The sequence below is a fragment of the Phyllobates terribilis genome, unplaced genomic scaffold, assembly GCF_046119375.1.
Source record: "Phyllobates terribilis strain yellow unplaced genomic scaffold, ASM4611937v1 Scaffold_1__5_contigs__length_1240528914, whole genome shotgun sequence".
Lineage (NCBI taxonomy): Eukaryota > Metazoa > Chordata > Amphibia > Anura > Dendrobatidae > Phyllobates > Phyllobates terribilis.
The window spans coordinates 64,025,494-64,313,851 of NW_027362761.1; the positions used below are offsets into that span (position 1 = coordinate 64,025,494).

At 44.7% G+C, this 288,358-nt stretch overlaps 1 protein-coding gene across 3 annotated transcripts; it reads left to right on the forward strand.

Moving 5' to 3' along the window:
* Window positions 1-21,814: 21,814 nt before the first annotated feature.
* Window positions 21,815-236,613, forward strand: FRMPD1 (FERM and PDZ domain containing 1). Of its 3 annotated transcripts, XM_073662693.1 has the most exons (17): window positions 21,815-22,071; window positions 65,181-65,270; window positions 140,214-140,318; window positions 155,490-155,647; window positions 157,668-157,770; window positions 160,018-160,063; window positions 169,830-169,934; window positions 170,563-170,658; window positions 174,047-174,172; window positions 187,128-187,247; window positions 207,630-207,766; window positions 208,804-208,930; window positions 209,795-209,890; window positions 223,007-223,189; window positions 224,905-225,049; window positions 229,681-230,553; window positions 232,130-236,613. In XM_073662693.1, exons 3-17 carry the CDS (start codon window positions 140,218-140,220, stop codon window positions 234,247-234,249), a joined length of 4,536 nt encoding a protein of 1,511 aa, XP_073518794.1. In that variant the 5' UTR covers window positions 21,815-22,071; window positions 65,181-65,270; window positions 140,214-140,217; the 3' UTR covers window positions 234,250-236,613. The 3 variants fall into 3 exon arrangements, with proteins under 3 accessions (XP_073518794.1, XP_073518787.1, XP_073518804.1); XM_073662686.1 differs by lacking the exon at window positions 65,181-65,270; XM_073662703.1 differs by lacking the exon at window positions 65,181-65,270 and having other exon boundaries at window positions 209,798-209,890.
* The last annotated feature ends 51,745 nt before the right edge of the window (window positions 236,614-288,358 follow it).

Consider the following 288,358-nt stretch of genomic DNA (forward strand, 5'->3'; position numbering starts at 1 on the left):
TAGAAGCCCAAATATTTTTTCAGAGCTAGATGCAGAAAAAAATTATTTTTAATTTGCAACCTGATGGAGGTCAGTATAGATGGACTAATAGACCAAGTCCCACACACCGCTAGAAGCCCAAATATTTTTTCAGAGCTAGATGCAGAAAAAAATTATTTTTAATTTGCAACCTGATGGAGGTCAGTATAGATGGACTAATAGACCAAGTCCCACACACCGCTAGAAGCCCAAATATTTTTTCAGAGCTAGATGCAGAAGAAAATTATATTCAATTTGCAACCTGCTGGAGGTCAGTATAGAAGGACTAATAGAACAAGTCCCACACACTGCTAGAAGCCCAAATATTTTTTCAGAGCTAAATGAAGAAAAAAATTATTTTTAATTTGCAACCTGATGGAGGTCAGTATAGATGGACTAATAGACCAAGTCCCACACACTGCTAGAAGCCCAAATATTTTTTCAGAGCTAGATGCAGAAAAAAATTATTTTTAGTTTGCAACCTGATGGAGGTCAGTATAGATGGACTAATAGACCAAGTCCCACACACCGCTAGAAGCCCAAATATTTTTTCAGAGCTAGATGCAGAAAAAAATTATTTTTAATTTGCAACCTGATGGAGGTCAGTATAGATGGACTAATAGACCAAGTCCCACACACTGCTAGAAGCCCAAATATTTTTTCAGAGCTAGATGCAGAAAAAAATTATTTTTAATTTGCAACCTGATGGAGGTCAGTATAGATGGACTAATAGAACAAGTCCCACACGCTGCTAGAAGCCCAAATATTTTTTCAGAGATAAATGAAGAAAAAAATTATTTTTAATTTGCAACCTGATGGAGGTCAGTATAGATGGACTAATAGACCAAGTCCCACACACTGCTAGAAGCCCAAATATTTTTTCAGAGCTAGATGCAGAAAAAAATTATTTTTAATTTGCAACCTGATGGAGGTCAGTATAGATGGACTAATAGACCAAGTCCCACACACCGCTAGAAGCCCAAATATTTTTTCAGAGCTAGATGCAGAAAAAAATTATATTCAATTTGCAACCTGCTGGAGGTCAGTATAGAAGGACTAATAGAACAAGTCCCACACACTGCTAGAAGCCCAAATATTTTTTCAGAGCTAGATGCAGAAAAAAATTATATTCAGTTTGCAACCTGATGGAGGTCAGTATAGATGGACTAATAGAATGATGCTATGCCCAAAAGATTTTACTTCACTAGGTGCAGTAAAAAAATTGGTATTCTATACACAGGTGGTATATCTTGCAACACAGATAGGCTACTCCACTGACTAACACACTCTGCAATAGGCCAAAAAGGATTAGCTTTGCTAGATTCAGCCAAATGCTGTGAAAAAAACTTGCACAGCACTGGCACAGACCTGCCTGGCAAAAACTCATAGGAACTGATGTAACCTAGTCCTGAAAAGGACTCCAATTACAATTAGTCTTTACTCCCACAATCTATCTATTTAAGAGCACAGACCTGCCTGATAAAAGTCGTAGGAAATGCTGTAACCTAGTCCTTAAAAGGACTGCAATCACAACTATTCCCTACTCCCAAGCTATCTGTATATTTGTGCGAAAATTGGCTTGAAATTAACAAGGTATAGCGCACACAGCAACAGCGGTGCCGTCTAACACGCAGCTGCAGCAGTGAGAAAATGGTGGCGACGGGGAAAATGGCTTGGTCTTATAGGGCAAGGACATGTGACATACACTGCCAATCACACATGCCCTTGCTTGTGTGAAAAAAAGCACTTCGCTCCGTGTGTGCGCTGCTGATAGGCTGACAGATTGCACCTCCCCACTGCAAATGCGGGAAAGAGAAAAAAAAATGGAGATCTTCATTGTTCCTGCAGAGATCCATCCCCTGCCCCTCCCCCCGCCCCGCTGTACACTCAAACTGCGTATTAACATTAATTTTCATCATTACTGAGAAAAAATCCAGTTATGATTTTGGTGCACGAACAGTTATCGAACATAACCTCGAACAGCCGAATTTTTCTCAAATTGTTCGTGTTCGCCGACCGGCTCGAACACCGCCCAAAACAGCTCGAATTTGAGATTGGCGAACAGTTCGAGTAGAACAACGCTCATCTCTAGTGATAAGCAGAAGAAAAGTCCAAGGTGACCCCCAGCAGTTTACACATGGCTCACCAAAAGCGAGAGGTGAACTGAACCCCTCGGTCGGATACGATGTGGAGAGGAAGACCATGAAGATGGAAGACATGATGGATAAAGTCTTTAGCTAACGCTGATGCAGACGGGAGACCCGGCAGGGGAATAAAGTGAGCCATTTTGGAAAAGCTGTCAGCGACCACCCATATGACCGTACAACCGTCAGAGACAGGGAGGTCCGTTATAAAGTCCATAGCTATATGCTGCCACGGGGCAGCAGGTACAGGAAGAGGAAGGAGACGGCCGGCTGGCAGATGTCTCGGAACCTTGTTGCGGGCGCAGGACACACAGGCTGAAACAAAGTCTATTACGTCCTTGTGCAGGGTAGGCCACCAGTAATGCCGGGTAATAAGCTGGAGGGTCTTTTTCTGACCAGCGTGGCCTGCTAGCTTGGACGAGTGTCCCCAGTGTAGAACCCTCTCACGATCAGGTACAGTTACGAACGTCTTACCGGGTGGAAGACGATTTAGATTCACGGGGGCCACCTGCATTACTTTGGCGGGGTCGATGATGTGTTTATGCTCCTCCTCAAGATCAGAGACCAAAAAGGATCGGGACAAGGCATCAGCTTTGATGTTTTTGTCAGCCGGGCGAAAATGAAGAATGAAATTAAAGCGGGCGAAGAACAAGGACCACCGGGCTTGGCGCGGGTTAAGTCTCTGGGCACTCTGGAGGTAAGCCAAGTTCTTGTGGTCCGTGTAAATTATTACCGGGTGAAGAGCCCCCTCAAGTAGGTAACGCCACTCCTCCAGTGCCAGCTTAATGGCCAACAATTCTCGGTCTCCTATAGAATAATTGCGCTCAGAAGAGGAGAAGAGTTTGGAGAAGAAGCCGCAGGTTACCATTCTTCCAGAAGACGACTTTTGGGTAAGTACCGCTCCGGCTCCGGAGGAGGAAGCGTCGACTTCTAGGAAGAATTGTTTGTTGCCGTCCGGACGATGCAGCACAGGGGCGGAGGAAAAAGCTTGTTTTAAGGAAAGGAAGGCCTCCTCTGCTTCGGGCGGCCATTCTCTGGGATTAGCGCCCTTACGGGTGAGCGCCGAGATAGGGGCAGTCCGGGAAGAGAAGTGCGGAATGAAGAGGTGGTAGTAGTTGGCGAAGCCCAGGAATCGCTGAATAGCCTTCAACCCCTCTGGTCGGGGCCACTTCTGGATGGCAGACAGTTTCTCAGGATCCATTCGTAGGCCGGTCTGAGAGATTATGTAGCCCAGAAACGGAAGCGAGGTCTGCTCAAAGAGGCACTTCTCATATTTAGCGTAGAGGTGGTTCTGCCTGAGCCTGAGCAGGACCTGACGAACGTCCCTCCGGTGAGTGAGAAGATCTGGAGAGAAGACCAAGATGTCGTCCAGGTACACCACCACGCAGGAGTAGAGAAGGTCACGGAAGATGTCATTGACCAACTCTTGAAAGACGGCGGGAGCGTTACAGAGACCGAAGGGCATTACAAGGTATTCATAGTGGCCGTCCCGGGTGTTGAATGCCGTCTTCCATTCATCCCCCTGACGGATACGGACCAGATTATAAGCCCCACGGAGGTCCAGCTTGGTGAAGATTCTAGCCCCCCTCAGACGGTCAAATAATTCAGGAATGAGCGGAAGGGGGTATTTATTTTTCACTGTGATCTGGTTAAGGCCTCTATAGTCTATACAGGGACGTAGTGAGCCGTCCTTCTTTTTGACAAAGAAGAAGCCTGCTCCCGCCAGTGAAGTAGATTTCCGGATAAATCCCCAGGCCAGATTCTCCTCAATATATTCAGACATGGACCGGGTCTCAGCAGCGGACAAAGGGTAAATACGCCCACGGGGAGGAGTAGCGCCGGGCATCACGTCGATTGGGCAGTCGTATGGTCTATGAGGGGGTAATGTCTCTGCTTCTCTTTTATTAAAGACTTCCGCAAAAGACCAATAGGGACCCGGTAGGCCGGGTAGATTGGCTGGGGTAGGAGAAGGACGAGCAGGATGAACGGGAACTAAACAAGTCTTATGGCAGTCCTGTCCCCAGCGAAGAACTTCTTCGGTCTTCCAATCAAGCATGGGTGCATGTCTCTGGAGACAAGGTAGGCCTAGCAAGAGGGCGTGAGAGAGTCCAGGCAGAACATGGAAGAAGATGCTCTCAGAGTGCAGCATTCCCACCTGCAGAGTTATGGATTCGGTGATGAGTTGGATGGGATGTGGTAAGAGGCCCCCATCCACGGCGGCGACAGATAAGGGTACAGCCAGAGGTTTGGTGGGAATGCGGTATTTCTCTACCAGGGACTGAGAAATGAGATTTCCGGCAGCTCCAGAGTCAAGTTGAGCCAGTTCAAAATAACGGTTCTCCCCGCAGATGATAGAGACCGACAGCATTAGAGATGGAGAGGGTTTATTTCTGTCTAGGGCGACCTCTCTGAGCGATCCTAGACACAGGCGTTTCTCCGGGCAGGAATGGATCCGGTGCTCCTTACTGCCACAGTAGAAGCAGCTCCCCTCGGCACGGCGTAATTCTTGACGGGTCTTGACCATCTTGGTCTGGTCCACCTGCATAGGCTCGGGTGAGTGCGCCGGGGGAGTAACGGAGGAAGTGACGGGTCTCTGGAAGGTTGGGACAAGGCGTGGAAACCTCCCCTCACGGGTGGCCTCTTTGGTGCGCTCCTGGAACCGGATGTCAAACCGGGTGGCAAGTGTAATTAAGTCGTCGAGAGTGGTAGGAATGTCCCGACCGGCGAGTTCATCTTTAATACGGCCGGACAGACCCTCCCAGAAGACAGACACCAGGGCGTCGTTATCCCAGGCAAGCTCCGAAGCAAGGGTACGGAACCGTATGGCATATTGGCCCACAGTGAGACTTCCTTGGCGGAGGCGTAGCAGAGATGAGACGGATGAGGTCCTCCGTCCTGGTTCGTCGAAGACCTTCCGGAAAGCCGTGAGAAAGGCTGGCAGGTTGGACACCAGGGGGTCTCCTCTCTCCCATAGAGGATTTAGCCAAGCCAGCGTCTCCCCCGTGAGATGGGACATGATGAAGGCTACTTTGGCTCGGTCGGTGGAAAACTGGTGTGCCAACAGTTCGAAGTGCAGAGTGCACAGGTTAATGAAGCCCCGTGCCTAACCGGGATCTCCGCCAAAACGAGGCGGGGCGGTGAGGCGGGGACCGGGAAGAGATGCCATGGAATTGATGGGCAGCGACGCTGCCGGGGTAGGAGTCGTGCGACTGGAAGCAGGTCCCGAAGAGGTAGTCAGTGTGTCCAGGCGGGAGTTAACACTACGCAGGTGGCTCAGGATGGACTCCTGTTGGGACCTCTGACGGGAAAGTTCATGACATAGGTCCGAGAGCGAGGGAGCTTGGGTGCCACCGGGTTCCATGGCCCGAGCAAACTGTAACGGGTCTGGGAGGTGGAACCTCAGAGCAACTATACAAATGGGCAGTCCTTGTAAGGAAGCGGGTGGCTCCCAGGCAAGGCGGGCCGTTAGTCACGGCAAGTGACAGGGACAGTCTCTGGGTAGAAGGGCAGGAGGTCACGGCAAGTGACGGGGACAGTCTCTGGGTAGAAGGGCAGGAGGTCACGGCAAGTGACGGGGACAGTCTCTTGACAGGCGGATGGTCACGGCAAGTGACAGCAGGGTAAGAGTCTCTAGACAGGCAGGTGGTCATGGCAAGTGACAGCAGGATAAGAGTCTCTAGACAGGCAGGTGGTCACGGCAAGTGACAGCAGAGAAAGAGTCTCTAGATAGGCTAGCAGGCAGGTAGCAGGTGAGCGCTCCCAGGTGAGCGGGCAAGAGTCTCTGGACAGGCAGGTGGTCACGGCAAGTGACGGCAGAGCTTCCAGATAGGCTAGCAGGCAGGTAGCAGGTGAGCGCTCCCAGGTGAGCGGGCAAGAGTCTCTGGACAGGCAGGTGGTCAGGCAAGTGACGGCAGAGCCTCCAGGTAGGCTAGCAGGCAGGTAGCAGGTGAGCGCTCCCAGGTGAGCGGGCAGGAGTCTCTGGACAGGCAGGTGGTCACGGCAAGTGACGGCAGAGCCTCCAGGTAGGCTAGCAGGCAGGTAGCAGGTGAGTGCTCCCAGGTGAGCGGGCAGGAGTCTCTGGACAGGCAGGTGGTCACGGCAAGTGACGGCAGATCCTCCAGGTAGGCTAGCAGGCAGGTAGCAGGTGAGCGCTCCCAGGAGAGCGGGCGGGCAGATCCATAGACAGACTGACAGGTGTTGGAAGGCAGACTGTCGGACCGCAGGAATGCAAGCAGATAGACAGGAATCAGGTAGGTATCAAGCAGAGATCTGGCAGGTAACTGGCAGGTATCTGGTAACGGGACCTGAGGGCTGAAGCAGAGTTGAAAGGCTTTGCAACAACATTGCTCGGGCACCTCCATTTTGGAGGAGGTGCCTTATATATGGTGAGGTCCTCCGGCCATTGGCCGGGGACTCCTTAGGACGGCGCGCGCGGCCCCTTGAAGAGAGGGGGAGCGCGCGCGCGTGCCCTAAGCACAGAGGCTGTGAAGCAGCACGCGCTGCCAGCAGAGCGGGAGGAAGCCGCCGGGCACGGAGCGGAGAGGTGAGGGGACGCCGACGCTACACAGAGTAAGCGTCTGAAAGAAAAACTAACAGGTCTGTGAGAGACAGAATTCTTGCTGGTTGGTAGATGATCAAACACTTATTTCATGCATTAAAATGCAATTTAATTATGTAAAAATAATACAATGTGATTTTCCGATTTTTCTTTTTAGATTCTGTCTCTCACAGGTGAAGTGTACCTACGATAAAATTTACAGACCTCTCCATTCTTTTTAGGTGGGAAAACTACCACAGTAGATGCCAGGGATTTAGATAAACAACTGGAAAGACAAAAATTCCCCCAAGACTTAACCTGGCAAGTCTCCCAGTTGATGGTAGGATTGTGTTTCACTAACCAGGGCATACCCAACACAACTTTAGGTGGGAAGGAAGGAAACACCATAAGATGTGACAAACCATGATTTTATCATCTAATTTTTCAATATATGTGCACTTTTACCTACAGAAGGGAAAGTGTGCTAAAATAGAAAGAGATCCCAGAGTTAATAAAACAAACCATGAAATACAAAATAAAGGATTAAGTACGTACCGTTAGAGAATATGCCCCCTACTTAGTAAAAAAAAAAACCAGAAGATACAGGTGCATCTCACTAAATTAGAATATCATCAAAAAGTTAATTTAGTTCAGTTCTTCAATACAAAAAGTGAAACTCATATTATATAGAGTCATTACAAACAGAGTGATCTATTTCAAGTGTTTATTTCTGTTAATGTTGAGGATTATGGCTTACAGATGCACCTGTAGGTGCAGTGTAAATAAAATAAACAACATTAAGATAAATCCAAGCTGGTCATTCACTGACTGGCTTAAACTACAGCAGTATGGCTGAACATCCAAATGAGACTATCACCAGCAGAGAGAAAGTAAATAAATCCATACTTGAAAGGTGATAGGGCAGACAAATGAGTAAATGAAAAAACACTTGTTACCCTAAAAAGACTGAAGCAAGGATAAGGCTATGTGCCCATGATGCAGAAATGAAGCAGAAATTTTCCTGAGCATTTCTGCATCTCCTTGGCAGAAAAAACACATGCGGATTTTACATGCATTTTTTCTGCCAGGGAGAAGCGTTTTTCAAGCGGTTTTGCATGCATTTCCGCATGCATTTTTCAAAGCAATTTTGAGCATCACTTGGAAAAGTGCTTGACAAGTTGGTCACACAATATAAATCCATGCAACTGGCATGGATTTATAGTGTGTGACCAACTTATGCTGCTTTAGATGCAGCATCAATAGTAAAAAAAAATAATTAAAACGTAAAAAAAAAAATTATACTTACCTCTCCGGTGGCCCGTGGTCTTCTTCTCCGGTGGCTTCCTCTGTCATCGGCGTCCCGCGGTGTTCTGAAAAGACCTGCGTTAACATCATTTAGTCAGCCGACAGGTCACGCAACCGCTGACGTCAGCGGTCGCGTGACCATCACATTACTAAATGACGTCACCACAGTTCCTTTCAGAACACCGCGGGACGCCGATGACAGAGGAAGCCACCGGAGAGGAGACCAGGGGCCGCCGGAGAGGTAAGCATAATGTTTTTTTTTATTGTTTACGTTTTAATTCTTTTTTTACTAATGGTACCCGGGTTGGAGGAGAGTCTCCTCTTCTCCAGACCCGGGTACCATCCATGCATTGAACCGCATAATGCGGCTCAATGCAAGTCTATGGCGGCGATTTCACCGTGATTACGCACAAGAAATGGTTGCGCTGCGGATTTTTCTGCAATGAAAATCCGAAGTGGAAATTTCAGCAGCATGTGCACAGCACAAGCGGATTATCACTGGGAATCATGGCAGACAACTTAACATTCGTTTTTAATGCGTTTTCGCGGGGGAAATGGCGTCACGGAAACGCATTAAATGCGCATCATGGGCACACAGCCTAACAGAAAAGGTATATCTGCTGTGGCTCGGCAAACATTGAAGCCGACCAAGAAAGCACAGGCTTAAGGGTTCGAACCCAGAAGCATGACAGACGTAAAATAATAGCATAGAAAGAGGGTGTACTTAGTTTTTTCAGGACTGAATAGTCAACACGCGATTATTTGTGTTCTTTTTCTTAATAGTTAGTCATGAGATAAAAGATCAGTCTAGACAATAACTGGGGAATAACAGGGACATTCTCATATGTCAATATGGAAATAAATTCTTAGAGTAAAGTCTGTAGCAACATAAATGTTTTTTTTGTCTGCTTGATTGATACAATATAAGAATAAAACTTTAAAGACATGTTCAGAGTAGCTTGTTACTTAATACAAAGATGTACATTTGTAGTAATCAATCCATTTACATTGGGATGATGATTGAATAACCATTCAAAAAAAATAAAGATAATGGCCCCGATTCATCATTGCCTTTTGCCTTTGTGTCTGTCTTTTGTCTAGTTGTGTGTGCTTTGTGTCTTTTTTTGTTTGCACCCAATTCATTATTCTATATGAAGTCTATCTTATATACAGGTATGTTAATAAATTTTTTGTTTTCTGCTTTGTGGGCGGAGTCTAACAATTCCTGTACACTGACACTATACACTGTATACTATGTACAGAGCTCCCATGTATAATGGCACTCTTGGTAATATTAGTATTGTGTTTTTTTATTAATGATTATTATTGTAGTTTTCAGTCACTATGTGATGGTAATATGTGATCTGGTCATGGTGTGACGGTATTTGTCCTTTGTATGTGGTATTATTCGGTCACTATGTGGTGGTAATATGTGATCTGGTTATGGTATGGTGGTATTTGTTCCTTGTATGTGGTATTATTCAGTCACCATGTGATGCTAATATGTGATCTGGTCATGATGTGGTGGTATTTCTCCATTGTATGTGGTATTATTTGGTCACTATGAGGTGGTAATATGTGGTCTGGCCATGGTGTGATGGTATTTGTCCATTGTATCTGGTATTATTGGTCATTTTTAAAGAATGTATGTGACACATTCCCTTAAAGAAAAATAAAGAAAAATATACCTAAAAATAGTATTGTATATTTTAAGAAATGTTTAATAAGTTATATTAGAGTAGGGCCCGGACACAAGAATCTACCTTGTCATGGTGGCGGCTTAAAAAATCTTTTGGCCAAAACAAAAGCTGATGGCTATGTGTGTGACATGGTGTTCGATGGGAACTGTTATTGTGTGCTGGTGAGGACGTGGTGCAGAAGTTGAGTTTTTCCAAGAGTGGGCGGTGGGTGGGATTGTGGAAAGTTGGGGGGTGGAGGCGGAGCAGGGGAGCAGGCGGGGCTAGGGTGGAGGCTGTGTGGAGTCTCAAGGGGGCCCAAAAATTTTGCCATTATGGGGCCCTGAAATTCCTGTATAGTGTACAGGTAATAGAAAGTAATAATGCCCACACTTTGACCTCTAGAAAGTAATACTACCTCGTGTGTTCCTCATGGACAGTTATAATACCCTGAGTACCGCTATAATGTAATAATGCCTCTTAAAGGGAATCTGTCAGCAGGTTTTTAAATTGCTTGTCAAATCTGAAAAATCAGGTAAAAATTTTAGATACTTTTCAATATTGTCCCCTGACTGCCCCTAAAAAGTAATAATGTCACCTGATTACTCCCTTAGCAATTAATAATGCCCAAGTGCTTCAACAAAAGTAATAACGGCCCCTGAGTCACCTCGCATAAAGGAATTATGCCCCTGAATCCCCCCAACATACAGTAATAATGTCCCATGAGTCCCCTCCCACATAAAGTAATAATGCACTCTAAGTTTCCATTACCTTGAGTAATAATGGACCTGAGTTCCCCCTACATATACTAATGATGCCCCCTTAATTCCCCACAAAAAAATTGTGTGCCAGAAATGGAGAAAAAAAATTATATACCGTACTCACCGAACATTGGATCTTGGTCAGTCCGCCAGCATAGTCAGCATCCTGGCACTGGTGAAGCAATGTGGTGACATCATTGTGCATGGACCCTGACCTCCTGTGTGTGCCCCTGTCATTCTGTTGACCACCGGTCTAATGCAATCTGCAGCCTACAGAGAGTTGTAGACCAGGTAGACTATGGTTCCCTGGTTCTACTACAGAGTTTAGCTGTATCAGCTGCTATGCATACTGTTACAGTGTAAGTGGGCTCAGGGTGACCACCCCCAACTCCTACGGTACTGCCTCAGCACTTTCTCTTTGTGTCTTTCTGCTTCTCTTTCAGTACAGCTTCTCCCACTCCCTTCTTTATAGGCTTTTATAGGCAAAAGGTGTAATTAGATCCCTTATTGCAGACAGATTTGAGCATTTTTTAGAGAGAAGGAGCATGCAGGAGACAATAAGCGACTGATAAGTGGAGAAAGAAGTATATTTCTCTAATCTGTAACAAGATAAATTGCAGTTTTTTATCTTCATTTGTAATCTTCAGGAATATATATATATTAGAATATGTTGAGGAGTATATTTAATGTTGAGGAATATATATACAGTATATATACATAGTAATTATATATATATATATATATATAGATAGATAGATAGATATAGATATATATATATAAATATGGTGTTGTAACGGGTACTCCACTGTCCTGGCTCCACCTCTGTCCACTCTTCTCTCACCTTTGGTCGTCTGTCTCTGCTCTTGTGTGCATCAGGTCATCATGGTAACCTCGTGCGCACCTCTGATTTCATTTGTCTAGGCCTATTAAGGTCTGTTCAGGCGACTACACGCAACCTGAGTGTTCAGGTAGTGTCGCACGCTGCTATCATGTGCGTTCTTAGAGCTGAGCCACTTGACAAACCTAGCTCCACTATTGCTGGGCTATGCTATAGCTATGCAAAGTGTTCCTCCTGTCAAACATTTCCCTGCCATTCTAAAGCTCAGTCTGCACAATTGACTCATCAAGGTGCTTGTCTGCTGTCCCAGTGCCAATGTTCCAAGGTACTGTCTGCATTCTCAGCTCAACTGCATTTAGGTACCTGCCTGTTTACTTGACTCTACTAATCTAAAGTGTTGTCCGCACATTAGACTCTGCTACATCAAGGTGACTGTCTACCAACACAGCTGTGCTGTTCCAAGATATTCTTCCCACCCTCAGCTCTGCTGAATTTAGGTACCTGCCTTTCTACCTAACTCTTCTGATCCAATGTGCTGTCTGCACATTTAACTCTGCTGCATCAAGGTGCTTGACTGCCACATCAGTTCTCCTGTTCCAAAGTGATTTCCACACCCTTAGCTCTGTTGAATCTAGGTACCTGCCTGTGTACTGTGTAGTCAAATCTGCTGTTCCAATGTGTTCTCTGCACATTTGACTCTGCTACATCAATGTGTCTGTATACCATCTTAACTCTGCTGTTCCAAGGTGCTGTTCGCACTACGCAACCTTGGCTCTGGTGTATTTTTCTACTTGCCTCTCTACCCATCTCTTCTTTCCCAAAATATTGTCTGAACACTCGGCTGTGCTGTATCAAAGTGCCTGTCCATAGCTCCTGCTCTATTGGTCCACATACCATCCAGCATATCCAGCTCTGCTGATCCACATGCCATCCAGTATAGCTGTGACACCCCAGGGGTCTGGTTGTCACAGTGATAGAGATATTACGTCTGAGAGCAGGTGGGAGGTCCTTTGGTCAGGGATCCTGTGCATGCCACACCTCCTGCCCAGCCTTGGGAGGGGAAGAACTTCCCCTGTATAAACCCGGGGCTGAGGCAGGGTAGGGAGTCCAGGAAGAGTAGAGACAAGAGCAGCATAGGAAGCAGCAGAGTCACAAGGAGTCAGGGGCTGGCAGCTAAAGAGCTCGCCCTGACTAAGAAGATTCTTTACCGGACCCGGAGTCCGAGGCTGTGGGGACTAACTTCTACCCAGCAGCAGAATCCGTCAGGCAGGGGATTTCAGGTCCCCTGGCCCAGAAGCCCGAAGGCCCGGTCACACGCGTGGGACCAGCACCGCCATCGTGGAGCGGAAGCCATTAGAAGGCCCCGAGTCACCGGCCATACGGGTGAGCACCACACGGTACACTCAGGGACGTGGGCTACTTACATCAGCTTCTAGCAAGGTAGCCAGAAGAGTACAGTCAGCTTGGGAGGCCTACAACTACGCCTGGCCAGGGGAGATCCCATCTGCTCAAGGACTGACCAGGCCCCGTTCGCTAGCAAGTACTCCGGGAGGGTCTATCGTTGTTACCAGTAAAGACCCTGAACGCTACCATACCGTCTCTGAGTGGTTCCTGCTACCCCCATCATCCACGTCGGCTGCCCTGAGGCCATACCCCTCCCGTTGGGGGTTATACTATCACGCTGCACCATCCTTCCACCGGCCTCAGCGGTCTGCCCTGCAGCAGCAGCCCCCTGGCTGCATTCAACGGGTGGCGTAGTCATCAACCATTTTCTACCGCTAACAGACTGCCGTCCAGTTTGACTCCCTGGGCACGGACCGGGTCACCGCCACGAGACTACAACCCTAAACAGATCCGGCTCCGGGTAAGCTCCCACGTGCGCAACGCAGCGCGACACAGGCCCAGGGGCGCGTCAACTTTGGCGTAGTCGGCAGGATCACGTGCCCGCAACCACCGGGTACTGCGTGCCTGAAAAGCAAAGACTGTTCAAACTTACCATCGGTGAAGATTCCCGCCATCCGGCGCCATCTTCAGCCTTCTTCCCGCCATCGGTGAAGTTTCCCGCCATCCGGCGCCATCTTCAGCCTTCTTCCCGCCATCCGTGGAGTTTTCCCGCCATTGGACGCCATCTTGAGGACGCCGCGCGGGAAGAAGAGGGGCGTGGACTCCGAAAGCGCGCGAGAACTGAAGCCCCGCCTCACGTCCGGACGTTGCGTAAGGTCCTGGAAGGAGCCCAGCAGACGCCGACGTCACAGGAGCGCGACGGAAGGTCCTCAACCCTGACGATCCACTGCGGAGCCGCGGCCTACGGAACAGGATCATCGCAAGGTAGGCCACGGTCCACTAGGGGGGAGGAAGATGTCGGATACGGAGGAGAGCTCCACTGCCTCAACCCCCGCCAGCGCTACCGCTGTTGCAGTTATGCCCTTCACCATGCCCTATATCCCGGGAGCAGCTTGGCTACCCCAGTACTCAGGGGAGTCACATACCCTGCATGACTTTAGAGAAAAGCTGGATAGCCTCTTCCAGGTGTACCCCCTCACAGAAGAGCAAAAAGTGAGCATCCTGGTGGCCCAACTAACTGGGGCAGCCAAAAGGGAAGTAAAATCCTGGCCACCTGGGAGGAAGACTGTCGCAGGGATACTAACCCGGCTGAAGGACACCTTTGATACCCGCACCTCAGCCGAGATTAAACTTAGATTCTACGGGTGCAAGCAGCGAGCGCATGAGAGTATAAGGGACTATGCACTCAACCTACAAGAGGCCCTGAGGGCCATTAAGCAGACCGACCCTAATGGAGTGGGAAACGAGGACAGGCTGTTGACCGAACAATTTATAGAGGGTTTATATTGCAATGCCCACCGCACCCAGTTGCGGGCAATGGCCTTACAGGACCCTCATCTAGAATTTGCACAGTTCAAGGACAGAGCCATCCGGGTGCTCCGAGAACCGGCACCAGGTGGCGTTGTGACCCACAGACGCCCCACTACCACTTACTACCAGGAGGCGGCGCCCTTGTCAGCAGGGCCTGTGGGAGCTGATGCGCAGGCTTTGGACAATGACCCGGCTCCAGACCTACACCATCAGGTCCAAGAGCTAGCTAAAAGCGTTGCTGCGCTAACCCGAACTGTGCAGTCTTTACAGGTTTCCACTCCAGGGAAGATCCAGCTGGCATCCGGACCGGAGGACATCCCGTGGCGTCGACCAAGGAGGACCCCACCGGCCAGAGGAAGACCCAGTGACCGATACAGCGAGGACGGACGACCCATCTGCCGCCGCTGCAATCAACCCGGACATATGGAAAGGTACTGTTCTTTAAACGGGCACAACCTGGGGTAGAGGGCCAACCCCCAGGAAAAAGATCACCAGGCCCATCGAACTGGCGCGACAGATATGTGGGAGGACGTCCAGTCTTGCCTGTGGTACTGGATGGCATTCCCATGAGTGCCCTACTGGACACCGGGTCACAGGTCACCACCATCCCGTACGTGCTCTTCAAGCAGTACTGGAATGACTCGGATATTACCCGCTACCCTGACGACGACTTGAGTATCATCGCCAGCAATGGTCAGCCCGTGCCACAGATCGGATTTAAAGAGGTGACCATCAAAATTGGTAGAGTCGAACTGGCCGCACAGGGACTGATCATTGTAGATATTGACAAACATGAGAGTCACCCAAAAATAACTCTAGGAACTAATGTAATTGAAAATTGTCTTGCAGAGGTGATTTTCCTTTTACAGCAGGTTGCCAAGAATGCCAGCTCCGGCGAGCAGCGGGTGCTCCAGAAAGAGATCCGGGCACTGATGCAACGGCAACAAGTGGAACTCTCCGGCGGTGAGATTGGTAGCGTAAGAATGTGTGACCCTTTTCCTATTGCCATGCCCCCAAAAAGTGAAATGATGATTTGGTGCCGGGCAGCTATTGGTCTGAGAGGTAGAGATTACCAGGCAATGGTAGAACCAGTTTACTCAGACAGTAGGCCCACCATTTTGACAGCACGGGGGGTGGTCAATGTACGCCATGGGAGGGTGCCCGTTCGCATAATAAATATCGGGGAGAGGGAAGTGTACCTGCCCCGGTATGCCACGCTAGCCAAATTATATACCACTAATCAAAATTCTATACAATCTGTGGAACCCTTGCCTCCATCTCACCCGGAGGAAGGTAACGGCTCTAAGAAAGACATGGAGGACTGGTGTCAGCAACTACATCTGGGTACTGACTCCACTCCCTCACACCAGAAACAAGGAGTCTATCGGGTGGTTCAAGAGTATGAGAGAGTGTTTAGTAAACACCCGTTAGACTTCGGGCGAGTCAAGGGGGTAGAACACCGCATCCCCACGGGAGATCATCCTCCCATAAAAGAGAGGTATCGACCCGTACCCCCTGCACATTACCAACACGCCAAGGGGATGCTTAGAGACATGAAGGAGGCTGGGGTAATCCGGGATAGCTGTAGCCCCTGGGCAGCCCCACTAGTTTTAGTCAAAAAGAAAGACAACACCATGAGGATGTGTGTAGATTACCGGAAAATCAACCGTATCACACACAAGGATGCGTACCCCTTACCAAGGATAGAGGAGTCATTGGCTGCTTTAAGATCTGCTAACTTCTTCTCTACCTTGGATCTCACTAGCGGGTACTGGCAGGTTCCTGTAGCAGAGGCGGACCGGGAGAAGACCGCATTCACCACCCCGATGGGACTTAGCGAGTTCACCTGCATGCCGTTCGGACTCTGCAACGCCCCAGGAACCTTCCAACGATTAATGGAGTGCTGTCTGGGCCACAGAAACTTCGAGACGGTCCTGTTGTACCTGGACGATGTCATCGTATACTCCAAAACTTATGAGGACCACCTGAAACACCTGGCGGAGGTGTTCGAAGCTCTGGCGAGTTACGGCCTAAAGGTGAAACCCTCCAAGTGTCACCTCCTGAAACCAAAGGTGCAATACCTGGGACACGTGGTGAGCGCTGACGGAGTGGCTCCCGACCCCGATAAGATCACCGCAATTAAGGGATGGCCAAGCCCCTCCAGCGTAAAAGAAGTGCGGCAGTTCCTAGGGTTGGTAGGCTACTACCGAAGGTTTATTCCCGGTTTCACCAAAAAGGCAGCACCTATGCAGGACCTCCTGATAGGCCAGTCCCGGAAGGCCAAGAACCAGAAGCCGCCCTTCAAATGGGAAAAGCTAGAAGAAGAGTCCTTCCGCCAGCTGAAGATGGCCCTCACGGGGGATGAAATCTTGGCGTACCCGGACTATAGCCAGCCCTTCATCCTCTACACCGACGCCAGTAACATCGGGCTAGGAGCCGTACTGTCCCAGATTCAGCAGGGGAGAGAACGAGTAATCTCCTATGCCAGCCGAAAACTGCGACCCACCGAAAGGAACCCCGAAAATTACAGCTCATTTAAGCTAGAGTTCCTGGCCGTGGTATGGGCAGTCACCGAGCGCTTTAGGCATTACCTCGCTTCTTCCCGGTTCACCGTATACACGGATAACAACCCGCTGACACACCTGGACACGGCAAGACTCGGTGCCCTGGAGCAGAGGTGGATGGCCCGTCTGTCCAACTACGAGTTCACAATTAAATACCGGGCAGGGCGCTCCAATACCAACGCGGACGCCCTGTCCAGGATGCCCAACCTGCCGGACGGAGGAGAAGATCCGGAGGGACTGGAAGAAGTTGAACTCCCTGCGTTCCACCGTCATGGGACTATCCAGTATTCCCACCGGGTAAGGAGTAAGCAGGCTGCTACGTTGAACCCCTTACCTCACTACAACTGGGCGGAAACGCAAGACAGCGACCCTGCCGTCCGACTGGTGAAGGAGATGCTGACTCGCCCGGAGGCTAGCCTGGAATCAGACGCTCCAGAGGAAGCCAAACAACTATGGGCAGAGAAGAGTCGACTGTTCCTTTACAAGGGGAAGTTGTGCCGCAGAATGGTTAACTCCAGGACGCATGAACTACTCTGGCAAGTAGTGGTGCCACGAAGAGACGCAGCCATGGTGATGGAGGCATACCACGACGGAGCTGGACACTTCGGGTGGAAAAAGCTGGAGTTCCTGCTGCGCGAGCGGTTCCACTGGGTAGGCATGAGGGGAACCATCGAGAAGTGGTGCAGAGACTGTGGCCCGTGCAATCTGAGAAGGAAGGACCGGGCCAGCCAGAAGACTCCCCTGCAGTCCATCGTCACCCGGCAACCGTTGGAACTGGTAGCCTTGGATCATGTAAAACTGACCCCCAGCAGAAGTGGCTACGTCTACGCGTTAACCATCGTGGATCATTACTCCCGGTTTCTGGTTGTCGTCCCCGTCAAGGACTTAACGGCTCGAACAGCAGCTAGAGCCTTCCAGCAGCACTTTTGCCGTCCACACGGGTACCCGGACCAAGTGCTGACGGACCAGGGACCTGCCTTTGAAGCGGAGGTCTTCCAGGAATTCTGCAATCTGTATGGCTGCCGGAAGATAAGGACGACACCCTACCATCCGCAAACTAATGGACTTTGTGAGAAAATGAACCAGGTGGTAATGGATCTTCTAAAAACGTTGCCCCTGGAAGAACGCAGTCTGTGGCCTGAGAAGTTGCCCGATCTGGTGGACCTATACAACCACATCCCGGTAGGTTCCACCAACTGTACCCCGGCTTACCTAATGAGGGCAAGACCTGGTAAGTTACCTGTTGACCTGGAAATGGGAGTCCTGACGCCCGAGGACACTTCACCAGAAACGGACTGGGACACAGAGAGGCAGCAGCAGTACCGGAAAGTACAGGAGAGCGTGGAGCGAAGTCTCTGTCAGGCTAGGGAAAGACAAGAGAAGACTTACAACCAGTATGCTCCCGCTGTTCCCCTGGTACCCGGAGAGCAGGTCTTGAAGAGGAAGAGACGGCTCCACAAGTTGGACGACCAGTGGGAGAAGGACCCGTACACCGTACTGCCCTCAAGCCACGAGAACCCGAAGGTCTGTACCATCAGTAAAGACGGAGGGGAAACCACAGCCATTGTATCCCGGGACCACCTGAAGAAGTGCCCCGAACAACTGAGGAACCCTGAGGAGGAACAGGAAGACCATCGACCCGTGGAAGAAAGGGAAGATATGGTTAGTACCGTGCTCGGGGACTTCCCTCGGTCTTGGACTCAAGTCAATGGTGCAGTTGTGGTACCCGTACTCACCTTCCTCCAACCATCATCCCAAGAACCTACGGAGCAACGGGTAGAGCTGGAAGAGCAGCCGGTCCAGGAGGCAGAAGACTCCACCCAAGCGGAACAGGAGAATCTACCCTCTGCTTATAGTGAGCCTGCCGTACCCCTAGTGAGACAAAGAGCCGGTAGACAGCTGCCCAGTTTACCCTTGACAGCTCCTACACCCTGTAGTTCAGGGCCAGACAGTCAGCTCCGTAGGTCCACTAGGGCCACTAGAGGCCAGTTACCCGCACGTTGGAGGATCTAAATGTTTAAGTTGTTTTACAATGTTTACCTGTTTATTGTTGCTTGTGTGTAATTTTGTGTTTCTAGTTGTTTTTAGGAGTCTTCGGTGGATTTACCGGGAATCCTTTGTATATAGTTGGAGCGTAACCCAGGATGGACTAGAGACTGTTAAGGACTCGGGGTAGGACAGACCCCTACCTGGTTACGTCTCCCTGTGTTGGTGAAATGGACACCTTTGCTTTTCTTCAAAGACTGCACCCGGTTGCGGACATCCGTGACCATCTTATTGTGTTTCCTTATTGTATTTTATTGTTCTTTGATATACCTTGTTATATTTTTCTAAAAAGTGTTTAGTCCCGGAGTACTAAATTTCACTAGGGGGGAGTGTGACACCCCAGGGGTCTGGTTGTCACAGTGATAGAGATATTACGTCTGAGAGCAGGTGGGAGGTCCTTTGGTCAGGGATCCTGTGCATGCCACACCTCCTGCCCAGCCTTGGGAGGGGAAGAACTTCCCCTGTATAAACCCGGGGCTGAGGCAGGGTAGGGAGTCCAGGAAGAGTAGAGACAAGAGCAGCATAGGAAGCAGCAGAGTCACAAGGAGTCAGGGGCTGGCAGCTAAAGAGCTCGCCCTGACTAAGAAGATTCTTTACCGGACCCGGAGTCCGAGGCTGTGGGGACTAACTTCTACCCAGCAGCAGAATCCGTCAGGCAGGGGATTTCAGGTCCCCTGGCCCAGAAGCCCGAAGGCCCGGTCACACGCGTGGGACCAGCACCGCCATCGTGGAGCGGAAGCCATTAGAAGGCCCCGAGTCACCGGCCATACGGGTGAGCACCACACGGTACACTCAGGGACGTGGGCTACTTACATCAGCTTCTAGCAAGGTAGCCAGAAGAGTACAGTCAGCTTGGGAGGCCTACAACTACGCCTGGCCAGGGGAGATCCCATCTGCTCAAGGACTGACCAGGCCCCGTTCGCTAGCAAGTACTCCGGGAGGGTCTATCGTTGTTACCAGTAAAGACCCTGAACGCTACCATACCGTCTCTGAGTGGTTCCTGCTACCCCCATCATCCACGTCGGCTGCCCTGAGGCCATACCCCTCCCGTTGGGGGTTATACTATCACGCTGCACCATCCTTCCACCGGCCTCAGCGGTCTGCCCTGCAGCAGCAGCCCCCTGGCTGCATTCAACGGGTGGCGTAGTCATCAACCATTTTCTACCGCTAACAGACTGCCGTCCAGTTTGACTCCCTGGGCACGGACCGGGTCACCGCCACGAGACTACAACCCTAAACAGATCCGGCTCCGGGTAAGCTCCCGCGTGCGCAACGCAGCGCGACACAGGCCCAGGGGCGCGTCATAGCCACCTCCACTGAACATCCCTGTTCCACAAGCTTTCTGGCATATCCAACTCAACTGCATCAATGCCTCCATTCCTGCTACTCACCATGACCTATGGCTTAGCAAATCCACCCGACCAGTTGAGCCATAACAGTAACTATTTAAAGGCAACCCGTGAGAAGGTTATCGCTCTCCAAACTGCCACGGTTAGCTGACTGTTCAATTCCAATGCTTTTTAGAGAGATCCTTTTTAGTCAAAGCAGAAGGCAGATTTTGTTATACAGGAACGTTAATCCCTTTGTGCTGTATGCTAATATTTTCCATGAGCTAGTGGTCACAGTTTGGAGACAAAAATGTTTATAACTGTCATGAAGAAGAAGTATTTCTTTCACAGCCCCCCAACAGTATGATCCACCACAGCAAGACACACAATATGATGCTCCTACAGTTTTCCCCCACAAGTACTGACTGAAAATAAAAAAATACCCAAAAATAATATTCCCCTTGCCCTGAAAGAAGAGTGGAAGGATATTCTGCACAATGGAACAGAATGGTAAATAGCTCTGTTCCATGCTGCCCATAGTTTTTGCAGTATGAATCGAATGACAGTTCCACCTTTTCTATAGCAAAAGCACCACCATCACAGGCACCAGCCACCCGGTCAGTAGTAGTTCCTGCAGGCAACAATTGGTATAATTGCCACAGGGCAAGCATATTAGTGGGGAGAAAGAGGGCATTATGGAATATATAGCACATCTATTGTCTCAGTCACAGCAGTATGATGTTATCACTGACAGTGACACTATCAGTCTGAGTCAGTGTTCTGCACAGAAGAGTCTGTCTGAGCACATATCGCTGTGTGGGATCATTTTTGGATTGTTTTTTAATTTTAAAAAAGCCATAGTCTGTTAGTGCACTGTGTTATTAAGTGGGCTAATAGTTGCTACTAGTGTTGAGCGAGTATGTTCTATTAACCCTTTCGCCGAGTATGCTCGAGCCGAGCTCCGAGTATTTACAGTTGCTCGGTGATATGGTTAAATCGCTCCCGTGTGCATGATTTGCGACTGTTTGACAGCTTTAATACATGTGAGGAATGTCTATTTCTTACACATTCTTCACATGTAATAAAGCTGTCAAACAGTTGCAAATCATGCACACGGGAGCGATTCAAACATATCACCGAGCAGCTGTAAATACTCGGAGCTCGGCCCGAGCATACTCGGACAGAACATACTCGCTCAACCCTAGTTGCTACCAGTTAACATCCATGTCTATGGTGACATTGATATGACATTACTAAGGCTGTGTTTGCGCTAAGCAGATTGAAATGCGTTTGCTACAGTCCTGGGAGACCTCAGAATGTTCCACACAATTTTTTAAGGTCATCAGAGGCTTTGCGGTATTGTGATTCAAGCTGAATCAATTTGCTGAAAATCACATTTTTTGAAAACTTTTGAACATCCTGGTGAATTTGAATTTTAAAATACCCACTCGTTCTTGTGTTCTTATTTTCAATGCAGTTCCGTCATTTCACTGTACACAAATTAACCCTGCACTCTTTGACATCGAAAATATTTTTATTCGGGACTGAAATGTAATCCTGTGTTGCAAATGTATGGCAATACATATCCAATATTTATATCAGCCATGTTTATTTATAAACAGCCCTTTAAATATTGGATTCTTAGTAATTAAATATACATGCAAACAGAAGTGGGAAGAACGGCACATTAGGGAAGGTGTGCCTGCCCTCTTCTACAAACAGGACATGCTCAGAGGGATGGCAGCTGGGTGGAGTTCCCTTTCAAGCATCTTTGGCAGCAGCTCTAGAGCTCAGTAGATGTTAGCTGCAGTCACTTGTGCCATATGTGTATGTGGTGCTCATACCGTCTACTCACATAGCGGCTGGGGAGCGCTCACCTGCACCTCAGTGTCTCTTGGATGTGCCACAGGGCTGGGATGGGGAGCAGCGGTCAGTAGTAGAGCATGCTCTGCATCGTGTACTGGGGAGCTCTCCAGCAAGGTAAAGTGCTATTTCTCATTTATTACACATTTACTGTACATACAGATATTTCTATCATCTCTAAGGCGTAACTGGATGTAGTTCGTCTATAGACGTAGCAGAGCTGAGATTGTCGTTTGGTATAACTCAATGTATTATTTGTAGATTATAGGTAATCCTAGTACTAGAATATTATTATTCCAGTGCGAAAAGAACGCAGAACCAAAGGGTTAAGTGCCAAATTCAGTTCTGCTACATTTGCACTTGAGATTTCTTTTGTTGTGTCATGTTTCAAGGCTTACTTGTGTTTAGTGCTGAGTCCTTCCCAGCTCCAGTGCTAATTGTAGTTTGACAATGGCTGATGATGATGAAATCATGCATGTATACTGGGTACTGTCTAGTGTAATTAGTGTAAGACTGCCTCCCCCTGTGATGTGCATGCATATTCCCATAGAGAAGACGGCATCATCCCAACTATTAGAAGCCTTATTATTACTGCACTTACTGTATTAATAAAGCTGCCCGTCTGGCGTACAGATGTCCTCTTATTCCAAGGCTGATCCAGTAACCCTTTCATGCATAGTGAAGCACAACATAATACCCCTCGTGGGGACAGGATAATAAATATCCCATACACTTATGACATCACGACATTTATATTTCTTACTTGCTGTGTTACAAAATTGCTATCTACATATCACTTTTAATAGTAAGATGCAGCTTTATTTTTCCTCCGTTCAGTAGTAACAGTTATAAAGTTATATGGGCTCAGTTTTTAATAAAGTAGCCAGGCTAGTGGAATTTTTTCATGGCCATTCAGAGATCTCATGCCCATATATTGGACTGGAGACTTCCTATTATTAAGGGGGGCGGTTTACATCTGAGAAGAATGAAGAGTAATTAAAAAAAGATATACTCAAATGTTTGGAGGAAAATGTCAAACTATAATAAATAAGGTTCTGTACTTTATGCCATAGATATGTCTTAATGGAGTCAACATCTTCCTTGGTATTTTATAACAGTACGTAGGTAAAGTAATTAATATGACAAATTTATCATACGCCATGTGACATTTCTGTAATCACGCAGGACTGGACGTTTTGCGATATAATGCTGGTTTGATAAGAATGGCACTTTTTATATTGAACGCTCAATATTCACAAATGGAGTAAACTTATATGAAGAAAAGTATTGCGACACATCTTTTAATCCCTACATTGAGGTTTTCATTCAGTCCTATTGCCCCTGGTGTATAAAATCCAGCCCTTAGCAATCTGCCTTTACTACCATATGTGAAAGGATGGCTCGTTCTAAAGAGCTCCCTGAATTTGAGCGTGGTACTATAATTGAATGTCACCGTTGTAACAAGAAAAATATATATGTACCGTGTTAGCCAGTAAATAGAAAAATATTTAGATTTCAGAGTCCTCAGTGGTTGATACCTTTTAATGGCTAACTGAAAAGATGGTAACAAATTGCAAGCTTTCCAGACTACTCAGGTCTGTGGAACGAACCACAGCAACTCAGACACAAAGTGGATATCACATTAAGTTACAGAGCGGTCACCGAGTGTTGAGGTGCATAGTGCGCAAAAGTCACCAATGCTCTTCAGGGTTAACTGCAGATAAAATGAAGACCAAGGGAGAACATAGGGCTATGACACAAAGGTAGTAAACTGTATAGCGCAAATGTGTGAACTAAAGTAATAATGTCATGCTACAACCTATGTAGGATGGTGATGGCAACCCAGACAGTCGGTAAAAATTACTGGAAAATACAAGGATAAAGTCCAAAATCAAAATATTTGCTATAAATATTGTCTATTCCAAAGTCAGGGAGTTAACAAAAAGTACGACAGAGAAGGGGTGCACGTGCAATATGTAAAAGGAATATGAAAATATTTTCAACATAGAAAAGAGGGAGTCACACATCATGCAACCTGATATATATATATACATATATATATATATATGTACACACTGCATTGTATGTCTATAACATTGCATATAATTCAGATATATAGCAGTTTAAATTTGCCAATATGCACAATTATTATACAATTAGATAAAATATGGTAAGATATATGCTGCATTGTGAAAATGTAATAAAAGAACCACACATATATACTGTTATGTATCTATGACATTGCATGTGATTCAGGTATATAACGCCAATAAATACAATGCGCAGTGATTGCAGAGTTTGTCTGGTGAAGTACAGTAATAGTGTAAACTATACTCACTGCAGTAAGATAATCAGGGGACACCAGGCAGTGTCGCGCCCACCCCTTCCTGGGGTCCCCTGTTCTTACTACAATGTTATAGACATACAATGCAGTATATGTGTGTATATATATATATATATATATATATATATATATATATATATATATATATATATATATATATATATATATATACACTGTGTTCCAAATTATTATGCAAATAATATTTTCTCAGATTTTCCCAAATTACCTATATGAATTGCAGTCATTGTAATTTTCCAGTCAAATAACTATTAGAGTACAATTGAAAGGTGTAACGGGTCTGGGAGGTGGAACCTCTGAGCAACGATACAAAGGGGCAGTCCTTGTAAGGAAGCAGGTGGCTCCCAGGGTAGGCGGGCAGGTAGTCACGGCAAGTGACGGGGACAGTCTCTGGGTAGAAGGGCAGGAGGTCACGGCAAGTGACGGGGACAGTCTCTTGACAGGCGGGTGGTCACGGCAAGTGATGGCTAAGCCTCCAGATAGGCTAGCAGGCGGGTAGCAGGTGGACGCTCCCAGGTGAGCGGGCAAGAGTCTCTGAACAGGCAGGTGGTCACAGCAAGTGATGGCTAAGCCTCCAGGTAGACTAGCAGGCAGGTAGCAGGTGGACGTTCCCAGGTGAGCGGGCAAGAGTCTCTGGACAGGCAGGTGGTCACAGCAGGTGACGGCAGAGCCTCCAGGTAGGCTAGCAGGCAGGTAGCAGGCGGACGCTCCCAGGTGAGCGGGTAAGAGTCTCTGGACAGGCAGGTGGTCACAGCACGTGACGGCGGAGCCTCCAGGTAGGCTAGCAGGCAGGTAGCAGGCGGACGCTCCCAGGTGAGCGGGTAAGAGTCTCTGGACAGGCAGGTGGTCACAGCACGTGACGGTAGAGCCTCCAGGTAGGCTAGCAGGCAGGTAGCAGATGAGCGCTCCCAGGTGAGCGGGCAATCAGATCCATAGACAGACTGGCAGGGCTGGTAGGCAGACTGTCGGACCGCAGGAATGCAAGTAGAAAGACAAGTAACAGGCAGGTATCAAGCAGGAACCTGGCAGGTAACTGGCAGGTAACTGGTAACGGGACCTGAGGGCTGAAGCAGAGTGATAGGCTATGCAACAACATTGCTCGGGCACCTCCATTTTGGAGGAGGTGCCTTATATATGGTGCCGTCCTCCGGCCATTGGCCGGGGACTCCTTAGGACGGCGCGCGCAGCCCCTTTAAGAGAGGTGGAGCGCGCGCGCGCCCTAAGCACAGTGGCCGGGAAGCAGCGCGCGCTGCCAGCAGAGCGGGAGGAGGACGCCGGGCACAGAGCGGAGAGGTGAGGGGAACAGCATCCCTGCCTAGCAGGAGGCAGGGACGCCGACGCTACAAAAGGTTTTTGTACAAACTGCCTATGATAACAGTATATTTTAAAAAAAATAGAAAACTCAAACTGCACTCAAAATGCATGTTCCAAATTATTATGCACAGCAGAGTTTTCAACCTTTTCATTTTAATAAAGAACAAAAAAATGGTCATTTTTGAAATTATAAGCATTAGCAGGTTATTACAAACTGAAATCAAACAGTTTTCAACTCAAAACTTTATTCTAGGTCAGGGGTCCTCAAACTTTTTAAACAGGGGGCTAGTTCACGGTCCCTCAGACCATTGGAGGACCGGAACATAGTTTTTAAAAAAAACTATGAACAAATTCCGATGCACACTGCACATATCTTATTTTGAAGTAAAAAAAACAATACAGGAACAAATACAATATTTAAAATGAAGAACAAGTAAAGTTAAATCAACCGGTATTTCAATAGGTAGGTAACTGTACCCAATAGGCAGCATAGGTCCCCAATAGGCAGGTAAATGTACCCAATAGGCAGCATAGGTCCCCAATAGGCAGGTAAATGTCCCCAATAGGCAGGTAAATATCCCCAATAGGCAGCAAAGGTCCCCAATAGGCAGCATAGGTCCCCAATAGGCAGCATTGGTCCCCAATAGGCAGCATAGGTCCTCAATGGGCAGGTAAATGTTCCCAATAGGCAGGCTGTTTCCCCCTTATAATGCCATATGCAGGCTGTTCCCCCCTTATAATGCCCCATGCAGGCTGTTCCCCCCTTATAATGCCCCATGCTGGATGCCACCCCCCATATATTGCCCCATGCAGGATGTCCCTTTCTCACACCATATAATGCCCCATGCAAGATATCACTCCCCTGTCTTTATAATGCCCCATGCAGGATGTCCCTTTCCCCCCCATATCATGCCCCATGCAGGATGTCACCCCCCATATAATGCCCCATGCAGGATGTCACCCCCCCATATAATGCCCCATGCAGGATATCACTCCCCTGTCTTTATAATGCCCCATGCAGCATGTCACCCCCCCATATAATGCAGCATGTCACCCCCCCATATAATGCCCCATGCAGCATGTCACCCCCCCCATATAATGCAGCATGTCACCCCCCCATATAATGCAGCATGTCACCCCCCCATATAATGCCCCATGCAGCTTGTCACCCTCCATATAATGACCTATGCCTCCATACATTAAAAAAAAAAAAAAAAAATCCAATGCTCACCTCACTTCTCACTTGCTGCCGCTGCTCTGGTCTGGACTCCAGCATCGCGGCGGCGTTGTCCCGCTCTGCGCTGCCTGTAACAGCACTCGGGAGGGCGCGGTGTAAAGACGTCACCACGCCCTCTGACCTGAGACGTCACAGGAAGCGCAGAGCACGGAAGACAGCGGATCTGCAGAGGCACGGGAAGAGGTAAGTATCCGCCTGCCGGGGCCCTGAGCAAGCGGGGGGAAGGGCGGGCAATGGCACCGCTCTTCTCTCCTCCGCCCATAGCCCGGCGGGCCGGATGAAAGTCCTCCGCGGGCCGCAGTTTGAGGACCCCTGTTCTAGGTGATGTTACATTTGCACATAGGACCCCTTGTTTGAAAGGAGCTTCTGAACTCTCTCGTCCATTGAATTTGTCAGGTTTTGGATGGTTTCTGCTTGAATTGTTTTGCATGAGGACAGAATACCCTCCCAGAGCTGTTGCTTAGATGTGAACTGCCTCCCGCCATCATAGACACTCCTTTTGATGATGCTCCAGAGGTTCTCAATGGGGTTGAGGTCAGGGGAGCATGGGTGCCACACCATAAGTTTGTCCCCTTTAATGCCCATAGCAGCCAGAGATGCAGATGTGTTATGTGCAGCATGAGATGGGGCATTATCATGCTTGAAAATGATCTTGCTGCGGAATGCACGGTTCTTCTTCTTGAACCATGGAAGGAAGTGCTGTTTGAGAAACTCAACATACATTATGGAGTTCATCTTTACCCCTTCAGGGATCCTAAAAGGGCCGACAATCTCTCTCCCCATGATTCCAGCCCAAAACATTACTCCACCTCCTCCTTGTTAGCGCCGTAGCTGTGTTTGCATGGGGTGTCCATCAACCAGCCATCCTCCACTCCATCCATCTGGACCATCGAGATCATTTCATGCATGATAATGCCCCGTCTCATGCTGCACATAACACATCTGCATCTCTGGCTGCTATGGGCATAAAAGGGGACAAATTTTGGTGTGGCACCCATGCTCCCCTGACCTCAACCCCATTGAGAACCTCTGGAGCATCATCAAAAGGAGTGTCTATGATGGTGGGAGGCAGTTCACATCTAAGCAACAGCTCTGGGAGGGTATTCTGTCCTCATGCAAAACAATTAAAGCAGAAACCATCCAAAACCTGACAAATTCAATGGACGAGAGAGTTCAGAAGCTCCTTTCGAACAAGGGGTCCTATGTGCAAATGTAACATCACCTAGAATAAAGTTTTGCGTTGAAAACTGTTTGATTTCAGTTTGTAATAACCTGCTAATGCTTATAATTTCAAAAATGACCATTTTTTTGTTCTTTATTAAAATGAAAAGGTTGAAAACTCTGCTGTGCATAATAATTTGGAACATGCATTTTGAGTGCAGTTTGAGTTTTTTATTTTTTTTTTAAAATATACTGTTATCATAGGCAGTTTGTACAAAAACCTTTCAATTGTACTCTAATAGTTATTTGACTGGAAAATTACAATGACTGCAATTCATATAGGTAATTTGGGAAAATCTGAGAAAATATGATTTGCATAATAATTTGGAACACAGTGTATATATATATATATATATATATATATATATATATATATATATATATATATATACACATACTGCATTGTATGTCTTTATATGAGGTTACATGATGTGTTGTGACCCCCTATTTTCTATGTTGAAAATATTTTAATATTCCTTTTACATATTTCACGTGTGCCCCTTCTTTGGATTTTTTTCAATAGCTGCAGAGGTGAAACCTCTTCTTATATTAACATCAGAGAAAAAATGTGTACCTGAAGCTTAATGCCATGGCTTTCCATGACCAAGCAGCTGAATGCAAGCCTTACATCATCAAGCACAATGCCAAGCATCAGATGATGTAGTGTAAAGCACGTCACCACTGGGTTCTAGAACAGTGGAGATGTGTTCAGTATATAGCAGTCTGATGGATGAGTTTGGGTTTGGTCAATGCCAAGAGAATGTTGCTTGCTTGATGTCACTGTACTAATGGAAAGTTGGGTGAAGGAGGGATAAGGCTATGAGGATGTTTATCAGTTGCCCTTTAGTTCCAGTGAAAGGAAATCTTAATGCCAGTACATTTTGGACAATTATGTGCTTATAACTTTGTGGGAACTGTTTGGAGAAGGCCATTTTCTGTTCCAGAATGACTGTGCCCAGTACACAAAGCAAATTCCATAAAGGCATGTTTGGGGAAGCTTAGAGTGGAAGAATTTGACTGCCATGCACAGAACTCTGACCTCAACCCCATCAAACACTTCTGGGATGAACTAGATCAGAGATTATGAGCCAGGTCCTCTCCTCCAATATCAGTGTCTGGCCTCACAAATGCTCTTCTGGATGAATGGGCAATCATTTCCACACACACTCTAAAATCGTGTAGAAAATTCTCTCAGAAGAGTGGAAGCTGGTTAAGTTAGCCCTTGTGATGTCAAAAGCTCCTGTAGGTGTCCTAGTATGTTTGTCTTGTCCATATAATGTTTGTATAAATTCATTGTAGTACATGTATCTTATTAAGAATGTAAACTATTCACAAAGAGAATAAAAACTCCTGTTAAAAAAAATAAAGTATATATCCAGCAAAACATGAAAACATGTCTGTGTTCCTCAGATCATGACGTGAAATCATTTTGTATAGCCTTCCTGTGATAATCTCAGCTCTCAACTTTATCTTCTATGATAGGAAGCATCTGGAAGTATCTGACTGATCACTGTCAGCCATATTAGCTTTAATAGGGCTGGTGGTTCAGGCACCCAGTAGGTTCTCATCCTCCTTCACATATGTATCCATACCAGTTAATCACGGAGAGCTCAACCCCTCCAAACACTCTGACTGTGCATAGACACATTTGACCTAGTATGTGACCCGATATATCTTCGTCAGGGATCTGTCGAGTGTTTGAACATCTCCAATATTTAATGTTTAAGATATGTTTAATATTTACTACAAAATATCAATGACTGTCTTTCTGTTGTCTCTAACATCATGTCCTCACTCTATCTAAAATTGAATCTCCTTGTGTTTCCTCCCTCTACTAACTTTCCTAAACCCAATATTGCCATTACCATGAGTGATTCTAGCATTACTTCCCTGCAACATTCCCGCTGTCTTGGGGTTATATTTGACTGAGATCTTTCCTTCACTCCCTACATCCGATCACTCGCTCATGTCACCTACACTTCAAAAACATCTCTAGAATTCAACCTTTTCTTACCTTTGACTCTGCAAAAACTATTACTGTAACTCTTATTCATTCTCGTCTGGACTATTGCAACTCTCTTTACTAATTGGTCTCCCTCTTACTAAACTTTCCCCTCTCCAATCCATCCTGAATGCAGCAGCCAGGATCATATTCCTCTCCAACCGCTACACTTATGTGCCAGTCATTACACTGGTTGCCCATCCGCTACAGAGTCCAATATAAAGTTTTCACTCTCACCCACAAAGCTCTCCACAATTCTGTACTACCCTACATCTCTTCCCTAATCTTTGTCTATCACCCTACCCATGCTCTCTGTTCCACTAATGATCTAAGACTTACATCCTCAATAATCCGAACCTCCCACTCCCATCTCCAAGACTTCTCACATGCTGCACCAATTTTCTGGAATGCACTAGGACAATTTGATTAATTCCCAATACCCACAGTTTTAAGCATGCCTTAAAAACGCACTTCTTTAGACTGTCCTATCGCCTCACCACACTTATGTAACTATTCCCATTTTGTCCTTACAAAAAATTTGTTACAAATTTGGTCCTTCATAGCATTTGTTTACACACCCTCCATGCACTCGGTATCTATGCTTATACAGATACTTGCTGGTGACCGGTTCATGAAGCGTTATTTAAATACCCTATTTATTATATACTGTATACTGTAGCTTGCAAGCAGGTCCTCACTCCTGTTGGCATCTGTTAAATTGTATATTACTCTGTAAAGTCTTTATTGTCTGTACAAGTTCCCTCTGAAATGTAAAGTGCTGCGGCATATGTTGGCGCTATAGAAATACAATTATTATTATTATTATAAGATATAATGCATAAACTTTCAAGGTTTGTGGGAACAGATTGGGCAATGCCCATCTTTGTTCCCGCATGAATGTGCCCAGTGCACAAAGCAAGGTTCATAAAGGCATGGTTGAGTGAGTTTGGTGTGGAAGAAAGTGACTAGTGTGCACAGAGCCCTGACCTCTACTCCATCGAATACCTTGGTGATGAACTATAATATGAGATTGGGAGCCAGGCTATCTCGTCCAACAGCAGTATCCAACCTCAAAAATGCTCTTTTGGATGAATAGGCAAAAATTCCCACAGTAGAAAGCCTTCCCAGAAGAGTGGAAAGTGTTTTAGCTGCAAAGTCAGCACCAACTCCATATTAATGCTTATGGATTTAGGACGAGATGTCATAAAAGCTCCTGTAGGTGTAATGTGTTGGTGTCCAAATACTTTTGTCTATATAGCGTATATCAGGAGCTGACTGATGTTTATGTACTTTCATGAGATCATTCAATGTACTACTGTATATAATATGTAATTGTGAGGCCAGGTTTTGGCTTTGTCTTATTTTTCTTATTTGCTTATCTCATTTTTTCTATAAATGCTAAAAACCAAAACCAAAATCTCTTGTTATAAGGAAAATATTGCACATAACTGGGTGTATTTATTAAAGGGGTTATCTGGGATTTAGTTCTAAGCCCAATAGGAAAAAACCCTATCAAGAGGGTAGTTGCTAACTACCTACCTGATCTGCCCTGCGATGATCTGTTTCGGTTCTCGGAGGGCTCCTGACGTTGATTCACCTGCTTCTTTTGACCTAACATTGACAGAGCAGCGCCTTCTCTTACACTTTGCTCTGTCAATGTCAATGCCATGCTGATTGACAGCTGGATCCCCACTGCCTAACTGCGAGTAGCTGACAGTCAATTAGCATGACTTTGGCATTGACACCTATCGATAAAGCAGACTGGAAGATAAGACATTGTTCCATTGATGTGAGGTCAAAAGAAGCAGGGGAATCTCTGCCTGAGCCACAAGACATCTTCACAGGGCACAACAAGGAGTTAGTTTGCAACCTGTCAGTAAGTTTTTACCCTAAGGGTATGTGCAGACAGTCAGGAGCTGCTGTTGGTTTGAAGCTGAGTGTTGCGCTGCGTCAAACCCGCAAGGCTAGCTGGTACAGCATAGTGGATGGGATTTCTAGAAATCTCATGTCCACTTTCCAGACCACTGCATGTCCGCATGCGGGCTTTCCCCATAGACTAACTTCTATGAGGAAAGTCCTCAAGTGAAAAAAAAAATGGCGCCTCTCATTTGCATATGCTATTCTGCTGTGTCGGGGCCGCAGGCGGCTCCGGACAGTGTGCACGTACCCTAAGAGAAGAAAAAACACAAGTTCCGGTTAACCCCTTTAATTACACTGTATGAAATAGTATGAGACCTAAACTGACACCTACACTGTGCTCACAATTATTACCCAATTTATATTTTTGATGATTAATTGTATTATTCAACAACTGTGGCGCTGTCGGTAAATCCAAAAGGTAAACCAAGAACCTGAATATTTAAGAAAGCTAGGGCTCGTGCACATGAGCATATAAATCAGACCTATGTCATTCAATGGGGCACTGCTGATAACCATTATTTCACTGACAATCTGTCTGTGAGAAACATCGTAGCATGCTGCGATTTGACTCTGAAATCGGATGAGACTCACCCATTCAAATCTATGGGTGCGAAAAAAAGAATCAGATTCCACAGTATAGCGTCCGTATTTTTACGGATATATTGCAATTCTGCAACATGGGAAACTGTAAATAGTCTTATAAACGAGCTGCTACTGTAAAAAATAGATTGCAGACGGATGACAAGTGAGAACATTTTTTTTTTCTTGAGCTCCCATTCATTTCAATGGTCACTGCTTACTCTCCATCAGTGCCTACCAACAAAACATAACATTCTTGGATAAATTGCATCCTTTTAGTCAGATTTTATATCCAATGGAAAGCCCCCCTTTTAGTAGAATGGAAGTAAAGCTGGGTGGAGAAAGCACTTGCTTTTTAAATCCCTTCATTGCACATTAAAGGATATCCTTATAAAGTCACCTTGGAGTTATTAGTACAAATTGTATAGAAGAAAAGTGCAGTTCTCTGCAATTATATTGGAATTTGTGCTAGTAAATAGCAGATAAAATAAATATAATTGAGACAGTAAATCCTGTTTTCTTCGCCAAGGGATTATGGAAGAACAGGTCAATTGAAACAATTGACGTAAATAAAATGAAAAAAAAAAAAAAAATCCTGGAGCAAGGAGAAACCCCGTATTTATCATGTCATTTTGACTGTAATTTTTAAAGTTTGGGTTTTTTCTCCATTATTTGAATAGACTTTGTTAGGTGTTGAATATCTGTGCCATTAGCCATTAACACCTCCGAGCAATCATCAGACACTTCTGTTAACTGTTTCATGGGTGGTAGAGAGCAATCACATATCCAACTCGTGGGTATCATCTGCCACATAACTCTAAATATGCTAGGACTGTGTGTGTGTGTGTGTGTGTATGTATATATATATATATATATATATATATATATATATATATATATATATATATATATATATGCACACACTAACTCCTCAACAGGAAGATAAAGTTGTGGAATTATGGAGATAACAGAAGGGATAGGCATGTTAACAACATATAATTGGTAAAATGAAAGCAACATTTTTAAAACATATACATTTTTTCAATAATAGGAAAGAATGTCATGTTCAGAAATACATGCAGTTGCACAACTTGGTATGCTATCAATAAGGTTATTAGTGATTTCTGAGGAATGTTGTTGCGCTGAATGCACTTTGTCAGACTAATCATCAAGATCTGCTGCTGGCAGCTCCCTATGCAATTGCTGACCAATGACGTCTCAAATGTGCTCGATGGGAGACAAGGAGATGCTGCAGGTCATGGTAGCATGTTTAGACCATGTAGTCTGCTCACAGTAGCATGAACATCATGCCTGGCATTGTCATGTTAAAAACACAGGACATTTTTAGAAATAGCTGTTCCACTGGTTCTTTTAACTCTGCATAGTATAGAACTACATTTAGTAATACTAAATAATATTTAAAAGGTTGTTTTCATAATTTTCGCTTCTGAGAGATGAGTCCCAATTAAAGTTGATGGCTAACTGATTTTTAATTCGGGAGTAGAAAGTGATACTATGTTGTATAACTGTCCAAAATTCCAATAATTTAGCAAAAATGTAGACAATTTCCCTATAAAATATATTCTCATATGGCTATTTCCACCTCTCCCATAAAGTTAAGAATTGCAAGACACATGCAGACAACCCCTATCGATGGCAGTAGTAGATTGGCACTGTCAGTTGCACCCCCATGTTCAAGACTTGGGTGACTGGAATGCTAGATTGATGTGTTCAACTATTTCCGCCAGTACCATAGACTTTGAATGGAGGAGCCACTCTAAGTTCTCCTAGTTGGAGTCCATCAGTCCATATAAGTGATAAATGCTTCAGGCTAAAATAAACTTGTGATGAATTTCTGTATTTTTTTCTTAAATTTTGGTTTACTGATGAGAAAAGCAAACATGATAAAGTATGTGGTCTTTTTAATTAATCTATTATTCGAAACACGTTTACAAGAAAATAACTTTGTCATTTGGTATTGAATAGACAGGAAGTTCAAAGTTAAGGATAAAAAAGGTTCATTTGTATGTAGAAGATCCTATTTTGAAGAGGCCAAGGACTCCTTTATGATTCCGGTGCTGGAAGCGGACCTTCTCCGCAGCCTTTCATGTCTGCACAGTGCTTGGGAACACTTCGCTCCAGCTCCCTGGCAACCAGTCAATGTGGTTTCAACTGTGTCACCAGGATGGAAACAATTGTGGTGACATCACCTTTCTGCCAGCCAGGCTTCTTCTTTGTGTAGCACTTTTCGTTGATCAGAACTTCTGCTTACTCTTTGGTTTGCTGTTGGCTCTGGTATCATTTTTATTGTCATTGTGAACAGTTAAGCAAGTTGAAGATGAAATGATCTCTATAAGACCTAAAGTTACAGATGACACATTTCCTTCATATTTTAGGCAAAAAAATATATCTATATTTTAATCTTTTATATTTTTACATTTTAAAAATTTCAAAAAGGAAAATAGGCCGATGCAAAAGTTTGGGCACCCTGCATGGTTAGTACCTAGTAGCACCCCCTTTTGAAAATATCACAGCTTGTAAACACTTTTTGTAGCCAGCCAAGAATCTTTCAATTCTTGTTTGAGGGATTGTCATTCATTCTTCCTTGGAAAATTCTTCCAGTTCTGTGAGATTCCAGGGTCGTCTTGCACGCTCTGCTATTTTGAGGTCTAGATTTTCAATGATGTTCAGATCAGGGGACTGTGAGGGCCATTGTAAAACCTTCAGCTTGCGCCTTTTGACGTAGTCTCTTGTGGATTTTGACGTGTGTTTAAGATCATTATCCATTTGTAGAAGCCATTCTCTTTTCAACTTCAGCTTTTTTACAGATGGTGTTATGTTTGTACCAAGAATTTGTTGAAATTTCATTCAATCCATTCTTCCCTCTACCCGTGAAATGTTCCCCGTGCCATTGGCTGCAATAGAACCCCAAAGCATGATTGATCCACCCCCATGCTTAATGTTTGGCGAGATGTCATACCTACGAGATATGACATCGTAGGTATAACAGAGACTTGGCTAGACGATAGCTACGACTGGGCGGTAAATTTATTAGATTATAGTTTATTTAGAAGGGACCGGAAACAGGGGAAAGGTGGAGGAGTCTGCTTATATGTAAAGTCATGTCTAAAACCCAGACTAAGGGAAGATATAGGAGAGGGAGAAGAGGGGGTCGAGTCCATGTGGGTAGAGATAGAGGGAACTAAAAATAATAATAAAATATTACTGGGGGTCTGCTATAAGCCACCAAATATAACAGAGGAGAATGAGAATCTGCTATTAGGACAAATAGACAAAGTAGCAAAACATAATGAAGTGATTGTAATGGGGGATTTCAACTACCCGGATATTGACTGGGAAACAGAAACCTGTAGATCTCAGAAAGGAAAAAGGTTCTTGACAAATATTAAGGATAATTATCTCTCCCAACTAGTGCAGGAACCAACGAGAGGGAAGGCCGTGTTGGACTTAATATTGACTAATAGGCCTGATAGAATAACTGAGGTACAGATAGGGGGGCACCTAGGTAATAGCGATCATAATATTATCGACTTCAAAATGCCCTTCAGTAGGGTTATCAATAAGGGAACAACAAAAACATTAAACATTAGGAGGGCGAAGTTTGATCAGCTGAAAGAAAACCTTCAACTTATTGACTGGGACAAAGTACTTAATCAATGGAATACGAATAGTAAATGGGAAACCTTCAAAAGAATTCTGAATACTCAGTGCGAGAGGTATATACCGTATGGGAATAAAAGGGCCAGAAATAAGAGGAAACCAATATGGTTGAACAAGAACGTAAAAGGGGCGTTAAATAGCAAAAAAGAGGCATTCAAGAGATTAAAACAGGAAAACAGCAAGGAGGCACTAATGTGTTACAAGGAAAAAACAAGAACCTGTAAAAAACAAATAAAAATAGCGAAGGAGGAAACAGAGAAACGTATTGCTAGGGAAAGTAGATCAAATCCCAAACTGTTCTTTACGTTTATAAATAGTAAAAGGATTAAATCGGATAATATTGGACCGATAAAAAGTGAGGAAGGCAAAATCATAGAGAAAGATGAGGATAAAGCTAATCTATTAAATAATTTTTTTTCGACAACTTTCACAAAGGAAATAGAACTAACAGGAGAAATGAGAAGTGACAAGCTTAATCCTCCACTAAGTATGACTAATCTAACCCAAGTTGAGGTACAGAAACGCCTCAGTAACATTAAAATAAACAAATCACCAGGACCTGATGGCATACACCCACGGGTACTAAGGGAACTAAGTAATGTGATAGACAGACCGTTATAGCTTATATTTAAGGACTCTGTAGGTTGATACAGGGATTTATTCTGACTGCTGGTTTCAGAGTCGGGAGGGAATTTTTCCTCAGGTGAAGATTGGCTAAATCATTTGGGGTTTTTGCCCTCCTCTGGATCAACTTTAGCAATTACAGAACTAACAGGTCGAACTTGATGGACGCAAGTCTTTATTCGGCTTTACAAACTATGTTACTATGTTACTATGTTATTTTCCTGAAATTCTGTGCCCTTTTTTCTCTACAAATACCTTTGATCATTGTGGCCAATGCCAATGAGTTCTATTTTAACCTCATCGGTCCACAGGACTTGTTTCCAAAATGCATGTTCTTTTGCATACTTCTGACATTGAATATTATGGTGAGGACGCAGGAGAGGTTTCTTCTGATGACTCTTCCATGAGGGCCATATTTGTGCAGGTGTCTCTGAACAGTAGAACAATGTACCACAACTCCAGAGTCTGCTAAATCTTTCTGAAGGTCTTATGCAGTCAAGCGCGGGGTTCTGATTTGCCTCTCTAGCAACCCTAAGAGCAGCTCTCCCTGAAATGTTGCTTGTTCTTCCAGACCTTATATTGACCTCCACTGTTCCTGTTAACTGCCATATCTTAATTACATTTCGAACTGAAGAAAGGGCAACTTGAAAATTCTTTGCTATCTTCTTATAACCCTCTCATGCGTTTTGTTGATCCATTTATTGATCAGATTAATTTATTTTATATTTTGATAGAATGGACATTTCTGAACGCACTGATACCAAATATGTGTATTTTTTATTTTTTTTGTTTTATTTTCAATGGGGTAAAAGGAGGGTGATTTGAACTTTTGTGTTTTTTTTTATTTTTTTTTTCATATTTTTAAAAACTTTTTAGGGGACTTGTAACTGAGATCATCCAATTGCTTGTGCTATACATAGCAGTGCTTCAACACTGCTATGTATAGTAAAAATGATGATCTCCTATAAACACCGGCCATGGCGTTCACAGGAGGATCATAATGACAGGCACAGGGGTCATCAGCAGGCCCCTGGCTGTCATAGAAACCCAATGGCGCCCCGCGGTCATGTCACTGACGTACTAATGGCAGCATGAAATGACGTGCGCCTCTGACGGCACGTGTTAAATTCTACTGTCAGAGATCTAACAGGTTAACAGCTGTAGATGGAACACCTCTTTACCTGTGGCTGTTAAAGGCACATGATGGCTGATTAAATCAGTAACAATGTGCGGGGAAAGATGCTGGCTAAGCGTGAGAGCCCACATCAAAGACAGGGACATAAAATATGATGTAAATATATGTCTTATTTTGTGAAGGAATTAAAGGAACAATTACTTTTGCGCAACCATCCCATTAGTTTCAAGTAGTCATCTCCTGACCTCCTTCCCAATGCCTGGAGCCTAAAAATCTCAAACCACGGCTTCACCTGGGAAAATGTGGTGGCTGCGTCTATTTAATGCCGTGTGTTCATGCCCATAGACAAGTCATTTTACATCAGGCATCCTACAAGTATGTTCTAGAAAAAAAAGTAATCAAGGACAAATTCTCCATATGCGTGGGAAATAATAGGATTAATAGCAAGAAGAATAAATTGCCTGATTGTATCAGTGAAATGACTTTAGTTTTGTGTTAAAATAATATTAAGTTGAGGTCATTGTTGGATGGAGATAAAGCCAAATGCCCGCATTTGTCTTCATGAGTGAGCGCTATGTGCTGAGCTGTGAGACCACCGCAGGATGAAAGAATTAGCTGGTTGTGAAATGACAAGGAAGAAAACAATTGTATGCACATTTACGATTCGCTCACACTTGCGTAGAAATCGGACGAGCGCAATCTGATAAACAATTGGATTGCACTCAGACCAATGTTATTCAATGAGGCAGCATGCTGCGATTTCATTCTAAAATCAGGCAGTGTGAGAATAAAAACTCATGCCATACGGACCTTCAGTATGGCATCCGATGTTTATGATACATTACAATTCTGTAATATAGGAAACTAAATGATCCTGTAAATGATTAATAGCTGCTGGGTAAAATAACGGATTGTATACTGACAGCACATGGAGGACAAGTGAGAAAAAAAATCGTCCCACTCTCTTGGATGAGAAAGGAACCAATTATTTATAATGAGCGAACCCTTAAAGTGTAGGTAAAACACGATTTAACCATTTAAAGCCAACAGAAAACCACTTTTAGGCTAAGTTGAGTATTTGGTGCATTTTTTATGTTGACGCTTTTCTTTACCTATTAATTAAACAAGGTTACTTGCATTTTTTTAATTACGTTCTTGATTGCTTTTTTTCTGCACGCTTTAAATAAAACTGCTTTCTATTGAAAAAGTCATGTGTGGATTACATGTGTTTTTAGTGCATTTCTGCTGCAGAAATGTAGCACCCTGAGGGTTCGGCTGCTACAGGGGTATTGCACCTCAACCCAGAGGTGTGATATTCCACTCCCGGGTAAGGATGGAGTGTGGAACTGAGCTCAGATAGACTGCATGCACTACATACATCCCATTTCAGAGGAGCAGGCCGACGGTACTCCCACTTAGAAATGTGCAGGTACAACCGAGCCTGTTCCTGGCTGGAGTGGGAGGGGGGTGGTACATCCCATGTAGTGTAGGGGCAGATAGGGGGAGCAGTCTGGGTAGTGATAGGAGCTCATTGGGTGCTGGTCACCTGAGCTCACACATAGAGGGATATATAAGGTGGGCACCAACTAGAATCAGGGTCAGACGCAGAGAGTCAGTCGGCTGCAGAGGACAAGTCAGACGCAGAGAGTCAGTCGGCTGCAGAGGACAAGTCAGACGCAGAGAGTCAGTCAGCTGCAGAGGACAAGTCAGATGCAGAGAGCAGGAAACAGCAGCCCTGGAGAGAGAGAGAGTGGAGCAGAGAAAGACCCAGAGGGGGAAGACTGAAGGGACCCAAGAACCCAAATTAGAGCACCGGGTGAGGAGTCAGCATCAGGGTACCGGAACCCAAGCTGGTGGGGGCAAAAACAATCCCTAGCCAGAGACCGGAGATCGTGGGCAGCGTTTGCCACGGTCACCCACCATATTCACCCCGAAGGCACACCACATGAAGGGTCAGGGAACCCAGGGCCAAGGGTGTCCCAACAGAAGGCCCGAGGGAGCTGGACCTAGGTGAATCACTGGTGGGGACGGCTGAAGAAAGGACAGAGGGAGAGCTCAGGGCCACGCTCCGGACTTGTTTGGGGGTTGGCTGGATCCAGGACCTGGTGGACGCAGCACGGCTCGGGTGGTCACTAGCAGCTGGAGTGACCAGTACAACATCTGCAGTAAGTAAACACCCTTAACTGTACAACCTGAGTCTGTCTTCATTGCCGGCTGCACCGCACCACCACAACCCCCATCCTCTGCGCCTGTCCCCTCTGAGGCTATACCCCTCCCGTTGGGGGTTATCCCACCAAGCTGCGCATCCACCATCAGCCTCAGCGGACCCTGCTGCAGCGGCGGCCACAGTGACCGCATCACAACGGGTGGCGTAGTCGACACAAAAGAACTTTAGTAACATCTGTAAAGCTGCCACATAACACTGAGCTTGACGCCCTGGGCACGGGACCGGGTCACAGCCGCTCGGAGACTACAACCCCCCATCTGATCCGGTGCCGGGTATTCCCCTCAAAAAGGAATATGTCCCAGGGGGTGCGTCAACTTTGGCGTAGTCGGCAGGATTACGTGCCCGCAACACCCGGGTACTGCGTGCCTGAAGAAAAGTGCAAGTTTACCTCAGAAAGAAGTCTCCCGCCGGTTCCGGAGGGTCCACGCCATCGGACTCCATCACCAGTCGTTTCCCGCCGATTGTCCGCCATTTCCAGCTTGTTCCCGCCATCTACAGAGTTTCCCGCCACTGGGCGACGCTTCCCGCCAAAACCGCAGATTTCCCGCCTTGGAAGAGCAGCGGACGCCATTATGGGCGTGCCAAAGGAGGGCAAGAGGCCACCTCCCATCGTGGGCCAGGACAGAAAATGGCGCCAAAAGTGGAAACCGCCCCCACCAACAGAGACTGTGATGCTGGAGGTGTCTGTCAGCGTGAAAGAACTACCCCTGGAGCTGACAGTCACCGAGTTGCCCCGGGACCGCCCTCTAAGTGGGAGGAGACGAAAGGAGAGAACAAAGATGGGTGTCGCCTGGAGCAGTCTGGAGCGAGCGCACCCGGAGGCAAGAGGTCTAACGAGGAGTAGCGGAGGAGCTCACCCGGAGATGGAGAAAAAGCAGAACAGCACCGGCCCGCTGGCCAGGAGTCTGCTAGAGACCGAGGAAGGAGGGCAGAGCAGCACCGGCCCGCTGGCCAGGAGCCTGCCGGAAGCAGAGCAGAGCAGCACCGACCCGATGGTCAGGAGCCTGCTAGAGTCCACAACCCCGCTAGGTCTAGCGGAGATCTTAGCGCAGCTCCCCCGAGACCGGGAGTGTGCACAAACTGCCCTGGAGGGCCTCGCAAGGAGGATGGCCCGGGTACAGCGTGAGATACTGGCGGAGTGGAGCCGGGAGATGACCCAGCAAGCTGAGACCAGTCAACGGAGCACGCTACCCTGGAAGAGGAAGCAGACCGCCTCTGAGGATGGCGCGGGAGGACCCAAGGTCGGAGACGGCGCTGAGAAGGGAGCCGAACGCATGGAGGCAGGTAAAGGGGACGCCTATACCCCAAGCCGTGACACCGCTTACCTGCCCCAGCTCCCCGTCGCAGAGCCCGAAAGTCCCCCTGCTGTGCCCGTAGCCGCCATGTCACCGCCATGGACTAGGCCCCGACCGGAAGCCGCCGCAGCGACCCCTGTGACGTCACGCGCCTCGACCCGGAGCGTGACAAAGCAGGAATTACCACCAGCCTGGTCGCAAGGCCTAGTACCCCCGGGCGCCGCACCACCAACAGCGCCCCCTACCTCCGCGGAGCCTCCGGCCTGGCCGCAAGGCCAGGTAGCCCAGGGCGCCGCCGTCCTAACGGTGCCCTTCACCTTCCAGGTGCCCCAGGCCTGGCCGCAAGGCCTGGGCAACCCGGGCGCTACCACCACCGCGCCCGCGCCCGTAAAACCAAGGGTGCCACACCTGGGGGAGGACTTGTTCAGCCAGCTCTCATGGCCGGACGGGCGGCCCTTCATCTGGCCCGAAGGATACCATGAGCTGGAGCGGCAACAAAGACTAGGGCCCTTGTGTGAGCCCCTGATCCCGGCTCCGAAGCCCGTGACTCGGGTCTCGCCTCCTTTAGAAGAAGCCCAATTCGTGTGGGACCCCACGGGAGAAGATTTGATGGGGTTCACCGGAGAAACTCGGGCAGTCGCCGCTGAGCGTACTGAGTGTTGTCGTCAGCAGCTAGCAGAGTTTAAGAGAGAACGGGAGGAGAGGCGGGTCAGAGAACAACAGGCCCAAATCCGGAGCGCGGAGCAGAAGAGCCGGACTAGGAGGAACCCCCGTGCAGCGCATTGTCCCCGCACCATCGGGACAGTGATAAAGTTCAACCCGCAGCATGGGTGGGGCTTTATTCGGGACCGTAACAACCGCGGTGACGTTTTTGTGACTCGCAGAGACGTCGAGTCCCACCTGCCGGAAGGTCACAAAGGCCGTGACCTCTACGTCAGAGACGAAGTCACTTTCACCCGGCACAAGTGTGCCAAAGGACCTTACGCCCTCCACGTACACCGCTTGACGGAGGAGGAGTTGCGGTACGGAGAGGAGGAGCCAGAGGACCCGGACGGGTCTGAAGAAACATCATATCAAGAAAAAGCAGGAGGGAGCCGTCGTTGAGGACGGGAGTAGAGACTGTATATAGTTGCCCGTCGGGGCACAGTGAACCGTTGCTGCTAAAAATAGTCCCCGTTGGGACCAGTGAACTGTTTACCCGTTAACCCCTTTATCCTACAGGCTGAGGACTGTGAGCAGCCATTCCCTTCCCTCTACCTGGCCGAGGACTGAGAGCGGCCAACTTCCAACTTCCCTGTATATAGTTGCGCGTCCTAAAGCGCCCCCTACCGGTTTTATAGGAAAACCAGTTTTTTCTAAGAGACTGTCGCACTTTTCCCGGACACACGTTGCACAGTGTCCGGAGGAGGAACCAGAGACAAGAGAAGTCTACGAGAATGTTTATATAAAAAAAAAAAAAAAAAAGTTTTATATATATAATGTTTTATATGTTTTATATGTTTATATGAAAATTTTGTATGTTTTTGGTGTTATTTATGTCTTACAGCCCGAGGACGTGCTGTGATTTACCAGGGGGGAATGTAGCACCCTGAGGGTTCGGCTGCTACAGGGGTATTGCACCTCAACCCAGAGGTGTGATATTCCACTCCCGGGTAAGGATGGAGTGTGGAACTGAGCTCAGATAGACTGCATGCACTACATACATCCCATTTCAGAGGAGCAGGCCGACGGTACTCCCACTTAGAAATGTGCAGGTACAACCGAGCCTGTTCCTGGCTGGAGTGGGAGGGGGGTGGTACATCCCATGTAGTGTAGGGGCAGATAGGGGGAGCAGTCTGGGTAGTGATAGGAGCTCATTGGGTGCTGGTCACCTGAGCTCACACATAGAGGGATATATAAGGTGGGCACCAACTAGAATCAGGGTCAGACGCAGAGAGTCAGTCGGCTGCAGAGGACAAGTCAGACGCAGAGAGTCAGTCGGCTGCAGAGGACAAGTCAGACGCAGAGAGTCAGTCAGCTGCAGAGGACAAGTCAGATGCAGAGAGCAGGAAACAGCAGCCCTGGAGAGAGAGAGAGTGGAGCAGAGAAAGACCCAGAGGGGGAAGACTGAAGGGACCCAAGAACCCAAATTAGAGCACCGGGTGAGGAGTCAGCATCAGGGTACCGGAACCCAAGCTGGTGGGGGCAAAAACAATCCCTAGCCAGAGACCGGAGATCGTGGGCAGCGTTTGCCACGGTCACCCACCATATTCACCCCGAAGGCACACCACATGAAGGGTCAGGGAACCCAGGGCCAAGGGTGTCCCAACAGAAGGCCCGAGGGAGCTGGACCTAGGTGAATCACTGGTGGGGATGGCTGAAGAAAGGACAGAGGGAGAGCTCAGGGCCACGCTCCGGACTTGTTTGGGGGTTGGCTGGATCCAGGACCTGGTGGACGCAGCACGGCTCGGGTGGTCACTAGCAGCTGGAGTGACCAGTACAACATCTGCAGTAAGTAAACACCCTTAACTGCACAACCTGAGTCTGTCTTCATTGCCGGCTGCACCGCACCACCACAACCCCCATCCTCTGCGCCTGTCCCCTCTGAGGCTATACCCCTCCCGTTGGGGGTTATCCCACCAAGCTGCGCATCCACCATCAGCCTCAGCGGACCCTGCTGCAGCGGCGGCCACAGTGACCGCATCACAACGGGTGGCGTAGTCGACACAAAAGAACTTTAGTAACATCTGTAAAGCTGCCACATAACACTGAGCTTGACGCCCTGGGCACGGGACCGGGTCACAGCCGCTCGGAGACTACAACCCCCCATCTGATCCGGTGCCGGGTATTCCCCTCAAAAAGGAATATGTCCCAGGGGGTGCGTCAGAAACACATTGAGAACACATATGCATTTTTATCTGCAGATTCTCCTCATCTCATTCAAGTCTGGGGAAATTTCACAAATAAAACACATATTTTCTGCAAGAGAAATTGATATGTTATGGATGCCAAAAACGCAGCAGCTTAAAAATTAAACACAATTGGTTTGAGACTTCAAAAAATTACATCCATTTTACTGGAATTGTAATACACTGCATTTTTTCTGCAGCCAAAATATGTGACGTTAAAATTGCATCAATTACTCATTGTGGGAATTTAACCTTGGGCTAAGTTTTTTTAGCTTTTTGAGTAGTTTCTGGAGCAGGAACTAAGCAGAAACTCTCCAAATCTAAATACTCCTCAAAACTTGGAGTTTCTGCTTTGGAATCTCAGCAAAAAGACTCCAAGTGCACAAAATGATGAGTTTTCTAGTAGAAACTTCTTGAAGAGTTTTTTGTGTCTGGAAGTAGTTTTGTAAGGAGTTTTTCAAGCATTTTTAGCATGTGTGCTCACAAAAAATGAGCAGGACCAATGATTTTGTAAGGAGTTTTGCTCCAAAACCTTCTAAAAATACCCCTCCTTATGCACATACCTTTAGTGTATGTACTCACAATGTGTTTTTTGCACTGGCGAAAAAAAGTTTTTCGAGGCAAAGCTGATGTAGGATTTTCTCTGCATTTTACACTGTAGTGGTCACCCATATAATGAATATGCTATTTTTTTTTAACTGCATCCTGGTTTTCAAACCTTGAAGCTGTTAAAAGAAGTAACAAAAGATAGAAACATGCGCATAGCAAGTCGTTTTTATATTGCTGTTGATTTGCTGTGCTTTTTCAGGTATGTTCCAGGCTGAATCTGCCTGAAAGAGACAGGGTTTTTGCTTCCCTAAAACATTTTTTTGCCATCTTTTGGATTGGACAGTGCCTAGTTTCTAGTGGTTTCCATCAGGAGATGCTTCAAAGAAGTGACATCCACTTTCTTTTCTCTGATAAGGCGATTTTGAAAGCCTGAAGCTAATAAAACACTCTCAAAAGACTGAACATATAAACAGGACGATTCTTTTGAGTGTTTTGTGAGCACTTTTTCCAGCATCATTATGAACAGACCCGGTCAAAAAACATCTGAAAAAGATGCAATTTGAACATATTTTGGAAAATATTACTTTTGTATATTTAATTTGTGATGCCTTTTCAGATTTATAGATTACATTTCTGCCAATATATATTACTGGTGATAAAATCAGCGCACAGGTTGTCTAGCATATTATGTGGCATAGAAGGCTGAAATGCAGTGCTGTGCCCTAAGCACAAATATGTGAACCAAAATTGACTTTATAACCTAATATCAATTGTAATAAGTTTGGGAAGAAGGATAATATTACATTTACTGACCAGGATTTAATCACTGTCAGGTCTCAAAAAGTTGCAATGTGAAATCTGTCTATAATACCTATAGTTTATAAATCAGTCATTGTTTGAAAGCAGTAGTTGAATTAGTATAGGAATTATTTATATTGATTAGTATCAAATGCAATTAACTTGCAGATATGGGGTTAGTCTGTAGGTTAATAGCGTACCAAAGCTTCCCGGCTGCTGTACTGAAAGTAATGAAGTTGATTCCTCCTGGCAGCCTCAGGCTTTCAGTCATAGAGGTGCGGCACAATGAGGCGCGATGCGGCTTCAGTCACCGCTTAGTACATAGTGAGCGGTTGTAACCACGCCCTGGCACTAACTAACAGCTTGCTCAGCAGTACATCAGTACAGAGCTGGCTTTCAGTCAGTGTTGAGGGTGTGGTTACAGCCGCCTCTCACTATGTACTGAAGCCACTCTGGCCACGCCTCTATGACTGAAAGCCAGAGGTTGCGAGTAGGAATAAAGTTGGCACAGACTGCTGACGAAGCCACCGTGTGTGGCGATACGCATTGGGTTGCCTAGGACCCATCTACACCTTTCAGTGCAACAGGCTTTCCAGCATTTGACATTGCCCACAGGGCATGTTTCTGGTTGGGTTCGTATTGGGCTAATGCAGCACCCTGCTCTCACTTTACCTCATACAAAATAGAGATATCCCCTTAGATTGTGCTATCTGGCAGCATTAGGGTTACTGGTAGTTATGAGCAATTACTGCATTTTTATGTCTATATTTTTAGTGGCTTGTCTATATGAAAATCCTGGAATTAAAGAATGCGTGCATTCTAACACAATGTACACTTTAAAATAGCTGCTATTTGTTGAATCATACCCTGCATGGTTTACCCTTTATATTTAGGGCTTGTGTAACATTGATCGTCACAGAGCCTCCACAAAACCTGTGCGTGACTGTTAGATGTACAATATCATAATTATAATAAGTATTCTAATCGCGAGGGGCTATTGTAGTAGTGGATCAGAGGGCCATTAAGATCCCTCCACAGCGTTTGGCCAAATAGGCCTTTTCAGCTTTGGGTATTATCGCCTGGCTATTTCCTTGGATTGGAACTTATTGGGTTTATACAGCAACCTGTGTTCAGCACAGCTTGTTCATAACAGCAGCATTATTATTATTATATTGTTTGTTTATATGTTTGAAGACCGCCAGGGCCTCCTGGGTGGGATATCTATTACTGCACACTGATGCTCTCAGCTGTGGGGTTGTTCCAAAATATATGGTTTTGTGTACACTCCAAATAGTGTTTAACTGTTGCATCATTTACACACTAATTTTGTTTCTGTGGTAATTCATGCCCGGGCAAGTGCAATATTGACCACCACAGAGTCACCATCAAGCCAGTTTGTTATCCTATGCATGTGTGGCACCCCAGGGGTCTGGTTTTCCACAGTAATGTAATGTTATGTCTGAGAGCAGGTGGGAGGTCCTTTGGTCAGGGATCCTGTGCATGCCACACCTCCTGCCCAGTCTTGGGAGGGGAAGAACTTCCCCTGTATAAACCCGGGGCTGAGGCAGGGTGAGTCAGACAAGGAGAGTGGAGACAAGAAGCAGCATAGGAAACAGCAGAGTTCCAAGGAGTCAGGGGCTGGCAGCTGCAGCGCTCGCCCTGACTAAGAAGATTCTTTACCGGACCCGGAGTCCGAGGCTGTGGGGACTAACTCCTACCCAGCAGCAGAATCCGTCAGGCAGGGGATTTCAGGTCCTCTGGCCCAGAAGCCCGAAGGCACGGTCACACGCGTGGGACCAGCACTGCCATCGTGGAGCGGAAGCCATTAGAAGGCCCCGAGTCACCGGCCATACGGGTGAGCACCACACGGTACACTCAGGGACGTGGGCTACTTACATCAGCTTCTAGCAAGGTAGCCAGAAGAGTACAGTCAGTTTGGGAGGCCTACAACTACGCCTGGCCAGGGGAGATCCCATCTGCTCAAAGACTGACCAGGCCCCGTTTGCTAGCAAGTACTCCGGGAGGGTCTGTCGTTGTTACCAGTAAAGACCCTGAACTACACCGTACCGTCTCTGAGTGGTTCCTGCTACCCCCATCATCCACGTCGGCTGCCCTGAGGCCATACCCCTCCCGTTGGGGGTTATACTATCACGCTGCACAATCCTACCACCGGCCTCAGCGGTCTGCCCTGCAGCAGCAGCTTCCTGGCTGCACTCAACGGGTGGCGTAGTCATCAACTATTTACTACTAATAGACTGCCGTCTAGTTTGACTCCCTGGGCACGGACCGGGTCACCGCCACGAGACTACGACCCTCCACTGATCCGGCTCCGGGTAGGCTCCCGCGTGCGCAACGCAGCGCGACACAGGCCCAGGGGCGCGTTAACTTTGGCGTAGTCGGCAGGATTTCGTGCCCGCAACCACCGGGTACTGCGTGCCTGAAAAGCAAAGACTGTTCAAACTTACCAGTGGTGAAGTTTCCCGCCATCCGGCGCCATCTTCGGCCTTCTTCCCGCCATCCGTGGAGTTTTCCCGCCGTTGGACGCCATCTTGGGGACGCCGCGCGGGAAGAAGAGGGGCGTGGACTCCGAAAGCGCGCGAGAACTGAAACCCCGCCTCACGTCCGGACGTTGCGTAAGGTCCTGGAAGGAGCCCAGCAGACGCCGACGTCACAGGAGCGCGACGGAAGGTCCTCAACCCTGACGATCCACTGCGGAGCCGCGGCCTACGGAAGAGGATCATCGCAAGGTAGGCCACGGTCCACTAGGGGGGAGGAAGATGTCGGATACGGAGGAGAGCTTCACTGCCTCAACCCCCGCCAGCGCTACCGCTGCTGCAGTTATGCCCTTCACCATGCCCTATATCCCGGGAGCAGCTTGGCTACCCCAGTATTCAGGGGAGTCACATACCCTGCATGACTTTAGAGAAAAGCTGGATAGCCTCTTCCAGGTGTACCCCCTCACAGAAGAGCAAAAAGTGAGCATCCTGGTGGCCCAACTAACCGGGGCAGCCAAAAGGGAAGTAAAATCCTGGCCACCTGGGAGGAAGACTGTCGCAGGGATACTAACCCGGCTGAAGGACACCTTTGATACCCGCACCTCAGCCGAGATTAAGCTTAGATTCTACGGGTGCAAGCAGCGAGCGCATGAGAGTATAAGGGACTATGCACTAAACCTACAAGAGGCCCTGAGGGCCATAAAGCAGACCGACCCTGATGGGGTGGGAAACGAGGACAGGCTGTTGACTGAACAATTTATAGAGGGTTTATATTGCAATGCCCACCGAACCCAGTTGCGGGCAATGGCCTTACAGGATCCCCATCTGGACTTTGCACAGTTCAAGGACAGAGCCATCCGGGTGCTCCGAGAACCGGCACCAGGTGGCGTTGTGACCCACAGACGCCCCACTACCACTTACTACCAGGAGGCGGCGCCCTTGTCAGCAGGGCCTGTGGGAGCTGATGCGCAGGCTTTGGACAATGACCCGGCTCCAGACCTACACCATCAGGTCCAAGAGCTAGTTAAGAGCGTTGCTGCGCTAACCCGAACTGTGCAGTCTTTACAGGTTTCCACCCCAGGGAAGATCCAGCTGGCATCCGGACCGGAGGACATCCCGTGGCGTCGACCAAGGAGGACCCCACCGGCCAGAGGAAGACCCAGTGACCGATACAGCGAGGACGGACGACCCATCTGCCGCCGCTGCAATCAACCCGGACATATGGAAAGGTACTGTTCTTTAAACGGGCACAACCTGGGGTAGAGGGCCAACCCCCAGGAAAAAGATCACCAGGCCCATCGAACTGGCGCGACAGATATGTGGGAGGACGTCCAGTCTTGCCTGTGGTACTGGATGGCATTCCCATGAGTGCCCTACTGGATACCGGGTCACAGGTCACCACCATCCCGTACGTGCTCTTCAAGCAGTACTGGAATGACTCGGATATTACCCACTACCCTGACAACGACTTGAGTATCATCGCCAGCAATGGCCAGCCCGTGCCACAGATTGGATTTAAGGAGGTGGCCCTCAAAATCGGTAGAGTCGAACTGGCCGCACAGGGACTGATCATTGTAGATATTGATAAACATGAGAGTCACCCAAAAATAACTCTAGGAACTAACGTAATTGAAAATTGTCTTGCAGAGGTGATTTTCCTTTTACAGCAGGTTGCCAAGAACGCCAGCTCCGGCGAGCAGCGGGTGCTCCAGAAAGAGATCCGGGCACTGATGCAACGGCAACAAGTGGAACTCTCCGGCGGTGAGATTGGTAGCGTAAGAATGTGTGACCCTTTTCCTATTGCCATGCCCCCAAAAAGTGAAATGATGATTTGGTGCCGGGCAGCTATTGGTCTGAGAGGAAGAGATTACCAGGCAATGGTAGAACCAGTTTACTCAGACAGTAGGCCCACCATTTTGACAGCACGGGGGGTGGTCAATGTACGCCATGGGAGGGTGCCCATTCGCATAATAAATATCGGGGAGAGGGAAGTGTACCTGCCCCGGTATGCCACGCTAGCCAAATTATATACCACTAATCAAAATTCTATACAATCTGTGGAACCCTTGCCTCCATCTCACCCGGAGGAAGGTAACGGCTCTAAGAAAGACATGGAGGACTGGTGTCAGCAACTACATTTGGGTACTGATTCCACTCCCTCACATCAGAAACAAGGAGTCTATCGGGTGGTTCAAGAGTATGAGAGAGTGTTTAGTAAACACCCGTTAGACTTCGGGCGAGTCAAGGGGGTAGAACACCGCATCCCCACGGGAGATCATCCTCCCATAAAAGAGAGGTATCGACTCGTACCCCCTGCACATTACCAACACGCCAAGGGGATGCTTAGAGACATGAAGGAGGCTGGGGTAATCCGGGATAGCTGTAGCCCCTGGGCAGCCCCACTAGTTTTAGTCAAAAAGAAAGACAACACCATGAGGATGTGTGTAGATTACCGGAAAATCAACCGTATCACACACAAGGATGCGTACCCCTTACCAAGGATAGAGGAGTCATTGGCTGCTTTAAGATCTGCTAACTTCTTCTCTACCTTGGATCTCACTAGCGGGTACTGGCAGGTTCCTGTAGCAGAGGCGGACCGGGAGAAGACCGCATTCACCACCCCGATGGGACTTAGCGAGTTCACCTGCATGCCGTTCGGACTCTGCAACGCCCCAGGAACCTTCCAACGATTAATGGAGTGCTGTCTGGGCCACAGAAACTTCGAGACGGTCCTGTTGTACCTGGACGATGTCATCGTATACTCCAAAACTTATGAGGACCACCTGAAACACCTGGCGGAGGTGTTCGAAGCTCTGGCGAGTTACGGCCTAAAGGTGAAACCCTCCAAGTGTCACCTCCTGAAACCAAAGGTGCAATACCTGGGACACGTGGTGAGCGCTGACGGAGTGGCTCCCGACCCCGATAAGATCACCGCAATTAAGGGATGGCCAAGCCCCTCCAGCGTAAAAGAAGTGCGGCAGTTCCTAGGGTTGGTAGGCTACTACCGAAGGTTTATTCCCGGTTTCACCAAAAAGGCAGCGCCTATGCAGGACCTCCTGATAGGCCAGTCCCGGAAGGCCAAGAACCAGAAGCCGCCCTTCAAATGGGAAGAGCCAGAAGAAGAGTCCTTCCGCCAGCTGAAGATGGCCCTCACGGGGGATGAAATCTTGGCGTACCCAGACTATAGCCAGCCCTTCATCCTCTACACCGACGCCAGTAACATCGGGCTAGGAGCCGTACTATCCCAGATTCAGCAGGGGAGAGAACGAGTGATCTCCTATGCCAGCCGAAAACTGCGACCCACCGAAAGGAACCCCGAGAATTACAGCTCATTTAAGCTAGAGTTCCTGGCCGTGGTATGGGCAGTCACCGAGCGCTTTAGGCATTACCTCGCTTCTTCCCGGTTCACCGTATACACGGATAACAACCCGTTGATACACCTGGACACGGCAAGACTCGGTGCCCTGGAGCAGAGGTGGATGGCCCGTCTGTCCAACTACGAGTTCACAATCAAATACCGGGCAGGACGCTCCAATACTAACGCGGATGCCCTGTCCAGGATGCCCAACCTGCCGGACGAAGGAGAAGATCCGGAGGGACTGGAAGAAGTTGAACTCCCTGCGTTCCACCGTCATGGGACTATCCAGTATTCCCACCGGGTAAGGGGTAAACAGGCTGCTACGTTGAACCCCTTACCCCACTACAACTGGGCGGAAACGCAAGACAGCGACCCTGCCGTCCGACTGGTGAAGGAGATGCTGACTCGGCCGGAGGCTCGACTTGAACCAGACGCTCCGGAGGAAGCCAAACAACTATGGGCGGAGAAGAGTCGACTATTCCTTTACAAGGGGAAGTTGTGCCGCAGAATGGTCAACTCCCGGACGCATGAACTACTCTGGCAAGTAGTGGTGCCACGAAGAGACGCAGCCATGGTGATGGAGGCATACCACGACGGAGCTGGACACTTCGGGTGGAAAAAGCTGGAGTTCCTGCTGCGCGAGCGGTTCCACTGGGTAGGCATGAGGGGAACCATCGAGAAGTGGTGCAGAGACTGTGGCCCGTGCAATCTGAGAAGGAAGGACCGGGCCAGCCAGAAGACTCCCCTGCAATCCATCGTCACCCGGCAACCGTTGGAACTGGTAGCCTTGGATCATGTAAAACTGACCCCAAGCAGAAGTGGCTACGTCTACGCGTTAACCATCGTGGATCATTACTCCCGGTTCTTGGTTGTCGTCCCCGTCAAGGACTTAACGGCTCAAACAGCAGCTAGAGCCTTCCAGCAGCACTTCTGCCGTCCACACGGGTACCCGGACCAAGTGTTGACGGACCAGGGACCTGCCTTTGAAGCGGAGGTCTTCCAGGAATTCTGCAATCTGTATGGCTGCCGGAAGATAAGGACGACACCCTACCATCCGCAAACTAATGGACTTTGTGAAAAAATGAACCAGGTGGTAATGGATCTGCTAAAAACATTGCCCCTGGAAGAACGCAGTCTGTGGCCTGAGAAGTTGCCCGATCTGGTGGACCTATACAACCACATCCCGGTAGGTTCCACCAACTGTACCCCGGCTTACCTAATGAGGGCGAGACCTGGTAAGTTACCTGTTGACCTGGAAATGGGAGTCCTGACACCTGAGGACACTTCACCAGAAACAGACTGGGACACAGAGAGGCAGCAGCAGTACCGGAGAGTACAAGAGAGCGTGGAGCGAAGTCTCTGTCAGGCTAGGGAAAGACAAGAGAAGACTTACAACCAGTATGCTCCCGCTGTTCCCCTGGTACCCGGAGAGCAGGTCTTGAAGAGGAAAAGACGGCTCCACAAGTTGGATGACCAGTGGGAGGAGGACCCGTACACCGTACTGCCCTCAAGCCACGAGAACCCGAAGGTCTGTACCATCAGTAAAGACGGAGGGGAAACCACAGCCATTGTATCCCGGGACCACCTGAAGAAGTGTCCCGAACAACTGAGGAACCCTGAAGAGGAACAAGAAGACCATCGACCCGTGGAAGAAAGGGAAGATATGGTTAGTACCGTGCTCGGGGACTTCCCTCAGTCTTGGACTCAAGTCAATGGTGCAGTTGTGGTACCCGTACTCACCTTCCTCCAACCATCATCCCAAGAACCTACGGAGCAACGGGTAGAGCTGGAAGAACAGCCGGTCCAGGAGGCAGAAGACTCCACACAAGCAGAACAGGAGAATCAACCCTCTGCTTATAGTGAGCCTGCCGTACCCCTAGTGAGACAAAGAGCCGGTAGACAGCTGCCCAGTTTACCCTTGACAGCTCCTACACCCTGTAGTTCAGGGCCAGACAGTCAGCTCCGTAGGTCCACTCGGGCCACTAGAGGCCAGTTACCCGCACGCTGGAGAATTTAAAGTGTATAAATTGTTTTATTTATGTTTTTTTTTCTGTGTATTGTTGCTTGTGAATAATTTTGTGTTTCCAGTTGTTTTTAGGAAACCTTGGTGGATTTACCGGGAATCCTTGTATATAGTTGGAGCGTAACCCAGGATGGACTAGAGACTGTTAAGGACTCGGGGTAGGACAGACCCCTACCTGGTTACGTCTCCCTGTGTTGGTGAAATGGACACCTTTGCTTTTCTTCAAAGACTGCACCCGGTTGCGGACACGCCGCAACCATCTTATGTGTTTTTCTTATTGTGTTGTTATTGTTATACTTTGTTATGTTTTTCTAAATGTGTTTAGTCCCGGAGTACTAAATTTCACTAGGGGGGAATGTGGCACCCCAGGGGTCTGGTTTTCCACAGTAATGTAATGTTATGTCTGAGAGCAGGTGGGAGGTCCTTTGGTCAGGGATCCTGTGCATGCCACACCTCCTGCCCAGTCTTGGGAGGGGAAGAACTTCCCCTGTATAAACCCGGGGCTGAGGCAGGGTGAGTCAGACAAGGAGAGTGGAGACAAGAAGCAGCATAGGAAACAGCAGAGTTCCAAGGAGTCAGGGGCTGGCAGCTGCAGCGCTCGCCCTGACTAAGAAGATTCTTTACCGGACCCGGAGTCCGAGGCTGTGGGGACTAACTCCTACCCAGCAGCAGAATCCGTCAGGCAGGGGATTTCAGGTCCTCTGGCCCAGAAGCCCGAAGGCACGGTCACACGCGTGGGACCAGCACTGCCATCGTGGAGCGGAAGCCATTAGAAGGCCCCGAGTCACCGGCCATACGGGTGAGCACCACACGGTACACTCAGGGACGTGGGCTACTTACATCAGCTTCTAGCAAGGTAGCCAGAAGAGTACAGTCAGTTTGGGAGGCCTACAACTACGCCTGGCCAGGGGAGATCCCATCTGCTCAAAGACTGACCAGGCCCCGTTTGCTAGCAAGTACTCCGGGAGGGTCTGTCGTTGTTACCAGTAAAGACCCTGAACTACACCGTACCGTCTCTGAGTGGTTTCTGCTACCCCCATCATCCACGTCGGCTGCCCTGAGGCCATACCCCTCCCGTTGGGGGTTATACTATCACGCTGCACAATCCTACCACCGGCCTCAGCGGTCTGCCCTGCAGCAGCAGCTTCCTGGCTGCACTCAACGGGTGGCGTAGTCATCAACTATTTACTACTAATAGACTGCCGTCTAGTTTGACTCCCTGGGCACGGACCGGGTCACCGCCACGAGACTACGACCCTCCACTGATCCGGCTCCGGGTAGGCTCCCGCGTGCGCAACGCAGCGCGACACAGGCCCAGGGGCGCGTCACATGTATATTGTTTTGCACCCAAGATTTGTCTTTATCATGAAAGGTTTCTGAAGTAGTGGGTTTGAACAGGAATGGAAGTTGTCCTTCATTCCTTTTTAATGGTGTTTTAGATGTTCTGTGGGTATGTCCATGTGTCGAATAAAAATTTTTGATATTTTGTAAACATTATTTGAACTTTGATTATTGGTGGTGATCACTGCTGTCATGCATGTCCTCTTCTCTCTTTTACTTCAGAGTAGGAATAAAGTTAATTTCCTCCCGTTAGCTGGGCTTTTAGTACAGTGACCAGGCAGCTTTGGAATGCTATTAACCTACAGATTAACCCTACATCTGCAGGTTAACAGAGTCAGGGGATGTGAAAGGTTCTTTTTAAGTCAAAAAGTAAACACAATATTGTATGGAATTTTTTTGTGTGTAAACTGCTATCTTTGTAAATGATTCAAAGATAATTACCAAATTTTCACTACTGCTCTAATTTGTTGTGTACTAATAAAAGGCTATTTTTACTTTTGAGTTAAAAATCCACTTTACATGACACTGTGCACAACATAACTTGGCCTAAGAATATGCGGTTCATGTGCTTCCATAAATAAATATGAAATATTCTTTCAGGACATAGCACTGGAAATATACATTTTTTGAAATAGGTATTGTCCTGTTCAATCTGACCACTGAATGACAAAAGCGGCACATGGAGGTTGATGTAGTTTAGGCAGCAGCCGAAGTGAAGTGAGAAATCAGCGACAGTTTTATTTTTATGTAAATTATTAAAATGGTAATTTATTGCACAGAGTGCCCAGCAAAATTACCAAAATGTTCAATACTCATATGTTTGAAGCCTTTTGAATGCCTCACTCACTTTACACTGACTACTAAATGATGCAGGTAGAAATGCTTTTTTGGAGCAAATTAAAAATAGATGTTCCTTTGCTGTCGACAGCATTCAGAAAGTGCTAATGCTGCACTGTTGATCCTGTAAAATGTATAATCTGCTTTAGTCCTAGCAATTAGCACAGTGAAAACCACATTGAACTCAGCTTTCATTTGAATGATAATATGGCTGTGTGCCCACGTAGCGTTTTTCAAGCGTTTATGCTGCGGAATCCGCACCCCATGGTCCCCAAGGGGATTCCGCATGTTCTATGCACATACTGCGGATTTTTCCGCAGCGTTTATGCTACGTACAAAAATCCGCAGCATGTCATTTAATTTTGCGGAAGTGCAGCGGAATTCCCGCCATTGACTTGCATTGAGACGCATAGAAACCGCGACTGTACATTTTTACAAGCGGCTTCTATGCGTCTCTATGTGCGGATGGTACCCAGTTCTGGAGGAGAGGAGACTCTCATCCAGACCTGGGTACCATTCTACCTGTAAAAAAAGAATAAAATAACAAATAAAGTTTATATTCACCGTCTTCTCTCTGAATGCCAGCAGCGCTGAAGGACCTGCGGTGACGTCACAGTCATGTGACCGCAGGCCCTTCACCGCTCTGTCTCGCGATATGCCGGCAGCCGGGAACCAGACAGGAACGAGCGCTGCAGCCACGCCGGGGCCTCGGGGGTGAGTATAGCTTTATTTGTTTTCATTTTTACGGTTCACACTGTATAAATCCATGCCGGTTGCATGGATTTATACAGTGTGACCTAGTTGTCATGCACTTTCCAAGTGATGCTATCGCCTGGAAAGTGCTTGTCAATCTGCATGCGGAAACGCATGTGAACCCGCAGGTGGATCCGCATGTATTCTGCAGGAAAAACGCATGCACAATCTGCATGTACAATCTGCATGTACAATCTGCATGTACAATCTGCATGCGTTTTTTTCTGCCAGGGAGATGCAGAAATGCTGCAGAAATTTTCTGCTTCATTTCTGCATCGTGGGCACATAGCCTATGACCTGAGTTACTAACATTTTCTAATCATTTCCAGGGACAATTAGCAATTCAGTCTGAGGTCCAAGCTTGAAATGAGGCAATATTAGCCAATATTATGGATATACACTGCTTATACCACCTTTGTCACAATAATCACATACCTACTATAATGAAATTGTTTTCTTCAGATTCAGGACTGAAGTTGCAGTATTAGCCACTCGAAAACTATTCACATATGATGTAGTTTTTTATGCTGTACGTATGGATATAATAATACATAGTTGTACTGCCCTTGACCATGTTTGTAAAAAAGTCTGTCTTTGGGATATTAGTACTGTGTCTGATACATGTACTCTAACTGATCGGTATCTTACCTAAGACCATTTTTTGCCAAGATATAAGGTTAGAGTCACACCTTCAGATGTTAACTGAGGAACATGTATAGAGTTCTGTTGGGCAAATATACTACTTTTGGCAGTTTTCTTTGTTTTTTTAGAAATGGCCAGCACACCAAGCAGGAATGTATAGTGAAACATTTGGGCTCCGTAGCAAATGTCCTTATTTGGTCCCATCCTCCCCCACAAGAAAAAAAATATTTTTGGCCAACATGTTTAAACATTTTTTTCTTTTTTGTTTGTTTGGGGGAGGAATGGTGGGGTGGTGGGGTGCATTTAGGACTTGGCAGGGTCATGGTGCACAGGTGCAGTCACAGAAGGCAATACCTCCCAACTTTTAAAGACAAGTAGAGGGACATATCTTGCGGCATGTACACAGAAACAGTGCCTCTACTAAAGCCCCTTAGTGTTTTCATCCACTGAAATACCCTATCATGGCCCCCCATAGAGTTTGATGCCCAATCCCCTACACAGTATCCACAATTTGGCTCCACATTACCCCCACATTCAGTATGATGGTGCCTCTAACAAAGTATGATGCAGCCACAGTGCCCCCAACACAGTATGATATCCCCACATCCTCTCACGCAGTATATGTCCCACAGTGCCCCCACACAGTATCATGACTCCACAGCACTCATACAGTATGATGCCCCACGACCACCCACCCAGTGTGATGCCCCACAGCCACCCACACGCATTATAATGCCCTAACAGTGCCCCCCACAAACAGTATGATATCCCACAGCCTCCCCCCTCCCACACACACACACATTATGATGGCAAAACAAAATAAAAACACTACTTATACTCACCTAACCCCGTTCCCATGCTCCGCACAGGAAGGAGTGATCTAGTGATGTCATCATTCCTGCTGCCATTATTGTATTCTACTATAGTATATCTGCATCATGAGGATATAGATACTGTTGAAATCAGATGAAAGGCAGGTTCCCCAACTCACAGGCCCATAGCGGTCGTGTGGTCTGCCATTATTAGTGAAACTCCACTGACACAGTGAAAAAAAGTGAACTGATATTTAGTAGCTAGGCTTTCCACTACCTTATTGAAACCCAGGACTCATGTCTTCCAAATAATTTCGATGCTTGCTTGAGATATAGTCTTAGAATGTGCATTATTTAATTGCAATATTAAAGACATTTTCCACAACTTAGATACTGATGACCTATCGTTAGGATAGGTTAGGCCTGCACAACATACAGGCCGCATGTGGCCTGCCAAATGGATTTCTGGTAGACGGCGGAGAACTGGTAGACTTAACTTCCCTTCTCCCTGTATTCAATTGTATATGTGTCTTTCACATATGATTGCATTTCAATACTTGAGTGCCGGGACAGGGGCATAGGAATGATCATTAGCTTCCTGCCCCAGCGTGTAGCAGTGTGATGAGATCATAACACAGCTGGCCCCATCACACTTCTGCTGTCATCACCATGTCGCAAGGGCAGCGAAGACAGCGGGAAAGGTAAGTGTTCTATGCAGTGGCGTAACTAGAGTCCAATGGACCCAAGTGCAAAATTTGGATTTGAGCCCCCACCTGCATGATCGTCAGATGTATAGGCCCTTGTAGCATTACAGATCCTGTGAAGACATAAATGTTCACTCCACCATGTAATAATGTCCCCCATCCTGTAATAATGTTCCCGATCCTGGCTCCTTCCTGTAATGTCGTCCATCCTGGCCCCTTTTTGTAATAATGTACCTATCATGGATCCCTTTTAGTAATATTTTCCTCCATTCTGGGCCTTTTCGTGGTGTAATGTCCTCTATCCTGGCACCTTCCAGGTATAATATCCCCATTCTGGGCCGCTTCCTGGTGTAATGTCACACATCCTAGACCCCTTCCAGGTATAATGTCTCCCATCATGGACCCCTTCCAGGAATAATGCCCTCCATCCTGGGCCTTTTCCTGGTATTATGTCTCCCATCCTGAGCGCCTTCTAGTAATTATGTCCTCCATCCTGGCATAATATCCTCCTTCCTTGGCCCCTTCCAGTAAGAATATCCCTTTTCTTCTCCAATAAATGTAAAAAACAATCAAACAATTCTTCTTACTTTCCTCCGCTCCCATGACATGCAGCATCCTCTTCTATAGTTGGTGCAGAAACTGGCAAATTCAATGTATGGACTATTATTGTAGATGGGAGGTGGGGTGTTGCTACTGGAAGGCACATTATGGGGTAGAGGAGAGAAAATTGTGTGAGGGGGTGCATTATAGAGTGGTAACAGCATAAGGAGGACAAAATGGAGAGGGGCAGTGCAGGGTGACATAATTGAGAGGGACAGTGTGGGGGAAACATTAAGGAGAGGGGCAGTGTGGGGACAGTATAGCGAGGCGGGAGCATGGGCGGCGGAATTGAGAACTGAGGGGCCAGTATGGAGAGGTGGGAGTGTGGGGGAGCAGTATAGAGAGGTGTGGGACAGTATGGAGAGGTGGAAGCATAAAGAGACAGTATGGAGAGGGGTGAGTATGAGGGGACAGTGTGGAAGGGTAGGAGGTAGTGGACAGCATGGAGAGGTGGGAAGACAGTATGGAGAGGTCGAAGCATGGAGGGACAGTATGGAGAAGTAAGTTTGATGATGGCTAGTAACAGCTCCCAACATCTCCTTAACACTATCAAAGACATAATGGGAGCTGCAGGTTCATGCAATTGTATATGGGGCTGACCTGACATTGATTGCTGTATTAAGCTTTGTACTGCATTCATGCACTGACGGTGGTTATGGTGCTGAATTCATTTACAGATGGTGATTCTAGTGCTACATTCATGTACTCACAGTGGATCTGGTGATGCATTCATATACTGATGGTGCTTATGGTGCTGCATTTATGTACTGACGGTGATTCTGATAATGTATTCATGTACTGACAATGGTTATGGTGATGGATACATATACTGATGGTGGTTCTGATCTTATGTACAAGTAGCAGTCCCTAATAGGTCATGTAATGTGCTACATGCTTATGTTAAAACGACTCAACACTTGAAATTTTGAAATTATGAGGCGTTTCTGCTCAAAGAACTCAGTATAGGTTAGGGCGTGTTCACACTAAGTTTTGGGAACAGAAACTCTCCAAATCCTTCTAAAAAACCTCAAAACTTTATTTTATAGAATGTAGTCATGTACCCACTGTGGTTGTGGTGATGTATTCATGTAACTAGCTCTTTACATTTTTTTTACGGTCCTTGGGATTAGTTCAGTTCAATGTGGCCCTTGGACCAAAAACTGCTGTGCACACTTGGGATAGGTCATTAATATTAGATCTGTGGGGGGCCAACAACTAGCACATCCACCAATCAGCTGTTTGCAGTACGAGCAGGAGCCAGATGTAAACAGTTTACGTAGCTGGAACGAAATTGTACACTATGTAGTTGCTGTTCTTGGGTTCACTTCTATAGGAGCTGAGCCGCAGCAACTGAGATCAGCCACTTCATAATGTATAAAGTCCTGCAGTTCCAACTCTGAACACTGTTCTTATCTGACCAGCGCTAGAACTGCAAACAGCTGATCAGAGGTATTACCAGGTATTCGATCTCCACCGATATGATATTGATAAGCTGTTCTAAGCATAGGCCATCAATATCTAAGTAATGTACAACCTCTTGCAGCAGAATGGTTAGGCAGACTAGTTATATTACTTTAAAATGTAGTATTTTAACCTATCATATAATATACTATACATGACTTCCCCAATATCCATATTTGTTAGCATTTTTTGGCAGAACCTATATTCTTACTTCCTTTCACTTGTAAATCCATGCTACGGTTAGTAAACACCAACAGAAGTCAGTAATGACCTTATTATAATGTCCAATGAATAAGTGCTGTAGAAAGCAATAGAAAACCACTTATATTTTTCTCTCTGATTCTCATGAGACCTTATCATAGTAATATGAATGCTTTTTACTCCACTTCTAATAATTGCTCTGCACCTTTCATCGAGATTAAGTGTAATGAAAGGAAAGCACTGCTGTTTTCTAATTGCCTACATGACATTCTTCAACAATATGTGTACAGCCATAAATGTCATATCTCATTTCTTGCTAGTAAGACGTAATAGATCCAATGTCTGGGTGTATTGTTGGTAGTCTACCAACCAAATTATAGAGGCGTAAAATGAGGCCAATGAACTTGCATGTAACGTTTATATATGGTTGGGTTATAGAGGTAAGTATGCAATAGGCACACATATTTGTGCCCATTCACACTGTCATATTTGCAGTCCATGTCCCTATATAAGGGTAAGCCAGAGTACCTCTATAAGAGCCAAACTGTTTAGGTAAATGACATGCTACTGCTATTTTCCCAACCTTCGATTTTCCAGACAACGCTTTTTTCTCCACTCTGATCTCCATGCAATTTAATATAACTGACAATTTTTTTTGCTCTTTCAATTTCACAATTTTTAAGTGTTTTTTTTTAAGCATATGAGAGTTTAAAAATTGAGCCCTGTCACTTTTTTACCATTATTCCTCAGAGTCTCATCCCTTCTTCCATCAGTATCACAAGTCTTCTACTCTAAAGCCACGGCCCCAATATGCAAATTCATTATAAAAATGATTGTCATTAAGCAACAGGATCTTACAATATTCAGTAGGGAGATTTATGAAGACGAGAATAATGATTGACTCATTTCTTTTGGACTAGGCTACCTTTTTCGGAAACATACTAACATTGTCATTTGCATTGCATATTTCTGATGGTTCTTAAGGTATGGTTACATTATGGTATCTGCAGAATTAAACAAATGCAAATCGGTACATATTGGTCAATTATTAGCCTGTTTAGACACGCTGACAGCATTTAATATGAGCAAAGAAAGATCAGTAGTAGATTGTTCTGTGCACATAGGCTTTCATTGTTGTCAGCAGCAGTTTACACAGGACGACGAGCTGCTGAGAACGATGATCTTTTACATAAACCAAAAGTTAATTTTACCCTGACAAATGAGCATTTAGCTTATCTGATGAACAACAGCCTATTTACACTGCACAATTATTAGGAAATGAGGATGATTCGGCCATGCAAATGCACCCTAACTCTTTATCTGCTTAGTAGGATGGAGTTAGTAGTATCAGCAACCATAAAGACAGCTACTACAGTAGATAGCTATATATATATATATATATATATATATATATATATATATATATATGCTCTTCTGTATATGGCATAATGGAATACCTTAGAAGAGGGGATTTCTGTTAACATGTAAATAAAAAACAGTGACCATCAAATATCAATTTTGTGGTAACTAATATCCTTCGAATAAATGATTCTTAGGATATATTTCTTCCACTCGGTTATTCAGTCTTTGAGATGAAAGCTGTGATTGTAGCAAAAAATAGGAAAAACAAGCTGATTCAAGCACAAAGCACTTTGGCTGAGAGAATGCATTTAGTGTTGTTAACTGTGACGCCAACATTTGCAAAGTGATAAAAGTTTTTTGTACATTGTACCATATGTGTATGTGTGTGCTTATAAATGACCCGTTTTGGCGTTAAAACATTAAAACTTCTTAGTAGCTGTATCACTTGCTTTACTAGGATTTAACTAACCATATATGCATGACATTTATGAGCTTTAAAGAGAACCTGTCACGAGTAGAGATGAGCGGATCTTTTGAAATTTGAGTTCACCAACTTTGCCGAATTTCCCCCAACAAATTAATTTGTGATGAAGAAATTCATACAAATTGCATAATTAAAAATCCTGTAATTGTCTGACAAATATGTGTAGAGCACTATGAGTTTCCTTGGAGTCAATTGAAAATGTTTTTGGGTCTTTAGTGCCAACACAACATTTTTAATGCCTAAATGACTTCCACCTATCTAGCTAGGGGAAAATGGATGGTAACCAGAGGTAACCAACAGTGTATTTAACAAAATATTGCAGTATCAGAATTTTTAGGCTGTCTAAATTGTATAAACAGTCTAAAAATGATCCCCTTTGAAGGGCAGATGCATACATTGCTGCTTATACACAGGTAGGGCAAATAGAAGGAGCTGTTGCATTTTCACATGGTTGGGTGCAACAATTATCCCTGTTTGGGGGGTATAAAGAGATTTGCATTTTGCTAAATGAACAAGCAATAGCATTTTTTATTAACCATCCAAAAATGATCCCTTTAATAGGGAGACAAAACAGGTGCACTGCACGGTTTTGAATGTGAAGAAATATTGGTCTCTTAACCAGAAGTGAAAAAATTGTCATTTTTTTGTGGTCCGCAACTGATTTGCTAATCACAAAATCATTAGACTTTTTATCAGGTTGTTCAAAAATGATCCCCTTATTTCTGGAGTCAAAACATTTGCTCTGCTTGAAGATGAAGAAGTTCTAGCTTGCTGTCATCAAGACTTTTAAAAAATTAGCCCTATTTTCAGAGCTGTTTCTTGCAAGTACAAAAACATGATAGTATGTCTCCCAGCAACCTTAGTACAGTCAAGCACTATGAAAGACAGTGGACAGTAAGGAGATATGTGTCTGTGGGTGTGCAGTGGCTGAGGGAGGAGCAGCATGATACAGAGATAAGGCTGGGCAGACCATAAAATGCTTGGAAGTTTAGGGCCTGTAATGGCCCCAGCAGCAGTGCAATCTAGCACTATGAAAGACAGTGGGCAGCCAGGAGGTGTGTGGCTGGCATGGCTGTACAGTGGTTGCAGCAGAAGCAGTACAGGAGAGAGTTAAGATGGGGCAGGCAAGGAGATGCTTGGCAGTTTCGGGCCAGCGACGTTGGTCATGGCAGCAGCAGCAGGGCCACCATCAGGGCATACTTACTGCTCTGTAGGGCCCGGTGACCAGAAGCAAAGAGCAGGGGCCCGGCCCAGGGTCCCCCTCTTGTGCTTCTGCTCACCGGGCCTCAGGGTTTCACATGCCAGCACTCTGCTGCTGGCGGCGTACATGTCCTCTGCGCAGGGAGCCTTGGAGCTCTCCCGGCCGTCAAACTCAATGACCGTGCACTTCCAAAGGAGTCCCTCCTCCCCTTCAGTGACGCCCTGGAGACGGAGCGTACACGATGATGTCATTGCTTACGGCCGTCATATATCAGTGCCAGGATGCCAGTGAAAACTTTTTTTTTTTTTAAAGAGAATTAATTAAATGGTCTTGGGGGAGTGGGGAGAACACATGATGAACTGGGAGTGGGGGGCGAGAAGAGCTCATGGTGAACTGGGAGTGGGGGGTGGTGAGAGCGCATGGTGAACTGGGAGTGGGGGGAGAGGAGAGCACATGATGAACTGCGAGTGGGGAGAGCACATGGTGAACCGGGAGTGGGGTGGGGAGAGCACATGATGAACTGCAAGTGGGGAGAGCTCATGATGCATTGGGAGTGGGGGGTAGGGAGAGCACATCATGAACTGCGAGTGGGGGGTGGGGAGAGCACATGATAACTAGGAGTGGAAGATGGGGAGAGCACATGAGGAATTAGAAGTGTAGGGTGGGGAGAGCACATGATGAATTGGGAGTGGGGGGTGGGGAGAGCAAATGATGAATTAAGAGTGGGAGGAGCAAATGTTGAATTGGGAGTGGGGGGGAGCAAATGATGATGAATACAGGGTAGGGGAGAGAGAGGACATGACATAATGAATTGGGGAGGAGGGAGCATGTAAATATAATGAATCAGGGGAGCGGGAGGTACAGAGTGAGGATGACTAAGTGTGACTGGTAATGAATTGGGGAAAAGAGTACAGGTTCTAATTAATTTATATATTTATTAGGTGGGGTAAATGGCTATTTATAGTTAGTAGGGGCACAGTAGTGGAGTACAGTTTATATTTAGAATGGTGGGTTGCATATTAACTAATTATATATTAATGGTGGGTACACGTCTGTATTCAGCTGTGTAATGTAGAAGTTGGTGAATGTGCTCTAGATAACGGTGTGTTATTTTATGCAGAGACAAGTCCTGGCTGGAAGAAGTGATGGTGGTCTGCAGTGGATGAAGGAGAAAAGCGAAGATGAAGGACTTCAACTAGTGACGTCACCGGTGAGTCAGTGTGTAAGGCCACGACCCCACTATCAGTATTTGGTCAGTATTCGGTCAGTATTTTTTCTCAGGAGTGGGTGATAAATGCAGAATTGGTTCACTTGTTTCTATTATACCTTTTCCCTGATTGTTCCCCATCTGGTTTTGGCTCCCACTCCTGAGAAAAAATACTGACCGAATGCTTACCAAATACTGATAGTGAGGCCGTGGCTTAACCTGTACACTTGCATTACACACTATATCCTATGTACAGACCTCCTGTGCATAATGTCATTAGTGATCACTGTATTACCTGTACACTATATATAGAGCTCCTGTGTATAATGTCACTGGTACACTATATTATTATGTACAGAGCTCCTGTGTATAATGGAACTTATGGTAATATTAGTATTGTGCTTTTTTATTAATGATCAGTATTGTAGTATTTGGTCACTATGTGGTGGTAATATGTGGTCCGGCCATAGTGTGGCGGTATTTGTTCCTTGTACAGTACAGACCAAAAGTTTGGACACACCTTCTCATTTAAAGATTTTTCTCTACTTTCATGACTTTGAAAATGCCAAGAGTGTGCAAAGCAATCAAAGCAAAAGGTGGCTACTTTGAAGAACCTAGAATATAAGACATATTTTCAGTTGTTTCACACTTTTTTGTTAAGTATATAATTCCACATGTGTTAATGCATAGTTTTGATGCCTTCAGTGTGAATGTACAATTTTCAAAGTCATGAATATACAGAAAAATCTTTAAATGAGAAGGTGTGTCCAAACTTTTGGTCTGTACTGTATGTGGTATTATTCAGTCACAACGTGGTGGTAATATGTGGTCTAGTCATGGTGTGGCAGTATTTGTTCCTTGTATGTGGTATTATTCGGTCACTATGTGGTGGTAATATGTGGTCTAGTCATGGTGTGGCAGTATTTGTTCCTTGTATGTGGCACTATTGTTCATTTTAAAAAATGTATGTGACACATTCCGTTAAAGAAAAATAAATAAAACTATACCTAAAAAGGGTATTGAATATTTTCAGAAATGTTTAATAGGTTAGAATAAAGTAGGATCTGGTCAGAAGGGTCTACCTTGTCGTGGGGGTGGAGCTGGGGTGGAGGTGGAGCTGTGGCAAAGCCTGGGCAGCATATCAAGGGAGGCCCAAAAATTTTGCCAGTATGGGGCCTGGAAATTCCTGGTGGCAGCCCTGGTCAGCAGTATTACAGTCTACATGACATGATGGCAGGGTGTGGTCCATTGGCAATGGTGGCAGCAGAAGGGTGTGAATAACAGTCAATGGCAGCTGATACAGCCAATTTAATTATTGGCATCAGGCACCAGTGCATGAAAGTCTGCACTGATCCATGTCTGATTCATTTTCACAAATATTAAGTATTTCATACTTACAGCAGATAACCTGGTCCACGTTGGTGTGAAAAATCCACTGGCCATGCTGAACACCCTCTTTGACATTACACTGGGACTGGACATAATAGTACGTCCATAGCACACAGAGCCAGTTCTTGCCACTGGTCCAATTAATTAACCCAGAAATCCATGGGATCTGGACTTAGGATATCTGCTTGAGAAAGGTCACAGTCTATGTACGACTGAACCTGGCTGTTCAGGGGGAGAAGCTGGTTTTGGAGGAGGAGGGTTGAGTAGTTATGAGGAGGGGCTGTTGGGACTTTAGGCAAAAGCTTTGTCTGATGTTATCAATCTTCTGCTTGAAGAATGAGGCAGTATTCAGCTGAGATAAGAGGAGAGCAAGGGAGTGCTGGGGGACAGAGGAGAGAATTGAAAGTGTTGAATAGCTGTTTAGGGTTGTGAGACAGGGATGATATGAGAGATGAGAAGTAGGTTTGATTTTCTGCAGTGAGTGTGGAATGCAATGAAGTGCTCATTGGAATGGGATCTTTTCCACCTCCTCTCAACAACCCTGGAAGCCCGCCTCAGTTCTTTAGTCAAGCTGGTGTGCCAGGGTTGGCTGTTGACTTTGCGAGCTTTGGTATGTGTGAGAGTGCGATCGATTCGAGAGCCGCAGCTGTGTTATATAAAGCGACAGCATGAAGAAATATTGACTTTGCAGTGAGTGGAGTTTTCCTGATCAGACATATGGTCGGCAACTGGTCCCTTTGCAATAGCTATACCAATTAGGGTGCAGAGATTATCTTGCTAATATGCCAATACCACCACCCCAAACATTTCAGAACAATTTTTGAAAAAAATCATAATTAATTTTAAAAAAATCACTTATGAAGTTTAATGAAGTTTGGTTGGATAATTTTCAAAAATGTTGCCCTTTCTCACAATCCTGATCAGTGTGCTATCAGGAAAATTCAACTCAGATGTAGTCACAATAATATTTAATTTCACCCAAAATTAGAAAGAACATGAGTTTGTTGTATTGAAAAATTGAAGCATACAATACAAAAAATTTTGTTTAAAAAAATGTTGCATTTTGTGTACATACCTGGCAGGGGTGGCTTTGTGGTACAATAAATAATGGCAGCTAGGTATCTTCCATTTAGCCTGAGTTTAGAACGCAGTTCTTTTACAAAAGTCAATGCAATCCAGGTGGTAGGGCATCAATTGTGGAGAATTTGGACATATGGGAGTCCAATTTTCAAGTAACTGGATGATTGAACGCATGTTTCTTAGGCACAAAAAAATAGAGAATTAATGATGCAATGGAGCTGGATGAGGAAGTGTATGGAAAACAGTAAGTGAGAATAATAATGGGGCTGATTACAACGACAAGACACTACTTGCGGGTGCAGACTGGTTATCATTCAGTTTGCCTTCTTCACATGAGCAGGTAATGTCGTTTCATGTACTGATGGAATGATGAAGTTCCTATTTGATGTGTGCCAGGGTGTACCTGGCATATTTTCCAACAGCAGACCTGCACAATGCAATAGATTGGTCTTCTGGCAACATGGAAAAGAATTCCCACACACAAGAAGACCGCAAGTACAACATGTTCCCACCCTGAACAGATCTTACAGGTTCTGTAGAGCCTTCTCCAACAAACAGCACGTGTGACATTACCTGCTCTGGAGCTGACTGCAGGAAAAGCTGATTTGGCCCCGGAGGATGCTTTTAATGCACGGCACCTGCGCTGCTAAGTAAATCCCAGTTGTAAACCATTAAGGATAGACAAGACAATATAGAGTAATATAGATAGTAAAGTGACAGAGGTCTAAAGTGACATGTGCTATTCAGTACCTGATGTAGTGCTTACCCATGAATGAGGGAGGATTGGATGAGCCTGCCACAGCTGCGCGACGCGCGTTTCGGATAATGCTTTCTCAAGGGAAGGCACTACACAATACTGAATAGCACATGTAACTTTAAACCTGTGCCACTTTACTATCTATATTACTCTATATTATCTTGTTTATCCTTAATGGTTTACAACTGGGATTTACTTATATAATGTTGGCTGCTATTAATTACATGTTTTGCACTGGATTGTGATGCTCCCCTACTTATTTCCTCCTTATTAGACCTGTCTATATACCTGTATTTGTGATGAATTTGTAATATTTAACTTATAAAAAGTGATTTTTAGTCAACATTCTTGATTGGTGGTCCTTATTTACTCCACTTTTTTGGTGTTCTGGTTATGTCTATGCCTAAAAACTCTGATTGTTTCACAGCTGCTGCATCCAGTAAACTAAGTGATACATCATTGGATTCAGGGTATTTTTTCCTACATTATGCTGCTCTTAGATGAGGTAGCAAAAACTTGGTGACAGATTCCCTTTAAGTGCAACTAGTCAAACAGTAGTAGAACCTTAATCTCTTATTGTTGTTGTTTTTATTTTTTTTTTAAATCATGATGGTTAACCAAAATGAAAAGTAGGCTAATGAAACCTAAAATGCTAAGCTGCGAAGTTGCTACATTTTAGGTTTTCGACTGGTAACAAACATGTGGCAACAACGGCAGTATGCAACCGGCTGCTGTACTCAGGTAACGTATGTACATGTCTAATATTAGATTCATTGGAGCAATGAAGAGGGCTCAACAAATTATTTTACACATTGCACACTTTAGCAGATGAGCACTTGTGTTTGAGTTTCAGGATTATGAAGTTTTTGTCTCTTTAAAAAAAATAAATATAAAAGTCCTCGTGCCTTTATCAAATAGGAAATCTAAGTAGAATCATGTCCCAATAGCAAGCACTCGTAACTGGCCACTGTATTCAGGTGGCATGTGTACGTCTCATATTAGACATTGGAACAATGAAACTGGCTCCATAAATTATCTTAAACAATGCGCACAGTTTAGTAAGTGAACACGTGTTTAAGATTCAGTATTTGGAAGATTTCTCTTTAAAAAGAAACCTGAAAGCACAGAGGTTCACTGTATATCACTTGAATCTTGGATTTATATTCACAGACTGAGACTATCACTCCCATTTTCAATCTGGTACATCAGCACTGTAGTAGTACACCACAATAGGCCTTTAGCTATCCCTGTTCTGTGTGCTCTGAGTACTCCTATCCCTACACACTATAGGAATGAAATGGCGTTCTTTGCTAGCCTCTATGTTTTATACTGTCTGTGATAGCCTTATGATTGGCTGTGCTACACCATGTGATTGGATTAGTGTAGGGCATTATGGGGAAGCCCCCTCTGCCAAGCCATATACCATTAACCCGCTCACTGAGCGTGCAGCATGTGTGAAAGGGGGCTGAAACTTCAATCTTATCTCAGATTGTTTCAATTCACCTGAAACAGCAGATTTCAGGAAATTCGACTTGAACTCGATCGATTCACTCTATTCTAATCACCAGTGTAAAGGTGTGCACTTTCTGCTCCTATCTCCCACTGGTCCCCTATTTCATACTTTTTTTGTTTTTAAATACTTTATATTCTTCCAAAAAAGCAGTGGCGGAATTGCACTTTTTTACCATTTCACCCCACTTATATTTTTTTGCCTTTTTTCAGTGCATTATATAGTAACATACATAGTGTCATTCAGAACTAAAATGCATTCCACAAAAAACAAGCCCTCATATGACTATGTTGACAGAAATTAACAAAGGATAGGAAAAAAATGAATGCTCACAGAGCTTTTGTTGCTTGTTTTTAAACATGTTTTACCTCACAGAAAGCAGCATTTGCGATCCCATGCTGTCCTGTCTGTATACTCTCTTCTGTTCTTTCCCCTGCCCAGGAGCTGTGGTATGATCAGACCATGCTCCTGAACGGTCAGACACAGCCATTACACAGTACACAGCAGGGGAATATTTATTATCTCAGCACAGCCACATTTTTTTAACATATCCAGTTGATGAAATTATTTTTATTCCAAGATCTATTGATTAAAATATACTTTGGGAGATAACCCCTTTAACGAAAACAGCAACAGCATAAAACTAAGTGAAGAACATCCAAACTCTGCTACAAAGGTTAGGATGTGGAAGACAGTTTCATGTCACAAGTCATACACAATGGCAAGAATGAGCACAACAACAAGACACAAGGCAGTTATACTGCATCAGCAAGGTTTCTCCCAAGCAAAGATTTCAAAGCAGATTGGGGTTTCATGATGTGCTGTTCAAGCAAGAAATGAACAATGTTGAGGACTGTAGATGCAATAATCAGCTAAGTAAACTTAGTGCAGCAGATCAAAGACACATTATGCTTATTTCCTTTTGAAATTGGAAGATGACCAGCAGTGTCATCAGGTCAAAACTTGCATCAACCAATGGGACCCAACTACACCAATCTACTGTTCAGGGAAGTCTAGAAAGAAGTGGTTTTCATGAAATAATTGTGGGTAAAAATCCATACTTTTAAGGCTATGTGCCCACGATGCAGAAATGCTCCGGAGTGTTCCTGAGCGTTTCTGCATCTACCTGGCAGAAAAAACGCATGCGGATCCTGCCAGGGACATGCGGATGTGAAGCGTTCTTCACATGCATTTCTGCATGCGTGTTGTCAAGCGCTTTCCAAGCGATTTTAGCATCACTTGGAAAGTGCTTGACAACTTGGTCACACTATATAAATCCATGCAACTGGCATGGATATATACAGTCATGGCCAAAAGTATTGAGAATGAGACAAATAGTAATTTTTCCAAAGTTTACTGCTTCATTTTTTGTAATGGCAATTTGCATATACTCCTGAATGTCAAAGAGTGATCAGCTTAACAGCAATTACTGTACTTGCAAAGTCAATATTTGCCCAGAAAATGAACTTTAACCCCCAAAACACATTTCAACATCATTGCAGTCCTGCCTTAAAAGGAGCAGCTAACATCGTTTTAGTGATTGATCCATTAACACAGGTGTGGGTGTTGATGAGGACAGGGCTGGCGATCAATCAGTCATGATTAAGTAAGAATGACATCACTGGACACTTTAAAAGGAGGCTGGTTCTTGGTATCATTGTTTCTCTTCAGTTAACCATGGTTATCTCTAAAGAAACACGTGCAGCCATCATTGCACTGCACAAAAATGGCCTAACAGGGAAGAGTATCGCAGCTACAAAGATTGCACCTCAGTCAACAATCTATCGCATCATCAAGAACTTCAAGGAGAGAGCTTCCATTGTTGTCAAAAAGGCTCCAGGGCACCCAAGAAAGACCAGCAAGCGCCAGGACCGTATCTTAAAACTGTTTCAGCTGCGGGATCGGACTACCAGCAGTGCCGAGCTTGCTCAGGAATGGCAGCAGGCTGGTGTGAGTGCTTCTGCACGCACTGTGAGGCGGAGACTCTTTGAGCAAGGGCTGGTTTCAAGGAGGGCAGCAAAGAAGCCACTTCTCTCCAGAAAAAAACATCAGGGACCGACTGATATTCTGCAAAAGGTACAGGGAGTGGACTGCTGAGGACTGGGGCAAAGTCATTTTCTCTGATGAATCCCCTTTTCGATTGTTTGGGACATCTGGAAAACAGCTTATTCGGAGAAGAAGAGGTGAGTGCTACCACCAGTCTTGTCTCATGCCAACTGTAAAGCATCCTGAAACCATTCATGTGTGGGGTTGCTTCTCAGCCAAGGGAATCGGCTCACTCACAGTCTTGCCTAAAAACACAGCCATGAATAAAGAATGGTACCAGAATGTCCTCCAAGAGCAACTTCTCCCAACCGTCCAAGAGCAGTTTGGCGCCCAACAATGCCTTTTGCAGCATGATGGAGCACCTTGCCATAAAGCAAAGGTGATAACTAAATGGCTTATGGAACAAAACATAGAGATTTTGGGTCCATGGAAACTCCCCAGATCTTAATCCCATTGAGAACTTGTGGTCAATCATCAAGAGACGGGTGGACAAACAAAAACCAACAAATTCTGGCAAAATGCAAGCATTGATTATGCAAGAATGGACTGCTATCAGTCAGGATTTGGTCCAAAAGTTGATTGAGAGCATGCCAGGGAGAATTACAGAGGTCTTGAAGAAGAAGGGGCAACACTGCAAATATTGACTTGCTGCATTAACTCATTCTAACTGTCAATATAACCTATTGGTACTCATAATATGATTGCAATTATATTTCTGTATGTGATATAAACATCAGACAAACACTAATAAAAACCAGAGGCCAGCAGATCATGTGAAAATATAATTTTGGTGTCATTCTCAAAACTTTTGGCCATGACTGTATATTGTGACCGAAAGAATGGTAAAAAATAAAAAATAAATTTATACTTACCTTCTGATGGCCCCCGGTGTCCTTGTCTTGGCTTGCTGGCAGCTCGCGGTAGACTAAAAGGACCTGCCGACGTCAGCGAGCGCGTGACCCGTCACATGACTAAATGACGTCACCGCAGGTCCTTCAGTAGACCAAGAGCTTCCGGCAAGCCGAGACAAGGACACCGGGGGCCATCAGAAGGTAAGTATAATATATTTTTTTTATTTTATTCTTTTTTTTACAGGTTCTATGGTACCTGGGTCCGGAGGAGAGTCTCCTCTTCTCCAGAACTGGGTTCCATCCGCACATTGAAACGCATGTAATCCGCAAGTACAGATCCAGTGATGTGGATTACATGCGGTCCAATGCAAGTCAATGGCGGCGAAAACGCCGCGTTTCCGCAAAGTAGTTGGTAGTGCTGCGGATTTTTCCGCAATGATAATCCGCAGCGGAAATTTCCTCAGCATGTGCACGGCACATGCGGATTATCATTGGGGAACATTGCAGACCTTCTACCAAGCGTTTTTTAAGCGTTTCGGCAGCAAAATTGCCACTGTGGAAATGCTTAAAAAACGCATAGTGGGCACACAGCCTAACATGGAAATAAGGCCTAGCAACTTAACTATGCTTGGAAACATAGGAGCTGGAGTACAGAAAAATGTCAGCAAGGGCTCTTGTCTGATGAGCAAAAATGTGAAATATTTGGCTGTAATAGAAAGCAGTTTGTTTGCTGAAGGACTGGAGAGCAGAACAATAATGAGTGTTGGCATGCAGCAGTGACACAGAGTGGAGGTTCATTGCAAGTTTGTGGCTGCACATCAGCAAATGAAGTTAGGGATTTTGTCAGGATTAATGGTGTTCTCAATGCTGAGAAATACAGGGAGATACTTATCCATCATTCAGTACCATCAAAGAGTCGTCTGAGTGGCTCGAAATTTATTCTCCAGCAATACAACCCAAAACATACAGACAATGTACACTGCTCAAAAAAATAAAGGGAACACTTAAACAATAAAATATAAATCCAAGTAAATCAAACTTCTGTGAAATCAAACTGTCCACTTAGGAAGTAACACCGATTGACAATCAATTTCACATGCTGTTGGACAAATGGAACAGACGATATATGGAAATTATTAGCAATTATCAAGACACCCTCAATAAAGGAGTGGTTCTGCAGGTGGGTACCACAGACCACATCTCAGTACCAATGCTTTCTGGCTGATGTTTTGGTCACTTTTGAATGTACGTTGTGATTTCACACTCGTGATAACATGAGATGGACTCTACAACCCACAGAAGTTGCTCAGGTAGTGCAGCTCATCCAGGATGGCACATCAATGCGAGCTGTGGCAAGAAGGTTTGCTGTGTCTATCAGCTAGGGGCCCAGAGCCCTCCATGTGCTCGCCAGTGGTAGCTTGACTGCCATTAGGTACCGAGATGAGATCCTCAGACCCCTTGTGAGACCATATGCTGGTGCGGTTGGCCCTGGGTTCCTCCTAATGCAGGACAATGCCAGACCTCATGTGGCTGGAGTGTGTCAGCAGTTCCTGCAAGATGAAGGCATTGAAGCTATGGACTGGCCCGCCTGTTCCCCAGACCTGAATCCGACTGAGCACATCTGGGACATGTCTCGCTCCATCCACCAATGTCACGTTGCACCACAGACTGTCCAGGAGTTGGCGGATGCTTTAGTCCAGGTCTGGGAGGAGATCCCACAGGAGACCATCCGCAACCTCATCAGGAGCATGCCCAGGCATTGTATGGAGGTAATACAGGCACATGGAGGCCACACACAATACTGAGCCTCATTTTGACTTGTTTTAAGGACATTACATCAAAGTTGGATCAGCCTGTGGTGTGTTTTTCCACTTTAATTTTGGGGGTGACTCCAAATCCAGGCCTCCATTGGTTAATAAATTTGATTTCCATTGATGATATTTGTGTGATTTTGTTGTCAGCACATTCAACTTTGTAAAGAACAAAGTATTCAATGAGAATATTTCATTCATTCAGATCTAGGATGTGTTATTTGAGTGTTCCCTTTATTTTTTTGAGCAGTGTAATTTAGAACTATCTTCAGGGTAAAGAAGAACAAGAAATCCTGTAGGTGAAGATATTGCCCCCACAGAGCCCTGATCTCAACATAATGGAGTTTGTGTGAGATTACATGAAAAGACAGAAGGAGCTGTGCAATTCGACATCCAAAGAAGATCTGTGGTTAGTTCTCCAAGATGTTTGGAACAATCTCCCTGCAGACTCCTTTCAAAAACTATGTTCATTTATACCTAGAGGAATTGATGTTATCTTGAAGGCAAAGGGGTGGTCACATCAAATAATAATTTGATCTCAGTTTCTCTTTTATTCACTCACTTTGCATTTTGTTAAATTATATAAATATAATATTACCACTTCTATTTTTTTAAAGCATTCTTACTTTTCAGCATTTTTTCCCATACCTGCCTAAAACTATTGCACAATGCTGTATATCATTACGAACACACTTATAAATTACATTGTTCATTTAGCCCCAATAGTCTTCAAGTGCTCACACTACTAATGTGAAAAACTTCTCTGTGGAGCAGTAAACAATAACTGATATGCTTGCCAAAAGCTTCACAATTATTTGCAGCCAGTATGTCTGTCTTGGTTTTTTTTTTTTTTTTTTTTAGAAATCGTTAAAAATGTGAACATATTCAATTTAAGAATAACTTTGCTCGTATTATAACCCATTCAATGTTATGAATTAAGAGTTTCATATGAGATTGGAGTGGGTAATGACCTGACACAATACATAGATGTATTTTCTATGTCGCCTAAGCAGTCCTGTAAAGATTGAGCAGTGCAGTTGATAAAGTGAATGAACGCAATACATTTTATCAATGTACAGCACTTTTGGCTGCTTAACACTTATTCCATCAAGAGGGTGAGAAGTTACAGCTTCTGACAGCAGAGATGGAGAACAAACACCATCGTTACCAGTCATCTCTCCTCTTCAGTGTGCAGCCAAGTTATGAGTTTAATGTGCTTTTAGCTAACCAGGACACCTAGCCCAATCTGTCTGGAATGTGACATGCACTTAGCACAGTTATTTAATCTAAAGTCATCTAGTTGAAATATTTAAAAAATAGCCCAAATTGATTATATCTTTAGAATGCCCACATGTTTTTCCTAATAATACTTAATAGTTTGGAAACACACCATTTTGTTACTGTGTTGCACCTTTTTAAGTTTTGCTCATACATACTGCGATCATATATATCTAGTGCAAACTATGAACTTACTGTCAGTCTTCATATTGTTTGATCTTAGAGTAAAGGCTCTTATACATGGTGGAGCCTGTATGGCTCCGTAGTGGCGAGCCTCTATGCACTGCTGTAATATTCCTTTAAACAGTGCATGTATGGGTACATTCTTCCCTATAAGCACGACCTCCAGAGAGGTTAGACCAGGAGATCAGAAATGTACCATTATATCTCATGCACTGACAAACCTGCTCTAAGCTATTGTGGGGGCGTGTTATTTTACTGCTGTGTTGATGCCGGCTTATGATTGGTCAGCATCATACAGGGAGAAGAAGTACACACCCCCAGTGAAAACTATCTGATAACACCTACTTAGCTCATCAGGTGCCAAATACTTTGATTGCTAATATCTCTGCATCTCTTTTTAACTAACTGCCTAAAGCAGTTCTACCATCAAGATTGACATCATTTTCTATATTATCTCTTATACATTTGCTGCAGGATTGTCTGAGAAGGAAAGGCTCATAAATACTCAAGGTGGGCTCATAAATATGCTGAACAGTATTTTTAGACACTTTTAGAACCACCATTTATAATTCAGATTAATTTCTTTTTATCATAAATAAATCATACAAACTCTTTTCTATGCTCGCCTTCTTCCTTCCCAGTCCTTATGTCGTTTTTGTTATACACCAGCCACCATTATGTGGCATGTTGATCAGGCCATGTTTCAGAGTATCAGATTATGCATGAGATTTGGAGAGGACCTTCAGTCACAAGGCAGCAATTCAGCAAAGTCACATATTGATTTTTTTATATCTTTGGTACAAGGAAGGTAGTAAGGTAGTAGGAACAGAGCCAGGTTATTTTTAAATATGGACAGTCTTGATTCGCAGGCTTGGGCCAAGGTTTCTCATATTTCCATCAATATTTTAAAAATACCAGCTGTAAATTGCTATACACGTCGTAATGGAAAGCATAGCAGCACAAAGTGAAAATATAGTAGTAAGCATAGCCATAGTACCATGCATTGAAGAATTTAGGGCAAAATAAATAACTATCTTATTCAGAATATATTTTTTGTTACAGTCGTCTTTTGTTTATTTGATATTTTCACTTTGTTTATTCATCAGATTATTTCTATCAAATGTGATATATCAACATCTTGGTGCCATTATCATCTATGCACTGTACAGCATTAATGGAGTAACAGTTTATTCCATATTTTGGAATAGTAGGCTATGTGCTTTGTATTTGTCTTCTCCTCTATTTCCCTTTGACAACTATTTGGCTATCCTCCTCCCTGCCCCGCCTTTCTTGTTTCTAAAAATGTAATTCCTTTACAGTGAGGAATTCTGAATTTAGTTTTTTATTCCTAATGACTAAAAAATTAACCAACCAGGAAGTCGCCACAAAAGGCTCTCTTAGTAGCATTATAGGCTGTCTCTATGGCAGGCCTGGGCAAAGTGCGGCCTGCGGGCCACATCCGGCCCTATGACTGTCCCTCTCTGGCCCACGGACCAAGACAGCCGTGGGCTGAAAACAGTGGCCCACTGGCCGCACTGCACCCTCCCCCACCTGTCCGTCATCACCGCCACCCACTGCTATGTGCATCCTCAGGATGCAGACAGCGGTGATTGCATTGGTGGAAGATGGTGCCGCCGGCTCCTTCTTTCACCAATCAGCGAGTGAGACAGCTAACGCGATGACGCCATGTCACCGTGTCAGCTCAGCTGAGCTGCGCACCGGAGACAGGAGCAGAGGCACAGCGCCGGAGCAACGGGAACAGAAGTGAAGTGAGTGTGGTGTTTTTTTTTTTCATGGCTATGCGGGTCAGTTGCAGGACATGTAGTGGCTATGGCGGTCAATTGCAGTACATGTAGAGGCTATGGCGGTCAGTTGCAGTACATGTGGAGGCTATGGCGGTCAGTTGCAGTACATGTGGAGGCCATGGGGGTTAGTTGCAGTACATGGGGAGGCTATGGGGGTTAGTTACAGGACATGGGGAGGCTATGGGGGTCAGTTGCTGGACATGGGGAGGCTATAGGGGTCAGTTGCAGGACATGGGGAGGCTATGGGGGTCAGTTGCAGGACATGGGGAGGCTATGGGGGTCTCCTGCTGGACATGGTGAGGCTATGGGGGCTCCTGATGGACATGGAAAGGATATGGGAGTCTCCTGCTGGACATGGGGAGGCTATGGGGGTCTTCTGCTGGACATGGGGAGGCTATGGGGGTCTCCTGCTGGACATGGGGAGGCTGTGTGGAGGCTCTTACGGTATATAGGGGGCTGTGTGTGTGCTCAAACAGTATATAGGGGGGTGACTGCATGCTTAATTCTGCTCAATATTAAGTGATACAATTAATATTAATATAAAGTAGTTATAATTAATGTTAATATCAATATTGAGCAGAGTTAATTTCAGCCTATTGGTTCAGCCCTACACAACAGTAACAGTCTCTCATGTGGCCCCTCTGAAAAATGATTTGCCCACCCCTGCTCTATGGTATGTACACCCTTGAATACACAGGAGATTGTTGTTTCTTAGCCATGGAAACATAAGTATTTTTTTTCTGACAGTTGCTGTTTAGGGAGAATCAGAAAGGTCTCCATAGAAAGTTTGAGTTTGGGCAACTTTTATCTAATCTGTATGTAATCAGTGAGGTGCAGTAACAAACAGCAATGTACTAATATATACCGTATATATAATTATATACTAACGAACAGCCTAATAAATAGCACACATAAGATTGCCAGAAAAATTACATTTGTTGTGCACTGCACAATTATTCTCCCATCATCATTATCAAGAGTATGTAGCAGATTGCACATATTGCCATCTTAGATGAATAGCATTCTTTGTTATATATTTTTTTATATTTATATGAATCACAGAAATGCTAGAAATAAGAACCTTAGAAGTAGAACAATTATAATAGTGATGTTATAAACCAGGACTTCTCAGACCGTGAGGCTGGCCTCACTTATGAGAGGAACCCAGGTTGTTGCTAAGGCTCAGCTGGGGAGGCAGTATTCTCAGAGAAGATTATAAACTTCCTGGTTGCAGAAATCTCTAGTTAGTGACATTTTTGATCATTTTGTACTTATTCAATGTTATACAGAGTCCAGGAAACAAAAAAAGGTAAATTGAACTGTATTTTTCATTTTTACATAACCTTGCGCTACTAATGGTGAGGCTGAGGCTTCACATTGATCTGTCTGGTGAAACCCTTGGCACCATCTTAGCTTATCTATTGAGGCCTCAGAAGAAAGAGGTTGAAAAGGCCTATTATACACCAATGTATCATACAAATGAGGAGCTTTGTCTATATGTAGATTAATATTTTAACTTAGATAAAAACAAAGGAAAATCCATGAAACTAAAGACACTAAATAAACTGTATTCAGTAGATCGTTGTAATCTGGAGATAGGAAGTTAAGAAGGAGAAAACTTTAAAATTACCTTGAAATGTTAAAGTGGGATATCACGCATAGCCTGCCATTGTTCTCGGCAGCGAGAGGCCTGTTCTTATAGAACTATGAGTTTTTAAGCTAGCTAAAAATCTTTTCACCCACTTATTGGGTGATCGGCAGCTTGTTTACACGGTGTAATTTTATTGGGAAAAGAGTGTCCCTAGGAATGTTTGTTGCGATGATAATGTAGTGTATATGGACCTTTAGAGGTTGGCTAGAATTGAACTATAGTTGACATTTGTAATGGTAAAAAAAATTATAAATTTGGATGTAAAAAAAAAATTCTAGTTGTCCTTTGAATTGAAGTTTTTTTTTTCAGGCAGAAATCTTTATATGTCTCATAAAATAGAATAAAACTTAAGTGCTGGCATCATCTCCTTGGTCAATGCAGATTGGTGATCTATGACTGAACATTACCATCATCCTATTATATACATTGCATGTTTTCTTCTCTTTAGTCCATTGCTTTCTTATATTTGGTGCTGGTTTTCATTAGGCTTTTTTATGTGTAATTTCAGTCTCATTTGTTTCTCATTTGTTTTGTTGTGAATTTTCAAGGCGGTTCTGTCCTGGCGCTTTGAAGTCTTCCTTTTTCTACCTGTATGTTTTTTTTAAAAAAATTCATAATCCCTCTTTATGGATGGAATGATGTGTGAGTGCATTAAAATACTTACCGATCGCCATCTTCTCCAGTTTCCAGTGCCGCTGTGGTCCCACAAGACCGCTCCTCTTCTTTGCCAGCTCACATGGGTATTGTTGTGTGGGGAGGAGATATGTCCATCAATGTAAACCTATGGAGTTCCAAAATAAGACTCCATAGACTTACTATATCAAACAACTTCTGATTCACACAGAAAAACCTTTATTAGTCTGATTTCAGGTCACATGGGCCAGAAGAGAAATGGAGGGCGATGGACACCAGGGAAGATGGTGATCAGCAAGTATTTTAATACAATTACAGAACATTACATATATAATTAACTTTGATTGTGGATTAAAAATTTTGGTGGGACATCTTTAACAACCATCCTCAGACAAATTTTTACTTACAGCTGACTGGGAATAACAATATTTTTTTGAACATAGTCTAACCATAAGTAAGAACTGGTCCAGTCCGAGACATATCGGCCATACTATAATCACAGGATTCATATGGATTTTAATATGGTTTGTATAAAGATGGATGGTTTTTATAAAGGCCTCACTGGACAATCTGTTCTTCAGTTTTTCGTCACCCTATCTCGGAGCTTCCGTGAACAGGACAGACTCTATTTTTTGTGTATCATTTCCACTGAATGTTATACTACTACAATTAAATGCAGATTAAAAAATGTGATGGTTCTGCTGAAATATAATATTACCTTCTCCTGTTTTTCTCAAATGCTGAAATAACTTTATTGTTACTTATGAAGTACAGTATACAGGAGGAAGATGAATGACAATACATTATAATATGCATTTTTAATGATTCTTCGCCCATTTGAATTACCACAGTGCATTAGCTACTGCTCAAGTAGCAAAACAGTGTTTCTAAATGGCTTCAATAGCCGGCTTTTGAAATCTGTAGTGCTATGTTTGTCAAGACTGTGACTGAACCTTGGTGTATGCTAAATTTTCAAAATGGACTTATCGAATCAACAAATTTAGGCTCATTTATTATATCTACTGTCATAACAAAAAATGGTCAAACAGAAGGAAATTTGTCAAAAAAAATATTCATCCCCCTCAGTGCTGCAGCTCTTGGCCACTAAACAGGTAGATATTTTTTTTAATAACTTTCCCACTGATAGCCAATTTTTTAAATCCTGTAAAATATCATAAAGGATTAGATTACAGAATTGCATTTCAAGCAATTTTCCCTTGTAATGTACTTCTGTGCAAGGACCACGAGCAGATGCTCTGATAACACCAGGTAAGGTTACAGAAACTCACATTTACTGTGCAGGCCTGTCAAGAAAAGTGGGCTTCTCTACCACTGCCTGTTTCCGCAGTTTGTTCACAGTCCATTGATCTGTCAGCCTTTATTTTCGTCCCATAAATTATAGATGATTTGTTAAAATGAATCTGTATAGTATACAACACCGAAACCAAAAAAGTTTGGATGTAAAATAGCAAGAATGCAATTTATTTATTTTACTCACTTATATATTGTGCCATTAATTCCACAGCGCTTTAGATACATTATCATCACTGTCCCCATTGGGGCTCACAATCTAAATTCCCTATCAGTTTGTCTTTGGAGCACATGGAGGAAACTGGAGAACCTGGAGGAAACTCACACAAACATGGGGAGAACATACAAACTCCTTGTAGATGTTCTCCTTGGTGGGACTTGAACCCAGGACCCAGAGCTACAAGGCTGCAGTGCTAACCACTGAGCCACCATGCTGCCCTATATGATTTGGTAATTTCTTATAGCCATATTTTATTCACAGCAGTACACAGAATACAGATCAGAAGGTGAAATTTAGACATTTTTCAATTTCATTTGAAAAAAATGAACTCATTTAGAAATTGATGGCAGCAGCACATCTCAAAAATATTCGGATAGGGTTAACAAAAGGCTGGAAAAGTAAATGGTGCTCTGAGAAGCAAAGATAGTCAGAGGTCATCGATCTGTGAACAACTGCATCTATAATTGTCAATTTCAGAAAAATGTTCCTCAACTTAAAATTACAAATACTTTGATTATCCCATCAATTACAATACATAACATGATCAAAAGTTTGAGAGATTCTGGAGAAATGCATGTGCCCAATGGACAAGACTGACGGTCAATATTGGATGGTCGTGATCTATGGGCTCTCATGCTCACTGCATTAAAAATAGAGAGAAAGGAAGAAGAAGACACAAAAATATATAAATCATAAACATATATAAATAATTGCAAAAGTAGAAAAATAATTAGAACCATACGTGAAGAATGCAAATATGTCCCAATGGAATAATTAATAATATAATCCCAGTAATATGTGTGTATGTGAAGGACTAATATAACATGATCTCTGTGATGTATGCAAGTAAAAAAGAGAGAAGAAAACCAAGATAGTGATCAAAAGATACAAAAACGTATTTTTATTGAAGGACTATTCAATCAGGGTATCCACAATGAATTTGCAATATAACAGAAAGGAGGCGCAAACAGAGTTAACATGACAAGTAAAATAAAAGATGAAATAAAAATATATATATATGAAAAAATTAGTATGCAAAAAATATATATATATTGAAGCACCTGCTGTCTGTATATATCTATTGTCTTAATATTGATACATACTACCGAGTTACAATAAGTAAATGTGTAATTGAGAAGATTCCATAATATACAGTATATCAATATGGAGCACCTATACAGAATTGCTAATATACATCATATATAAAGTATAATAAAGGGCAATTGTGCAAACATAAGGCCCTTAAAGGAAATCTGTCACCCCCTTGGACGTACCTAAGCTATTAGTATGGGCATACAGGTTCTAGAATACTTAAAATAGTCAAACCTGTAAGCCTCATATCTGCGGTCTTGTTCTTCAGAAATCATCTTTTAATCCTGCGTTCTTCCAGGCTCTGGGGTGTGTGATACCTGGAAGGAAATTTGGCTCTGGTCTTCATTTGTGTGCCTTTTGCCACCCATCAGCGTCACACAGCCCTGTGACATCTAGTGGTTGTCCCACGCCTGCGCCCTGCAATTGTGATATTCCACGTTTCTTTTCTGCCCTTCTATGGACATCGGAACTTTGATTCTTCTGCGCAGGTGCCGGCACCTGTGCGGAAGAAACAATAAGCCCATATTAATAGCTTAGGTACATCCAAGGGGGTGACAGATTCCGTTTAAGTATTCACAAGATCACAAGACTCATAGTGTGTATTGCTGTGTAGATCATTAGGGCAATGCTGAGTAACATGTTGAGGTGCAACAGTGTCTATCATGACCATCAAGGGACCATGTGAGATAATATGCCGTGCTAAAAGTCTTAAGGCCCCATCACACTTAGCGACGCTGCAACGATCCCGACAACAATACGACCTGTCAGGGATCGTTGCTGCGTCGCTATGTGGTCGCTGGTGAGTAGTGTTGAGCATTCCGATACTGAATGTCTCTGCAGTGTCTCTGAACGATGACAAGCTGGATGGCAGCGCTCAGCTGAGATCCAGCCTGTCATCAGAATGCCATCCCAGCGTGGGAGAATTCTCCTGATTGTTTAAAAGCCGGCGGGCGGTAAAAAGCCGCCGGCTTTTAAACAATCACACGGCCCCATACTGCTTCCCCGCAGCCTCCCACCCCGATCCTCCGCTCCCCTCGCCACCTCCCATCCCGATCGTAAGTTAGGACCGGGCGGGGAGCACAGCACCAAGGAGCGGGGAGCGAAGGACCCGGGCGGGGAAGCCGGCAGTGAAAAGACTTCACCGCCGGCTTTCCCGTTCTGTGCTGCGCTTTCCCGCCGGTTATTTCAAATGAACAGCTGAGGTATCAGGTGATGCTGATCAGCTGTTCATTTGAAGTAGCCGCGGTGCCCTCAGAGGGTTCATGTGAGTTCATGCTTGACTGCATTGCATGAACTCACATGAACTTTCCCACGGCCACACAGGTCAGCCTCACCTCCCAGACCATCAGCCCGTCATGATTGGTGTGTGTGGGTGTCTGTGCGATGTGTGCGGGTGTGCGCGATTTCTGTGCGATGTGTGCGGGTGTGCGCGATGTCTGTGCGATGTGTGCGGGTGTGCACTGTGTCTGTGCGATGTGTGCGGGTGTGTGCGTGCAGGCAGACATAGGCCGATGTGACACTACTACTCCCATCGGCCTATGTCTGTCCCCCGTCCACTCGTGCCGGCAGGATCAGCTCGATGGGAGCAGTAGTTCCCATCAGCCTGATCCTGCTATTTAAATTGCCCTACTGTGTCCCCAATAAATGTTAAATACATGTCATTGGTGGCCAGTGGTTACCTACAATAAATTAGTTCATACATTACCTGTCCCTGCCGATCGCCACCTAAAATAAAGTAAAAAATAAAAAATTACACCTATACTCACCTAGACACCTAATTCCCCGAAGCCATCGATCTCCTGTAATAAAATATAAAATAATAAACCACAACCTTATCCTTACCCCTCCGTAGCAGTCCACGAGTGTCCCACGAAGATCTCCAGTTCAGAGCGGCCACATAGAATGTGACCGCTCTGAACCGCTGCCGCCGCTAGAATGATGGGGCCATAAAGCAGCCCCGTCATTGCATAAGCGGGTTCGCCGGAGTTCAGGCAGCGCTGCTCCGGTCAGCTCCTTTACGACCCTGCTGTACCGTGAGAAATTCCCACGGTACAGCAGTGCCGTAAAGGAGGTCTCCGGAGCTGCGCTGCCTGAATGCACTCCGGTGACCTCAGTCAGTGGCTCCCGCTGCCGGGAGCGGACGTGTTCCCGGCAGTGTGAGCTTACAGCAGCCATGCACAGCTGTCACCATCTCCAGATGTGACAGCTGTGCATGGGAGATCAGCGCAGGAACGTGGACAGGTAACTATTTTTTTTTTTTTAGTAAACTAAGAATTAAATAAAATGGTGTGTTTTATTTCAAATAAATTATTTTTTTCTGGGTGTAGTGTGTGTTTTTTCTTTTTAACACTTTGTAGGTTAGTAATGGGGGTGTCTTATAGACGCCCATCATTACTAACCTGGGCTTCATGGCAGCTGGCGCTGACATGAACCCCAGCCCTATTACCCCCTGCCACCGCACCAGGGCAGCGTGGAAGAGCGAGGCTAAGTGCCAGAGTTGGCGCATCCTATGGATGCGCCATTTCTGGGGCGGCTGATGGCTGGTGTTTCTAGCCTGGGAGGGGGCCAATATTCATGGCACCCTTCCTGGGCTATTAATATCAGCCCCCAGCTGTCTGCCTAGCCTTTGCTAGCTATTAAAATAGGGGGGACCCCACGTCATTTTTTTGGGGGGGTCCCCCATTTTAATAGCTAGTAAAGGCTAGGTATTCAGCTGGGGGCTGATATTAGTAGTCTGGGAAGCTCCGTGGGTATTACCCCCTTCCCAGGCTTCAAACATCTGCCCCAGCTGTCTGCTTAACCTCCGCTAGAGACTAAAATTATGGGGGATCCCACGCCAATTTTTTTTTAAATAAATCCTTTATTTTAACACTAAATGACATTTGAGGTGTTAATAAAGATGCAGTCCCTAAATTATTATTTATTTTTGAATTAATTTTTCCCAAAAATTTTGACGTGGGCTTTGCTATATTTTTGTATGCCAGCCAGGTACAGCATCCAGCTTCTATGAACGCGCCATTTTCCGGGGTGGCTGCGGACTGCAATTTGCAGCGGGGGGGCCCAGAAAGCTTGGGCCTCCCTGCGCTGCAGATTCCATCCCCCAGCTGCCTAGTTGTACCTGGCTGGACACACAAATAGGGAGAAGCCCCACGTACTTTTTTTTTTAATTATTTCATGAAATTCATGAAATAAAAAAAAATTGATGTGGGGCTTCGCCCTATATTTGTGTCCAACCAGGTACAGCAGGCAGGAACGGACTGCCCCCAACCACCAGCTGCCTATTTGTACCTGGCCGGACACAACAATATAGGGAAGCCCTTTTTTTAAAAAATTATTTCATGAAATAATTAAAAAAAAATTGACGTGGAGCTTCGCACTATATTTGGGTCCAGCCAGGTACAGCTGGCAGGAACGGGCTGCCCCCAACCACCAGCTGCCTATTTGTTGTGTCCGGCCAGGTACAATATAGGGAAGCCCTTTTTTTCTTAATTATTTCATGAATTTCATGAAATAATTAAAAAAAAAAATACGTGGAGCTTCGCCCTATTTTTGTGTCCAGCCAGGTACAACTAGGCAGCTGGGGGCTGGAATCTGCAGCGCAGGGAGACCCAAGCTTTCTGGGCCACCCCCGCTGCAAATTGCAGTCCGCAGCCACCCCGGAAAATGGCGCGTTCATAGAAGCGCCATCTTCTGGCGCTGTACCCAACTCATCCAGGGCCCTGGTGCGGTGGCTCACTGGGTAATAAAGGGGTTAAGGCCAGCTTGGCATTATCAGCTGGCCCTAAGCCCGAAATTCATGGGGTCACGCCAATATTAGACATGACCACCATGAATTTCTAGTAAAGTATTTTAAAAAAACACAACACCCAGAATAAAGTCCTTTAATTGAAATAAAGACACAATTCTTTATTGTTCTAAATTAAACTATACTTACCATCACGCCCATTCCAGCTGAAGCCAACGATCTCCTGCAATAAAAGTAAAATAATAAACCAACATCATCCTTACCTTTCCATGGTTCCCACGACAGCTTCAGCTCTGCTACATCGAGATGACAGGCTGGACCGCAGCAGAACGCTGCCATCCAGCCTGTCATCCCGCAGACACTGAGAAGCGCAGGCATGCTTGCGCTCCTCAGTGTCTCTCTGTGACGGCATCCAGATGAGCCGAGGTCATGTCCAATGAACTCGGCTCACCTCATGCACGTCACTGACAGCGTGGGAAAATTCTCACGCTGAAGCGCTGAGTGGAGGAGAATTTTCCCACGCTGTCAGTGACGTGCATGAGGTGAGGTCATGTCCAATGAACTCGGCTCACCTCATGCACGTCACTGACAGCGTGGGAGAATTCTCCTGCACTCAGCGCTTCAGCGTGAGAATTCTCCCACGCTGTCAGTGACGTGCATGAGGTGAGCCGAGTTCATTGTCGGCTCATCTGGATGCCGTCACAGAGAGACACTGAGGAGCGCAAGCATGCCTGCGCTTCTCAGTGTCCGCGGGATGACAGGCTGGATGGCAGCGTTCTGCTGCGGTCCAGCCTGTCATCTCGATGTAGCAGAGCTGGAGCTGTCCTGGGAACCATCGAAAGGTAAGGATGAGGTTGCTTTATTATTTTTCTTTTATTGCAGGAGATCATTGGCTTCAGCTGGAATGGGCTTGATGGTAAGTATGGTTTAATTTAGAACAATAAAGAATTGTGTGTTTATTTCAATTAAAGGACTTTATTCTGGGTGTTTGTGTTTTTTTTTGTAACTTTGACTATGGGGTTAGTAATGGGGGTGTCTTATAGACGCCTCTCCATTACTAACCTGGGCTTGATGTCAGCTGACATTATAAGCTGACATCAACCCCAGCCCTATTACCCCACTGCCACCGCTACAGGGCAGTGGGAAGAGCGAGGCTAAGTGCCAGAATTGGCGCATCCTATGGATGCGCCATTTCTGGGGCGGCTGACGGCTGGTGTTTCTAGCCTGGGAGGGGGCCAATATTCATGGCACCCTTCCTGGGATATTAATATCAGCCCCCAGCTGTCTGCCTAGCCTTTGCTAGCTATTAAATTAGGGGGGACCCCACGTCATTTTTTTGGGGGGGTCCCCCATTTTAATAGCTAGTAAAGGCTATGTATTCAGCTGGGGGCTGATATTAGTAGCCTGGGAAGCTCCGTGGGTATTACCCCCTTCCCAGGCTTCAAACATCTGCCCCAGCCGTCTGCTTAACCTCCGCTAGAGACTATAATTATGGGGAACCCCACGCCAATTTTTTTTTAAATAAATCCTTTATTTTAACATTAAATGACAAGTACAGTAATCAACACTGTCACTGTACTTCATATATATGTGACTGACATGTTTCTATCTATCTAATCTATGTATGATTCTCTATTCCTTCTATTCTAAATTGTCGGGTACAGATGCTGAATTGCCGGCCGGCTTTCTTAAAGAGACAGTGCATGAAAACACTAATATTTTTTTAAATAAATCCTTTACACTAAATGACAAGTACAGTAACCAACACTGTCACTGTACTTCATATATATGTGACTGACATGTTTCTATCTATCTAATCTATGTGTGAAGCTCTATTCTGTCTGTTATAAATTGTCGGGTACCGCTGCTGAATTGCCGGCCGGCTTTTTTAAAGAGACGGTGCATGAAAACACTATTATTTTTTTTAATAAATCCTTTACACTAAATGACAAGTACAGTAAGCAACACTGTCACTGTACTTCTTATATATGTGACTGACATGTTTCTATCTATCTAATCTATGTGTGAAGCTCTATTCTTTCTGTTGTAAATTGTCGGGTACCGGTGTATGCCGCTGATGAATTGCCGGCTTTTCGCATAATACATTCTACATTATTCTTAGTTGTTTTACTTCATGTAGAATTAACCTACAAGGAAAGAAAGGGTTTATTTTCATTCCGATATTAATGTCCCATTGACTTGCATTGGTTTCCGGTATCGGAATCGGCGATATCCGATACTTTTTGAGTATCGGTCCGATCCAATCCGATATTTCCTGATATCGGAAGGTATCGCTCAACACTACTGGTGAGCTGTCAAACAGGCAGGCTCACCAACGATCAGGGGAGCAGCGACATCGTGGAAAGAATCTTTGCACGATGTCCTGCTCCTGGTTACGAGCCTGCTGAAGCAGGAGCAGGCTGGTAACTATGGTAAACAACGGGTTACTAGGTGCGCGTGTGCCCCTAGTAACCCGATGTTTACCATGGTTACCAGCCTGATCGCTGCTCCCGCTGGTCACACACAGCGATGTGTGCTGACCAGCGGGAGAGCAACGACCAAAAAATGGTCCAGGACACTTTGCAGCGAACAGCGACCTCACAGCAGGGGCCTGATCGATGCAAAGTGTCACACATAGCGACATCGCTGGTGAGGTCGCTGTTGCGTCACCAAAACCGTGACACAGCAGCGATCTCGCTAGCGATCTCGCTATGTGAGACGGAGGTTTAAATGAGGAGTGGCAGACAATAAGAATGAAAGGCAAGACATCAGAAATGCATAAACCTGAATATATACCTGATTCGATGTGAACAGCAGTGTCCCCCGACGCGCGTTTCAGCGTACCTTCGTCTTGTTACAGTTTACACGGCATCCCAAATTTTTGAAATTGGGGTTGTAATAGAGAAATATTAGAATATGAGTAATACAGGTGTTTGGCAAGGGGGATCCATAATATGTAGGAAGTTGCTGGAAGTTTGTTCTATTTTAATGGGGTTGACTTATCAATACAGCCTAATCTTTAAAAAGCCACCCTGACAACCGCCAGTCTATCTTTTAGAAACTCCGTCATTCTACTGATATTTCCAGCATAATTATGTATTTGGCCACACGTTTCCTCAGTGGAGGTCAATGTAATACATTACTGGTTTGCTACAGCTGGTGCTGTTGTAACTTACTAGCTATTAATTATAATACAAGAAAATCTTAAGTGTTGAATCCTCACAAATGGTATTTATATTCCTAAGATGACATATGAAAGGGATGGTTGCTCTTCTGAAGTGACCTTCCAAAATTAAACGTGGCTGTACATTTCCATATACAGTCATCATAGCTATTGCCATCCAGTCTGCTGCCACTGCTTCCCTCTGTCACACTGTTAGCTCATTCTCCTGTTATGAAAAATGGCTGCTGCAGAAGCATGGTGAGTCTAATGTCTAAACCAAGCCTTCTCTTCTTTTCCATTGATGTTGGATGGACCTGCCAGGATGACAACCGTGATACGTACACAATGCATCAGCACACTGCGACTAGTGAATGAACTCCAATATTTCTGTAAACATTAAAAATGTAAGGTACTTAGTTAGCAATTTTTGATCAAAAATTAAATCGTGTCAAGGAATACCTAAATATGTAGTGGCCCTATCACTAATGCCCTACTTTCCACGTACTAAGTCAGATCTCGTCTGAATGTGGAAGTGAAAGGAAACCAGACATAGCTCACAATTAAAACCTTGTCTGGGAAAGAGGGGTGGATAAGGGTGCTGAGCCGTAGAGGAGGCCACAACCCCCAGTATATACTACAAAAAATAGGGTTTGCATACCTTCAATATTACATTAATGCACAGGTGCACAAATATGCTACTTGGCCAATATACAAACATGTACATACATGATGTGTCAGCACACTGCAACTAATGAATACATGAACTCCAATATTGCTGGAAACATTAAAAACTTAAGGTATTTATATAGTGTTTTTGATCAAAGAGTGTAAAAGCCATCCAACCACATCAAGGTGACCTTTTAATATGGAGTGGCCCTATCACTAATGTCCTACCTCTCCATATGCCAAACCAGCCTCATGTGAACGGGGAAGTGAAAGAAGCTATGCTTGGTTTTCTTTGATGTGGTTGAATGGCTTTTGCGTTCTTTAATAAAAATAAAACACTAACTATGTACCTTTACGGTTTTAACGTTTACAGCAATATTGGAGTTCATGTTTTCATTCATCACCATGTGTCGATGCACAGTGTAAGTATTTATGTTTGTATATTAGCCACATAACACATTTGTGCATACTGTGCATTAACTTAATGCTAAAGGTGTGAAGGCCCTTTTTATTTATTTATTTCAACAACGGTGCTACAGCCTTCCTGTGGCAGAATACAAGCATAAAAGAACAGAAGGCACCATATATAGTATACTGACTATATATGGGTAATGAATAGTCACATTCAGGTTTATGGATTGAGGGTCATTTTTTTTTTAATGTATTTTTCTGGCAATGTTTTTTTTTTATTTTTTTTTCATATCACAATCTATATTCAAAATGAAAAATTGAAATCTCTCAATTTTCACTGGACATTGGGTTTTTCTTTACATGTCTGAAGGAAAAGCAGGCATGAGTTTAAATAGTCATGATAAAAGACTCTGACCCTATCTTTTGTATTGAAGCATCTAATGAGTGTGTGCAAAGGTCATAGCGAAGGGTGGGGGAGCAAGGTCATCTCTGATCTGGTGTTAGCAGCTTGTATAGAAGTGTGACCTGTTATTGAAATCTGATAATATGGAGCCTTACTGACAACTCTTTCTGAAAGGACATGCAGTTAGAGACTATAAGCAAGTGTGATGACTGCAAGATTGATAATTTCATTTTTTAACTATGAAAATGCAAAAAAATACATGGGACACAAAAGCCTTATTTATGCAGTAGGTAATTTTCTGATGGTAAGAAAAAAGTTTAAAACCTCACCATGTTGCTCAATATCAGAACTGTCCAAGGAGAACCGCTGACCCACGGTGAAACATGAAGAAAAATTCCAAATGTCGGCAACTGGATAAGATCTTCAAAGATTTATTTCAAGACATAGAATTAAAATTCATGGTGGTAGATAAAGTAACGCTCAGACACGTTTCAACCACAAACTGCCCTTGATCACTGAGTATAGCAAACAAGCTATACTCAGTTATCAAGGGCACTTTGTGCCTGAAACGCGTCTGGACGTTAATTTTCTGATGATAGCTTCTATTTAAAGCGTAACTGTCATTTTGATTTTTATTTCATAGATCAATAGTACACATGAAAATAAGAAACTTTGCAATATATCTGATCAGAGAAATCTGCTTCTTTCACTGGCAGAATTGATCATTCATTATCAAAATTTTCAATTCTGTAGCAACCAATTCTGTACCTTCTCCTACCTCAGTAATGAGAAAGACTGTCTTCACTGAATACAGATTTTACCTCAGAATTGAGAATTTTGATAATGACTGATCAATTTTGGCAGAGAAATAAGCAAATTTCTCTGATAAGATATATTACAGAGTTGCTTATTTTCATGTGTTCTATTGATTTATGAAATAAAAATTAAAACGACTGTTACGCTTTAAGCAGCATTGATCATTAGGCTATAATCTATGTACTTTTGAATCCACAGATTTGCTTCTCTTTTTCAAGTATGTGATGATACTCATATCCTTAGACATTGTATTATTATACAGCTTCATTCACATTACAGTTATTTTTATCTATCCTTTGTTCTTTTTGCATTTATTAAACTTGGTACACAGCTTTGCAGACAGTGTTTAAGCCAAAACCAGAACTGAATCAATTAAAGACAAACTAATCTCTAGGTATCACACTTGGTGCAACGGAAAAGTGGAAAAGCAACAAACCAGGTTGTTAGTTACAACCCCTGTCAAAAATTATGGAATCACCGGGCTCAGAGGATGTTCATTCAGTTATTTAATGTTGTTGAAAAAAAGCAGATCACAGACATGGCACAAAACTAAAGTAATTTCAAATGGCAACTTTAGGGCTTTAAGAAACACTAAAAGAAATCAAGATAAAAAATGTGGTACTCAGTAAGGGTAATTTTTTTCAGACTGAGCAGAGGGAAAAAATTATAGAACCACTCAATTCTGAGGAAAAAATTATGGAATCACCCTGTAAATTTTCATTTCCAAAACAAACACCTGCATCAAATTAGATTTGCTCATTAGTCTGCATCTAAAAAGGAGTGTTCACACCTTGGAGAGCTGTTGCACCAAGTGGACTGACATGAATCATGTCTCCAACACGAGAGATGTCAATTGAAACAAAGGAGAGGATTATCAAACGCTTAAAAGAAGGTAAATCATCACGTAATGTTGCAAAAGATGTTGGTTGTTCACAGTAAGCTGTGTCTAAAATCTGGACCAAATACAAACAACATGGGAAGGTAGTTAAAGGCAAACTGTTATGATCTGCTACAGAGACTAAGGAAAGAGAGGAGATCTGTCCCTACAATAGAACTAAACTAGATCCCTACGATGTAACGGGGAACCTGATCCTGCAATCAGACCCGCTAAAGTCCTCGGCTAGTCTGAACGCAGACCTATAGATGTGAGGGAGGGATCCCTACAAGATCTAGGGACTGGGAAAAGTTGGACACCTCCTAGCAGAAATAGTAGCAGTCAAAGACAAACACACAACAAAAAGGCATAGGGGTCAGAAGACCTAGCAAAACTAACAGAGAACGGCAACAGAGCAACAAGCTAGCTCAACAGTAGTAAATACAAATGAAGTCCAGCAAAGCCAGGAGGGCGGAGCCGGATTAAATAGGCAAAATGGTCATGTGACCAGCAAACTAAAAAAAAACTAACAGGAGAGTTGTAACAGTACCCCCTCTTCTAAGAGGATCCTCCGGATCCCCTAGGCCCAGGCTTACCAGGAAACCTCCTGTGAAATGCGCGGACAAGTCTGGGAGCAGAAACATCATCCGCCCTCACCCATGAGTTATCCTCAGGTCCGAAACCCTTCCAAGCGACGAGATACTGCAAACTCCCTCTATACCGTCTAGAATTTAGGATGCGGGAAATTTCATATTCCCCGTCCTCCACCACCGGAGGAACAGTGGCAGAGGCGTCACCATCCGACAAATCAGCTTTTTTCAACAGAGAAACATGAAACACCGGATTAATCCTCCAGGACGTAGGAACCTCCAGCCTAACAGCAGATTGGTTAACTATCTGAAGTACCTTAAAGGGCCCTACGAACTTGGGACCCAATTTTTTAGAAGGAATCCTCAATCGCAGATTCTTAGAGGACAACCAAACCATGTCACCAACAGCAAACAAAACCTCTTGCCGTTTCCTATCAAAGTACCTCTTAGATTTCTTGTTAGCCTCCTGAAGATTACCACGCACATCCGTCCAAACTCTCTCCAAATCACCGGAAAAACTCTCCTCCTCAGGCACAGCCAAAACCAATTTGGAAAATGACCCAAAAGACGGATGTCTCCCAGAACAACAAAAAAAAGGCGAACACCCAGCAGAAGAGGATGTATGGTTGTTAAGAGCAAATTCAGCAAGTGGCAGAAACTCAGACCACCCCTCTTGATTGTCTGCCACAAAACAACGCAAGAACTGCTCAACATCCTGGTTCTTCCTTTCTGTCTGGCAATTAGACTCAGGATGATATCCGGATGAAAACGACAAATGAACTCCCAACCTGTCACAAAAGGCACGCCAAAAACGAGCCACGAACTGAGGTCCCCTATCAGAAACAATGTCAGTAGGAACACCATGTAGTCTGACAATTTCCTTGACAAAGGCCTTGGCGAGTGTCTTAGCGCAAGGCAGTTTGATGAAGGGAACCAAGTGACACATCTTGCTAAAACGGTCCACGACCACCCAGATGACCGTGAAACCTTCAGAGGGAGGAAGGTCAGTAATAAAGTCCATAGCCAGATGTGTCCAAGGTGCACTAGGAACCTCCAGAGGGCAAAGCAACCCCGCAGCAGGAGCATGCGAAGACTTGGATCTTGCACACACAGTACATTGGAGCACCCACTTAATGACTTCCTTCTGCCATCCAGGCCACCAAAAACTGCGACCCACAAGTCTCTTGGTCTCAGAAATTCCTGGATGACCTGCCAACTGAGACTCATGACACTCAACAAACAAATCTCTCCTAAAAGTCCTAGGCACAAACAACCTCCCATGGGGAGTGTTAGATGGGGCATTCTCCTATGCTTTAAGAATCTCATCCTCCAAAACGGAGTCCAAAGCAGCAATCACAACACCTTCTTGTAAAATGGTCTCCTCTTCCTCCTCAACACCGACCATGGGAGAAAAGCTGCGAGACAAAGCATCCGCTTTAACATTCTTGGTACCCGGGATGTAAGTAACGGAAAAATTAAACCGCGAGAAAAAAAAGTGCCCACCTAGCCTGACGGGCATTCAAGCGCTTGGCAGCATCAAGATAGATCAGATTTTTATGATCAGTGAAAACCTGAATGGGAAATTCAGCACCTTCCAAGAGATGACGCCAGTGTTCAAATGCGAGTTTAATCGCCAGCAATTCCCGATTACCAATATCGTAATTAAGTTCAGTCTCGGAAAATTTTTTTGAAAAAAGGCACAGGGATGTACTCCATCCTTGTTTTCCTGAGACAACACCGCATCAACCTCAACCAAAAACGGCTTAGTCACATCAGGCTGCATAAGGATGGGAGCAGAGGTGAACCTCTCCTTTAGAAACACAAAAGCTTCAATGGCCTCAGAAGTCCACTGAACCGCATTAGCACCTTTCCTGGTGAGATCGGTCAGCGGTTTGACAATAATAGAAAAATTCTTAATGAATTTTCTGTAATAATTGGCGAAACCCAAAAACCTCTGTATCGATTTCAAACCAATAGGCCTAGGCCATTCCTGCACAGCTTGAACTTTAACCGGGTCCATCTCAAAACCTTCACTGGAGATAATGTAGCCCAAAAAACTAATTCTCTGTACAGCGAACTCACATTTCTCCAGCTTAGCAAAAAGCGAATTGTCCATTAATAACTGTAATACCTCACGTACGCTCCGCCAATGAGACTCCAGATCCGGCGAATAAATCAAAATGTCATCCAAATACACAACCACATTTTTGCCGATTAAAGGTCTAAGGATATCATTAATAAGATTCTGAAAAAATGCTGGAGCATTGGTGAGACCAAAAGGCATAACCAGATTCTCAAAGTGACCCACAGGAGTGTTAAAAGCAGTCTTCCATTCATCACCCTCCTTCATGCGCAACAAATTGTATGCCCCCCGGAGATCAATTTTAGAGAACCACTTGGCCCCCACTAACTGGTTAAATAAATCAGGAATCAATGGCAGTGGGTAAGGATTGCGTACAGTAATTTTATTAATCTCACGAAAGTCCAGACAAGGATGTAAACCGCCATCTTTTTTTTTTTTACAAAAAAAAATCCAACAGCCACAGGAGACTTGGAAGCCCTAATGTGACCGGCGGCCAAGCTTGTCTGTATGTATTCTTCCAAAGCCTTTCTTTCAGGAATAGTAAGATTAAATAAACGACTCTTAGGAAGAGTCGCGCCAGGGACAAATTCAATGGTACAATCATAGTCTCTATGGGGAGGCAAAACCTGCGACTCCTCCTCAGAAAAAACTCTCCAAAAATCCTGAATAGGTACAGGCAATTCCCCTCTATCCACAGCAGCAATGCGCCCGTTACAACACTTGTCATAACACTTAGGGCTCCAGGACTTAATTTCATTGGTAGACCAATCCAGTACAGGATTGTGCAATTTTAACCAGGGTAACCCCAATATTACTGGAGAAGGCAAATTATCCAATACCACCAAATCCAAATTCTCTTGATGAATACCATTAATAGTGAGGGGAAATTCACAGACCTTGTGAGTAACACTCTTCAAGGGAGAGCCATCGACAGAAACCACAGCAATAGGGGATGACAAAGTTTTAGGTTCTAATCTAAGTTTTTCCAAGAATCCCCCATCAATCACATTCAGAGTAGATCCACAATCCACAAATACCCGAAATTCAATTAATTCATCCTGAGCAGCAGTAGTGGCAGATAGGAATACTCCCTTAGAATTTAAACAGGCAATACGAGCATGACTGACCATTTTTTTTTCTTTCTTCTTACGAAGCACACAGCTCTTAATAAAATGACCAGAATTTCCGCAATAGAAACACAAGCCTTCAGAAAGTCGGCGGTCTTTTTCCTGAGAGCGGGGTGCCATCGCCCCAATTTCCATCGGCTCTCCATTGTCAGCACAGAACCTCTCAGGACTCGAAGCTGACATAGCAGAGGATTTGCTCTCATTAACCCTTTCACGCAGTCTCCTGTCCACCTGTATAGCTAATTGCATTGCCTCCTGCAAGTTTCCAGGTGTGGGATAAGCAATCAGTAAATCCTTTACCCTTTCACATAGCCCTGCAAGAAACAAGCTTTTCAAAGCAGAATCGTTCCACCCCACCTGGGCAGACACCACCGACGGAAGTGAGAACAATATTTTTCCACATTACCTGATCCCTGCCTCAAACGTCTTAATTCAGACTCAGCAGATGAGACACGATCAGGATCATCGTACAACAAACCCAAAGCAGAAAAAAAACTATCCACTGATCTAAAGCATGGATCACTAGGTTGGAGAGAGAAGGCCCATCCCTGAGGATCTTTGCGCAAAAGTGACATTATGATCCCTATGCGCTGTGATTCATCACCAGAGGATCCGGGTCTCAAACGAAAATATAATAGACAAGCATTTTTAAAAGAAAAAAAATCTTGTTGTTCGCCAAAAAATAGATCAGGCAGACGTACTTTAGGTTCCACAAAATGCGCTCCAGAACAGCTACTCACGTGTTGTTGGAGCTTGGTCACCTCCAGAGAGAGTCCCTGCAAGCGTTGAGCCAAATCTTGCACCGAGACCATGATGGAAAACTGGAGGTCTTTCCTTAGAGAAATTTTTTTTTTTTTTATGGCTGGACTTACTGTTATGATCTGCTACAGAGACTAAGGAAAGAGAGGAGATCTGTCCCTACAATAGAACTAAACTAGATCCCTACGATGTAACGGGAAACCTGATCCTGCGATCAGACCCGCTAAAGTCCTCGGCTAGTCTGAACGCAGACCTATAGATGTGAGGGAGGGATCCCTACAAGATCTAGGGACTGGGAAAAGTTGGACACCTCCTAGCAGAAATAGTAGCAGTCAAAGACAAACACACAACAAAAAGGCATAGGGGTCAGAAGACCTAGCAAAACTAACAGAGAACGGCAACAGAGCAACAAGCTAGCTCAACAGTAGTAAATACAAATGAAGTCCAGCAAAGCCAGGAGGGCGGAGCCGGATTAAATAGGCAAAATGGTCATGTGACCAGCAAACTAAAAAAAAACTAACAGGAGAGTTGTAACACAAACATACTGGTAGACCAAGGAAGACATCAAAGTGTCAAGACCGGAAACTTAAAGCAATATGTCTCCAAAACAGGAAATGCACAAAAAAACAAATGAGGAACGAATGGGAGGAAACTGGAGTCAATGTCTGTGATCGAACTGTAAGAAACTGCCTAAAGGAAATGGGATTTACATACAGAAAAGCTAAACATAAGCCATCATTAACACCTAAACAGAAAAAACAAGGTTACAATGGACTAAGGAAAAGTAATCGTGGACTGTGGATGACTGGATGAAAGTCATATTCAGTGATGAATCGCGAATCTGCATTGGGCAAGGTGATGGTGCAGGAACTTTTGTTTGGTGCCGTTCCAATGAGATTTATAAAGATGACTGCATGAAGAGAACATGCAAATTTCCACAGTCATTGATGATATGGGGTGGATGTCAGGTAAAGGCACTGGGGAGATGGCTGTCATTACATCTTCAATAAATGCCCAAGTTTACATTGATATTTTGGACAGTTTTCTTATCCCATAAATTGAAAGGATGTTTGGGGATGATGACATCATTTTTCAAGATGATAATGCATCCTGCCATAGAGCAAAAACTGTGAAAACATTCCTTGAAAGAAGACACATAAGGTCAATGTCATGGCCTGCAAATAGTCCGGATCTCAATCCAACTGAAAATCTTTGGTGGAAGTTGAAGAAAATGGTCCATGACAAGGCTCCAACCTGCAAAGCTGATCTGGCAACAACAATCAGAGAAAGTTAGAGTCAGATTGATGAAGAGTACTGTTTGTCACTCATTAAGTCCATGCCTCAGAGACTGCAAGCTGTTATTAAAGCCAGAGGTGGTGCAACAAAATACTAGTGATGTATTGGAGTGTTCTTTTGTGTGTTTGTTTTTCATGATTCCATAATATTTTCCTCAGAATTGAGTGATTCCATAATTTTTTCCCTCTGCTTGGTCTGAAAAAAATTACCCTTACTGAGTACCACATTTTTAATCTTGATTTCTTTTAGTGTTTCTTAAAGCCCTAAAGTTGCCATTTGAAATGGCTTTAGTTTTGTGCCATGTCTGTGATCTGCTTTTCTTCAACAACATTAAACAACTGAATGAACATCCTCCGAGCCCAGTGATTCCATAATTTTTACCAGGGGTTGTATATTCAAATAGGAATTTTTGAAAAATAATATCTAGTCGATCGCTAGAGGCAGCTTCTACATTAGTTTGGGAAATTTCCCCTATTGTGTTTTTCTGACCGTTTTTACACTATCTTTTCCCACTTTTATATTCTTTTCCCATTGAGTGCAATGAAAAAACAAATTCACAGAGAATATAAAAATGTATGTGAACTGTCTGCATTCAGTAATGCATATGTGATATCACATAAAAAATAAGAACATTACGTTGATAATCACATCCCAAAAAAAACCAAAGAGAAAAGCCTGTCTCCAAGCCACCACTAAACTATGCATCAACGAAGGCTAATAATAGTGATGGTCTTTTCATGTTACATTGATCTCTATTTTCACTAGATAATTGTGCAATGTACTAAGCCCAGGTACAATAAGCATGGCCATTAATGGCTGATGTGCATTATAATTTCACAGGATACTTCAGTGCATAACAAATGAGAATTTAATTGCATGTCATGAAATCAGAAGTGGAACAGTAGTACAGGGCCGGCCATTGTTCCGGATTTCTTCCTTTGATAAGATTATGCGAAATATTCTATGTAATTAAGTGGAAAGCAGGAGAGCATTAGCACAAGCGTACCCATCGCCTCCTCCTCCCTCCTTCTATCCAGCGCTCACACTGAACCTTTTTATCTGTGGTTGACATGACAGTGTATTAGATCCAGCTTTGTGAATACTATTGATAACAGCGGCCAGACCATCACAAGAATTCATATTGGTGGAAAAAAATGGAACATTTCTTTTGTTTTGTGTAGTTCAGCATTTGAAAGGAGGCCATCTGTAGTGATCCAGATAAGTGGTTGATGCAATATAGAGTATTTAAATAGATTATAATCCTATTAGAGAGATTTGGAGATGTTGTACCATATGTTCCCTTGGGATTGTATTTCTCATAGCATTGTGCCATTTGAAATAGTTGAGTAAGCCAATATTAGAAGAATCACATTCCACTATTGTATAGAAGTAGCAGGTATATTGCTTATACCAAATCAATGTGGAGGGTTAGTTCATAAATGGAAATACATTTTTTTCTATCTAGCAATTGCTCCTAATACATGAAACAGTAAACACTGTAAATACTATTATACTGTATAGGGTTATAAGGCAATCAGCCCAGTGGCCTGCTGGGAATGCACTGATCTTGGCTTACAAATACTGATGTAAAATACTAACCAAATACTGAATGTATGAAACAAGAGGGGATTGTAGGGAGAGAAAATAGGAAGCGCAGGCTTCTAAGTGTAGTAGTTAGATTCCAAGGGTATATACTCAGTATAAATCCACTCACCTATTTGGTATCTTGAGGTAAAGCATGTAAATCCAATCAGTGGATCACTCCATTCCTCTTTCCATTCAGTTTGCTGCAGAAATCTGGGAGCTGATGAGAGCACTGGACAGAGCTTTCAAAGGCAATACCACTTTGTAAATGTTTTTTCCCAGCAATATGCGCTCCTGAAGGATGATGATGGAACTTGATATTCGGATTCAAAGAATTTTTATTTCAAACTAAAATACAACCGGTTTCGACTTCTTTGAGTCTTCCTCAGGTATAACATCATGCATGATGTTATACCTGAGGAAGACTCAAAGAAGTCGAAACCGGTTGTATTTTAGTTTGAAATAAAAATTCTTTGAATCCGAATATCAAGTTCCATCATCATCCTTCAGGAGCGCATATTGCTGGGAAAAAACATTTACAAATACTGAATGTGTGAACGTGGTCTAAAACTAATATACTCAGATCCAAAACACTGATGACACACTGATGGTAAGAACAGACACACTGACTATACACTGATGACACACTGATGGTAAGAACGGACCCACGAACCGTACACTGATGGTAAGAACAGACACACTGACTATACACTGATGACACACTGATCCAAAACACTGATGACACACTGAGGCTGTGTGCCCACGATGCGTTTTGTACACATTGATAGTACTTCTGGACACACAGGCCAAACACTGATGACACACTGAAGACATACTGACGGTAAAAGTGGACACACGGACCGTACACTGATGACACACTGACGGTAAAAACAGATACACAGACCAAACACTGATGACACACTGATCCCAAAACACTGATGACACACTGAGGCTGTGTGCCCACGATGCGTTTTTTAAGCATTTCCGCAAGGGCAAAACCGCTGCAGAAACGCTTAAAAAATGCATGGTAGAAGGTCTGCCATGTTCCCCAATGATAATCCGCATGTGCTGTGCACATGCTGCGGAAATTTACGCTGTGGATTATCATTGCGAGAAAAAACGCAGAACTACCAATTATTTTGCGGAAGCGCTGTGTCTTCGCCGCCATTGACTTGCATTAGACCGCATGGATTACGCATCACTGTATATGTAGATGCGCATTCCACGCATTCTAATGTGCAGATGGTACCCAGGTCTAGAGGAGAGGAGACTCCTCCGGACCCGGGTACCATAGAAAACTGTGAAAAAAAGAATAAAATAAAAAATAAATATGATACTTACCTTCTGGCGGGCCGCGGTGTGCTCCTCCTTGCTTGGCAGCAGTTCGCGATAGAATGAAGGACATGCGCTGACGTCAGAGTCATGTGACGGGTCACGCGACGCTGACGTCGGCAGGTCCTTCACTCTACTGCTGCCGGCAGCCGGGACGGAGGGAATCAAGACTGCGGAGGCCATCGGAGGGTAAGTATACATTTATTTTTTTATTTTTTGACATTCTCTCGGGTCACACTATATAAATCTATGTCGGTTGCATGGATTTATATAGTGTGACCAAGTTGACAAGCACTTTCCAAGTGATGCTAAAATCGCTTGGAAAGCGCTTGACAACCCGCATGCGGAAATGCATGTGAAGAACGCTTCACTTCCGCTTGTCCCTGGCAGGAAAACGCATGTACAATCCGCATGTACAATCCGCATGTACAATCCGCATGTACAATCCGCATGCGTTTTTTCTGCCAGGGAGATGCAGAAACGCTCAGGAAAAAATTCGGAGCATTTCTGCATCGTGGGCACATAGCCTAACAGTAAAAACAGACACACGAACCGTATACTGATAACATACTGATCCAAAACACTGATGACACCGGTACCATTTTTTCATGTATGTGTGTAAACATAGATGTGTGAATGAGGCCTAACACAAAGTTAGTCACAGAGTATGTAAGGGACATGTCCATAGCTGCTAAGATAAACCAGGCATACAGGGAGGAAGAAATGGGTGAGTATCTGTTACTTACTTATTTTAGCTGTAGTGGTGTCTGTGTGCAGAAATGTAACTTGGATACGGTAATTTAGACCACACTCCAATTAATACAGCTCCCAGTCCAGACTCCAAGATCCCAGACAGAACCCCAAATTAAATCCAAACCCTAAAATAAATAGAGACCTGAGAACTCTCAATCCAGACTAGAAGAAAAAAAACAGCTGCATTTGTGACACCTCTCGCCCTCCCTGGGAAATGGGGTTACTCGGAGGCGGGTCAGTGTAGGTATTATGGGGGATGCAGTCGTGGCCTGGACCCGGTCCGTGCCCAGGGCTGTCACATAAAAATTATGGGCTTTCAAGTAAGAGTAGTATTTCGACTACGCCACCTACGGTTTCCGGTGATGGGCACCAGCGCTGCTTCAGTCCACTGAGGCCGATTTTACGGCAGCCAAGATGGGACAGCTCCCCACAGGCGGAGCAGGCCTCAGGGCAGTGTGAGAAGGAATGGTGGGTGCAGTGCCGCGCAGGAAATAACGAGCTGAGACGGTGTGTGAAGTCATCCGGGTCTTTACTCACTCGGGATGAACTTTCAGCTGCAAAGCTTCTCTCTGCTACTCACGGTGTACTGCGGCCACCGGGAAGGGGGTTCAGCACTTTCCAGGTAGATTAGGAGCACCTGTCGAGACCCCTCTGGTGTGTGTTCCTCTCCTTGGTAAGTTCTCCCACTAAGTCTTCTCCTGACTGTGTGTGGTACGAACGTGTTGTAAGGCCGGGTCCCACTGGATAAACGCAGTGTAAGAGATACAGGTGGCATAAGCTGCTCCGTCCGTATCCCTCTGGGATCCACTAAGCCTCCGGGCTTTTCTGACTGAGACGTGAAGTAACAAAGTCAGATATCGGGGGCCTGTCACCCCTTTTGCAGCAGGAATCCCTCTGACTAGGCCAGAGTAAAGAATACAGGTGGCGACGCCGCTCCGTCCGTATCCCCCTGGGATCCTTTTGCCTGTGGAGCCTATCTCCTCCGCTCCCCTCCAGGCCTTCTTAGGTCAGGACCTTGACCGGGTAGAGACAGTGGTTAACTCTGACCCACTCCTCGTCTCAAGGCCAGAGTACGAGGACCGTGTATCTTAAGTCAGCTGCAGCCTTTTGCTGGGCTCTGGCAGGAGACCGCAATCAGAGACGAAGGCCACAATCAATGACGAAGATCACAATCAAAGACCATGAACTTAAGATGGCCGTAGATTAAATATGAATGAATATGTGTTTCCTAAAAGTGTGTCCTCCACCCTCACCCACTACATGGTTCCCCCTATCTTTGGTTCCCCCCATCTCCTCTATCCCGGGCCGGGGCAGCACCCTGGTGCATTTAGGCCCCCTTCAAGACAGGAGTGGTGTAGTGTTGAATGGTGAAGTGGTGTCCTGAGAGATGCTCCATACTTACCTGGAAGAGGAGATACCACACCTCTATCTGAGGTGCAGTACCCCTGTGGCGACTGAACCCTCAGGGGCGCCATATATTCATGGTCTCTTATGGATTCCAGTTACAAGTGCTTCTCACTAAATTAGAATATCATCAAAAAGTTAATTTATTTCAGTTCTTCAATACAAAAGTGATACTCATATATTATATAGAGTCATTACAAACAGAGTGATCTATTTCAAGTGGTTATTTCTGTTAATGTTGATGATTATGGCTTACAGCCAATGAAAACACAAAAGTCATTATCTCAGTAAATTAGAATACTTTATAACAACAGCTTGAAAAATGTTTTTAAAATCTGAAATGTTGGCCTACTGAAATGTATGTTCAGTAAATGCACTCAATACTTGGTCGGGGCTCCTTTTGCATCAATGCGGCGTGGCATGGAAGCGATCAGCCTGTGGCACTGCTGAGGTGTTATGGAAGCCCAGGTTGCTCTGATAGCAGCCTTCAGCTCGTCTGCATTGTTGGGTCTGGTGTCTCTCATCTTCCTCTTGACAATACCCCATAGATTCTCTATGGTGTTAAGGTCAGGCGAGTTTGCTGGCCAATCAAGCATGGTGATAATGTTGTTTTTAAACCAGGTATTTGTACTTTTGGCAGTGTGGGCAGGTGCCAAGTCCTGCCGGAGAATGACATTTCCATCTCCAAAAAGCTTGTTGGCAGAGGGAAGCATGAAGCGCTCTAAAATTTCCTGGTAAACGGCTGCGCTGACTTTGGTCTTGATAAAACAGAGTGGACCTACACCAGCAGATGACATGGCTCCCCAAACCATCACTGATTGTGGAAACTTCACACTAGACCTCAAGCAGCTTGGATTGTGTGCCTCTCCTCTCTTCTTCCAGACTCTGGGACCTTGATTTCCAAATGAAGATTGGAACTCTGAGACCTTGTGGAGTTTGTCAATGACTGCCTTCTGGACATCTGTCAAGTCAGCAGTCTTCCCCATGATTGTGGAGCCTACTGAAACAGACGAAGGGACCTTGTTAAATGCTTAGGAAGTCTTTGCAGATGTTTTTGTTAATTATTTCAATTTACTGAGATAATGACTTTTGTGTTTTCATTGGCTGTAAGCCATAATCATCAACATTAACAGAAATAAACACTTGAAATAGATCACTCTGTTTGTAATGACTCTATATAATATATGGGTTTCACTTTTTGTATTGAAGAACTGAAATAAATACATTTTTTGATGATATTCTAATTTAGTGAGATGCACCTGTGTGTACATGCAAAATACATACAATACAATCTAGTTCTACTTATTACATTAACCCACCGGAGCTGGTTAAGTTTGAGGAATAGCGTTCAATAACATTCGTTAAGGGGTTTGTACAAAGTTTATAAGTGGCCCCTATTCATAAGTTGGGAATAACTTATTGATTACTGGGGGTCTGATTGCTGGCACCCCCACTGATCCCGAGAACAGAACTGCAGTCTGAATAGAGAAAAGGTCGACTGTGCACCTCTGCTCTATTAATTGTCTATGGCACTGCTGGAGATAGCTGAACTCTTCTGTTTGCCTTTATTTTTGGAAATACACAACCTACGATGATGACATACAGTATAATGTTAAATTAAACTGAACACTCAGGATCCGCAGCTTAGATGAGGTCGAAAGAATGAAATGTGCAGTAAATTTTTTAGGATAGTAGCAGGAGGTGGACGGCTTTCCTTTGCTGCTGTCACTGTCCCACAAAGGATAATGGAGAATCAATAAGATAAAAACATTTGTTTATTCTGTGGTGTGGATCTACGCGTTTTGAGGTGCTCCAACCTCGTCCTCAGGAAACAACCACATACAGCAAATCTTTGGGTACAGTTACAACTTTTTAAAGGATTTTGTGACTTTTTTAGCTAAAAATTGATGAAAAATTGTTAAAGGGAAAAATAAAGAGCATTTTTATTTGTGCACTAAATTCATGAACAGTGTGCACCATTTTGAAGAATTTAGCACAATATAAAAAAGAAAGGCCACCTCAGTAAATCACAAATGATCAGTTATGTGCCTTTGAGTCCTTAAATATTCCTGATTTATCACAGTGTTTCTTGTGGCTTGATAAATCTGACATATCTTTAGATTGTTTACTCTAAGTTTACGCCACCTATTAGTTGACTTACTTTGTGCCAGAAATTTGGAGGAGATTATTTTTTTTTCACTCCATGTTTATTATACTCTGTAGTCTGTAGAGGCCCCACAGCATAATAAGGAACAGTCAATTTGCATTAAATAATTTTAATGCACGTCAAATTTCCTATTCAAATTTGATAAAACTGCCAAATACAAATTTTAAAAATGGAAACAGACTGTAGTACTCAGAATGGAAGACGCTGTTACGAACTGCTACAAACACTAAGGAAAGATAGGAAAACTGTCCCTACTAAGCTGATTCCCTACGATGCAGCGGGGGACCTGTTCCTTGTGAACAGACCCGCCTAAGTCCTCGGCTAGTCTGAACGCAGACCTATAGATATAAGGGAGGGGTCCCTACAAGAACTAAGGACTGGGATACAGTTGGACACCTCCTAGCAGAAATTGTAGCAGAGCAAAGACAAACAAACAAACAGAAGTACTAGTGGTCAAAAGACCAAGCAAACTACAGAGTAAGGTACAAAGCACCTGGCTAGCTTAAGAGTAAAAGTAACACTGAAGTCCAGCAAGGCCAGGAGGGCGGAGCTGGATTATATAGGCAAAAAGTCATGTGACCAGCAAAATAGAAAAAACTAACAGGAGGGCTCTAACAGTACCCCCTCTTCTATGAGGATCCTCCAGGCCCAGGTCTATCAGGAAACCTCCTGTAAAACGCTCCGACAAGTCTAGGAGCAGAGACATCATCCGCCCTTACCCAGGAGTTATCCTCGGGACCGAAACCTTTCCAAGCGACGAGATACTGCAATCTCCCTCTATGCCATCTAGAATTAAGAATGCGAGAAATTTCATATTCACCGTCTTCCTCCACCGGAGGAACAGAGACAGTGGCGTCCCTATCAGAAACATCTGCTTTTTTCAATAAGGAAACATGAAACACCGGATTAATCTTCCAGGAGGTAGAAACCTCCAACCTAACAGCAGATTGGTTAACTACCTGAAGCACCTTAAACGGACCCACAAACTTCGGGCCCAATTTCTTAGAAGGAATCCTCAACCGCAGATTCCTAGAGGACAACCAAACCATGTCACCAACAGTAAACAAAACCTCTTGACGTTTCCTGTCAAAGTACCTCTTGGATTTATTGTTAGCCTCTTGAAGGTTACGACGTACATCAGTAAAAGCTCTCTCCAAATCACCGGAAAAATTCTCCTCCTCCGGCACAGCCGATACCAATTTGGAGAATGACCCAAACGACGGATGTCTCCCAGTACAACAAAAAAAAGGAGAACACCCAGCAGAAGAGGATGTATGGTTGTTAAGAACAAATTCAGCCAGTGGCAGAAACTCAGACCACCCCTCTTGATTGTCAGCCACAAAACAACGCAAAAACTGTTCAACATCCTGGTTCTTTCTTTCTGTCTGTCCATTAGACTCAGGATGATAACCAGACGAAAATGACAAATGGACTCCCAACCTGTCACAAAAGGCACGCCAAAAAGGAGCCACAAACTGAGGTCCCCTATCGGAAACAATGTCGGTAGGAACGCCATGGAGCCTGACAATTTCTTTAACAAAAGCCTTAGCGAGTGTCTTGGCGCAGGGCAGTTTGATGAAGGGAACCAAGTGACACATCTTGCTAAAACAGTCCACGACCACCCAGATAACAGTGAAACCCTCAGAGGCAGGAAGGTCAGTAATAAAATCCATAGCAAGATGCGTCCAAGGAGCACTAGAAACCTCCAGAGGGCAAAGCAACCCCGCAGCAGGAGCATGTGAAGACTTAGATCTAGCACACACAGTACATTGACGCACCCACTTAATGACTTCCTTCTGCCACCCAGGCCACCAAAAACTGCGACCTACAAGTCTCTTAGTCTCCGAAATTCCTGGATGACCTGCCAACCGAGACTCATGACACTCCACAAACAAATCTCTCCTAAAGTTCCTAGGCACAAACAACCTCCCATAGGGAGTGTTAGACGGAGCATCCTCCTGGGCTTTCAGAATCCCATCTTCCAAAACGGAGTCCAATGCTGCTATCACAACACCTTCCTGTAAAATTCTCTCCTCCTCCTTGGTACCAACCATGGGAGAAAAACTGCGAGATAAAGCATCAGCTTTTACATTCTTGGTACCCGGGATGTAAGTAACAGAAAAATTAAACCGCGAAAAAAAAGTGCCCACCTAGCTTGACAGGCATTCAAGCGCTTGGCAGCATCAAGATAGATCAGATTGTTATGATCAGTAAAAACCTGAATGGGAAATTTAGCACCTTCCAAGAGATGACGCCAATGTTCAAATGCGAGTTTAATCGCCAGCAATTCCCGATTACCGACATCGTAATTAAGTTCGGTCTCAGAAAAAATTTTTGAAAAAAAAGCACAGGGATGTACTCCATCCTTGTTTTCCTGAGACAAAACAGCACCGACCCCCACCGAAGAAGCATCAACCTCGACCAAAAAACGCTTGGTCTCATCAGGCTGCATAAGGATGGGGGCAGAACTGAACCTCTCCTTGAGATACACAAAAGCTTCAATGGCCTCAGTAGTCTACTGGACCGTATTCGCACCTTTCCTGGTGAGATCGGTCAGCGGCTTAACAATTATAGAAACATTCTTAATGAATTTTCTGTAATAATTGGCGAAACCCAAAAATCTCTGTATTGGTTTCAAACCAATAGGCCTAGGCCATTCCTGCACCGCCTGAACCTTCACCGGGTCCATCTCAAAGCCCTAGCTGGAGATAATGTAGCCCAAAAAACTAATTCTCTGCACAGCGAACTCACATTTCTCCAGCTTAGCAAAAAGTGAATTGTCACTTAACAACTGCAATACCTCACGTACGCTCTGCCAATGAGACTCCAGATCCGGCGCAAAAATCAAAATGTCATCCAAATACACCACCACAATCTTACCGATCAACGGTCTTAGGATGTCATTAATAAGGTTCTGAAAAAACGCTGGTGCGTTGGTAAGACCAAAGGGCATAACCAGATTCTCAAAATGACCTACTGGAGTGTTAAAAGCAGTTTTCCTCTCATCACCTTCCTTCATACGTAACAAATTGTATGCCCCCCGGAGATCAATCTTAGAGAACCACTTGGCCCCCACTAACTGGTTGAACGAGTCAGGAATTAATGGCAGTGGGTAGGAATTGCGTACTGTAATTTTATTAATTTCACGAAAGTCCAGACATGGACGTAAACCGCCGTCCTTTTTTTTTTTACAAAAAAAAATCCAACAGCCACAGGTGACTTAGAAGGTCTAATGTGACCGGCGGCCAAGCTTGTCTGTATGTATTCCTCCAAGGCCTTTCTCTCAGGGATAGTAAGATTAAATAAGCGACTCTTGGGAAGAGTTGCTCCAGGAACAAACTCAATAGTACAATCATAGTCCCTATGAGGAGGCAAAACTTGCGACTCCTCCTCAGAAAAAACCTTCCAAAAATCCTGAATAGGTACAGGTAATTCCCCTCTTTCCACAGCAGCAATGCGACCGTTACAACATCTATCATAGCACTTAGGACTAAGACTTAATTTCTTTGGTAGACCAGTCCAGTACAGGATTGTGGAATTTTAACCAAGGTAACCCCAAAACCACTGGAGCAGGCAAATTATTTAATACCGCCAAATCCAAATTCTCTTGGTGGATACCATTAATGGTGAGGGGAAATTCAAAAACCTTGTGAGTAATACATTTCAAGGGAGAGCCATCAACAGCAACCACAGAAATAGGAGATGACAAAAATTTGGATTCTAATTTAAATTTTTCCAAAAAACCCTCATCAATCACATTGAGTGTAGAACCACAATCCACAAATACCCGAAATTCAATCAACTCCTCCTGGAATGAGGTGCTTCCAGAAAGAAATACCCATTTTGAGTTTAAACACGCTATGCGGGCGTAACTGACCTCTTTTTTTTTTCTTTGTTCAAACGAAGCACACAGTTCTTAATAAAGTGGTCAGATTTACCGCAATAAAAACACAATCCTTTAGCAAACCTGCGGTCCTTTTCCTGAGAGTGGGATGACATTGCCCCAATCTCCATCGGTTCTCCACCCTCCGAACAGACCCTCTGAAAACTACTAGCTGCCATAGCAGTAGATTTCTCTTCATTACTCCTAGCACGCAGTCTCCTGTCCACACGTATGGCTAATTGCATTGCCTCCTGCAAGGTTCCAGGTTTTGGGAAGGCAATCAGCAGATCCTTAACCCTTTCACCTAGACCATCAAGAAACAAACATTTTAATGCTGAGTCATTCCATTCCACTTCAGCCGACCATCTTCTGAAGTATGTACAATAATTTTCCACATCACCTGATCCCTGCTTCAAACGTCTTAATTCAGTTTCAGCAGATGAGACTCGATCAGGATCATCATACAACAACCACATAGCAGAAAAAAAATCTTCCACAGATCTAAAACACGGATCATTAGGTTGTAGAGAAAAGGCCCATCCCTGTGGTTCTTTGCGCAAAAGTGACATTATAAACCCAATGCGCTGTGATTCATTCCCCGAGGATCTGGGTCTTAAACGAAAATATAATAAACAAGCGTTTTTAAAGGAAAAAAAATCTTGCCGTTTATCATAAAAAAAATCTGGAAGTCCTACCTTCGTTCGACAAAATGCGCTCCAGGACAGCTACTCACGTGTTGCTGGAGCTCGGCCACCTCCAAAGACAGTCCCTGCAGGCGTTGAGCCAACTCCTGAACCGACACCATGCTGAAATCAGGATCTCTTTCCTTAGAGTGTTTTATTTTTGGGCTGGACTTACTGTTATGAACTGCTACAAACACTAAGGAAAGATAGGAAAACTGTCCCTTCAATAGGACTAAGCTGATTCCCTACGATGCAGCAGGGGACCTGTTCCTTGTGAACAGACCCGCCTAAGTCCTCGGCTAGTCTGAACGCAGACCTATAGATATAAGGGAGGGGTCTCTACAAGAACTAAGGACTGGGATATAGTTGGACACCTCCTAGCAGAAATTGTAGCAGAGCAAAGACAAACAAACAAACAGAAGTACTAGTGGTCAAAAGACCAAGCAAACTACAGAGTAAGGTACAAAGTACCTGGCTAGCTTAAGAGTAAAAGTAACACTGAAGTACAGCAAGGCCAGGAGGGCGGAGCTGGATTATATAGGCAAAAAGTCATGTGACCAGCAAAATAGAAAAAACTAACAGTAGGGTTCTAACAGACGCTATACAGACAGAGCCTGATGAAGACCTCAAGCATGAGATTGAAACGCGTTGCTTCACAAACACATTTTGTTAGTTACAAGAGGATGATTTTAGTTTTGTTGTTCTTTCTGAAGAGAGGTCAGTCAGGATAAGAAGAACACTTTCAAGCAGAAAAAGTCCTGAAACATATACCGCTCCAGGCTGTGGTGTGTATCATCTTGTAGCTGATGTGATTACCATTTATTAATACTGATTAACTGCTAGCTTTATTTTATATCTCTGTTGTGCCTGAGGTTCTTTCCGGATACCTTGTCTCTAATTCTTTACAGATGGATTCTTTTATAGGATTTCAGTCTACTTCTTCAGAAAAAAAACAACTGCAAATTATTGATCTACCTTATAACAATTCAAAGCCTTTTACTCTGTATTTCTTCCTAATAAGTTAAACTTATAAAAGATGGAAGTGCAAGATTTTATATATGTCTCATATGAAGACTTACTAACCTTGAATCACATTTGATTTACTGTAAGCAGTCGAGGTGCTCACCTGTAAATTGGAGTAAATATATAGCATTACCTCACATTCCACTGACTTCACTTTTTCCTTAATAAGAGAAAAATCGCAGCTGCTGAGCTCAGTGATTGACTACAGCACTGTCGTTGTGACGTCACTGCTGCAGCCGATCAACAATGGTTCTGGTGAGAGTAAGTAAAGATAGTTTGTTTTTCTACACATCAGTAAAGCTATAAAGAAGAATACATATATTTATTTTATTTATTTTACTCACTTATATAGAGCCATTAATTCCACAGCGCTTCACAGACAATATCGGCACTGTCCCCAATGGGGCTCACAATCTAAATTCCCTAAGGACATCAGGGACAAAATTGTAGACCTGCACAAGGTTGGGATGGGCTACAGGACAATAGGCAAGCAGCTTGGTGAGAAGGCAACAACTGTTAGCACAATTATTAGAAAATGGAAACAAACAAAAGGTGACTGTCAATCTTCCTTGGTCTGGGGCTCTATGCAAGATCTCACCTCGTGGGGTAAGGATGATTCTGAGAATGGTCAGGAATCAGCCCAGAACTACATGGGAGGACTTGTTCAATGATCTGAAGAGAGCTGAGGCCACAGTCTCAAACATTACCGTTAGTAACACACTAAGCCGTCATGGATTAAAATCCTGCAGGGCGCACAAGGTCCCCCTGCTCATGCAGGCACATGTCTAGGCCCATTTGAAGTTCGCCAATGACAATCTGGATGATCCAGAGGAGACATGGGTGAAGATCATTTGGTCAGATGAGACCAAAATAGAACTTTTTGGTATCAACTTCACTGTTTGGAGGAAGAAGAAGGATGAGTATAACTCCATGAACACTGTCACAACCATGAAGCATGGTGGGGGAAAGCTCATACTTTTTAGGGTGTTTTTCTGCAAAGAGGACAAGACGACTGCAACGTATTGAAGGGAGGATGGATAGGGGCATGTATCGTGAGATTTTGGTCAACAGCCTCCTTCTCTCAGTAAGAGCATTGAAGATGGGTCGTGGCTGGGTCTTCCAGCATGACAATGACCCAAAACACAGCCAGGGCAACTAAGGAGTGGCTCACTAAGAAGCATTTCAAGGTCCTGGAGTGGCCTAGCCAGTCTCCAGACCTGAATCCAATAGAAAATATTTGGAAGAACTGAAACTCAATGCCCAGCGACAGCCTTGAAACCTGAAAGATATGGAGAAGATCTGTTGAGAAGTGGGACAAAATCCCTGCTGCAGTGTGTGCAAACTTGGTAAAGAACTACAGGAAATGTCTGACCTTTGTAATTGCAAACAAAGGTTTCTGTACCAAATATTAAGTTCTGTTTTATTATTGTATCAAATACTTATTTCATGCAATAAAATGCAATTTAATTATGTAAAAATCATGCAATGTGATTTTCTGGATTGTTTTTTAAGATTCTGTCTCTCACAGTTGAAGTGTACCTACGATAAAAATTACAGACCTCTCCATTCGTTGTAGGTGGGAAAACTTGCAAGATCGGCAGTGTATCAAATACTTATTTTCCCCACTGTGTATATACAGTGAGGGAAATAGGTATTTGATCCCTTGCTGTTTTTGTAAGTTTGCCCACTGACAAAGACATGAACAGTCTATAATTTTAAGGGTAAGTTAATTTTAACATTGAGAGATAGAATATCCCCAAAAAAATCAAGAAGATCACATTGTATAAATTAGATAAATTTATTTGCATTTTGCAGTGAGAAATAAGTATTTGATCCCTCTGGCAAACAACACTTAATACTTGGTGGCAAAACCCTTGTTGGCAAGCACAGCAGTCACACGTTGTTTGTAGTTGATGATGAGGGTTGCGCACATGTCAGGAGGAATTTTGGTCCATTCCTCTTTCCAGATCATCTCTAAATCATTACGATTTTGAGGCTGTCGCTTGGCAACTCGGAGCTTCAACTCTCTCCATAAGTTTTCTATGGGATTAAGGTCTGGCTGGCTAGGCCACTCCTTGACCTTATTGTGCTTCTTTTTGAGCTACTCCTTTGTTGCCTTGGCTGACTGTTTGGGGTCATTGTCTTGCTGGAAGACCCAGCCACGACCCATCTTCAATGCTCTTACTGACGGAAGAAGGTTGTTGGCCAAAATCTCACGATACATGACCCCATCCATCTTCCCTTCAGTACAGTGCAGTCGTCACGTCCCTTTTGCAGAAAAGCACCCCCAAGTATAATGTTTCCCCCACCATGCTTCACGGTTGGCACAATGTTCTTAGGGTTGTACTCATCCTTCTTCTTCCTCCAAACACGGCAAGTTGAGTTAATGCCAAAGAGCTCAATTTTTGTCTCATCTGACCACAGCAACTTCTCCCAATAACTCACAGAATCATCCAGGTGTTCATTGGCAAACTTCAGACAGGCCTGCATATGTGTCTTCTTGAGCAAGGGGACCTTGCGGGCACTGCAGGATTTTAAACCTTTAAGGCGTAATGTGTTACCAATGGTTTTCGTAGTGACTGTAGTCCCAGCTGCCTGGAGATCATTAACAAGTTCCCGCTGTGTAGTTTTAGGCTGATTTCTCACCTTCCTCATGATCAAGGATACCCCACGAGATTTTGCATGATGCCCCTGATCGATGTCGATTGACAGTCATTTTGTATTTCTTCCATTTTCTTACTATTGCACCAACAGTTGTCTTCTCACCCAGCGTCTTACTTATGGTTTTGTAGCCCATTCCAGCTTTGTGCAGGTCTATGATCTTGTCCCTGACTTCCTTAGAAAGCTCTTTGGTCCATGTTGTAGAGGTTAGAGTCTGACTGATTAATTGAGTCTGAGGACAGGAGTCTTTTATACAGGTGACTATGTAAGACAGCTGTCTTTAATGCAGGTAACGAGTTGATTAGGAGCGTCTAACTGGTCTGTAGGAGCCAGAACTCATAATGGTTTGTAGGGGATCAATTACTTATTTCTCACTTCAAAATGCAAAACAAATTATCTAATTTATACAATGTGATTTTCTTGATTTTTTTGGATATTCTATCTCACAATGATAAAATTAACCTACCCTTAAAATTATAGACTGTTCATGTCTTTGTCAGTGGGCAAACTTACAAAAATAGCAAGGGATCAAACACTTATTTCCCCCACTCTATATATATATATATATATATATATATATATACATACAGTACAGACCAAAAGTTTGGACACACCTTCTCATTTAATGATTTTTCTGTATTTTCATGACTTTGAAAATTGTACATTCACACTGAGGGCATCAAAACTATGAATTAACACATGTGGAATTATATACTTAACAAAAAAGTGTGAATCAACTGGTTTTCACTTCAGAGGTGCGCACTGTCAGGTTTAATAAGTGAGATTTCTTGCCTTATAAATGGGGTTGGGACCATCAGTGGCCAAAAAAAAACGAGAAAAACGAGTGGCCATCATTACTTTAAGAAATGAAGGTCAGTCAGTCCAAAAAATTGAGCAAACTTTGAAAGTGTCCCCAAGTGCAGTTGCAAAAACCATCAAGCGCTACAAAGAAACTGGCTCACATGAGTACCGCCCCAGGAAAGGAAGACCAAGAGTCACCTCTGCTTCTGAGGATAAGTTTATCCGAGTCACCAGCATCAGAAATTGCAGGTTAACAGCAGCTCAGATTAGAGACCAGGTCAATGCCACACAGAGTTCTAGCAGCAGACACATCTCTACAACAACTGTTAAGAGGAGACTTTGTGCAGCAGGCCTTCATGGTAAAATAGCTGCTAGGAAACCACTGCTTAGGACAGGCAACAAGCAGAAGAGACTCGTTTGGGCTAAAGAACACAAGGACATTAGACCAGTGGAAATCTGTGCTTTGGTCTGATTGAGTCCAAATTTGAGATCTTTGGTTCCAACCACCGTGTCTTTGTGCGACGCAGAAAAGGTGAACGGATGGACTCTACATGCCTGGTTCCCACCGTGAAGCATGGAGGAGGAGGTGTGATGGTGTGGGGGTGCTTTGCTGGTGATTTATTCAAAATTGAAGGCATACTGAACCAGCATGGCTACCACAGCATCTTGCAGCGGCATGCTATTCCATCCGGTTTGCGTTTAGTTGGACCATCATTTATTTTTCAACAGGACAATGACCCCAAACACACCTCCAGGCTGTGTAAGGGCTATTTGACGAAGAAGGAGAGTGATGGGGTGCTACGCCAGATGACCTGGCCTTCACAGTCACCAGACCTGAACCCAATCGAGATGGTTTGGGGTGAGCTGGACCGCAGAGTGAAGGCAAAAGGGCCAACAAGTGTTAAGCATCTCTGGGAACTCCTTCAAGATTGTTGGAAGACCATTTCCGGTGACTACCTCTTGAAGCTCATCAAGAGAATACCAAGAGTGTGCAAAGCAGTCATCAAAGCAAAAGGTGGCTACTTTGAAGAACCTAGAATATAAGACTTTTTTTTAGTTGTTTCACAGTTTTTTGTTAAGTATATAATTCCACATGTGTTAATTCATAGTTTTGATGCCTTCAGTGTGAATGTACAATTTTCATAGTCATGAAAATACAGAAAAATCTTTAAATGAGAAGGTGTGTCCAAACTTTTAGTCTGTACTGTATATGTGGCACCCCAGGGGTCTGGTTGCCACAGTAATAGGAATATTACGTCTGAGAGCAAGTGGGAGGTTTCTCTGGTCAGGAGCCCTAAGCATGCAACACCGCCCGCCCAGACCTGGGAGGGGAGGAATCTGCCCTTATAAACTGGGTCTGGGGCGGGATTAGAGAGTCAGAGCCTGGAGAGGGAAAGTTACAGCAGGAGCTCTGTAGGAGCTCGGAGCAGAAGACCGGGGGCTGGAAGCTAAGCAGAGATATAGCTCGCCCTGGCAGAAGAATCTGATAACCGGACACCGGAGTCCGAGGCTGTGGGGACTGATATTCACCCAGCAGCAGAAACCAGCCGGCAGGGGATTCCAGGTCCTCTGGCCATAGAAGCCCGGGGCTCAGTCACAAGGAAGGGACCAGCACCGCCATCCAGGAGCGGAGGCTAACAGAAGGCCCCAAGTCACCAGCCATACGGGTGAGCACCACACGGTATACTCAGGGACGTGGGCTACTTCTACCCGCTTACAGCAAGGTAGCCAGAAAGAGTGCAGATAGACGGGGAGGCCTACAACTCCACCTGGCCAGGGGAACTCCTGTTTGCTCGCAGACTGACCAGGCCCCTTATTTTAGCCAGTACTGCCGGGAGGGTCTGCCTTAATATCACCAGTAAAGACCCTGAACTGCACTGCAAAGACTCTGAGTCGTTCCTGCTTCATCGCCGCACCAGCACTACTAGTGCTGGGACTCCCGTGCACTATCACCCTCATCATCAACTACACTGCCCTGGGGCTCCACTCTTCCCGTGGGGAGTCACACTACCTCAGCTGCACTCACCATCAGCCCCAGCGGTCTGCCTTGCAGCGGCGGTCCGCGCTGACCGCAATCCACGGGTGGCGTAGTCGGACAATTAACCTAAAACCCACAAAATACCGCCATTGGCCTGACCACCCTGAGCCACGGGACCGGGTCACCGCTACGGATACTACAATCCCCAGAAGCCCGGTTCCGGGTGCCCCTCGGCCCAGGGGGCGAGTCATATATATATATATATATATACTATATATATATATATATATATATATATATTTATATATATATGCACATTCATAAAGTGGCATTTAAAGGTCAAGCACCCCTGTTCAAAATTACTGTTATTGTTAAGGCTGTGTGCCCACTATGCGTTTTTTAAGCGTTTCCGCAGGAGCAATTCCGCCACAGAAACGCTTAAAAAACGCTTGGTAGAAGGTCTGCAATGTTCCCCAATGATAATCTGCATGTGCTGTGCACATGCTGCGGAAATTTCCGCTGCGGATTATCATTGCGGAAAAATCCGCAGCACTACCAATTATTTTGCGTAATCGCGGCGTTTTCGCTGCCATTGACTTGCATTAAATCACTTTATATCCGCATGACTACATGTGCACATGCGGATATTAAGCGATTTATTGTGCGGATGGTACCCGGGTCTGGAGAAGAGGAGATGCTCCTCCAGACTCGGGTACCATAGTACCTGTAGTTTAAAAAGAATTAAAATAAAAAATATACATTATACTCGCCTTCTGATGGCCCCCGGTCTCCATAGTGATGCGTCCTGGCTCCCCTGCAGCTCGCGATGGTCTAAAAGGACCTGCCAAGATGTCATTTAGTTATGTGACAGATCACGCGACCTCTGACGTCGGCGGTCGCGTGACCTGTCACATGACTAAATGTCTTCATGGAAGGTCCTTTTACACAACCGCGAGACAACGGGGAGACCGGACGCATCGGATAAGGAGACCGGGGGCCATCGGAAGGTGAGTATATGTTTTTTTTTATTTTTTACCATTTTTATTCTTTTTTTAAACTAACTTGGTCACACTATATAAATCCATGCCGGTTGCATGGATTTATATAGTGTGACCAAGTTGTCAAGCACTTTTCCAAGTGATGCTAAAATTGCTTGGAAAGTGCTTGACAACCCGCATGAGAAATCGTATGATCAAAACGCTTCACAAACGCTTGTCCCTGGCTTAAAAAAATGCATGGAAAATCCGCATGCGTTTTTTCTGCCAGGGAGATGCAGGAACGTTCAGGAAAAATCCAGAGCATTTCTGCATTGTGGGCACATAGCCTAACAGTTAAGAAACTTGAAGATGAAATGACCTCTAAAAGGCATAAAATTAAAGATCACACATTTCCTTTGTATTTTAGGTAACAAAAAAATATTTTCATATTTTACAGTTTAAAAATTACAAAAAGGTAAATGAGCCAATGGAAAAGTTTGGGCACCAAGCATGGTTATCACCTAGTAGCACCCCCTTTTGAAAGTATCACAGCTTGTAAACGCTTTTTGTTGCCAGGCAAGAGTCTTTCAATTCTTGTTTGAGGGATTTTCATCCATTCTTTCTCGAAAAATTCTTCCAGTTTTGTGAGATTCCTGGGTCGTCTTGCATGCATTGCTATTTTGAGGTCTAGCCACAGATTTTCAATGATGTTCGGATCAGGGGACTGTGAGGGCCATTGTAAAACCTTCAGCTTGCGCCTTTTGAGGTAGTCTATTGTGGATTTTGATGCATATTTAGGATCATTATTAGTGTTGAGCATTCCGATACTGAAATATCGGGTATCGGCCGATATTCGCGGTATCGGAATTCCGATACTTAATTCCGATACTTTTACAATTTAATACCGGAATCGGAAGTTCCCATAATGCCTGCGCTCTGCAGTGTCTCTGAAAGATGACAAGCTGGATGGCAGCGCTCAGCTGCGATCCAGCCTGTCATCAGAATGCCATCCCAGCGTGGGAGAATTCTCCTGATTGTTTAAAAGCCGGCGGGCGGTAAAAAGCCGCCAGCTTTTAAACAATCACACAGCCCCATACTGCTTCCCCGCAGCCTCCCACCCCGATCCTCCGCTCCCCTCGCCACCTCCCATCCCGATCGTAAGTTAGGACCGGGCGGGGAGCACAGCACCAAGGAGCGGGGAGCGAAGGACCGGGGCGGGGAAGCCGGCAGTGAAAAGACTTCACCGCCGGCTTTTCCGTTCTGTGCTGCGCTTTCCCGCCGCTTTTTTCAAATGAACAGCTGAGGTATCAGGTGATGCCGATCAGCTGTTCATTTGAAGTAGCCGCGGTGCCCTCGGAGGGTTCATGTGAGTTCATGCTTGACTGCATTGCATGAACTCACATGAACTTTCCCACGGCCGCACAGGTCAGCCTCACCTCCCAGATCATCAGCCCGTCATGATTGGTGTGTGTGGGTGTGTGTGCGGGTGTGTGCGGTGTCTGTGCGATGTCTGCGGGTGTGTGCGTGCAGGAAAACATAAGCCGATGTGACACTACTACTCCCATCGGCCTATGCCTGTCCCCCGTCCACTCGTGCCAGCAGGATCAGCTCGATGGGAGCAGTAGTTCCCATCAGCCTGATCCTGCTATTTAAATTGCCCTACTGTGTCACCAATAAATTTTAAATACATGTCATTGGTGGCCAGTGGTTACCTACAATAAATTAGTTTATACATTACCTGTCCCCGCCGATCGCCACCTAAAATAAAGTAAAAAATAAAAAACTACACCTATACTCACCTAGACACCAAATTCCCCGAAGCCATCGATCTCCTGTAATAAAATAGAAAATAATAAACCACAACCTTATCCTTACCCCTCCGTAGTAGTCCACGAGTGTCCCACGAAGATCTCCAGTTTAGAGCAGCCACATAGAATGTGACCGCTCTGAACCTCCGCCGCCGCTAGAATGATGGGGCCGTAAAGCGTCCCCGTCATTGCATAAGCGGGTTCGCCGGAGTTCAGGCAGCGCTGCTCCGGTCAGCTCCTTTACGGCCCTGCTGTACCGTGAGAAATTCCCACGGTACAGCAGTGCCGTAAAGGAGGTCTCCGGAGCAGCGCTGACTGAATGCACTCCGGTGACCTCAGTCAGGGGCTCCCGCTGCCGGGAGCGGACGTGTTCCCGGCAGCGTGAGCTTACAGCAGCAATGACAGCTGTCACATCTCCAGATGTGACAGCTGTGCATGGGAGATCAGCGCAGGAACGTGGACAGGTAACTATTTTTTTTTAGTAAACTAAGAATTAAATAAAATGGTGTGTTTTATTTCAAATAAATTATTTTTTTCTGGGTGTTTGTGTTTTTTTATTTTTAACACTTTGTAGGTTAGTAATGGGGGTGTCTTATAGACGCCCATCATTACTAACCTGGGCTTCATGGCAGCTGGCGCTGACATGAACCCCACCACTATTACCCCCTGCCACTGCACCAGGGCAGCGTGGAAGAGCGAGGCTAAGTGCCAGAATTGGCGCATCCTATGGATGCGCCATTTCTGGGGCGGCTGACGGCTGGTGTTTCTAGCCTGGGAGGGGGCCAATATTCACGGCACCCTTCCTGGGCTATTAATATCAGCCCCCAGCTGTCTGCCTAGCCTTTGCTAATTATTAAAATAGGGGGGACCCTACGTCATTTTTTGGGGGGGTCTCCCATTTTAATAGCTAGTAAAGGCTAGGTATTCAGCTGGGGGCTGATATTAGTAGCCTGGGAAGCTCCGTGGGTATTACCCCCTTCCCAGGCTTCAAACATCTGCCCCAGCCGTCTGCTTAACCTCCGCTAGAGACTAAAATTATGGGGGATCCCACGCCAATTTTATTTTTAATAAATCCTTTATTTTAACACTAAATGACACTTGAGGGGTTAATAAAGATGCAGTCCCTAAATTATTATTTATTTTTTAATTAATTTTTCCCAAAAATTTTGACGTGGGCTTTGCCATATTTTTGTATGCCAGCCAGGTACAGCATCCAGGAACGGGCTGCCCCCAACCCCCAGCTATTTGTACCTGGCCGGACACAACAATATAGGGAAGCCCTTTTTTTTTTAATTATTTCATGAAATAATTAAAAAAAAATTGAAGTGGGGCTTCGCACTATATTTGTGTCCAGCCAGGTACAGCACGCAGGAACGGGCTGCCCCCAACCACTAGCTGCCTATTTGTACTTGGCCGGACACAACAATATAGGGATACCTTTTTTTTTTTAATTATTTCATGAAATAATTAAAAAAAAATTGACGTGGGGCTTCGCCCTGTTTTTGTGTCCAGCCAGGTACAACTAGGCAGCTGGGGGCTGGAATCCGCAGCGCTGGGAGGCCCAAGCTTTCTGGGCCACCCCCGCTGCAAATTGCAGTCCGCAGCCACCCCGGAAAATGTCGCGTTCATAGAAGCGCCATCTTCTGGCGCTGTACCCAACTCATCCAGGGTCCTGGTGCGGTGGCTCACTGGGTAATAAAGGGGTTAGGGCCATTGGCATTATCAGCTGGCCCTAAGCCCGAAATTCATGGGGTCACGCCAATATTAGACATGACCACCATGAATTTCTAGTAAAGTATTTAAAAAAAGCACAACACCCAGAATAAAGTCCTTTAATTGAAATAAACGCACAATTCTTTATTGTTCTAAATTAAACCATACTTACCATCACGCCCATTCCAGCTGAAGCCAACGATCTCCTGCAATAAAAGAAAAATAATAAAGCAACATCATCCTTACCTTTACATGGTTCCCATGACAGCTTCAGCTCTGCTACATCGAGATGACAGGCTGGACCGCAGCAGAAAGCTGCCATCCAGCCTGTCATCCCGCAGACACTGAGAAGCGCAGGCATGCTTGCGCTCCTCAGTGTCTGGCTGTGACGGCATAAAGATGAGCCGAGGTCATGTCCAATGAACTCGGCTCACCTCATGCACGTCACTGACAGCGTGGGAAAATTCTCCTGCACTCAGCGCTTCGGCGTGAGAATTCTCCCACGCTGTCAGTGACGTGCATGAGGTCAGCTGAGTTCATTGGACATGAACTCACCTCATGCACGTCACTGACAGCGTGGGAAAATTCTCACGCTGAAGCGCTGAGTGCAGGAGAATTCTCCCACGCTGTCAGTGACGTGCATGAGGTGAGCTGAGTTCATTGTCGGCTCATCTGGATGCCGTCACAGAGAGACACTGAGGAGCGCAAGCATGCCTGCGCTTCTCAGTGTCTGCGGGATGACAGGCTGGATGGCAGCGTTCTGCTGCGGTCCAGCCTGTCATCTCGATGTAGCAGAGCTGAAGCTGTCGTGGGAACCATGGAAAGGTAAGGATGATGTTGCTTTATTATTTTACTTTTATTGCAGGAGATTGTTGGCTTCAGCTGGAATGGGCGTGATGGTAAGTATGGTTTAATTTAGAACAATAAAGAATTGTGTGTTTATTTCAATTAAAGGACTTTATTCTGGGTGTTTGTGTTTTTTTTTAACTTTCACTATGGGGTTAGTAATGGGGGTGTCTTATAGACGCCTCTCCATTACTAACCTGGGCTTGATGTCAGCTGGCATTATAAGCTGACATCAACCCCAGCCCTATTACCCCACTGCCACCACTACAGGGCAGTGGGAAGAGCGAGGCTAAGTGCCAGAATTGGGGCATCCTATGGATGCGCCATTTCTGGGGCGGCTGACGGCTGGTGTTTCTAGCCTGGGAGGGGGCCAATATTCATGGCACCCTTCCTGGGCTATTAATGTCTGCCCCCAGCTGTCTGCCTAGCCTTTGCTAGCTATTAAATTAGGGGGGGACCCCACGTCATTTTTTTGGGGGGTCCCCCATTTTAATAGCTAGTAAAGGCTAAGTATTCAGCTGGGGGCTGATAATAGTAGCCTGGGAAGCTCCGTGGGTATTTCCCCCTTCCCAGGCCTCAAACATCTGCCCCAGGCGTCTGCTTAACCTCCGCTAGAGCCTAAAATTACGGGGAACCCCACGCCAATTTTTTTTTAAGTAAATCCTTTATTTTAACACTAAATGATAAGTACAGTAATCAACACTATCACTGTACTTCTTATATATGTGACTGACATGTTTCCATCTATCTAATCTATGTGTGATTCTCTATTCCTTCTATTCTAAATTGTTCGGTACAGATGCTGAATTGCCGGCCGGCTTTTTTAAAGAGACGGTGCATGAAAACACTATTATTTTTTTTTATAAATCCTTTATACTAAATGACAAGTACAGTAATCAACACTGTCACTGTACTTCATATATATGTGACTGACATGTTTCTATCTATCTAATCTATGTGTGAAGCTCTATTCTTTCTGTTCTAAATTGTCGGGTACCGGTGTATGCCGCTGATGAATTGCCGGCTTTTCGTGTAATACATTCTACATTATTCTTAGTTGTTTTACTTCATGTAGAATTAACCTACAAGGAAAGAAAGGGTTTATTTTCATTCCGATATTTGTGTCCCATTGACTTGCATTTGTTTCCGGTATCGGAATCGGCGATATCCGATACTTTTTGGGTATCGGTCCGATCCAATCCGATACGATATTTCCTGATATCGGAAGGTATCGCTCAACACTAATCATTATGTATTTGTAGAATCCATCCTCTTTTCAACTTCAGCTTTTTTACAAATGTTGTTATGTTTGCATCAAGAATTTGTTGAAATTTAATTGAATCCATTCTTCTCTCTACCCGTGAAATGTTCCCCATGCCATCAGCTGCAACATAACACCAAAGCATGATTGATCCACCCCCATGCTTAATGGTTGGCGAGATAATAATAATAGTTTTTATTTCTATAGCGACAACATATTCCGCAGCACTTTACATTTTAGAGGGGACTTGTACAGACAATAAAAGACATTACAGAATAACAATAATCACATAAATCAACAGATACCAGGAGGAGAGAGGGCCCTGCTCGCAAGCTTACAATCTATGAGAGATGTTCTTTTCCTGAAATTCTGTGCCCATTTTTCTCCACACATACTGTACTTTTGATTATTGTGGCCAAATAGTTCTATTTTAAACTCATCGGTCCACAGGACTTGTTTCCAAAATGCATCAGGCTTGATTAGATGTTTTTTTGCTACTTCTGACACTGAATTTTATGGTGAGAACGTGGAGAGGTTTTCTTGTGATGACTCTTCAATGAAGGCCATATTTGTGCAGGTGTCTCTGAACAGTAGAACAATGTACCACAACTCCAGGATCTGTTAAATCTTTCTGAAGGTCTTTTGCAGTCAAGTGGGGATTCTGATTTGCCTCTCTAGCAATCCTTCAAGCAGAGCTCACTGAAATTGGGCGGCCCCCCCACCTCGATGGACACATCTACATACATGGCCACTGCTACTCGGGGCGGGCCTTGCTTTGGGCCCCATTCTGGAACCCGTTCCACAATGGGAGGTGGTTTCTTGTTGTCTCTGGTCTTGCATATAATGACGCCCGTTCTTCTGGGGTGGGCGCCACATTCAGTATACAACACAGTCTCTAGGCGCACAATATGCGGTGATAACAGGTGGGTTCATATCCTGTTCGTGACGCCAAGTATGACGCGCCCCCTGGGCCGTGGGGTACTCGGTAGCCGGGACGGTTGTTGCTAGGGGAGATGTCACAGTGGCAGCGACCCCATCCGTGACCCAGGGCGGTCAATAAAAGGGGAATTCGGGAAAGGGGATTTATAGTTCTTTTTAATGTTCGTGACGCCACCTGTGGTATGCGGCTAAAGGGAGCAGCCGCTGTGGAGCATGTCCTCTGGAGCTGATGTTAGTGCAGCAGAGTTGATTCAGCTCTCCACAAGCAGAGCTTAGTTCCAGGGCAGGGTAGATGTTGTAGATATTGAGGTAGCGGTTGTGGTGCAGTGTAGTGCAGGGGGTGATGGTGCAGCAGTAATAATTCACAGAGACAGTGGGGTGCAGTCTTCCGGATTTACTCACAGTTCTCACTTTGCTCCTGGTTACAACTGCAGATCATAACTTCCCACGTCGTCCTGTGCTTACTCAGGGAGGGGTTCAGCAAACCCTCAGGTACCTCCGGAGTACGCAATGGGACCCCCTTCTGTGTGTTCCTTTTGGCCGTCTCCCTGCACCTCACACCTAGTGTCCCAATCCAGTGACCGCGGACCTTATCGGGCGACGTCTTCTTTGTCCCCTGGGTCCTCTATGGCCACCTTTTCGGTGAGTTAGATGTGGCTTTTGGCTGGAGCACCTGAAATGCTGCACCCTCCGGTTACCTAGTTGAATATTGCAATTCTCACTAGTTAGGGGCCGGTCCCCTCTGCGACCAGATCCCTCCACCGCCTGGTAGATTCAGGCGTATGGGTGGCCTCCAGCACTGCCCGTATCCCTGGGATCCTTTCTTCACTCCTGGAGCCTTCTCTCTGCTCCCGTTCCTTCCTCCTCTCCTTCTCATGGGCCTCCTCACTCAGGCCCGCGCTTCCCTGAGCAGAGCTCCTGCAGAGCTCCTGCTCCCAACTCTTCCTCTGACTCTCTCTCACTTCTTCTCAGACTCTGACTCAGTCTTTCTCTAGAATGTTCCACCCTCTCTTTTATATCACTTCTTACTGAGCTCCCTTGAACTACTTCCTCCACCCACACCCACTACATGGTTCCCCCTACTCTGGTTCCCCCCACTCCAGCCAGGGACAGGGCTCAGCTGAGGAGCAGCGCATCTTGCCCCTCCTGCCGGTCTGGAGTAGTGTAGTGTTGAATGCAGGTGTTAGGGTCCCGGGCAGTACTCCTTCCTTACCTGAGAGTGAGATACCACACCTCTGGGTGAGATGTAGTACCTCTGTGGCGACTGAACCCGCAGGGGCGCCACATACCCCCCTGGTAAAACACAGCACGTCCGCGGGCTGGAACAGAGTAAAACAAGGTTTTAGACATACAATTTTTTAGAATGCATTCGCATAGAAGAACTTTCACACAACTGTTTCTTCCCTTTATGGGAGGCACATTACTTGAACATTACAGGTTACTATATAAAACTTTTTAAAGAACATTTTTCTTCACACATATAAAACATTTCTCATCTAAAACATTTTTAGCAGGCTACAGCGCAATCTGTAACCGGGTGTCCATTCCACTGAACAAGGTGCAATTCTGATGAACATGAGGGACCCGTCAGCAAACCCTCAACGTAGGCCCTGGGCATGGCTGCAGGGCATAGATGATCCAGTCATTGGACCACGTCTTCGGCCGCGCCAAATAGGTTTTTGTTCTGCGGTCTATTTATATCAAACCAATAAGAGGCACTTTAATAAGTGCAAACTATTTACATAACAAGTTTTTGGCTGCTCACAGTCCTCATCCTGTCAGTTTTTGGTACCCTTACCAGGTAACTAAGTAAACACACATAAACTTTCTCTTTTTAACTTGCAGCATTCCTGCTTTACCTTTCCGGGTAACTATTCACAGTACAGTTTCCACTAGAGTCACTCCTGCATGGGGCATTATATGGGGGGAGAGGTGACATCCTGCATGGGGCATTATAAGGGAGGGGGGTGTGACATCCTGCATGGGACATTATATGGGGGGGTGTGACATACTGCATGGGGCATTATATGGGGGGGGTGATATACTGCATGGGGCATTATAAGAGGGGAAGGGGGGAAGTGACGTCCTGCATGGGGCATTATAAGGGAGGGGGTGTGACATCCTGCATGGGGCATTATAAGAGGGGGAGGGGGGAATTGACATCCTGCATGGGGCATTATTGTTAGAACCCTCCTGTTAGTTTTTTCTATTTTCCTGGTCACATGACTTTTTGCCTATATAATCCAGCTCCGCCCTCCTGGCCTTGCTGGACTTCAGTGTTACATTTACTCTTAAGCTAGCCAGGTGCTTGTACCTTACTCTGTAGTTTGCTTGGTCTTTTGACCACTAGTACTTCTGTTTGTTTGTTTGTCTTTGCTCTGCTACAATTTCTGCTAGGAGGTGTCCAACTATATCCCAGTCCTTAGTTCTTGTAGGGACTCCTTCCTTATATCTATAGGTCTGCGTTCAGACTAGCCGAGGACTTAGGCGGGTCTGTTCACAAGGAACAGGCCCCCCGCTGCATCGTAGGGAATCAGCTTAGTCTTATTGTAGGGACAGTTTTCTTTTCTTTCCTTAGTGTTTGTAGCAGTTCATAACAATTATATGGGGGAGGGGGGAATTGACATCCTGCATGGGGGCATTATATGGGGGTGGGGGGTGTGACATCCTGCATGGGGCATTATAAGAGGGGAAGGAGGGAAGTGACATCCTGCATGGGGCATTATAAGAGGGGAAGGGGGGAAGTGGCATCCTGCATGGGGCATTATAAGGGAGGGGGGGTGACATCCTGCATGGGGCATTATAAGAGGGGAGGGGGGAATTGACATCCTGCATGGGGCATTATATGGGGGTGGGGGGGAGTGTGACATCCTGCATGGGGTATTATAAGAGGGGAAGGGGGGAAGTGACATCCTGCATAGGGGCATTATAAGAGGGGAAGGGGGGAAGTGACATCCTGCATGGAGCATTATAAGGGAGGGGGGATGTGACATCCTGCATGGGGCATTATAAGAGGGGGAGGGGGGAATTGACATCCTGCATGGAGCCTTATAAGGAGGGTGGCTGTGTGACATACTGCATGTGGCATTATAAGGAGGGGGGGTGTGACCTCCTGCATGGGGCATTATAAGGGAGGGGGTGGTCTGACATACTGCATGGGGCATTGAAAAGGGGGGAAGTGACATCCTGCAAGGGGCATTATATGGGGGGGAGAGGTGACATCCTGCATGGGCATTTTATGGGGGGTAGAGGTGACATCCTGCATAGGGCATTAAAGGGAGGGTGTCATCCTGCATGGGGCATTATAAGGGGGGAACAGCCTGCAAGGAGCGTTATATGGGGGCCAATATTCTGTATGGAGCGTTATATTGGGAACAATATTCTGTATGGAGCGTTATATGGGGGTCAGTATTCTGTATGGAGCGTTATATGGGGACCAGTATCCTGTATGGAGCATTATATGGGGACCAGTATCCGGTATGGAGCATTATATGGGGACCAGTATCCTGTATGGAGCATTATAAGGAGGTCAGTATCCTGTATGGAGCATTATATGGTGCCCATAATACTGTATGGAGGACTATACTGTCCGGTCTGCACTGTGCGCTGTGAGGATTCGCCGGTTTCTGAGCTATTGTAGAATTTACAATAGATATCGCTCGTGTAATGGGGCATTATAAGGGGTGAACAGCCTGCATGGAGCGTTATATGGTGGCCAATATTCTGTATGGAGTGTTATATGGGGGTCAGTATTCTGTATGGAGCGTTATATGGGGGACAGTATTCTGTATGGAGCGTTATATAGGGGCCAGTATTCTGTATGCAGTGTTATATGGGGACCAGTATCCTGTATGGAGCGTTATATGGGGACCAGTATCCTGTATGGAGCGTTATATGGGGACCAGTATCCTGTATGGAGCATTATATGGGGACCAGTATCCTGTATGGAGCATTATAAGGGGGTCAGTATCCTGTATGGAGCATTATATGGTGCCCATAATACTGTATGGAGGACTATACTGTCCGGTCTGCACTGTGAGCTGTGAGGATTCGCCGGTTTCTGAGCTATTGTAGAGTTTACAATAGATATCGCTCATGTAATGTAAGAAGTGAAATCTTTGCATTGTACTATATGTATATATTTCTCTGCGGTATCTGTGCATCATGAAGCGTGGTATGTGTTAAAGGGGCCCACTGAAACTCTGTCGCCCAGGGCCCACAAAAACCTGGAGCTGGCCCTGGGGGTAAGTATAACAAGTTTTATTTTTTTTAAATACAATTAATTAACTAGGAGTGGGGGGAATCAGAGATGCACGGGGGGGGGGGCCTTCATACCCCCTATGAAGGGCGGGGGGGGGGCCCAAAAAATTCTTGCACAGGGGCCCACTGCAGTCTGTGTCCGCCCCTGCAACACACACAGCATATCCCCTGTTATTTCTATGGGATTTCTACAAGATTTGCTACAGGAACAATTCCTGCTGAATGATTAAGTGAAAAAGTTTAAAGAAAACTATGCAGCGCATATAAAGCTTAGGAAACATTTGTAAAATATTTTTAGTAGCGTTTTCCCACATTTAAACATTGACTAGCAGAGGGATTATCTCCTTGTTGCTTTGCCATTTACATGCAGTGCAAGTAGCAGAGACTCCTTGTGGATATTCAGTACATCTGCATTGCTTGTTCCTTTTACCAATTATATAGCAACAGGTGAAGGATACATTGGGGTTATGGTTGAGCGAGTATGTTCTGTCCGAGTATGCTCGGCCGAGATCCGAGTATTTACAGCTGCTCGGTGATATGGTTGAATCGCTCCCGTGTGCATGATTTGCAACTGTTTGGCAGCTTTATTACATGTGAGGAATGTGTAAGAAATAGATATTCCTCACATGTAATAAAGCTGTCAAACAGTTGCAAATCATGCACAAGGGAGTGATTCAACCATATCACCGAGCAGCTGTAACTACTCGGTGCTCGCCTGAGCATACTCACCGAAAGGGTTAACAGAACAAACTCGCTCAACACTAATTGGGGTTCCTTTATATTTGTCATAAATGGCTCAAATGTGACCCCTTGAGTTCTACTACTGATTAGGTTGTATTTGCTGCCTTTTTTCACATGAAAACTGATCTCTTTTTTTTTTTATAATATCACACTTGTAAATTCAACAAAGAGTAGAGAAATGAATATACTTACCTTTTTGGTAGCTGTAGGCAATGTCAAACACTAATTAACACAAAGTCTCAAAGGATATTCCAAAGCTTTTAGAAGGACAGAGTAAAGGAGCCTAATTGCTTATTGCCAGAATTGGTGTGCTAGAATATATTGTTAATGACTGTAAATAAGGCTCAGAACTATTCTTAAAAAGGTGGTCCGATTACAAAGTAATTTCCATCCTAAATCCCTGTCTATTTGTCATAAGATAAACGAATATCAAGTATACTTGAATTAAAAATTCAAAAAAGAAAAAAATGTTTACTTTTTTTTTATTAACGCCGCCCCCACAAGTGACGTAACTTGTGGAGGCGGCACTGGTCTCTGCACGCTGGGTAGTCTTAGAACACACATTAACAGTGCACTCTGGTGCCGCCTCGTTACTGCTGATCTGAGCTGGTGAGAGAGCACGCTGTCTTTATCCACATAGCACAGTGAAAGTCAGGGACTAGCCCAGCCCCTGAAGGTCACTGATGACGCTTCGTTTCAGGGAGGAGGCAGAGGCTGCAGCAATGACGGTAACCTCCGCTCTCAATAACGCTTCAAGTATCCCAGCATGGGATTCTCAAGCGAAGTGTCATCAAAAAAGGAAATAGAAAAAAAAAGCAGATAGTGCAATTAGGGAAGGATAGTAACCCTATGCAGGTGGGTGGCCACATGACCACATCTATGCGATTTGTGCTGAATAGTCTGATCGAGCTTCTCTCAATAGAAAACAATTGAGAAAAATGCAGGAATCTAGTCGGCAAATTGCTTACATGCGGTCACATAACCAGTCACCTACACGGGGAATACAGAGGAATTGTGATTGCACACGGTCATGATTTGGCAGTCTGCAGTCACATAGATGTCTAGGTGACTGCAGACTTTGCTTCTGAGACTGGAAAACTTTGTTAAGTATCTAAACAACTTGGATAAAGGCAAAATTGTGATGGGTAGCTGGGCCAGTGTATCTCCCAATTGTGTTGTGAGGTGTTCCCAGTAAGCAGTGGTTAGTATTAGTATTGAGCGAATTTGTTCGTCATTTCAAATTTCGGGTTCGTGTTCGGGGTTCCGGCTTGTTCGCGCCAAAAAATCGACTCCGCCCATGAACATCCCTGATTTGCCATGCTGTCACGATGAAGAAAGCAGTGAAGAAAAAAAAATTACATTTTTACCACTATAATGTTTTAGCCCCAGATTTTACATTTTCACAAGGAGAAATAGATAGAAATGACCACATAACTTAGACAATTTCTCGCGAGTGAAGCAGTACCCCATATGTGGCTGCACAGTACTGTTTGGCAACACGATGAGACTCAGGAGGGACGGAGCGCTATTTGTCTCTTGAAGAACAAATTTTTGTAGAATAGTTTGCAGACTCCATATACAGAGCCCCTAAGTGCCAGAAAAGCAGAATCCCCCTCAATTGACCCCAATTCGGAAATTACACCCCTCTAGGAATTCATCTAAAGGTGTAGTGATGATTTTGACTCCAATGGTGTTTTCCAGAAACAAGCAGCAATGGATGTTGCTAAGTGAAAATGCAAATATGCCATTATAGTGCCCGTATATTGTGCTGCCCGTATATTGTAGTGCCAGTACATTGTGCCCAGCTCATGCTTCTGTAAATTAAATGTGCTCTCCTCGCTACAATAATGTAATAATGTGGACACTAACTGTGGTTTAAGCAAACTGTGGGGCTCAGGAGGAGGGGGCATTTGGATTTGGGAGAACAGATTTTGCTGGATTTCTTTTGGCAGGAGCCACTTCTCTTTTCCAGAGCCTTTGTGCTACCAGTAATGTGGAAGCCCCCTATATTTTTGTTAACAGATGTCAAACCTAAGTGGGGACTTGTTTTTTTGTTGGTTGAGTAGAAGCTATTTGGAGTACAGAACATTTTGGATCACATTTATCCTGTGCTCTACGCTGAGCACGTACGTCGGGGTTTCCATCTTTGTTTGACCTCCGGGTGCCATGACAACCATCGGCTCCCTGTGATTTTGTCATGGGGGTACTGATGGAGGTGAGAGAGGGAGCCCTCTCCCTCTCAAAACCTTCCAAATGTTGCGATCGTTCTTGATTGCGGCATCTGGAGGGTTAATGAGCCAGGGGCGGTGCTGGCACCGTCCCTGGCTCTCACTGCAGGTGCTCGGCTGTTAGCTGTGCCGAGCTCCTGCGGTGATCGTGCGGGTGGTGCTGATATTTTAGCACTTCCTGCACGATCATGCTGTGATCAGTCAGTCAGATTGACCGACCGATCACAGAGATCATTGTGCAGGGACCGATGGCACGGAACTGTCACTGCATGTTTACGCACAGTGACAGTTTAAATCCATGACAGACATAGCACGTCATGAAGCAGGAACTGAGACCTGCTCATGAGGTGCTATGTTCGTCATTCGCCATAAAGGGGTTAAAATTGCAGCAGAGTTGAATAGGCTGGACAGTACATGGACAAAAATTATCAGTAGAGCTGGATATTCTGGACAACATGTGGATCATCGGAGCTCCTTCACATTCTTGGACACTCTGTTTTCTGAGAAACCTGAATAAGTTTTAAGGAATATAGAGGTTTATTTAACCCTGCTTGAAAAACACTACAAATATGGATAGAGGACGTAAGTAGTATGATGTCATGATATCCTGCAGCACATGATGTGATAGTATGTTAGTAGAGTTGTCTAATAAACACAACATCTGTCCATATGCCCTTCTAGAAAATATGAGCGTCATAATTGGGGCCCCTCTATGAACTAGAATGAAAAGCTGCTTTGTGAAAGCGACTGCTTTTCTGCCAGACTTCAGATATATTGCCCAGACTGCTATTCATCTGAAGAGCCACCATTTAAAGGGAATCTGTCATTAGGTTTTTGACATCTAATCTGAGAGCAGCATAATGTAGAGACTGCGAATCTGCTTCCAGAGATGTGTCACTTACTGCATTGCTGGCTGTAGTTTTGATAATCTCTTGATAAAACAGTGATTTTATCACTAGAGGCTAGTAAACCTGCTGCCATGTAGTCCTCTATATTCATGAGCTCTGTATAACTCCGACCTCATCACTGATTGTCAGCTTTCTGTCTATGCACAGTGTGCACAGAAGGCTGCCAATCAGTGGTGTGGGTGGGGTTATACAGAGCTCAGCATTCAGAGAACTGCTAGATCTGCAGCAGATAAAACAGTGACTTTATCAAAACTGCAGCAAGTAGCCCAGTAATTGGTACATCACTGGAATTAGGATCTCTATACTTACATCATGCTGCTTTAAGATAGGGGAGCAAAAACCCTGGGGACAGATTATTTTTACTACATATTGGTCTTTTTTGCCAGGGTATGTAGATGATGATCAACTGATCGCCATGTTGGCAGCATTATGAAAGAATTTGTCTCTGATGAGACAATGTCTTTAAGTAATCGACCAAGGAAGAATTTGTACACTGGACCTTCAAGTTTTGCCTCAGTTTTTATAATAAAAAGCATTTTTAGTAATTCCTTTTTGGAAATAAATTATTTTGAGTATACCTTACACAATTTACAGGGCCAGTTAGGTGCCATCACATGTCATTTTTAAACCTGTAGAATTGCTAGATGCATAACTATTAGAAAAATAATTTGCTTTTAACGTTTTAAAAGCCTGATGAATAATAAATATAATTGTAGTTAAATTAATAAAAAAAACACAATAATATACTATTCTGGTATGAGTAAATTCCCTCATTACATTGGAATGTCTTATATTCCACCCAAGGACAATAGGTTGGATAAAACAACAGCTTCAAAGAACAAACAGTTCTTAATATTACTTTTAGTGACAATTCTCCTCAAGCCACAGCCCATAAAGATATCCACAAGTTGACATCTGCACACATTGCCAGATCCTGTTCCTAAGCTGGCATTAAATATTCATGTGCGTTGCACACAAGTGCTGCTATTTTTGTCTGTTGAAATGAAAATATGAATTTTGCCATAGAGTGAAAAACTGTTCAGTCTGTCATCTTGATTTAGTTTTATGTTTTTCACAATTGACAGATCATATTTTTGGAAGGCGATCTGGTATATGCGACAATTATTTTTTTAGTCATTTCCATTTGGGTAAGCAAAATATACTTCCTGCATTTTACATACCTATCAATCAATTTCCATGCCCTAGTAAACACTGAAAAATTTTACATAAGAAGGCCCATTTTTCTTAATGATGATTGACATCTAAACATACAGTATCTATGTGCAATATTAATAAGGCCTGATGTGATAAAGAAAAAAAAAAAAGTTGAAAAGTCATAAATATAGCACTCAATTCTAAGCAAACTGTGAAAATAGAAAAAGCAAAAAGTAATTTGTCTTAATTTGCCTAAAAACAAATTTTTCACAGATTTCTTTTTATGCCTCATATGTAACATTTAATGCATTGACAATAGGATTAAAGGAATCTTTTATTGATTTACCCTCATATACAATTGACCTTAATAGTTCATATTGGGATTTGTATAAAATGTGTCACACTGTTAGTAATTGTTATATCAGAATATATATCTATTTCAGTTTTCTGTCAAGTTATTTTCAGAAAATTTTACTTAACAGGTGATCTTTGTGTACTTAACATAGGAATCAATTATCCCTTGAGTTTCAAGATTCCACTGGGCACTACGGAGAACGTAACATTGATTTAACAAAGACATAGAGCAGCTCGTTAACAGCATTAATTTATTAACAAATTTAAATTTTTAAATGCTGAGAACTTGTCATAACAGTTAATCCCTATAGACAAAGACATACATTAAATACAGGTGTTTCTTAAAGGGAATCTGTCAGCAGGTTTTTGCTGTGGAATTTGATAGCTGCATAATGTAAGGGCAGGGAGTCTGATTCCAGTGATGTGTCAGTTACTGGGCTTGAAGTAGTTTTGATAGAATCCCTGTTTTCTCTGCTGTGTATAACGCCACCTACACCCCTGATTGGTAGCTTCCAGTGTACACTGTGCATTGTCAGCAAACTGAAAATGAATAGTGGGGGAGGGCTACACAGAATATCTGGACTGGCTGGTTTGGCAGTGATAATCTCCTGCTGATAAAAAAATTATTGTATTGAAAGTGCAGCAAGCTGCTGAGCAAGTGACACATCACTGGAATCAGGCTCTCTGTCCAAACATTATGCTTCTCTCAGATTGAATAGCAAAAACCTGCTAACAGATTCCCTTTGAGCAGCAATCTTAAAAGACAGCCCTTGGGGCTTCCAACAAATGTGATATTGGTTATAGGAAGTTTCGCTCCCAGCAATTTGCCCCCAGCAGTTCGCCCCAATCTGTTCGGCCCCAGGTACATGTCGCCCCTACACATTTCGCCCCTATCATTTTGCCCCCAGGAAGATTCGCCCCCGCACATTTCGCCCTCGCACGTTTCGCCCCGGACGTTTCGAACTGGGCGCGATATGTGCGGGGGCAAAACATCCTGGGGGTCAAATGCTGGGGACGAAATGTGGGGGGCGAAATGTACCAGGGGGCGAATTGCTGGGGACGAACTGCTGGGGGCGAACTGCTGGGGGCGAAACATCCAATTCCCGATATTATCAACCAAAGAGAGTCTCTATTCTTTGTTCAATCTTCAATCACTGAAATCTCCAATCCCCGCAATATACTTTGTTGCAAAGGTAGAAGCCAAAGAATCTGTAAATGATGGACGACTTGGTCTGTTAAGCGATGTGGAATATGATGGCGCTATATAAATACATAAATAAACATTCATCTGACAAGGAAATATATAATTTAAAAATTACATTTAATTGAAATCAGGTTGTATTCGACTCTCTACACATCTAATTTATGGTTTCTGTTAAAACACAATGCTGGATCCTTTTCTGTCTGACATATTATTTTGGATTTTTAATGAGGTATATTGTGCTGCTGTTGTGTCCATTACTAGAGCAAATACAATAGGCTGTCACTTCTTGTTTTCTTTAGCTCACTAGTCAACTTTGCTGTGTAGACTGGGACAGGGTGATCAGAGTGATATCATCATTATCATTAGAGGTTGAGGATATAATGAAAGATATATTGTATTGCTAAGGCAAAATAGCAATATTATACAACTCTGTATGCATCTTCCATCACATCCGTGTATACGACATTTCTCTATGAATTACTCCTATTAATTTCAGCTGCCATAAAGCACACGCACCCTGCTGCGCAGAATATACACACATTACAGGAAAAAAATATGTGCCTCCAAGGCACCTTACCTTATTTCCAGGTAAGTTAAAAAAATAGCTACATTTAAAAGCATAAAACACAATACAGTCATCATTCCCTTTAATTTCAGGCAGCCATGCCCTTGCACTTGAGCTATCATTGCTTATCTCAATCAAGCAATGGATTGTTGCTGTGTGAGCTATTGGGATATGGACAGGTGTCTTTTTACACTAAAGATGGTATCTGTAAACTCCCAGAATACACTGATCCTAGAAGCAGCTGCTCCGTCATTATGTCTGTTCATGATGAGGTTTTAGGTTGAATGGTATTAACCGTTTCCAAGTCTTTACTGTAGATTAAACTGCTGATGATCCTGTGCAGATTGTTAAAATACAATTTGACCATCTTGCTTACTGATACACTCTCAAGTAAAACCATCATTCTGAGTCCATGAAGGACCATAGAAGGATTTCTTTTTCCCTAAAATTCCATTATAAAATTAGAATATTGTAAAGTCCATTCTCTGGGGTTCAGCATAAGCTATAAAACGTAGGTCAAGAAAAGCGATTAATAAAACAAATGCATGCAAATCTGTTTGTCGGTTCACCAGAATAGTTTGCATAAGGTTTAGACCTAAGACAATGAGGCAAACGGTGCGTTCTTACAGGATATTCTTTTTAAAGTACTTCATGTGCGTTAGCCGTCTACCAATCACATAATAAAAATAAAAGCAACATGCCGCAAGGTGAACATTTTAACAGTTTGTGTTTAGTGTTTCCTCCTACGAAAATACTGGTATTAAGGAAGAATCTGTCAGGTCTAATAACTCTATATAGGGTTAATCTGCAGGTTATTACTATTATGGAGGTGCCCTGCCGCTGTACTGAAAGTATGTCAACCAGGAAAACATGAACTTTATTTCTCCCAGGAGCCACTGGCTTTCAGTCATGCAGGTGTACCGGCGCTGCTAGAGTCACAGTTGACTATACAGTGGCGGCTGTAAGCACACCCAAGCACTTTGACAGTTGGCACTATAGTGCATCAGTGTACAGACAGCTGTCAGTGCCGGGTGTGCTTACAGCCACTGCTCACACTGTAGTCAGCGGTGACTTTATGACTGAAAGCCGGCAGCTCCTGGGAGGAATAAAGTTCATTTTCTCCAAGGTGCCACACTTTCAGTACTCAGTCCAGTAACCTTCATAAAGAACTGAATCAATCTTTTATAAAGTATCTATTTTTTTTTATATATTTGACAGATTTGGATGAAGGAGCAGCGTTTGTCTTTTTCATATTATGTGCAATATTTCTGCTAGTGCATATTTTTTTTAATAAATGCCCCTAGCACCAGAATTCACCAAGTACACCAGTCTCATCAGGTCTATTTAATAATGTATGCAGTTTATATTGTGATTTGCTTTAAGCTTATGACTCAGGAGTTCATATCAATGTAAAAACAGGGTTATGGATTTGCTTTTCCACCCTAAAAACGAGACAGACAGCCTTCAGCCTAGTCAAAACAATCATAACATCTACATAACACATGCATTCATTATGCTCCAAAATTAATAGAGCTAGTGCTCACTTCTCATAATACTATATAAAGCAGAGCGAGAGAGAAAGCTATAATTAAAGACCATGTGGCATTCGATGCAAAAACTAAGCCGTGAGCCATAAACTGGTTGCAGACTGGAGACTTGCTCTGTCTGGAACATCGAGACAATAATGTGTAATGACAACTGTTACAGCCTCTCTTCTTGGTAACATTTATTAAAGAATAAAAAGAATCAACAGATTAAAGCTCAATACTTTTAGTCAGTAAGTATTTTTTAAAGAAGCACTTCCATCAAAGATTTTATCCTCTTAATATATTGCAGTCATCACATTATAACACTGTGTACTTACAATTGCTCATTTTGTCTTTCTACCCAACTAATTCTTCTCTTTTCTCTGCTCTATGTAGAAACAGGAAGTCTCTTATCCCTGCATTCATCATTCCCATCTACTCATGACCCATCTGCTCCGCTCATCCCCACTGCCAGGGACTTTTGCAGTAACTTATGACTCCTACAGATAAAATTGACCTCCTGTTTCTACATGGACCTTAGAAAGATTCAGCTACTCAGTTTTTAATCACGTGATGTCATAGACCTAATGGAAAACAGAAGAATTAGCAGGGTAGAAGGGCAAAAGGAGCAATTGTAAGTACACAGTGCTGTATAACATAATGACTACAATATATTAAGAGGATAAAAACTTTGATAGGAGTTCTTCTTTAAAATTGGAGTATAGCCGTTCTAAATGCTACAAACTACAAATGCTATCAGGGTGGTGTGAGGGAGGAACACAGAGGGGACGTCAGAGGGGACAGATCACACAAACTATACTGTATCAGTGTTCGGATGGAGAGGTCTATCTCTAAACTAGCAAGCATTGTGGTGCTTTTAAGAGCATTTTCCTAACTTTACAAATGAGAGTTAACAGAGAGCTCTGACACGCTGGATGTGCTACAAGAATAAACTCGGTACAGGCTTATTGAATAGTCAACATGGCTGCTGCTTTGAGAATTCATGTCAGACTCTGCAGAGAGAGAGGGAATGACACAAACATGCAGCATCAGGGTCAGCAAAACAGATAACTAATGGGTTATGGAAAGGGAAATCAGTACCTGTCCTACAATCTGAGGTCTAGTGACAGCATTCTGGCTCTATGCAACTCACACCCAACATGTATCACTGAGAGGAACATACCCAACATAGCTTAGCTTTTAAATTAGTATTTATTTTAGAGCACCATTGATTCCATGGTGCTGTTCATGTGAAAAGGGTTTACATAGACAATACAAATATAATTTACAAATATAATTTACAGTGGCCAGAGGGTGAGGGTACCGTGCCCTTGTGGACTTACAGGATAATGGGGAAGGAGACAGTAAGTTGGGGGTTACAGCAGCTCGGGTGGTGGTGTGGTGACAGCGGGGTCATTACAGGCTGTAAGCTTTCTTGAAGAGATGCGTTTTCAAATTACGCCTTAAATTTCCGAAAGTTTGGAGACAATTGGACATGTTGGGGCATGGAATTCCAGACAATGGAGGCGATTGGGTGAGGAACATATGAATGTGGAGGACAGAAGAAAGTCTTGGGAGGACCGGAGATTACGTGTGAGAAGGTATAGGGAGATTAGTTCTTAGATACTGTATATGGAAGAGACAGATTATGGATGGCCTTTTGGTCAGTGTTAGTACTGTAAGCGGTATCTGTTGGGAAATTGGGAGCCAATGTTGTGATTTACAGAGTGGAAAGGCAAAGGAGTAGCGAGTGGATTAATCAGGATTCAAGTCTATATTACTTAAAGGGGTTGTCCACTTCTTGAACAACCCCTTCTTAATTGCTATAGTCCCCAATATAAAATAAAAACAGCATATATTTGCCTCTGGTACTGACGCCGTTCCAGTGGGGTCGGCATTTTGTTGGCTTTCATGACATTATTATGCCACGTGAGACTTGCAGCCAATCAACAGCAGCATCATGCTCACTTCTGAAACTGACACCCAGAAAAATTGAGATTTGCTCTCACTTCCTCTGGATGTCCATTTTGTCCACAGTAAGAGTGAAGCCGCCCATTAGTAGACGCTGGTTAGCTGCAGGGCTCACGTGACACATCATCATGACAGCCCCGGGAGAAGGGGCACTGAAACTACTGGAACGGCGCTGACACTAAAGTTGAGTATAGGCTGTTTTTATTTTATACGACCAACATAGTAATTGAGAAGGAGTTGCAACCCCTTTGATGCAAAATATGATAGAAATTAATATATATATATTTTCGTAGGAAAAAAACAACAAAATTACTCATTGGTCTGGTAGCATAATCAGGGCATGTATTTAATCTAACAGTCACATATATTTGCACTCATAGGCACACAAACTTTATATAGGCATGCTCACTTATGTACACTCACTACAAACATACATGCACAGATATGTATTCATTGTAATTCATATTTTAATGTCTTGATTCTAACCAGTATCTTTACTACTATATGGATGGTTGGCTTAGCTTAAACATCATTGTAAACCAAAATTCTTCTATGAAGCTAAAGAGAGATGATCTGAACTTTTTTTACTTCTTTTTCCCAAGGTGGCTCTTACTTTTAGCTGTTAAAAGACTTGTTCAGCATACTCATTCACTTGTTTCAACTCTATTCAGGTAAATGGAGGACCCAGAAGCTCATCTATTCCAGACACGCAAAGGACATAGAATAGAACAGATGGTAGTGAGATGGCTACGCCGGTCACGAGACAGTTCATCCCGGTAAGCTTAGTATTATCTTTAGTTTATTTATTTACTTCTTTAAAGACAACCTGCTCTACATTTGGACGTACAAGAGAGATGTATCGCACATTTCATTGCATAGTATTTCTTGCAGCAACCAGCATACTCTGTTTAGCGGCTACTAGTTCAAATCCAATTTTCTGTACATAGCGTTTGCCTTGACGCAAACCAGGATTTGGGCATATGCACCTTTTGGACGCGGACAGTAAGACGTAGTCAATTACATCTTGCTGCCTACCTCAATTAGGCTTATACAGGTGAAAATTATGCCCGACAAAGCACACTGTCTCTGTCTGCATCATTGTAGACAATGGCCCCATTGGTGCATATACCCGAATCCCATTTTGCAGGGGTTCAGACATAAGCCCCAACTGAGTCACTGAACATTGTGGCAAACGCTATGTGAACCCAAGCGAAAGCTGTTCATAAACATGTGTTAATAAGTAATAACCTATACCTGAACTGTTATCACCAATGTTAAGGTTGTGTACAAACTATAATGAACTGTAAACCAGACGAATAATTAAAAATGCTAAAATAGTTTTATTCATTACAAATAAAAAAAAAACACATTAAAAGAAGAAAATGCACCACATACAAAACAGCAGTTCCCAATCATGAAGTTATTGCATATTGTACATAGAGTAGACTTTGGAGGCAATTCATTAAGATTGGCATAGCGCAAGCCAGTCTTAATAAAGAGCTTGCTGGAGTAGACTGACCTGATTCATTAAGCTTAATGATATCCAGCTTGTGCCGTTGCCAGAAATGTACACCATTCGGGGGCTGCCGCATATTTCTGTCTAAGTTATGTCACTTTACCACTTTGGTGACATAACTTATACTAAATTTGACAGGCGGGCATGACCAGTCCCGCCCTGTCAATGCCACGCCCATATTGGCGAAGCTGGCCGGGACTGGCGTCTAAACGCCAAAAGTCACAATATTTTTGCACAAGTGCCGAATTGCAAAAATATTGTGACTTATCAAGGTGTTTACCCTAGATTTCTGGTGTAAGTGTAGGGATGTGGACTGTCTTACCCTGTTTTTACCCCTGAAGACAACAGACGCGCCATGTGAATACTGTTGTGCGGTTTTATATGTAAAAGTAATGTGTGTCTAATGTAATGTATTATAGAGATGTACAGAAAGTAAAGTGTTAATGCATAAGTGTGAGAATAGTATAAAATATAGAATAAGGATAATAGGTTTAGCGTATAAGATAGGAAATAGATAAGGATAGAACTAGCCCAGTGGGTGGGCACTAGTGCTGATAAAAGGGGGACACTTCCTGGTTAGGGAGAGTTCAGTGTCAGTTAGTGAAGTGCATAGTGAAGGTCAAGTTCAGGTGTGGTGGGATGCTAAGGGCAACATGGGCCAACTGTATGAGGCAGTGGAAGGCCGAATAGAGTTTCCTGATGGATATTCCTACAGCGTCCGGAGCCTAGGACTTGGGTCTTCTGACATCACAAGGTCGGTGGACGTAGAATTACATGGGGGCCAGGTGGCGGGTCCCGGGTGCACTTGCCGGAGTGGACAATGAATCCCTGAGGCTGATTGAGTCAGCGGGCTTGGGGCTACTCCACAACGAATGGGTGGCAGGACAGAAGAGGAGATGTACTAAGGAGGAACGAAGTGCGAATTGCTGTGCCCTATCCCACTAGTACCCCCCTGATAAACTTGGACTGTTTACTAAATGTTTGACTGTAACAAAGAACTTGGTGACCCATGGATTGTGTGCGGTGACTCCTGAGAACGATAGCCTGGAGGCAGCGGAGGCCTGTGGCCTACAAGTGAGGGTGATGCACCCTACACCCTACAGCACACTGGGACTGGGACACCCCTTGTCTGTAAAGTGCCAGAGCGCAATCGGACAGCAGCTCGGTCTTGACTACCGCTCTGCTGCACTTTACATAAGCACCTTAATGAATTGCCCCCCTTTATTTTCAATATGTGAATACTACGTGATTGCCAACTGATGTTTTATACAGTTGTGGTAAACATATTATTATTGAATATTAAGTACGCCATGTAAAATAAAATAAATAATGTATTCTTGTGAAACTGCCTGGATATATAACCTAGTATGTTTAATACCACAAAGCACAAAACTTGAAAATAAATTTAAAAAAAATATTGACAGGATAAAACTGATACAAAATCGAAAACAATGCCAGGACACAATTATTAGCACCCTTTGTTTAGTTATAAACAAAGGACAAAATCAGATTAACTTGTGATTAAATAGAAATTAGACTCACCTGTCTCCACTTTGTCACAACTGTAATAAGCCTATGGATGGTAACTTTGATGCTTGAAAGAGGAATTTTATTGCCTGTTCCTTGTTCACAATGCCAAGTTTGGAGCAGGCCAGAAATGCTATTATCACCAAGCACAAGTAGTCTAGGGCTATGTTCACATTGCGCTTCAGCATAAAGTAAGTTGCTCTGTTGAGACTTGCATTTAAAGCTCTGGAAAACGGGATTTGGATATTTGTTCTGACAGGGCCATTTATGTTAATGATGCAAACGTTATATTGAGGTCTGTCAGACATAATTATCAGTAGTATCCGCCTATTTGAAGCAGACACCAAAGCGCAGTTGACCATGATTTTTTTCCTGCTTCAAATACAGTGGAGAACATACGTATTTGATACACTGCTGATTTTGCAAATTTTCCAATCTATAAAGAATGGAGAGGTCTGTAAATTTTATCGTAGGTACAATTCAACTGTAAGAGACAGAATCTAAAAATAACAAAAAGAAAATAATGTTGTAAGATTTTTAAATAATTAAATTGCATTTTATTGCATGAAATAAGTAGTTGATCACCTACCAACCAGCAAGAATTCTGGCTCTCTCAGACCTGTTAGTTTTTCTTAAGAAGCCCTCCTACTCTGCACTCATTACCTGTATTATTACACCTGTTTTAACTCGTTGCCTGTATAAAAGACACCTGTCCACACACTCAGTCAATCACACTCCAACCTCTCCACTATGGCCAAGATCAAAGAACTGTCTAAAGACACCAGGGACAAAATTGTAGACCTGCACAAGGTTTGGATGGGCTACGGGACAATAGGCAAGCAGCTTGGTGAGAAGGCAACAACTGTTGGCACAATTATTAGAAAATGGAAGAAACACAGGATGACTGTCAATCTTCCACGGTCTGGGGCTGCATACAAGATCTCACCTCGTGGGGTAAGGATGAATCTGAGAGAGGTCAGGAATTAGCCCAGAATTACACGAGAGGACCTGGTCAATGACCTGAAGAGAGCTGGGACCACAGTCTCAAATATTACCATTAGTAACACACTATGCCGTCATGAATTAAAATCCGGCAGGGCACGCAAGGTCCCACTGCTCATGCCAGCATATGTCCAGACCCATTTGAAGTTCGCCAATGACTATCTGGATGATCCAGAGGAGGCATGGGAGAAAGTCATGTGGTCAAATGAGACCAAAATAGAACTTTTTGGTATCAACTCCACTCGCCGTGTTTGGAGGAAGAAGAAGGATGAGTACAACCCCAAGAACACAGTCCAACCTTGAAGCATGGTGGGGGAAATATCATCCTTTGGGGGTGCTTTTCGGCAAAGGGGACAGGATGACTGCACTGTATAGAAGGGAGGAACGTTTGGGTCATGTATCGCGAGATTTTGGCCAACAACCTCTGTCTCCTCAGTAAGAGCATTGAAGATGTGTCATGGCTGGGACTTCCAGCATGACAATGATCCGAAACACACAGCCAGGGCAAGTAAGACGTGGCTGCGTTTGAAGCATGTCAAGGTCCTGGAGTGGCCTAGCCAGTCTCCAGACCTGAAACCAATAGAAAATCTTTTGAGGGAGCTAAAACTCAATGTTGCCCAGTGACAGCCCCAAAACCTGAGCGATCTGGAGAAGATCTGTATGGAGGGATGGGCCAAAATCCCTGCTGCAGTGTGTGCAAACATGGTCAAGAACCACAGGAAACTTCTGACCTCTGTTATTGCAAACAAAGGTTTCTGTACCAAATATTAAGCTCTGTTTTTCTATTGTATCAAATACTTATTTCATGCAATAAAATGCAAATTAATTATGTAAATATCATATCATTTGATTTTCTGGATTTTTTTCAAGATTCTGTCTCTCACAGTTCAAGAGATCCTACGATAAAATTACAGACCTCTCCATTCTTTGTAGGTGGGAAAACTTGCAGTGTATCAAATACTCATTTTCTCCACTGTAGGTGGATACGGGCAAAAATTATATCCGAAGGAGCATATTATTACAGTCAATGGCCCCATCAGCGCAAACCTTAGTATACCATTTTCCAGGACTTCATACATAAGCCTCAATGGAGCCATTGACTGTAGGCTAAAACCCAATGACCCTGTCAGCATAACATCCAAATCTTATTTTCCAGAGCTTCAGACGTAATCCCTAACAAGAGCCAAAGACAGTAGGCTAAAACACAATGTGAACATAACCTAAGTCTTTAGTATCCTGATTTTAACAGTCTGAAAGAAGTTATCAAGAAGTTTACTATTCATACTGTTTTCAGTACTATCAATAATTTTTTAGGATGTGGGGAAAGGGGAAAATTAATGAAAGAATGCTATAAAAGTGTCAAAACTATACTTACAAAATGATACACCATACTTAAATAAAAACATAAAATAACTGATTTATTAAACAGTTTAAAAAAATACATGCTATTCATGTATATCAAGAAAATTCAAGAGAAGTAGGAAGCACAAATAAGCGGGTAGAGGGAGAGATCAGTATACATAAATATACCGATTTTCTCAAGCTAAAGGGCATACTGTAAAAGATAAAAATGTAGTCCACAACATATCACATACATGTTTCAAGTCAAGATCATATCACATTATACAGCCATTGCAGCAGATAAATATTTACCCAGTACAGTCACCAAAAACCTGGGCCCCAACACATTTTGTGCCTCAGGGAGGACATATCTATCAAATGCCCCCTATTTGTATATCTCAACTCCCAAACAAAAGTGTGATGCAACACCTATATCTAATATTACCTTGCTCCAGTAGGACTTTGTTCCCAGAGTATTATCTAATAAAGCCAATCAATGGCAGATCTTTAACTGGACATTCCCACCAGTGCTAAGTACACCAATCCATGATGAGTTCACAACCTGAAAGTTCCAGGGTTGTGTTCCATGCTGTAACGCATGGGACTAAAGATCAGCCTATCGGTGACAAGAAATGGGTCGGAATTGCATATCACAGCGCTCCACTGTAGAGTGTAATTCCATAAACACCAACATATGCACATGTCAGTGATGCGTACTGGGCCGGAATAGCGCAATCCATTATTATTTTATACCCTTTATCCACTTATTTGTGCTTACTACTTCCCTGCAATTTTCTTCATATATATGAATAATATGTATTATTTTTTAGAAGTTGCAAAAAAAAAATGTGAACAACATTCAAAGAACTCCAGGCTTGAGACATCTGGAGTGGTGGTTCCACCCATGCCATATGCCGACACCGAACAACACAGGGTTCTATGGGTGTAGGAACTAAAGATAGGCATAAGATTGTCAAAAGTTATTACAGACACATGTGTACCTACCTACAGTGAAACATGGTGAAGAACTCAATGTTGTCAGGTTGCTTTGCTGCCTCTGGGACTTGAAGCCTTGAAACTGTTACATTAACATTGAAATCAGAGGATTATTGGAGTTTTTTAGAGCAGAAGTGTAAGAAAACTCAGATTGAATCAAATAAAATGGGACCTGCAGAGCCAGTGTCAGTCAGGGCCGGGGGTGTGGTTACATCCAATGTTCTGTATTCTCAGAGCGGTGACTGAACCAACGCTGGCACCGCCCCTGTGACTGAAAACAGAACACTGCAGAGGGGAATAAAGTTAATTTTCTCCTCGCAAAATTCGGCTAAGTGCATGCATTGGGTAGGTTAGTAATGCTATTAATCTGCAGATTAACCCCATATCTGCAGGGTAATACCGTTTTTTCTGGTAACAGGTTCCCTTTAATCAAAATGAAAATCGTTGGAGCTAGCTGAAATGTCATATGGAGTAAAGGAAGCCTGCAAACATTCATGAGCTTGAGCGAATTGCAGAGGAAGAATCTACCAGCAGACAGACGCAACAAGATCACAGAAAAATTTGAATCTTGTTGCCTTTAATTCTGTCCATGTCATACACTATAATTTTTCTTTATTTAGTTTTTTAAATGGCTGCACGTATGGTAATAGGTCACCACTTTCGCTTAATGTATTTGGACATTGTTAGGTTCACCTGGTGAGGTGGATCTTCAAAACCCAAGGTCTGGGTGGGAATATAGGCCAGGGGTATTGGTGCTGCAGGCAGTGAGGCACGCGTGAAACAGATAGCAGAAGTACTGGAGACTGTGGACAGGTAGCAGAGGTCCTGGAGACCACAGACAGACAGGAGATCGGGAACAGGTACATAGGTCCTAGAAGCTGCAGACAGACAGGAGACCGGGAAAAGGAAACAGAGGTCCTGGAGACCGCAGACAAGTAGCAGATGTTCTGGAGACCACATTCAGGCAGGAGACCTGTAGCAGAGATCTTGGAGGCTGCAGGCACACAGAACTCCAAAGCACTTAAAAGTCTTAATACCAAGACACAGGTATGTGTCTTGGTAAGCCCAGGTAGATGATCACATGGGATCACGCCGGGCCATCAGCAGAGCCTGGCATGGAGCACAATATAGTTCAGCGGAGAGGGAAGCAAAGCTCGGATCTGGGACAGGCATGTAACAGACATGTTATTGAAATATTCTCAAGATCAGGGGCGGGCTGGGCCGGGTGGCAGAGGGGCAAATGCCTCCCAGGCCAGTCCTCCAGCAGAGGTTTTGGGCCGCCCGGCCGTCAGCCATCACCTTACTGCCTCGGCCACTCTCCTCAGCACGCGTCCTCCCATCAGGACGCGCGGCCTGATGAGACGGCGCGTGGCCTGATAGGAGAGCGCACGCAGAGGAGAGTGGCCACGGTGCTAGGGAAATGGGGATGGCCCGTGGGCCCACAGGTAGGTAGGGCTCAGCGTTGGAATGGCAGAGATGAGTATTTATTTATTTTTTTAATCTGGGGCCAGAAGCACCATGTGGGGCCATGTATACAGTACGGAGCACTATGCTGAACCATATATACAGTGTGGAGCAGTATGCGGGGCCATATATACAGTACAGAGCACTATGCGGTGCCATATATACCGTACGGAGCACTAAGCAGGGCCATGTATACAGTCCGGAGTACCATGTGGGGCCGTGTATACTGTGTGCAGCACCATGTGGGGCCATGTATACAGTATGGAGCACTATGCGGGGCCATATATACAGTACGGAGCACTATGCGGGGCCATATATACAGTAAGGAGCACTATGTGAGGCCCTGTATACAGTATGGAGCACTATGCGGAGCCATGTATACAATACGGACCACTATGTTGGGTCATGTATACAGAACGGAGCACTATGTGGGGCCAGATATACGGTATGGAACACTATGCGAGGCCATATATACAGTACGGAGCACCATGTGGGGCCATGTTTACAGTACGGGGCACCATGTTGGGCCATGTATACAGTACGGAGCACTATGCGCGGCCATGTATACAGTACGGAGAACTATGCGGGGCCATATATACAGTACGGAGCACTATGCGGGGCCATGTATACAGTACGCAGCACTATGCGGGGCCATATATACAGTACGTAACACTAAGCGGGCCATATATACAGTACGGAACACTATGCAGGGCCATATAAACATGTACGAAGCACTATGCGGGGCCATGTATACAGTACAGAGCACTATGCGGGGCCATATATACAGTACGGAGAACTATGCGGGGCCATATATACAGTACGGAGCACTATGCGGGGCCATGTATACAGTACGGAGCACTATGCGGGGCCATATATACAGTATGGAGTACTATGCGGGGCCATATATACAGTGCGGAGCACTATGCAGGGCCATGTATACAGTATGGAGCACTATGCGGAGCCATGTATAAAGTATGGAGCACTATGCGGGGTCATGTATACTGTATGGAGGACTATGTGGGGCCCATTATACTGTATGAAGGACTATATGGGGCCCATTTCACAGTAGGGAGGACTATGTGGGGCCATTATTCTGTATGGAGGACTATGTGGGGCCCATTATACTGTATGGAGGACTATGTGGGGCCCATTATTCAGTATCGAGGACTATGTGGGGCCATTATTCTGTATGGAGGACTATGTGGGCCCGTTATTCTGTATGGAGGACTATGTGGGGCCCATTATTCTGTATGGAGGACTATGTGGGCCCATTATACTGTATGGGGGACTATGTGGGCCCATTTTACAGTATGGAGGACTATGTGGGGCCCATTATTCTGTGTGGAGGACTATGTGGGGCCATTATACTGTATGGAGGACTATGTGGGGCCCATTATACTTTATGGAAGACTATGTGGTGCACCTTATACTGTATGGAGGACTATGTGGGGCCATTATTCTGTATGGAGGACTATGTGAGGCCATTATACTGTATGGAGCACTATGTGAGGCCATTATACTGTATGGAAGACTATGTGGTGCCCATTATACTGAATGGAGCACTATGTGGGGCCCATTATTCTGTATGGAGGGCTATGTGTGGACCATTATACTGTATGGAGGACTATGTGGGGCCATTATACTGTATGGAGAACTATGTGGGGCCATTATACTGTATGGAGGACTATGTGAGGCCATTATACTATATGGAGCACTATGTGGGGCTCATGAAACTGTATGGAGGACTATGTGGGGCCCAATTTACTATATGGAGCACTATGTGAGGCCCATTATACTGCAATGAGGACTATGTGGGGTCAATATACTGTATGAAGGACTATGAGGGGCCCTGTATACTGTATGGAGGACTCTTTATAGCCATTATACTGTATGGAGGACTATAAGGGGCCTTTATACTGTATTGAGGACTATGAGGAGCCTATTATTCTGTATGGAGGACTGTAGGGGGCCCATTATTCTGTATGGAGGACTATGTGGGGCCTATTATTCTGTATGGAGGACTATGTGGGCCCATTATACTGTATGGAGGATTATGTGGGGCCCGTTATTCTGTATGGAGGACTATGTGGTGCCATTATTCTGTATCGAGGACTGCAGTATGTGAGGCCCATTATACTGTATGGAGGACTATGTGGGACCATTATACTGTATGGAGGACTATGTGGGGCCATTATACTGTATGGAGGATTATGTGGGGCCCATTATATTGTATTTACAACTATGTGGGGCCCATTATACTGTATGGAGCACTTTGTGGGGCCCATTATATTGTATGGAGGACTATGTGGGGCCATTATACTGTATGGAGGACTATGTGGGGCCCTGTATACTGTATGGAGGACTCTTTGTAGCCATTATACTGTATGGAGGTCTCTTTGTAGCCATTATACTGTATGGGGGACTATGTGGGGCCCATTATTCTGTATGGAGGACTATGTGTGGCCATTATACTGTATGGAGGACTATGTGGGGCCCATTATTCTGTATGGAGGACTATGTGGAGCCCATTATACTGTATGGAGGGCTATGTGGGGCCCATTATTCAGTATCGAGGACTATGTGGGGCCATTATTCTGTATGGAGGACTATGTGGGCCAGTTATACTGTATGGAGGACTATGTGGGGCCCATTATTCTGTATGGAGGACTATGTGGGCCCATTATACTGTATGGAGGACTATGTGGGGCCCATTATTCTGTATGGAGGACTATGTGAGGCCATTATACTGTATGGAGCACTTTGTGGGGCCCATTATTCTGTTTAGAGGACTATGTTGGGCCCATTATACTGTATGGAGGACTATGTGGGGCCCTGTATACTGTATGGAGGACTCTTTGTAGCCATTATACTGTATGGAGGACTATGTGGGGCAATTATACTGTATGGAGGACTATGAGGGGTCCATTATTCTGTATGGAGGACTATGTGGGGCCCTGTATACTGTATGGAGGACTCTTTGTAGCCATTATACTGTATGGAGGATTATGTAGGGCCCGTTATTCTATATGGAAGACTATGTGGTGCCATTATTCTGTATCGAGGACTGCAGTATGTGAGGCCCATTATACTGTATGGAGGACTATGTGGGACCATTATACTGTATAGAGGACTATGTGGGGCCATTATACTGTATGGAGGACTATGAGGGGTCCATCATTCTGCATGGAGGACTATGCGGGGCCCTGTTTACTGTATGGAGGACTCTTTGTAGCCATTATACTGCATGGGGGGCTGTTTGGGGATTACAGTTGGAGAATCATACTGTGATGGGGTCACCATTCTTTGTTGGGGGTGATTGAGGGAGAGGGATACAGTAGGGTCATCATACTGTGAGTGTGGAGGAATTCACTGTGGGGGTATCATACTGTGTTTGGGAGCACTTTTGTTTGTGACGCGCCCCTGGGCCTGTGTCGCGCTGCGTTGCGCACGCGGGAGCTTACCCGGAGCCGGATCTCTTGAGGGTTGTAGTCTCGTGGCGGCGACCCGGTCCGCGCCCAGGGAGTCAAACTGAGCGGCGATGTACTAGCAGTAGATGGTTGGTGACTACGCCACCCGTTGAATGCAGCTATGGAGCTGCCGCTGCAGGGCAGACCGCTGAGGCCGGTGGAAGGATGGTGCAGCGTGGATGGTATAACCCCCAACGGGAAGGGTATGGCCTCAGGGCAGCCGACGTGGATGATGGGGGTAGCAGGAACCACTCAGAGACGGTGCGGTGTAGTTCAGGGTCTTTACTGGTGACAAAGATAGACCCTCCCGGAGTACTTGCTAGTGATAGGGGCCTGGTCAGTCCTTGAGCAGATGGGATCTCCCCTGGCCAGGCGGAGTTGTAGGCCTTCCCAACTAACTGTACTCTTCTGGCTACCTTGCTAGAGGCGGGAATAAGTAGCCCACGTCCCTGAGTGTACCGTGTGGTGCTCACCCGTATGGCCGGTGACTCGGGGCCTTCTAATGGCTTCCGCTCCACGATGGCGGTGCTGGTCCCACGCGTGTGACCGTGCCTTCGGGCTTCTGGGCCAGAGGACCTGAAATCCTCTGCCGGACGGTTTCTGCTGCTGGGTAGGAGTTAGTCCCCACAGCCTCGGACTCCGGGTCCGGTAAGAAATCTTCTCAGTCAGGGCGAGCTCTGTAGCTGCCAGCCCCTGACTCGTTGTAACACTGCTCCCCACAGAGCTCCTGATGTTTCTTGCTATGCTGCTTCTCTTCTCTACTCTTGTTCTGTCTTCTTTCTCACTAACTCTGCCTCAGCCCCGGGTTTATATAGGGGAAGTCCTTCCCCTCCCAAGACTGGGCAGGAGGTGTGGCATGCACAGGATCCCTGACCAAAGGACCTCCCACCTGCTCTCAGACGTAATATCTCTATCACTGTGGCAACCAGACCCCTGGGGTGTCACATTTGCATCATACATTATTATCTATTTCATTCAAGGATTTTTATCCTCTGCTAAATTACATATTTAAATTAGGCCATAGGGCTATATGCTTTTTATTGCTTTTACATAACATATTATAATACTCCACTATAATTTTTTAATTAATCGTTATATTTGATAAAGAAAAACTTCCTCAATTGTAGACATATTTTTTAATAAATATAAAGGTTGATGCGCGACTTTGTCCAAGCTTTGAACTTTGGCCCTCTGTGTATTTGAGTTTGACATCCCTGGCTTTAAAGGGAACCTGTCACATCCTAGTTGCTATGTACACTGCCCCCATTGCTTTGTTAGTGATGCAATGTGCATCACTAACAAGCTTTTTTCATTAAAATTGTTGGCATTATAATGATTTTATAACCTTTGATATACTTTGTCCTACCTGCTTGTTTTCAGTCATAGGGGTGTGATCCTCATATTCAGTCATTGGCGGGCGCAGCATTCAGTCACTGCTATCACTGCCCACGTATTTGAACATTGCTCCCTGCAAGTGCTATTATTGTGGGGTACATACGCATTTCTACATGGCCGGCCGCTGGTCCCTCACCTGCGCAGTGAGGCTGTGCCGCTGCTCATGGGCCACTGCTGTATGCTTGCCCCTTAGGCCAAAATTTGCCAGCCAGCCCCTGCTCAAGATGCACATATCCACTTATTTCTAAACATATCAAAGTTTTTACAATAAACAATCAAGGATGCCAATAATGTTGACCACAATTGTATCTAATGCATTTTCTCCTTTTTCTGTGTTTTTACATTATTAGTATTTCTAATTATTGGGTCAATATGCAGTACATTATAGGTTGAGTTAAAAACTAAACTTAACAATGGTAAATTCTATAAGAATTTGTTCAAATAACACAGGTCTGCAAAAAATAAAATTTCAAGAGCTGTTTTGGTCATTCCACATATTCTTTGTTTTTTGGTGCGCTGAATCCGAAAATGACCTCTGTTTTGTCATAGGAAATCACGTTTCCTGACAATTTAGGTAACTATGTAAAATAAGGCAATACCAAAAAATAAATGAAAATAGACTTATAAAATTGATTTTGTATTACAAATTTTTCATGAAAATCATTTTTGAACTGAAATGAGCTCACTAACACTCACTAATATTGATTTATTTTCCCTGTGAGGCTCCTCTTGGTACATTTACGCTTGTGAGTAGAATCCTGAATGTCTCTCTGAAGCATCCAACAGTAGTCTGCCATCATTGTAATGCTCTATTTTCCTGGTATCTACTTTCCATCTCTTTAATGTCCGGGTAGAATCGTTCACCTTGCTCTTCACTCACAGCTCCCAAATTTTCAGGAAAGTAGTCAAGGTGGGAATGGAGGAAATGCACTTTCAAACTCATCAGGTAACCTAAAGCTTGAAATGCTTTCTGCATTCGTCTGACAATCTTTTTGTAGTCAGGATCTTTTTTATTGCTTAAAAATTTCTCTACGACCTCTTTAAATGCAATCCACCCTTCTTTTTGGGGATCCGTCATGGTATTGACAAACTCTTTATCAGCTATAAGTCTTCTAATGTCTGGTCCGATGAACACACCTTCCTTCAATTCTGCCTCCGAGAGGCTTGGAAACTTGGTGACCAAGTATTTGAAGCATGCCCCATCTCTTGGAAGTGATTTTGTGAATTGCTTCATCAAGCCCAATTTTATGTGGAGAGGTGGTAGAAGAACTTTATAGGGAGGTACCAATGTTTCTCGGAGGACATTTTTTTCACCGACTGTGAGCACCCTCGGCTGCCAACTCTTCTTGGTCCAGTGAATTTGTCGGTCTCGACTGTCCCACAGACACAGAAAACAAGGGTATTTGGTATACCCTGCTTGTTGCCCGAGCAGCATGCACAAGATCTTCAAATCCCCACACACTTGCCAACCGTGGTCTTCTTATTTAAGTTTACAAAGAACCAATTCCAAGTTCTCGTAGGTTTCCTTCAAGTGTACGGAATGACCTACAGGGATGGAAGCGTAAAAACCGCCGTTGTGGAGTAAAACTGCTTTGAGACTTCTTTTTGAAACATCTGTAAAAAGACACCATTGCACTGAATCACATTGGATTTTGAATTGACCCATCAAACATTCTACATCAATGCAATAAACCAACTTGTCTTCCTGGGCAAAGTAAGGAACGAACTCCTTTTCACGATGTCTGAGCCATGAAAAAGAGACTCCTGGTAACAATAAATTCCTGCTTTTGAGCCTTGATCCGAGTAACTCAACGGCATCTTTGGGAAGATTCATGTCTCTTACTAAATCCTTCATCTCCTCCTGGAAAAAAAATGTTGGTCTTGAATCATCTTCAAAGTCAGAACTTGATTCGTCATCTGGTTCAGGTATGATTCCATCTTCATCGGAGCTACGTATCTCTTGCAAGGTAGCAGGGGCCTTGGGTACTGGTATATCTGTGCCATGGGGGATGGGACAAATTGCTGAGTGAATATTGGGTTATGAAATGGAATGCTTCCATTTGGAATTATATCCTTTATACCCATTTGGAACAAAAGTAACAGTCGTCACTATGGTTCTTTTGCTCTCGTCATACCATAGGAATCCCATAAGGGAAAGCTTTTTTCTTACTCTTGAACCAATTTCGGAAGTCCTCAACACACCATTTGCACACTTTATGAGGCACCCAAACTTTATCTTGATCTCCAAGTTTTAGTCCGAAGTATGCGAAGTATGCTTTCTTCACAAAGTCTGTAATATTCAGATTCAACACTGTATATTCACCACAAATGAAACAGAAATGGTCAGGTGAATTAATACACTTCCACAAAGCCATAACGATAATTTGGGGAAACACAGTTGATGAATGAAATTCCAATGCAAGTTTCTTGAAAGCCTATGGCCCTTTCATTATGTCACTAACCACCTGACTGCCACCAGCCAATCACGCAGTTCCTATTGATGTTAATGGGGAAAGAAAATAAACTGCCTGCCAATGATTCACACCAGAGTTTGCCGAAGAACCTATAGGTTTGTGGCAAGTCCTGACTTTTAGGATTTTTCTCAATATTTTTTTCGTTATCAAAACACCATAATACACGGAAATTATCTAATATATATAATCGTCTTATCCCATCTGTCTGTCCTTCTGTCCAGGAAATACCGCGTCGCTGATTGGTCCGGCCGCGGCCAATCAGCGACGCGGGATTTTAGAAAAAGATGGCGGCCGTTAGCGGCTCATCTGCCGCACGGAGGTCAGCGGCAATGCAGTCGGGAGATGACCAGCGCTAGCCGGTCATCTCCCGGCTGCTCGCAGCAGAAGTACCCCGACCGGCGGCGCCGCTGACCTCCATGCAGCTACCGTCGGGAGATCAGCGGCCCCCGGCCGCGACCAATCAGCTATTTTGGCGCAAATTTAAACACCGCTCTGCTCATTGCGCCCGGTCGGCCGCATACATATTCTAGAATACCCGTTAGAATCGGGCCACCATCTAGTATGAAAATAATCAAACAGCTTTTTAGTTGCAGACCTGTGTAATTTACCAAGTTTTAAAACACATTGGATTTCTCTTACTGGAAAACTAACACCATAGCAAAAGATCATTGAAATCAATGTATACTGCAACACTGGGCTGACATGTCTTGCACTGTTATTCATCTAAGTGTTCTATTATTTTTGTTCTAACCTTGTTTTGAAAAGTGGAAAAACCTCAACCGGAGACAGTCCATCCATTGGCCCAAACCAATATGTATGTTCATTGAAGATTACATTAGACATAAAAAAAGATCCGCACATTGACAGCTATGGCTTTGACATATCTCGCAACCTTCCTCCTACTGTTACAGCTGTTACTGCAGGTAGGTGAATGTTTACCTTTATGCAATGGAGATTATAAATCAAAATCAGCAATTTATGACATTATTTTGGAAATAGTTTTAAAATGTCTCACTGTACTTTCAAGATTTACCACAAATGTAATCAGAAGACCTTTGTGACTAGCCATCCGCTTACCTTATGTAAAAAGGCTGCTGCAATCAGTTGCTGTGTTTGTTATAACATTAGAACTAAGCCATTCACTTTACTTTTTATACTTTAAAAACAAAGTTAAAAATATAAAAAAAAAAATTCTGTGCCGTCCATTATGCCATTAGAGAGAGTCTTTGCGGGACCTGTGTTTGGGTATATTCTCACTTGGAAGTTTTGCGCCATTATTACAATACCTATCAGAGTTAAAGATTTCAAATCACTGTCAACTTGCCTGAGCCAAGCCATACCAGCAAATTTAGCCCAATATTAAAGTTTAAGACCCTAATTTATCATTTGTGGGGTTTTTTTTAAAGTCACTTTCCTTTTTTGTCTCGTGGTATTAGTTGCCATTTTTGACATTACAATTTTTTAAATGACGCACGCGATTCATGAATTTGGAGCAAAGTAAAAAAAATTGTATTTTTTCTATCTTGAACTGTTTGTACAATTTTTTGGCACCAAAAGTTGTACGTTTTGCAAAATGGTGCAAAACATTGCTCCAAAATACTGCCATATTTAAATTATTCAGGTCTAAAAATCCTAGAATTTCTTTCCAAAATCTAAAAGGTAGCTCTTGATACTATTGATATCAGAGGGCATGGGTCTGCTATTAGGAAGAAGCTGCCATACTTGTTAGACAGTTGTCAGCCAAAGTTGATTCGGCAGGCAGTACTCACCCATACAATACAGTGCACGAATGTATTTATTACGAGGAGAGAGGGAAAAGCCTCTGCCAGGGCTATCGGGCATTTATATTCTAACTCCCAGATGATTCTCTCCCTCAACTTCATCTGTTAGGGAATGTCAGGAGGTGCCTATACGCATCAAATGGTTGGATGATCCAGAAATTGGCTGATTCGGAGAACTTTCATCCAATGTTTATGGTGCATTACGACTAAAATGTTCTCAACAACACCTACACATACACCAGGACTTCTGGAGTATGTATTCTAGAAAGAAAGAAGAAGCAAAATATTACTTGGCCACAGTGGTTATGTTTAGCAAAAACCTGAAGACAGCATTTGACCAGAAGTACCTGATACCAATTATAAAACATGGTGGAAGAAATATTATATACTGGGGCAGTTTTGCTACAGTACATCAGGTCCTAAGCAGTTCACCATCATAGAATCAAATAGGAATTCTTTCTTATATAGCGCTAGAGAAGCCATGTTTCAGACAGTTGTAGCTCATCTGAAAGGGGATGTTACGGCTCAACCCTTGTCCTAGACATACACCAGTAAATCCACTAAGGAATGGCTGAAAGTAAAGGAAATGCTGGATTCTCTAAAGGTAACCTTACATTATGGCGTTTTTGAGAAAATATACATTTAAAAGCCAGCTAGAACCCATGTAGCTTGGGTGACAAGTCTAAGAGGCCGAGCCCTGATGGCTTCTCCACACCCTGCTCCACTTGAGTGACAGCTCTCTCTCTACATACAGTATGTGTATATGAAGAGATCTGAGTAGTGCAGAGAGAAGACCCCAGGGACAGGCTTCTTGGACTAGTAGTCACCTGAGCAGCATCGTCCTCAATTGGCTTTTAAGTGTATGTTTTAGGGTAAAATATATCTAGCTGAAATGACAGAGCCCGTGCCTGTTCATGCTGCCTATGATTCGGGCAGCATGAATCAGCTGTCATGTTCAATTTAATGACTGTGTGAAATACCAGATTTAACACCCACTGGAAGGATTTGAAAGTTAATTATGCGAGTTAATTATTAAAACTCCCTTTTCCACAAAACAGAATGGTAATATGTTATAGTAGGCTCTTATGTTACCTAAACTGTATGCTGGACTAATAAATACTGTTACTTAATTATTTCTTTTTTTTCACATTTATTCTTCGAGGCGGTCCAGCTGAAGGGAAACTATTGCCAGGTGATCAAATCTTTGCAATCAACAATGAAAATGTGGAAAACATTCATGTTGAGAAGGCAGCAGACTTGGTCAGGTAATGTATCCTACATGTCGGCACTAGAGATTAAAGCAGGCTTTTAGCAGAGTACATTATCGTTGCTGGGTTATGCATCACACAAGAGCATGGAGACGATACTGCCACTAAATCCTGCTGATTCCATCTGATGATCTGTTTGGGAATGCGGAAATTATTCTGCGGTGTGATATTGACATCTTGCTTTTAGATAACACGGGTAACAGTGACAATGGTCTACTCTTCTGTAGTGCGTAGAATACAATACCTAGGACTACTTCATTTCTATTATTTATGTGATTAGATAAAATTATCATATACATAAATGTCATAAAGGTCCAATTCTCAACTACATTGTTCATGGATTGTGATAGCAATAGTTACTTACAATCCTATGTAAACTTACAGGTAACACATTGCGATAAATTGATGAGCTAGAGGCATGATGCAAGAAATACATCATATATATGATTTTCTAAAGGGTCTCTAAAAGTGAAAACCGAAAACAGATTGGTCGCTATGTGCACCAATTTTCCTTTGAAGCAGTTGTAATATATCTGCCCTATTTTATCACAAGACCAACAAAGTCAACTCTCATTTTTTCTTTTTCGTTTTTTCCTCCTCTCCTTCCAAGAGCCATAACATTTTTATTTTTCCATCAATATACCTGTATGGGGGCTTGTTTTTTTGCAGAGCGAGTTGTACTTTTGAATGATACCATTCATTCTACCACATAGTGTACTGGAAAACGGGAAAAAAATTCCAAGTGCGTTGAAATTCTAAAAAATTTCACAATAGTTGTTTTTTTCTTTGTTTATTTACCATGTTCACTATATGGTAAAACTGACCTGACAATATGATTCCCCAGGTCAGTACGAGTACGCAGATACCAAACATGTATAGCTTTGTTTTTTTGCGCTCTGAGTGACGTTTTTACTAATACCATTTTGAGGTTTGAGGTAGATACAATGTCTTGATCACCTCTTATAGCATTTTATTGCGGCCAAAAAAACATAATTCTGGCATTTTGATTTTTTTCGTTATGCCATTTACCGATTGGATTAATTTATTTTATATTTTGATAGAATGAACTTTTATGAACACAGCAATACCAAATATGTGTATTTTTTTTTATTTTATTTTTAATGGGACAATAAATATATAAATATATATAAATAAAATAACGATCTCCTATGAACGCCAGCGAGCATCAAAGGCAGTGATACGACATATGATGTAAGTTTACGTCATATGTCGTTTAGGAGTTAAAGGGGTTGTCCGGCACATAAAACGTCTTTCTGAATATCTATCCTTACACCCTAACCACTTTTGTCATTTGCTTTATTACACAATTTCCTACACTTCTCCCTATCTAGCTATTCCCTAAATGCGTTTTTTTACTGTACTTCCTGTGATGTTCGTTTGAGAGGATTCTCAAACATGACATCACAGGAGGCTGGGGCTGCACTCACTCCCCACAGCATCCATCGCCTCTCCTTGAACAAGGCATCACAGAGGGCAGCACTGTAGTTACTCACTAGTTTGTTGCATCACCACCCCTCTGAAGATGTCCTGGATCCTGGGTGATGACTGCTGTGAGAGAATGAGTGCAGCTCCGGCACTCTGCTTCTGTCTTCTCTGCCTAGGTTCTAACTGAAAGATGTCGTCAGGAGGTGGAGATAGAAGCAATGAGTGACACCAGCACTGTCCCACAGCTTCTAGCACCCCCAAATGAATCATCATCAAGCAGTGTCACTGGTGTCACTTACTGCTTCTATCACCGCACCCTGCTGACGATTTGTTTTAGGACAGTGCTGGAAGCTGTGGGGCTGCCCTGGAGTCACATACTGCTGCTATCTCCATCCCCTCATAACGTCTTCTTTTACAGTAGCTATAGCAGTGGAGTTAAAAGCAGAGTGTCGGCGCTGCACTCACCTCTCCCACAGTGTCCATCACCAGGTATCCAGGATGTCTTCAGAGGAGGCGGCAATGCAAGAATTTAGTATTTATATTTCTTCTATTGTTTTCAATTGGAGACTGCTCTGTGCAGGGCATGTGTCTTGTATGGCTGGAGTATGGCAGGGTATATGCCCTTCATACATAGCCAACAATGCAAAATACACCCAGTATTCTTATATCTTGGATTCGGTCAACAAACAATGGAATCAACAATTTGAAAATGGTTGAGGTGAAGGACATACAAGTTATCATAAAACTACTACGCTATACTATCATTGTGTGTACTGAATACTTTTGTTTATCCCACAGGGATTCCGGGGACTCTGTTACTGTAACAGTACTTCGAGGCACTTTGGTAATTACAGATCTGTATCGCAGTTTATGTTTATTTGTTAGATCAGTCCATTACTTTGCTGATAAATAAAATGGAGACAGAATGTTAGAAAAGGTTTACAAATAAAAACTATTGCACTTTGAAGTAAGAATGGCAGAAAACCACATTAAAACCCATAACATGCATTGTAAATCTGCATGTGTTTATTAAATAAGAGATGGAGCTTCACTCTGCAGTTTCAATGTGGTTTTTATGCAGTTTCCTTTTAGTTATTATGTTGCTTTCTTGGGGTTTCTGTGAAGTTGCTTTTTTTTCTACATTTATGTCAGTGGGTTAAAACTGCTAATAAACAGCATAATCAATGCATGTAAAGGGGCATTGTAACATTTTTAAAAACCACAATCACAGTGGAAAAATGTTTGGTTTATAAATGGAACATAAGATCTGCTTAATGCAATAAATGCGTAAAACCACTATGGGAAAAAAAATGCAGCTTTGTGAGCACACCGTAAAGACTGTCTCGCTGATGTTGTGTTCAATTCCTGTGAGTTTCTATTCCTTTTAGGCTGGTTTCACACGTCCATATATTTCCGGTACCGGAGATATCCGTGTCCCGTGTGTCTGTGTTTATGGACACCACATAGTCCTCCATACAGTATAATGGCCCCACATAGTCATCTATTCAGTATAATGGCCCCACATAGTCCTCTATGCAGTATAATGGCCCCAAATAGTCCTCTATACAGTATAATAGCCCCACATAGTCCTCCATACAGTATAATGGCCCCACATAGTGCTCCATTCAGTATAATGGGTCCACATAATCCTCCATTCAGTATAATGGGTCCACATAGTGCTCCATACAGTATAATGGGCCCCAACATAGTGCTCCATACAATAAAATGGGCCCCATATCGTGTTCCATACAGTATAATGGGCCCCACATAGTGCTCCATACAGTATAATAGCCTCACATAGTGCTCCATACAGTATAATGGGCCCCACATCGTGTTCCATACAGTATAATGGGCCCCACATAGTGCTCCATACCATAAAATGGGCCCCACATCGTGTTCCATACAGTATAATGGGCCCCACATAGTGCTCCATACAGTATAATGGGCCCCACATAGTCCTCCATACAGTATAATGGGCCCCACATAGTCCTCCATACAGTATAATGGGCCCCACATCGTGTTCCATACAGTATAATGGGCCCCACATAGTGCTCCATACAGTATAATGGGCCCCCATAGTCCTCCATACAGTATAATGGCCCCACATAGTCCTCCATACAGTATAATGGGCCCCACATAGTCCTCCATACAGTATAATGGGCCCCACATCGTGTTCCATACAGTATAATGGGCCCCACATAGTCCTCCATACAGTATAATGGGCCCCAACATAGTGCTTCAGACAGTATAATGGGCCCCACATAGTCCTCCATACAGAATAATGGCCTCACATAGTCCTCCATACAGAATAATGGGCCCCACATAGTCCTCCATACAGAATAATGGGCCCCACATAGTCCTCCATACAGTATAATGGGCCCCAACATAGTGCTTCATACAGTATAATGGGCCCCACATAGTCCTCCATACAGAATAATGGCCTCACATAGTCCTCCATACAGAATAATGGGCCCCACATAGTCCTCCATACAGTATAATGGGCCCCACATAGTGCTCCATACAGTATAATAGCCTCACATAGTGCTCCATACAGTATAATGGGCCCCACATCGTGTTCCATACAGTATAATGGGCCCCACATAGTGCTCCATACAATAAAATGGGCCCCACATCGTGTTCCATACAGTATAATGGGCCCCACATAGTGCTCCATACAGTATAATGGGCCCCACATAGTCCTCCATACAGTATAATGGGCCCCACATAGTCCTCCATACAGTATAATGGGCCCCACATCGTGTTCCATACAGTATAATGGGCCCCACATAGTGCTCCATACAGTATAATGGCCCCCCATAGTCCTCCATACAGTATAATGGCCCCACATAGTCCTCCATACAGTATAATGGGCCCCACATAGTCCTCCATACAGTATAATGGGCCCCACATCGTGTTCCATACAGTATAATGGGCCCCACATAGTCCTCCATACAGTATAATGGGCCCCAACATAGTCCTCCATACAGTATAATGGCCTCACATAGTCCTCCATACAGAATAATGGGCCCCACATAGTGCTCCATACAGTATAATGAGCCCCACATAGTCCTGCATACAGTATAATGGGCCCCACATAGTGCTCCATACAGTATAATAGCCTCACATAGTGCTCCATACAATAAAATGGGCCCCACATCGTGTCCCATACAGTATAATGGGCCCCACATAGTGCTCCATACAGTATAATGGCCCCACATAGTGCTCCATACAATAAAATGGGCCCCACATCGTGTTCCATACAGTATAATGGGCCCCACATAGTCCTCCATACAGAATAATGGGCATCACATAGCCCTCCATACAGCATAATAGGCCCCACATAGGAGTGGTGGTTCTGGTGTCACGGGCCAAATATAATCACCCTGCTGGTCATATTTGGCCCACGGCGAAAGAGTTCGACATGTATGCTCTAAGGGTATGAGTGCACATGTTAAGTATTTGCAGCAGATTGCTCTGCACCAATAATCAGAGTGTTGATAGGAAAAACACTATGTAAAATACATGCGTTTTAATGAGTTTTGCTTGCATTTTTGTTATGCCTTTACTTGAGTTTTTTTCCACCTTTCTTTTGAATGGATAAAACACGTTACAAAAATACTGAGAGAATTGACATGCTGCAGATTTAAAAAAAAATTTGAAGGTTCAAATCTGCAAGGAAAAAAATAAGAAATATGTACATAATATTTCACAAATCTCTCTCACTTTGGTGGAACTGTAAAACTTTGCATTTTTTACTCTTGAAAAAGCACAACAAAAATGCAGCATGCGAGCTAGCATTACAGATCCAGCAAAGTGGATGAGATTCATCGAAATCCCATGCCCACTGTGCCTTTTTAACGCTGAGTAAACTGACCTTCAGTGCGTTTTTGAAATCTGCACCATGTCTAGTCCTACACTGAGTTTTACGTGCAGATTTTTCCCTTAGGCCACAGCCCCACTATCTGTTTTTGGTCAGTATTCGGTCAGTATGTTTTCTCAGGAGTGGGAGCCAAAACCAGTAGTGGGTGATAAATGTAGAATTGGTGACTTGTTTCTATTATACCTTTTCTCTGATTGTTCCTCACCTGGTTTTGGCTCCCACGCCTGAGAAAAAATACTGACTGAATACTGACCAAATACTGATAGTGGGGCCGTGGCCTTAAAGTGAATCTTTCACCAGGTTTGTGCTATGTAATCAGAGAGCAGCATAATGTAGGGGCTGAGACCCTGATTTCAGTGATGTGTCACTTGCTAGTTTGCATGCTGTCATTTTCATACAATCACTGTTTTCTCTGCTGCAGATCTAGCAGTGCTCATAGCTATGCCTTGTATAACCCGACCACATAAAGGATTGGCAGCTTTCTCTGTACACTGTACATTGATAGAAAACAGTATACACAGAGCAGCTGACCAGGAGGCACTTGCCACCTAGTCCTGTAGTGATAATCAACTGCTGATAAAACACTGATTTTTAAAACAGCAACACACAGCCTAGTAAGTGACACATCACTGGAATCAAGGTCTCAGCCCCTACATCATGTTGCTCTCAGATTACATATCAGAAACCTGCTGACAGATTCCCTTTCAGCGCATTTTTGTGGTGTTTGAAATGTACTCACTGAGTGGATACTCAGATCGTGATGTGAGCAGTTCCTACGTTTCAGAAAAATTGTTCATTTGCTTGATAAGTTTGAGGCACATCACCAACAGTTTTTGAGATCCTTTTCTGTTTAAAAGCTATATTGGCCCTTATCTTTATATATGCTATCAGTAACACATAGTGAATAGTGATGAGCGAGCATGCTCATTACTCGAGATTTACGAGCATGCTTGGGTGTTTTCCGAGTATCTTCAGCGTGCTCGGTGTCATGTTTGAGTCACTCCGTGTGCATGATTGGCGACTGTTTAGCAGCTTTAATACATGTGAGGAATGCCTACTTCTTAGGCATTCCTCACATGTATTAAAGCTGTCAAACAGTCGCAAATCATGCACACGGAGTGACTCAAACATAACACCCGAGCACGCTGAAGATACTCGGCGAGCACCCGAGCATGCTTGCCGAAAGAGTTAACAGAACATGCTCGCTCATCACTAATTTAATGTAATAAATAGGATATAAAATATATGGTAGGTCATGGTAATAACTGTTAACAATGCGGATAATGCTTTTTTAGTAAATGCTTCAAAAAAGTTGTTTGTATGACAGTTAGACCATGTTCACACTATCAGTATTTGGTCAGTATTTTACATCAGTATTTGTAAGCCAAAACCACGAGTGGAACAATCAGAGGAAAACACGTCACCACTTCTGGATTTATCCCCCACTCCTGGTTCTGGTTTACAAATACTGATGTAAAATACTGACCAAATACTGAACGTGTGAACGGGGCCTTACAAACGTAACTGCATGTTAAACGATCAAAGTCCACTACCTATACAGCAGATCAGTGGCTGCTGTTGGCATGCTGAGAACAGTGTAGGTGGCAATAATCACAGACTCATTCGATAATGCGTCAGTGTGACTGTTCATTAAAGAATTTGCCAATTGAGTTACTAGACTGCAAATGATAGAGAAATGCTATCAGTGAAAAGCATTATGATCGAATCGGTTAATTGCTGCCGTCTATAGTGCTGTATAATGTGAGCAAAACAATCCCATCATTTAGAGTAGACTTTTATCTTTAGCAAATTACTTTGGACAGCGTAGAAAAAAAAGGACTTGAACTCTATATCGCCACCTATTGCAAGCAGCAATCCTACAAGTCACAATTGACCCTTTCAAGACTGGTTCAAGTACCTCATTTTGGCATTTCCCAGCCTGTCATTTGAAAAAATAAAGGCCAATGTATTTGATAGTCCACAGATTCGGCAGCTCATCAAAGATGAACATTTCATTGGGACAATGTCAGAACTCCAAAAGAATGTTTGGTTATCATTCAAAGACCTTGTCAAGGACTTTCTTGGAAATACACGAGCAAACAATTACACCAAAATTGTCCAGAAACTCTTGGAGAGCTACAAAATGCTTGGTTGCAACATGAGCATTAAGTTGTATTTTTTGCATAACCATCTTGCTAACTTCCCCAAAACCTAGGTGCGGTCAGTGATGACCATGGTGAACGTTTCCACCAAGATTTGTAGGTCATGGAGGGACGGTATCAGGGTGGATGGGATCTACATATGATGGCTGATTATTGTTGGAGCAACAGGCAAGATTGTCTACAGATTGAACACTCAAGGAGAAGTTATAAGTGTACATTTTTACCTTGAATACTACCTAACTTTACTACTTGCACATAATTTGACTTAAAGTAACAATATATCCTTTGTATGAACAAAATAACTTTAAAAATACATTACATTCAGGTTATGTTTTGCATTATTTTCCATTGTACGTACATTTTGCATGGTTTTGACAGCGTAGAAAAAAAACAACTTGTGCCTAAACACTCCAGAGTTTGGATTGCTTTTCTCATGCTAGACTTCAACATGGTCCTTTGTTATGTAGCAGGTGAATGGTAGCTACTGATCTCGCCATTGAAATAAACATGTACGCTTGGCTGATCTGAGCATGCATGCATATTTATAGGCAATGCAGATGGACTGAGGACAGCTATCTTATGTCTATGGCTGACTTTATTATCCCTGGTTATCACTCATAGGAAGAACAATCTGGTTCTCTTGTTATTATTATACTATTGACCATTATAAATAATTACAAATAAATAAATGAATGAACAATATAATGAATGCCCCAATTTAATACATATATATATATATATATATATATATATACAGTCATGGCCAAAAGTATTGAGAATGAGACAAATAGTAATTTTTCCAAAGTTTACTGCTTCATTTTTTGTAATGGCAATTTGCATATACTCCTGAATGTCAAAGAGTGATCAGCTTAACAGCAATTACTGTACTTGCAAAGTCAATATTTGCCCAGAAAATGAACTTTAACCCCCAAAACACATTTCAACATCATTGCAGTCCTGCCTTAAAAGGAGCAGCTAACATCGTTTTAGTGATTGATCCATTAACACAGGTGTGGGTGTTGATGAGGACAGGGCTGGCGATCAATCAGTCATGATTAAGTAAGAATGACATCACTGGACACTTTAAAAGGAGGCTGGTTCTTGGTATCATTGTTTCTCTTCAGTTAACCATGGTTATCTCTAAAGAAACACGTGCAGCCATCATTGCACTGCACAAAAATGGCCTAACAGGGAAGAGTATCGCAGCTACAAAGATTGCACCTCAGTCAACAATCTATCGCATCATCAAGAACTTCAAGGAGAGAGCTTCCATTGTTGTCAAAAAGGCTCCAGGGCGCCCAAGAAAGACCAGCAAGCGCCAGGACCGTATCTTAAAACTGTTTCAGCTGCGGGATCGGACTACCAGCAGTGCCGAGCTTGCTCAGAAATGGCAGCAGGCTGGTGTGAGTGCTTCTGCACGCACTGTGAGGCGGAGACTCTTTGAGCAAGGGCTGGTTTCAAGGAGGGCAGCAAAGAAGCCACTTCTCTCCAGAAAAAAACATCAGGGACCGACTGATATTCTGCAAAAGGTACAGGGAGTGGACTGCTGAGGACTGGGGCAAAGTCATTTTCTCTGATGAATCCCCTTTTCGCTTGTTTGGGACATCTGGATAACAGCTTATTCGGAGAAGAAGAGGTGAGCGCTACCACCAGTCTTGTCTCATGCCAACTGTAAAGCATCTTGAAACCATTCATGTGTGGGGTTGCTTCTCAGCCAAGGGAATCAGCTCACTCACAGTCTTGCCTAAAAACACAGCCATGAATAAAGAATGGTACCAGAATGTCCTCCAAGAGCAACTTATCCCAACCGTCCAAGAGCAGTTTGGCGCCCAACAATGCCTTTTCCAGCATGATGGAGCACCTTACCATAAAGCAAAGGTGATAACTAAATGGCTCATGGAACAAAACATAGAGATTTTGGGTCCATGGCCTGGAAACTCCCCAGATCTTAATCCCATTGAGAACTTGTGGTCAATCATCAAGAGACGGGTGGACAAACAAAAACCAACAAATTCTGGCAAAATGCAAGCATTGATTATGCAAGAATGGACTGCTATCAGTCAGGATTTGGTCCAAAAGTTGATTGAGAGAATTACATAGGTCTTGAAGAAGAAGGGGCAACACTGCAAATATTGACTTGCTGCATTAACTCATTCTAACTGTCAATATAACCTATTGGTACTCATAATATGATTGCAATTATATTTCTGTATGTGATATAAACATCAGACAAACACTAATAAAAACCAGAGGCCAGCAGATCATGTGAAAATATAATTTTGGTGTCATTCTCAAAACTTTTGGCCATGACTGTATATATATATATACATTTCATTTACAATCAAATCAAAAGTAAAGAGAAAAGTTTTTTTTTAACATAAGATGCCATTTAGTATACCTATGGTTTGGCGAGAGCCAAGTGATCATTCCAGTGACTGTTACTTTTGTAAAGTGAAAGCTTCGGTGTTATGTTCTGCTACCAGAGCTAAGGAAAGAGAGGAGATCTGTCCCTACGATAGAACTCAGCTGAATCCCTACGATGTAACAGGGAACCTGATCCTGCGATCAGACCTGCTAAAGTCCTAAGCTAGTCTGTACGGAGACCTATAGATGTGGGGAAGGAATCCCTACAAGTACTAAGGACTGGGAGGAATATGGGACACCTCCTAACAGAAATAGTAGCAGACAGATGAACAAACAAAATATATAGAACATAGAGGTCCGTAGACCAAGCAAACTAACAGAGTTAGATACAGAGCACAGGCTAGCTAGAAAGTAGTTATACAATGAAGTCCAGCAAAGCCAGAAGGGCGGAGCAGGATTAAATAGGCCAACAAGGTCATGTGACCAGCAAAGGAAAAAAAACCTAAGAGCAAGGTTCTAACATTCGGGACATAACAAGAAAAATAATTATAAAATAAAGTATCCTAGTCTACCATCAGCTTTACGTCCAGTGCCTCATTCAGGTGAAATCCCAGTGCCAGTTTTCCTTGAACTACCCTCTTTTCAAGGACAACATTATGTTGAAGAACAAAGTGACAGCAATGATGAAGATTTTGAAGTTGAAGATGTCTCAGTTCATAAGAGATTTGACCAGCAGGAGTTGATTTGGCACGAGATTTGGGACTATCAAAAAACGCTTTAGAACTTCTAGCATTAACTGCATGAAAAAAACTTGGTTGAAAAAGCATCAAAGATATCCTACTTTCGATCCAGAGAAATTGCATGTCTGCAATACTTTGTAAATAACAGTTGTTTGTGTATCACCATAACATACATGGTTTAATTGAGGAATTGGGAATTCCAATCTATAACTCAAATGAATGGCGACTGTTCATCGATAGCTCAAAGCAGATCTTAAAGTGAGTCCTCCTCCACAATGGCAATTTATTTGGTGCAATCCCAATTGGCTATTCAGTTTTTCTTTGTGAAGAATATGGAGACATAAAGAGAGTCATTGAGTTGCTGCAATATCACATACACAATTGGATCATCTGTGTTGACCTTAAATTGGTATGTTTATTTCTTAGTCAGCAATGCAGATACACCAAGTATCCTTGTTTTCTGTGCATGTGGGACAGCAGAGCTCATGAGAAGCATTGTTGGAGAGGAATTGGCCTCCAAGATCTGACCTCACACCTGGTGATCCAAACATTCTACATAAGTTACTTGTTGACAAAAAGATTATTATATTCCCACCTCTGCACATGAAATTGGGACTCATGAAGCAATTCGTTAAAGCTTTGCCAACTGAAGGAGACTGTTTCAAATACCTCATTTTGGCATTTCCCAGCCTGTCATTTGAAAAAATAAAGGGCAGCGTGTTTGATGGTCAACAGATTTGGCAGCTCATCAAAGATGAACATTTCATCAGGACAATGTCAGAACTTCAAAGAATGTTTGGTTATCATTCAAAGACCTTGTTAAGGACTTTCTTGCAAATACATGAGTAAACAAAAACTTGTCACACCGAAATTGTCCAGAAACTCTTGGAGAGCTACAAAATGCTTGGTTGCAACATGAGCATTAAGTTGTATTTTTTGCATAGCCATCTTGCTAACTTCCCTGAAAACTTAGGTGCGGTCAGTGATGAGCAAGGTAAATGATTCCACCAAGATTTGTAGATCATGGAGGGATGGTATCAGGATAGATGGGATATACATGTGATGCCTGATTATTGTTGGAGCAACAGGCAAAATTATCCACAAATTGAACACTCCAAGAAAAGTTGTAAGTGTAAATTTTTACCTTGAACACTACCTAACTTTACTACTTGCACATAATTTGACTTAAAGTAACAATATATCCTTTGTATGAACAAAATAGCTTTAAATAAACATTACATTCAGGTTATGTTTTGCATTATTTTCCATTGTACGTACATTTTGCATGGTTTTGAAGACGAAGGAAGAATATTCTGTAGCTTAAAAAGTTGTTGTGATAGAGAAAACTGGGGTCACTTTTGGATTCAGAAGCCAAAAGTTAGTAAGAAACAAGTGTCAGATCTAACTCAACGAAATGTTGTCTATGCATTTGTCAGTAATAATTCCTTTTCTTATTGTGTGCAGAGTCCCAAATCATCTTTCCTAACAGCAGAGAAAAGGGCCAGATTAAAAAGCAATCCAGTGAAAGTAAGGTTTGCTGAAGAAGTGATTGTAAATGGCCACACTCAGGTTAGTAACTTCTCATCTGAATATTTACAGCTCCATATATTTGTAGACTCTTAGATTATATTCACATATAGTCAATCAGTTGCAGAAATTTGCAAAATCTGATATCTGTGAATATAAAGCTTAAGATATTTAGCTAGCACAAAATGGTCTCAGTCCAGGAATAAGAGAGAAATGTGTAGTTGTGGACTACGATGCACTAATTTTATTTCCTGTGTGCCCCATTGGACTGATGTGTAGGATGACAGTCTCTGTACAGCACTGCTGAATATACTGTCACTTTATAAACAATGAAAGAAATTGTTTAAAAATATTCTTCCAAAGTTACTAAATCAATAAATAGGCTGTCTTTAAGCAAAACTGTCTATAGAATTGTTTTATTATTCCAGCATGATTTGTTCTGTGCAATATTGGCTATGTACTTTCAAAAACCACATATCTCAAAGGAATAAGGTGGACTTTTAAACCTATCCATTTGCAGTAAAGTGAATTTCCTGCTATCACATTATGTACATGAGCCTTAATCTGGTTTAATGACATAGCAGCATCTCAGAGGAATCTAGACGTATTAATGTCAAAAACATATGAAGCCATTATCTTGTATGTTTCTAACGTGCTGCTCTTTTTGCAGGGGAATTCACTTCTGTTTATGCCTAATGTCCTTAAAGTCTACTTGGAAAATGGTCAGACAAAGGCATTTAAATTTGAGAAGAAAACAACAGTTAAGGTAGACAGAGAATTTTGTAATATGTAACATCATATTGTATGTGTTCACATTTATTGTGTTTGGTTGATGCTGGTTTACTATCATTGGAATGGGGCCAAGCTGCAAAACGGAATATAGTACATGGACTAGAGTTGTGCTGTTTTTGAATTTATAGGGAATCTGTCAGTAGGATCAACTCTCCTAAGTCGTTTATATGGGCATGAAGGTCATTAGAAGCTGAATAAAATGATACCTTAATTTTTGCGATTTGATGTCTTATTCCAGAGAAATCCACGTTTTTCTTAACATATAAATGGCTGTAAAGATCTCTAAGACAGGCATAGATCTCCCTGAGAATCTGCCTCCAGAAATTATTTTAAATAAATATGAGCTTTACCTGTGTGAGACATGTAATGACTAACACTTTTTTCTCTCATAATCACACACAGTTCTGCAGTGAGATCAGAGGTAACACAGCACAGCAAAGCTAACACAGTACAGCTGAGCTAATACAGCAAAGTAGAGTTAAAACAGCACAGCTGAGCTAACAGCACAGGGGAGCTAACACTGAACAGCGGAGCTAATACAGCACAACAAAGCTAACACAGCACAGCAAAGCCAGCACAGCAGAGCTAACACATTATAGCGGAGCTAACAGTGCAGCAAAGCTAACATAGTACAGCAAAGCTAAAACAATACAGCAAAGCTAGCACAGTAAAGCAGAGCTAACACAGTACAGCAGAAGTGATGTTTGTCTCATTACAAAACATTTACAGCTGTACTTGTACTCTTACAATGCTTCAATTTCCATCTCATGGGCAGCTAGCATGGGGGAAGGGCAGTACAGCAGAGTTCACAGCACTGTGAGAGGACGTCAGAAAGAATAATGGCAACCAGCTCACCTACTCGATATAGTAGCAATGACCCTTGGTGAACAGACTAGTCTTTCACAAGACATCCAACTGGGTAAAGTTAATCCATAAAGATTGTTCCAGCTCCATAGGGTTAAAATAATGCATTTTATTGATATAATTAAAACTTTATTATCCAAGTGAAAAAAATTGTAGAAAAAAACAACTAGTTTCAGATGCAAGCAAGCATTCTTAGTTATCTCATGACTAATGTATTTGTAATGAGACAAAGTTCACTTCCGCTGTACTTTGATAGCTCTGCTGTACATGTTAGCTCTGATCTCACTTCAGACCTCTGTGTGATTATTGTCAATAATTACATGTCTCACACTGGTAACTCCCCCTTTTATTTAAAATAAGCTCTAGGGGCAGATTCTCATGCAGTTCAGTGTCCGGCCTATAGATCTTAACTTATCTAAATAATAGGAAAAACATGAACCTTTATATTGTTGTAATTTCATAGATGCTCACAGTGAAATAGTTTTTGGCCAGCTATGACCTATGGTATCTTTTTATGTCAGAGCTACAGTACAGACCAAAAGTTTGGACACACCTTCTCATTTAAAGATTTTTCTGTATTTTCATGACTATGAAAATTGTACATTCACACTGAAGGCATCAAGACTATGAATTAACACATGTGGAATTATATACTTAACAAAAAAGTGTGAAACAACTGAAAATATGTCTTATATTCTAGGTTCTTCAAAGTAGCCACCTTTTGCTTTGATGACTGCTTTGCACACTCTTGGCATTCTCTTGATGAGCTTCAAGTGGTAGTCACCGGAAATGGTTTTCACTTCACAGGTGTGCCTTGTCAGGTTTAATAAGTGGGATTTCTTGCCTTATAAATGGGGTTGGGATCATCAGTTGTGTTGTGCAGAAGTCTGGTGGATATACAGCTGATAGCCCTACTGAACAGACTGTTCGAATTTGTATTATGGCAAGAAAAAAGCAGCTAAGTAAAGAAAAACAAGTGGCCATCATTACTTTAAGAAATAAAGGTCAGTCAGTCTGAAAAATTGGGAAAACTTTGAAAGGGTCCCCAAGTGCAGTTGCAAAAACCATCAAGCGCTACAAAGAAACTGGATCACATGAGGACGATCCCAGGAAAGGAAGACCAAGAGTCACCTCTGCTTCTGAGGATAAGTTTATCCGAGTCACCAGCCTCAGAAATCGCAGGTTAACAGCAGCTCTGATTAGAGACCAGGTCAATGCCACACAGAGGTCTAGCAGCAGACACATCTCTTCAACAACTGTGCTTTGGTCTGATGAGTCCAAATTTGAGATCTTTGGTTCCAACCACCTTGTCTTTGTGCGACGCAGAAAAGGTGAACAGATGGACTCTAAATGCTTGGTTCCCACCGTGAAGCATGGAGGAGGACGTGTGATGGTGTGGGGGTGCTTTGCTGGTGACACTATTGACACATGCTATTCCATCTGGTTTGCGTTTAGTTGGACCATCATTTATTTTTCAACAGGACAATGACCCCAAACACACCTCCAGGCTGTGTAAGGGCTATTTGACCAAGGAGGAGAGTGATGGGGTGCTACGCCAGATGACCTGGCCTCCACAGTCACCAGACCTGAACCCAATCGAGATGGTTTGAGGTGAGCTGGACCGCAGAGTGAAGGCAAAAGGGCCAACAAGTGCTAAGCATCTCTGGGAACTCCTTCAAGATTGTTGGAAGACCATTTCCGGTGACTACCTCTTGAAGCTCATCAAGAGAATGCCAAGAGTGTGCAAAGCAGTCATCAAAGCAAAAGGTGGCTACATTGAAGAACCTAGAATATAAGACATATTTTCAGTTGTTTCACACTTTTTTGTTAAGTATATAATTCCACATGTGTTAATTCATAGTTTTGATGCCTTCAGTGTGAATGTACAATTTTCTTAGTCATGAAAATACAGAAAAATCTTTAAATGAGAAGGTGTGTCCAAACTTTTGGTCTGTACTGTATGTTTTAAAACATGTAACTGAAGCCCTGGCCAACAAATGTATGAGTCATAAAAAGGAGGAATTACTATTGACTAGGATGGTGGTTGGTATAAAAGTAGGGGTTGCAGCTATTATTACTGAAGCCTTAAAGGTTTTTTTCCCATTTCATAAAACCTCTGTTGCCAGGCAGACATTTGTTTAAAAAAAAAGTGTTCTAATCACCCTTTCCGGCTCCAGTGAAGAGTCTACACCTCTGTTCCCATTCATTGCAACCAATCAATGAGCTCTGCAACTTTGCACGTGTAGAAAGCATGAGCAACACAGAGCCGATGAGCTCACTGATTGGTTGCAGCGCTGTCGATGTGACGTCAGCACTGTAGATGATAATAGATACCAAGAACAACGATGAAAACTCAACGCTGGACCCCGGGAGGGTGAGTAAAGCTCAGTTTGTTCTGTTCTTTTAAACAAACCTCACCTGGGGATAGGGATTTTCTGAAACTCCTTTTAAATAGTGACAATGTTACAATAGTTGTGTAAAATGTTTGATCATTCCAGGACATCCTTATGACCCTTAAAGAAAAGCTGTCGATCAATGTAATCGAGCACTTTGCACTAGCACTTGAAGAGCAATATAGCATCTCAAAGCTTTACCTACTCCATGAAGATGAACTTATGGAACAGGTGAGTGTTATACATTTTAGAAGAACCTGGAATAAAGTAATATTTTCAGTGTCACATTTTTTTTCTTTGTCTCTCAACTTTACTTTATGTAAAGATCCTTGTAGGGATATAGCTTGTGAAATATGTCATGGGTGATACTTGATTGAACTTGAGTTTGAACTGTGTTTCTGAAATGATGAGTGTCACGAACAGCACACCTCCAATTTGTCAGCACAATCACACAATCGACTGATATTGATGGATGAGGCAATGGCTACTTTGCTTCTAGGCAGATTATTGGTTGCTTCCCAGTGAGCATATAGTATATACTGTACACATCCGATTCCAACACATGGTGGGTCAGCATTGTGATCATGTGTAACGTGAACTATATGCAGCTGATAGTAGGTATACATCATCATGGATGTTTCTTTAGTAGCACACATCATCACACACATTTCCTGCCTTGCTGAAATCACTCTGCCCCTCTCGGATCTTCTCTCAGATCTTAGCACAGCCCAGCGCACTACCTTGGGAGCTTCTATCTTCCCCAGCTAGCTTCATTAAAGTCCAGTAACCAAGAGTTCTAAACTCCAACCCGCGGTATTGCGTTCTTCTCTCTGTAGGAGAGTTCTGTATGCCAATATGGCGACTGCTCAGCTTCCTTTTTCTACTGAGCCACCACTCGGTGCACTTTCTCTTTTTTTCGCTACTCTTTTCCTTTCTCGTTCAGTTACCTTTCTGGCTGAAAACTCTGTAGTGTTCTGCTGGGCTTCCTGCCCCAAACCTCAATGCACTCCGCTTCTCTCTCTGTCTCTGTTCCGACTCTGGACTGCTATACGGCTTTTGGATCACTTCTCTCTCTTCAAGGTCTTACTATCCGCTTCTCTCATCTCCCTCTTGCCACAGGAACACGCACTACACACAAATCTGCCAACTCATCAGACCTGAGGTCTGCTATAGCTGCAAGCTGGGCCCTAACTGACCCTACAGGAAAATCCTCCTCTGTCCTTCCATTTAGCCCCTCCCATTCTGGGCTAGTCCCAACAATTATCTCTATCTCTACCTGCTAACTACCTTTTGCTGGTCAACGCTCGACTTGATCACTTACAGTGCAGATGACTAAACAGGCAAACATTATAACACATCACATATCTTCAATGGGGGTTGTGTGCTACACCTCCACTTCCTTACACATGTGCAACAATGAAGTTATGTTAAATTGCAACACTAGAACACCTGCTTAATATGTAAATTCTCTAAAACAAGATTGGTTGGTAAAAATGTTCTGCTTAACAACCTCATATTTAATGGCGCAAACATTTAATTTTCATCAGGCTTAGAAAGCTTCTAAATCTGAACTGGAAATTATGTTATTGGTACTGCATGGCCAACTCTCTAAATATATTTTATTTTTTAATCAAATGTGTTTTTTACGTGTATAGCAATATTGGAGTTCAGGGATTCATTAATCGCAGTGTGCTGACACATCGTGTATGTGAAAAGTGACCACAGGCGGTAGCCATGACCGTGCTGCTGCTCCATATCGCCCCGGTACTTTACATGAAAATCGTGCCCCAGTCCCAATGTGCTGCCCGGTATGGGATGCATCACACTCACTTGTAGACCACAGGTCTCCGCTGCTTCCAGGCCTCCATCTTCTAAAGTTGTCGCACATAACTCAGGGGTCACGTTGTTCGTATTAAACAACAAAAGTTTACTGGACCGTTCAAGTTCATCAGATTGTAACACGCTGTATCAGCCACAACACTTCTCTTCCATTGTTTCTTTAACACAGTCTGCTTCCAGCATTACTATCTGTTTCTCCTGGACTATCCCTACGTTGGCTATTCCTGTCTGCCACAGGGATTTCCTTTCCAGTCTCACAGTGCACCCAGGATCCGTTACCTTCCTGTCTCGCGGTTCCGTGTCCATGATCTCTTGTACGCTAAAGGATAAGGTACTCCTTCTAGTACCTATACCAAGCCCTGAGCTCCAGTTAGTTGCAGGAATGTCCGCAAGCGATTCTAGAAAGGCCTTCCACTGCCATAAACGATAGCTCCTCACTGCTGTCATCAGCCCGCTGCACTTGAACTTGACCTTGTTTACTGCACTTCCCTATCTGACTAACTATCAGGAAGTAGTCTGCTTTATACTAGCATTATCGCCATCCCATTGTGGGCTAGTCCCAAACATTAACTGTACCTTATCCTATGTCCCCAGCTAACTACAGTTTCTATCTTATATTCTAATCTATATCTTACCCTATGCTGTACACTACCTTATCACAGTCTATTCACAATATACATGTTAAATTTATGTATTACCTCTACACTACTCATGCATTTTACATTTTCAAGATATACAAAAGACGCATAACACTATTTATATAACGCGATTGGTGACTTCAGGGGTAGGAACGCGTTAGTACAGTCCACTACACTCACATATGTACAGTACAGACCAAAAGTTTGGACACACCTTCTCATTTATAGATTTTTCTGTATTTTCATGACTATGAAAATTGTACATTCACACTGAAGGCATCAAAACTATGAATTAACACATGTGGAATTATATACTTAACAAAAAAGTGTGAAACAACTGAAAATATGTCTTATATTCTAGGTTCTTCAAAGTAGCCACCTTTTGCTTTGATGACTGCTTTGTTGGTCTTCCAACAATCTTGAAGGAGTTCCCAGAGATGCTTAGCACTTGTTGGCCCTTTTGCCTCACCTCTGCGGTCCAGCTCACCCCAAACCATCTCGATTGGGTTCAAGTCTGGTGACTGTGGAGGCCAGGTCATCTGGCGCAGCACCCCATCACTCTCCTTCTTGGTCAAATGGCTCTTACACAGCCTGGAGGTGTGTTTGGGGTCATTGTCCTGTTGAAAAATAAATGATGGTCGAACTAAACGCAAACCGGATGGAATAGCATGCCGCTGCAAGATGCTGTGGTAGCCATGCTGGTTCAGTATGCCTTCAATTTTGAATAAATCCCCAACAGTGTCACCAGCAAAGCACCCCCACACCATCACACCTCCTCCTCCATGCTTCACGGTGGGAACCAGGCATGTAGAGTCCATCCGTTCATCTTTTCTGCGTCGCACAAAGACACGGTGGTTGGAACCAAAGATCTCAAATTTGGACTCCTCAGACCAAAGCACAGATTTCCACTGGTCTAATGTCCATTCCTTGTGTTCTTTAGCCCAAACAAGTCTCTTCTGCTTGTTGCGTGTCCTTAGCAGTGGTTTCCTAGCAGCTATTTCCTAGCAGAAGGCCTGCTGCACAAAGTCTCCTCTTAACAGTTGTTGAAGAGATGTGTCTGCTGCTAGAACTCTGTGTGGCATTGACCTGGTCTCTAATCTGAGCTGCTGTTAACCTGCGATTTCTGAGGCTGGTGACTTATCCTCAGAAGCAGAGGTGACTCTTGGTCTTCCTTTCCTGGCGCGGTCCTCATGTGAGCCAGTTTCTTTGATGTGCTTGATGGTTTTTGCAACTGCACTTGGGGACACTTTCAAAGTTTGCCCAATTTTTCGGACTGACTGACCTTCATTTCTTAAAGTAATGATGGCCACTCGTTTTTCTTTACTTAGCTGCATTTTTCTTGCCATAATACAAATTCTAACAGTCTATTCAGTAGGACTATCAGCTGTGCATCCACCTGACTTCTGCACAACACAACTGATGGTCCCAACCCCATTTATAAGGCAAGAAATCCCACTTATTAAACCTGACAGGGCACACCTGTGAAGTGAAAACCATTTCCGGTGACTACCTCTTGAAGCTCATCAAGAGAATGCCAAGAGTGTGCAAAGCAGTCATCAAAGCAAAAGGTGGCTACTTTGAAGAACCTAGAATATAAGACATATTTTCAGTTGTTTCACACTTTTTTGTTAAGTATATAATTCCACATGTGTTAATTCATAGTTTTGATGCCTTCAGTGTGAATGTACAATTTTCATAGTCATGAAAATTCAGAAAAATCTTTAAATGAGAAGGTGTGTCCAAACTTTTGGTCTGTACTGTATCTGTTTGTATATTTGCCACAGAGGCATATTTATGCACATGCTTATTAATTTAATATGTAGAGGGGTTATCCAGGACTATTTTATTTTTTTCTTATAGGCCTAAGAACTTACAGGCAGGTAGCTGCTAACTACCTGTCTGTTGTGCCCAACGCCAACCTCTGCCGGACAACTCCTGCTGGCGATTCTGCGGCTTCTGGTGACATCACTTCGACAGAGCAGCTTCTCTTCCGCTCTGCTTTGTTGACAGGGCATAACTGGCGATGTCATGACCATAACGCCCCATCGACAGAGCAGCGTGAAAGAGGAAGAGCTGCTCTTCTGACGTGGAGCAGTAGTATTGTGGAGGTTTCACCAATTTAAGATACACTAGGTAACTGCTCTCCTCCAAATTAAAGATGTCCGAGTGCATGCAAAAAAGCTAATCAACCAAATTTGCTTATCTGGTTGAAAAACTTCACTCAGAGACCGAACCACTCAAAATGGCAATACTTTATTACATAGACATGGGGTTATATAGTATTCTATTCCTAGGTGAGATTAGTAAAATTTATTGCTCTTTCTGATAACTTGGCACACTGCAATTTGCTCATCCATGTATCTCTTGGCCTCAGTAACGCCTTAGGAATTCTGATGGGAGGGGTGAGTTCGTCTCTCAGCGCCATCTTTGCCAACTCGACATGAATCTCTCTGTTATCAGCCATGCACATGCATGCGTCATTCCCAGGAAATCATTTAGTTGTTCATGTCTACAATAAGAATAGAAACTGTTAGTTATATATTCATTAACTATTAACATAATCCATGTGCATATACACATTTGCATACATACATACACATAGATTATTCCATCATCTCTATATTAATTCACACTGATTAGGTAATCTTTTAAAATAAACTAATTGATTTTCTATAATATATATATTTTACCTTGACAGTATCACCAGCAGGAGAGGTCTGTGATCGCTCTGAGCCTGCGCCAGGCAGAAAAGACAGCTAGTTAGGGTCAGTTCTTAGTCCCATGATAAAAAAAATAAAATAGTCCCGGATAATCCCGCTAAGGTGTGCAGGCCTTTTTTTTTTAGCAAAATACTTATCTTGGCTACCACAATGTACAGATCTAATGAATAGAATCAAGCATTTTAATTTAACAGTCATTGACTACTATGACAGGACAACAAATACACCCAACAGCTCCTCCTGCTGGGCAAGCTTTGCCAGCCTGGCCTAAAGAGAATGTGTCATCTGAAAATTATCTATTATTTAAATCAGGTTTTTGTGTTAAATATACACTGTGTGCAGAATTATTAGGCAAGTTGTATTTTAGAGGATTATTTTTATTATTGATCAACAACTATGTTCTCAATCAACTGAAAAGACTCATAAATATCCAAGCTTAATATTTTTGGAAGTTGGAGTGGGCTTTTTTTTAGATTTGGCTATCTTAGGAGGATATCTGTTTGTGCAGGTAACTATTACTGTGCAGAATTATTAGGCAACTTAATAAAAAACAAATATAATCCCATCTCACTTGTTTATTTTCACCAGGTAAACCAATATCAGTGCACAAAATTTAGAAATAAACATTTCTGACATGCAAAAACCAAAACCAAAAAAATTAGTGATCAATATAGCCACCTCTCTTTATGATGACACTCAACAGCCTTCCATCCATAGATTCTGTCAGTTGCTTGATCTGTTTTCCATCAACATTGCGTGCAGCAGCCACCACAGCCTCCCAGACACTGTTCCGAGAGGTGTACTGTTTTCCCTCCCTGTAGATCTCACATTTTATGATGGACCGCAGGTTCTCTATGGGGTTTAGATCAGGTGAACAAGGGGGCCATGTCATTATTTTTTCTAGTTTTAGACCTTTACTGGCCAGCCATGCTGTGGAGTAGTTGCATGCATGTGATCGAGCATGGTCCTGCATGAAAATCATGTTTTTCTTGAACGATACCGACTTTTTCCTGTACCACTGCTTGAAGAAGTTGTCTTCCAGAAACTGGCAGTAGGTCTGGGAGTTGAGCTTCACTCCATCCTCAACCCAAAAAGGTCCCACAAGTTCATCTTTGATGATACCAGCCCATACCAGTACCCCACCTCCACCTTGCTGGCGTCTGAGTCGGAGTGGCGCTCTCTGCCCTTTACTGATCCAGCTTCTGGCCCATCCATCTGGCCCATCAAGAGTCACTCTCATTTCATCAGTCCATAAAACCTTTGAAAAATCAGTCTTAAGATATTTCTTGGCCCATTCTTGACGTTTTATCTTATGTTTCTTGTTCAAAGGTGGTCGTTTTTCAGCCTTCCTTACCTTGCCCATGTCCCTGAGTATCGCACACCTTGTGCTTTTTGATACTCCAGTATCGTTGCAGCTCTGAAATATGGTAAAACTGGTGGCGAATGGCATCTTGGCAGCTTCATGCTTGATTTTCTTCAATTCATGGGCAGTTATTTTGGGCCTTTTTTGGCCAACACGCTTCTTGCGACCCTGTTGGTATTTGCTATGAAACGCTTGATTGTTCGGTGATCACGCTTCAAAAGTTTGGAAATTTCAAGATTGCTGCATCCCTCTGCAAGACATCTCACAATTTTGGACTTTTCAGAGCCAGTCAAATCTCTCTTCTGACCCATTTTGCCAAAGGAAAGGAAGTTGCCTAATAATTAAGCACACCTTATATAGGGTTTTGATGTCATTAGTCAACACCCCTCCTTATTACAGATATACACATCACCAGATTTACTTAATTGGGGGTTGGCTCTCAAGCCTATGCAGCTTGGAGTAGGACAACATGTATGAAAAGTATCATGTGATCAAAATACTCATTTGCCTAATAATTCTGCACACAGTGTATTTTTTTAAACATTTTGGCATTTTTTTTTCTTATATCGCAATTTGAATTAAAAATTAAAGAAATCTTTCAATTTCCAAAGTGGCCAATTTTTCAAACTGGCCAGGTAACCAACATAGACAGCAATGAACAGACTCTGACCTGATCTTTTGTATTGAAGCATCTAATGAGCGTGTGCAAATATCAATATGATGAGAGAACAGGGACGGTTATGACATCACCTATTATTATTGGTGGATCTTGTACTATCAGCTGTGTGCAGAGGTGTTATCTGTCTGTCATGGGTGTGTCAGAAGTGACAGACAGTCGCCCTGCAGTTGATTGCAGGCGATCTCTGCGTTTGGTATTACAGACATCTTCTTAGAGGCTATCTCTAGAACCCAGCTGATACCTTCCTCTGGCTAATTAACATCCTGCCTGGGTGTATAAATACCTGCTGTGTTTTAGAGGAAGGTGTCGGTAATATTCATTACTACTTGTGAAGGCTTTAGCAAGAGAAGTACTTCGTCCTCTATGGAGCTTGAGAACGTGTGCACATTTGTCTGGAGTCGTCTAAAGCTAAGCAATTTCCCCCTATTTGTGTACCCTTGTTGTCTATAGTGTTTAGTGGAGATCGACTAGTGCTCCTCTCCTCCCTTCCCTAGCCTTAGCCATATGCCAGGGAAAGACAGGGAGAGGCATGCATGCGGCTATTGGTGAAGAGTCAATACAGGGATGTTAGGGGAGACAGGGTGATGCTAGAACAACCTAGGAGGTCTCCACTTCCCCCTTTCCCTAGAGTCTGGGCTCCCTTTCCCTCTTCCCTTTGTGTTGCACAAAGTCTTTCAACACCTTGCGTGACACTGTCATTGTAATCCTGCCTCTGATAATAAGGAAACTGTTGTAAACTCTTACTGAAATAAAACATAGCAGGAGTCTAAAAGAAAACCCAGTGGCCAGTATGAAAATTGCACAGATTGTTATATGAAAAAAAAATTCCCTAAAAAAAAATGTAACACAAAAACCTAATTTAAAAGTAGGTCATTTTCTGATGATGCATTTCCTTTAAAGGTTTTTTTTTTTACCAAATATTGAAGTCATCTCTTATTCATAGGATAGTTGGGGGTCCGATGACAGGGACCACACTGATGCTGAGAACAGGGCGCTGCAGAGCTTGTCTGAATAGAGCAGAGGTCATGTATGTACACTTCAGCTTCATTTATTGTCTCTAAGACTGCCAGATATAGCCAAGCGCTGTATCTATCTTCAGCAGTCTCATAGAATGAGTGGAGCAGAGGTGAGCATGCTTAGCCTCTGCGCCATTCAGCCTGGGTTCTGCAGAGCCCCAGTCTCAGGATTGGTGGAGGTCCCAGTGGTCAGACTCTGGGTGATCTGGAGGTTATATAGTGACCAGGAATTGATGTGGATAAAGATAACTTCCATATTTTGTGAAAACCCTATAAGCACAGTGTAATACACAAATATGTAAGCAAATATACAGCAGTGCCCATTCATGGTGCCAGTGAAAATATACAAAACAAGAAAAGCACAATAGGAAGAGTAACACATAATGTGGAGTATACTGCAAGTTTGTGTGTGTGTGTATATATATATATATATATATATATATATATATATATATATATATATATACAGTACAGACCAAAAGTTTGGACACACATTCTCATTTAAAGATTTTTCTGTATTTTCATGACTTTGAAAATTGTACATTCACACTGAAGGCATCAAAACTATGAATTAACACATGTGGAATTATATACTTAACAAAAAAGTGTGAAACAACTGAAAATATGTCTTATATTCTTGGTTCTTCAAAGTAGCCACCTTTTGCTTTGATGACTGCTTTGCACACTCTTGGCATTCTCTTGATGAGCTTCAAGAGGTAGTCACCGGAAATGGTTTTCACTTCACAGGTGTGCCCTGTCAGGTTTAATAAGTGGGATTTCTTGCCTTATAAATGGGGTTGGGACCATCAGTTGTGTTGTGCAGAAGTCAGGTGGATACACAGCTGATAGTCCTACTGAATAGACTGTTAGAATTTGTATTATGGCAAGAAAAAAGCAACTAAGTAAAGAAAAACGAGTGGCCATCATTACTTTAAGAAATAATGGTCAGTCAGTCCGAAAAATTAGGCAAACTTTGAAAGTGTCCCCAAGTGCAGTTGCAAAAACCATCAAGCGCTACAAAGAAACTGGCTCACATGGGAACCGTCCCAGGAAAGGAAGACCAAGAGTCACCTCTGCTTCTGAGGATAAGTTTATCCGAGTCACCAGCCTCAGAAATCGCAGGTTAACAGCAGTTCAGATTAGAGACCAGGTCAATGCCACACAGAGTTCTAGCAGTACAGACCAAAAGTTTGGACACACCTTCTCATTTAAAGATTTTTCTGTATTTTCATGACTTTGAAAATTGTACATTCACACTGAAGGCATCAAAACTATGAATTAACACATGTGGAATTATATACTTAACAAAAAAGTGTGAAACAACTGAAAATATGTCTTATATTCTAGGTTCTTCAAAGTGGCCACCTTTTGCTTTGATGACTGCTTTGCACACTCTTGGCATTCTCTTGATGAGCTTCAAGAGGTAGTCACTGGAAATGGTCTTCCAACAATCTTGAAGGAGTTCCCAGAGATGCTTAGCACTTGTTGTCCCTTTTGCCTTAACTCTGCGGTACAGCTCACCCCAAACCATCTCGATTGGGTTAAAGCCTGGTGACTGTGGAGGCCAGGTCATCTGGCGTAGCACCCCATCACTCTCCTTCTTGGTCAAATAGCCCTTACACAGACTGGAGGTGTGTTTGGGGTCATTGTCCTGTTGAAAAATAAATGATGGTCCAACTAAACGCAAACCTGATGGAATAGCATGCCGCTTCAAGATGCTGTGGTAGCCATGCTGGTTCAGTATGCCTTCAATTTTGAATAAATCCCCAACAGTGTCACCAGCAAAGCATCCCCACACCATCACACCTCCTCCCCCATGCTTCACGGTGGGAACCAGGCATGTAGAGTCCATCCGTTCACCTTTTCTGCGTCACACAAAGACATGGTGGTTGGAACCAAAGATCTCAAATCTGGACTCATTTGACCAAAGCACAGATTTCCACTGGTCTAATGTCCATTCCTTGTGTTCTTTAGCCCAAACAAGTCTCTTCTGCTTGTTGCCTGTCCTTAGCAGTGGTTTCCTAGCAGCTATTCTACCATGAAGGCCTGCTGTACAAAGTCTCCTCTTAACAGTTGTTGAAGAGATGTGTCTGCTGCTAGAACTCTGTGTGGCATTGACCTGGTCTCTAATCTGAGCTGCTGTTAACCTGCGATTTCTGAGGCTGGTGACTTAGATAAACTTATTCTCAGAAGCAGAGGTGACTCTTGGTCTTCCTTTCCTGGGGTGGTCCTCATGTGATCCAGTTTCTTTGTAGCGCTAGATGGTTTTTGCAACTGCACTTGGGGACACTTTCAAAGTTTTCAAAATTTTTTGGACTGACTGACCTTCATTTCTTAAAGTAATGATGGCCACTTGTATTTATTTACTTAGCAGCTTTTTTCTTGCCATAATACTAATTCTAACAGTTTATTCAGTAGGACTATCAGCTGTGTATCCACCAGACTTTTGCACAACACAACTGATGGTCCCAACCCCATTTATAAGGCAATAAATCCCACTTATTAAACCTGACAGGGCACACCTGTGAAGTGAAAACCATTTCCGGTGACTACCACTTGAAGCTCATCAAGAGAATGCCATGAGTATGCAAAGCAGTCATCAAAGCAAAAGGTGTCTACTTTGAAGAACCTAGAATATAAGACATATTTTCAGTTGTTTCACACTTTTTTGTTAAGTATATAATTCCACATGTGTTAATTCATAGTTTTGATGCCTTCAATGTGAATGTACAATTTTCATAGTCAAGAAAATACAGAAAAATCTTTAAATGAGAAGGTGTGTCCAAACTTTTGGTCTGTACTGTATATATATACACTGCTCAAAAAAATAAAGGGTACACTCAAATAACACATCCTAGATCTGAATGAATGAAATATTCTCATTGAATACTTTGTTCTGTACAAAGTTGAATGTGCTGACAACAAAATCACACAAAAATCATCAATGGAAATCAAATTTATTAACCAATGGAGGCCTGGATTTGGAGTCACTCCGAAAATTAAAGTGGAAAAACACACTACAGGCTGATCCAACTTTGATGTAGTGTCCTTAAAACAGGTCAAAATGAAGCTCAGTATTGTGTGTGGCCTCCACGTGCCAGTATGACCTCCCTACAATGCCTGGGCATGCTCCTGATGAGGTTGCGGATGGTCTCCTGTGGGATCTTCTCCCAGACCTGGACTAAAGCATCCGCCAACTCCTGGACAGTCTGTGGTGCAACGTGATGTTGGTGGATGGAGCGAGACATGATGTCCCAGATGTGCTCAATCAAATTCAGGTCTGGGGAACGGGCGGGCCAGTCCATAGCTTCAATGCCTTCATCTTGCAGGAACTGCTGACACACTCCAGCCACATGAGGTCTGGCATTGTCCTGCATTAGGAGGAACCCAGGGCCAACCGCACCAGCATTTGGTCTCACAAGGGGTCTGAGGATCTCATCTCGGTACCTAATGGCAGTCAGGCTACCTCTGGCGAGCACATGGAGGGCTGTGTGGCCCTCCAAAGAAATGCCACCCGACTCCATTACTGACCCACTGCCAAACCGGTCATGCTGATGGATGTTGCAGGCAGCAGATCGCTCTCCACGGTGTCTCCAGACTCTGTCACGTCTGTCACATGTGCTCAGTGTGAACCTGCTTTCATCTGTGAAGAGCACAGGGCGCCAATGGCGACTTTGCCAATCCTGGTGTTCTGTGGTAAATGCCAAGCGTCCTGCACGGTGTTGGGCTGTGAGCACAACCCCCATCTCTGGACGTCGGGCCCTCATACCACCCTCATGGAGTCGGTTTCTAACCATTTTTTCAGACGCATGCACATTTGTGGCCTGCTGGAGGTAATTTTGCAGGGCTCTGGCAGTGCTCCTCCTGTTCCTCCTTGCTCAAAGGCAGAGGTTGCGGTCCTGCTGCTGGGTTGTTGCCCTCCTACGGCCCCCTCCTTGTCTCCTGGTGTACTGGCCTGTCTCGTGGTAGCGCCTCCAGCCTCTGGACACTACGCTGACAGACACAGCAAAACTTCTTGCCACAGCTGGCATTGATGTGCCATCCTGGATGAGCTGCACTACCTGAGCAACTTCTGTGGGTTGTAGAGTTCATCTCATGCTACCACAAGTGTGAAAGCACAACCAACATTCAAAAGTGACCAAAACATCAGCCAGAAAGCATTGGTACTGAGATGTGGTCTGTGGTCCCCACCTGCAGAAACACTCCTTTATTGAGTGGGTCTTGATAATTGACAATAATTTCCATCTATTGTCTATTCCATTTGCACAACAGCATATGAAATTGATTGTCAATCAGTGTTGCTTCCTAAGTGAACAGTTTGACTTCACAGAAGTTTGATTTACTTGGAGTTATATTCTGTTGTTTAAGTGTTCCTTTATTTTTTGGAGTAGTGTATATATATATATATATATATATATATATATATATATATATATATATATATGTGTATGTACACCCACATATACTTTACACGTGTCTATATATGAACTTAAGTGAAATAGATAAAAACTGCAGCCCTTATGAGTAGCCACTAAACAATGTACGGACCTGCGGTGTTCTGCTTCATGCAGTAATTACATCCGGCTGCTGAGGGAGCAAAGCAAATATCAACTGATATCCCCCCCCATCGGTAGGGGTGTGAGGTGTCGGTCCCCCCAGATCTCATATTGATGACTAACAGTTCACCAATATGAGAACCCCCTTTAATAAGCGTTTACTCAATCGAATGAGCCGTAGCAAAGAAGATATATGTGACTTGTAGTCTGTGATAAATACAGTGACAACCCATACTGCAATGTAATGGCCCTCATTTGTTGCCATTCTTGGAAATCCTGATAACACATACTAATTTGTAATTCCTAATATACAAAAGAAAACTTTCAGGTGAAATTTTGATTATTGAATACAGTAATGCTACATGTGCTTTTTAGGTGGTGCAGAAGAAAGAATCTCATGACTATAGATGTCTCTTCAGAGTTTGTTTTGTACCCAAAGATCCTTTAGATCTCCTGCAGGAGGATCCGGTTGCCTTTGAGTATCTATACTTACAGGTAAGTGTTTTCTGCAGAATAATGAGCCCCATATAACGCTCCATACAGAATAATGGGCCCCATATAATGCTGTATACAGAATAATGGACCCCATATATTGCTCCATACAAAATAATGGGCCTCATATAATGCTCCATACAGAATAATGGGCCTCAGATAATGCTGCATACATAATAATGGGCCCCATATAATGCTCTGTACAGAATACTGGACCCCCTATAATGCTCCATATAGAATAATGGGCCCCATATAATACTCCATACAGAATGGACCCCATATAATGCTCCATACAGAATAATGGGCCCCATATAATGCTCCATACAGTATAATGGGCCTCATATAATTGTTACGGATCCGGGTGGTGGAACCTCTGTGCTGCAGTGCAAGGAGGGACCAGAGGGGCATAACTAGGTATCAACTCGGACCGACCAAGGCCGTACGGCGGCTCAATCGACTCCCTGACCAGGGAAGGACCGAGCAGAGGGACCAGGTGCTACTCTGGGGACCGACCTTGTATGAGAGCAGGTGACTCCCACGGGTCAGAAGGCAGGGACTGACCGGTACAGCAGATGAGCGCGACAGGCAGGATGACGAGTGATCCGGGCAGACGGACTGGCAGGCACGGCAGGTAACAGGCAGGTGCTTCTAGGTAAGCGGGCTGGCAGGCACGGCAGGTAACAGGCAGGAACCTCCAGGTAGGCTGGCTGGTAGGCACGGCAGGTAACAGGCAGGAGCCTCCAGGTAGGCTGGCTAGTAGGCACGGCAGGTAACAGGCAGGAGCCTCCAGGTAGGCTGGCTGGTAGGCATGGCAGGTAACAGGCAGGTGCTTCCAGGTAAGCAGGCGGACCAAGCCCATAGACAGACTGGCAGACTGGACTGTAGACAGACTGTCGGGCTGGAGAGTAGACAAGCAGGCGGACTGGACTAGTAGTCAGGTTGGCGGGCTGGACTTGTAGTCAGGCTGGCGGGCTGGACTTGTAGTCAGGCTGGCGGGCTGGACTTGTAGTCAGGCTGGCGGGCTGGACTTGTAGTCAGGCTGGCGGACTGGACTTGTAGTCAGGCTAGCAGCGGGACCTGAGGGCTTAAGCAGAGTATCACACACAAAGCTACAACCTTGCACGGGCACCTCCATATTGGAGGAGGTGCCTTTTATAGGGGAAGTCCTCTGGCCATTGGCCGGGGACTTTTTAGGACAGCGCGTGGCCCCTTTAAGAGGGAGGGAGCGCGCGTGCCCTAAGCACAGAGTCGGGGAAGCTGCGTGCACCAGCAGCAGCTGCAGGGAGGCCAGAAGACACCGGAGCAGGACCGCGGCGGTAAGGGGGACAGCTTCTCTGCTGGGCAGGAGGCAGAGATGCCGATGCTACAGTACCCCCCCTTTACGCCCCTTCTTTTTCAGGCCAGCAAGAAATTTTTTAAGGAGAAGCGGGGCGTGGATGTTCTCCCTGGGTTCCCAAGTTCTCTCCTCTGGGCCGAACCCTTTCCAATCCACCAGAAAAAAGTTTTTTCCTCTTACCCTCTTGGTGGCCAGAATGTTCTCTACCTCATAGACGTCCTCAGCGGAGACCGGAGCTGGGGAGGTATCTGGATTGTCGGAAAAAGAATTAAGCACAACTGGTTTGAGGAGAGATACGTGGAAGGAGTTGGGAATCCGTAAGGTGTCCGGGAGTTTTAACTTGTAGGCTACTGGGTTGATTTGCTTGAGGACTTCAAAAGGGCCGATGAACCGTGGGCCCAACTTATAGGAGGGTATTTTGAGACGAACATGTTTGGAGGAGAGCCAAACCTTGTCTTCCGGACGGAATTGAGGTGGATCCAGACGTCTCTTATCAGCATGCTTCTTCATCCGCTCGGAGGATTGAAGAAGTGCAGATCTAGTGTCCTCCCAGATAGTGGAAAATTCGCTGATCAGAGACTCCGCAGCCGGGTTGTCCACTGAAGCGGAAATGGGAAAAGTAATCCGTGGATGTTGACCGTAGACCACAAAGAACGGGGACTTGGAAGAAGATTCGCTCTCATGGTTGTTGTAGGAGAACTCGGCCCATGGTAGGAGCTCCACCCAATCGGTATGGTGAGCGTTGACGAAGAGCCGGAGGTAGCTGGTAAGGATTTGGTTGATACGCTCCACTTGGCCATTGGACTGCGGATGGTAAGCGGAGTCCATAGCAATGAGTTGCCTCGGGGCAGCAGGTATGGGAAGAGGCAGGAGACGGCCGGCAGGAAGATGTCTGGGGACCTTGTTGCGGGCACAGGATGAACAGGCCATGACGAAGTCTACCACATCCTGGCGTAGGGTAGTCCACCAGTAATGCCGGGTAATGAGCAGGAAGGTCTTCTTCTGGCCAGCACGGCCGGCTAGTTTGGATGAATGGCCCCAGCGAAGAACCTTCTTATGATCCGGAACCGCTACAAACGTCTTACCGGGTGGGAAACAAGACAGATCCAAGGGGGCCACATTCATCACTTTGGAGTGATCGATGATATGCATAGGCTCCTCCTCTTGATCGGAAGACAGGAAGGATCGGGACAAGGCGTCTGCTTTAACGTTATTGTCCGCCGGGCGGTAATGTAGGGTAAAGTTATAGCGGGCAAAGAACAAAGACCACTGGGCCTGAAGCGGATTGAGTCTTTGGGCGTTCTGAAGATAAGCCAAGTTTTTGTGGTCAGTATAGATGACCACCGGGTGCAGAGTCCCCTAGTGCAGGTAACGCCACTCCTCCAGCGCCAAATTGATGGCTAGCAGTTCTCGGTCTCCTATGGAGTAGTTGCGCTCAGACGAGGAGAAGAGCTTGGAGACGAAGCCGCAGGTTACCATTCTCCTGGATGGAGATTTCTGGGTGAGCACCGCTCCGGCTCCGGAAGAGGAAGCATCAACCTCCAGAAAGAATTGTTTGTTGTTATCCGGACGGTGCAGCACAGGGGCAGAAGAGAAGGCTTGTTTTAAAAAGAGGAAGGCCTCCTCCGCTTCGGAGGGCCATTCCTTAGGATTTACTCCCTTTCGGGTGAGCGCAGAGATGGGAGCAGTCTGGGAAGAGAAATGTGGGATCAAGAGGCGGTAATAGTTGGCGAAGCCCCGGAATCGCTGAATCGCCTTCAACCCCTCCGGACGGGGCCACTTTAAGACGGCAGAGACCTTCTCGGGGTCCATCCGTAGACCTGTCTTAGAGATAATATAGCCCAGGAACGGAAGAGAGGACTGCTCGAAGAGGCATTTCTCAAATTTTGCATATAGGTGATTCTGCCTGAGCCTAAGCAGGACCTGACGAACATCCCTCCTATGAGAGATAAGATCCGGAGAGAAGACCAAGATGTCATCCAGGTACACCACCACGCAAGAATATAAGAGGTCATGGAAGATGTCATTAATTCTTGGAAGACGGCAGGAGCATTACAGAGAGCGAAGGGCATCACACGGTATTCATAGTGACCGTCCCGGGTATTGAATGCCGTCTTCCACTCGTCTCCTTGGCGGATCCGGACCAGGTTATACGCCCCACGAAGATCGAGCCTTGTGAAGATCTTTGCGCCTTTAAGGCGGCCGAACAGCTCAGAGATGAGCTGCAGGGGGTATTTGTTTTTGCCAGTGATTTGGTTGAGTCCTCTATAATCGATACATGGGCGTAGTGAACCGTCTTTCTTTTTAATGAAGAAGAATCTGGCTCCAGCCAGGGAGGAAGATTTCCGGATGAATCCACTAGCCAGATTTTCTTAGATGTACTCCGACATGGCCCGGGTTTTGGCCAAGGACAACGGGTAGATACGCCCACGGGGTGGAGTAGCACCAGGTATCAGGTCGATAGGGCAATCATATGGCCTACGGGGTGGCCGAGTCTCTGCCTCCTTCTTGTCGAAGACATCAGCATAGGACCAGTAGGGTGCCGGTAGACCGGGTAAATTAGTCGAAGTAGATGGGGGTCGAGCCGGGCGAACCGGAATCAGGCAGGTCTCATGGCAATCCTGCCCCCAACGGAGCACCTCACCGGATTGCCAATTCAGAACAGGTTCATGTTTCTGTAGCCAGGGTAGACCTAGCAAAAGGGAGTGAGAGAGACCGGAAAGCACATGGAAGGAGATCCTCTCTGAGTGCAGCATTCCCACCTGCAGGGTTACGGGCTCTGTGACGAGCAAGATGGTCACCGGAAGGAGTCTTCCATCCACGGAAGCGACTGCCAATGGTTCGGCCAGAGGTTTGGTAGGAATCTGATACTTCTCTACAAGGGACTGAGATATGAGATTCCCAGCGGCTCCGGAATCCAGATGTGCGGTTTCAAAGAAGCGGTTCTCTCCACAGGAAATAGAGACGGATAAAGTCAAGAACGGAGAGGATTTACTTTTGCCTAGGACAACCTCTCTGAGCGGTCTTAGACATTTCAGTTTCCCGGCTTCACCGGGCAGGAACGAATCAGGTGCTCCTTACTACCACAGTAGAAACAGCTTCCCTCAGCTCGGCGTGTCTCCTGGCGAGATTTGACCATCTTGGTCTGGTCGATCTGCATAGGTTCGGGCGAGCGTGCCCAGGGAGTTGCAGGCTGGGAAGCAGGTTTCTGGAAAGCAGGAGCAAGACGAGGAAATCTTCTCTCCCGGGTAGTCTCCTTAGCACGTTCTAGGAAACGAATGTCAATCCGGGTTGCTAGTGACACCAGGTCATTCAGGGTAGTAGGAACGTCCCGGCCGGCTAACTCGTCCTTAATCCGACCGGAAAGGCCCTCCCAGAAGGTGGACAACAGGGCCTCGTTGTCCCAGGCAAGCTCAGAAGCGAGGGTACGGAACCGTATGGCATACTGGGCCATGGTGAGACTCCCTTGGCGGAGACGGAGCAATGAGGAGGCAGTAGAGATCCTTCATCCGGGTTCATCGAAGACCTTCCGGAAGGCAGTGAGGAAAGCCGGAAGATCGGACACCAGGGAATCCCCTCTCTCCCATAGAGGGCTAAGCCATGCCAATGCTTCCCCGGTGAGGTGAGACATGATGAATGTCACCTTGGCCCGGTCAGAGGGAAACTGATGTGCCAGAAGTTCAAAGTGCAGCGTGCACTGGTTCAGAAAGCCCCGACAAAGGACGGGGTCACCTCCAAAACGAGGAGGCGCAGAAAGGCTGGGTCCTAGGCTGGATGCCGTGGTATTGGTAGGTAGCGGCGCTGCCGGAGCGGGTGTCGCTCGACTCGAGGCGGACACAGGTGGGACAGACAGCGTGTCCAGGCGAGAGCTGACAGACCACAGGTCAGGATGGTTTCCTGTTGTCATCTCTGACGAGAAACCTCCTGGTACAGGTCAGCAAGCGAAGGGGCCTGGGGGCCACCGGGTTCAATGACCCGTGCAAACTGTTACGGATCCGGGTGGTGGAACATCTGTGCTGCGGTGCAAGGAGGGACCAGAGGAGCGTAACTAGGTATCAACTCAGACCGACCAAGGCCGTACGGCGGCTCAGTCGACTCCGTGACCAGGGAAGGACCGAGCAGAGGGACCAGGTGCTACTCTGGGGACCAACCTTGTATGAGAGCAGGTGACTCCCACGGGTCAGAAGGCAGGGACTGACCGGTACAGCAGATGAGCACGGCAGGCAGCCTGACGAGTGATCCGGGCAGGTAACAGGCAGGTGCTTCTAGGTAAGCGGGCTGGCAGGCACGGGTGGTAACAGGCAGGAGCTTCCAGGTAGGCTGGCTGGTAGGCACGGCAGGTAACAGGCAGGAGCCTCCAGGTAGGCTGACTGGTAGGCACGGCAGGTAACAGGCAGGAGCCTCCAGGTAGGCTGGCTGGTAGGCATGGCAGGTAACAGGCAGGAGCCTCCAGGTAGGCTGGCTGGTAGGCACAGCAGGTAACAGGCAGGTGCTTCCAGGTAAGCAGGCGGACCGAGCCCATAGACAGACTGGCGGACTGGACTGTAGACAGACTGTCGGGCTGGAGAGTAGACAAGCAGGCGGACTGGACTAGTAGTCAGGCTGGCGGACTGGACTTGTAGTCAGGCTGGCGGGCTGGACTTGTAGTCTGGCTGGCGGGCTGGACTTGTAGTCAGGTTGGCGGTCTGGACTTGTAGTCAGGCTGGCGGGCTGGACTTGTAGTCAGGCTGGCGGGCTGGACTTTTAGTCAGGCTAGCAGCGGGACCTGAGGGCTGAAGCAGAGTATCCCACACAAAGCTACAACCTTGCATGGGCACCTCCATATTGGAGGAGGTGCCTTTTAAAGGGGAAGTCCTCTGGCCATTGGCCGGGGAATTTTTTAGGACGGCGCGCGCGGCCCCTTCAAGAGGGAGGGAGTGCGCTCGCGCGCCCTAAGCACAGAGCCGGGGAAGCTGCGTGCACCAGCAGCAGCTGCAGGGAGGCCAGAAGACGCCGGAGCAGGACCGCGGCGGTAAGGGGGACGGCGTCTCTGCCGGGCAGGAGGCAGAGACGCCGATGCTACAATAATATTCTATATGAAATAATGGGCCCCAAATAGTGCTCTATACAGAATGGGCACCATATATTGCTCCATACAGTATTGACCCCATATAATGCTCCATACAGTATGGGCCCCATATAGTGCTCCATACAGTATGGGCACCATATATTGCTCCATACAGTATGGACCCCATATAATGCTCCATACAGTATGGGCCCCATATAGTGCTCCATACAGTATGGGCACCATATATTGCTCCATACAGTATGGGCCCCATATAATGCTCCATACATAAAAAAAAAAAAAATCAAATACTCACCTCTCCTCGCTGACCGCTGCTCTGCTTTGGACTCCTCACCGTCTTCCGGCTCTCTGACTGCTCAAAGCAGAGGGTGCGCTGTAGAGAAATCATCATGCAACGTCAGATTGAAGGAAGACGACGGAGCTGCGGAGGAACAGGGAGAGGTAAGTATTGCTAGTGTCGGGGCCCTGAGCAAGTGGGGGAGCCCACTCATGGGCTCAGGTAATGGGCTCACCTGACTCACGGGCCACATAGCGTGCAGGTGTCCCCGACGGTGAGTAGGCCCCCGCGCTTGCTCATGGCCCCGGCACTTGCCCTGGTGCAGCGGGTGGTGTCGCCGGCCATGTGTAAGGGTATGTTCATTTTCATGTCATTTAGACTTCCAATGTGCTGGTATATATCCAGGGGCATACATAGAAATCATAGGGCCCCATAGCAGAAGTTCTAATTGGGCCCCCTCTCAAAAGAAAAAAAACATAGTATTTAGTGGGGTCATATCTCACAACTTTTCAGTCTTTTCAAAGTAATTTTCCTCCTACTGGAGCCCTAGATTCCCCTTTCATTGCACTCATCATGTATGATGTCAATAAAAGTTACCCACAAACACTGTAAGATACCCCCACAGTAGATTCCTCCACAGTACCCTCCACACGCACAGTATGATGACCCTACTGTACCTCCCCCCTCAACTCTCCCGGAAAAGTATGCTCACCTCAACACAGTATTATCCCACAAAGCCCTCTTTGCAATATAATGGGCCTACCTATAGTATAATGGCCCCACACCTTTCCACACTGTATAATAGCCCCCACACAGCCCTCCACACATTATTATGGAGCTCACACACACCTGCACACTGTATAATTGCATGCATGCAGTATAAAGGCTCCCACATAGCCCTCCAAATGTTATAATAGTCTCCACATAACCTTCTATACAGTGTAATGTACCCCATAGTCCTTCATAGAGTATAATGCACTCCTCGTAGTCTTCCATATAGTATAATGCACTCCCCACAGTCCTCCATATAGTTTAATGCACCCCATACTCCTCAATACAGTATAATGCACCCCATAGTCCTCTATATAGTATAATGCACTCCCCATAGTCCTCCATATAGTATAATACACTCCCCATAGTCCTCCATATAGTATAATGCAGCTCCTATAGTCCTCCATATAGGTTAATGTACTCCCCATAGTCCTCCATATAGTACAATGCACTCCCCATAGTCCTCCATATAGTATAATACAGTCCGCATAGTCCTCCATACAGTATAATGCACTCCCCATAGTCCTCCATAGAGTATTATGCACTAACCATAGTCCTCCATACAGTATAATTCACTCCCAGGATGCCGATACAGTTGAACTTGCGATGGTGAGAGGGTGGCCTGGTGCCGCTGCTGGCTGACGCCCCTGGCTCACGGACCCCATAGTGGCCACATGGCTTGCCACCATTGGCATTATGCTAGTGCTATACAAGTGCTTCTCACTAAATTAGAATATCATCAAAAAGTTAATTTATTTCTGCTCTTCAATACAAAAAGTGAAACTCATTATATAGAGTCATTACAAACAGAGTAATCTGTTTCAATTGTTTATTTCTGTTAATGTTGATGATTATGGCTTACAGCCAATGAAAACACAAATGTCATTATCTCAGTAAATTAGAATAATTAACAAAAAATACCTGCAAAGGCTTCCGATGCATTTAAAAAGGTCCTTTAGTCTGTTTTGGTAGGCTTCACAATCATGGAGAAGACTGCTGACTTGACAGATGTTCAGAAGGCAGTCGCTGACACACTCCACAAGGAGGGTAAGCCACAAAAGGTCATTGCTAAAGAAGCTGGCTGTTCACAGAGTGCTGTATCCAAGCATATTAATGGAAAGTTGAGTGGAAGGAAAAACTGTGGTAGAAAAAGGTGCACAAGCAACCGGGATAATCGCAGACTTGAAAGGATTGTTAAGAAAAGGCCATTCAAAAATTTGGGGGAGATTCACAAGGAGTGGACTGCCGCTGGAGTCATTGCTTCAAGCGCCACCGCACACAGACGTATCCAGGACATGGGCTACAAGTGTCGCATTCCTTGTGTCAAGCCACTCATGACCAATAGACAACACCAGAAACATCTTACCTGGGCCTAGGAGAAAAAGACCTGGACTGATGCTCAGTGGTCCAAGGTGTTGTTTTCAGATGAAAGTAAATTTTGAATTTCATTTGGAAATCAAGGTCCCAGAGTCTGGAAGAAGAGTGGAGAGGCACACAATCCAAGCTTCTTGAGTGAAGTTTCCACAATCAGTGATGGTTTGGGGAGCCATGTCATCTGCTGGTGTAGTTTCATTGTGTTTTATCAAGACCAAAGTCAGCGCAGCTGTCTACTAGGGAATTTTAGAGCACTTCATGCTTCCCTCTGCCGACAAGCTTTATGGAGATGGAAATTTCATTCTCCAGTAGGACTTGGCACCTGTCCACACTGCCAAAAGTACCAATACCTGGTTTAAAAACAACAGTATCACTGTGCTTGATTGGCCAGCAGACTCGCCTGACCTTAACCCCATAGAGAATCTATGGGGTATTGTCAAGAGGAAGATGAGAGACACCAGACCCAACAATGCAAACAAGCTGAAGGCTGCTAGCACCCATTCTTCAAGGATTATAGTAAGGTGCATGAACGCTTGTGCATTGTCGATCTGGGAGCCGCGCATTCACCGTGACAAGCAGCTCCAGCCACACACAGTGAAGATGGGAACTACACACAGCTTCACTGCACATGCGTGGGAGCCGCTCGTCACAGTGCATGTGCGGCTCCCAGATCGACAATTCACAAGCGCGGCTGGCCAATATGCACTGCACAAGCGCTGTTGCCCAATATACACACTGCGCAAGCGAGGCTGGCCATCAGCGCAAACCCGGGAACAGAATTCAAATGGCGTGGGCGGCGCCAACCCTGAATGCGATGAATCACACCCCTATGACTAAACGAGCAGGTATGATTTAACTGTATAAAGTGTTTTTTACACATTAGACTGCCGATTTTAATGAAAAAAGCGTGTTAGTGATGGACATCACTAACAACGCAATGGGGGCAGTTTAGATAGGATAAAGGACATGACAGGTTCTCTTTAATGACCAAGCATTCTGCCTGCTGTCGCTCCTCTGCAATGTGGGGAATTCACCTTCACTGTGCGCCGGAGATCACTGGGACCGGAAGTTACAGTGACTCTCTGGCGCATGCACTCTCAAGCGGGACAGAGCGGAGGAGAGATCGCAGGCAGAATACGCAGGTGTGGGATTTCCATGCTCAATTGCGCTAAGCATTCGTGCTCAATTTTTGGCATACTTTTTTTTGCGTCAGTAACGTGTGTGCTTCCTTTGGCTGCAGCGCTCTGATCAGTATCACTGCTGATCAGAGTCTGTGCCAAGCGACTTTGTCTTTCTTATCTCTATAAGTAGAGTAGTAACTGTCAAAGTGCTAGTGACGTTCGATTTTTTTTTGTAGAAAAACAAATAATAGTAATTAGTACAGAGTAGCTTTATAGGTAGGGAGGTAGTACATTAGGGGAGTGGACGTCGCAGAGTTAGTGACGTCCATTTTTCTTTTGAAGAAAAATACTAGTTCATGCCGAGTACCTTCATCGCAGAGTTACTGATGTCTGTTTTTCTTTTGCAGAAGAAAAAAGAATAGTTAGTATTGAGTAGCTTTATAGGTAGGACATTAGTGTAGTGAACGTCACTGTACTTTTTTTATACAAAGTTTTTTTTTCTTCTAATTTTTTCTTCTAAGTGTTTGTTCGAAATTTTTGCTTTTTCCTTTTCTTTTCTACTTTTTTCTCTAAGTTTTTTCCTTTATTTTTTTTTCTCTACACTTTTTATAGTAAATTTTATAATAAATAGTCCCTTTTATACACGCCCCACACAATAAATGTGTAAAAGTACCACTTACACACCCATCCCCACTTTTTTGAAGAATAAAATAAAAATCGCACCATTCGTCAAGATGACGTTAATCAGCAGAGGAGGCATACACTTTCCTTGCCTCCAACACAGATTCAGACAGTGAGGAAGATTTAATTTTTTATTTACTTATTTTACTCACTTATACAGCACGATTAATTCCACAGACATTATCCCACATTCCTGTATTTTTTTCCTCCTCATCTAGTGAGGAGGGACCCCCAAGCAAGGCGCCCCAGGACCTAGACAACTACTTCACCAATTGATCCCATATGAATTCCCTCCCCCGCCACCCGAAAATTATTAGCCTCTAATTTTGGATTTCATGGGTACCTCAGGATTCCAATTTGACACTGCAGGCCTCACTGAAATTTACTTTTTCAAAGCCTTTGGTGAGGATATAATAAATTTTATAGTGGCCTAGATAAATTGTATGCCCATTAATTTTTCACCCAAAATCCCAGTTCATCATTCACCATATGGATCTCTGTAAATGCAGCAGAAATTATGACATTTTGGGGCATTGTGCTGCTTATAAGCAGAGAACAGAACTGGAGTACTGATATTCTATACAGCACACCGGTGGCCATGACTAGGACACAATTTGCAGCAATCCAAAAATGTTTGCATTATAGTGATAATGCGCAGTGTCCTCACTGAGACGATCCCAACTTTGATGATCTATATAAAATTCGACCAGTAGTTGACCACTTCAGCAGAAAATTTGCTGAGGCATACAACCCCTAAAGGGACATCTGTATTGATGAATTTCTGGTTCAATTTAAAGGAAGGCTAAAATTCCGACAATACTTGCCCAGTAAGAGGGCAAGGTATGAAACTAAACTGTACAAGCTGTGCGAGAATACCTCAGGGTACACCCACAGATTTAGGGTGTACGAAAGTCAGGGCACCCTGGTTGAACCCACTGAATGCCCCCCTGTCCTGGGAGTGAATGGAAAAATTATGTGGGCATTGGTGCACCCTCTGCTGGAAAAGGGTTATCATCTCTATGCAGATAACTTTTACACCAGCATCCCACTCTTTAAGTTGCATGTAGCACCGTGCGAAGAAATCAGAGAGGCCTCCCTAAGCCGCTAATTCGGCAACTGCTGAGAGAGAGCTACAGCAGAGCCCAATGGAGAGACAACATGCTGGTGGTCAAGTATAAGGACAAAAGGACTGTCCTTATCTTGACCATCATACACCGTGACAACAGCTCCCTTGTCACTGTCCGAGGTACCACAACAGAAGTCCCAAAGCCAGATTGTATCATGAATTATAAGTTAATGGGCGGAGTAGATCTCTCAGATCAGGTCCTGAAAAACCATATAGAGCCATGCAAAAAGCAAAAGTATGGCACAAAAAGCTGGCCATGCACATGGTACAGATGCTCATATTGTACCAGGGCAACATTTACCTGGTGAGGTTCCGCAAACTGCGAGGATGGGAAGAACATAGAAAAGGTGCAAAGTATGCTCCAAAAGGAGAATACGAAAGGACACAATTTACCACTGTAAAACCTGCCCTGTGCATTAAGGATTGCTTCAAAGCATAACACAACCCTTTTATAGTCTAATGTACTCCACACAACTCACATACCACCACATTATAAATTCATACACCAGTAAAACCAAAATCATTATTATTATAATTATGCCCCTAGATAAATTCCTTGAGGGGTGTAGTTTCCAAAGTCACTTGTGTGGAAGTTTCCACTGTTTAGGCACATCAGGGGCACTTCAAATGTGACATGGCGTCAATTTATGCTCTAAAAGTCAAATGGCTCTGCTTTCCTTCCAAGCCCTGGCTTGCACCCAACAGTTTTCCACCACATATGGGGTATCAGCGCACTTAGGGGAAATTGGACAACAAATTGTATGATTCATTTTCTGCTGTTATTCTTGTAAAAATGCTAAATTTGTGGCTAAATGAACATTTTTGTGGGAAAAATTGCAAATTGTCTCTTCAGAGAGGAAGAGGACTAGAACTCTAGTGCCACCTACAGGAAGTAGCAACCCTAAAAGTCAATCGTAAACCTTTAACTAGCCTTATCACATGACTTAGGATATAAGCCAGAACCAGAAACTCAATTTGTAGACACCGTGTTTCGAGGAACTGCCCCTCGTCAGTGCAAACTGTGAGTTCTGGTTTGGCTAGGTGAGAGGTGTCAGACTGGTATCTAAGGTATAACATTTCTCCTTGCGGAGAGAGACATGTTAATCATGTCACTGTGAGGAGACATTTAAAGCCACAATGCTCCTCTGGGAAATATGCAAATTGTCTCTTCAGAGAGGAAGGGGGCTAGAACTCTAGTGCCACCTACAGGAAAAATTAAAATATTCATTTTTTCCTTTCACAATTCTTTAATTTCTGTAAAATCCCTAAAAAGGTTAATACAGGGGCAGAGACTAACATCTTGGGGCCCCTGTGCAAGAAATGTGTATAGGCCCCCCTCCTTTTATGTCGACAAATTTACAGATGTATATATAGCCACACATACACACACATATATATATATATATCTCCCACACCACCCCCAACATTGCTCTCTCACAACCACCCCCATCATTGCTCTCCCACACAACCTCCATCATTGCTCTCCCACACCACCCACATCATTGCTCTCCACCACCCCATCATTGCTCTCCCCACCACCTCCATCATTGCTCTCCCCCACCACCTCCATCATTATTCTCCCACACCAACCCTGTCATTGCTCTCCCCCACATCCCTATCATTGCTCTCCCCCACCATTGCTCTACCCCACCACCCCATCATTGCTCTCCCCCATCACCACTATCATTGCTTTCCCCCACCACCTCCATCATTGCTCTCCCCCACCACCTCCATCATTGCTCTCCCCCACTACCTCCATCATTGCTCTCCCCACACCACCCCATCATTGTTCTCCCACACCACCCCCATCATTGCTCTCCCCCACCACCACCATCATTGCTTTCCCCCACCACCACCATCATTGTTTTCCCCTACCACCACCATCATTGCTCTCCCACACCACCCCATCATTGCTCTCCCACACCACCCCCATCATTGCTCTCCCCCACCACCCCCATCATTGCTCTCCCCCACCACCTCCATCATTTCTCTCCCCACCACCACCATCATTGCTCTGCCTCACCACCCCTATCATTGCTCTCCCCCACCACCTCCATCATTTCTCTCCCCCACCACCTCCATCATTGCTCTGCCTCACCACCCCATCATTGCTCTCCCCTACCACCTACATCATTGCTCTCCTCCACCACCCCCATCATTGCTCTCCCCACCATCCCCATCATTGCTCTCCCCCACCATCCCCATCATTGCTCTCCCCCACCTCCATCATTTCTCTCCTCCACCACCCTATTATTGCTCTCCTCCACCACCTACATCATTGTTCTCCCCCACCACCCCCATCGTTGCTCTCCCCCACCACCCGCATTGTTGCTCTCCCATACCAACCCCATCATTGCTCTCCCACACCACCCTCATCATTGCTCTGCCACACCACCCCATCATTGCTCTCCCCCACCTCCATCATTGCTGTCCCACACCACCCCCATCATTGCTCTCCTCCACCACCCCCATCATTGCTCTCCTCCACCACCCCCATCATTGCTCTCCTCCACCACCTACATCATTGCTCTCCCCCACCACCCACCTCTAAAATGTTACTTTAGGCCCAATGTTTTCACTTTTACAAGGGATATAACGACAAAATGGACCACACAGTTTGTTACCCACTTTCTTCTGAGCGTAGCTATACTCCACATTTAGTCAAAAGGTCTGTAATGTAAGTTTGGCTGCAATAGATTGCAGACTCCATATCTCATTTGCAGAGCCTCTGAGGTATCAAAACAGCAGAAACATCCACAAGTGACCCCACTTTGGAAACTAGACCCATCAAGGAATTCATCTAATGGTTATTATGATAGTGTTCACACACTCACAAGGGTAACGGCAGAAGTAAAGGACTTACAAAGAGATACGCCATACCTGCGCCCAACTGGTTCCTGTACAGACTAGAAATGTCCCTAAACACACAACTAAATACCACTTCCTTGGACCTGACTCCCTTAAAGGCCATCGAGGGGTTTCTCGTACCTTTTGAGGAACAAGAGGGGAGGCCACAACACAAATCCTACAAAGGGAAAGGAGAGCTTCAGGGAGGCCCGAGAACCCAGAGTTAGATACTAAACACATTCACACATCATATACAAGTAGAAATACATAAAACCAAAAAATGGACCCCCAAACATAAAAGAAAGGGAAGGGTGCTGGGAAGGAGCAAGATAATCACTAGTTGAGGAGCTGAAACTTTTAACACCATATACCGTGGGGAAAGTAAGTATTTGATACACTGCCAATTTTGCAAGTTTTCCCACCTACAAATAATGGAGAGCTCTGCCATTTTCATCAAAGGTACACTTCAACTGTAAGAGACAAAATCTAAAAAAAATCCAGAAAAATCACATTGTATGATTTTTACATACTTAATTTGCATTTCATTGCATGAACTAAGTATTTGATACAATAGAAAAACAGTACTTAATATTTGATACAGAAACCTTTGTTTGCAATTACAGAGGTCAGATGTTTCCTGTAGTTCTTGACCTAGTTTGCACACACCATAGCAGGGATTTTGGCCCACTCATCCACTCCCCCATGCAGATCTTCTCCAGATCTTTCAGGTTTTGGGGCTGTTAAGTTTCAGTTCCCTCCAAAGATTTTCTATTGGGTTCAGGTCTGGAGACTAGATAGGCCACTCCAAGATCTTGAAGCGCTTCTTACGAAGCCACTCCTTAGTTGCCCTGGCTTTGTGTTTCGGGTCATTGTCATGCTGGAAGACCCAGCCACCACCCATCTTCAATGCGCTTACTGAGGGAAGGAGGTTGTTGGCCAAAATCTCACGATACATGACCCCATCCATCCTCCCTTCAATACAGAGCAGTCATCCTGTCCCCTTTGCAGAAAAGCACCCCCAAAGTATGATGTTTCCCCCACCATGCATCACGGTTGGGACGGTATTATTCTGGTTGTACTCATCATCTTCCTCCAAACACGGCAAGTGGAGTAGATACCAAAAAGTTCTATCTTGGTCTCATCTGACCACATGACCTTCTCCCATGTTTCCTCTGAATCATCCAGATGGTTATTGGCAAACTTCAAACAGGCCTGGACATGTGCTGGCGTGAGCAGGGGAATCTTGCATGCCCTGCAGGATTTTAATCCATGACGGCGTAGTGTGTTACTAATGGTAACGTTTGAGACTGTGGTCCCAGCTCTATTCAGGTCATTTGCCAGGTCCTCCTGTAGTTCTGGGCTGATTCCTGACCTTTCTCAGAATCATCCTTAGCCCACGAGGCAAGATCTTGCATGGAGCCCCAGACTAAGGAAGATTTGACAGTCATCTTGTGTTTCTTCCATTTTCTAATAATGGTGCCAACAGTTGTTGCCTTCTCACTAAGCTGCTTGCCTATTGTCATGTAGCCCATCCCTGCCTTGTGCAAGTCTACAATTATTTTGTCCCTGGTGTCCTTGGACAGCTCTTTGGTTTTGGCCATGGAGGAGAGGTTGGAGTGTGATTGAGTGTGTGGACAAGTGTCTTTTATACAGGTAACGCGTTCAAACAGGTGCAATTAATACAGGTAATGAGTGCATAGTAGGAGGGCTACTTAAGGAAAAACTAACAGGTCTGTGAGAGACAGAATTCTTGCTGGTTGGTAGGTGATCCAATACTTATTTCATGCAATAAATTGCTATTTAATTATTTAAAAATCATACAATATGATTTTCTGGTTTTCATTTTTAGATTCTGTCTCTCACAGTTGATGTGTACCTATAATAAAAATTACAGACCTCTCCATTCTTTGTAGGTGGGAAAACTTGCAAAATCGGCAGTGTATCATATACTTATTTTCCCAACTGTACATAGAAGTATGACAAGCAAAGAAATTCCATAGGAGATGATTAAAGCCCATCCCAAAATGTGATAGGACAAAACGACAGAGAAAATCGACACATGAAGTGTAGCAAACCAAGGAAAGAAAAGCAAGGACAAGAAAAAAAAAGTAAGACAGAGACAAATTGGGCTGTGGCTTAACAGAGAGGGAAACAGACCACACAACAAAACGTCACTGGATCAAGTCCTGAAACTAAGCTATGACAATGGTGTACTGAGCATTTTAACCTACAAGTGGTTCATGAAACTTTATAACATTTACATGTGAAAACAAAAAATTACATTTTTTCCACTAAAATACTGTTTTAGCACCAAATTTATAATTTACGCAAGGGGTGATAGCAGAAAGTAACCTCCATAATTGGTTATGCAATTTCTCCCGAATACAGTGTTACCCCATATATAGTCAAAAACTAATGTTTGGGCACATGGCAAAACTCGGAAAGCAAAGAGCGCGATTTAATTATAGGAATGCAAATTTGGACACCGTGTTGCAGTTGCTAAAAAAGCAAAAATACCTACAAGTGAGCTCATTTGGCAAACTAAACCGCATAAGGAATTGATCTAGGCGTGTGGTGAGTATTCTTAACCCACAAACCATATCATTGAATTTTATAGGTTTGGGCTGTAAATAAGAAAAACGGTTGTCGCTAAAAATGTTTACTTTAGCCTCAAAGTTTTAATTCACACAAAAGGTAATAAGAGAAAATGGATAGTACAATTTGTTATGCAATTTTTACAGAATGTGGCAGTACCCCATATGTGATTGTACACTACTGTTTGAGCTCACAGCAGGTATCGGATGGGAAGGAGCTCTACTTGGCTTTTAGAACACAGATTCTCTTTGAATAGATTGTAGGCTCCATTGGCCGAGCCACTGAGGTGTCAGAACAGCATAAACCCCTACAAGTGACCCCATATTGGAAACTTCACTGCTTAAGAAATTCATGTAGTGATATAGTGAGTATTTAAAACCCACAGGTGCCTCACAGAATTTTATAACATTGAGACGTGGAAATATAACATTTTATTGGTAAAATGTAATATTTTCATTTGCTCAAATTTGTCCAGTAGATGGGGGTTAATAGTTGAAACAGGACCCCATAATTTATTTGTTTGTCCACACTCCAGGGTTGAGAAGGAAGGCGCACTATTTGGCTTTTGGAGCACAGATTTTTCTAGAATAGTTTGCGGGTAACATTTGTGGAGCCCCTAAGGTGCCAGAACAACAGAAAAAACACAAAATTGACCCCAGTGTAGAAATTGCAATTCTCAATGAATTCATCTAAGGCTGCAGTGACTATTTTTTAATATCCACACCATGCCCTTTTTTTTGGAGAATTGCAAATCTGCCAGTTTAGAGCCCATACATTGTGCCCCCATACTGTGCAGTGGCCCCATATATTGTAGCACCCCCATACATTGTGCCCAGCTTGTTCTTCTGGAGACACGCATCCCTTAAATAGTTGAGTGTGCTCTCCCCACTACAATAAAGCCTAACATGTGGCTGCTTACTGCAGTTTAGGCACAGTGGGGCTCAGACACAGGGGTTATTTGGATTTGGGAGCGCAGATTTCACTGTATTTTATCTGAGGGGGGTGTTGGAGACGTGTAAATTTTCCAGAGCCTCTGTTCTACCAGTAACATAGGAACCCTTATATTTCCTTTGACAGATAATGGACCTCAGTGGGGGCTGGTTTTGTGTAGGATATATTAGTGTTCTCATTGGTAACCTTTCAGGGTACATAATATTTTTTGATCGTTTTCAGTATAAGATTCTTTGCTGAGCAATTACGATGGGGTTTCGGTGTAAATCCCCCGTAATTCGGACGAAACCCCCGACAGAGCCACTCACTATAATGAGGCAAATGGAGACACATTGGACTCCATTTCGTTCACGGTAAAAGTGATAAGAAATATTTATTTTTCGGGTGAGTACGATTACAGCAATACCAGATTTATAGCTTCTTTATGCTTTGCTATTTTTACACACTAAAAATAATATTTTACAAAAATTAATTTGTTTTTGCATCACCATATTCTGAGAGATGTAACTTTTTTTTTTGCCGAATGAGCTATATTAGGGCTTCCTTTTTGCAGGATGGTATAACGTTTTCATTTGTATAATTTTTTTTTACATTTGACTTTTTTGATTGCTTTTTAGTGTGTCAGTATGATGAAAACGTATAATTTTTTGCGTGTTTTTTATTATTTTATATTATTCGCCGTATGGAATAAATAACATAACAGTTGTATAGTTTGGGTTATTCCAGACGTATAGATACCAATTATGTGTATGTATTTATTTTGTTTATTTTTGTTTTTTAACACAAAGGCTCTGTTTTTAGTGTCGAAACGGCTTTTTGAGATTTTTGTACAGGTTTTTTTTGTGTGTTTTTTTACTTTTTTCCATATTTATTGAACTTTTTTTTTACTTTTTCATTTAGTCCCACTGTGGGACTTTTTTTTTTACTTTTATCACTGGTCTCATGCACTGCAGTACTCATGTACTGCACTGCCTGAGATCTGTCAGTGTCTCACTGACTGTGCCTGTTAAACCCTGCTTATAGAAGGATATAACAAGCTATCGTATCCTGGGGTGATCAAGTGACCTCAGGGTACTGTGGTAACCATCGGATCCCGCGATTATGATCGTGGGTGACCGATGGTGTCAAAGAGGTTCTTTTAACCCCCTTTTAACACCTTAGCTGCTGCTGTCACGATTGAAAGCAGTATCTAAGGGGTTAATCGGCCCCAATTGGTTCCAAAACTGGTAAGGGTCGATGCCACAGGGTGTCAGCTGTCATATATAGCTCTCACCCACGGGAGAAGGGGCGCTATTCACTTATTCCTGATCGCCATTTTAAAACAGCGACGAGGGAATAAGGCCCCTTAATGACCGCTGTCTTAATGCGGTGGTCATTAATGGGTTAATATGATCGCCGGTGGCAAAGGATGTCAATTATGATCTTAATTTGTAAGTACTACTGCCTAGATGGATGGTACCAGTGGTGGTGCTTCTGCTGCTACTAGTGGCTCCCACATCCTCAGCCATGCTTTTGGTTTTTGATTTTTATTACTGTAGCCTGAATAATTTCAGTGAAACTCCACAAGCTTTGATGAATCACGCACAACGTGTAATTGTAATTCAAATGTAGTAGGACAAATCCCAGCTACACCATTTCACTGATCTCCTATCTTTTTATCCTCCTTTCATTTGAATCTCTGAATTATTCAGACTAATGCACACATCTTCTTTACTACTGCTTTTGTATAACACATTACTGTCTGGAATAATTCTCCAATGTTTTAGGGCTTTGTCTTCCTCTCTATTGCTGAGCTGTGAGCTATGACGTATCTCACTGTCCTACAGTCACTCTAAAACGGCTGCTGCAATCCCTGCCTAGGCTTTTATACAGACTATGATAGTCCCTCCTGATTGGCTGCACTATACTATATGATGTGATAGCTGCAAGGCATTATTGGTAAGCCTTTGTCTCAGGTCATGCATGAGATCATGTGGCTAATGCAATCTTCTGCAATATGTAAAAAGTTAGCAGGAAAATTGTTCGAATTTGCTGGGACCTGTGAATTTCATAAAATTAGACTCATATTTGATTTTCATCAAATTGATTCACTCATCACTACTAGCTAGTTATATTAACCTATGCCGTAGTTTAATGCTCTAAATTTCTCCATTAGCTATGTAATATATAGTATATGTAATATCCACTTTATGTGACTTCTACGCCTCCCATTTATCTATGCTGTTATTTTGCTACCACCAGAGCTGCAGTGATGTACTTCAGGAGAGATTTGCAGTGGAGATGAAATGTAGTGTTGCATTACGTTTGGCTGCATTGCACATTCAGGAGCGTATTCATTCTTGTGGGCAACCACAGAAGATAACATTCAAATATATTGAGTAAGTATGGATTTCAGATGAGCCATATCTGTTCATACATAAATCAGAGCTTGTGTATTGAAAAACCACCATAAATTCTACACATCGAAACTTACAAATGAAGACTTGGATGTGACATAAACATTTGTATACATAAATAGTTATGATTTTAATTTACATTTCTGAGTTTGGCATTTTATGTCATGAGCAAGACAAAATAAAAGCAATCCCACAATATCGTATTGTTATATTACATTAACACAGGGGTCCCCAACTCGTGCCTCATGAGCTACGTGTAGCTTGCAAGTCCCTGCTACGTGGCTTGTGGCTATCTTCTAGCTCAGCGAATTAGTGTCAGGTATAGCAGACAACTAAGAACAGTATGAAGTGGAGGAAGAGCGATGAAAAAGCTGTAGCATAGCAGCACTGCTGCCTCCTCCTTCCTCCTTCCTTGCTGGTGATATCATCCCCTTTAGCATGTAGCTGCTTCTGCTTGTTTGTTTCTGCACAGACTTCCACAACACTACAGCTATATTTATTGCATGTACAGATAGCTGCTGGATTGCGTGCATGATTGGTATATATTGTGCACCTGTCCAGTTTATTAGGACAGGTGTATGACATCTGCTGATGGTGCATTGATCCTAGCAGGAATCTGTAGACCTGACATCACCAGAAATTCTCTTCTCTCCACCTTTAAATAATGACACTTATACTTACCTCCGAGGCTGGCACCATGTCGGCACTGACTTTCTTGGGGATCACGTAACATTGTTATGTCATGTGATCTCTGCGGCCAATCAGCACAGCCTTCACTTTCCCCACCTTTGGACAAATCACATACATCCAGAGGAAGTGAGAGCTGCAGCTCTCTCAGTTCCTCCAGATGTATGTGATTTATCTCAAAGTGGGGAGAGTGTAGCCAGCACTGATTGGCTGCAGGGATCGCGTGACATAATGTTACATGATCCCCGGGAGAGCCAATGCCAACACCGCTGGAACAGCACTGGGAGATTTTTTTCACATTCATGTATTTATCTATTCTTTCCTCCTACTAGGAAAGACTGGGGGATAGATAACTTTTTATCTCCAACTTTACTTCGGAACATGAGAGGGAAGGACATAAAGAAGGCAATTAGCTTTCATATGAAAAGGAACCAATGCATCCTGGAACCAAGACAAAAGGTGAATAAGAATGTTTGCGCTGGGTTACAGCTGGGTACATATTACACTTAAAGGGAATCTGTCTAAAATGTCAAACTCAGCAGGTTTTTGCTATGTAATCTGAGAGCAGTGTGATGAAGTAGCAGAGTCCCTGATTACAGGGATCTGTCGCTTACTAGGCTGTGTTTTGCTGTTTCAATGCAATCAGCATTTTATCAGCAAGAGATTATTATAAAAGAACAACTTGGCACATGCAGGGTAGTACAGCCACGCCCCCAGCACTGATTAGCAGCTCTCTGTCACTATACAATGTTCAGAGAAAGCTGTAGTGTGGGCGGGGTTATACAGGGATCAACAACTGAGCTCTGCTGAATTTGCAGCAGAACTGTGACTCTCATAACTGCTGCACCCAGTCTACTGAGTGATACATTGCTGGAAATAAGGTCTTTGTCTTTACCTCATGGTGCTGTCAGATTACATAACAAAAACATGCTGACAGATTCCCTTTAAGGCTACATTCACACATGCATGTGACACGTCCTAGTGCTGTCTCTTTCTCTCTCAGACAGTACACTGGCCCTAAGAGTTTCATTGAGCCATACACACATCAATTTTAAAAACAAGTCCGTGTCTACGATCCAAGAGACTCGGCACATGTCCTATTCTCATCCGTTTTACGAATCAGAATTGACCATTAAAGTCTTCAGACAGCTGTATAAAATGGATGAAAATATTCTTTGTACTTCAGAGTTCCATCTGGGTTTGATCCATTTTAACTGATTTAACTAACTGCTAAAAGTCAATGATTAATCTAACCCAGATTCATTTTAATATTCTACAATGCCTTGTAACATAACACAGCAGGCTAACCTTTCTCCATTTCAGCAGCCGATATCTGCAGCTCAGGTTCGATTACAATATTTAAAGATTCTCGGAGATTTGAAGACTTATGGTGGAAAAATATTCAGTGCTACACTAATGGTATGTATGCAGTATATATCTGTAAGATTGAATGTGAAACTTATGAAAAAAATTACGGATTCTTCTTCTTAAAGGGAATTTTGTCACCAGGTTTTTGCTACCTCATCTGAGAGGAGCACCATATAGGAAAAGAGAACCTGATTCCAAGGATATATTACTTAGTTTACTGGATGCAGCAGTTCAGACACAATCAGAATTCTTAGATGTAGCATGTAGCAAAGCTGGGAAAGCTAATCCTACCCAAACCACAGCTCTATATGTATAGTGTCTATTAACAGTGAGCTGCTTATTAAAGGACGGACTGTGGTCAGTCTAGCAGTCCTGTGAGCTGTAGTCCAGGCAGTGATAATGTTCTGGTGAAAAAACCTTCATTATAAGTAAACAACAGTACACAGCCAGATGTGACATATCCCTGAAATCTGTGTCTCAGCCCCTATCTCCTGCTGTCTTCAGATTACATAGCAAAAACCTGCTGACATATTCCATACTGTATTAATAAATGTCATGTGTCATTGGTCTTTGTGGACTAATGTCTATAGGTGTTGAAACAACTTTGCTGAGAGCATTTCAAGGGAAATAAGGATTGTAGGTATTCACACTCTGAGGTAGGCATTAGGTAGTGTTCACACAGGCAATGCGGTTTGGTCCAAACAGGTGCAATTTGTTTGCTTTCATAAAACTCCAAGAGATTCAAAGCCAAAAACAGCCTCTTCTGGGCACAAAGGTATCACATCAAATAAACAATTCATTTAGCAGGGCAGATATGTCATTGTGGGCTCACCTGAACAGATTACAGTCCTCTGTCTTGTTATCCCCTTCAGCCTGAGCGCCAGCAGCTTACAATGCCGAACAGAAGTGTTCAACACGGTTCTCTGCAGCTTCAACACACAGACTGCTCAGCTTTCCCAACTGACCCATGCACTCTTCATTCAAAGAGAGTAAATCCTATAAAAGAAGGAAGCACCAAAAATAAATTATTATAGGTAAACCCTAGAATACCAAAAACGAAGAGAGACCCAAAAGGAGGTATTGAAAAAAGGCAGAAACATATACTGTATATTCACTATTCACTTTATTAGATACATAAACTACAGATAAAAGCAACATAAAGACAAGGACATATTAAAAAAACATGAAAAATAGCTCAGGGGGGGTACTGTCCAAAAAGATATAGACTAATAGTATACTCAAAATCACTGTTACAATTGTATATCCTCCATAGCAAAATGACAATCCAGATAGCCCAGTATACACAATCATACCATAGAAGAAATATATATTAAGTGCGCAGAAATAGCTAATTGATAAGAGGTATTGATAAGAGGCATAAATTATATTAAAAATAGCACAGGCTAGATGCTAGAAGGCATAAGTTGTATTGTAAATAGCACAAGCTAAATCACAGTGATGACAGTTATAATGGATAATACCCATAGCAGTTCTATCAGAAATGGATAGGGACTAGTGTTGAGCGAGCATGCTCGACACTGCTCGGTACTCACCCGAGCATCTCACTACTCGGGATGTTCGGCGAGCACCGAGCATTTTCGGGTTACTCGGGCGGGAGCTCGGGTCTCCGCCCTGCATGTTTGGCGCTCTTTACAGAGCCAATGAACATGCAGGGATTGCCAGCCAGTCACTGTAATGCTGCAGCCATGTTGGTTGTGGGCATTACAGTGATTGGCTGGCCGCACAGCGTCACCTCGAGTATTTAAAACCAGGCGCCGCCATCTTGGACACAGTCGCTCCAGATCAGACAGTGTAGGGAGAGTGCTGCTGAGCAAGGGAGAGATTTATACTGTGAAATAGGTAGTGTAGGGTCTCTAAAGCCTGCAAAATCAAACTAACAGTCCTTCTGTGGACTAATATCCATCCCAGATATCAGGCAGGCAGGCAGGCTGTATAGGAGAAGCAGTGGATATACCAACAAACATTGCATTACAGTCCTGTGTGCTGCTGCTGCTCAAATTGCTAGACTTAGCCCCAGGTCTCAGGGGCCAGGAAAAATCCTTTTTTTTTCATCTAAATCCTCTTTTTTTTTTTTTCCTCAGTCAGACTGTACAAATACCCGTCTTATTAACCTTTTGGTATCCCCCCCCCCCCCAAAAAAAAAAAAATTGAGTGTGTCTGTGAGTGTTCAGACACAAATATATCTATTTAAAAAAGTCTGGTATATGCCAGGAGATTAGAACTGTGGTTTTCCTCTTCCACGGTTCAAATCTGGGTGTAATCCACCTTTTTGCCTTTTTTACATAAAAAAAACAGTTTGAGTGTCTCTCTGACTGTTCAGACACAAATATATCTGTTTAAAAGATTCTGGTGTAGGCCAGAGAAATAGAACTGTGGTTTTCCTCTTCCACAGTTCAAATCTGGGTGTAATCCACCTTTTTGCCTTTTTTCCATAAAAAAAAAACAGTTTGAGTGTCTCGCTGACTGTTCAGACACAAATATATCTGTTTAAAAGATTCTGGTGTAGGCCAGAGAACTAGAACTGTGGTTTTCCTCTTCCATGGTTCTAATCTCCTTTTTATTACCCTTTTTCCTTGATAGTGCGAATGTAAGCTATTTTACTTCATTTACAATGGGCAAGGCGCGTGGCAAGGGACGTGGAACTGGACATTCTGGTGATGGTGCGTGCAGAGGACGGGGCCGTGGCCAAGGTGAAAATGTGCCACAACCAACAGCCACATCTTCTCGCTCCCAGTTCTTGACCGAATTACTAGGGAAGCACACAACACCACTATTGCGAACTGATCAGTGTGAATAGGTTATTAATTGGATAGCAGATAATACTTCCAGTCACCTGGGCACCACCACCTCCAGTCTGTCTTCCACATGGTCAAGTCTTAGTAGCCGTGAGTCGCGACCGCATACTCCTCTTCACCCTGATGCTCCTTTCTCCCACCATGCCGAGTGTCGTCAGACAGCAACTGATCCCACAGTTGGACATTCTGAAGAGCTGTTCACTGGTCCATTTCCATATTTGGGCCCCTCGCCTGCTCTGCTTGAAGTGGTGGAAGAGGATATCCCATGTAGCGATGCCCAAATATTTGAACAGCCACGGCGACAGGAAGGCGATGCTGGCAATTTGTCATAAGAGGTGGACGATGACGAGACACAATTGCCACGAAGTGAGGAGGAGGACCGTGGTGCGGAAGTGGAAGAGGAGGAGGTGGTGGATGATCTAGTAACTGACCCAACGTGGCAGGAGGACACGCAGAGCGAGGCCAGCAGTACACAGGGGGAGGGAGGCAGAGTACCCCAACAGGCAGGAAGAAGCAGTGTGGTGGCCGCAGACAGAAGGCGGGCAACCGTTCCCCGTAACACCAACACGAGGGACGTTGCCAGTACAACCGGTAGGTCTTCCAGAGTCTGGAATTTTTTTAACCACTTCGCACCAGAGCCTGTTTTTGCCTTCGTGACCGGGCCAATTTTTTCAATTCTGACCACTGTCAATTTATGAAGCAATTACTCTGGAACGCTTCAACGGATCCCCCTGATTCTGAGAATGTTTTTTCGTGACATATTGTACTTCATGATAGAGGTAAAATTTCTTTGATATCACATGCGTTTATTTGTGAAAAAATCGGAAATTTGGCGAAAATTTTGAAAATTTTGCAATTTTCAAACTTTGAATTTTCATGCCCTTAAATCAGAGAGATATGTCACACAAAATACTTAATAAATAACATTTCCCACATGTCTACTTTACATCAGCACAATTTTGGAACCAAAATTTTTTTTTGTTAGGGAGCTATAAGGGTTAAAAGTTGACCAGCGATTTCTCATTTTTCCAACAAAATTTACAAAAACATTTTTTTAGGGACCACATCATATTTGAAGTCACTTTGAGGGGTCTTTATGACAGAAAATACCCAAAAGTGACACCGTTCTAAAAACTGCACCCCTCAAGGTGCTCAAAACCACATTGAAGAACTTTATTAACCCTTCAGGTGCTTCACAGGAATTTTTGGAATGTGGAAGAAAAAAAATTAGCATTTAACTTTTTTCACAAAAATGTTACTTTAGACCCAATTTTTTTTATTTTCACAGAGGTAACAGGAAAAAATGGACCCCAAAATATTTTGTGCAATTTCTCTTGAGCGTGCTGATACCCCATATGTGAGGGAAAACCACTGTTTGGGCGCACAGCAGGGCTCGGAAAGGAAGGAGCGCCATTAGACTTTTTGAATGTAAAATTTGTCTGAATAATTAGCAGACACCATGTTGCTTTTGGAGAGCTCCTGATGTGACAAAACAGTGGAAACCACCCACAAGTGACACCATTTTGGAAACTAGACCCCTTAGGGAACATATCTAGATGTGTGGTGAGCACCTTGAACCCCAAGGTGCTTCACAGAAGTTTATAATATTGAGCTGTAAAAATAAAATTTTCACATTTTTCCCACAAAAACGTTTTTCATCCCTTAATTTTCCATTATCATAATGGTAATAGGATAAATTGCACCATGAAATTTGTTGTGCAATTTCTCCTGAACACGCCGATACCCCATATGTGGGGGAAAACCACTGTTTGGGCGCACGGCAGGGTTTGGAAGGGAAGGAGCGCCATTTGACTTTTTGAATGTAAAATTTGTCTGAATAATTAGCAGACGCCATGTTGCATTTGGAGAGCCCCTGATGTTCCTAAACAGTGGAAACCCCCCACAAGTGACACCATTTTGGAAACTAGACCCCTTAGGGAACTTATCTAGATGTGTGGTGAGCACCTTGAACCCCAACGTGCTTCACAGAAGTTTATAATAATCAGCTGTAAAAATAAAATTTTCCCATTTTTCCCGCAAAAACGTTTTTCATCCCTTAATTTTGCATTATCATAAGGGTAATAGGATAAATTGCACCATGAAATTTGTTGTGCAATTTCTCCTGAACACGCCTATACCCCATATGTGGAGGCAAACCACTGTTTGGGCGCACGGCAGGGCTCGGAAGGGAAGGAGCGCCATTTGACTTTTTGAATGTAAAATTTGTTTGAATAATTAGCGGACGCCATGTTGCATTTGGGGAGCCCCTGATGTGCCTAAACAGTGGAAACCCCCCACAAGTGACACCATTTTGGAAACTAGACCCCTTAGGGAACTTATCTAGATATGTGGTGAGCACCTTGCACCCCCAGCTGCTTCACAGAAGTTTATAATATTGAGCCATAAAAATAAAATTTTCCCATTTTTCCCACAAAAAATGTTTTCCTTTCCCTAATTTTGTACTATCATAAGGGTAACAGGATAAATTGCACCATGAAATTTGTTGTGCAATTTCTCCTGAACACGCCTATACCCCATATGTGGAGGCAAACCACTGTTTGGGCGCACGGCAGGGCTCGGAAGGGAAGGAGCGCCATTTGACTTTTTGAATGTAAAATTTGTTTGAATAATTAGCGGACGCCATGTTGCATTTGGGGAGCCCCTGATGTGCCTAAACAGTGGAAACCCCCCACAAGTGACACCATTTTGGAAACTAGACCCCTTAGGGAACTTATCTAGATATGTGGTGAGCACCTTGCACCCCCAGCTGCTTCACAGAAGTTTATAATATTGAGCCATAAAAATAAAATTTTCCCATTTTTCCCACAAAAAATGTTTTCCTTTCCCTAATTTTGTACTATCATAAGGGTAACAGGATAAATTGCACCATGAAATTTGTTGTTCAATTTCTCCTGAACACGCCGATACCCCATATGTGGGGGAAAACCACTGCTTTGGTGTACGGCAGGGTTCGGAAGAGAAAGGAGCGCTATGTTGGCTGGGATAGGCAGCAGACACCATGTCACATTTGAAGAGTCGCTGACATGCCGAAACAGCAGAAACCCCCACAAGTGACCCCATATTGTAAACTACACCTCTCAAGGAATTCATCTAGGGAAGTAGTGAGTATTTTTTAATTTTTAAATTTATACCATTGGGCAGTGAAAAAAGCATAATTATATTTTTACCACAAAAAATGTTTTACCCTCAGATTTTACATTTTCACACAGGGCAATGGGTAAAAATGGTGCCGAAATGTGTCACACAATTTCTTCTAAAAGTGGCAATACCCCATATGTGGCTGTATCATACCGCTCAGCCATATGGCGACATCTGGGGGGGACGGAGTGCTATTTGACAATTGGAGAACAAATTATTGTAGAATAGGCATTTGGATTTGGGAGCACAAAATTTTTTGAATTTCTTTTGGGGGGCATGGGCCATTTCGCTTTTCCAGAGCCTTTCTGCTACCAGTAACTTGGAAGTCCCTTATATTTTTAACAGATGACGGACCTGAGTGGGGACTAGCTTTTTTTGAGGACTGAGTTGAAGCTTTTATTGGGAACATTTTACGTAACATTTATCCGGCGCTCTAGGCTGAGCACTTACATCGGGGTTTCCATCTAAATTTCCAAGTGATGTAATTCAGATGAAACCCCTGCGGGATCCATTCACTGTAATGAGGCAGCAGAGTTACTCTGGACTCCGTCTGGCCTCTGTTTAGCGGTGTCCTTTTTTTCAGAAGTGCACAAAACTGTGGCCAACCGCACTTTTATGCACGCCTAAAACAAATGACACCGTGGGATCACAGGCCAGACGGCATCCACAGTGGCCTATATCTGCCTCATTACAGGGAATCTTCCGTCATGGGTTCCGGCTGAATCACATATTTCAGAGATTTACATGGAAACTCTGGCGTAAGTGCTCAGCACAGAGCGCAGGATAAATGTGTGCCGAGCCATTCTGCGATCTTTGGGAGACATAATAAACAAATCAGTAGCAGGTGAAGAATTGGTTTTATTTATTTTTTACGCCATTCGTAGTGTGATATAACTGATTAGATTACTTTATTCTTCGGGTCGGTGCGATTACAGAGATACCAGATTTATATGGGGTTTTTATGACTGACAGCTGTCACACACTAAGAGACGCTTTTTGTTTGCAAAATCTAGTTTTTGCATCGCCATATTTTGAGAGCTATAATTTTTCCATATTTCGGCCGACAGAGTCCTGTGATGGCTTGTTTTTTGCGGGACGAGTTGACATTTTTATTGGTACCATTTGTGGGTACGTGACATTTTTTGATCGCTTTCTATTCCGTTTTTTGGGAGGTAAAATTAACAAAAGCCAACAATTCAGGAATTGTTTTTTGAGGTTTTTTTTTATGCCGTTCTGCGTGTGGTAAAAGTGATCAGGCAGCGTTATTCATCGGGTCAGTACGTTTACAGCGATACTACACTTGCTGTATATTTTTTATGTTTTGCCGCTTTTACACAATAAAACAATTTTATAGAAAAAATATTTTTTTTGCATCGCTTTATTCTGAGCGCTATAACTTTTTTATTTTTTGGCTGATGGAGCTGTATAGCGGCTTGATTTTTGAGGAACAAGATGACGTTTTCAGCGGTACCATTTTATTTCCATTTTGCTTTTTGATCGCATTTTTTTCCACTTTTTGTTTGGCGATATGAGGAAAAAGCATAGTTTTTTGCTCCGTTTTTTATTTATTTTTATTACGGTGTACACATAAGGAGTTAATTAGTGTGACAGTTTTATAGCTCGGGTTGTTTCGGACGCGGCAATACCAAATATGTGTACTTTTTTTATTTTTGCATAAATATATGGATTTATCGGTTTAATATTTTATTTATTTATTTTTATTTATTTTGTATTTTTTTTTAACAGTTTCAAAACATTTTTTTTTACATTTTTACTTAGTTCCTGTATGGGACATTAATTTTTATTTTTCTGATCCCTGATCTCATGTAATGTAATAGACATGTATTACATTATATGAGATCTTCACTGACTGTTTCACAGTCTCCTGTCTGGCATCAGCTACAGGCTGAAGCCAGACAGGAAGGACACCATATATGGCAGAGCTGGAGGCGGTCATGTGACCTCCAGCTGCCATAGCAACGCCAGGTCCTGAAAGCAATCAAGGGGTCGTCGGAGAGGTAAGTGGACGACCCCCTCTCCTCCTGCTGTCTTCTATATGCCGCGATCACTATAGATCGCGGCATATAGAAGACAGCAAAGGGTTAACATCACTGGGACCTGATCTAATCAGGTCCCGATGATGTTCCCTGTCAGAGCTAACGCTCTGCACCGCTCCCGCAGCGATTGCAGGACCCTGGGGGTCCTGAGCGCTGCGAGACCACCCACCATTTTTAAACGTCCGCGCTGCACAGAGCCCAGGCAGCGCGGACGTTTATCTACAGTGGGCGGTCGGGAAGCGGTTAAAGACTCTGCTGATAACCCCAAAAAGGCCATTTGTACCACCTGCCATGTCAGCATCAGCAGGGGTGACAAAACTACCAGCCTGACCACCACCAGCATGATCAGGCACATGTCAGCAAAGCACCCGACTTTGTGGGGTGAACCCCAGGGTCCACAACCAGTGTCAGCGGGTGTCACCACTGCTTCTTCCGCTGTTGTGCGTGTAAGAGAACCCCCTGTTGTGTGTGCAAGGCAATCCCCTGTCCATACTACATGCAAAGATGCCCCCTCTTCTCAGTCTTCACTTGTTATGGCAGTTTCTCAAGAAACAGCATCAACGTCCACGTCCCACCGCAGCGTTCAATTGTCCATATCCCAGACCTTTGAACGAAAGCGCAAATTCGCAGCCAACGCCCCACAGGCCACAGTTTTAAATTCGCACATTTCACGACTGCTTGCGTTGGAAATGCTGCCTTTTAGGCTGGTGGAGACGGAATCCTTCCGCAACCTTATGGCGGTGGACATCCCTCGGTACTCGGTCCCCAGCCGACACAATTTTGCCCGGTGTGCCATCCCCGCACTACACAAGCACGTGTCCCAAAACATCTGCCGTGCCCTCAATAACGCAGTTACTGGGAGAGTCCACCTGACAACGGACATGTGGACAAGTGCTTAAGGCCAGGGACGGTACATCTCCCTGACGGCACACTGGGTAAACATTGTGGAAGCCGGAACCCAGTAGGACCTTGGGACGGAACACATCCTCCCCACACCGAGGATTGCGGGCCCTATGTCAGTCAGAGTTGCCCCCACAGTGTACAGCTCCTGCGCATCATCCTCCTCCTCCTTCTCATGTTCAGCCTCCATCTCAGATATCACCACATCAGTTACAAGCTGGAAGCACTGCAGTACTGTCTCAGCCAAGCGGCAACAGGCTGTGCTGAAACTCAGAAGCTTAGGTGATAAACCTCACACTGCTTGTGAGTTGTGGACAGCTGTGAAAGAGCAGGCAGATCTGTGGCTGAGACCGCTGAACCTACATCCAGGCATGGTCGTGTGTGACAATGGCCGTAACCTGGTGGCGGCTCTGAGGCGAGATCACACACGTACCATGCCTGGCTCATGTGCTTAACCTCGTGGTTCAGCGGTTTCTTAAATCGTACCCCGAGTTGCCAGATCTGCTCGTCAAAGTACGCCGCCGGTCAGCTCATTTTCGGAAGTCGGCTACAGCTTCCGCCGCCCTTGCTGTGTTGCAGCAGCGTTTGCAGCTTCCGGCACACCGACTGGTGTGTGATGTCCCCACATGTTGGATCTCTGCCCTCCACATGTTGCAAAGGATTTGTGTGAGAAGAGAGCAGTTGTGGATTACCAGCATCAACATGGCCGTTGGTATTCAGTTCAGACTCCACACATAAGACCTCAGGAGTGGACCTGGATGTCTGACATATGTACCATCCTGACAAACTTTGAGGAGTCCACCAAGATGGTGAGTGGCAATGACGCCATCATTAGCGTCAGCATCCCACTTGTCTTTTGCAACGCTCTCTGCAGAGAATTAAAGAGGAGGCATTGCAGCCAGAGTATGATGAGATGGATCAAGAAGCCGTAGCGGGCGATTACACACAGCCCAGCCTCATCTCATCCCAACGTGCATTGGGGGACAATGAGGGAGAGGAGGAGGAGGAGGAGGAAGAACAGGAGCTGGCATCATGAGCTGCAGACCGTAGTACCTGTACTACTGTCATACCGTTGGTTCACCGTGGGTGGCCTGAGGACAGGGGGGAGGAGGAGGAGGAGAGCATGGTCAGTCGTCATCTTGGTGAGGACACGGAAGTCTTGCCCATTACCAGTCTGGCACGCATGGCTGACTTTATGCTACGCTGCCTTAACCGTGACCCTCGCGTTGTCAAAATGTTGGGAGAATTCTCCCGCGCTGGGATGGCATTGACATGGCAGGCTGGATGGTAGCAGAACGCTGCCATCCAGCTTGTCATACTTCAGAGACATTGCCTGCGCTCCGCAGTGTCTCTGAAGGATGGCAGCGTTCTGCTACCATCCAGCCTGCCATCTCAATGCTGTCCCAGCATGGGAGAATTCTCCTGCTCAAGCGGTGACGTCATTTGCCGTCACCGCATGGGCAGGAGAATTTTCCCACGCTGTCAGTGACGTGCATGAGGTGAGCTGAATTTATTGGACATGAGCTCGGCTCATCTGGATGCCGTCACAGCCAGACACTGAGGAGCTTCACTGAGGAGCTTCTCAGTGTCTGCAGCATGGGAAGCTGGATGGTAGCGTTCGGCTGCGATCCAGCCTGTCATGTCAATGTAGCAGAGCTGAAGCCATCCTGCGAACCATGGAAAGGTAAGGTTGAGGTTGGTTTATTATTTTACTTTTATTGCAGGAGATCGTTGGCTTCAGCTGGAATGGGCGATACGGTAAGTAGAGTTTAATTTAGAACATTAAAGAATTGTGTCTTTATTTCAATTAAAGGACTTTATTCTGGGTGTTTGTGTTTTTTTTAACTTTCACTATGGGGTTAGTAATGGGGGTGTCTTATAGACGCCTCTCCATTACTAATCTGGGCTTGATGTCAGCTGGCATTATAAGCTGACATCAACCCCAACCCTATTACCCCACTGCCACCGCTACAGGGCAGTGGGAAGAGCGAGGCTAAGTGCCAGAAATGATGGATGCGCCATTTCTGGGGAGGCTGATGGCTGGTGTTTCTGGCCTGGGAGGGGGCCAATATTCATGGCACCCTTCCTGGGCTATTAATATCAGCCCCCAGATGTCTGCCTAGCCTTTGCTAGCTATTAAAATAGGGGGGACCTCACGTCCTTTTTTTTTTGGGTCCCCCATTTTAATAGCTAGTAAAGGCTAGGTATTCAGCTGGGGGCTGATATTAGTAGCTTGGGAAGCTCCATGGGTATTACCCCCTCCCAGGCTTCAAACATCTGCCCCAGCCGTCTGCTTAACCTCCGCTAGAGACTAAAATTGCAGGGAACCGCACGCCAATTTTTTTTAAATTAAATTCTTTATTTTAACACTAAATGACAAGTACAGTAACCAACACTGTCACTGTACTTATTATATATGTGACTGACATGTTTCTATCTATCTAATCTATGTGTGATGCTCTATTCTTTCTGTTCTAAATTGTCGGGTACTGATGTATGCCGCTGATGAGTTGCCGGCTTTTTTAAAGAGACGAGTGCATGAAAATTGGAGGGTACTAGTGTGTTCCAAGTGCCCTGCTATGTTTTTCATGCACCCTCCTATATACCCTGCCTGCCTGTCTGCCTATATATTCTGCCTGCCTGACGTTTAACTGAGCACTGTTCCCATCGATTTGGGCAATTTTTGACCTTCTGCAGACCGCCAGGGGGGACCGCCAGAAAAATGCTCGAGTTTCCCATAGACTTACATTGGGCTCGTTGCTCGGGTCGAGCACCCGAGTATTCCAATGTGCTCGACCCAAACTTCGAGCACCCGAGCATTTTAGTGCTCGCTCATCACTAATAGGGACATACCACAACCCCCTCACACTAGTCCAATGCCGTTTCGCTACCGCTTCATCAGGGAGTGTGGTGGAGGGGGGAGAATGGAACATATATTGTATATACTTACAGCTGCAGTTAATTAGTGAATTCACTCTCACACACATTCTGATTACTTATTGTTCACATTATGCATATACGGATTTAATAAATGTTTCCCTTTTATAAATTGCAAATAACATTATGTGCTATGCAACATTCTCCTTGTTCTCTTCCCTTTATTAAGATGGCTTAGGGGAGCTCTGTGCACCGCAATACGCATGCAAGTGGCTCACTGCTGTAGTGGATAGACTCGGCCTCACGTCATGAACAGCATCCTGCCCTTCAGTGACTTGCACCTTGTCCTCCATTCCAGATGTGATTGCCAAGCGCATGTGTGAACAGCGGCACCTGATACCATGGCGTTCCCAATTGCTAATTGACTGCAGCTGTAGGTATATCTTATATATGTTCCATCCTCGTCCCTCCATAATAATCCCTGATGAAGCAATACAATACAATTTATGCCTTCTAGCATGTAGTTTGCGCTATTTACAATACAACTTATGCCTTCTAGCATTTAGCTTGTGCTATTTTTAATATAATTTATGCCTCTTAGAAATTAGTTATTTATGTGCATTTATAATTTATACAATATATTGTCACTGAACATTTATATTAATATATATTTTTTCTATGGTATGATTGTGTATACTTGGCTATCTGGATTGTCATTTTGCAATGGAGGATATATAATTGTAACAGAGATTTTTTGAGTATACTATTTGTCTATATCTTTTTAGACATATCCTCCCGACGCATGAGCTGTAGATTTTTAATATGTCCTTGTCTTTATGTTGTTTTTATCTGTAGTTTATGTATCTAATAAAGTGAATATTTAATATATATGTTTCTGCCTTTTTTGAATACCTTCTTTTGGGTCTCTCTCTATTCAGAGAGAGACCCTGGCATGTCTTTCTTTCAGTTACAGATCACATTTTCGCTGGACACTTACCAGCAGCACACTAGACTCTGTTCCATCCAGCAGACTGACACACCTAGTAAACACAGATCTTGGTTCTAAGTTAAAACTAGCCAGGTGCATCTAATTAAGACCCGCAGTGCTAGGATTTAACCCAGTCCTACCTGGCTTTGCTACAGGATCCATAAAGATGCTCCACTGAAATAACATACAAAACATGTTAGGGGAATCAGGACTCATAAATGTTGGACTACACATTCAGAGTTAGGGAATACTGCTCTCGATATTCTATACCACATAGGACCTGATTGGACATGTAACCCATTTGAGATTACAGCACTTAGTATAATGTATATCTGATATTTTTTTGAAGTTGATCATATTTTTATTTCAGCTACAGGACAGAGAATCATATGTCACTCTTCTTGTTGGAGCCAAGTATGGGATCAGTCAGATCATTAACAACAAACTGAACATCATGATAAACCTAGCAGAATTCTCCAACATCAGCAAAATGGAGCTAACTGCAGAGTCAGAGAAAGTGAGCCTGGTGAAGGTCTACCTTCAGGATGTCAAGGTAAGTGCAATTAATGAAAACAGCAAATACTTTATTTTAGTTACACAAATAGCATGTCAACCCTTCCCGACATTAGCTGTATATACACGGCATTGTCAGGATGTGATGTGCAGTAATGGGGGGTTTTGGTGCTGTGACCAAAGATTAGAGATAACTCAATATTGTCAATAGCTCCCTCAGTTACCCTAACGATACCCCCAATAGGTGATTGTGGGGTGCCAATGGGTTGCTATGGCAAATGGGGGCTTATCTTTTGCCCCTATGTTTGCCATCTTAGGAAACTTATTAAAAGGTTAACACCGGCAAACAAAAATACATTTCAATACTGACACTTGGTCATGTTCCCTATTGGGACTAAAAAAAAAAGAGTAAAAATAAAGTTTTTTTTTAAAAAAAAAAAATCCTCTTTCCTGTTTTATTATGTAAAAAACTGCACACCATTGGTATTGATACATCTGGATAAACCTGTAATGATCTGAACATTATTTGCTTATGGCAACTGACAGAGAATACTGGGCTCTCATCATGAGTCTTGTAGTCTTTGAAAGATGTGGTAGTCTGCATGCATGACTGTCACAAAGAGCGATGAGGTTCCACTAGTGGGATTCCCAATGATCATACATTTATAACCTTGTAGGGAGATGGACATATTGCCCTGCTACCACTTGATGACATCAGTACTGTGCATAATGTAATATGTAATCTGAATAATGTCCTGCGTCTTGTGCACATAATGTGTCGTGTGAAGTGTAAGATGTTTGCCTATGTAATGTATGTAGTAGAGATGTGTTACATTGTTAGTATGAAGCTGTAGTCTGCCCAGCCAAAGGTAGCTGGCAGAGACAGGGAGAGTTACGACACAGTTAATGTCTGGGAATAGCCCACAGTGGGAGAGGATAGTGTCAGGGAAGGAAGATGATTTCCTGAATAGAGGAGTAAGAAGTTGGAGAGTAACAAGTGTGCAGTGCTGCCAAAGAGTGATCCACAGCTAGAAGGAGACATGAACTGACAGAAAAGACAGAGTGGCTTTCCACCTTATAGGAGTCCTTGGATAGGACAACGTGTCACAAGAAATCCTTAGCTTGATAAACACCGAATGTATGGACCTGAAGAGGACTGAGACTGTAGGACTAGTGAGGATCCCGAGCGGTGGATCCAGGCCATACATAGTGATAGGACGTGGAGCCGCTGAGCGTGTGTAGAGAAACTCACTGAACTGTACTGTGGCCACAAGCTAGGCTGTGATAAAGTAGGACGAAACAGTGTGCTCTACCAGCCCTGGAGTAGACTACAGTGGAAGCAAACAATGTCTGTGAAAAGACTTCTTGCTGTGAATGAAACATGCTTAAGAGTGTGTAATCGCTATTCCTTGTACATAACCCTTATTAAGTTCAGTAAAGTTCCCATGTTTACACGGAAGTCTCCTTGATCTGTGGAAGTCGTGATCCTCACCAGCCAATACCATCGGCTAAAGACGGCCTTGCACGGGCACAAGGCCCACACAACACCAACATCAACACCTAGCCAGGACCCACACAATTTTCCTGTAAAGTGCCAAGGTGTGACGGGACAGCTGCTTGGTCATGACTACCACTCTGCAACATTTTACAACCTCACCAGATACCCACTGCTTGATCGTAATAATATTAATGTATCGTTTTAGCTGTTTTTTTGCATGTTTTTTTGTTAATAGACAATATCTTTCATTTATCTAGCCACTTTCCCTTTTGCTGGAGTCAAATAGTGCAAAGGACATTGCATGTCTCATTTCTGGTTATTGCAAGCTGTATGTGAATCCTACATCATCAATCCTTGAGTGGCCGGGTAATAACCTATACCACAGGTTATCTACAGAGGAAGGTAAGAACAATTGGTAAACACACAAGTCTTTGATAATAATCCATCTAAAGGTTTTTAAAACTATTTATTTCTCATTACCAGAATGGTACAAAACAGAAATAATATTTACTTTATATAATTCTATAAAATAATACAAAAGCTAAGATAAAACGGTTAAAATAAGAACATGCTCATGTTCCATGTAGGTGGGAACTTCATTTCCTTCATAGGTAAAATGTAGACCTTAGTATCGCCATCCTGAGGCTAAGTGCCCACGATGCAGAAATGCTGCGGATTTTTCCTGAGCGTTTCTGCATCTCCCTGGCAGAAAAAAACACGTGCGGATTTTACATGCGTTTTTTCTGCCAGGTAGAAGCGTAAGTGAAGCATTTTGAACATGCAAAAATAAAAAAAAAACATTATACTCACCTTCAGATGGCCCCCGATCTCCTCAGCGATGCGTCCAGTATCTTCGGCGGCTCCCGGTGCTCTAAAAAGGACCTTCCATGGCGTCATTTAGTGATGTGATGGTCACGCGACCATCACCTGACCACTGATGTCAGCGGTCGCGTGACCGTCACATGACTAAATGACGTCACGGAAGGTCCTTGCAGACCACCGCCGGAAGCCAAAGAGACAGCAGCGCCGCTCAGAGGAGACCGGGGGGCACCGGAAAGGTGATATTTTAATTATTTTTTAACCACAGGTACTATGGTACCCGGGTCTGGAGGAGAGTCTCCTCATCTCCAGACCCGGGTACCATTCGCGCATTGAACGGCATAATATCCGCATGTGCACGTGTAGTCATGCGGATGTTATGTGGTCCAATGCAAAACGCTGCGATTCCGCAAAATTAATGGTAGTGCTGCGGATTTTTCCGCAATGATAATCCGCAGAGGAAATTTCCGCAGCATGTGCACAGCACATTCAGATTATCATTGAGGAACATGGCAGACCTTCCACCAAGCGTATTTTAAGCGTTTCCGTGGCGGAATTGCCACTGTAGAATTGCCGCTGCGGAAACGCTTAAAAAATGCATAGTGGGCACACAGCCTGAGTTCTAATGTTTAACTTCTTAAGGATGCTACCTATGTTGTGCAGTTAAAGGGGTTTTACCACGAACAAAAGTTAATTTTAATCAATAGATCATGGAATAAAAATAATTTCCACAATTGGACGTGTTTAAATAAAATGTTCCTGTGCTGAGATAATCTTATAAATGTGCCCCTGCTGTGTACTGTGTAATGGCTGTGTCTGACCGTACAGGAACATGGTCTGATCATACCACATCTCCTGGGCAGGGGAGGATGCAAAAGAGTATACAGACATTTCAGCATGGGATCGCAGCTGATTCTTTCTTTTGAAGTAAAACACCGATTAAAAACAGGCAGGGTAATGTTTTACCTCACAGAAAGAATCAGCTGTGACCCCCTGCTGTAATGTCTGTATACTCTTTTGCGTCCTCCCCTGCCCAGGAGATGTGGTATGATCAGACCCTGTTCCTGCACGGTCAGACACAGCCATTACACAGTACACAGCAGGAACACATTGATAAGATGATCTCAGCACAGGGACATTTTATTTAAACACATCCAATTGTGGAAGTTTTTATTCCAAGATCTGTTCATTAAAATTAATTTTGTTCGTGGGAAAACCCCTTTAAGTTCTTGCATCATCGCATTCTCAGAGACATAACTTTCTTCTTTTTTTAATGATGTAGCTATGTTAGGTTATTTTATAGTATACCGTATGTTTTTTTTTGGGGGGGGCAGAAGATTGTGTGAGGGCATGGGGTAGCAAATGTTTCAGGCAGCAAGTGTTTGTTTTTTGTACAATGTCTATTATGCAGAACTGTAGGCACCTGCAATCACATTCTGTGAGCTTTCGTGGCGTAGCAAAGAAAGTCTTCTTTCTCTTTCCAGCCACTTAGGCATTATGGTCAGTGTCACTATTGACCATGATATCAAAGGGGTTTAACAGGATCAGAGTTCTTTGTAATCCAGGCAGCATCAGAATTCTTTGCAATCCAAGCAGGATCAGAGGTCTCTGCAATACAGGCTGGATCAGTTTTATCTGCAATCCAGGCTGTTGCAGCAGCATGTCATTGATGTATTGTCCCCTTGTCATACATGCACTGTGCAATATGAGGTTATTTACTTATTTTATTTATTTATATAGCAACCACGTATGCAGCGGATTGTTATCCCTTAGATTTGACCCTGTCCCTTTAGTCCGGTATCACATATCCGTAAAACACGATCTGTGCTTGGATTTTAATGCCCAGCTTGACTGTCGTGTCTCCTGACCTGAGCTAACTGCCTCATAATTATACACTGCTCAAAAAAATAAAGAGAACGCTTAAACAACAGAATATAACTCCAAGTAGATCAAACTTCTGGGAAATCAAACTGTCCACTTTGATTGTCAATCAGTGTTGCTTCCTATTTCACATGCTGTTGTGCAAATGGAATAGACAATAGATGGAAATTATTGGCAATTATCAAGACACCCTCAATAAAGGAGTGGTTCTGCAGGTGGGGACCACAGACCACATCTCAGTACCAATGCTTTCTGGCTGATGTTTTGGTCACTTTTGAATGTTGGTTGTGCTTTCACACTCGTGGTAGCATGAGACGGACTCTACAACCCACAGAAGTTGCTCAGGTAGTGGAGCTCATCCAGGATGGCACATCAATGCGAGCTGTGGCAAGAAGGTTTGCTGTGTCTGTCAGCGTAATGTCCAGAGGCTGGAGGCGCTACCAGGAGACAGGCCAGTACACCAGGAGACGTGGAGGGGGCCGTAGGAGGGCAACAACCCAGCAGCAGTACCGCAACCTCCGCCTTTGTGCAAGGAGGAACAGGAGGAGCACTGCCAGAGCCCTGCAAAATGACCTGCAGCAGGCCACAAATGTGAATGTGTCTGCAAAAACGGTTAAAAACTGACTCTATGAGGGCCCGACGTCCAGAGATGGGGGTTGTGCTCACAGCCCAACACCGTGCAGGACGCTTGGCATTTGCCACAGAAAACCAGGATTGGCAAAGTCACCACTGGCGCCCTGTGCTCTTCACAGATGAAAGCAGGTTCACACTGAGCACATGTGACAGACATGACAGAGTCTGGAGACACCGTGGAGAGCGATCTGCTGCCTGCAACATCCTTCAGCATGACCGGTTTGGCAGTGGGTCAGTAATGGTGTGGGGTGGCATTTCTTTGGAGGGCCGCACAACCCTCCATGTGCTCGCCAGAGGTAGCCTAACTGCCATTAGGTACCGAGATGAGATCCTCAGACCCCTTGTGAGACCATATGCTGGTGCGGTTGGCCCTGGGTTCCTCCTAATGCAGGACAATGCCAGACCTCATGTGGCTGGAGTGTGTCAGCAGTTCCTGCAAGATGAAGGCATTGAAGCTATGGACTGGCCCGCCTGTTCCCCAGACCTGAATCTGATTGAGCACATCTGGGACATCATGTCTCGCTCCATCCACCAACATCACGTTGCACCACAGACTGTCCAGGAGTTGGCAGATGCTTTAGTCCAGGTCTGGGAGAAGATCCCACAGGAGACCATCCGCAACCTCATCAGGAGCATGCCCAGGCGTTGTAGGGACGTCATACAGGCACGTGGAGGCTACACACAATACTGAGCCTCATTTTGACTTGTTTTAAGGACATTACATCAAAGTTGGATCAGCCTGTAGTGTGTTTTTCACTTTAATCTTGGGGGGTGACTCCAAATCCAGGCCTCCATTGGTTCATAAATTTGATTTCCATTGATGATTTTTGTGTGATTTTGTTGTCAGCACATTCAACTTTGTACAGAACAAAGTATTCAATGAGAATATTTCATTCCTTCAGATCTAGGATGTGTTATTTGAGTGTTCCCTTTATTTTTTTGAGCAGTGTATATGAGGCACTTAGCTCAGGTCAGGAAACCTGGTGATTGGACCGGGAATTCCTATCTGAGTGCCGTCCGGATTTAGGGGAATTTTTAGAACATATTAATGTGAATTTTCAACTTTGCACTAATTCATTAATTACAACATATGGTATAGTTTGAGCTGTTTTTCTATGTTTGAGTGGCATTCTCCAAATCCTATTATATGGCTCAGTAGTTAGATATGTAGACTTCCAGCGCTGGGGTCCTGGGTTCAAATCCCACTAAGAACAATATCTGCAAGGAGTTTGTAAAAAGAGCATAATAATAAGTAGGTATTAACTTAATGAAATTATTTTTTACTGACATTTAAGATGTTGTTTTAAATAATACAAAAACAGTGGTCCAATATGAACTATGTGAATTAATAGAATATCAGAATAGCCAGAAACTATAGTCAGAGATTTAACTAATGTAAAATCCGAGACATGTCCCATCACATGTAATTTATGGTATTGGTCTTTTGAGGCAGAGGCCCATTGGGGCGCCTGTAGGCCCTAGGTACAATTACTACTTTTGCACCCATTGTAGCAGCACCCCTTACTATAGTGCTGCTTTTAGCTAAAACTAATCATTGGCATTTGCAGGCAGTCAGTTAGGTTAGAAGTTATGTCCAATGAGGAAAGTTTCGTTGAATATGCATTTATGAAAATGTATTTTTTATGTTCATTTATCACCATGAATACTAACATGCTAATGAATTTTGTCTTTACTTTAAGGGTATGAATCTAGAGCTTGCAGTGACTCTGAAGAATCCTCAGAATTGGATTCCTCACAAGATCTCTCATCAGATCTCCATTTTTTGAAGTCCCGAAACATAAAACCTTTACAGGAGGAGGATGAGGAAGAAGATGGGGAAGATGGATGTGAGATTAAGCAAAATGAAGAAGATAAACAAAGTGATCTCAAATTAAAAGACCACTGTGATAATACAATCAATGATACGGACAGCATTTCTGAAAACTCAGATTCCGCTAATACAGAAAGTCAAGGTTATAAAATCAGTTGGTCCAGTGATTCAATTGATGCTCTGGAAGAAGATGATCTAGAGACATGTTCCTCAAGTAAGCCAGAGTTTTTTCAGTTTTATACACCAATTTTGAAAGACGTCTCTACGGAGGACCAAATTGTCTTCATTGATGATCCTGAACAGAAATGCAAAGAGAATGCCTGCCATGAACAAGACCCATTGCTATGCTTTTTGCAGAAGATTAATTGCAAAGAAGATACAGTACCAGATTTGAAGGAGCCATCTAGATCTCCTAAAGAGATAGGCAGCAAAGAGGAAAATGATCTGCAAAGTTTCTTTGGCTGTCAGTTTACAGAAAATAACATAATGGAGTATTACAGCCTGTGCTCAAATGTTTCCCCTGCCAGCAGTGTGGATAAGAATATTCCTAGCAGTCCGGAAAGCAACAGTGTAATGAATCAAATAGAAGAAACTAAAACTCAGAATAGAGCTTATAGTCATGGCAGGAATGATGGAGTGGAAACTCTTATACTGGACCCTCCACCGGGTTTTGGTGACAGTAGTTCTGAAGAGGAATTCTTTGATGCTACAGACCGCTTCACACCCACAATAAGTTCTCCGGGTAAATCAAATTCTATAATATGTTCGCTTACACATTGCTACCATGCACCATCATTCTCCCCTCCTCTGAAATCCATTAACATTTTCCTGTGAAGGATGAAACCCTTACCATCAAAGAGTGAATTAATTCACTCTCCTGTACAGTTATCAGATCAAGTTTCTTATATTTTATGTTCCTCTAAAACGAAAGAATTTTGCGGGAAAATAATGTTTTTCTAGATAACAGCTAGATATTAGAATGTTTTTAGAAAAAAACTAGATGTTTTACATTTTAAAACTTAGACCCCGATTCATCAAAGCCAGCGATTTTCACGCCGGTCTGTATGAGATGGTATGTTGGGGTCAGACGCTCCTGATTCATTAAGAGGCAGTTACCTCTTAATGAATCAAGAGTGTCTGTCAAGTGGTGTTCGTCTCCATGCTCCTCACCACTAATATTACTCTAGTCATAAATTAGATAAGATGTGGCGTTACGCACCTGCTGCTGCCTCCCCATCCTGCCCCAGCTTCGCCTCTTTTGGCAGAGGTGGAGAAAAGTGTTGTGAAAACACCAAAAGTCGCAAAATTTTTGCACAACTCCAAGTTGCTCAAAATGTTGCAACTTTTCAAAGCTTTTTATGCCAGAGTTCTGGCATAAAAGTTTTGAAGAATCAGGACCTAAATGTGTAGCTACACACTAAAAGGCCTAGCAATTCCCGATTTATTTTAACCCCTGACAATTTTCCTTTTTCTGGAAAACTGGAAAAAAAAGTGAAATGATGCAGTGAAATGGAAAAAAAGCATCTCAATTACCTCCATTGTTTTGGGGGGGGTCATTTTTTAATGTGTCGAGTGTGCAGTAAAAAATGACTTGACAACATCCTTCAACATTTTTATTATTATTTTTTTATTTTAAAATTCCCAAAATTTGTAACAAAAACTTTAGTTTGTGACACCAGCTTCTGAGACCTGTAACTTTTTAACTTTTCCATTGACGGAACTGTGTGAGGGTTTGCTGTCATTTTCATTAGTATCATTTTGGGGTGGAAATTATGTTTTGATCACTCTTTAATGCATTTTTTGAGAGGAAGTGCAAAATGTTGGCGATTTGATTTTATATTTTTTGCTTTACGCTATTTACCATAGGGGTTAATTAATTTTATATTTTCATAGATCGGACGTTTGCGGAAATCGTAATACCAAATATGTTTATTTTTTAGAGAATGATTCAAACTTTGATATTTTGTTTTTAATTTTTCAAAACTTTTTTCTTTTTGTTTTTACTTTTTTAGCTTTAGTAGGCCTTTGGCTACCATAGCAACCCACTGGACCAGGTGGGTGCGTTGCAGGAGGAAAGGCAAAGGGTGCTTGAGCCTGCTTTATACATACGGGCATATGAAAGGGGTTAACGGAATATTGTGTAAAAAAAAAAAAAAAAAGGAAAACCAGAAATTCTTTGTAGTTCTTCATCCACCATGAACCATTACTGTGAATTTACATAGCGTTTCTTGAATATATAAATCCTTTTTCTTTATTTGCATGATCATGGTAATGATTAATATGTTATTCAATTTGTGAATTTTCTGTCTTTTTTTTAGGTTCAAAACCAGAGAACAGATTTTCTTATGCAGACAGACGAGCGCTGCATGGCTCACACACTGAATTAGACAAAAATTCTACTGAAAAAAGCAAAATGATAAAATATACTAAAAAACCAACAAAAATGATGCGGAAAAGAAGATCTTTTCTGCAGACAGACTACACCACTCAGGTCACATTTCCTTTACCAACCTCAGACTCTTCAGAGACTGTGGATCATGTATGTTGTTTTGAGAAAGAGTCTCACCTACCAGTAGAATCACATTCACCTACTGTTTCTTCCTTGAAAGACATTGAAGGTGAACCAGCTCTTCTAGAAACCAAATCGCTTGTACAACACAAATGCATAGTTAAATCTAAAAACAAAACACGTTCACCTAGTTTAATTGAGATGGAACCTGAAACTATGGAGACAAAATCAGTGACCGATTCAGTTTTGTCTTCCATATCTGCTATTCGTTTTAGAAGTGACTTTGGCACTAGAGAGAGAAGTCATTCTTCTCATACCCCTAAAGCATGGAATACAGAAGAACACAATGGGCGAGTCAGTCCATCAGAAATATCACTACAAATATTCTCAGAGAGCACAAACAAGGTCACTGCTTCTTGCCTGGAATCAACTGAAAGCCATGAAGAAAACAAAATGAATTGCATAACTGAGGCAACAAACCGAGACGTCTTTGAGGAAAATGTTATGAAGACATCTACAAACATATTGCAAAATGATAATAAAAATGAGATTATCAAAGAAGGTATCGGTTCTGCTCCTTCTACTCAACGGATATTACCATATATTGCTCAGTTGGAAGTCACAAAGTCATCGATTCACAATAGTTTAAGAGTTGACTCATCTGAGGGAGAACCAAAAATTAAGGAAAGTTCACAAAAAAATTGTAAAAAACGGAAACTGTTTGGTTTCTCCGGAGCTGCCGATTTGCTTTTAGACTTCAAGGGACTTGCTGATCTGTTTACGAATTTCCCTAAAAATTCTGTTAAAGATGGAACCACTACAACTCCCAGTGCATCACCCAGTGAAGAGGAAACGCATCTTTTAACAAGTCAAGAACAAGACCAATTCACATCAGAAGATTCTTCTAGTATAATAAGAATGTCTAGCAGTAACAAACAATTTCCAGAACCGTACCTGAGCTCCTCTGACACAATGGACACTCTGAAATCAGGATGTGATGAAAGTGAAGAGAAAAAAGATTCTGATGTTGTTACACTGAATTCAAATGATGGCTACGGCGGGTTTTTACCATACAAAGAGAGAAACGTATTAGAAGCAAATACAAACACACCAAGGTTAGATGATGCCACAAACAAAGCTTTCAAGTCTTATGATGCATCAGTCCTAGAAAATGAATGTCAGAATTATGACTCCGTTCAAAAAAGTCCCAAAATATCCAAAGTAGGAAATTGTAGCTGTCAATTATCTTACACGGCATGTTTTCAGTCTAGAAACTATGACACAGAAGATGAAATTATTGATTTTACTAGAAGCACTTCTCCATTACCTAGAACAACACCACCTTCTTCTGTGAGCTCATTGTTTGTGGAAAATAGCCATAACCCTAGAGATAGTACCGAGCATTTTGAAGCTCTTGATCTTCTAAGGAGAAGAATAGAGGAATCTCCCACTAGTTTTGACAAATTGAAGGACAGTGTTTTGGACCTCCAAAAGATATTTGAGGAATACAAAGACAAACTTAAAATGCACCCAAAAGACAAATGTGCTGCCATGTTTTCAGAACAAAAGTCATGTCTTTGTAACGTGTCCCGTCAAATGATGTCTTCATCACAGAAGGTCCTGAATTCAGACCAGTTGTCTGAGGAGATTTATCAGGCTGTAGAAGAAACATTTTTTGGCTTGATGCAAATGACAGATGTGTGTCTCCAATTTTCTAGTTGTGTAGGATGCAATAAAAAGCAAATGGATCTCCAAACTAATTTACGTGATCTCATATGTACCTACCATCAATTTGTCCAAGCTGCCAAAAAGGCTTCCGAGAGTGAAAATAATGATTTGCACTGCAAACTACTGTCCCGCCAGTGCACTGCACTCACTGCTGCTATATTTTGCCTGACACAGCAATTCAGATCATTGGTTTCTCTCTAAAAAAATGCAAAAAAAAAGACGAGAATGAGCACAATTGCCTCTTTATACAAGTTGTGAAGAGACCTCACCTACCCACCAAAGCTTTGCACAGTTATAATTTGTATGAAGTAGTGGAATATATTTATATATATGTATGTAGAAAGAAAACAAAACTAATATTACCCATGGCAGCCAAAATGATGTCACATATTGTTTTCTAACTTGCACTTGCACAATGACAGTATCTGATTGTTATGGGTAGTACTGCTATTTTAGACCTCATGCACATGACATTGTTTCTAGGGGAGAATACCTTTGTAATATGACATCCAAAGGAACATGTCACTCCATATTCAATAAAGAAAATAAGAATTTGGTGGCATATGGAGGTATGATTGCAACTCATAGTAAAGACTTCAGAAAACTGCTCTGGAGTCTGTACAACTTGGAGGCTTGGAAAGAAAACAGTCATACAAAATAGTAAAATGAGGTCAGTGGACCCAATAACAATTGTTCATTTGGTCATTTTACTACATGCATTGCAAATAAAGAACAGTGCTTGGATGCTGTACAAAACCATAACATGGTTGTGAGCATGAGCCATTACTTTGCACTAGTTTCGATACATGACGACCGGAATGTGTTAGTTGGCCGCTTAAGTCTAAGGCTATGTTCACATGTTGCATTTTGCTGCGTTTTTTACTCCAGGCAAAAGCTGCTTCATTGTCAGTAAAGAAGCTGCTTACAAAAAGCAAGTTTTGCTGCAGTTTTCCAATTCATCCTATATCTTTTGCCGGTACTGTAAAAAGCAGCTTTTAATCTGTATTGAAAAAAAACGTGTGAACAAGCAATGTTCACAAGCTGTATTTTAGCAGCATTTGTTTTCTGCTCAGTAAAATAAAGCTCCTTACAAAAAGCAGATTTTGGTGCAGGTTTGCTTTTTGGTGCCATATATGTGCCATTTGTCTACAGTACATGTTTAATGAAGTTAACCAGAAAACACGCATGGTTCAGTTTTTTTTTCAGCGTGAACACACACAAGTGAAAGTCAAAAACGCTGAAAGAAGTGACATGCTTCAGATTAAAAAAAAATGCTGCTGTTTTCCAATTCAATCAGGAAAAAAAAAAGCAAGCGTGTGCATGAGAGCTCTGAAATCTCATTGCTTTTGCTGGGAATGTAAAAAGTAGCTTTTAATTTGCATAAAAAAAACGCAGCAAAAAAATGCTGCTAAAATGCAGTGTGGGAACACAGCCTAAGTGTGACCTGATGAGACCAAATGAATGTTTTACAGTCTGTCACATCTGTTACCATCCATAACACTAGCTATACAGTTAATGGAGCACAATATAAGTATTGCCTTAATAAGCATATGTAAACTGTACAAAAGGTTTGCTTTCTCTCAGCACACTGTATAGTCTTTTGACCCTAAAATTGGTATTATTCTGGATATCATTATCCATTCCATAGAATGTTTACACATAATTCACTTTCTGTAACTTTATCTAATGATGTATGTAACTGTTTATATGTACAGAATGCACCAAAGAGCTATAAAATGATAATACAACTCAAAGTATAGTAAATTCTATATAAAATATCTATATTTTACTGTAGACAAACAATATACTTTTTCTTTGTGTTATTTTTTTATTTTACTAATAAGAATTCTAATATATGCTTAATGTATTTTCTTCTTATAATGATGTTATTCAGTTGCCCTCTATTACATAAAATGAAATTATAGAACATTGATTGAAACTACAAACTATGGCTAAAATGTATTTTTTTCATCATTTAGGCTATATGTGTCTTTTTTTAGGCAAAGTTAAGGCTCACTCACACTGCCATATAACATGGCCGAGTGCTATCTGATGTTTTTATCGGATAACCAGTGTTATTCTATGAGGCACTGCTGATCTGCGATTATTTTCTCATGCCGAATCAGCATGAAAGAACAATCGCAGCATGCTGTTAGTGCATCAGAAAATCGGATCGTGGGCACCCATACAAGTCTATGGGTGCGTGTAAACTCATCCGAGTGCAGTCAGGTTACTGCTGACGCCGGCAATGGAGGAGATGGTGAAATTACTTTCTCTGTCTGCTCCGCACCTGTGCTGTCATTGTCTCATGCAATAAAATCGGAGCACAAGCGCTGACACTCTTTTCGAGTGTCATTAACGTAATCAGCCCGATTCTCTCGCATGAGAGAACATACGCCCATGTCATCCCAGCCTAAACAAGTGACCTTGGTTATGTTTTAACAACATTCACATTTCACAATCAATACAGATTATTGGTGCTATTTTACCCTTTTTTTATTCCTAAAAGAAAGCGTTTTTTTGTTTATTTTTTTCAGCAACGTCACTGATATTATTAATGTAGCTTCTTTTTTTTTAGCCAAATCGAGAAACAGTTTCAAAAGGTATGGGAAATATAAAGAAATGGCTTAATACTTCTCCTTTTTGCTGGATGCACCTCTGGCTTCATCTAAAGAAATGGCATCAAAAACTGCAATGTGTTTTAAAAAATAAAATCCCGCTGTTTATGAAACTATTCTTATTAGGTTGATTTGGTTGGCGTTCTGGAGATAGCCTGTATATTAAACCATCTTCCGACCATTTAGCTCAACCAACTAGTGCAATAAAATAAAACAATGTATAATAGGAAAATGTATATTTATCATTCAATAAAACATTAAATCACAATAACATAAAATCTTACAAAGCTGGAAAAAGATGAGCCATACATGGAAGAAATGCCAGGACCTTCTGCACCAGCTACAACTAATACACAATTGGAGATATCTAGCAAGCAACATGTGCCAGAATCCTGCCATAAAAGATGGAGCACATGATCTGTTTTTGACTCTTTTGTTGATGCACCCTCTAACAGTATTAATAAATGGTCTTCATTAGTGATGAGCGAACATGCTCGCCACTGCTCGGTACTCGCCCGAGCATCTCACTGCTCGACAAGCTCGGCGAGTATTTCCTGGTTGCTCAGGTGGGAGCTCGGGTCCCCTCCCTGCATGTTTGGTGCTCTTTAGAGAGCCAATGAACATGCAGGGATTGCCTGCCACACACTGTAATGCCGTAGCCATGTTGGTTGTGGCATTACAGTGATTGGCTGGCCGCACAGCGTCATCAGGTCTATATCAGACCTGGCGCCGCCATGCTCATCAAAGTCTACCCCGGAAACAGGCAGTGTAGGGAGAGTTGCTGCTGAGCTAGGGAGAGATTTGCTTGTTTATTAGTTAGTGTAGGTATACCACAACATCTATATATATCCATCTGAACTAATAGTCCTTCTGAGGGCTAATCCAGCTGCATCTATTCAGTGGTGACAGCAGGAGTTAGGCAGGCAGTGTATGTGGTAGACTGCAGTGCATATAGCAGAGGGCCCATTGAATGTCCTGTTAGTCTAGGTATTCCACAACATATATATAGATATATACACTGCTCCAAAAAATAAAGGGAACACTCAAATAACACATCCTAGATCTGAATGAATGAAATATTCTCATTTAATACTTTGTTCTGTACAAAGTTGAATGTGCTGACAACAAAATCACACGAAAATCATCAATGGAAATCAGATTTATTAACCAATGGAGGCCTGGATTTGGAGTCACCCCCAAAATTAAAGTGGAAAAACACACTACAGGCTGATCCAACTTTGATGTAATGTCCTTAAAACAAGTCAAAATGAGGCTCAGTATTGTGTGTGGCCTCCACGTGCCTGTATGACCTCCCTACAACGCTTGGGCATGCTCCTGATGAGGTTGCGGATGGTCTACTGTGGGATCTCCTCCCAGACCTGGACTAAAGCATCGGCCAACTCCTGGACAGTCTGTGGTGCAACGTGACGTTGGTGGATGGAGTGAGACATGATGTCCCAGATGTGCTCAATCGCATTCAGGTCTGGGGCCAGTCCATAGCTTCAATGCCTTCATCTTGCAGGAACTGCTTACACACTCCAGCCACATGAGGTCTGGCATTGTCCTGCATTAGGAGGAACCCAGGGCTAACCTCACCAGCATATGGTCTCACAAGGGGTCTGAGGACCATTACTGACTCACTGCCAACCCGGTCATGCTGAAGGATGTTGCAGGCAACAGATCGCTCTCCACGGCGTCTCCAGACTCTGTCACGTCTGTCACATGTGCTCAGTGTGAACCTGCTTTCATCTGTGAAGAGCACAGGGCGCCAGTGGCGACTTTGCCAATCCTGGTGTTCTGTGGCAAATGCCAAGCGTCCTGCACGGTGTTGGGCTGTGAGCACAACCCCCATCTGTGGACATCGGACCCTCATACCATCCTTATGGAGTCGGTTTCTAACCATTTGTGCAGACACATGCACATTTGTGGCCTGCTAGAGGTCATTTTGCAGGGCTCTGGCAGTGCTCCTCCTGTTCCTCCTTGCACAAAGGCAGAGGTAGCGGTCCTGCTGTTGGGTTGTTGCCCTCCTGTGGTCTGTGGTCCCCACCTGCAGAAACATCTATTGTCTATTCCATTTGCACAACAGCGTGTGAAATTGATTGTCAATCAGTGTTGCTTCCTAAGTGGACAGTTTGATTTCACAGAAGTTTGATTTACTTGGAGTTATATTCTGTTGTTTAAGTGTTCCCTTTATTCTTTTGAGCAGTGTATATATCAGAGCTAGGCAGGCAGTATATGTGGCAGACTGCAGTGCATACAGCACAAGAGGCTCCATTCCAATTCTGTCTGTTGCTGCTGTTACAGATATTTCTAGAAATAGCCCCATGTATCAGGGGCCAGGGATATTTTTTTTCATCTTAATCCTGATTATTTGCTTAAAAACCAATCCCGAGAACACCGTTGTTCTGCTCCATTTGCTTGTTGCCACTGCAGAATACAGCCAGATCTTTTCCATATTACAGCGATAAAAATCCAGAAATTTGTGGTGAACATGGAAAATATTGGCCTCCATTTACATTTTTAATGCAGTGTGTTAGTGAAGTTATTAACACCAGGTCGCTGTGAAAAATAGTAACCTACAGGCCAGCTATTTAAAACTGTGGTTTGTCCATCACACTGATCACATATAAGTTCGCTCCAAATTCAGTCATTTCTGGCCTCCATTTAAATTTTGTTGCAGTGTGTCAGTGAAGTTATTGACACGAGGTCGCTGTGAAAAATAGTAACCTACAGGCCAGCTATGTAAAACTGTGGTTTTCAGTCACACGTATCACATATAATTTCGCTCCAAATTCAGCCATTTCTAGTGAACGTGGAAAATATTGTCCTCCATTTAAAATAGGCAAGGCACGTGGCAAGGGACGGGGAAGTGGACGTGATGGTGATGGTGCATGCAGAGGCCGAGGCCGTGGACAGGCTGAAATTGTGCCACAACAAACACCCACATCTTGTCACCCAACCTTCCTGTCCCAATTACTAGGAGACGGCAGCACACCACTATTGAACCCAGAGCAGTGTCAAAAGGTTGTTAGTTGGATAGCGGATAATGCTTCCTGTCACTTTGCCACCACCACCCTGTCTTCCACACAGTCAAGTCTCAGTTGCCGTGAGTCTGGACGGCATATTCCTCACCCTGATCCTCCTTCCTCCCACCATGCCTAGTGCCGGGAGACAACTGATCCCACACTTGAACACTCCGAAGAGCTGTTCACTTTTCCATTTATAGATTCGGGCCTCTCGCCCTGTCCACTTGAAGCGGGGCAAGAGGAGATCGCATGTAGCGATGCCCAAATATTTGAGCAGCCACAGTTACACAAAGGCGACGGTGGGAAACTGTCACAAGAGGTGGATAATGATGAGACACAATTGCCAGAAAGTCAGGAGGAGGACCAGGGTGTGGAAGTTGAAGATGAGGTGGTGGACGCTGAAGTCACTGACCCAACCTGGCAAGGTGACACGCAGAGCGAGGACAGCAGCACACAGGGGGAGGGAGGTGTAGCACCACAACAAGCAAGAACAAGTAGTGTGGTGGCCGCAGACAGAAAGCGGGCAACCGTTCCCCGTAACACCAACACGACAGAAGTTGCCAGTACAACTGTTAGGTCTTCCCGAGTCTGGTTGTTTTTTAAAGACTCTGCCGATAACCCCAAAAAGGCCATTTGCACCACCTGCCAGGCCAGCATCAGCAGGGTTAGCAAAACATGATCAGCCACATGGCAGCAAAGCACCCGACTAAGTGGGCCGAACCCCAGGGTCCAGCAACAGTGTCTGCGGGTGACACAACTGCTTCTTCCGCTGTTGTGCATGCATGCCAATCCCCATGCGAAGATGCCTCCCAATTTGCATCTGTCATTGCACACTCTTAACTAGCACTATCAGAAAGCACGTCCACGTCCTTGTCCCAGCGCAGCGTTCAGTTGTCCCTACTCCAGTCCTTGGAACGCAAGCGCAAATACGCAACCAACGCCCCACAGGCCAAACTACTAAATTCACATATTTCACGAATGCTTTCGCTCGAAATGTTGCCTTTTAAGCTTGTGGAGATGGAAACTTTCCGCAACCTGATGGCAGCGGCCGTCCCTCGGTACTCGGTCCCCAGCCTCCACTATATCTCCCGGTGAGCTGTCCCCGCATTACAAGAGCACGTGTCCCACAATATTAGACGTGCCCTCAACAACGCAGTTACTGGGAAAGTCCACCTAACCACGGACACGTGGACAAGTGCTTGTGGGCAGGGATGGTACATCTCACTGATTGCACACTGGGTTAACATAGTGGAAGCTGGGACCCAGTCGGACCTTGGGACAGAACACGTTCTCCCAATGCCGAGGATTGCGGGTCCTGGGTCAATCAGGATTGCCCCCACATTCTACAGCTTCTGAACCTCCTCCTCTTCAGCATCCATCTCCAAAATGACCACATCAGTTGCAAGCTGTAAGCACTGCAGCACTGCCTCGGCCCAGCGGAAACAAGCTGTGCTGAAGCTAATATGCTTAGATGACAAACCACACAATGCTGAAGAGTTGTGGACAGCTCTGAAAGAGCAGGCAGATCTGTGGCTGACACCGCTAACCCTACAGCCAGGCATGGTCGTGTGTGACAATGGCCGGAAACTGGTGGCGGCTCTGAGGCGAAGTGAGCTCACATACATACCATGCCTGGCCCATGGGCTTAACCTTGTGGTTCAGCAATTTCTCAAAACCTACCCGGATCGCCTGGCTCTTCATGTCAAAGTACGCCGCCTGTGTGCCCATTTTAGAAAGTCAGCTACAGCTTCCGCAATGTGTTTCGGCAGCGTTTGCAGCTTACGGCTCACCGACTGGTGTGTGATGTCCCCATGCATTGGAACTCTACATTGCAGATGTTGGGTGTAACGGGTCTGGGAGGCGGAACCTCTGAGCAACTATACAAGGGGGCGGTCCTTGTAAGGAAGCGGGTGGCTCCCGGGGAAGACGGGCAGGTAGTCACGGCAAGTGACAGGGACAGTCTCTGGGTAGAAGGGCAGGTAGTCACGGCAAGTGACAGGGACAGTCTCTGAGTAGAAGGACGGGTACTCACGGCAAGTGACAGGGACAGTCTCTGGGTAGAAGGACAGCAGGCAGGTGGCTGGTGAGCGCTCCCAGGTGAGCGGGCGAAAGTCTTTGGACAGGCAGGTGGTCACGGCAAGTGACGGCAGAGCCTCCAGGTAGGCTAGCAGGCAGATAGCAGGTGAGCGCTCCCAGGTGAGCGGGCAAGAGTCTCTGGACGGGCAGGTGGTCACAGCAAGTGACAGCAGAGCCTCCAGGTAGGCTAGCAGACAGGTAGCAGGTGAGCGCTCCCAGGTGAGCAGGCAGGAGTCTCTGGACAGGCAGGTGGTCACGGCAAGTGACAGCAGAGCCTCCAGGTAGGCTAGCAGACAGGTAGCAGGTGAGCGCTCCCAGGTGAGCAGGCAAGAGTCTCTGGACAGGCAGGTGGTCACGGCAAGTGACGGCAGAGCCTCCAGGTAGGCTAGCAGGCAGGCAGCAGGTGAGCGCTCCCAGGTGAGTGGGCAAGAGTCTCTGGACGGGCAGGCGGCCACGGCAAGTGACAGCAGAGCCTCCAGGTAGGCTAGCAGGCAGGTAGCAGATGAGCGCTCCCAGGTGAGCGGGCAGGCTGGTCCATAGACAGACTGACAGGTGTCGGAAGGCAGACCGTCGGACCGCAGGCTTGCAAGCAGGTAAACGGATATCAGGCAGGTATCAAGCAGGAATCTGGCAGGTGACTGGCAGGTAACTGGTAGCGGGACATGAGGGCTGAAGCAGAGTGAAGGCTTTGCAACAACATTGCTCGGGCACCTCCATTTTGGAGGAGGTGCATTATATATGGTAAGGTCCTCCGGCCATTGGCCAGGGACTCCTTAGGACCTCCCTAAGCACAGTGGCCAGGAAGCAGCGCGCTCTGCCAGCAGAGCGGGAGGAGGACGCCGGACACGGAGTGGAGAGGTGAGGGGAACAGCGTCCCTGCCTAGCAGGAGGCAGGGACGCCGACGCTACAGTACCCCCCCCTTTAGGCCCCCCCTTTTTTAGGCCAGACAGAAATTTATCAAGGATGAGAGGGGCATGGATGTTCTCCCGGGGCTCCCACGTTCTCTCCTCAGGACCAAACCCCTTCCAATCTACCAGAAAAAAGGTTTTTCCTCTTACCCTTTTGGTGGCCAGAATGTTCTCTACCTCAAACTCGTTTTCAGCGGAAACCGGAGCAGGAGGCGTACCTGTAGACTTGGAAAAAGAGTTAAGTACCATGGGTTTGAGGAGAGATACATGGAAGGAGTTAGGGATCCGCAAGTTGGCCGGGAGTTTCAATTTATAGGCCACTGGGTTGATTTGTTTGATAACTTCTAGTGGGCCGATGAACCGAGGCCCTAACTTGTAGGAAGGAATCTTGAGCCGGACATACTTGGACGAGAGCCAGACTTTATCTCCAGGACGGAATTGTGGAGGATCCAGGCGTTTTTTGTCAGCGTGTTTTTTCATCCGCTCGGACGACTGAAGGAGTGCGGATCGGGTACTCTCCCAAATGGAGGAAAATTTGCTAACGAGAGATTCCGCAGCCGGATTGTCCACCGAGGTGGAGACGGGAAATTGGATCCGAGGATGCTGACCGAAGACTACAAAAAACGGGGATCTGGAGGAAGATTCGCTCTCGTGATTATTGTAAGAGAATTCGGCCCATGGCAGGAGATCCACCCAGTCTGAATGGTGGGCATTAACGAAGTGCCGGAGATAACTGGTCAGGATCTGATTGATCCGCTCCACTTGACCGACTGTGGGTGGTATGCGGAGAAGTCCAGGGTGACGTCTAGCAGCTTACATGTGGCTCTCCAGAAGCGTGAGGTGAACTGAACCCCACGATCCGACACGATGTGGAGGGGCAGGCCATGGAGACGGAAGATGTGGCGGATAAAGTCTTTAGCCAGCTCGGGTGCAGACGGGAGGCCTGGCAGGGGAATGAAATGAGCCATTTTGGAAAAGCGGTCAGCGACCACCCAAATGACCGTACAACCGGCAGAGACAGGGAGATCAGTTATGAAGTCCATAGCTATATGCTGCCAGGGGGGCAGCAGGTACTGGAAGAGGAAGGAGGCGACCGGCTGGCAGGTGTCTCGGAACCTTGTTGCGGGCGCAGGACACACAGGCAGAAACAAAGTCTATTACGTCCTTGTGCAGGGTAGGCCACCAGTAGTGCCGGGTGATAAGCTGGAGGGTCTTTTTCTGACCGGCATGGCCAGCAAGCTTAGACGAGTGACGCCAGTGTAGGATCTTCTCCCGATCAGGTACCGTTACGAACGTCTTACCGGGAGGGAGACGATTTAGACTCACGGGGGCCACCTGCATTACTCTGGTGGGATCGATGATATGTTTAGGTTCCTCCTCAAGATCAGACACCAGGAAGGATCGGGACAAGGCGTCAGCTTTGATGTTTTTGTCAGCCGGGCGAAAATGAAGAACAAAATCAAAGCGAGCAAAAAACAAGGACCACCGGGCTTGGCGCGGGTTAAGTCTCTGGGCACTCTGGAGGTAAGCCAAGTTCTTGTGGTCCGTGTAAATTATTGCCGGGTGAAGAGCCCCCTCGAGCAGGTAACGCCACTCCTCCAATGCCAGCTTAATGGCCAATAATTCTCGGTCTCCTATAGAATAGTTGCGCTCGGAAGAGGAGAAGAGTTTGGAGAAGAAGCCGCAAGTTACCATTCTCCCGGAAGACGATTTTTGGGTAAGTACCGCTCCGGCTCCAGAGGAGGAGGCGTCAACTTCCAGGAAGAATTGCTTGTTGCCGTCCGGGCGATGCAGCACCGGGGCGGAAGAGAAAGCCTGTTTTAAGGAAAGAAAGGCTTCCTCAGCTTCGGGCGGCCATTCTCTGGGATTAGTGCCCTTACGGGTGAGTGCAGAGATTGGGGCAGTCCGGGAAGAGAAGTGCGGTATGAAGAGGCGGTAGTAGTTGGCGAAGCCCAGGAACCGCTGAATAGCCTTCAACCCCTCTGGTCGAGGCCACTTCTCGATGGCAGACAGTTTCTCAGGATCCATTCGTAGGCCGGTCTGAGAAATTATGTAGCCCAAAAACGGAAGCGAGGTCTGCTCAAAGAGGCACTTCTCATATTTAGCGTAGAGGTGGTTCTGCCTGAGCCTGAGCAGAACCTGACGAACATCCCTCCGGTGTGTGGGGAGATCCGGAGAGAAGACCAAGATGTCGTCCAGGTACACCACTATGCAGGAGTAGAGAAGGTCCCGGAAGATGTCATTGACCAACTCTTGAAAGACGGCGGGAGCGTTACAGAGACCGAAGGGCATTACCAGGTATTCATAGTGGCCGTCCCGGGTGTTGAATGCCGTCTTCCATTCATCCCCCTGACGGATACGGACCAGGTTATACGCCCCACGGAGGTCCAGCTTGGTGAAGATTCTAGCCCCCCTCAGACGGTCAAATAATTCAGGAATGAGCGGAAGGGGGTATTTATTCTTCACCGTGATCTGGTTAAGGCCTCTATAGTCTATACAGGGACGGAGTGAGCCATCCTTCTTTTTGACGAAGAAGAAGCCTGCTCCCGCCGGGGAAGTAGATTTCCGGATGAATCCCCGGGCCAGATTCTCCTCAATATATTCTGACATGGATCGGGTCTCAGCAGCGGACAAAGGGTAAATGCGCCCACGGGGAGGAGTAGCGCCGGGCATCAGGTCGATTGGGCAGTCGTATGGTCTATGAGGGGGTAATGTCTCTGCCTCCTTTTTATTAAAGACGTCCGCATACGACCAATAAGGAGCCGGAAGACCAGGTAGATTGGCTGGAGTAGGAGAAGGACGGACAGGATGGACGGGAACTAAACAAGTCTTATGGCAGTCCTGTCCCCAGCGAAGGACTTCTCCGGTCTGCCAGTCAAGCACGGGTGCATGTTTCTGAAGCCAAGGTAGGCCTAGCAATAGGGCGTGAGAGAGTCCAGGCAGAACATGAAAGAAGATGCTCTCAGAGTGCAGCATTCCCACCTGCAGGATTATGGATTCGGTGATGAGTTGGATGGGATGTGGTAAGAGGCCCCCATCCACGGCAGCGACAGATAAGGGTACAGCTAGAGGTTTGGTGGGAATGCGGTATTTCTCTACCAGAGACTGAGAAATGAGATTTCCGGCAGCTCCAGAGTCAAGTTGGGCTAGTTCAAAATAACGGTTCTCCCCGCAGATGATAGAGACCGACAGCAGCAGAGATGGAGAGGGTTTACTCTTGTCTAGGACGACCTCTCTGAGCGATCCTAGACACAGGCGTTTCCTGACCTCTCCGGGCAGGAACGGATCCGGTGCTCCTTACTGCCACAGTAGAAGCAGCTCCCCTCGGCACGGCGTAACTCTTGACGGGTTTTGACCATCTTGGTCTGGTCGACCTGCATAGGCTCGGGTGAGTGCGCCTGGGGAGTAGCGGGAGAAGGGACAGGTTTCTGAAAGGTAGGGGCTAGACGTGGAAACCTCCTCTCACGGGTGACCTCTTTGGCGCGTTCCTGGAACCGGATGTCAATCCGGGTGGCAAGAGTTATTAAGTCGTCGAGAGTGGTAGGTATGTCCCGACCGGCGAGTTCATCTTTAATACGGCCGGACAGACCCTCCCAAAAGACAGACACCAGGGCGTCGTTATCCCAGGCCAGCTCTGAAGCAAGGGTACGGAACCATATGGCATATTGGCCCACAGTGAGATTTCCTTGATGGAGGCGTAGCAGAGATGATGCGGATGAGGTCTTCCGTCCGGGTTCGTCGAAGACTTTCCGGAAAGCCGTGACAAAGGCTGGCAGGTTGGACACCAGGGGGTCTCCTCTCTCCCATAGAGGATTTAGCCAAGCCAGTGCCTCCCCTGTGAGATGGGACATGATGAAGGCTACTTTGGCCCGGTCGGAGATAAACTGGTGGGACAGGAGTTCAAAGTGCAGGGTGCACTGGTTTATGAAGCCCCGAGCTTGAGCGGGGTCGCCTCCGAAGCGAGGAGGTGCAGAAAGCCGGGGTCCGGGGCAGGATGCCATGGTATTGGTGGGCAGCGGCGCTGCCGGGCTGCGAGTCATGACACTAGTGGTGGTTGCTGGTGGAGCAGTCAGAGTGTCCAGGCGAGAGTTGACATTCCGCAGATGACTCAGGATGGACTCCTGTTGGGACCTCTGACGGGAAAGTTCATGACATAGGTCCGAGAGCGAGGGAGCTTGGGTGCCACCGGGTTCCATGGCCCGAGCAAACTGTAACGGGTCTGGGAGGCGGAACCTCTGAGCAACTATACAAGGGGGCGGTCCTTGTAAGGAAGCGGGTGGCTCCCGGGGAAGACGGGCAGGTAGTCACGGCAAGTGACAGGGACAGTCTCTGGGTAGAAGGGCAGGTAGTCACGGCAAGTGACAGGGACAGTCTCTGGGTAGAAGGGCAGGTAGTCACGGCAAGTGACAGGGACAGTCTCTGAGTAGAAGGACGGGTACTCACGGCAAGTGACAGGGACAGTCTCTGGGTAGAAGGACAGTAGGCAGGTGGCTGGTGAGCGCTCCCAGGTGAGCGGGCGAAAGTCTTTGGACAGGCAGGTGGTCACGGCAAGTGACGGCAGAGCCTCCAGGTAGGCTAGCAGGCAGATAGCAGGTGAGCGCTCCCAGGTGAGCGGGCAGGAGTCTCTGGACAGGCAGGTGGTCACGGCAAGTGACGGCAGAGCCTCAAGGTAAGCTAGCAGGCAGGCAGCAGGTGAGCGCTCCCAGGTGAGCGGGCAAGAGTCTCTGGACGGGCAGGCGGCCACGGCAAGTGACAGCGGAGCCTCCAGGTAGGCTAGCAGGCAGGTAGCAGATGAGCGCTCCCAGGTGAGCGGGCAGGCTGGTCCATAGACAGACTGACAGGTGTCGGAAGGCAGACCGTCGGACCGCAGGCTTGCAAGCAGGTAAACGGATATCAGGCAGGTATCAAGCAGGAATCTGGCAGGTGACTGGCAGGTAACTGGTAGCGGGACCTGAGGGCTGAAGCAGAGTGAAAGCTTTGCAACAACATTGCTCGGGCACCTCCATTTTGGAGGAGGTGCCTTATATATGGTGAGGTCCTCCGGCCATTGGCCGGGGACTCCTTAGGACGGCGCGCGCGGCCCCTTTAAGAGACGGGAAGCGCGCGCGCCCTAAGCACAGTGGCCGGGAAGCAGCGCGCGCTGCCAGCAGAGCGGGAGGAGGACGCCGGGCACGGAGTGGAGAGGTGAGGGGAACAGCGTCCCTGCCTAGCAGGAGGCAGGGACGCCGACGCTACATTTGGGAAGGATTTGTGAGCAGAAGAGGGCAGTTGTTGACTACCAGCATCAACAAGGCTGTCCGTATTCAGGTCAGACTCCACACATAAAACCTCAGGAGTGGACATGGATGTCAGACATCTGTACCATCCTCCAAAACTTTGAGGACTCCACCAAGATGGAGAGTGGCGATGACGCCATAATTAGCGTCAACATCCCGCTTCTCTGTCTTCCGAAACGCTCTCTGCTCTCAATTAAAGAGGAAGCATTGCAGGCGGAGCATGAGGAGATGGAGCAAGGAACCATACAGGGTGATTATACACAGCCCAGCATCATCTCATCCCAACGTGGATTGGATGACAATGAGGAAGAGGAGGAGGTGGAAGAACTAGTTTCCTACGCTATCGACGGTACTACCTGCACAACTGTCATACCGTCTGTTCAGCGTGGATGGCCTGAGGACAGGGAGGAGAAGGAAGAGGAGGAGAATGAGGAAAAGAGCATGGTCAGTCGTCCTCTTGGTGAGGACATGGAAGTCTTGCCTCTTTGCAGTCTGGCACACATGGCTGAGTTTATGTTACGCTGCCTTTCCCGTGACCCTCACGTCCAAATTTTGTGTGACAGTTATTACTGGTTGGTGATGCTTCTAGACCCACGCTACAGGGAGAACTTTATGTCTCTTATTCCCTTGCAGGTCAGGTCTAAAAAAATGGTGCAGTACGAGAAGGCCCTTGTTGCGGAATTATTTTAAAAATTCCCATCTGAAAACGCTGGCGGCAGAGGTCACAGTTCATTGGGCAACCAAGGAGTACAGGCGAGAGAGACACAAATGCAATCCAGCAGAGGCAGGGGAACACTGTCAAAGTTCTGGGACAGTTTTCTCAGAACCTCCCATCGCACAGGCCCTGAGGTGTGGGAAACTCTCACAAGGTGTGCAAAGTTTCGGAAGATGATGAGAGAGTACCTTGCCGACCGTACAAACGTCCTCCGTGATTCCTCTGTGCCTTATAATTATTGGGTATCCAAGCTGGACACGTTTCATGAACTGGCTCTCTACACCTTGGAGGTCCTGGCCTGCCCTGCCACTAGCGTTTTATCAGAGCGGGTTTTTAGTGCCGCCGGTGGAATTATAACCGATAGGCGCATCCGCCTGTCAACTGAAAATGCTGACAGCCTGACTCTTATAAAAATGAAGAAGGGCTGGATTGGGCCAGACTTCTCAACACCACCGAATGATAGCAGCGTAACATAAACTTAAATACAGTGTCTTTTTTTTGAGAGGTCTAATTCTATTCCCATACACCTCTGTCTTCACACCCAGACATGGGTATACGCTTCCTGATTTTGTCTATTTGCTCTTGTCCTCCTCCTTCTCGGCATCCTCATCCTCCACCACCATATCACCATCATATGTACCATATCAACATATCTACGTCTCTTGCAAAGGACATTGGAGTTCCTCCAAATTTTTGGCAGCCATTGCTTCAGTGCATAGGCAAACAGTATGGGAGACCCACTGCCTTATAATGGGATCATTGTTTTCAGGAGGCCTTCCAACCTCTACGTCTTTTGCAAGGGGCATTGGAGTTTCTCCAAATTTTTGACAGCCATTACAGTCACTGCATAGGCAAACAGTATGGGAGACCCGCTCCTTTCTAATGGGAATATGTCGTTACTGAGGCCCACCTCTATGTGTCTTTAAATTGTTATTAGGGTTTTTCCTAAATTTTGGCAGCGGTTGGACTCACTTCATACCCTATAACTGTATAGCAGACCCGCTCCTTTCTAATGGAAACATGTCGCTACTGTGGCCCTGCTTTATGTGTCTTTAAATTGTTAGTGGGGTTTTTCCTAAATTTTGGTAGCCGTTGGACTCACTACAAGTGGCATAATTACTCTGATAACATTGTTCACAGCAGTGACCTGGGAGTCAGAAATGCTTCCAGGGGTCTTCCCCATGCTGTTCCCATGTCATTTGAGCACTGTTCCCATCGATTTCCGCAATTTTCTAGGCCCTCTGCAGACCGCCGGGGGGGCCGCTAGAAAAATGCTCGAGTTTCCCATATACTTACATTGGGTTCGTTGCTCGGGTCAAGCACTCGTGCCTTCTAATTTGCTTGACCCGAGCAACGAGCACCCGAGCATTTTAGTGCTCACTCATCACTAATCTTCATATTGCTCCATATATGGATATAGAGTCTATATGGGCCTAATAAAAAACTGCCTTTTTTTGCCAATAGAAGCAAATAACAGGCCAGTTTCACCCATCAGTTTTGTATATGTATACAGCTCTGGCAAAAATTAAGAGACCACTGAACAGTTTTCTATTGGAAACCATGGAAAGGCTAGTGGAAAGCATGCCAAGACGCATGAAAGATGTGATTAAAAATCATGGTTAGTCCACCAAATATTTATTTCTGAACTCTTTCTGAGTTAAAACATGAGTAATTTGAGGTCTGAAAGCACTGTTTCTTTTTTAGTATTTTGACGCTTTATCATTTGCTGCAAATAAATACAAAATTTTTAGCTTTGAATTTCGGATACATATTGTCAGTAGTTTATAGACTAAAACAACAATGTATATTTTACTCATGAATCTATAATATATACAAGCGTCCCTCTGTCTAAAGCCTCTATAGACTGCGCAAGCGCGACATGCCTGCAGAGTCTGGCTCCAGACAGAAGAACGCATGGAGTCGTTACAGGTACTGTAAGAGGAGTGTATGGAGCCGGAGATCGCGGTATGCATAGACACTGAACACATACCGCGATCTCCGGCGCCATACTTACATACTTACCTGACCGGGAGGAGCGTTGCCGCGCCGCCTCTCTTCTCGCCATTTTGCAGTGTGTCTTCAGGACTCCTTCCCCAGCCTCCGGCAGAATAGGACACCGCAGCACTGGAGCACACTGAAGACAGGTGAGTATAAGTGCTTTATTTTTGTATGTGTGCAGTGTGAAAGGGATGAGGGGGCCACACATACCAGGATTGGTGGGTGAGGGGGCCACACATACCAGGATTGGGGGATTAGGGGGCCACACATACCAGGATTGGGGGATGAGGGGGCCACACATACCAGGATTGAGGGGTGAGGGGGCCACACATACCAGGATTGAGGGGTGAGGGGACCATGCATACCAGGATTGAGGGGTGAGGGGACCATGCATACCAGGATTGGGGGATGAGGGGTACCATGCATATCAGGATTGGGGGTTGAGGGGTTCCATGCATACCAGGATTGGGGGGTGAGGGGACCATGCTTACCAGGATTGGGAGGTGAGGGGGGCCATGCATACCAGGATTGGGGATGAGGGGTGCCATGCTACCAGGATTGGTGGGTGAGGGGTGCCATGCATACCAGCATTGGGAATGAGGAGTACCATGCATACCAGGATAGGAATGTGGGGTACCATGCATACCAGGATGATGGATGGGGTGCCATGCATACCAAGATGAGGGGTACCATGCATACCAGAATAGGGATGAAGGGTACCATGCATACCAGAATAGGAATATATGGTGCCATGCATACCAGGATTGGGGGATGAGGAGTGCCATGCATACCAGGATAGGGATGAGGGGGCCATACATACCAGGAGTGGGGATGAGGGAGCCATGCACACCAGGATGAGGGGTTGGGTGTCATGCATATATATCAGGATTTGGGGATGAGGAGTCCATACATACCAGGATTGGGGGGTGAGGGGTGCCAAGCATACCAGCATTGGGGATGAGGAGTACCATGCATACCAGGATAGGAATGCGGGGTACCATGCATACCAGGATGATGGATGGGGTGCCATGCATACCAGGATGAGGGGTACCATGCATACCAGAATAGGGATGGAGGGTACCATGCATACCAGGATAGGAATGCGTGGTACCATGCATACCAGGATGAGGGATGGAGTGCCATGCATACCAGGATTGAGGGATGAGGAGGCCATACATACCAGAATTGGGATGAGGGGTGCCATGTATACCAGGATGAGGGGTACCATGCATACCAGAATAGGGATGCGGGGTACCATGTATACCAGGATGAGGGATGGGGTGCCATGCATACCAGGATGAGGGATGGGGTGCCATGCATACCAGGATGAGGGGTACCATACATACCAGGATAAGGATGCGGGGTACCATGCATACCAGGATGAGGGATGGGGTGCCATGCATACCAGGATGATGGGTACCATGCATACCAGGATAGGGATGAGGGGTGCCATGCATACCAGGATTGGGGATGAGGGGTATCATGCATACCAGGAATGGGGATGAGGAAGCCATACATACCAGGATGAGGGATTGGGTACCATACATACCAGGATTGGGATGAGGGGTGCCATGTATATCAAACTTGGGTTGAGGGGGCCATGCATAACAGGATGAGAGATGGGGTGCCATGCATACCAGGATTGGGGATGAGGGGTGCCATGCAAACCAGGATTGGGGATGAGGAGTGCCAAGCTTACCAGAATTGGGGATGAAGGGTGCCATGCATAAGAAGATTGGGGATGAGGGGTGCCATGAGTACCAGGATTGGAGATGAGGGGTGCCATGCAAACCAGGATTGGGGATGAGGGGTGCCATGCATACCAGGATTGAGGATGAGGGGTGCCATACATACCAGAATTGGGGATGAGGGGTGCCATGCATACCAGGATTGGGGATGAGGGGTACCATGGATACCAGGATAGGGATCTGGGGGGGCTATGCATACCAGGATTCGGATGAGGGGTGTCATGCATACCAGGATTGGGGATGAGGGGTGCCATGCATACCAGGATTGGGGATGAGGGGTGCCATGCATACCAGGATTGGGGATGAGGAGTACCATGCTTGCCAGGATAGGGATCTGGGGGGGGGCCATGCATACCAGGATTGGGGGTGAGAGGGCCACACATACCAGGATTGGGGGATGAGGGGGCCACACATACCAGGATTGGGGGATGAGGGGGCCACACATACCAGGATTGGGGGATGAGGGGTACCATGCATACCAGGATTGAGGGGTGAGGGGACCATGCATACCAGGATTGAGGGGTGAGGGGACCATGCATACCAGGATGGAATGGTGAGGGGACCATGCATACCAGGATTGAGAGGTGAGGGGACCATGCATACCAGGATTGGGGGGTGAGGGGTGCCATGCATACCAGGATTGGGGGGGTGAGGGGACCATGCATACCAGGATTGGGAGGTGAGGGGGCCATGCATACCAGGATTGGGGGGTTAGGGGTGCCATGCATACCAGGATTGGGGGGTGAGGGGTGCCATGCATACCAGCATTGGGGATAAGGAGTACCATGCATACCAGGATAGGAATGTGGAGTACCATGCATACCAGGATGATGGATAGGGTGCCATGCATACCAGGATGAGGGGTACAATGCATACCAGAATAGGGATGAAGGGTACAATGCATACCAGTATAGGAATATGTGGTGCCATGCATACCAGGATTGGGGGGGTGAGAGGACCATGCATACCAGGATTGGGAGGTGAGGGGGGCCATGCATACCAGGATTGGGGGGTGAGGGGTGCCATGCATACCAGCATTGGGGATGATGAGTATCATGCATACCAGGATAGGAATGCGGGGTACCATGCATACCAGGATGATGGATGGGGTGCCATGCATACCAGGATTGGGGGGTGAGGGGTGCCATGCATGCCAGCATTGGGGATAAGGAGTACCATGCATACCAGGATAGGAATGTGGAGTACCATGCATCCCAGGATGATGGATAGGGTGCCATGCATACCAGGATGAGGGGTACCATGCATACCAGAATAGGGATGAAGGGTACAATGCATACCAGTATAGGAATATGTGGTGCCATGCATACCAGGATTGGGGGGGTGAGAGGACCATGCATACCAGGATTGGGAGGTGAAGGGGGCCATGCATACCAGGATTGGGGGGTGAGGGGTGCCATGCATACCAGCATTGGGGATGACGAGTACCATGCATACCAGGATAGGAATGTGAGGTACCATGCATACCAGGATGATGGATGGGGTGCCATGCATACCAGGATGAGAGGTACCATGCATACCAGAATAGGGATGGAGGGTACCATGCATACCAGAATAGGAATATGTGGTGCCATGCATACCAGGATTGGGGGATGAGAAGTGCCATGCATACCAGGATAGGGATGAGGGGGCCATGCATACCAGGATTGGGGATGAGGGAGCCATGCACACCAGGATGAGGGGTTGGGTGCCCTGCATATCAGGATTGGGGGATGAGGAGGCCATACATACCAGGATTGGGGGGTGAGGGTTGCCATACATACCAGAATTGGGATGAGGGGTGCCATGTATACCAGGATGAGGGGTACCATACATACTAGAATAGGAATGTGGGGTACCATGCATACCAGGATGAGAGATGGGGTGCCATGCATACCAGGATGAGGTGTACCATGCATACGAGAATAGGGATGATGGGTTCCATGCATACCAGGATAGGAATGCGGGGTACCATGCATACCAGGATGAGGGATGGAGTGCCATGCATACCAGGATTGAGGGATGAGGAGGCCATACATACCAGAATTGGGATGAGGGGTGCCATGTATACCAGGATGAGGGGTACCATGCATACCAGAATAGGGATGCGGGGTACCATGCATACCAGGATGAGAGATGGGGTGCCATGCATACCAGGATTGGGGATGAGGAGTGCCATGCATACCAGGATTGGGGATGAGGGGTACCATGCATACCAGGATAGGGATCTGGTGGGGGGCCATGCATACCAGGATTCAGATGAGGGGCCATGTATACCAGGATAGGGATGAGGGGTACCATGTATATCAGAATGAGGGATGGGGTGCCATGCATACCAGGATGAGGGGTACCATACATACCAGGATAGGGATGAGGGAGCCACGCATACCAGGATGAGGGGCGCCATGCATGCCAGGATTGGGGATAAGGGGTGCCATGCATACCAGGATTGGGGATGAGGGGTGCCATGCATACCAGGATTGGGGATGAGGGGTGCCATGCATACCAGGATTGGGGGTGAGGGGTGCCATGCATACCAGGATTAGTGGTGAAGGGTGCCATGCATACCAGGATAGAGATGAGGCGTGCCATGCATACCAGGATAGGGATGAGGGCAGCACATAACAGGATGGAGGAACAGGATTGGGGAGCACAAATACCAGGATGGGGACAGCACAAATACCAGGATGGGGGCCCATATACCATTAAAAATGCTCGCCACCCGGGCGTAGAACGGGCTCAATAGCTAGTATACATATAAAGAGAAAATCAGAGAAACTGAAAATTTTGCAGTGGTCTCTTAATTTTTGCCAGAGCTGTATATACTGTATGTATGTGTGTGCATGTATACTGTATGTGTACTATATGTGTATATATACTATACATTTATGTATATTTCATACAAAGCAAGACCAAAAAAGTAATTTCAAAGTTTGAGTAAATAAATTTTATGAACCAATTTCAATATCTATATAGTCTATGCTTTATATGCAGGTAGCCCAAGAGTATAATACACAAGAATGGGTACACCTGATCTATCAATAGAAGCATGAAGGTATAAAGCAGTGTTTCTCATCTCCAGTCCTCAAGACCCACCAACAGGTCATGTTTTCAGGATTTCCTTAGTATTGCACAGGTGATAATTGCATCATACTATACTAAGGAAATTCTGAAAACATTACCTGTTAGTTGGTCTTGAGGACTGGAGTTGAGAAACACTGGTATAAACAGGTGATCCCAAGAAAACCTTGTGGCCACACAGCACAGTACATCAGATTATAAGGACAGAGAATAATATTTAGTTGGATTACCCAGGACACAGATCGCGTCAGTGTCACCCCTTGATGCGCATTTCAGCCAGTCTTCCTCAGAAGGGGTGTGTGACGCGATTTGTGTCCTGGGTAACCCAACTGAAATCTAATCCCAGGTCTCTTCTACACGTTCTCAAAGTTGGTGCACACTGGTCGACTCACTTGGGTATGTATACTGCTTTTCCTTCAAACTCTACCCACAAGTGTTCGATTGGGTTGAGGTCTGTGGATTGTGAGGGCCAATCCAGCACCTTTACTTCATTGTCATTGAACCATTTCTTTGCCAATCTCGACATAAGCATCGGGTCGTTGTCCTGCTGGAACACTAGGTTGTCCTTTTCATACCCATAGTACTCGAGTATATGAAGTAACTCGTCTTGTAGGATACTCACATAGACTATAGCCCAGCATTGAGACCATCATCGATCCTGGTCAAGTATTCAATGCCTTTGGCTGTGAAACAACCCCATATCATCAGGTTTCCTCCACCGAACTTGACAGTTCCTTCAATTTCTCAATCCGTTAGCCCTTTTCTCCCTTGTTTCTTCCAGACCAGACCTATTTGCACCCATCAGAGCCTAGTCTAATGACTTTCATCTCATCGCTCCAAATCACTGGTTTCCAATCTTCTACTGTCCAGTTTTCTTACTTTTTTGCAAACTCATAGCCAACGCTTCCTATGACGATATTGAAGTTGAGGCCTTTTTTCAAGCCACCATTCCAGACTTTTCTAACGCATGTCGCACGGTGCTTGCATGGACATCTGTGATCTCACTATTATGAAGCATACGAGCCACCTCCACTGCCATGTTTGTCACTCCAGAACTAATAGTCCTTGTGATGAGCTGACTTGTTAACTCCGTTATTTTGCCTGGACATCCACCTCTTGGCTTTTGAATGGATGGACAGACTTAATTTCATATTCTTCCAACTGTCATGTCACTCACATGATGCAGTTTGGCAATTTTCTTGGCCAAGAGACCGCTATCGATGAGCTGTATGATGCTGTTTCTCTTTTCTTGGGAAATCTGGAGAAACAGTTACTGGGAAACAGTAACAATGCAGTGACAGGACAAGAATCTGAATAACTAATCATATGCTAAATAGATGCATGTCAAACTTATGTATGAGATAGCCAAGATGATTATAAAATGATGGTAGTCTAACAAAGTAGTAGTGGATGGTGAGATATGGAACCTGAAAGTCAAAAGTTCAAAACATTGTTACCCTTTTGCTTGTCAGTGTATGTGTGCATTGTATGTGTATATATACAGTGCCTACAAGTAGTATTCAACCCCCTGCAGATTTAGCTGGTTTGATAAGATGCAAATAAGTTAGAGCCTTCAAACTGCAAACGAGAGTAGGTTTTATGAACAGAAGCATAAATCTTACAAACCAAAAAGTTATGTTGCTCAGTTGAATTTTATTAAATTTTAAACATAAAAGTGTGGGTCAATTATTATTCAACCCCTATGCTTAATATTTTGTGGAATAACCCTTGTTTGCAATTACAGCTAATAATCGTCTTTTATAAGACCTGATCAGGCCGGCACAGGTCTGTGGAGTTATCTTGGCCCACTCCTCCATGCAGATCTTCTCCAAGTTATCTAGGTTCTTTGGGTGTCTCATGTGGACTTTATTCTTGAGCTCCTTCCACAAGTTTTCAATTGGGTTAAGGTCAGGAGACTGACTAGGCCACTCCAACACCTTGACTTTTTCCCTATTGAACCAGGCCTTGGTTTTCTTGGCTGTGTGCTTTGGGTCGTTGTCTTGTTGGAAGATGAAATTACGACCCATCTTAAGATCCTTGATGGAGGAGCGGAGGTTCTTGGCCAAAATCTCCAGGTAGGCTGTGCTATCCATCTTCCCATGGATGCGGACCAGATGGCCAGGCCGCTTGGCAGAGAAACAGCCCCACAGCATGATGCTCCCACCACCATGCTTGACTGTAGGGATGGTATTCTTGGGGTCGTATGCAGTGCCATCCAGTCTCCAAACGTCACGTGTGTGGTTGGCACCAAAGATCTCGATCTTGGTCTCATCAGACCATAGAACCTTGAACCAGTCTGTCTCAGAGTCCTCCAAGTGATCATGAGCAAACTGTAGACGAGCCTTGACATGACGCTTTGAAAGTAAAGGTACCTTACGGGCTCGTCTGGAACGGAGACCATTGCGGTGGAGTACGTTACTTATGGTATTGACTGAAACCAATGTCCCCACTGCCATGAGATCTTCCCGGAGCTCCTTCCTTGTTGTCCTTGGGTTAGCCTTGACTCTTCGGACAAGCCTGGCCTCGGCACGGGAGGACACTTTCAAAGGCTGTCCTGGCCGTGGAAGGCTAACAGTAGTTCCATAAGCCTTCCACTTATGGATGATGCTCCCAACAGTGGAGACAGGTAGGCCCAACTCCTTGTAAAGGGTTTTGTACCCCTTGCCAGCCTTGTGACCCTCCACGATCTTGTCTCTGATGGCCTTGGAATGCTCCTTTGTCTTTCCCATGTTGACCATGTCTGAGTGCTGTTCACAAGTTTGGGGAGGGTCTTAAATAGTCAGAAAAGGCTGGCAAAAGAGATCTTTAATCCACACATGTGAAGCTCATTATTCTTGGTGCCTGAACTACTTCTTAATACTTTAGGGGGACCAAACAGAATTCTTGTGGTTTGAGGGGTTGAATAATAAATGACACTCTGAATTAACTTTTAACGTTTTAAAAAAAAACAAACAAAAAAAGCACTGCAGCAAATTTTGTTTTTGTATTTCCCACTTCCAGGCTGATCTACAGTACAAATGTCACAATGCCAAGTTAATTCCGCATGTGTCAACCAGCTAAATCTGCAGGGGGTTGAATACTACTTGTAGGCACTGTATACTGCATACTGTGATTTATGTGTATACAGTATATACTGTATGTATGAATGTATATAATGTATGTATATATAATGTATTTGTGTGTATATATTCTGTATGTGTGTATATATACTGTTTGTGTTGTGGTAGAGTGGCTCACTCTACTGCACACGGAAGTAGACACAGGTACGCTGTCTCTTTAAATTTCTTGTTGGTTTATTATAATGCGGCATAAAACAACATAGAGTTCATCAAAATAAACACAGCCCTTTGGGTAAAACAGGAAAACAAAACAAGGTGGTAACACAAAGCACAGTCCTTGTTGTAGCAGGGATCCGCCCAATCAGGGTTTAGCAAACACACTGTTCAGTTTAGCAGCAACCACGACCACCTCTCTGGAGCTAGCCTCTCCAGATACACTGTACACTGAATGCCTCAGCAAGCCATCTATTTAAACCCCAGACCACACCCTGGGTGGAGATATGGAGAACAACCTCCCACCCACTCTATGGTTGTTCTCAAAAACCCGGCCTTTAAAATGGCTCCTTAACCCCTCACAGCACTTAGTGTGCTGGAGCAAAACTTCTGCTTTTAAATCACTGAAGCTAATAGCCTCAGTGAAACACACCTCACCTCCAGCACTTTGCCAGTGACTTTGTCACATATCACCCCTCTGCCCACAGCCAGGGGTTTTGGCACCTTCACTCGCTAAACAGGGAAGTCTGGACAGGGCATCTGCGTTACCATGTAGTTTCCCGGGCCTGTGCTCCACATGAAAATTAAAGTCCTGGACCACTAGAAACCAACTTGTCACCCAGGCATTCTTCCCCTTCCTTTCCCTCATTCATCTCAGGGGTGCCTGATCTGACACTAGCTTGAACTTCCAACCTAACAGGTAGTACCTCAGTGTGTCAATTGCCAATTTGATGGCAAAGCACTCTTTGTCTACGATGGCATAGTTCTTTTCGCAGGAGGAGAGTTTATTACTCAGGAATAGGACTGGATGTTCATCCTCATCTAGTTCCTGGGACAACATAGCTCCCAAACCATCCTCCGAGGCATCCGTCTGAACCACAAACTCCTTAGTGAAGTCATGTGCGACTAAGACCGGCTGTTTACATAGGACGAGCTTTCACTCCTGGAACGCCATTTCCGCTTCAGAGGACCATTTTGCCATCGACGATTTCGTCTCCTTAAGAAGATCAGTCAGGGAGGCGGCTATCATTGTGAAATTTGGGATAAATCTGAGATAGTATCCCACAATTCCCAGAAACACCCGAACCTTCTTGGAGACCGATTGCACCCAATTTTCAATTACCTCTACCATATTTACTTGCGGCTTGATTTCGCCCCTTCCGACTATATAGCCCGAGTATTTTGGCTCTTCTTTTCCTATGGCGCACTTCTTCGGGTCTATAGTAAACCCTGCCTTCCTCAGCGCATCCAGTACCACCTGGACTTTCTGCAGGTGACTTTCCCAGTACGGGCTGAAGATCACCATGTCGTCTAGATAAGCTGCGGCGTACTTTTTGTGAGCGGCTAGGACCCTGTTCATGGCCCTCTGGAAGGTAGCTGGTGCTCCCTGCAGACTAAACGGCATCCTGGTGTACTGAAAGCCGTCTTCTCATTGGCACTTGGGGACAGGAGATTTTGCCAGTACCCTTTTGTTAGGCCCAGGGTGGTGATATATCTGGCTGACCCTAGCCTCTCAATGAGCTCATCTACCCGGGGCATCGGATATTCGTCAAACTTGGACACCTCATTTAGTTTTTGTAGTCATTACAGAAATGCCACTCTCCATCTGGCTTTGGCACAAGAAGAATGGGGCTGGACCAACCACTCTGTGACTCCTCGATGACACCCTGGCTCAACATTCTCCTTATTTCCTTGGAGATCACCTCACAGTGGGCTTTGGGAATCCGATACAGCTTTTGGTTCATCCTCACATGTGGTTCCGTCAGAATTTTATGCTCCACACCCTGCATACAACCTGGCAGCTCCAAAAACAGGTCCCCGTTCCGCTGAAGAAGCTCTCGGCAATGTTGCTTGTGGATTGGTGACAGTGTCTCTGCCACTGTGACAAACCTGGCTTCAGGATGGGCCCTCAGGCACGTAGCTTCCACCGGTTCCCTGGCTCGTCATGGTTTGAGCAGGTTAAGGTGGTACACCTTGTACAGATTTCTTCTCCCTGTTTGGTGGACCTCAATTTTTCAACCACCTCATATGGCCCTTGCCACTTGGCCAGGAACTTACTTTCTACCTTGGGAATCACAACCAACACCCGGTCTCCAGTGCTAAACTGTCTCAGTCTCGCTGACCATTTGTAGACCCCTGCCTGGGCCTCTTGTGCTTGAAGGAGGCTCTCCCTCACAAACAGCATCACCCTTGCAATCCGGTCCTGCATCTGGGCCACATGCTCGATGGCGCTGGGGTGTTACCTCGGCTTCCCAGGTCTCCTTCGCAATGTCCAGAAGTCCCAGAGGGTGCCGTCCGTAAAGCGGCTAGAAGGGTGAGAACCCCGTAGAGGCCTGAGGAACTTCCCTAATCGAAAATAGTAAGTAGAGAAGTAAGCAATCCCAGTATCGGCCATCCTTTTCCACAACCTTCTTAAGCATGGACTTTAGGGTTTTGTTGACTCTCTCCATCAGGCCATCTGTCTGTGGATGGTACATGGATGTCTTGAGTTGTGTAATCTGTAGAGCCTTACACAACTCCCTTATCATTTTCAACATGAAAGGAGTTTCTTGGTATGTCAGGATCTCCTTCGGCAGGCCTGTTCGGGAAAAGATATGGACTAGTTCTCGCGCTATACTCCTGGCAGAGGAGTTTATCAGTGGTACAGCCTCCGAGTACCGTGTTGCGTAGTCCATCACCACCAGGATGTACTTGTGCCACCTGGCGGACTTAGCCAGAGGCCAGACAAGGTCCATGGCAATCCAGTCAAATGGGACCTGTATAATGAGCAACAGCACTAGGGGGCTGCGGAAGAGGGACACTGGAGCAGTTAGCTGACAGGTAGGGCAAGACCGGCTGAAATTAACAATGTTTCAGTGACACCCAGGCTAGTATAACCCTGCAGGACCTACTCTTGGGTTTTGTCTACTCCCAGATGCCCAAACAAGACAGGAGAATGGGCCAAATCTAATACCCTATGCCTAGGGACCTGGCACCAACAACTGCTCTATCGATTCCCCTCTTGGTATAGTGACCCATCCTCATTTAATGTGAAATATGGGAACCTGGTGTCAGCCCCCAGCTCTTGAGCAACCTCATTTATTACAATCACATTATCACAAGATCCTGCATTTGTGCAGTACCAAAATTCACCCCAGAAATCCCCAATTCAGGAATCTCATCCTCATGGGTCACTGTCTCGTCCTTGTCACCAGCAAGGACACACAGGGGAAACTCATCCGCCTCCGACTGCAATGGGGATTCTTCATGGACGAACCGGCTCCGGTCTGAATTAGTAGGCACCCCCGCCTTTCCCCATAAGTCCCAAAACAGGCTGAAGTCCTGCCCGATTATCACTGGGTGTAGCAAGTCTCTAACTACCCCAACTTCATGGGACTGAGTGCCACAGTTAGTTTTTATAGTCACTTGGTCGACGGGCTAGTCCTTGGCAACCCCTTGGATACAGCGGACACCCACATGTTTCCCTGGGATCAAATAGTGGTGGGGTGTGGCCCTTATCAGGGTCACCAAACTCCCTGAGTCCAGGAGTCCCCACACTACTACTCCATTAATGGTCATGGAACATGCCTGCGGCCCCTCACCGGGTTGATAATCCACACTGCATAGTATGAGCACCGCCTCCCTATGCTGCAGTCCATTTGTTCAGGGGACATAGGATAAAGGGCGGCTATGTGTCCGGGACCGTGACACCTCCAGCAGAGCAAGTTTTTACCGGCGGCCTTTGGCAATCCTTTAGGACCTAGGACTCCACCCAGTTGTGGCTCTACTACCCCTATTTAGAGAGTTTGGACTCCTTCTGGGTATCCCAGTAAGGGAATGCAACATCGCCCAGCTTCCTTAGGGACCTCTCAACCACCTGGTACCTGTCCACTAAGCCAACAAGTTTGTCCGCATTCTAGGTGTCTCCCTGGGCAACCCAGGTCTGCACTGGCCTCGGAAGGAAGTGAACAAATCTGGCCATGACAAACCGCTCGGCCATCTGGGCTGTAGCCACTTCTGTACAATATGCAGAAGGTCGAACATTTGGGAGCGAGGGAGCTTATCACCATAAAATGCCCAGTGGTGAACCCTTTGGGCTCTGACTGACATAATCACTCCATCACATGCCAAAATTTCCATTTTTAATTTGGCATACTCCTGTGCATCCTGTAATGCCAAATCATAATAAGCATTTTGGGGCTCGCCAGTTAGATAGGGAGCTAGCACCTCCGCCCACTGCTCTAGCGGCAGCTTCTCCTGCTCTGCTACCCATTCAAAAATAGTCAAAAATGCCTCCACATCATCTTTTGCATGGCTTGTCTTACCACTTTCTGGACGTACGAGTCATCACCTGGACCTGGGGAAGGGGCTACCGGCCTCCCATGAGCCGTGTATGCGAGCAACTCCATCTGCTGCTGCTGCTGTTGGAGCTGGTCTTGTTGCTGCTGCTGTTGGTGGATCTATTGCATAGGCAGCTTGCTTGTCTCCTGCTGGGCTAGCACCAGGTGCTTAATCAGGTTCTCCATGCTGTCTGTCATCGTTTCCTTACTTATGGCTGCCTTTACCCAGAACATGTTGTTTGTCCACAGCCGCTTTTCCTGGAACATTGCCCGCATTCGAAACACCACCTGAGGTAGAGTGGCTCACTCCACTGCACAAGGAGGTAGACACAGGTACACTGTCTCTTTAAATTTCGTGTTGGTTTATTATTAAGCATGTCAAGGTGAGGAGACTTTTAAGCCACCATGCAAATTGTCTCTTGAAAAGGGAAGAGAACTAGAACCCTAGTGTCACCAATAGGAACTAGCCATCCTAAAAGTCAATATTGACTCTTTAAGGAGCCTTATCACATGACTTAGGATAATAGCCAAAATTAAAATCTCAATTTGCAGACACAGTATTTTGGGGTACTGCCCCTCGTCAGTGCAAAGTGTGATATATGGTTTGCCTGAGTGAGAGGTGTCTGACCGGTATCCATGGGGTAACCTTTTTCCTTGTGGAGAGTGACATGTTAAGCATGTTAAGGTGAGGAGGCTTTTAAGACACAATGCTCCTCTGCAAATTGAGATTTTAGTTTTGACAATTATCCTAAGTCATGTGATAAGGCTCCTTGAGGAGTCAATATTGACTTTTAGGATTGCTACTTCCTATTGGTGGCACTAGAGTTCTAGTTCTCTTCCTCTCTGAAGTGACAATTTTCATATTTCCCAGAGGAGCATTGTGGCTTAAAAGTCTCCTCACCATGACATGCTTAACCCCTTTCCGACCATGTCAGTAATAGTATGTAGCTGCGCCCTGGGACTTATAGACCAGCTACGTACTATTACGCATGCGGCGATCGCGCCCGCACACAAGTGGTGCCACACCACTCCCTGCACATTAACCCCCGCAATGCTGCGATTGAATGCGAGAACAGCATTGCGGTGGCAAGGAGGGAGGTGATCGCTATACTCACCTCTCCTGCCGGCGTCCAGCATCGTCTGCGGCAGCTTCCTGATGTTGTCATGATGACCCGATGTCGTCATGACAACATGCGTGTCACCAGGAGGCAGGATGTTACTTTGGTCATGTGCAGTGCATGACCAAAGTAATGTCACCCCTGTGTGCAGTGCTGATAGGCTGCATGGCATAGGGAGCTGCTGCTCTCTATGCCATGCTGACGATCAGGCTGCAAAAAGTGAAAGTCCCATAGTGGGACAATGTTTAACCACCAGAGCCTGTTTTTGCCTTCGTGACTAGGCCAATTTTTTCAATTCTGACCACTGTCACTTTATGAAGTAATTACTCTGGAACGCTTCAACGGATTCACCTGATTCTAAGATTGTTTTTTCATGACATATTGTACTTCATGAAAGTGGTAAAATTTCTTTGATATCACTTGCGTTTATTTGTGAAAAAAATCAGAAATTTGGCAAAAATTTTGAAAATTTTGCAATTTTCAAACTTTGAATTATCATGCCCTTAAATCAGAGAGATATGTCACACAAAATAGTTAATAAATAATATTTCCCACATGTCTACTTTACATAAGCATAATTTTGGAACCAAAATGTTTTTTTGTTAGGAAGCTATAAGGGTTAAAAGTTGACCAGCGATTTCTCATTTTTCCAACAAAATTTACAAAAACATTTTTTTAGGGACCACATCTTATTTGAAGTGACTTTGAGGGGTCTTTATGACAGAAAATACCCAAAAGTGACACCATTCTAAAAACTGCACCCATCAAGGTACTCAAAAACACATTCAAGAAGTTTATTAACCCTTCAGGTGTTTCACGGAAATTTTTGGAATGTGGAAGAAAACAATGAACATTTAACTTTTTTCACAAAAATGTTACTTTAGACACAATTTTTTTATTTTCACAAGGGTAACAGGAAAAAATGGAATACACAATTTGTAGTGCAATTTCTCATTAGTGCGCTGATACCTCACATGTGAGGGAAAACCACTGTTTGGGCGCACTGCAGGGTTCGGAAGGGAAGGAGCGCCATTAGACTTTTTGAATGTAAAATTTGCTTGAATAATTAGCGGACGCCATGCTGCATTTGGGGAGCCACTGATGTGCCTAAACAGTGGAAACCCCCCACAAATGACACCATTTTGGAAACTAGACCCCTTAGGAAACTTATCTAGATGTTTGGTGAGCACCTTGCACCCCCAGGTGCTTCACAGAAGTTTATAATATTGAGCCGTAAAAATAAAATTTTCACATTTTTCCCACAAAAACATTTTTCATCCCTTAATTTTGCATTATCATAAGGGTAATAGGATAAATTGCACCATGAAATTTGTTGGCGTGTTCAGGAGAAATTGCACGATACCCCATATGTGGAGGAAAACCACTGTTTGGGCACACGGCAGGGTTTGGAAGGGAAGGATCGCCATTTGACTTTTTGAATGTAAAATTTGTTTGAATAATTAGCGGATGCCATGTTGCATTTGGGGAGCCCCTGATGTGCCTAAACAGTGGAAACCCCCCATAAGTGACACCATTTTGGAAACTAGACCCCTTAGGGAACTTATCTAGATGTGTGGTGAGCACCTTGCACCCCCAGGTGCTTCACAGAAGTTTATAATATTGAGCCGTAAAAATAAAATTTTCACATTTTTCCCACAAAAAATGTTTTTCATCCCCTAATTTTGCATTATCATAAGGATAACAGGAGAAATTGCACCATGAAATTTGTTGTGCAATTTCTCCTGAGTACGCCGATACCCCATATGTGGGGGAAAACCACTGCTTTGGTGTATGGCAGGGTTCGGAAGAGAAAGGAGCGCTATGTTGGCTGGGATAGGTTGCAGACACCATGTCACATTTGAAGAGTCGCTGACATGCCGAAACAGCAGAAACCCCCACAAGTGACCCCATTTTGTAAACTACACCTCTCAAGGAATTCATCTAGGGAAGTAGTGAGTATTTTTTAATTTTTAAATTCATACCATTGGGCAGTGAAGAAAACATAATTGTATTTTTACCACAAAAAAATGTTTTACCCTCAGATTTTACATTTTCACACAGGGCAATGGGTAAAAATGTCACACAATTTCTTCTAAAAGTGGCAATACCCCATATGTGGCTGTATCATACCGCTTAGCCATACGGCGAGATCTGGGAGGGACGGAGCGCTATTTGACAATTGGAGAACAAATTATTGTAGAATAGGCTTTTGGATTAGGGAGCACAAAATTTTCTGAATTTCTTTTGGGGTGCAAGGGCCATTTCGCTTTTCCAGAGCCTTTCTGCTACCAGTAACTTGGAAGTCCCTTATATTTTTAACAGATGACAGACCTGAGTGGGGACTAGCTTTTTTTGAGGACTGAGTTGAAGCTTTTATTGGGAACATTTTACGCAACATTTATCAGGCTGAGCACTTACATCGGGGTTTCCATCTAAATTTCCAAGTGATGTAATTCAGATGAAACCCCTGCAGGATCCATTCACTATAATGAGGCAGCAGAGTTACTCTGGACTCCGTCTGGCCTCTGTTTAGCGGTGTCCTTTTTTCAGAAGTGCACAAAACTGTGGCCAACTGCACTTTTATGCACGCCTAAAAAAACTGACACCGTGGGATCACAGGCCAGATGGCATCCACAGTGGCCTACAGTACAGACCAAAAGTTTGGACACACAAACAGGAGGAGGTGTGATGGTGTGGGGGTGCTTTGCTGGTGACACTGTTGGGGATTTATTCAAAATTGAAGGCATACTGAACCAGCATGGCTACCACAGCATCTTGCAGCGGCATGCTATTCCATCTGGTTTGCGTTTAGTTGGACCATCATTTATTTTTCAACAGGACAATGACCCCAAACACACCTCCAGGCTGTGTAAGGGCTATTTAACCAAGAGGGAGAGTGATGGGGTGCTACGCCAGATGACCTGGCCTCCACAGTCACCAGACCTGAACCCAATCGAGATGGTTTGGGGTGAGCTGGACCGCAGAGTGAAGGCAAAAGGGCCAACAAGTGCTAAGCATCTCTGGGAACTCCTTCAAGATTGTTGGAAGACCATTTCCGGTGACTACCTCTTGAAGCTCATCAAGAGAATGCCAAGAGTGTGCAAAGCAGTCATCAAAGCAAAAGGTGGCTACTTTGAAGAACCTAGAATATAAGACATATTTTCAGTTGTTTCACACTTTTTTGTTAACTATATAATTCCACATGTGTTAATTCATAGTTTTGATGCCTTCAGTGTGAATGTACAATTTTCATAGTATTGAAAATACAGAAAAATGTTTAGATGAGAAGGTGTGTCCAAACTTTTTGTCTGTACTGTATATCTGCCTCATTACAGGGAATCTTCCGTCATGGGTTCCGTCTGAATCACGTATTTCAGAGACACGGAAACACTAATTAACTCCTTCTGTGCATACCGTAATAAAATAAATAAAAAACGGAGCAAAAAACTATGCTTTTTCATCATATCGCCAAACAAAAAATGGAATAACAAGCGATCAAAAATACAAATGTAAATAAAAATGGTACAGCTTAAAACGTCATCTTGTCCCGCAAAAAACAAGTCGCCATACAGCTCCATCATCCGAAAAATAAAAGTTATAGCTCTCAGAATAAAGCGATACAAAAAAATCTTTTTTCTAGAAAATAGTTTTTATTGTGTAAAAGCGCCAAAACATAAAAAAACTATATAAATGCGGTACCCCTGTAAACGTACTAACCCGAAGAATAACGCTGCCTTATCACTTTTACCACACGCAGAACGGCATAAAAGAAAACCAAAAAAGCAATTCCTGAATTGTTGGTTTTTGTTAATTTTACCTCCCAAAAAACAGAATAGAAAGCGATCAAAAAATGTCACGTACTCAAAAATGGTACCAATAGAAACATCAACTTGTCCCGCAAAAAACAAGCCGTCACATGACTCTGTCGGCCAAAATATGGAAAAATTGTAACTCTCAAAATATGGCGATGCAAAAACTAGTCTTTGCAAAAAAAGCGTCTTTTAGTGTGTGACAGCTGTCAATCATAAAAACCCAATATGAATCTGGTATCGCTGTAATTGCACCGACCCGAAGAATAAAGTCGTCTAATCACTTATTCCACACGAGGAATGGTGTAAAAAAATAAACCCTAGGGTTAGGGTTGTGCTAGGGTTAGGGTTGTATTACGGTTGGGGTAGGGTTAGGGTTGGGCTAGGGTTAGGTTAGGGTTGGGGTTAGGGGTGGGGTTAGGGTTGGGGGTAGGGTTAGAGTTGGGGTTAGGGTTGGGGTTGGGTTAGGGTTGGGGTTAGGGTTGGGCTAGGGTTGGGTTGGGGTTGGGGTTGGGGTAGGGTTAGGGTTGGGGGATGCTTTAGAGTTGGTGTTAGGGTTGGGCTAGGGTTGGGCTAGGGTTTAGCGTTAGGGTTGGGATTTTTTCAAAAGTAAAGAAAAAAAAATGATGACGATATGGCGACCAGTGTTGAGCGCATGTGCTCGCTAATTGAGTTTGCATCGGGTGCTCGTGTATGCACTGAGTATTGTGGGTGTTCCAGTGACATGCTCGAGTCTCTGCCCCATATGCTTTGCGGCCAAAAAAAACATTGCTGGGATCGCCTGTCATGCACGAGCAATCCTTGCATGTTTTTTTTTGGGTGTCTAACAACCGTGAAACACGCGGGGCAGGGACTCGAGCATGTCACTCGAGCACCCGTGATACATGGTGCATACCAGAGTACCCGATGCAAACTCAAATAGTGAGCACTTGCGCTCAAGGCTAATGACAATTCAATATGATGACCTAATGTTATCAAATTCTGTCGTACCTCTGGGTTCAAAATGTACAATATACCCCTTGATAAAATCCTTGAAGGGTCTAGTTTCCAAAATGGAGTCAATTGTGGGGGGTTTCCACTATTTAGGCACGTCAGGGGCTCCTGAAATGCGACATGGCGTCCGCTCTTGATTCCAGCCAATTTTGCGTTCAAAAAGTCACACAGTGCTCCTTCCCTTCTGAACCCTGACGTGTGCCCAAACAGTGTATTTTCCCCACATATGGGGTATGACCGTACTCAGGAGAAATTGCACAACAGTTTTTAGGTTCCATTTTCTCCTCTTACACTTGTGAAACTAAAAAATTTGGGGCTAAAAGATCATTTTTGTGTAAAACTTTTTTTATTTTCATGGCTTCATGTTCTAAACTTCTGTGAAACACCTGGGGGTTAAGGGTGCTCACCACACATCTAGATAAGTTCTCTGAGGGGTCTAGTTTCCAAAATGGTGTTACTTGTGGGGATTTTCCACTGTTTAGGTACATCAGGTGCACATCCGCTAATTATTCAAGCAAATTTTACATTCAAAAGCTCAAATGGCGCTCCTTCCCTTCCGAACCCTGCCGTACGCCCAAGAAGTGGTTTTTCCCCCACATATGGGGTATCGGCTTACTCAGGAGAGATTGCACAACAAATTGCATGGTGCAATTTATCCTGTTACCCTTATGAAAATGCAAAACTGGGGGCTGAAAAACATTTTTGTGGGAAAAATGTGAAAATTTTATTTTCACTGCTCCATGTTATAAACTTCTGTGAATCACCTGGGGGTTCAAGGTGGTCACCATACATCTAGATAAGTTCCCTCAGGGGTCTAGTTTCCAAAATGGTGTCACTTGTGGGGGTTTCAACTGTTTAGGCACATCAGGGGCTCTCCAAACGCAACATGGCATCCACTAATTATTCAAGCAAATTTTACATTCAAAAAGTTAAATGGTGCTCCTTCCCTTCTGAACCCTGCCGTGTGCCCAAGAAGTGGTTTTCCTCCACATATGGGGTATCGGCTTACTCAGGAGAGATTGCACAACAAGTTTCATGGTGCAATTTCTCCTGTTACCCTTATGAAAATGCAATACTGGTGGCTGAAAAACATTTTTGTGGGAAAAATGTGAAAATTTTATTTTCACGGCTCCATGTTATAAACTTCTGTGAAGCACCTGGGGGTTCAAGGTGCTCACCACACATCTAGATAAGTTCCCTGAGGGGTCTAGTTTCCAAAATGGTATTACTTATGGGGGGTTTCCACTATTTAGGCACATCAGGGACTCTCTAAATGCAACATGGCGTCCGCTAATTATTCAAGCAAATTTTACATTCAAAAAGTCAAATGGTGCTCCTTCCCTTCTGAGCCCTGCCGTGCGCTGTGTTTTTTCCCCACGTATGGGGTATCTGCGTGCTCAAAGGAAATTGCACAACAAATTTTGAGGTCCATTTTTTCTGTTACCCCTGCAAAAATAAAAAAATTGGGGTCTAAAGTAACATTTTTGTGAAAAAAGTGAAATGTTAATTTTTTTCTTCCACGTTCCAAAAATTCCTGTAAAGCATGTCAAGGGTTAATAAACTTCTTGAATGTGGTTCTGAGCACCTTGAGGGGTGCAGTTTTTCGAATGGTGTCACTTTTGGGTATTTTCTGTCATAAAGGCCCCTCAAAGTCGCTTCAAATGTGATGTGGTCCCTAAATAAATGTTTTTGCAAATTTTGTTGTAAAAATGAGAAATCACTGGTCAACTTTTAACCCTTATAGCTCCCTAATAAAAAAAAAAATTTGGTTCCAAAATTGTGCCGATGTAAACATGTGGGAAATGCTATTTATAAACTATTTTGTGTGATATATCTCTCTGATTTAAGGGCATAAAAATTCAAATTTTGAAAATTGCAAAATTTATGCCAAATTTCCGTTTTTTTTCACAAATAAATGCAAGTGATATCGAAGAAATATTACCACTATCATGAAGTAGAATATGTCATGAAAAAGCAATCTCAGAATCAGCGGGATCGGTTGAAGCGTTCCAGAGGTCAGATTTGTAAAAATTGGCCTGGTCATTAACGTGCAAACCACCCTCGGGTGTAAAGGGGTTAACATGTCACTCTCCGCAAGGATAATGTTAGCCCTTGGATACCGGTCAGACACCTCTCATCCAGCCAAACCATATCTCATACTTTGCACTGATGAGGGGCAGTACCCTGGAACACAGTGTCTGCAAACTGAGGTTTTGGCTATTATCCTAAGTCATGTGATAAGGCTCCTTGAAGAGTCACTATTTATTTTAAGGATGTCTACTTTCTATAGGTGGCACTAGAATTCTAGTTCTCTCTGTCTCTGAAGAGACAATTTGCTTGTTGGTTTATGATATTGCGGCATAAACCAACATAGCGTTCATCAAAATAAACACGGCCGCTTTGGGCAAAACAGGAAAACAAAACAAGGTGATAACACAAAGCACAGTCTTTGTGGTATCAGGGATCCGCCCTCTCAGCGTTTAGCAAACAAATGGTTCAGTTTAGCAAAAACCAAGATCACCTCTATGGAGCTAGCCTCTCCAGATGCACTGAACACTGAATGCCTCAGCAAATCCCAGACCACAACCTGGGGTGGAGATATGGAGAACAACCTCCCACCCGCTCTATGGTTATTCTCAAAAACCCAGACCTTAAACTTGCTGCTTAAAACCTCAAAGAACTTAGTGTGCTGCAGCAAAACATCTGGGTTTCAAATCAGTGAAGCTAACAGCCTCAGTGAAACATACCTCCTCTCCAGCACTTTGCCAGTGACTTTGTCACAATGTGTTTATTGTGTGAGTATATATGCTGTATGTATGTGTAAATACAGTGTGTGTATAGTGTGTATATATGATGTATGTGTTTTTAGATAGTGTGCGTATATATACTTTGTGCACAGTAGGTATGTGTAAATACTATATGTGTGTATATAATGTGTATATATACTATATGTGTGTGCATATATACTGTATATATGTGTAAATACTGTATGTGTGTATATATTGTGTACATACACTGTATGTGTATATTGTATGCGTGTTTTAAATACTGCATGTAAGCATCTGTATACAGTGTGTATATGTAATGTATGAATATGTAAATACTGTGTGTGTAAATAAGGTATATTGATACTGTATGTATTTGTATACACTACAGTGGGTACGGAAAGTATGCAAACCCCTTTAAATGTTTCACTCTTTGTTTCATTGCAGCCATTTGGTAAATTCTAAAAAGTTCATTTTTTTTCTCATTAATGTACACTCTGCACTTCATCTTGACTGAAAAAAAAACAGAAACGTAGAAATTTTTGCAAATTTATTAAAAAAGAAAAACTGAAAGATCACATGGTCATAAGTATTCAGACCCTTTTCTCAGACACTCATATTTAAGTCACATGCTGTCCATTTCCTTGTGATCCTCCTTGAGATGGTTCTACTCCTTCATTGGAGTCCAGCTGTGTTTAATGAAACTGATAGGACTTAGTTTGGAAAGGCACACATCTGTCTATATAAGAACTCACAGCTCACAGTGCATGTCAGACCAAATGAGAATCATGAGCTCAAAGGAACTGCCCAAGGAGCTCAGAGACAGAATTGTGGCAAGGCACAGATCTGGCCAAGGTTACAAAAGAATTTCTGCATTATTCAAGGTTCCAAAGAGCACAGTGGCCTCCATAATCCTTAAATGGAAGAAGTTTGGGACCACCAGAAGTCTTCCTAGACCTGGCCACCCACTGAGCAATCGCGGGAGAAGAGCCTTGGTGAGGGAGGTAAAGGAGAACCCCAAGATCACTGTGGCTAAGCTCCAGAGATGCAGTAGGGAGATGGGAGAAAGTTACACAAAGTCAACTATCACTGCAGCCCTCCACCAGTCGGGCCTTTATGGCAGAGTGGCCGACGGAAACCTCTGCTCAGTGCAAGATATATGAAAGCCCACATAGAGTTTGCTCAAAAACACATGAAGGACTCCCAGACTGTGAGAAATAAGTTTCTCTGGTCTGATGAGACAAAGAAATAACTTTTTGGTGATAATTCTAAGCGGTATGTGTGGAGAAAACCAGGCACTGCTCATCACCTGCCCAATACAATCCCAACAGTGAAACATGGTGGTGGCAGCATCATGCTATGGGGTCGTTTTTCAGCTGCAGGGACAGGACGACTGGTTGCAATTGAAGGAAACATGAATGCAGCCAAGTACAGAGATATCCTGGATGAAAACCTCTTCCAGAGTGCTCTGGACCTCAGAATTGGCCGAAGGTTGACCTTCCAACAAGACAATGACCCTAAGCACACAGCTAAAATAACAAAGGAGTGGCTTGAGAACAACTGTGACCATTCTTGACTGGCCTAGCCAGAGCCGTGACCTAAACCCAATTGAGCATCTCTGGAGAGACCTGAAAATGGCTGTCCACCAAGGTTCACCATCCAACCTGACAGAACTGGAGATGATCTGCAAGGAAGAATGGCAAAGGATCCCCAAATCCAGGTGTGAAAAACTTGTTGCATCATACCCAAGAAGACTCATGGCTGTACTAGGGTTCTTCTACTCAATACTGAGCAAAGGGTCTGAATACTTATGACCATGTGATATTTCAGTTTTTCTTTTTTAATAAATTTGCAAAAATTTCTACATTTCTGGGTTTTTTTCAGTCAAGATGGGGTGCAGAGTGTAAATTAATGAGAAAAAAATGAACTTTTTAGAATTTACCAAATGGCTGCAATGAAATAAAGAATTTAAAGGGGTCTGAATACTTTCTGTATCCACTGTATGTGTATACATATTGTAATGCCAAAAAAGGCCAAAAAACATGTGGTAGGTCATATATACAGTGGGGAAAAAAGTATTTAGTCAGCCACCAATTGTGCAAGTTCTCCCATTTAAAAAGATGACAGAGGTCTGTGACGCACCCCCTGGGCCATGTGCAAGGGATACCCGGAGCCGGATCTGGATAGGGGTAGTAGTCCTTGTGGCGGTGACCCGGTCCGTGCCCAGGGTGTCAAACTAAGTGGCAGTCTATGGCAGTAGATGTTAACTTGATTGTCGACTACGCCACCCGTTGAGTGCGGCTTTGACGCCGCCGCTGCAGAGCAGTCCGCTGAGGCCGGTGGTATATGTGCAGCAGTGATGGTATAACCCCCAACGGGAGGGGTATGGCCTCAGGGCAGCAGGTGTGGATGATGGGGGTTGTGATGATGCAGAAAGAAGACTCAGAGTCAGGAGATGCAGTTCAGGGTTTTTACTTACTGGTGTTCTTTTGGTCACTCTGGCCTTGAGTGACCACCCGAGCCGTGCTGCGTCCACCAGGTCCTGGACTCGGCTAACCCCCAGGCGATTCCGGAGCGTGGTCCTGAGCTCCCTTCTGACTCTCTCTCTCTCTCTCTGGCCGTTCCCACCAGGGATCCACCTGTGTCCGGCTCCCTCGGGTCTCTTGTTGGTTGAACCTTTCCTGGCTTCCCTGACCCTATGCTCGGTGTGCCATTCTGGTGGATTTGGTGAGGGTCGTGGCAGATCCTGCCCACGACCTCCGGTTCCTGGCTAAGGTTTGTTTTGGCCTCTGCCAGCTTGGGATCCGGTACCCTTGTCCGCCAACCCTTCACCCTTTTGTCTTTATTCTGGGATCTTGGGGTTCCCTTCTTGTCTTTCTCTCTGGGTCCTTCTTTTCTCCTCTCTCCCTCTGCAGGCTTGGCTCTGGAGCTGGGCCCAGCCGGAGCCACAGCTCCCTGTCAGCCCTCCTGGCTGAGCTCCTCTGCTCTGCTCCTCAGGCTAAAAAGACCCTGTCCTAAGATGGTGCCCACCATATATACTCCCTCTATGTGTGAGCCCAGGTGCCTAGCACCCAATGAGCTCCTAGCTTTACCCAGACTACTCCCTCTATCTGCCCCTACACTACTGGGATGTTCCACCCCCCCTCCCACTCCAGCCAGGGACAGACGCTGTCGTACCTGCACATATACTTGGTGGGAGTACCGTAGTTCTGTCCCCCGGAAATGGGATGTATGTAGTGCATGCAGCCTACTGAGCTCAGTTCCACACTCCATCCTTACCCGGGAGTGGAATACCACACCTCTGGAGTGAGGTGCAATACCCCTGTAGCAGCCGAGTCCTCAGGGTGCTACATTCCCCCCTGGTAAACCACAGCACGTCCTCGGGCTGTAAAAGAATAAAATATCCAAAAACATACAATTTTTTTTTTTTCAAAACATCATAAACATATAAAACACTATATATATATCAGCAGCATAATACTCTTCATATAAAACTTTTCATTATAAACATTCTTGACCTCTGGCCACTCGTGCAAATTGTGACCAGGTAAGTGCCACAGTCTCTGGTAGAAAAAAGTTTCCTATAAAACCGGTAGGGGGGGCGCTTTAGGAAGCGCAACTATATACAAGGGGAGGTGGCCGCTCTCAGTCCTCGGCCAGTGGGGAAAAGGGGATGGCTGCTCACAGTCCTCAGCCTGTGGGGAGATGGGACACACTGGAACAGTTCACTGGTCCCAACGGGGACTATATTGGTAACAGTTCCTGTACCCTAACGGGTAACTATTTTACAGTTCCATTTACCGTACTTTAGTAGCGGCGTCCTCCTGATGCTTCCTCCCTGTATTCTTCAGACCCGTCCGGGTCCTCTTGCTCCTCCTGACACCTCAGCTCTTTCTCTGTCAGTCGGTGCACATGAAGGGCATAGGGTCCTTTGGCACATTGGTGCCGGGTGAAGGTGACCTCATCACCCAGGTAAAGGTCACGACCTCTGTGTCCCTCCGGTAGGTGGGACTCGACATCTCTTCTGGTCACGAAGACGTCGCCGGGGGTGTGATGATCTCTGATGAAGCCCCAACCGTGCTGCAGTTGGAATTTGATTACAGTCCCGGTGGCACGGGGACCGTGGGCTGCACGGGGGTTCCTTCGGGTCCGGCTCTTTTGTTCTGCACTCTTTACTTGCAGCCGCTCCTCGCGGACCCGTCTCTTTCTCCGTTCTCGCTCAAAGGCTTCCAACTGCTGGCGGCAGCACTCCGTACGCTCAGTTGCAGCCGCCCGGGTCTCTTGAGTGAACCCGATGAGGTCTCCTCCTGCGGGGTCCCACTCAAACTGCGCCTCCTCTAACGAGAGCGGGGTCATCTTGACGGGCGCCGGAACCGGGATTAGGGGCTCATCCAGGGGTCTTTCTTTCCGGAGTCGGGGATGGTGGTACTCCGGCGGCCACACAAAGGGCTGCCCATCCGGGCAAGTGTGCTGGGCAAACAAATCCTCACCCAGGTGCGGCACAGTGGAAGTTGAGGGCGCGGTGGTGGCAGCGGCGCCCGGGATCACTAGGCCTTGCGACCAGGCTTGGGGTACCCTGAAGGTAAAGGGCACCGTGAAGACGGCGGCGCCCGGGGGCACTCGGCCTTGCGACCAAGCCGGTGGCGTCTCCTGCTTGGCCGCGCTCAGGGTTGAGGCGCGTGACGTCACAGGGGGCGTGGTCGCGGCTCCTGCTTGGGGCCTAGTCTGGAGCGGTAGCGGTGCGGCAACGGGCACGATCAGTGGGACTTCGGGCTCTGCGACGGGGAGCAGGGGTAGGCTTATGGTGGCTGGGCTCGGGGTAGTAACGTCCCCTTTACTTGCCTCCGTCTCTTCAGCTCCCTCTGCGGCGTCGTCTCCGGCCTCCGTCCCTTCTGCATCCTCTTCAGGGGCAGGCGTGCTCCTCATTGCGGGTGGTGTGCTCCGCTGGCGGGTTCCAGCCTGCTGGGCCATCTCCCTGCTCCACTCCATCAGCGTTTCTCGCTGCACCTGGGCCATCCTCCGTGCGAGGCCCTCCAGCGCGGTCTGTGCACGCTCCCGGTCTCGGGGGAGCTGTGCCAGGATCTCCACCAGGTCTTGTGGGGTGGTGGCTTGCATCAGGCTCCTGACCACAGGGTCGGTGCTGCCTGCCTCTCCCTCCATCTCCGGGTACGGCTCCTCCAGACTCCTCCAAGCTGCTCCCATCTTCTCTCTTTTGTTCTGTCTCCGCCCACATTGAGGGCGGTCCTGGGGAAACTTGGTGATTGTCAGTTCCAGGGGCAGACCCCCCACGCTGATGGACATCGCAGTCAAGGCTGGTGGGGGCGGTCTTCGTTTTGGCGCCATTCTTGGTCCTGGCCCACGATGGGAGGTGGCCTCTTGCCACCCTCTGGCACGCCCATAATGGCGTCCGCTCTGCCAGGGCGGGAAATCTTCTGAAATGGCGGGAACCGCTTCCCAGTGGCGGGAAACTCTGTGAATGGCGGGAAAAGACTGCAGATGGCGGGAAAATGGCGGGAAACGATCCGAGATGGCGTCCGATGGCGGGGACCCTCCGGAATTGGCGGGAGACTTCTTTTTACGGTAAATATGAACTTTTCTTCAGGCACGCAGTACCCGGTGGTTGCGGGCACGTTATCCTGCCGACTACGCCAAAGTTGACGCACCCCGTGGGCCATGTGCAAGGGATACCCGGAGCCGGATCTGGATAGGGGTAGTAGTCCTTGTGGCGGTGACCCGGTCCGTGCCCAGGGTGTCAAACTAAGTGGCAGTCTATGGCAGTAGATGTTAACTTGATTGTCGACTACGCCACCCGTTGAGTGCGGCTTTGACGCCGCCGCTGCAGAGCAGTCCGCTGAGGCCGGTGGTATATGTGCAGCAGTGATGGTATAACCCCCAACGGGAGGGGTATGGCCTCAGGGCAGCAGGTGTGGATGATGGGGGTTGTGATGATGCAGAAAGAAGACTCAGAGTCAGGAGATGCAGTTCAGGGTTTTTACTTACTGGTGTTCTTTTGGTCACTCTGGCCTTGAGTGACCACCCGAGCCGTGCTGCGTCCACCAGGTCCTGGACTCGGCTAACCCCCAGGCGATTCCGGAGCGTGGTCCTGAGCTCCCTTCTGACTCTCTCTCTCTCTCTCTGGCCGTTCCCACCAGGGATCCACCTGTGTCCGGCTCCCTCGGGTCTCTTGTTGGTTGAACCTTTCCTGGCTTCCCTGACCCTATGCTCGGTGTGCCATTCTGGTGGATTTGGTGAGGGTCGTGGCAGATCCTGCCCACGACCTCCGGTTCCTGGCTAAGGTTTGTTTTGGCCTCTGCCAGCTTGGGATCCGGTACCCTTGTCCGCCAACCCTTCACCCTTTTGTCTTTATTCTGGGATCTTGGCGTTCCCTTCTTGTCTTTCTCTCTGGGTCCTTCTTTTCTCCTCTCTCCCTCTGCAGGCTTGGCTCTGGAGCTGGGCCCAGCCGGAGCCACAGCTCCCTGTCAGCCCTCCTGGCTGAGCTCCTCTGCTCTGCTCCTCAGGCTAAAAAGACCCTGTCCTAAGATGGTGCCCACCATATATACTCCCTCTATGTGTGAGCCCAGGTGCCTAGCACCCAATGAGCTCCTAGCTTTACCCAGACTACTCCCCCTATCTGCCCCTACACTACTGGGATGTTCCAACCCCCTCCCACTCCAGCCAGGGACAGACGCTGTCGTATCTGCACATATACTTGGTGGGAGTACCGTAGTTCTGTCCCCCGGAAATGGGATGTATGTAGTGCATGCAGCCTACTGAGCTCAGTTCCACACTCCATCCTTACCCGGGAGTGGAATACCACACCTCTGGAGTGAGGTGCAATACCCCTGTAGCAGCTGAGTCCTCAGGGTGCTACATCTGTAATTGACATCATAGGTAGACCTCAACTATGAGAGACAAAATGAGACAACAAATCCTGAAAATCACATTGGCTGATTTGGAAAGAAATTTTTTTCAAATTTTGGTGGAAAATAAGTATTTGGTCAATTTCAAACAAGCAAGATTTCTGGCTCTCACAGACCTGTAACTTCTTCTTTAAGAGGCTCCTCTGTCCTCCACTCATTACCTGTAGTACTGGCACCTGTTTGAACTTGTTATCAGTATAAAAGACACCTGTCCGCAACCTCAAACAGTCACACTCCAAACTCCACTATGGTGAAGACCAAAGATCTGTCGAAGGACACGAGAAACAAAATTGTAGCCCTGCACCTGGCAGGCAAGACTGAATCTTCAATAGGCGGGCAGCTTGGTGTGAAGAAATCAACTGTAGGAGCTATAATTAGAAAATGGAAGACATACAAGACCACTGATAATCTCCCTCGATCTGGGACTCCACACAAGATCTCACCCTGTGGGGTCAAAATGATCTCAAGAACGGTGAGCAAAAATCCCAGAACCACACGGGGAGACCTAGTGAATGACCTGCAGAGAACTGGGACCAATGTTTCAAAGGCTACCATCAGTAACACACTACACCGCCAGGGACTCAAATCCTGCAGTGCCAGACGTGTCCCCCTGCTTAAGCCATTACATGTCTGGGCCCGTCTGAAGTTTGCTAGAGAGCATTTGGATGATCCAGAAGAGTATTGGGAGAATGTCATATGGTCAGATGAAACCAAAGTAGAACTGTTTGTTAGAAACACAAGTCGTCGTGTTTGGAGGAGAAAGAATGCTGAGTTGCATCCAAAGAACACCATACCTACTGTGAAGCATGGGGGTGGCAACATCATGCTTTGGGGTTGCTTTTCTGCCAAGGGATGAGGACGACTCATCCATGTACATGAAAGAATGAATGAGGCCATGTATCGTGAGATTTTGAGTGCAAACCTCCTTCCATCAGCAAGGGCATTGAAGATGAAACGTGGCTGGGTCTTTCGGCATGACAATAATCCCAAGCACACTGCCAGGGCAATGAAGGAGTGGCTTCGTAAGAAACATTTCAAGGACCTGGAGTGGCCTAGCCAGTTTCCAGATCTAAACCCTATAGAAAACGTTTGGAGAGAGTTGAAAGTCCGTGTTGCCCAGCGACAGCCCCAAAACATCACTGCTCTAGAGGAGATCTGCATGGAGGAATGGGCCAACATACCAGCAACAGTGTGTGCCAACCTTGTGAAGACTTACAGAAAATGTTTGACCTCTGTCATTGCCAACAAAGGATATATAGCAAATAGTGATGAGCGAGCACTAAAATGCTTGGGTACTCGTTGCTCGGGTCGAGCAAATTGGAATACTCGGGTGCTTGACCCGAGCAACGAGCCCAGTGTAAGTCTATGGGAAACTCGGTCTGCAGAGGGCCTAAAAATTGCCCAAATCGATGGGAACAGTGCTCAAATGACATGGGAACAGCATGGGGAAGACCCCTGGAAGCATCTCTAACTCCCAGATCACTGCTGTCAGCAACGTGGTCAGAGTATTACGCCACTTTTATGGACTCACAATAAAACATACAAAAACGAAACCAAAATGGATTTTCCTGGGAAATATGTTAAGGAACATCCTTTCCAGGGTAATGACTTGTATGTAAGGCAAAATAAATAACCAAAAACAAAAATACTCCTCCACAACTTGGGCTATATTCACACGTAGCGTTTTTGATGCGTTTTTGCACTTTTGAATTGCTTTCAACCAAGACAAATGCATTCACCAGGAAATGTCATTTTAACATTTTACAACCTTATCTGGCCATGTGGCGTGTGACACATCATCAGACACATGCATACAGTGCTGAAAAGACATGGGAACAGCATGGGGAAGACCTCTGGAAGCATCTCTGACTCCCAGGTCACTGCCTAAAAGAGTGCCCATCATAAGTGATCCTTGGCGCATGCGAAGATGCCTCCCGCCATGCACCTGTCGTTGCAGACTTGCAACAATCACCGTCCACGTCCTTGTCCCACTGCAGCGTTCAGTTGTCCCTACCCCATTCCTTGGAATGCAAGCGCAAGTATGCAGCCAGCCACCCACCCACCCACAGGCTGCAATACTATACTGCCAAATTTTTGACAGCAGCTTGCACTTGAAATGTGTCCTTTTAGGCTCGTGGAGGCGGAAGCTTTTCACAACCTCATGCCGGCGGCGGCCGGGTGTCCATACTCGGTCCCCAGCCGCCACTATATTTCCCGGTATCGCCTCCGCCTTCCACAAGCACAGGTCTCACAACATTACCCATGCCCTGCCCAGTACACTTACTGGGAAGGACCGCCTAACCACAAACACGTGGACACTTGAATGTGGCCAGGGACAGTACGGAGCCAGTCCACAACTTTTTTTGCTAAGAGTTGTATTTAGCTCGGTGAAAGGACTGGCATAGAGGGAAACCGTATCTACCCTGCGTGTCATTTCTCCCAGGAAGTCCTGTAATTGAGCTTGTTGCAGAAGCAATGGCAGCCCATCCAACATCAACTCGCCCTTGTCGGTGGTGCTTTGACACACACACATCTTTCTTTGCCATTTAATTTCTTGAATACAGAGTTGGACAATGGCCTGATCTGTAATGCGTTTTGAGAAATAACATGCATAAGCATGGCCGATACACATTAAAAAAGCAGCCATAGAGTGTTCGGGAACCTTCCCCCACACTTTTCTTAGCCAGGGCTGCTTTTCGGCAGGGTTGGACGGGCTCACCAGAGAACCGGAGACTCCTCCAGCGGGCCCTGGCTTCTCCTTCAGGAGAGTTCATAGTGCCGAGGTGAGGCCATGATGATGATAGAGGCCACCATCTGCTTAGTTTTCTGTTACTTGGAATGCAAGTGCAAGTATGCAGCCAGCCACCCACCCACCCACAGGCCGCAACACTAAACTGCCAGATTTCTGGGCAGCTCTTTGCACTTGACATATGGCCTTTTAAGCTCGTGGAGGCAGAAGCTTTTCACAACCTCATGCCGGCGGCGGCCGGGTGTCCATACTCGGTCCCCAGCCGCCACTATATTTCCCGGTATCTCCTCTGCCTTCCACAAGCACGGGTCCCACAACATTACCTGTGCCCTCCCCAGTGCACTTAATGGGAAGGACCGCCTAACCACAAACACGTGGACAGGTGAATGTGGCCAGGGACGGTACGGAGCCAGTCCACAACTTTTTTTGCTGAGACTTGTATTTAGCTTGGTGAAAGGACTGGCATAGAGGGAAACCGTATCTACCCTGCATGTCATTTCTCCCAGGAAGTCCTCTAAAGCTGCTTGCACTTGAAATGTGGCCTGAACATTACTGCTGGTACTTTTCTGTGGGAATTTGCTTGTCTCCTACCAGCCTGGAATATTTCCAGCAAACTATGGTACGATGCCATGGTATTAGCACTGCCCCCAGTACCAGTAGTGGGGGGCGTAGCCTGGAGCTCATGGAGAGAGGACGTGTGTAGCTGAAGCTCTTGCCATCCAGCCTTAAACCTACGGGATTTAACCCCTTATAGGGGTTTGATTCCCACCACAACGACAGATTATCGTCTGGGATGTCCTCCTGATCCCTTTGGATCCTTTGGATACCACTCATATCCTGATTTAACCCGCCGCATCCCATCCCCAGCTGTAACAGTAGCCCTGCTGTCGGACCATTACCTCATTGCCTTTAATATACCGGAGGATTACTGTTATCCATTATGCTATCTCCATTATCCTGGAAGCCTCCTAACACCTGGAAGATACCGGAGTTACACAGATTAGTCCGCCCGCCATTTGACGCGATTATCCAGAGCCTGGAGTCAAGATCACAAAATGGAGGCGGCGATTTACCTCAGCACTACACTGCTGTGATTCGGCCAGGAGACTGTCAAATAACCTCTGAACTGGACTCTGGAAAATTCTTGTTTCCCGGATTTTGTGCATTTATATATCTGCTGAACCTTCTACTCTAAAACCACTGAAAAAGGAATCTGGACTCCTCAACCCTTAGATGATCGCAATCAGGACCGACCTCTCACTGAAGCCTTGGATTAGGTCTTATATTGTGATAGTCATTCTCATTTCTTCTCTATCTTAACCCTTTCCTGTTCTTCTTCCTCTTTAAAGTAATTAATACAATTGTTTGCCTTAACTGCCCATTGCACATGTAGCTTGATAATTTGCCATTGCTTAGTATAAAATGATTTTCATATACTATATCTGGGGTATTGTTACTAGTGTCAAACTGTTGAGTTATTGAGTAATTGTTTATCTAAATTTAGCACCTGAGACTTACTCTCCTATTTACTCATTTGATCATCCTTGTCTTACTGTGCAACTGATAAGTAGTATAGACATATTTGCATATATCTACAATATATCAATGTAAACTGTAATATTTGGGAAGGCTATCTGAAAACCATGGCGTCCCAGAAATCCAAGCTAGATAAAATAAACCCACTTACAAAGACTCAGCTCAACTAGGAAACCCACATAGGAATATATCTAGATCCCCTACTAAACAGAGTGATAATGACTAGTGTTGAGCGAGCACTAAAATGCTCGGGTGCTCGAAGCTCGGGCCGAGCTCACCGTGATACTCGGGTGCTCGACCCGAGCAACGAGCCCAATGTTAGTCTATGGGAGACCCGAACATTTTTGCGGCGGCTCCCCCGGCAGTCTGTAGACAGCCTAAAAAGTGTCCAAAACGATAGTGACAGTGCTCAAATGACATGGGGACAGCATGGGCATCGCCCCTGGAAGCATTTCTGACCCCCAGGTCACTGCTGTCAACAACGTGGTCATAGGTATTAAGCCACTTTTACAGGCTCACAATAAAACGTTCAAAAACGAAAGTGAAAGTGCTTTCCTGTGAAATATGTTAACCCCTTAACGACCATGGGTCTTTCTGTTTTTGTGTTTTCCTTTTTTGCTCCCCTTCTTCCCAGAGCCAGAACTTTTTTAATTTTCGTTCAATATGGCCATGTGAGGGCTTATTTTTTGCGGGACGAGTTGTACTTTTAAACACCATCATTGGTTTTACCATATCGTGTACTGGAAAATGGGAAAAAAATTCCAAGTGCAGTGAAACTGCAAAAAAATGCAATTCCACAGTTGTTTTTTGGGTCCTTTTTTTACCACGTTCACAGATTGCTAAAACTGACCTGCCATCATTATTTTCCAGGTCGTTACGAGTTCATAGACACCAAACATGTATAGGTTCTTTTTTATTTAAGCGGTGAAAAAAAAATCCAAAGCTTGCTAAAAAAAAACAAAAAAAATGACACCATTTTCCGAGACCCTTAGCTTCTCCATTTTTCGGGATCTGGGGCCAGGTGAGGGCTTATTTTTTGCGTGCCGGGCTGACGTTTTTATTGATACCATTTTGGGGTAGATCCGATGTTTTGATCGCCCGTTATTGCATTTTATTGCAAAGTTGTAGCGACCAAAAAAAAGTAATTCTGGCGTTTAAAATTTTTTTCTCGTTACTCCGTTTACTGATTATATTAATTCTTCTTTTATATTGATAGATCGGGCGATTCTGAATGCGGCGATACCAAATATGTGTATGTGGTTTTTTTTTTTATATATATATATATTTTATTTTGAATGGGGCGAAACGGGGGTGACTTAAACTTTTATATATTTTTTATTTTTTTTATTTTTTTAAAAACTTTTTTTTACACTTTCTGCTTGCTTCTATAGTCTCCAGAGGAGACTAGAAGCAGCAGTTGTCTGATTGCTTCTACTGCATACAAGCGATGAGCAGATCGCTTGTATGCAGGAGAAATGCTCACTTGCTATGAGCGCTGACCACTAGGTGGCGCTCATAGCAATTGAGACATGACAACCACAGGCGTCTGCTGCAGACCCTGAGTTGTCATGCCCACCCATTGGTGACCCGCGATCAGGTGACGGGGTCACTGATGGGTGGGGCTTAGGACTCCCGGAAGCGCGAGTTAAATGCCACTGTCAGATATTTAACATGTTAACAGCCGCGGGTGGATTGCGATTCCAATAATCAGCTGACATGTGCTCGCTTCAGTGCGGGCTCACCGCCGGAGCCCCCGCTGAACCGGCCTTCCCGACCTGGTGCGTACTATTACTGACCAGGTCGGAAAGGGGTTAAGGAACATCCTTTCCAGGGTAAAGACTTGTGTATAAGGTAAAATAAATAACCAAAAACAAAAATACTCCTCCACACCTTGGGCTATGTTCACAAGTAGCATTTTTTATGCGTTTTTGCACGTTTGTATTGCTTTCAACCGTGACAAATGCATTCACCGGGAAATGTCATTTTAACATTTTACAACCTTATCTGGCCATGTGCTGTGTGACACATGCATACAGTGCTAAAAAGACATGGGAACAGCATGGGGAAGACCCCTGGAAGCATCTCTGACACCCAGGTCACTGCCTAAAAGTGTGCCCATCAGAAGTGATCCTTGCCGCATCAGAAGATGCAGACTTGCAACTATCCCCGTGCAAGTCCTTGTCCCAGGGCAGTGTTCAATTGTACCTCCCCCATAACTTGCAATACAAGCGCAAGTATGCAGCCTGCCACCCACCCACCCCCAGGCTGCAATACCATACTGCTAGCTTGCTTGCACTTGAAATTGGGCCTTTTAGGCATGTGGAGGTGGAATCTGGCCACCACATCATGGCTGCGTCGGTAGCCTGGTATTCATACTCAGTCCCCAGCCACCCGGCGGCCGGGTGTCCACGCTTGGTCCCCAGCCGCCAGGGGGCGGCCGGGTGTCCATACTCAGTCCCCAGCCGCCCCGCGGCCGGGTGCCCACACACAGTCCCCAGCCGCGTGGGGGTGGCCGGGTGTCCATAAACGGTCCCCAGCCGCCCCTATTTGTCCCGGTGCGCCTTATACACAAGCGCGCATACCAAAACATTACCTGTGCCCTCCCCAGTGCATTTAGTGGGAAGGACAGCCTAACCACAAACACGTGGACAAGTGAATGTGGCCAGGAATGGTCCATCTCACTGACGCCTTCACACTGGGTTAATATTGTGGAAGCCATGACACAGTTGGACACTGGGATGCAACAGGTCCTCCAGACATAGAGGATTGCGGGTCCTGGGTCAATCAGGCTTCAACACAAAGTTCAGAAGGTAGACAGCAGCAGTGGTCGGCCTCCTACACAACGAGTAAATTATTCATGATCATGAGGCCATCCACCTCCTTAGCTTTCTGTTCCTTGGAATGCAAGCGCATGTATGTAGTAGCAGCTAGGCCTGAGGTGGTCAGCATTTTGGCGCATATTCTACCTCCTTCGAGGATTGCTGGATGTTTTCCTGCTACTATCCCAGTTCTATGACTCCCGTTAAAACAAAGCTTCAGGTGATGAATGATGGATGAGGTGGTGGCAAAAGAGAAAGAGCACGAGGAACAGGGACCATTCACATCAATATCAGGCCAGCCAACAACACATATCTTGTAGGATATGTTTCTGTACTAAAAGGAGCGGTTCAGCTACACAGTTATAAGGCATACAGTGAATGCAATGCCTACCAAAAATTTCGAGGCACTCCAATGCCCCTTGGAAGTGACATGGAGGTCAGAGGGCCTTAACTAAACCGTTTTTTCCACTTATAGCAACTGGGTCTCCTGTACACTGTTGGCCTAAGCAGGGAATGGAAGGCTTTCCAAAAATTATTAGGCACTGCAATGCCCCTTGAAACAGACGTGGATTACAGCATATTAAAAACCTTCTACCCATTATTGGGGAGTGGGTCTCCCTTAGTGTTCGCCTATGCATTGAAAAGCAAAAGCTGACAAAAATTAGGAGGAAATGCAATGCCCGTTGCAAGAGTCGTGGAGGTTAGAGGTAATTAAAAACAACATGTCAATGCCCCTTGGAAGAGCTGTGGAGTTCAGAGTGGTTTAACAAGACGGTTTTAATGCCCCTTAGAAGAGACGTGGAGTTCAGAGTGGTTTAACAAGACAGTTTTAATGCCCCTTGGAAGAGATGTGGAGGTCACAGTAGCTTAACAAGATGGTTTTAATGCCCCTTGGAAGAGACGTGGAGTTCAGAGTGGTTTAACAAGACAGTTTTAATGCCCCTTGGAAGAGTGGTGGAGGTTACAGTGGAATAAAAAGACAATATCAATGCCCCGTGGAAGAGACGTGGAGGTCACAGTAGCTTAACAAGATGGTTTTAATGCCCCTTGGAAGAGTGGTGGAGGTCGCAGTGGAATAAAAATACAATATTAACGACCCTTGGAAGAGACGTGGAGGTCACAGTAGCTTAACAAGACAATTTTAATGCCTCTTACAAGAGCCATGCAGTACAGCATATTAAAAACATTATTCCCATTATTGGGGAGTGGGTCTCCCATAGTCTTTGCCTATGCCTTCCAAGCAAAAGCTGCCAAAAATTAGGACAGAGGAACTTGCAATGCTGGCAACATGGACCACGGTCACCCTGGTGGTATAGTGGTCGTGGAGGCTGAGGATAAGGAGAAGAGCAAAAAACAGCCGAAATGAGGAAGCGTATACTCATGTGTGGGTGTGAAGCGATGCATGGGAATACACCTCCCGAAATAACACAGTGGATTTGACTTTATGTTACTCTGCTTTCATTTCGTGGTGATGAGAAGTCTGGCCCAATCCAGCCCTTGTTCATTTTGATAAGGGTCAGCTTGTCAGCATTGTCAGTTGACAGGCGAGTGCGCTTATCAGTTATAATTCCCCCAGCTTCACTAAAAACACGCTCCGATAACACGCTAGCGGCAGGGCAGGCCAGGACCTCCAAGGCATACAGAGTGAGTTCATTCCAAGTGTCCAGCGTGGATACCCAATAATTAAAAGGCACAGAGGAATCACGGAGGACGCTGGTACTCCCTCACCATCTTTTGAAACTTTCCACTCCTTGTGAGAGTACCCTGCGCCTCAGGGCCTGTAAGCTGGGCAGGTCTCAGAAAACTGTCCTAGAACATTGACAGTGTTCCCCTGCCTCTGCTGGATTGGAGTTGCGTCTCTCTCGCCTGTATGCCTTAGTTGGGCAGCGAACTGTGACCTCTGCCGCTACCGTGTTCAGATGGGAATTTTTTTAATAGTTCTGCAGCAAGGGCCTTCTGGTACTGCCCCATTTTTGTAGACCTCTCCAACTCAGGAATAAGAGAGTGAAAGTTCTCCTTGTAGAGGGGGTCTAAAAGTGTCATCAACCAGTAATGACTGTCACCCAACATTTTGACAATGCGAGGGTCACGGTTAAGGCAGCGTAACATAAAGTCAGCCATGGGTGCCAGACTGGTAACGGGCAAGACTTCCGTGTCCTCACCAAGATGACGACTGATAGTGTTGAGCGATCACTAAAATGCTCGGGTGCTCGAAACTCGGGCCGAGCTTACCGTGATACTCGGGTGCTCGACCCGAGCAACGAGCCCAATGTTAGTCTATGAGAGACCCGAGCATTTTTGCGGTAGCACCCCCGGCAGTCTGTAGAAAGCCTAAAAAGTGCCCAAAACGATAGTGACAGTGCTCAAAAGATATGGGGGCAGCATGGGGATCGCCCCTGGAAGCATTTCTGACCCCCAGGTCACTGCTGTCAACAACGTGGTCAGAGGTATTAAGCCACTTTTGCGGGCTCACAATAAAACGTTCAAAAACGAAACTGAAACGGTTTTCCTGTGAAATATGTTAAGGAATTTCCTTTCCAGGGTAAAAACTTGTGTATAAGGTAAA

Excerpts from the sequence above, each read along its gene's own strand:
- FRMPD1 (XM_073662693.1), top strand. The coding sequence starts at position 140,218 with ATGGAGGACCCAGAAGCTCATCTATTCCAGACACGCAAAGGACATAGA. Across the intron at positions 157,771-160,017 it reads AAGGCAGCAGACTTGGTCAG|GGATTCCGGGGACTCTGTTA; the intron begins GTAATGTATCCT and ends TTTATCCCACAG. Across the intron at positions 170,659-174,046 it reads AGAAGAAAACAACAGTTAAG|GACATCCTTATGACCCTTAA; the intron begins GTAGACAGAGAA and ends TGATCATTCCAG.